Genomic DNA, 255,000 nt, shown 5'->3' with positions numbered 1-255,000 from the left:
GCCGCTGAACATCTCACCTGAGCGACTCGTTAACGTTCTTCTGTTTCGCTTAAAGGCTTTTATACATGTTGTGATGTCGCCGCTTCAGGGAAACTATTCATCATTTACATGTTTTTATTTAAAACATGAGAGTAGATGAGAGAAATACATATTTGAAAAAGTTATATACTTAATATTTATAAAACATTAACAAAATAAAAGCCCCGTAGTGAATGCCTCCTTCTCTGAACACGAGGCTTTTATTCTGAAATATTTGCAGGACAGTGCTGTGCAAACCGAGCTCCATAAATTAAGTTATTTATAAATGAGTACATGTTTCTAATTATATTTTTAGTCCAAAGAACATTCCTAATGAAATATAATCAAACATTCATTATGATGTTTTTTGAGTTTTACTCAAAACTTCAAAAGAGATTTTAAGAATTTGGCTTTTGGAGGAAATGTGTTTCTGACTCTTTAATGATGATTTAAAGAGTAAGAAGAGAAAATGCTTCACGTATGAATCATTCAAGGTCAATTCATCAAAGAGAACCAAAGCAGGCGCCGGCAGTCACGAGCGAGGAACGCAGAACGTTACAGAAACACTTTCATGGGGAAAAGCAGATCTTTTTCTTAATTTTATTTGATGAATTCCTGTAATTCTTTTGACGCAGCAGATGAAAAAATAACATTCAATGTCAGTTTTTTTTTGGGATATTACAAATCAATTAGTTATTGTGTAAATAAAACACCACACACACCCGCTGACAACACACCTGAGTTGCGTTATGACGTGTGTGTCTCTCTAACATCCTGAAGTATCAGGTAAACGCCGTGTAGGAGCCGTTACCTACGTCTGTGTATTTGATATTTTATCACGTAGTTCATGTCTGTGTATTTTATTGTGGTAGTTTACCGGGAGGTTGTATATGAGGTGATGACGCACGACGGGGGGGTTACACCTTTACTTACCGCAAGCAAGAGTGTGTGTGTATATAGGTGTGTGTGTGTGTGTGTGTGTGTACATACATACATACATACATACATACATACATACATACATACATACATACATACATACATACATACATACATACATACATACATACATACATACATACATACATACGCGCACACACACACACACACCTGGACTCGTTCCCTCCACACAGTCGTGCATGTTTACCTCTGATGTCAGTTTGTTTACATAAAGGAAACTAACTTGCGTCCTGGTTCCTAAAGAGGAAAGAAGGATGCAAACGAGTCCCATCATAACTTTCCCTCCTCTGATCCGTGGCTCCACAGCACCTGAACAAGACCTACAACACCGACGTGCCGCTGGTGCTCATGAACTCCTTCAACACGGATGAGGACACAAAGAAGATCCTGCAGAAGTACACACACCACCGCGTCAAGATACACACCTTCAACCAGAGCAGGTGAGCAAACACACTGTTGGTATTACACTCGGTTGAACCCCAAAGCGCTCCGAGGATGAACAGGTCCACGTCCGTTCATAACTAATTAAATAAATAGCTAGAAAGAGTTGTTTTTTTTGTGATGAAATGAATTAAAAGAAGAAGAAACCAAGTAATTAACCTCTTGTACTGTCACTTTAAAACACACAATATGTCATTTCTAATTACATATTAATTTCTAATAAACTCCAATAACTTGAAATCCAGAAGTCTGATGACTTAAATCCTTCTTCCGGTTAAAATATAGTTTTAAAAAACCCAAATTGAATCATTCAAAATGTGGCTTCAAACTGAATGAAAAGTATTTTCTTGATTTTATATCATACAAATTTGATGAATTATTATAGCTCTGCAACACCCCCAGATACACAACGCAACAGCAGATTCCTCAGGTTTGAAATTGGAAAATAAACTCTTTAATAAGACGCATGGCTGTGCATAATGTTCCTTCTGAGAAGAAGATGTTGGCTCAAAGAAAAGGGAGTCTTTGTGGACGTAACAAAATGTTCCTGCGTCTGAAAGGACATGAAACCTTTGAAGTTTATGAGTTCAAATGAAACCCACTCGTCTGAATCATCCTCCCAGAACAGTGAGCTGGACGCAAAATAATGAGAAAAAACCCGTAGAAGCTCGTCTCACCTCTGCGTAACAATGTTGTACATGTGCTCTTAAAAATATTAACATAAGTATATAAATAACTTTTTTGTCACAGTTGAGAAGGACACGTGTGACAGATGTGGTCTGGGGCTCGCATACCTTCATGTGGTCTGAGGCTCACCTGCTCACATACCTTCATGTGGTCTGGGGCTCACCTGCTCACATACCTTCATGTGGTCTGGGGCACACCTGCTCACATGGCGCTCACCTGCTCACATATCTTATGTGGTCTGGGGCACACCTGCTCACATACATTTTATGTGGTCTGGGGCTCATATACCTACATGTGGTCTGGGGCACACCAGGTCACATATCTTATGTGGTCTGGGGCTCACATAGCTTCATGTGGTCTGGGGCTCACATAGCTTCATGTGATCTGGGGCACACCTGCTCATATACCTTCATGTGGTCTGGGGCACACCTGCTCATATACCTTCATGTGGTCTGGGGCACACCTGCTCATATACCTTCATGTGGTCTGGTCTTCAGCTTTCCCGGCAGCAGCATTTTGGGCTGTAGCCTTCGTGGATTCGTCCCGCGGGCCTCGAGTTGGACACATGAGCTGGAATGACGCGGTTCGCTAACTCAACCCGACTCGGATCCTTCTTAAGAACCCTTTGATCTCTTTCATGCACACTAATGATGATGGTGATGATGATGAGGATGATGATTGTGCCTCGGACTGATCGGCTTTCGCCTCACCTGCCTTCTTGAGTAAAAAAAAATAACTTTGCTCCCTGAAGGCGTCGTTTGAAGTCCTGCAGCGATACGAAAAGAAGACTTAGCGACTCAGTTTAACGGCTTTACGTCAGATGATGCGAAGGAAGTTAGGAAGAACGGTTCAGTTATTTATTTCAATGGTGCAAATCAGATGACATTTTAATCTGGTTTAACTCAAACTACAAGGAGACCTCGCCGTCTGTGCAAGTAAAAAACTCTTCTCCCGTCCAGGTACCCTCGCGTGGACAAGGAGTCCCTCCTGCCGGTGGCCACCAACCTGAGCATGTCGGGTCAAGGTGCGGAGGGCTGGTACCCTCCAGGCCACGGCGACATCTACGCCAGCTTCTACAACTCGGGCCTGCTGGACCAGCTGATCGCGCAGGGGAAGGAGTACATCTTCGTGTCCAACATCGACAACCTGGGCGCCACCGTGGACCTGCACATCCTGCACCACCTGGTCAGCCAGCCCAACGGCAAGCGCTGCGAGTTCATCATGGAGGTGACGGACAAGACGCGCGCCGACGTCAAGGTACGCAGGAGGACGGGGGCGCCGACATGCCTTCATGTGGTCTGGGGCTCGCACGCCTTCATGTGGTCTGGGGCTCGCACACCTTTATGTGGGGCTCACACATCTTTATGTGGGGCTCACACACTTTTATGTGGGGCTCACACATCTTTATAAACCCAGGTGTTTCTGTTGCATCATGGGAGTCTCTCTCTTCCCCTCTCCAGGGCGGCACGCTGATCCAGTACGAAGGGAAGCTGCGCCTGCTGGAGATCGCCCAGGTGCCCAAAGCCCACGTGGACGAGTTCAAGTCCGTCTCCAAGTTCAAGATCTTCAACACCAACAACCTGTGGATCTCGCTGGCGGCCATCAAGCGGCTGCGGGAGCAGAAGGCCATGGACCTGGAGATCATCGTCAACCCCAAGGTGAGGAGGGGGCGGAGCCGCCAGAGCGTCACATGACGCCGCGTTCACAGTGTGTTCACTCTGAGATCAGCTGTTTAATCCTCTGGTGGAGATTTACTGAATTACAGTGAAGGCATCACGAGAGCCTGAAACCACAAACTAGCTCTGAATATTATGTAATGAAAAGAATCTCTCTCTCTCTCTCTCTGTCTCTCTCTGTCTCTCTCTCTCTCTCTCTCTCTCTGTCTCTGTCTCTGTCTCTCTCTCTCTCTGTCTCTCTCTCTCTCTCTCTCTGTCTCTGTCTCTCTCTCTCTCTGTCTCTCTCTCTCTGTCTCTCTCTCTCTGTCTCTCTCTCTCTCTCTCTCTCTCTCTCTCTCTCTCTCTCTCTCTCTCTCTCTCTCTCTGTGTCTCTCTCTCTCTCTCTCTCTTCTCTCTCCATCCCCCCCTCCCTCTCAGACTCTAGACGGCGGTCAGAACGTGGTGCAGCTGGAGACGGCGGTGGGCGCGGCCATCAAGTGCTTCGACCACGCTCTGGGCATCAACGTGCCGCGCAGCCGCTTCCTGCCGGTGAAGACGACGTCCGACCTGCTGCTGGTGATGTCCAACCTGTACAGCCTGGACGCCGGCTCGCTCACCATGAGCCCGCAGAGGGAGTTCCCCTCCACGCCGCACGTCAAGCTGGGCAGCTCCTTCACCAAGGTACAACAACAACAACAACAACAACAACAACATGCAGACAGACACACGTGTAAACAGCGTGTGTTAACCTGCTGGTGGTGTGTTCAGGTGCAGGAGTACCTGACGCGCTTCGAGAGCATCCCTGACATGCTGGAGCTGGACCACCTCACGGTGTCTGGAGACGTCACGCTGGGGAAGAACGTCTCCGTCAAGGTAACGCTCTACTGGGACCAGTGGACTCTACTGGGACCTGTGGACTCTACTGGGACCTGTGGACTCTACTGGGACCAGTGGACTCTACTGGGACCTGTGGACTCTACTGGGACCTGTGGACTCTACTGGGACCAGTCCTCTAGAACCTCTCACACTAAACTTGTGTAGTTTAAAACTCTTCCTCCTCTTCCTCTTCTCAGGGCACCGTCATCATCATCGCCAACCACGGCGACCGCATCGACATCCCGGCCGGCTCCATGCTGGAGAACAAGATCGTGTCGGGGAACCTCCGCATCATGGACCACTGACGCCTTTTTATGACACGCACACGCGCGCACACACCACGCCCTCATCATGTGACCCAGTTGGCTTCATCCCAGTCATGTGACCCGTCTGTCATTTTCCAGCTCAGCGATTGGAGCTCGTCGCGGGGAGACTGCGCCCCCTGCAGGCGGATATGATGTAATGTAAACCCTCAGTAGTGTTAATCATGAGCCTTTTGTAGCCGCCGCGCTAAATAATGACCTAAATATACGAGGAGAAAACATTTATATTGTATTTTGTATTCTTTTCTGACTGATTTCCTTTTCTTTCCTTCATGATCTGTGTGCTAAACATTCCCAGCGTGCTCACACGGAGCGTTTCAACCGTTTATTTCAAGCAGGAAGTCGTCACTGAGAGATCCACAATGCAGCTGTTTGGACACAATATTATTAAATATATATAAATACCTGGATTGCAGTGTTCTGTTGATAGGTCACGTACTAATGATACTTGTATATACTCACAGGAAGGTGAGGCTCCAGTGTAAGGAAACTAAATATCTATCTTTAGAAGCGGTAAAATTACTCTTTACTTGTTTTTTATACATCAGATATTTTCTGGATGAACAAACTTCACGTCTGCGTCGATCGACTCATTAAATAAAAACATGAAACGCACGTTTTTTCTTCTTTTGTTAGCAAGTTGCAGGTTGAAAGCTAAAGCCGCTCGTCGAGCTCGCTCTCTGTGAGGATCCTCGCCTTCCTCGCTCATGTCGACAGTTCATACGTTCATATTTTAAATGGAGCAGCTTTACAAAACAAACCCGCCGTGCATAAAATCCGGTGTGAAGTAAATGAATGAACTTCCTCCACTGGAAACCTCCAGGAGTTTGTGCCATAGAGCAGAAAGTAGCTCCGCCTCCTCGTGTTTAAAGGCCTTTATTTGTACGTAGATTCTATTTTTGTTTTTCCTGTTTGCTCACATTATGACCTTAATGTCCTCCACGTCATCTTCTACAGCGTACACACACACACACACACACACACACACACACACACACACACACACACACACACACACACACACACACACACACACACACACACACACACACACACACACACACACAAAGGAAGGCTGAAAGCAATAAGTGTTGATCTGTGACCTCGGAGCCGAATAAAGTGCAATATGAAAGAACGATGAGCGTCTTCTGTCTTCTGTCTCTGAACACGACGACGCGTCGAGAGCGGCGGATGAACACGAGACCAGAGGATTAAATAATCCAGAAGATCAGAGGACCAGAGGATTAAATAATCTAAACGCTGCTGATGGAGATCAGGAGGGACGACGGTGAAGCACCAGAACTCTGAAATAGAAGAACAACGTCGAGACGCTACACAACAGAACCAGGACAACAACGCTTTTAAAGATGTATGTATGTGTGTCTGCGTGTGTGTGTGTGTGTCTGCATGTGTGTGAGTATATGGAAAACATACTGTGTGTGTGTGTGCTTGCATATGTGTGTGTAGCTACATTGTTGTCAACATGTGATCAGCAGGGATTCAATGTCAGGATGCTACGCAGACAATACACAACAGAACTAGGACAACAACACACTTGTTGTGTATTTATGTGTACTTTAGAGTAATGAGCCTGGAGCTGCACACGAGAGGGAACCGTTTCAAGAGAGAAGGTTTTCTGGTCCGTGCTCCTTGAATCTGATCGTCAGGCGAGTCGAGAAGAAGAGAAGCTTCCCACAATGCTTTGGGAGGATCCGCGTCGCTTTTAACTTTCTTCTGACTTTTTATGAAACAAAACATTTCAGTTTATAAAATACAATTCAGATTAAACCAACAAAAATGTTTAAAGTCGTTATAATGTGTACTTTTTGAGAGAACATTAAAGCACAGCTAACACACGAGTTCATTAATAATAATAATAATAATAATAACACGTTAACGCTCAGAAACATGAAGCGTTCTCGTCTCTGAATCAACACAAGCACAAATATCACTTTTACACTTTATTGTTTAAAGTTGTTACAAAAAAAGTGTTTGCTGGAAACATTCTTTGCTTTTTGCCTTTTTCGAGCACGAGGAGACTCCGGAGAGGAGGAAGAGGAGGAAGAAGAAGAGGAGGAGGAAGAGGAGAGACAGAGTGAAGCCCTTTAATCACACTGATCCTTCAGAGACGACGCACAAAACAGAAACTTGGGGAAGAAAATCCAGAATATACGTTTGTGTTACGAGGAAACCTCAGAAAACCTTAGCTGTGTGTGTGTGTGTGTGTGTGTGTGTGTGTGTGTGTGTGTGTGTGTGTGTGTGTGTGTGTGAGTGACACAGGTCATTGTTTTTCTTCCTGAGGTGCGTCAGTGTGTTGCAGTCCGAGACACTCGGGTGATAAATGAATCTGTTGATGGAGAAATAGTTTGGACACACACACACACACACACACACACATGCACACACAGACACACACCTGTGCAGCGTGCACGTGTTGGTGTGTTTTAAACCTGAGTCAAACAGCTACGGTTACCTGTGTTCAGGTGGGCGGGGCTTCCTGCACTTTAACACCAGAGAAGAAGAAGAATGAAAGTTTCTCTGAATCTTTTCAAAATAAAAGCCCGTCCGCGTCGGCCTCTAACTCTTCCTGTAATACTTTTTATTTCAGCTCGTCATCGTAAGTTAGAAGCAAGAATAACTTTTCAACGCTGGGATGAATACTGATCCCTCGTGCCGTACCTGTGCAGGTGAGCCACCAAACAACAACAACAACAACAACAAGTAAGCAGCACTTTGTTGTCTTTTTCTTCTGGTTTCTTGTTTTTGGTTCTGTTCCATTTAACAGAACCTCAAATGACCCGGTTTACTGTGTGTGTGTGTGTGTGTGTGTGTGTGTGTGTGTGTGTGTGTGTGTGTGTGTGTGTGTGTGTGTGCACGTGTGTGTTTGCATCTGTGTATGTGTGTACATGTGCGTATGTGTACGTCCATGTGTGTGTATGTGTGTGCATGCGTTTAAGTGTGTGAATGAGTGTGCGTATGTGTATGTGTGTATGCATGTGTGTGTGTGTGTGTGTGTATGCGTGTATATGTGTGTACGTCCGTGTGTGTGTATATATATACGTGTGTGTGTGTGTGTGTGTATATGTGTGTACGTCCGTGTGTGTATATATATACGTGTGTGTGTGTGTGTGTGTGTGTGTGTGTGTGTGTGTGTGTATATGTGTGTACGTCCGTGTGTGTATATATATATATATATACGTGTGTGTGTGTATATATGTGTGTACGTCCGTGTGTGTGTGTATATGTGTGTACGTCCGTGTGTGTATATATATATGTGTGTGTGTGTGTGTGTGTGTGTGTGTGTGTAGCTACATTGTTGCCAACATGTGACCAGAAGAGATTCGCTGGCAGCAGTCGGACTTTAAAGGGAGGAGCAGTCAGAGTGTGACGCAGACCAGAAGACTCAGTTTCCCACAATGCTTTGGGAGGATCCCCGTTGCAAAAATCTATTGCTCTGAATGTGAAAAAGGCGAGAGGGGGGTCGACACACGGTGAGCGCACGCTGCAGGACGAGGGAGAGGGAATAAATACGACAAACAGACCCGAGGAGAGAGACGCATCCAACTCTCACCAGAAACTTCAAAAAGGAAAAGCCGCCGCGTGAGGACGGTGAAGCCGCGGCCCCGGGGCCATAAATAAACATCTTTGTTTAACTCTGAGAGACGGACACAGACGGATATTGCAACGATAAACATGAATAAAAACCCAACGCGTCGCAGCGCGTTTTAGTAATTTAGAAAAATACGGTTGCTGAAAGTTCTTTTCCCAGAAACAAACAAAAAGGTTGTTTTTTTTTACCCAGCAGCGTCTTCTGTCTCTGGTTTCACGTGAAAATATATAGAAATCTTTGTTTTGTTCATTCATGAAAAAAAAATCAATTACAAAGGTCACTTAAAAATGAGAAGAGAGACAAAAAAAAGTTTATATCTTTGACCGGCAGAAGAAAGAAAAAACAAAAAAAGAAATCTGTGTCGCTCGCCAAAAAAAAAAAAAGAAGAGGCGGCTCCGCTTCACGCAAAGCATGCTGGGAAGCCCACCCCCCACCCCCCCGCTAGTCGAGGGGCCCCTGGAAGATGAGTCTGACGAAGCCCTGCTCGCCGCTCAGCTGCTGGGCGCAGAAGGGGCAGGCGGCGTGGAAGGTGTGCGTGCCGTGCGGCAGCGGGATCTGGCTCCAGAAGGCCGCCGTCTTCTCCGAGCACACGTGGCCGCAGGGCCCGAAGGCGTGCGTGGGCGGCGCCGCGTCCACGTAGAAGCCGGCCTCGCAGCCCAGCCACAGCGGCACGTAGGGCCCGCGGGCGCGGCACATGGGGCACTCGCGCTGCCGGCCCTCGCGCTGCGGCTCCTCGCGGCGGTTGCCCCAGTCGTGGTAGCCGTGCACGTGGCCGCAGCGCAGGTACGCCCACGGCTGCTTCTCGTCCGGCGTGTCCTTGCGGCGCATGGAGGGGAAGGCCAGCGTGTTGAAGCCCACGGGGCACTGCGGCCGCGCCGCGTTGATCTCCTGCCGCAGCGCCTCCAGGTGCTTCAGGGTCGGCGTGCGTGACAGGCCCTCCGCCGTGCGCCACAGCAAGGTGGCGCCGCAGAGGTCCACGAGGGAGCCGTCCACCAGCTCCTGGCTCTCTGCCTCCACCTGCAGGCGAGGGGAGGAAAAGAGATTAAAAATGTGTAGATAAAAAATTTAATTGTAGATCTATATACACTGTATTTTTTTGAAATATATATATATATATATATATATATATATATATATATATATATATATATATATATATATATATATATATATATATTAAAGATATATATATATATATTCATATATATATTCATATATATATTTTATATATATATAAAAAACACAGACTGTGAGAAAACAATATATATATATATATATATATATATATATATATATATATATTTCAAAAATATACAAACAGTAAATACACACAAATGAAAATTTCATTTAAAAAAAATACAGTTTATACATATAATATATATATATATATTTAAATATATATATATATTTAAATATATATAAATGTGTACATAGATTTTAAAAAATATAAAAAATATAGAGATCTAAATTTATTTTAACCTTTTTTTAATGCCTTGATTGCACGTTTTTTCAATGTATTGATTATAATATATTTCAGGACACTCAAACTTTCTACTATAGTGAACTGGTTCCAGTCTCCAGAGGGTGGGAGGAGCTCCTCCTTGCAGTACTCGTGTGTGAACACCAGGTGGCGGCGCAGCGCAGCCATTTCTCCCTCATGCAGCCGGCGATGTGGAGAAGAAGTAAAAAGATCATTTCGGAGCCGACGCGCTGGATGAAACGTCCAGATAACGAGTCCAAGAAGACGAAGACCACGACGGAGGAGAAAACAAAACTATTAAATAAAAAAGGGGAGGAGCATCTCCAGGGTGTTTGCGGTGACATCACTCAGATTAACGCTGAGGTCACGTTTCTGTGGCAGGCTGGTGGAAGCAGTCATTATTTCTTTGTTTGTTTGGATCACATGACATCCTCTAAGCTTTAACACATTTATCACCATTTACACAAAGTTCAGCCTTCATCTCACACATTACAGTGATTACAATTTAACTCTGAGTCCCTGAACGCACCGCAGCACGACTCTTAACCTCCTGCGTTAGCGGCTAACGGGCTAACGCTAACTAGCTCTTTTTCTGGCGATTTTCAACACGCTCGGCCGCCGCCATGTTGAGAGCCGCGAGGAGGCAACGTTCAACCGGTTGCAATAAAGGGTGTAATGACCACGCTTAAACGTCCACGCGGCCTCAAACGCAACGCGGTTGTGATTTTATTTCACACAGAAGCGAATCATTCATCAGCACAACGGCGTTCATGAAACACAGCGGGAGCTCGTTCATTAGACTTCACAACAGCCTGAAAACCGCTGTGTGCGGCGTGCGTGTGTGTGAGACAGAACTGCATTGTAAGATATTCCTAATTAAGCCGGATTCAACCTTGTGTCCAGCGGCAGAGGGCGAGCAGCCGCCCTGTTGGCAAAGAGACACGCGATCCGTCTTCTCTCACGGTCACAATATTAAAATATCTCCTCGTGTTCGTGGCCTCAGAGTAAATAAAAACATCCTCCAGAAAAGAAAAAAGGATTAAAATGATCTGCAGCCCGACTTGTTTTCTCCCAGTCAGGTTTTTTTTTCTCCTGATGATGGATGTTGCTTTAGTTGTTTTTTTTATTAAAACAATCCAAGGCCAGGCCAGATTACAAACTAGGGAACACACAGAGACACACGCACACGTACACACACATGCACACACACCTTTGGCAAACATGCTGAGACGACTCTTTTTCTCTGCCCCCATTCAATCACAGAGTCCTTCAGCTGTTAACCTTCGCTAACGCTAACGCGGGGCAGTTGTCCCACTTACAGAGGACCAACGCACCGATTAAAGAGATGAAGAAACGATTAGAAGCCAAACGGGCATCACGTGCGGTCGTCCATCTTCCAACGTCTGTGTTTTCTTTTCATGCGTGTAAAAAAAAAAAAAAGAACAGAAAAGCTGCTTTTGATGGACAACGAGAGAAACTCAGGACTCCAAATGAAGCCGTTTGATTGGCTGTGAGTAAATCAGGGGCCGGCGTCACGAAACAACAACGAAGAGACATTTGACAAACAGCTGAATTTTGTCTTTTTTGTTGTGAAATAGTGACATCATCCTTCAAAATTAAGAACGACAGCAGACCCCGCGCCCTGAATGGTTCTGCAGCTTCACAACTAAACCCCATCATGTTCCGTCACCGCGCGTAATGAAGACTGCCGACTATCTAAATTGCCAATCGAGTGTGAAATAATGATACACACACACACACACACACACACACGGTAAAGGGCAGGTGGAGATAAGGCAGCTGTTAATTTGTGCTGCGCTGGAGAGGCTTAAAAGAGAGAAAGAAGCGTGTGCGGCGCCAGATAACGAGACGCATGACCGTCAGAGCTGCTGAGTGTGCGGTCGCTCGGTGTGTGCGTAGACGGCGTGTGTGTAGAGAGCGCTCTGATTGGCTGAGAGGCGTCGAAAGCTCTAACGCTACATTTCCCTCGGTTGACTTTCACGGCTCTCACGGCGCGGCGCTAAAGAGACGAAGGCGTTCCTTCATCGGAGCAGACAACGCGGCGGCGGCGGCGGCGGCGGCGGCGGCGGCGGCGGCGGCGTCCTCACCAGCTTCCCCCGCTGCTGCGCCGAGCGCGTCTCGCGCAGCGTGAAGACGCCGCCGCAGACGGAGATCTCCCTCCAGACGCCGGGCTTGGAGTCCTGCGTGAAGCCGCTGCGCGGGTGCATCACCAGCACGCCGTTGGTGGTCAGGCCGTCCATCTGCCCGTCCGGCGTCTTCCACTTAGCGGCCTTCTCCTGCGGAGAGACGAGCTTTAATACCTGCGCCGTCCTGCAGGGTCCAGACTAAAAACATGACTTCAACCACATTTACATTATTCTAAACCAAGTTTCCATGACTTTTAACCAAATTTAAATGACTTTTAACCAAATTTCCATGACCTTTAACCACATTTTTTAAGACTTTTAATCAAATTTTCATGATTTTTAACCAAATTTCAAAAACTTTTCCATGACTTTAACAACCCCTTTCCCAGACACAGACACACAAATGCACACAGACACACACACATCCCCGCGCTCACCCCCAGGAAGATGTTCTTGGAGGAGTCGAAGCCGGCGGCGTAGATGCGCGCGGCGTGCGGCGGCGTGCGCTGGCACATGATGCGGCAGGCGAAGCGGGAGATGGTGCTCTGCACCGACTGCGTGTCGGCGTTGCTCTGGCTGCCGGCCACCGTGTCCGTCACCACGAAGTCGATGGGGCTCTCGGTCGACCGGCCGATCTGGAGGAGGAGGAGGAGGAGGAGGAGGAAGAGAGAGAGAGAGAGAGAGAGAGAGAGAGAGAGAGAGAGAGAGAGAGAGAGAGAGAGAGACAGAGAGAGAGACAGAGAGAGAGACAGAGAGAGAGAGAGACGGGGTTCGGTGGGCGTCCACGAGACATGAAGGCGGTGGCGACGCTGCGCTCGTTACCTGGAACATGTCGGTGTTGCTGTCCTGCGTGTACTCCACCACCACCGTCTGGGCTCGAGACAGAGTGTAGGAGATGCTGTGCTGGTCTCGGTTGCTTATGGCCTGAAGGGAACAACACACACTCCGTTACCTTCAGCTGGACCTTCGGTCCTCCGGTAAAGAGTCAGAAACACTGTGACGACAGCTTTAGGCTCAGAGTTTACACCTCGTCTGCCCTTTTTCCTTTTTCTGCAAACTCAGGGAAGCTTCGCTGAACTGTGTGTGTGTCCATTCGTGTTAATGTGTGTGTGTGTGTGTGTGTGTGTGTTCACCTTGGCTGCCTGTGGAGAGCAGGCGATGTGAACTGTGCTGGGTTTCACCCCGTTTGACTTCGGTCTCTTGCAGAGTGCAAAGCGGCTCTTACGTCGGCCCCGGTCCCCGTTGGGCAGAGAGCCATTGTACCTGCGCACAAGCACACACACACACACACACGCACACACACACACGCACACACACACACACACAAAACAAAAGGGCATTATTATCTGAGCAGCCATAAAACACACTGGAAAAAAGACCATTGTGGAAAATGCTGGAGGCCCTTTGGTGCCCTGAAGAACACGCACACACACACACACACACACGCACACACACACGCACACCTCTATACTTATCATACATGCTTTATATTATTTAACAAACGCACATCATGTCCCAAACAAAGCCGTCAAACTCAACCCAGCCAGGCTGAGGAAACACACACAAAGAGGCTCGTTGAGAATAAACAGGCGTTCCCTCAACAGAAGGAACACAGCGACCCGTCTGCAGCTGATGCATTCTGGGAGAAATTAAGTGCATGTTTGCTGAGGTTATAGAGGACCAGGACTACACTGAGATTATAGAGGAGTAAACATGACAGCAGAACCAGTGGTCTCATTCTGGAGCGGACCTTTGACCTCTTTGACCTTTGACCTTGGCCCAGTGGGTCTCGGCGTTCCTCCGGTTGGAGACGACCTGCTGGGATCCGACGCGCCAGGAGGGTTTGTGAGTAACCATGGTGAGGGAACGGAGCCGCGGCAACGTTTAGGGAGCGTAACCATAGCAAAGGCGTAACCATAGCAAGAGCGTAACCACGGTGAAGCGCAACCCGTATCCGGGGAGAGGGCTCGGCCGCCGGCCGGAGAAAACTCAAGAGGGTTGTTTAAAGAGTTCAAACCCGGTTTCACGTCGCTGAATGTTCTCAAAGTTTAGCAACACATTAGTGAGTGTGTGTGTGTGTGTGTGTGTCTCTGTGTGTGCGTGTGTGTGTGTGTGCGCACACAGCTTGTTCCTTCAGTCAGGCAGAAGAAGAGTTAAGGAAAATGTTAGTCTGTGTGTGCAGACACATACAGCCGTCTTTTATTCCCACAACAAGCGTGTGAGTGTTTGTGTGTGTGTGTGTGTGTGTGTGTGTGTGTGGTGTTCCCTCCAAACCCCAGGAAACTAACACTCAGCAGCAACAAGCTGCCACTTATACCGAAAACCTATAAAAATAAAAAAAAATGTAAAAACAGGTTGTGAGTAATTACTGCCAACGGCTGAGTCTGAAAGAGGGGCGGGGCTTAAACATAAAGAAGCTATAGAGCAGATAGGAACCAGGGGGCGACTCCTCTGGTTGTATAGAAGTCTATGCTTCATGTGTTAAAGCTGCATTCTCTCTCCTGACCACCAGGGGGCGACTCCTCTGGTGGTATAGAAGTCTCTGCTTCATGTGTTAAAGCTGCATTCTCTCTCCTGACCACCAGGGGGCGACTCCTCTGGTTGTATAGAAGTCTATGCTTTATGTGTTAAAGCTGCATTCTCTCTCCTGACCACCAGGGGGCGACTCCTCTGGTTGTATAGAAGTCTATGCTTCATGTGTTAAAGCTGCATTCTCTCTCCTGACCACCAGGGGGCGACTCCTCTGGTTGTATAGAAGTCTATATAAGTGACTCTACTTCTCTCTTGATGTATTCCCTCAGTAAACATTGTAAACATGAGTTTATGTCTCAGTCTCTAGTTTCTAGTCTTCTTCAATACGATACAATTCAATAATTATTGTTTGTTAGAGTCAAACAGACCATAATAAGCAGGGGACGCTTTAGGGGGCGGGGCTTAGTGTGATTGACAGTAAACTGGGGTTCTCCACCGAGCTGTGGTCAATGTTATTTTCCAAGAGGGAAGATTTCTACGATAAACTCCAGCAACAAACTGTGAGTCAGCTGTGAGACCAACTGTGTGTGTGTGTCTGTGTGTCTGTGTGTGTGTGTGTGTGTGTGTGTGTGTGTGTGTGTGTGTGTGTGGAGTCTTTCCGACATGTGCATTCCTGAATAGCCCTTTGGGGATCCAATAGGAGACAGATAAAGGAAGTCCTTGACTGTCAGTTGCTGTTGGGGAAAGTGTGTGTATGTGTGTGTGTGTGTGTGTGTGTGTGTGTGTGTGTGTGTGTGTGTGTGTGTGTGTGTAGTTAAAGGGTGGAGGGCTTCTTTCCTACAGCTGAGTATGTGGACGGGACTCTGGAGGAAGAGGCTTCCTTCCGCTCGCGGCTAAACGTCATCTCACCTCGTAGCGTCTCGTACCAACAGACAACAACAGACAACAATAGACAACAATAGACAACAACAGAGGTCGTAACAATCTCTATTGCTCCTACATAAAGACGATCTGCAGCTCGGTCATCTGGGCTTCAACTCGTCTTAAAGGACGACATTCAGTTTATTTAGATTGTTTAAATCCATTTCACACCTTCATGAACCATTTAAAGCTTCTTAATATTATTCATGAATCATAAAACATAAATAGTGTTTTGAATATTGTGCGTTTCTAGTATATTTCATTACGTAACCTGTATGTACAAATGCAGCGAAAAAAATGTCCATTGCGGGATAATTACAGTATCCATCATCCATGTGTGTGTCCTTGTGTAGCAGAAAGGGTGGTCCCCACTTCCAGGGCCATTCAGGAATGTGTGTGTGTCCATGTGTGTGTCCATGTGTGAGTTCTTGTGTGTGTCCTGCTGTGTGTGTGTGTGTGTGTCCGTGTGTGTGTGTCCATGTGTGTGTGTGTCCGTGTGTGTGTGTGTCCATATGTGTATCCGTGTGTGTGTCCGTGTGTGTGTGTGTCCGTGTGTGTGTGTGTGTGTCCATGTGTGTGTTCTGGTGTGTGTCCATGTGTGAGTTCTGGTGTGTGTGTTCATGTATGTGTGTGTGTCTATGTGTGTGTGTCTATGTGTGTGTGTGTGTGTGTGTGTGTGTGTGTGTGTGTGTGTGTGTGTGTGTGTGTGTGTGTGTGTGTGTGTGTGTGTGTGTGTGTCTTACCCCAGCACAATGAGCTCTCCATACTTCACTGGCACTTTGGTGGAGGAGGTGGTGGAGATGTTCTCCTGCTCTGGGGAGTACATCGGGCTCGGCTGATGAAGGTTTGGAGGAAGAGGAGGAGCAGGAGCAGGAGGAGGATGAGGAGGCGGAGGAGAGGGAGGAGGAGGAGGGGGGGAGGCGAGGCGGGTGACGTCCAACAGGGTGAGGAACACAGGAAGGGGAGAGGACGGGAAGGGAGGGGAGGGAAGGGGAGGGAGGGTGCTGAGTGACTGGAGGACACGGGGGGGAGAGGAGGAGGAGGAAGAGGAGGAGGAGGAAGGGGAAGGGTCAGCTGAGCCTCGGCTTCACCCTCTCATGCTTCATGCGTCCTCCCCTCGCGCTCGGCCCTGAAGAAGGAAAGAAAGAAAGAAAGAAAGACAAAGATGAGTGGACTTTTCTCCAGGTCGCAGCTCATTGGTTCTACGGGTTGGAGGCGGGGCTTATGTGAGGAGGAGGGCGGGACCTCGAGGACACCCACACACACACACACACACACACTGTGCCGTGAAGCTCACGTAACAAGCGAAGACGGACGACTTCGAAAGAGCGAAAGAGCAGAAAACGACAACGACGACGAAACCAACTTGCCGCGCTCATAAAATGTGAATCTGGAAGCCGGCGTTTGGGTTTGTCCACAGCGGGCTGCCGTAGAAACATGGCTGCCAAAACACACAAGTGAACATGATACTGCAGGTCACTGGATCCTCCTGCATGATGCACACTGGCCCTTTAATTCCTACACGGCCCGGTTTTTACAGTGTATGCAAAAGTGGGAACACATGAAAAATCCCCCAAACACACACACACACACACACACACACACACAAATAAAAAAGGCCTTCATCAGAGCATCGGGGACGTGACTTATTCTTCTTGCTGAGTGAGGTGGGCGTAAACGCTGACTTCAGAGAATGACTCAAACACACAAACACCACACACACACACACACACACACACACACACACACACAGAAGAAGAGTGTGTGTGAAAACGAAGGCACGAGAGCCGGGCGGCCGCCTCTGAGGCCGCGGGATGAGAGGAACGTCTCGGTCTGAGGCGCAGAAGACGTTGTGCAGGATAATAATTATTGATTAATTCAAAGAAAAGGAGACGTGGTTCATGAGCACGAAGGATCCGTTAAAGCTTTCAACGCATTCAAGTTGTGAATCTGGACGCTGAACGTATTTTTTTTAAGGGGTAAAGACCACAAATCTCGAAAAGGAAGGACTTCCTGTTGCAGAAACCCGCGGACGCCACAGGTTGGAGTCAAACTCACAACCCGGCCTCCTCGTACGAGGATGAACGTTTCCTCCTGCAGTTTTCCCAGAATGCTTTACAGCTCAGAAAAGCGTGAACGTCTTCATCGGGTCGAGAGACTCGTGGGTCTTTACAGGGTTTCTTCTTCCTGAGGAGGAGGAGGAGGAAGAGGAGTGATGCTTTATTCTGGAAGGAGGCGAGTAAAAGCAAAATGGAGGACGTGTCAGGAAGCGGGTGCAGGGAGTCGAGGGGGGAGGTGAAGACGGGCATGTGTGTGTGTGTGTGCATGTGTGTGTGTGCATATGTGTAAGAGTTTTTGCGTGCGTATGTGTGTGTGTGTGCATGTGTGTAAGAGTTTGGGTGTGTGTGTGTGTGTGTGTTGGAGCTGCAGAACTGGATGTGAGCCTCGGCCACACCTGCTCCCCTGACACGAGGGGTTAATCCCACACACTCACATGCCGTGCATACTGAACACACCACGCTCTCTGAGGTGTGCGTGTGAAATTCTGTCTACACACACACACACACACACACACACACACAGACACACACACTGTGGTGTCGAGGGAGCCGTTGAGTCGGCTTGCCAGGAATTGATTTCCCGCCGTATGGATCCAGACACACGAGGGCCAGAAGAGGAGTCGGTAATTGAACGCATCCGAGTCCAGAGAGCCGAGTGATCCTCCTGCCTCGACTCTTCTGTTGTCCACAACAAATCAACAACAACAACAAACAGCAGCGGCCTCTTCAGCAGCAAACACTCACAAACAGCCCAGAACCGCTGCTCGCCCTCTGCCGTAGAGACACAACTAATTCACGTCAAAGACACACAAAAAAAGTGTGTCTACAGCAGATGCATGTATGAAACACTGTAAAATATCAACACTAAACAAGACAAATGCACATACACACACAAGCAGGCCGCACAGACATGAATGCCACAGACCATCTCCTCTGGTCTAGAGGACCAGGACCACTCAGAACCTGGTTCAGGACCAGTTGAAGGTTCCTCACAGAAACCTGAAGCTTCAATGACACTTTACTTTTGTCGTGAATTGTCGTGAATTTAAACGACACAATTTCTATAAAAAGACGTTTAAAGTAGAAGTCTGACTAAACAACCACAAATCAACTCTAAGGCCTGTACGGGCGTATGAATCACATGTTTTCTGTGTGTGTGTGTGTGTGTGTGTGTGTGTGTCTGACTAAGCTCCTGCAGCTCGCCGTGGCTGCGTGCCAACGGCTGCTTAGCTACCGAGACACACACACGCACACACACACAGCGCTACAACAATGGAGCCCGGAGCTCGGCGAAGGCCGACGTGCAGACCGCTGGAGGTCAGGGAGCAACCGACAGCAGCAACGACTCAAGAGAGCCCTCGTGAAAAAAAACAAACAAAACAAAACCACGACGCCGCTCGGGACGACACCCCCGGCCGTCTGGGACAGATGCACGCGGGCATCGAACCCACGTGACTTTGTGTGGACGCGGGACAGCTGCAACGTGTGCAACCAGGGTCAGGAGAGGAACTCCAGGAGCTTCAGAGGGTCTTGATTCATAACCAGCCGGCTGAGGCCTTCAGACGTCGACGCCTCGCACACCCGACACCGAGATCACGACGCCGACAAGGATATAACAACAAACTCCTGTATCAGGAAAGAGCAAAGACGTTTTGTGTTATTTCTATGAACGCGTCGCCACGAAACCATCGTTTCCCTTTGATCTTGTTTCTTTCCTTTTTCTCTATTTGATGATTTATGGCATTGTAACTGTGTTATTCTGCAGAAAAGACATGTTTGAGTCCTTTTCATCAGTGAAAAATACCTTCAAAACTGCTTTAAGGGGTTAAATCTATAGAATATCTCCTCTTTTGTTGAACTTAAAGACACATATTATGCTTTGCCAGAGCCCGAGAGGTCGTATTCCAACGCCCTTAGATATAAAACATGGCAAAAGAAAGATATTCCCCTTCGTGTGCTTTTGATATAAAGTGATAAAAAAGGAAAAAGATGAATTCAAAACGGGTCCGAACCCAAACGGGCAACAGAACCAGAACAATGTTGTTTAATTTAACAGCGCCTCTTCCTTCCACACACGCTTCAGCGGCATCACTTTCCTCCTGCCGTGAATAAACCGGCGTCACTTTCTTTTGTTGCGGCGCTCAAACGGAGCCGCTGATGTTCTGCCTGCCGGGCGAAAAACCAGGCGTCGAAACCAGCGTGGGCGCCGGTGTGTGTCGACATGAGAGAGACGCGAGCGCTCGTCTTCCTCTCTTGTGGCCGCTGTGATCTCACCGGCCCTCTTCATCAAGGAGGTCATGATGAAGGGCTCGCCGCGATCACCGGCTCTCACCACATCCTCCACGCCGGAGGCTTCCGGGGCCTTTTTCTCAGCCTTCATGTTTTAGTTTTTTGCGCCTGCGAGCTCCTCCGGCTGCTCGGCGTCGCAAAGTCTTCTTCAGAAGCTGACGGGAGGAAAAAAGAAAAGCTGTTTTTCCAGAATCAGAAGGTCGGCGCCTCCTCTTCAGTCGATTCATCTTCGCGTTCCCTCTTGTGACAAAATGGACGCTCTATCACCATCAGGTCGGCGGGGCTTTTTGTACCTTTCTTTGTAGCAGTTTTTCCGTCTCGTGTTCGCAGATTGGAGATAAAACATTTTCATCTCTAACCGCCGTCGATCCGTGCGGATTCGCACGTGTGAACCGCCGATTGATCGCAGTTTAACCATCGTCGCGGCGTGCGATAAAGTCCCACTGACGATCGTTAAATCAGCAAATATTCAGTAAATAATATGCGATCGGGACATCGGCGTGCGTGCTTTTTGCTTGTTGCGTTATAACCGACACGTAAGCTAGGGTACTAATGACACGTGAGCTAGCATACTAGCAACACGCGAGCTAGCGTACTAATGACACGCGAGATAGTATACTAACGACATGCGAGCTAGCGCACTAATGACACGCAAGTCAGTGTACTAACGACACGCGAGCTAGCATACTAGCAACACGCGTGCTAGCGTACAAACAACACGGAAGCTAACGTACTAATGACACGTGAGCTAGTATACTAACGACATGCGAGCTACTGTACTAACGACACACAAGCTAGCCTACTTACAAGTGAGCTAGCGTACTAACAAAACGCAAGCTAGTGTATTAAACTTCAATTTTTAAAAAGGTAAATTATAAACAGACGTGTTCAGATGTAAAATATTGTAAAATGTAGTTTTTAGTTTTCACAGCAGCATAAATAGATTTTGGACACTGAAATGTTCTGTTATTTCGTGACAATTCCCAGATAATGAAACGCTTTACAAGCAAAAGGAGAATCGGCAGCTCGATGATGGAAATGAAGCGGTGCGGCATGACTCCTCCGTGGGTGTTAGCCTACTTTCTGTTTTACTCGACGGAGGCGCTCTGGCGGTGACGGTGGTGGTGGTTTTATGGTCGTGCTGCAGGTTTCCAGCTGCGAACTCAAAACCTCAAAAATTCATAAAGATGTTTTTTTTCTTGCTGCACGAGATGCGGAAAACCGAAGGGATTCCCCCGTTAGCTAAATAACGCCAGAGCAGCACGTAGAGGAACAAACAGTCAGCGCTAATTCAATTTAACAAAAAAATATACAAAGTTTGTTTTCTTTCTCTCCCTTGTCACAGGTAATCTTCTCCATTATTGAGCTTCGTCACGTAGTTTAATACAATTTTGCTTTTAATAGTGAATTAAGACAGAAAAGCCGCGCTAAGTGGCAGACGGTGAAGAGCTTAACTGTGAACTGTGAACAGCGCATGTGCACTCACTATCTCATGATTTTGATTTTTTTTATTTGTCGACTTTTTTTTTGGTTGTCAACTTTTTTTGTCTTTTTTTTTTGCCATATTTTTTTTTGCCATATTTTTTTGCGCCGGTCAAAATTATGACTTTTTTTTGTCATTGTGAATTAATTTATTTTTTTGTTGATTTTTTTTGTCTAACTTTTTTTTGTTATACTTTTGCTTTTTGTTGTCATAATTATGATTTTTTTTTGGTCATAATTATGAATTCATCATTTTTTGTCATCCTTTTTTTTCTTGTCATAATTATGACTTTTTTCATAACTTTTTTTTGTTGTCCTAAATATGTTTGTTTGTTTTGTCGACTTCTTTTTTCATACTTTTTTGTTGTAAAAATTCTCACTTTCTTTTACGGAAATGGGCTTCCATAAAAAACAGCAACCAGCATTTCAGTACAGTGAAATCTTGCTTTTCCCCAGAGTTAACAGCTGTGAACTCCTTTTAAACACCTTTGAATCAGCGAGGGGTGAATATTTAAAACGTTATATAAAACACCTCCAGAGTCCAACTCAGTCAGAGGCTCCGACATCAACTTAAACATCTACAATAAGTCAACAGAAAGACACACGGAGGACCTTAATAACACGTTGGGTGAATCGTTTCCGACGTAAAAAAAACAAAAAAAAATAAAAGTCTGGACATCAGTGACTCATTTATGGCTTTGAGAGACGCACGAGATGAAAGGCCTCCTACGGTTTCCTGCCTCGTCTTTTATTGCTTTTCCAAACGGCGACTAAACCGGAGCGCCGTGCAACGCGTCATGCAGGAGGAGGCTTTCATTTAACGGCTCCAGGAAACGAGAGACCGTAAACCTCATGCGTTGGACTCAATGACGAGTCCAACGCATGCGCCTTAACCTTTTCATGTCCAACGTCTTTTGGACACTTCTCTTCAGGGCTCCGTGTGTGTGTGTGTGTGTGCGCGCACGTTGGTGGGCATGTGATGGTGTTTGGTGTGGGCGCGAGCTCGTTGCCAGACGCCCCGGGGTCTGGTGTCCGGCGGCTAGAGTTGCTCGGCGGGGTCAGCGGAGAGGGATCGGGTTCATGCGCACCGAGGAGATCAGACGCTCGGCGACCTCGGAAAACCGATCCGAGGGGCGGGAGGCCGGCGAAGCTGACGCCAGACTACACCTTCCACTCCGTCTCTCATCCGCCGGTCGAACGCGTCCGATCGATGGACACGAACGGCACGGAAAGGACGGACAGGAAGCAGAACGCTGCATGTAGCAACGGCTTCTCCATCTGTATGCTCTCTACATCTAAACTAAAGTGTAAGCGCTCATTAAAATAAACGTTAAAGTTCTTTAAAAAAGCTTTGTGGCTTGAACAAGCTAGCTGTCTACTGGTTCGCTAGCTAGTGGGCTAACTCCACTGTGCATAATGCTACCCTCGTTAAATTAAAACTAACATTCCAGTTCTTTAAAAAAAAAAAAAAGCCTGGTCGCGTGAACAAGCTAGCTGTCTACTGGTTCGCTAGCTAGCCTGCTAACTCCATTGTGCTTGATGCTACGCTGGTTACATTAAAACTGATGTTCAAGTTCTTTAAAAAAAAAAAAAAAAGCCTGTTGGTGTGAACAAGCTAGCTGTCTACTGGTTTGCTAGCTAGCCTGCTAACTCCATTGTGCTTGATGCTACGCTGGTTACATTAAAACTAATGTTCCAGTTCTTTAAAAAAAAAAAAAGCCTGGTCGCGTGAACAAGCTAGCTGTCTACTGGTTCGCTAGCTAGCGGGCTAACTCCACCGTGCTTAATGCTACACTGGTTACAGGAAACGAGTCAAAACAAAGGGGCTTTCCTACGCCGTGACCAGAGTCCATAACTTCCTGTAAATCGGTTCAGATTATTGGCTCGTTACAACGGTTTGTGATGGCAAAGCTACATGCTAAAAAAAAAGGCCAGCACTCTGAACATCTAGCTACGTTTTTTGCAGTGCAGTCGATTATTTTATGATGTGAACAATCAGACGACACGCTGAGAGGAAACCTCAGCTCTGCCAGCGTTAAGTGATAATTTTCCTGCTCACACTTTTTTTTTTCCTTTTTCTTTTTCCAGTGGTGTGAATTAGATTTCAGAAAAAGGGCATCAACACATTTTTTTCCCCTGAATGTAAAGACCTTCATGTGTTTGACTGGATGCCGCCGGCTCGTCATCTCCCTGCAGCTCGTCTTGCAAACTGTATATTAAAAAAAAAGACGCAACACAGCTGATGCAACGTCGTAGGAAATTAATGCAGCGTGAATGAAACCTCGTGAAGCTTCAGCTGGACCGCTTTATCGATACGGAGCAGCGGCCGAGCTCCTGACGTGAGTTACAGAGCCGCAGTTCAGACAATAGAAACCTCCATTAAACCTCGTGGAGGCCGAGTGGAAACAACGCGGCCATTTATCGGACCGGGAAAAGGGAAAATGGATCGTTATCAGGAGCCGATATTCAGCGAAAATATGTGACCAAACGTACGGAGGTTCCATTTAGTGACATTATGGTGCGTTCAAGCTCAAAACAGTCAAATAAACCTGAGAGAAAAGGGTCATTTGGTGAAGATAAACATTACCATGATGTGTTCAAATGGAAAAATGAATAAAATACGAAAGATATCTAAAATATAAAATAAATCCAGTTGTTGAAAGATGTTTTGACACCAATACAAAGCAGATATTAGAGATAATTATGACTTGTTTAACTTCATAACACAAGCTCTAAACAGGTTTTAGTAGAAGATTAAAACATATAATTCCACACACATACACACACAAAGAAAAGGCTGATATTTAAAGGAATCATTCATTTCCTAATCCTTTGACTTGTGTGTTTTAATGCAAATATCCACAACAGATGACAATAAAAAAATGTAGACATTTTAACGACCAATTGTTCAAATTTAATTTTCAGAGTTTTTCTCGTATGTGTGTGCAAGTATGTTTTGGTCAGAGCTTTCTGAAGCTAAAAACATGTTAAAAACACGGTAAAGACACGCTAACGTCTCCGTAGATGAGCGGTGAGATGTAGAGCCGGCGTGTCGATGCCCACGCAGACTCCCAGCTCCCCGATCGCTCACAGGAAGAACTTCTCATGTTCATCGGCCCCTGGAGGGTCTCTCTCCAGTGTGTGTGTGTGTGTGTGTGTGTGTGTGTGTGTGTGTGTGTGGTCCAATGTTTACACAGAGGAGGATGGAAACACACGACACACACACACAGCGCTTCAGAAGGAATAAACCACGGACAGATGGACAGACAGAGTTGAGGTGTGAAATATTTAAAGAGACAAACGCAGACGGCTTCAAGCTTTAAGGTATAAAGTACACACGTGTAGCTACTTGTACGCACTAAAATACACACAACACACAAGCTGCAGCGGGTCTATACTCTCATACGCAACTCTTCAACTATGCTGAAGAAGGATAATTAAATAAATAACAACATTTAAGACACAATCCAACTCAGGATTAAAAGATGTTCTGAGTCATTAAACTCGAATAATATTCAGAATATACAGAAAAAATATATGAAATTGATTAAAACACAAATTATAAATCAGCAGATAACGACAGCTGTAAAGATAAAATATAATTATAAGCCATAATAACAGTAGTATTAGTCGTAAAAATCAGGGTTTTGTATATATATATATATATATATATATTTTATGTATATTATATCTGTCTTCACTGGGAATAACCAGGAGACGTATGAAGTGTGTGTGTGTGTGTGTGTGTGTGTGTGTGTGTGTGTGTGTGTGACGGGCTACACATGCTCCCTGACACGTCGCATTAAATATTAATTGGCTTCAGCCCATCTGTCTGGTTTTCACCGGACGTGCCCGCTCGGCCTCCCTGGAGGAACCATTAGCTCCCGGCGTCCGCCGGCCGCTTCCCCGCGAGCCCAAACCACCGCAGACAGCGAAGGGACAGCGTCTGAGAGGCCGTCCGTGTGTGTGTGTGTGTGTGTGTGTGTGTGTGTGTGTGTGTGTGTGTGTGTGTGTGTGTGTATCCATGACAGGGGGGGAAAGGGGGCGTGGCCGCTAACGAGGAGGATTAGAATAAACCGCCTCGGGCGCCGTGCCCGACACTTGACTTGAGGGAAGCGTTGCCAACAACAATGCTCACGCAACCCGCCAGCTATAAACGAAGAGGCGCGAAATATGCCGCAGCCGGGGGGTCAGAGAGAGGACCCGGCGGTTAGAAACCAGGTGAGGAATGTGAACCAGCAGATGAGGAGGAGGCGGCATGCAGGGCCGCCGGACACGACACACGAGAGGACACGACCCGCACGACCTTCATGACCTTCAGCCTCCAATCAACCCTCTGAACCCCAAAGCAGCTTCGCCACATTATTTTTGGCGTTATGTGTTACATCACACTTCATTTAGCCAAAGACACTAATAAGTGCATTTAACCGTGAGGACAAAAGTACAATTCCTCCAATAAAGTTAAACTACAAAGTGCTTTCAGTACGTGCTACTAGAGCGCTTGAACTGTACATTATTGATGATACAGTACTGCCTCTCGTCCCTTATTGCTTAAATATCATATACTACCACCCTGTGAGTTTTCTTCCCAGTCTTTCTCACCAGTGAAATCCATGTTGACCCAGTATGAACCAGTGGGACATTAATACAGGAGTGACATCTAGTTTTAAAGTTAGTTTATTCATTTATTTGGTCCGCAAAGTGTCAGAAAATAATGAAAAGTTATTCAAACCGTGTTTTTCTATTGACAAAAAGTCCAAAAGGCGGCAGAAACCAGCACAACCAGTAACGTACTGGTATTATCGTTTAATAAATGACGAGAAATGATAAAAATGTAACTGGAAAAGCTACTCTGTTACCGTTTGTTTCCGTGTTGTCAATTTTGTTACAAGCGGTTGTTGTTGTTGTTGTTGTTGTCGTTGTCGTTGTTGTGTGTTTTCTCCTGATGGTTTGCAGGGCAGAGCAGCCGACTGGTCTTTCCGGTAAGCGGCTCTGGGAGGCTAAGTGGTGACAGAAGGCCAAGGTAGAAAGAGGAGGACCGCTGTTCAGATTACAGCCTCATCAATGATTCAGTGGGAGGAACACACGCACACGCACACGCACACACACGCACACACACACACACTCACACTCACAGAGCTGTTGGTGGAGGTGCAACGAGACCATGCAGTGTCTCGCTTACTCAAAGATCCACAGCGATGGCGACTGTAAGCATGCCGCATGGCCTTAGTAATCAATAACGGAAACGTGTGCGACTCAAAGCGCACACATTTACACACACACACACACACACACACACACACACACACACACACACACACACACACACACACGTCTACAGCCAAGCTTCTCCTGATTGTACAAAGCATACATTGTGACTTTCCTTCCAGTGTGTGTGTGTGTGTGTGTGTGTGTGTGTGTGTGTGTGTGTGTGTGTGTGTGTGTGTGTGCTATGATTCATATGCATTCTGTGCAGTGAGAAGAAAATACACTCCCCATTTAAATTGCTGTTATTCACGTTTAGGGGTTCTGCAAACACGTGTAATTAAAACAAACACACAAACCAGCAGAACTACGGGAAGACAAAAGCTAAAATGGCCGCTCCTCAGCGACACAGCGTTCATGGCGTCTTAGAGACGTTTCTTATTGCGATACAGCGGAGATCACAGCCTCGACTTTACGGTTATGACGGCTGTGAGTTTAATAATTCATCCAACTATGAAGCGAGGAATCTCTTTGTGGGCAGAAAGAACTGCTGGGTGTCGGGGTTTGTGAGCCAAGCAAGCGGACCCGACCGCCATCTTTGTTTTGACCCACTTCCTGCCTATCCTCATGTCGGTCATCAGCCTCTCGCCCCGCCCGAGACAAGCTAGTGCTTAGCGCTGCTGGATTTGAGACAAGCTAGTGCTAAGCGCTGCTAGATTTGAGACAAGCTAGTGCTTGGCGCTGCTAGATTTGAGACAAGCTAGTGCTAAGCGCTGCTAGATTTGAGACAAGCTAGTGCTTGGCGCTGCTAGCTTTAAAATAAGATAGTCCTCAGCACTGCTAGATTTGAGACAAGCTAGTGCTAAGCGCTGCTAGATTTGAGACAAGCTAGTGCTAAGCGCTGCTAGATTTGAGACAAGCTAGTGCTAAGTGCTGCTAGATTTGAGACAAGCTAGTGCTTGGCGCTGCTAGCTTCGAGGCTAGTTCGGGTTTCTGGAAATAAACGTGACCGTTTCACATGCTATGTAATCGATTCTGCTCGCGTTTCACGTGTCAGCAACGGCCTCGTTGTTGCCGGGTCGAACACGAGCAGCCTCACACTTTAATTACGTAATGGATTTTCAGCAACACAGGCCGAGTCTTTTTTTTTTTTTTTTTTTTTTACTGCATTCTCAGAAACAGCAGCGCTCCCCGGGGAAGCCTCCACACGTTACACACTCCACCGTGGTGTGTGTGTGTGTGTGTGTGTGTGTGTGTGTGTGTGTGTGTACAAACAAGCTGGTTCGAGACAGGAAGGTCGGGGAGAGCGAGACAGGAAATGGCAACCGTGCACAATCGGAGGGGCGTTGATACGTCTGCGTTGTAGTATGAACTCACATCGCCTCTATATGAACTACACGGCAGAGGAAACCACAGAGATGGCGTCTTGAGACAGAGAAAGGTATGAAACAAAATGATCACGTGAGCGTCGCTTTGGTACAAAACTCTTTGCTGTCCCGCTCCGCTATGAATCCGGCGGTGAAACAGGAAGTGCGCTGGATATTTGGGTCTATTTGTGCACATTTGTTAAGTGGTCACGATGTGGAGATAAGAAGCTGAACTAGTCAACATCTGCATCAGCTTGTGTATGAATGAGCATCAGTCACGCATGAAATGATACTTAAATCTGTTTTTTGTTGTTCAATTTTATCACAGAAAGACAAATATATATAAATATTGCTTGTTTTATGTTGAATTCATTCACTGTTTCTGTGATCTCACAATGTTTACAGCTAAAAGAAGCTCGTTTCCTCAGCAACATGTTTCAGCTCCACCGACACTAACGGACATGTTTTTTCTTCCCCTCTCCCAGAAAAAAAAGGCTTTCTATTCATGAGTTCTGCTGGTTTACCGTTAAAGTAATGAAGTGGAAATCAAACGGGGCCGTGAACTCCCCGACAGCTTGTTTTTAAAAGGAGCTGAACGGCCTCACTGTGTCCTGGACTCTGACTCAGGTGTTGGCAGCAGGAGAGAGAGGCAAGAAATTAGAAACGTATTCTTCATTTTTATGGTACAAAATGGGCGACCGCGCTCACCCCTGCGCATGAACGTACTACTAAAATAGCTCCTTGAATAAATAATGAAGAGAAGAGCGAGAGCGAGACGGGTGGAGCGGTGAGGTGTGCAGGTGTGCTTCCTCTTCCCTCACGCCTTCCTTACGTTACACATCGGTACCGGGAGGAGATTTAAATCATTCACGGGGTTTGCGATACACCTGCTTTTACATTATTCAGGTGCTAATGTGGCTGTTTGGCCACCAGGGGGTGTGTTTTTGCAATTAGTGTTGTTTCTTTACGTGAACCTGAAAAGTAACGATGCTGCAGCTCTATTACACATTTAATAAAGTGATATCGCTACTGAATAATTTAAGAAGTTTCAATACCATTTTTCACCCCCTGGTGGTCAGGAGAGAGAATGCAGCTTTAACACATGAAGGATTGACTTCTATACAACCAGAGGAGTCGCCCCCTGGTGGTCAGGAGAGAATGCAGCTTTAACACATGAAGAATTGACTTCTATACAACCAGAGGAGTCGCCCGCTGATGGACAGTATGCAGCTTTAACACATGAAGCATCAACTTCTATACAACCCTCCTGGGGTCAAATTCATACGAGTGAAGAAAGGCTCCCCTGGTGCTCTGCAGCCTGAACACACCTGAATATGAGTCCTGGATCACCTTGTTAGCGACGCCTCGAGCAGCGCGGTGGAAACACTCCTCTTTCCTCCCCTACCTTCAGAAACAAGGCCATAAAAATCGTGCCCACTCGTCTGACCCACTTTCCACAGCAGACAGTAATCTCCCTCCACCAACGACCGGCCGTTCACCGGCCCGCCGCACGGTAAGCCGGGCCGCCAGCGCCGCGCTCTCCACAGACAGCAGATTACACCCGCGGATCCCCGCTGAGCCGGGAGGCCCTCGATGATTGAAACTGCATCACACGCGTGCAAAAACCCAACAATAAAATGCTTAAACAATTACCAAAATAAAAGCCTCCCGTCACGAGGAACATGCTGCTCACATTACGGAGGTTTAAAAGGTTGCAAACACACACACGTGCGCGCGGACCTTTCGGCGCGTTGTCGGTTTTAATCTCAAAACACACTCGCTCGACGGCGAGGTGTTAACCACCAGCTGCTGGCACGGTGGTGGTTGTTGCAGCTCTCACACGTTTCCATTCAGTCAGTGTGCAATAAATGCCTGTTTTCCACACCGTTCACACTGAGCTCAGTCTGCAGGGCGCAGCAGGTACAACGTCAACGGTGCAGCGCTTCCTGAAATCACATCGTTTTGCTCTCACAAAAAAAGCTATTTTACTCCCTAATCTCAAAGAATGAATTGAGTGCTACATGTGTGTGTGTATATAAAGAGCATTAGAGGGCGAGGGTGTTATTGTAATGTGATTTGGGAGGACATCACTAAGAACACAATCGTGTATTGCAATTTGAAACCACACACACACCTTTAACATTGATATGAATGCAATTACAATGCAAAATTGTCAAAAAGTCATATTTATCAGTATTTGGACTAATTTTAAACATGCTGAGCATGTACAACGTGCGCAAGACCACGCAAACCTTTTAAATCGGATGAAAAAAAAGGCATTAAAAAGTAGATCCAGGCCCGTCCCAGACTGGGAGGCCTCTCTGTGTCCCCACAGACCAGGTTACTCAGGCTACAGCAGCACTGAGCCTCCATTAAGACATCAGAGCTGCCTCCGCTCGCCCGTCTGACACCGCCGGCTCCGGTTCCCACCCTGAAACGGAGACTCTAAACAGTGTAGGAGAACTCACACACACACACACACACTCACTCACTAACTAACACACACACACACACACACACTCAGCGAGGGCCTGCAGGCTACACACCCAATGCAAATACATGTGCAGACACAAACGAGTACGTGCAACACGACAAATTGAGTCCCGGGACACCTCGCACGAGAAGTTACCACCGATAAAGGACGGCGAGGGTGTGGACTTTGAGCTACGATATGAAGAAGAAGAAGAAGAAGAAGAAGAAGAAGAAGAAGAAGAAGAAGAAGAGCTATCATGTTGCATCGGGCTCATGGACGTGCACCTTTTGAAGGAAAGTGACGGGTTTGATTTGAAGTGACACGTATAGATGCAAAGCATCAACACTTTGCACCGTCCCGTTGGGTTGAAGCCACCGGAAGTAGATAAAATAAAGCAAAGTTTTCCTGATTGATCGTCACATTGACAAGCGGACAATGGGAATACGGCCTCGGGGCATCCCGGTGGGGCAGATGGGGAGTTAATGCTCGTCTTTTTTTTTTACTGTGACATCTCTAATGAAGGCATGGTGGGGGGGCAGAGGAAAGGAAAAAGAGAGGGAGGAGGGGGTGAGAGACACAGAGATGGGAGATAAGGGAAGAGAAGGAAGTCATTAACTGGCCATCGAGCTCTGGTAATGGCAAGAGTCCGTGCATTTGCTTAATTCCTTATCAGGCAATGTTCCCTTTCTCACTCAACCCCTCCTCCTCCTCCTCTTCCTCCTCCTCCCTGGGACAGGTCAGCTGTGCAGACTGGGAGTAAACTAATACCTGCACCTCTGAAGCCTCCACACACACACACACACACACACACACACACACACACACACACACACACACACACACACACACACACACACAGTCCACCATACCGCTCCCCAAAAACAGGTGCATGAGTATGTGCAGGACACTCTCAATAAAAACAATGAAACACATGAACCCCCCTGTGCTCACTGGCCTTGCTGGGGGTGAATTGGACGTGCATTTAAATGGAGGTAGAAAGCAGCGTTGCCCGGAGGGAGCAGGGGACGGTGGCCGAGAGGGGACAGACGGAGAGGTGGTGAATAACAAGAGCAGCAGTCACACGTTACTCACTGCGATGTGAATGATGAAGTCCTTTTGTCGGCGCTGCTAGCTTCTCCACCTCCACCAGCTGCTGCTGGCGCCCAGCTTGCTGACGGCTCCACAACCCGGCTTTTAAAAAATATATACAATAATACAAAAAATATATAAAAATTGCGTTTTAATTTATCCCCTCCTCTTTTGTTTTTCTTTGCCACGGAAGAAAAAAATTTTTTTTAAAAATTTAGAAAAAAAAGGGAAAGTACAACCGTTTAAAACATCTTTAAAAAATGGAAGCCGACGAGGACTTGCGTTGTTTCTCCTCCTCCCCCTCCCCGGAGTTGCGGGTTGAATGGCCCGCGGCAGGCTGCGGTATCCTCGGTGTTTCCGTTAAAAAAAGAGGCAGCCCGGTCCGCGCTGCGCCGTCCTTTGTTGTGAGCATCTGGACGTAAACACGGAGCCGCGCTGCCCGTCCGCCGAGCCGCGAGCGCACACGTTGGAGGTGGAGACAGCGTCGCCGCAAAGCACTCTGGGACGTGTAGTTCCCATCAAGTGTTACAGGTACACAGGTATTCCAATCGTTTGCTTATGGTTAAGTAGTATCAAGATGTTATATATTGATATATATCTCTCTGTATATACTTACATAATAATAATATACATATATATATATATATATATATATATATATATATATATATATATATATATATATATATATATACATACACACATATATAATTATTTTTATGTATTTATTTTTAAAATAGATTTGAGTGAGAGACAACTTCTTCTATGTGAGAACGAAAAAAAAGTTCCCTCAGAGACAGACTTACGTTTACACTGAGACGCTGTAAAACACACACACACACACACACACACACACACACACACACACACACACACACACACGATTTCCCAACGAGAGAAGACTCTGCCTTTCAGACTTAAGACACATAAGGCACCATGTGTGCCCAAACACACACACACACACACACACACACACACACTCTTTACATAATCTCCACTCTGCACTGTAATCTGTTTGAACCCGCCTGTTTACGTTGCCACAGTTACAACACCAACACCTCTCTAGCAGACACACCTTCCTTTGAGCGATGAGGCCGCTGGACGTCCCCACAAGAGCCAACGGCACACACACACACACACACACACACTCTGACTACCACACTCTGAATGAATCCTCGCTGCAACGTTTCTCTGAGAACTTCATCGGTTGCAGGTGGAGTTTTTTTTGCCATAAAAGGCCTGAAGACGGTGACACACACACGATGGAACAGTTGCAGAAGAATCTGAAGCATCAACAACTTAAACACACACGTAAAAAAAAACATACACATTATAGTCCCAGCGTGCCACTGTGTACAGTTAACGTAGCCGCCATTTTCTTTTCTTTATTTCCAATAATCATCAAGTTGCTCCACCAGGATCTGGTGGGAGATAAAAGTGAAGCTGCATTGCGACGCAGCAGAAGAAGAGTTGGCACAGTGTGTGTGTGTGTGTGTGTGTGTGTGTGTGTGTGTGTGTGTGTGTGTGTGTGTGTGTGTGTTTGTGTGTGTGTGTGTGTGTGTGTGCTGCGTGCAACTGCACAACTCACAGCCTTGCCATCATTAAAACAATCAAATCAAAACATTGTAATCAGATGTAGAAACACAGCGATGCATTCTGGTCCAGCTGAGAGGGGAAGTTCCTTCTGTCTGCAGAGAACAAAGTTTGGCTGCAACGCTGCAGACGTTTTAATGCATTGATACAGATTCATACATGTTTATAATCATGCACGACGGGTGAGTCGGGAATGAGGTTTCAAATGTCAATCTGTAGTTGTCCTCAGACGTGTGAATCCTCTTCCCTGGTGGGATAAAAACTGTGAAAATCAATAAAACATATTTACAAAAAAAGCATCACAAAGGATTATAAGCGGTGTACGTAACGTGAATGTAACCATCATAACTTTGACTAGTTATAAAGACACATGGAGAACTGCTCTCTTGCACCATAACTGATTAATAAGAGATAATCTGTTGCGTTAGAAGGAAGTTACAAACACTAAAGTCACTTTGTGGTGGAGGTATGAAGCGTCACGGAGGCCGAGCGTGTAATAAAACGTATGTAATACTTTATAGTTGCATAAAGCTTGATAATGTCTTGTGAACTTCTTTATGATACATTACAGACATTGTTTATGAGGCCTCCACATGTACGGCACTATAATAAATGTTCACGGCTCAGATTTAACATTTACAGTTTGAGCTTTCAGGTTCTGCTACTCAGGTTGACCTTTGACCTCTTCTTTTAAATAATGTGGCTCAGAATCAGCAGCTGAAGTCGTATTTTGGCTCCTCACACGACCGCGTCTGTTTTTATATTTCCTTTAAAAAAAATTAAAAAAGAAGACTTAAGCGCCGCAGACTCTGCTGCTCTCGTCCCCGTGAGACGCTGACTGTTCCCTTCCAGCACTTTTTGTCCCTTTTGTTGTCGTTGTTGTTGTTGTTGCGATAAGAATCCAAAACATAGCAACCCTCCTGCGTCGGGGAGGAGGGAGGAGGAGGAGAAGTCTCCTCTGGTGCGGGGCAGGATCATGTGGTAGAAACATGCTGTGCTCACACGGGAGCCAAATATTAAATAACACGAGCGCCCCGTGTGCTGCAGGGGCCGGGCCCCGGCGCTGTTGTCGTGCTGCCATGGCCACAGTAACCATGCGCGGGCTAATGTTTACAGAGTGTTTAGCGTATCACGAAGCAGAAGAGCGGGGCGACCGGACCAGACGGGTCCAACGCGCCGCCGTTCTGCTCCTGATTAACCCAAAAGATCTCCTCGTGAATGACATGACTTCATTTCCCCCCAGCCGAAAAAAACACAAGACTCACAAGTAAAGCAGGAACATTTCTGTGTGTGAGTGAGAGAGTTTCTGCATATGTGTGTGTGTGTGTGTGTAATATGCTCCAGATGTCGTCTTGTAGTGAAGCAAACAGGACGCTCCTCACATAGTAACTGAGTGCTGAGTAGGAGTTTGTTCAAGGAGCTTTTTTTTTTTTAAATACCTGCACACATGCAGCCTGCGATGGATGTTCAGGAATCTTTGAATGCACGTTGTTGGTGAACTGGTTTGTGAAGAAGAAGAAGAAGAAGAAGAAGAAGAAGAAGAAGAAGAAGAAGAAGAAGAAGAAGAAGAAGAAGAAGAAGACACAACATGCCAAGACAAGATGAGGCGAACCGGAAATGTGGGATTTTTCTTCCCGAGATGAACGGCGCTTTTGGCGAAATTTGCCGGTCGCAAATTTTATTTTCAGCTGGATAACAAACTAAAAAAGATGCGTTTTAAGCGTTGAATCTTTCATATTAACGAGACGTTAAAGTCTCTTTGATGAAGTGATCGGGCTCTTTTTGCAAAAGCATACAATTCTTGTTGTTTGGAAAAGGAAGATAGCTAATGCTAACATTAGCTCATAACGTCATGAAAGTCACGTTCAAATATATTGTACGATAAGTCGATATAAAAAAATGATTTAAATATATTGTACAAAAAGTCGCTAAAGTGAAAATGATCGAGTTCATGTTCATATGTATCGTACTATAAGTTGCTAATGTAAAAATGATCGAGGTCGTGTTCATATATATTGTACAAAAAGTCACTAACGTGAAAATAATCGAGGTCATGTTTACATATATCGTACGATGAGTCGCTATCATCGCTACGCAGACGACACACGGGTTTACCTTCCTGAACATCCCTCCTTTAAGGCCACGCGGCTCTTCTTCTCTTCTTTCTTCACGCTGGGATTTGCAGCCTCTAATCTCTGCAAAGTGCACACACATCTTTAAAGTTGAATGCGGCGCGTTCGTCCCAGTGCAGGGGCTGAAATCAAATCCCCAAAATCCTGCACGATCACCACCTTCATGACCACGTGCACGCTCCTCATCCTCCTGCTTGTTTCTGCTGACACAGCAGTTCCTTTAAAAGACGTGATTAATCTCTAGCTTTCCAGAGACAATAAATTAAGGGGAAATGGTTGTAAATCTATAATCGCATGACGTGATGCAAAATGATTACGGGTAAACGTGGACCAGATGTAGACGGCCGTAAATTTGAGTTAAACTCTCGACTTTTACAGGATTTATTTTCCGTTAATTAAAGTTTGAGACGCACACATCTGGATCACTTTCATCGTTCATTTACCACAACGTTTAATCAATTATATCCGCCTTTTGAGTCAAAAGATTACAGCATAATGGAGTGTTTGTGTTCCGCATATTGTGACGAGACGTCGGGTGTCACTGCACCTGATTACACAACTGACTGTCATTAGTGTCGTCACTGAACTCACCAAACACTGTAATTGTCAAACAGGGGCAGCGGATGATGAGCTCTTTAACAAGCGGCTTGTCAGCGAGGCCGTGGTCTGTTTCTCCAGCGGTGGCAGTGAGAGATGAGCTGCAGACGTCTTGGAAACGTGAGACTGTGTGTGTGCAGAAGATCAACAACTAACACACACACAAAGGACAACTCATCCAGGGATTTCACGCAGCAGTGACTGCAGAGCTCTGCACGGATGTTGAGGTATTAGTGTGTATTTACAGGGGAAGACATATACATACATACATAAATATATATTAAAGGAACAATGTGCTGCATTTATGGGGATCTATTGGCAGATAAGTGATTTTTCTTTAATGTATAAAGACCTGAAAATAAGAGTTATTTTCCAAAAATGAGCCAACGTTGTCCTGCAGACACCAGTGTAGTTTAATTTCTGTTAATAATTTGTTTTACAATGACATTATAATTAGGCCTCGAAACTTTTGCCTTCCAATTAATTTATCATATATTATTTGATTAAGTTTTACATTTTGTCATTTTTTGTGTGTTTTCTAAAATTTTGGGGCTTTCAATTAGAAGTTTAAATAAAAAAGTGTCAACATAAACAATTCTGATTACTTTAATTAAAATATTCAGGAGATGAATTCCTCATTAATTTTACGACGACGAATGAATGACAATATTAGATTTTTAAAATATTTTTTTTCTTATTTATTTTAATTTAACTATATTCGTAATCCAGAGCAAAGACACAAACACACAAATACACACACAAACAAAAATTCACAGACAAAACAAATACCTTCAAATACGCTTCCTCGTAGTGCGTTCAGTTAACACACAACACCGGCAACGAGCACAAACTGTTACCCAAGAAAACAGGTAAAAATAACAAAGCACACACACACACACACACACACACACACACACACACACAGTTCAGTGTGGTGAGGCAACACGAGGGATGCGAGCGAGCATGATGTCATTGAGTAAACCGGTCGTCCGTGGCCTGAGGGTGTTTCTGAAACAACCCACGGGGATTGTGGGGGATTTTGTGCTTTTGAGTGTCGAGTATAAAATCTGCAAACGCAAAACAAACGAGACAAAGCTGGTGAACCGTGTTTATTCTCTCAGAATAAACACAGAATAATGACACGGACGTTGCGTTGATTAAGTGCAGACGTTACACAACAAACGAGTCAACGTCTGAGAGGCCTCGCAGGTTAGACACGCCCACTTTTCAACATGCCACGCCCCCTTGAGATAAACACACTTATCTTTATCCAAAAACCACGATCTTCACCTACACCTGCAGAGAGACCTCGTGCAATATGTTGGGGTAAAATGGCGTCACTTAAAGGGCCAGTTCAGCTGGTTGCAATCCTCAACCTCACCACTAGATGTCCCCACATCCCACGCGCTGCCCCTTTAAGTGAAGTCATGTGTATGAAAGTCATTTATTTATGTTATATATAGAAACAAAACGTGAGTTACTTTCATGTCCACAGTGTTTGAGAACAGCATGAATTAATAATAATTTCACAGTCTGATTGGTGCACATAAATATATTGACGTCCCGCCTTCTTCAAACTCAAGAATAATAAGAACTTATTTAATTAGATTTATTTTTAAATACTGTATAATTGCAGTTCTTGTAAATATTTAAAATCTTTTATACAGGAAGTTTTTCTTTTCACATTATGGTACAGAATTTTAAGCATATTCGAACAAAAAGAAATCACCACGTGACAATTTAATCACCAATTTAAAAACAAAATGACCAAATAAAGTCCATGTCCTCTTACGTAAGCGTTGGGATCGTAAACTCGCTTCATAAGAGGTGTGTTTATTATTTGACGGGGTTGAAGTATGAAAATAAACATCTATACGCAGGAAACATCCTCACAGTTTGGCTACAATACAAGAAACACAACATCCCTCAACGTGTGCGACAAGAACCCCGGTGAACAGTTTCACTCTCACAACTTCACATCAGACCTCGACGTAATCCGACCAATCAGGAGTCAGATAGAGTCTTTATTTGTGCCGCTGATGGAAACATGAGCCCTTCAGTATGAGTGTTGAACCGACTCACTCGCTGGTACGAGTGTATGAAACGTCTTATTTATGATATTAATGATATGTTAATGCGTCCAGACGAATGTAAACGTTTCTAAAGCTTTAAGATTATTGGCACAACATGTGTGCTTTGGGAAACACACAGATTCCCGTTCCTTGAGCTTGAAAACAACCAGGCTAGCCGTTTCCCCCTCGTTCCTTATGCTAAGCTAAGCTAACTGCTGCGAGGGTGGCATTGAAACTTGTGTGCGTATTTTCCGAAATGTGGAAGTATTCCCTCGAAGGCAGAACGTCAGAGAGCTCATTGATTTAGAGATAAATATTATAATTCTACCACCAATTATTTTAACATGTTTTATGTTTATTTGAATATTTATCTGTAGACTATTAGACTAGATTATATATAATCTACAAACGGGCCTAAAGCTTTTGTTTTAAAAACAAAATGATATTCTTGTGTTTAAAAACAACAACAATATGATAAAGTCAAAGTTCCCTAACGATAGATTTAATGTGGCCTTGTTCCTTACTTAATGTTCCTTTTTGACTTGTTTGGTTCCTTCTGGTTCCACAACTACGCTCTTGGAAAAGGGTTCCCAACGGGTTCCTGCTGAAGGGCCGAGGTTCTACCCAGAAACGAGAACGCCCATAAACCGGTCCGCACCACATCAGCTCGGCCATTCAGGGTTCTAGGAAAAAACTATTGGAATACAAAAGGGTTCTCTGGAGAACCTCTGGGTGGTTTCTAGATCAAACCCTATGAAGGAAACCTTAGAAGATCTCTCTGTAGAACCCTTCATATAGGTTCTGGGTGGAACCATTATGCCAGAGATTCTCTATACAACCTGGTAACGTGGTTCTGGTTGGAACCGCTCACAAATGGCTCTTGGGGTATAAATCCTGATGTTTGGTTCTAGTGGAACCGGCTGAAAAGGAGCTCTTTAAACGGGTTCTCCAATGAGGACAAGCCACAGAACACTGCATGGTTCTCGTTAGCACCTTTATTTCCTGGCGTGTGCGCGTCTTTCTACATTTCATTGTTAGTCCTCACTACTGGACTTTGCGTCCACGGAGCCGACGCCACGACGTCGAGTCGAGCTCAGAGTGTGTGACCACTTCCTGTCTCCCCGCCCCTCCACTTCCTGTTTCCCGTTATGTCGTCGGGTTCACATGACATCTCTTCATTTTTGCTCGTGAAGCAAACGGATTTCACATTTTCTTGTAGACAAAAACATGATTTGTGCTCGGACTCATTTTCACATTTAAATAAAAACTTCTCTACGGAGCAAAAGTATAATAAAGAGAACAAATGAAAACACACCGTGTGGACGAGACGTTCGTCCTCCATCGTTTGTTGTAGTCTCTGCGTTGGCTTTGAGAGGGCGAACAAGTGAAAACTCGCCGCTCTGAGTTCAACTCTGAGGGCGAAAAAGTTCCAACAAGCTGCACAAAGAAAACAAAAGCAGTGAATCCTCGTCGGCCGCGAGGCATCGAACACGCGCTCTCTGTGCGCGCACGTCTCCGGGCTTCTGTACTTTCTACGTGCATCATTTTGTTTATTTCACTCGGGTTCGGCCGAAAGCAACGGTTTGCTTTGCAACTCATCCACAGACACGGTGGGGTGGATGTTTGCCGGGCTCCGACCGCCGGCTCCGGCTCCGGCTCCGGCTCCGGCTCGTCACGTCCTCAGCTTCAAGATGACCGTGGCCAGGACGAGGAAGAAGGAGTTCCAGCCCAGCGTGACGGCGAAGCCTCGCCACACCATCATCCGAGAGAGACCCCAACCTGCCGGGGGAGACGCAGCTTTACGGTCACTCCAAAGGTGGACACGTTAGCTTAGCTTAGCATCACGGCTGGAAACGGGGTGGAACAGCTAGCCTGCCTCCGAGCCTCTAAATCTCTAAACGCTCACGAATCAACGCCGTGCATTTAGTTTTATGACAGAAAAAGCCTCATTAAAATAGAAAAGGAACTGGCTTTGATGTGTTGATGCACGACATGAACTTATGATTAAAAATAAAAGCAAAGGTTCCATAAGTACCTCTGTACATGATGCAGCGCAGCGCTTCAGCCGCGTAGGTCTGAGGCAGCGCCATGCTAACGTAGCGCAGAGGATACGGGATGCACTCCACCGGCCAGATGATTCCTAGAGGAAGGAGAGAGGACTCAAGATGAAGTACAGGATCCAACTAAATGTTCTCTAAAGAACCTCATGAAGCCTGTAAACTAACTATTTGTTCTCTAAAGAACCTCATGAAGATCATGTGACACGGTAGAAAGTCCCACAGGAAGTACTGAACGGACCCCGAGCTCAAAAAATACTTTGAACCTTGTCGACTAAAGATTTGTTCATAACTCTCAGAGGGACACACACACACACACACACACACACACACACACACACACACACACACACACACACACACACACACACACACACACACACACACACACCACAGAGGATGAGGTTGGGGTAGAACATCCCCAGGGCGGCCTGGTTGGCGCTCTGCTCGTCGTCGATGGCGGCCGAGATGACGAGGCCGAAGGAGATGCCGGTGATGCCCTGAAGCACGATGAGGACCACGACCAGCGCCAGGGAGCCCTCATTAGGCAGCTGGGGGGGGGGGGTCGAGGGGGAAGGGGGGGGGGAGGGGGAGAAGGAGGGAGAGAGGGAGAGAGAGATAAAAGGCTGTTTTCACAGCTGCAGTAGACATAGAATAACATATTTAAACACAGTGCAATAAGCTTAAAGCTTCCTGGCTTAACAAACACTGAATGTCAAGTTGCATTGTGGGTAGTGTAGGCGCACGGCGAGGAAGAGAACATGCACACAATGCAAAGAGAGGATTTCTCTGTTTTTGCTGCTTCGAATTTATTGCTTTTTAAAAAATGACTGTCAGTGAAAATTCATTTTAAAGAACATGAGAGAGAGAGAGAGAGAGAGAGAGAGAGAGAGAGAGAGAGAGAGAGAGAGAGAGAGAGAGAGAGAGAGAGAGAGAGAGACTGAACTGTTCTTCGAAAACACAACAATAAACTACAAAAGACAGAAAATGTAATAAAAACACAAGAAAGAGTCAAGGTGAGGAAACTCTGTGTGTGTGTGTGTGTGTGTGTGTGTGTGTGTGTGTGTGTGTGTGTGTGTTAAGACACTATCCGTCTCCCTGACAACGAGCAGGAATAGACGGTTCACCGCTCGGTTGCCACAGCAATCAAGGGCCGTTGTCGTGGCGATTGCACAGCGAACCCTGGAGACGGCGAGTGCAGGAAGTGATTTATGACACACACACACACACACACACACACACACACACACGAAGGTTCAAGCACACACATGCCCATAAAAACCATGTCCCTGCATGGACTCAACACACACACACACACACACTGAGCACTCTCGGTGACCTTGACCCCGTGACCTCTGCAGGAAGGCCACGCCCCCTTCCCTCTCCTCTGCACATCAAGAACAGCAGGAGCAGCTCTGTGTGGCGGTTAGATTGAGTTATTATTATCATTAATTTTATCATTATCATCATAATCCTGCAGGAAGATAAAACGCTGATGTAAGCGCGTGTGAGCAGAGGCTCATGGGAGTTGTAGTCACTTAATGTTACGTTTTCAATGCCGAGAACAAAAGTTATTAAAGCTTTTTCGGTTGTTTTTCTTTTCTACTTCTTCTTCTATTGATCGCGTGTCGTCCGGCTGTTATTGTCAATAAAGTTCGGTCTCATCCGAAGAGGCTTCGTACCTTGAAGACGAGCAGGATGAAGAGCAGCAGCAGCACGATCTGAACGCTGATGACCAGCAGCTGGGAGAAGAGGTGAGCCAGCATCGTCTCCAGAGAGCTCACGCCTGCAGCAGATGATACAGTATTTATATTTATATTGTTGTGAGATAAGTCTCGTTTTAATAGTTTAATATCACGTCTTTTAAAGCTGGGAAATAATCACAATAAGCAATAAACACAAACAAAACTCTGGTCCTCACATTCTGCTCTGATCGTCTCCCTCCCCCTAGTGGCCACAGCTCACATTACACACGTGCATAATGTGCATTTTAAAAGAATTAAGTGACATTTTAAGGACAAAAAGGAACACGTCTTTGTTTGAAAGGGAATAAACTGATGCAGATATTCATAAATATATACTACAATCTAATTGTATACAGTATTTATGTATTAATCTGGAGCTTTTTCACCAAATTATGTGGATGTTTTGTGGCCAAAACTGTTTTTTTTGGTCATACTTTTTTGTTGGTTGTCATAATTCTGTTTTTTTTTTTTAGTTGACAAGAAAAAAAAAAGTTGAATCATAATTATATGACACAAGATTATGGCTGCCATAATTTGTTTTTTTGTCAATTTTTTTGTCAATTTTTTTTATTGTTATTTTTTTGTCTACTTTTTTTTTGTCATACTTAGTTTTTGTTCTTATAATCATAAATACATTTTTTGTGTCGACTTTTTTTTGTCAACTTTTCTTTTTAGCAAAAAAAAAAAGTCGACAACAAAAAAATGTTGACAAAAAAAATCATAATTATATAACACAAAAAAATATGGCTGTCTTAATTATTAATAAAAGATTTTTTGTCAATTTTTTTGTCATACTTTTTCGTTGTCATAATTATTTATTTATTTTTCTATACAACAGAGGACGACTCCGTGCAATATGTTACAATATGTGCGTTACTTTACAACACACTGCGTTAGCGTTAGCGGCGCTGTGATGACATCACTCCTTGTCTCAAGGGCAGTGTGCAGTCGCCCCTTTGAGAAACACAGCAGCAGCTACATTACAGCAATGCTAATACCTGTTGAGCTAACACGTCAACAGTTAGCTTGCATAGTTAGCATGTTAGACCGGCGAGCGGATGAAGACATGTGAAGACGAGCAGCGTATGCACACTTACTATCTCAAGATTTAAACTTATTTTTAAAAATTTTGTCAACTTTTTTTTCTGTCGTACTTTTTTTGTTGTCATAATTATATATATATTTTTTTGATTTTTTTTTGTCATACTTATTTTTTTGGTGTTCAATCATGAATTTTTTTGTTTGTGTCGACTTTTTTTTTTGTCGACTTTTCTTTTCTTTTTTGAGCAAAATAAGTCGAAAAGAAAAAAAAAATGTTGACAAAAAAAAATCCTAATTATATGACACAAAAACTATGGCTGTCATAATTATTAATACATTTGTTTTTGTCCAAACAAATTTTGTAAAAAAAATTTTTGTCATACTTTTTTGTTCTCATAATTATATATAGATGTACTTTTTTTTTTGGCAACTTTTTTTTTGTTGTTGATTTTTTTTGTCACTTATTTTTTGTTGTTATAATCATAAATGATTTTTTTGGTGTCGACTTTTTTTGGAAAAAAAAATGTTGCCAAAAAAAAAATCATAATTATATGACACTAAAAATGATGGCTGTCATAATTATTAATAAAAAAAAGTATTTTTTTGTGTCCAACATTTGTACAATGTTTACACTTTACATTACATGTTATATTCTGCTTCTTACTCTGCACTTTTACTGTTTTTTGCATGTAGAATGTGCATGTGAATGTGCACATTGACAATAAAGTTTGAATCTCATCTTTGACTTTGACCCTCACCTGCGACCCAGCAGCGGTCCAGAAGCCCCTCCTTCCTCTCCAGGACGAAGGACAGCGCAGTGAGCCCCACGGCCAGGTAGAAGGTGATGCTGGAGGAAGAGGAGGGCAGGGAGGAAGAGCAGGGAGTTAAACGTCTGGTCTCTGAGAGGTTGCTGGTTCATTCATAAAGCGCTGCTCGGCTGACCTGAGGACGGCTCCCGGGGTCACAAACGTGGTGAAGTCGGTGTCGCTGCTGCCGTAGATCGGTTCCTCGAACTGACGCAAAGATTTAAATTCACTTTTATGACACAGTTCAAGCTGAATATGAATGTATTCACTGTTATTACTTTATGTACTGTCATCGACGTGTTTGTGTGTCTTTAAAAGTTGTAACACAAACAGGTTTTATGCCTTTATGAGCTGTTGTTATTATTTTACCTTTATCGGCAGCGCAACCAGGTACGACAAACTGCCCATTTTATTCTCCACAAAAGACTGAAAAGAGAATGAAGTGTTAACAAGAAACAATAAATACAACTTAAAATAAAACTTTATTAATACAGAACAAATACAATCAGATAAAACAAATCAGATAACTAAAATTACAAAAGTAAAAAAATATAATATAAATATATATTTTTTTTGCAATTTTAAGTAAAAAAAATAGTATATATATATTTATATATATATATATATATATATATATATATATATATATATATTTATATATATATATATATATATATATATATAAATATATATATATATATATAAATATATATATATATATATATATATTCATATTCATATTCATATTGTGTATTCGTACCTGAAAGGCCTCGTGTAACTTCTTCTGCAGCATAAACGCAATTTGTCGATCTAAACAAAAAACACACAAAAATGAACAACTTCTGCTCGTCAGAGTCACAGGACATGATCTCTGGCTGCTTTGTTCCTGTTGAGGTTGTGTGTTTTTATAAATGAATATTTTAGTGCATACACAAATGTTCAATCCACTTCTGCAAAAAACCACAACAGACTGAGAACAGCCATACTTGTGAGGTCCAGCCAGACGTGCACTGATCCTCCGTCCACCACCTCTCTGGAGACCTGCCGCTGCACCATCCTGCAGACACACACTGTGTGTTATGATGCAGACACACACCATCCTGCAGACACACACTGTGTGTTATGATGCAGACACACACCATCCTGCAGACACACACTGTGAGTCATGATGCAGACACACACCATCCTGCAGACACACACTGTGTGTTATGATGCAGACACACACCATCCTGCAGACACACACTGTGTGTTATGATGCAGACACACACCATCCTGCAGACACACACTGCACGTTATGATGCAGACACACACTCACTCAGCAAATATTAAACACAATGTTGCAACACAAAGAGACATTAATATCAATACATGTTCTGACTTTAGAGAAAAAGAAGCTGTAACTACATTCAGACACACACTTAAACTTATAACACACACACACACACACACACACACACACACACACACACACACACACACACAAAACTAAAAGTTTACTCCAAACAGACCAACGTGAGCCTCACGGTGGCGCTAGAGGACAAGTCCTCAACAACTAAACAACAACTAAATGATATGACACATCCACCCTACAAGCGTGGAGGTTATTAGTAATGAGTTATTAAGTTATTAAGTTATTAAGAGCTGACTCCGCCCACCTTTTGGTCAGGTAGCTGGAGAAGTTCTGTCCGAAGCCGACGACGCCCCAGTACTCTCCGTTATGGATCCCATCGAACGCCTCCGCGTGGGATAAGGCCACCTGTGTGTGTAAAGCATGTAAACATTAGGAAACAGCATATTTTATTGTGTTAATATGAACGCTCAAGACGTTGCTCCAGATGGTTTGTTGTTCAGCAGCTGCACACGCGTGTGTTTTTAATACGGAACGTTAGAGAGAAACGAGGAAATAAAAAGTCTATTTGCTCTGCAGAAGTGAAACTCTGCTTTAACCTTTTGGAAACCGCCTTACAGAGAACATTCAGGCGAGGACTCACTGGGGCCAAATAGCCTCAATGGACCTATTGGGGCTATTTGGACCCATTGGGTCCGTTGGGGCTATTGGGTCCGTTGGGTCCATTGAAGCCATTGGGGCCGTTGGACCCATTGGACCCATTTGACCCATTTAACCCATTTAACCCATTGGGGCCATTGGGTCCATTGGAGCCATTTGGTCCGTTGGGTCCGTTGGGTCCATTGGACCCATTGGGGCTATTGGGTCCGTTGGGTCCATTGGGGCCATTGGACCCATTGGGGCCATTGGGTCCATTGGAGCCATTTGGTCCGTTGGGTCCGTTGGGTCCATTGGACCCATTGGGGCTATTGGGTCCGTTGGGTCCATTGGGGCCATTGGACCCATTGGGGCCATTGGGGCCATTGGATCCGTTGGGTCCATTGGGGCCGCTGGACCCATTGGGGCTATTTAAATGCTCTTTAAATTTTCTTATGTACCAAACCATGTATTTCACTTGAGGAAGAGAAACCTGAAAGCAGCCACTTCCTTCCTCCAGACTTAAAACCCCCACTTCCTGTTTGGGGTCGTGTGTACCTGTTGCACGCTGGCGTTGTCCAGGAAGGAGAGCAGCGATTGGCTGTAGGCAGAAGGGGAGGTCTCGTTGTTCACCACGGCCACCTGGACCCCGTTGGGCTCTCCTCCGATGCACAAGCAGATCAGAGACACCTGGATGACCGGCAGCAGGAACTGGAAGCACAGCGAGCTGTGGGGCGCACCATGACCTCATGTAACGTTGCATTATGGGTAAACAAGAATAGAAAACCCATTCTGAGAGGAAGTTGTTGTTGGTCTTGTATTAGTGTAATATTTCCTTTTAAAGCAACATGACAACAGTGAAAGGACGCCATTTTTGAAGAGACATTCGGGATTGGCCCTGCAGCAGCGTGAAGAGGTCAAAGGTCAAATTCTGTAGTCATCAGTGTCATGGAAATGTGACCTTTACATGATATATGACTGCATGATATTCTGTGTAGGTTCATGTCTTTAATACTGGCTTCATGTGTAAAACGGGGGGAATTTGTCATGATGGAGGGATGAAAAAAGGAGTGAAAGCTTCAACGCTTTCAAAGCTTTCGTCATCGTCGGAAAGGGCCGTTTATTTTGTTGCAATAATGTAATAAAATCAAGTGTTTGTAGCTCCTCTAGAGAGAGGATTTTATATTGTTGCATCTTGGTGAACTGAATATTTTTGGAGTTTTAAGGACAAGACAACAAAATGCAACTTCCTGGATCTCCTCTGAACAAAACGTACACATTTAAATCTCCTCCTCAAAGGAAAAACGCACCCCGGCATTCTCTTCATCCGCACCAACGTCTTGATCATCAGGGCGGCGATGTTCCTCCACTTGGGCAGAACGTGCCGGGCTCGCACCTTCCAGTCCGCTGCCGGAGGAACACAGAGAACGCGTTCAGTGACGGACGAGGAACGCGCCGGAACGTTTACAGCGACGCCTCCCGCCTTCTTTCAGCCCCGTCACCTGAGTACGTGGGAGCGTCCGGCTCCACCGCCAGCAGGATGGGCCGGCTCTCGTCCCGGCCGCTCTCGAAGGACTGGCTGCTCTCCAGCGGCGGGCCGGAGCCCTGCTGGGGCCCGGAGCCCTGCAGGGGCCCGGAGCCCTGCAGGGGGCCGGAGCCCTGCTGGGGGCCGGAGCCCTGCTGGGGGCCAGAGCCCTGCAGGGGGCCGGAGCCCTGCTGGGGGCCGGAGCCCTGCTGGGGGCCGGAGCCCTGCTGGGGGCCAGAGCCCTGCTGGGGGCCAGAGCCCTGCTGGGGGCCGGAGCCCTGCTGGGAACCCTGCCGGTCCCACGACTGGCACAGCTGCAGGAAGGCGTGCTCCAGGGTCTGAGGAGGAAGGTCTTCTGATTTAAAATGGCTTCTCTCTTTTAGGGCTCCTTTGTTCTTTTCTAACTTTTACTTTTGTTTGTATTTTGTTGTTTTCTCCTCAGGCCTCACCGTGGCGTTGTGCTGCTTCATGACGGCGTCTGGAGCTCCTTCAGCCAGCAGACGGCCGCTCCGCATGAGGCCCACCTGCAGGGAGCAGCAGCATTAAAGTTCAAAAACCATAATAATTTATCTCCATCCTTATTAACAGTTAATAAGGATGTATATGCTCCCAGGGGAAAGCAAACCATACCTTTAAAAATATGTAATAATCCACAGCACAAAGTCACATGTGAAGGTTTTATCGACTTAATATTTAAAGTAGATTACTGAGAAACAATGACGGGATTCTGTGTGTGTGTGTGTGTGTGTGTGTGTGTGTGTGTGTGTGTGTGTCCTCTCACCACGTTGGCCTGCCTGGCCTCCTCGATGTAGTGCGTGGTGATGATGACGGACACTTTCCCCGTCTTCACGATGTCCACCAGGTGCTGCCAGATCCTGGAGACGAGGAGGAAGAGAGAGGACGTCACGCACGAGCCAGAACATGGATGATGTTTACACATAGTATATATATATATATATATATATATATATATATATATATATATATATATATATATATATATATATATATATAGCAATTGCAATTAACTACATTCCATCATATAGCAGACAAACAGTGATATTTAAGAAGTGAAATGAAGTTTATAGGATTTACAGAAAGTGTGCAATAATTACTTAAACAAAAGTAGGCAGGTGCATAAATTTGGGCACCCTTGTTGTTTTATTGATTTAAATACCTTCAGCACTAATTATTGGAACACAACATGTGTTTGTTCAGCTCATTGACCCTTGACCTCCAGACACAGGTGAGTTGTTCTCCTCTTTGCATCCTCCCTGCAGCCTCACAACAACTGTCACATGACCTGAAAACAAAGATGGTTCACATCACGGTTTAGAGGATACACAAAGCCAGCGCAGAGATCTCAGCTGTCAGTCTCCTCTGTGAGGAACGTAGAGAGGAAATGAAAGAGCACAGGCACAGTTCTAGTGAAGGCTAGTCAGTGTCTTTGCACCAGGAGATGCTGGACGGGAGAGTCACGCAGCAGAAGCCTTTTCTGCGCCAAGGCCACAAAAAGAGTCGCTTCAGGTACGCTAAAGCACATTTGAACAAGCCAGCTTCACTTTGGAATAAGCTGCTGTGGCCTGATGAAACTAAATGTGAGTTATTTGGATGTAACCAGGGGCGGTATGCACGGCGGGAGAAGAACACAGCGTTCCAGGAGGAACACCTGCTGCCCACAGCAACATGTGGTGCATCAGGCTGTGTGGCCGCTGCAGCTACTGGCCTCCTGCTGAAGGTGACGGTCACATGGATTCCAGTCGGTATCAGCAGATTGTTGCGAACAATGTTCAAGAATCAGCAACAAAGTTGAAGTTGGAGACTTCAACAAGACAACGACCCTGAACACTGCTCACATTCTACCTGAGTGTTCATGCAGAGGAACAAGTACGACGTTGTGGAACGGCCATCTCAGACCTGAACATCACTGAAAACCTGTGGTGTTTTAAAGCAGGCTGTCCAAGCTCAGAAACCATCAAACCTGACTGGACTGGAGATGTTTTGTGAAGAAGAATCATCAAAAACACCTTCAACCAGAATCCAGACCCTCATTGAAGCTGTAGGAAGCGTTTGGAGGCGGTCATTTCTGCAAAAGGAGGATCTACTAAATATTGATGTAAATTTTCTGCTGGGGTGCCCAAATTTATGCACCTGCCTACTTTTGTTTAAGTAATTATTGCACACTTTCAGTAAATCCTACAAACTTCATTTCATTTCGTAAATATCACTGTTTGTCTGCTATATGAAATATTTAATTGAAATTGCTGTTCTGAACAACCAATGATACATAAAGGAAAAACTTGAAAATGATCAGGAGTGCCCAAACTTTGTCATACCACTATATATATATATATATATATATATATATATATATATATATATATATATATATATATACATACATACATACATACATATATACATACATATATATATATATATATATATATATATATATATATATATATATATATATACATACATACATACATATATATGTATACATATATATACATATATATTTTATTTACCTTAAGTGTATTGTCATTCTGTGTTTTCAGCACCAGGCAACATAACTTTTCATCGTCTGGCATAACTCTGTTATCTGTGCGTATGACAGTAAAACCATGTTGACTATTTGTTTGCAGCTGCACGTCATTGTGTAACTTTTCGCTGCACGCCGACAGTAAACAAACCTCGGACGACCTCGCGCTCTACTTCTCTGAGGAAGTCGTGCGTTTTGGCCGACGGCCCAAAAAGAGAAAGAGAAGCTCATCTAGATATTCACTGCGGGTGTGTTTGCATACTTGGCCCGCAGGACGGGGTCCACTCCCACGGTCGGCTCGTCCAGGATGAGCAGCTCCGGGTTCTGCAGCAGCGCCGCGCCCAGAGACACCCGCCGCTTCTGACCGCCGCTACGACGGAGAGAGAGAGAGGAAACGACGAGGGTCAAAGGTCACCGAGGAGAGAGGGAGGAAGCAGACAGAGAGGGAGCGTCCCGAGAGTCTGCCCCGCACACCACTGCTCTTAAACCCTAAAGCCAGCTTGAACCGAGCGGCGAGGACGCGCGCCGCACGCGCTGTTGTTTCCAGACCAGGAATGTGATGTCATGTGACCCAGAGAGAGGTTTGAACCGCTGAAGTCACATGATCAGAAAGAAAAACACACTTCCTGTTCACAGCGAGCGCTCGGCGGCGGCAGCAGGTCCGTCATGTGTCCTTTTAGGAAATAAAAACCTCAAACGAGCAGAACCTGTCAGGCTCAGGTCGTACCTGAGGTTGCGCACCAGGCTGCGCTTCTGCGGCAGGTCCAGGAAGTCCAGCAGGAAGTGCATGCGCGCCCGCGTCTCCTTGGCCGTCAGCCCGTGCACGCGGCCGAAGAAGGTCAGCGTGTCGCTGATGGTGAACTCGCTGTACAGCGCCAGCTCCTGACGCACAGGGACGCGACACAGGAGGGAGGAACGCGTCACATGTCATAGATTATGTATTTCATCTCTGTGTTTTATAGATTATGTATTTCATCTCTGTGTTTTATAGATTATGTATTTCATCTCTGTGTTTTATAGATTATGTATTTCATCTCTGTGTTTTATAGATTATGAGGAATTCTCTGCGTTGTAACCCGACACCTGGAGGCCGAGTTGTTTGTGTGTGTGTGTGTGTGTGTGTGTGTGTGTGTGTGTGTGTGTGTGTGTGTGTGTGTGTGTGTGTGTGTGTGTGTGACAGTATTGAGACACACTGAAGACCTGAGCACTCAGATGTGGAGCTGAGTGACGGACTAAGTGCCACTAAATGGAAAACAATTCATGGCTTTAATGTATTTTATTTTGTAATATTATTTTTTTTATGTATATTTATTTATTTTCAATTTTTTTAAAGCAATTTATTATTATTTTTAATTATATTATTTGTCTATGTAGTATTTTCCCCAAAACATATTTTTTAATTAATATTTTGTATTTTCCTTAACAATTTATTATTTTCTTTTTTTTAAATGAAACAATTTTTAGCTTATTTGGTAAACATTTTCACCTATTCTAATTCTGATAATAATAATACTAATAATATATATAGATATATATCTATATCTATATCTATATATATATCTATATATCTATATATATATATATATATATATATATATATATATATATATATATATATATATATATATATATATATATATATGACAATTCTAATAATAATTAAAAATATATTTTATATTTTTTATATATATGAAAATTCTCATAATAATAATTAAAAATGTTTTCCAAGTAAAATAAAAAAGTTTAAAAAAGCATTGTTGTTTCATTGTGAACATAAACATGAAGGCGTGGCGTGTACCTGCGGCATGTAGCCGACCATCTTCCCCGGCACGCCGTGTCCCGGGTACGCGGGCGGCTTCCCCAACACGCAGATGTGACCCCGCGAGATCTTCAGAGTTCCCACAATGCATTTCAGCAGCGTGGTCTTCCCACAGCCGCTGGGCCCCAACAGCCCGTAACTGCAACGCAGCGTCAGAGAGAGGAAGAGGAAGAAGAGGAAGAAGACATCGATGAGCTGTTTCCATTATATTTAAAGAAGAAGAAAAAAGCCCAAATGATCTGATTCCAGCTTCTTTGAGGTGAATATCTTTCTAATTTCTTCCCTCCTGTGACAGTAAAATGAGGTTTTATGACGTCACCTTGAGCTTCAGGAGACATTTATCTCCATTTTCTGTCATTTTTGATCAAACAACGAAACCATTGATGAGAAACAAACGTACAAACTGCTCAACCATAAAACATAATCGATGTCAATGAGGAATGAAAAGTGCAACTTCAACTTCCGTTGAGACGTCACACGTGGAAGCAGCTCAACGAGTTCCTCCTCTGTGTTTCCTCAAAGGAAGCGGAGGATGAAGAAGATATATTATTAATATTACATATGTATATGTACTAAAAGGTGTGTGTCGTTAGCTTTTACTGACATGTGTTTCTTCTGCTCTCTACTTCCCGCTGCTTCTTTCGTCCACTGTAATAGTAATCCTTTGTAATTTATGCGTGAATGAATACCCAGCATGCAACAGTCCGATCATATCCAGGCATAAAGGTTACATTTTTTAACCGTTTTTTGACTGAAACTCATTCCTAACTCCCAAAACTTTGTGTCACAGTGATCATTCTTACATATTCTGATTATTTAGGTCATTATCTTCACAAAGAGGCGTCTTATCAGCGCGTGGGCTGCTGTTAAGGCGCTGAAGCAGACCGTTTCAACGAGTCAGCGACGGCTATTTCGTGAAATCCTGCCTGCGTTGCACGCTCAGATCACGCTCGATGCTCACGGTTACAAATCAATACACATGATCAGCAGTATTAGAACTCATTCGGGTTCACACGACTACATGTGGGGGCTCTAACATGGCAGCGCTCCACTCACATGTGTCCCTGCGGCACCGTCAGGTTGAGGCCGCTCAGCACCTTCAGCTTGCCGTACGACCGGCACACGTCTCGGCACCGGATGGCGGCGGCCTCCGGTCCGATGGTCGGAGGAGGAGGAGGAAGAGGATGAGAAGGAGGAGGAGAAGGAGGAGGAGGAGGCGTCTCCACGTCGACCTTCATGTTGTCCTCTTTCTGCCGGGAGAGAACAGGACGACAGATGATGTTTTCTTTCTGCCAAACAGACGTTAGAAGGTCTGATGAAAGCCAAAGATCAGAGATAGTGGTGAGGAGAGGCGCCTGCACAGAGCTCTCAGGACGTTGAAGACCCTCCAGGTGTTGTGTTGTGTGTGTTATCGCATATCGACACACTGCGCGTTCTCCTCGTCCTGCAGTGACGATGAATGAACATTTTCAGCTGGTAAATTTGATGGCAAACGCATCAGCAAACACCTCAGAGAGGAAGTTGCAGCTTTGCGCTGCACATGTTTGGATGAGGAACCATGAAGCATAAATAACATTCATCCTCGTGACTGAGTGGCTCTGCAGGAGTGTGTCGCTCCATCCGGTGGCTCAAAAAACGATCGTTTACTGCGAGAATCTGGAGGAGCTATCGCGGCTTATTAAAGGCCAGAGCGCAGGACGCATCCACAGCTCTCTGCTGGTTTCTTTGCGTCTTGCGGAGCAGCAGCAGACAAAGTATTTGGGTCGTGAACACAATCCTTTCCCCCCTCAGTAATCTCTAACAGCCTTCTTTTCCAGCTCTAACTCTCCTTCCCTTTAATCCATCTCAGAATCAGCATCTCTCGTTTTCCAGCCGGCAGATTAAAGAGTTTGAGTTAGTCGCGTTTGTTCGGCTTCACCTTTGGCACCGTAGCCTACATCTGCAACACACACACACACACACACACACACACACACACACACACACAGAGACTGGTCTCCCGCTGGAGGTTGAGCGTCAATAGGAAACACACAGACTGCAGAATACAGATTTATAGATGAAAGCATGAATCTAAGCAAACACTCACCAGACAGACGGGAACATAAACACAATGACAAATGAAGAGCAGCTGATGAAGAGGAGCTGATGAAGAGCAGCTGATAAGTCCACTGACTGAAGAAATCTCCAGAAACATACATGACACAAACATCTCCGCCCACTAATGAAGAGCAGAAGAACTGGTTCTTGTCACCAGCTGCAGGATGCTGTTCTTAGTACACACACACACACACACACACACCTGCACAGACACACACACACACACACACACACACACACACACACACACACACACACACCTGCACACACACACACACACACACACACACACACACACACACACACACATCCCATAATTGATGATTCTGCTTCACAAGTTGTCAGATTCACTTCATGAAGTCAAAGAAGGAAAGAACACATCTCTCTCTCTCTCTCTCTCTCTCTCTCTCTCTCTCTCTCTCTCTCTCTCTCTCTCTCTCTCTCTGTCTCTCTCTCTCTCTCTCTCTCTCTCTTAGTAACAATACCTCTTCACCTGCCAAGTTGTTGCCAAGTTGTTGCCAAGTTGCGTCACTGCTCTACCGGAACCACACGGGCTCGACGGGCGCGCGCTCCAAAGTCTCTGGATTCAGCAGCGCGAGACACACACACACACACACACACACACACACACACACACACACACACACACACACACACAGCTGAAGAATGGCCTCCGTCCCTCTCTGTATAAGCCTCCCCCAGTAGCTCACATCCTCCTCTAACCGACCAGCTGCTGCACTTTCGCTTCTGCGCTGCTGTGCGCGCTGCCGCGGCGGCGCACGCGGTAACGCGCGGCGCAACCCTCCCTCCCCCTTCCCCTTCCTCTCCTCTCCTGTTTCTTAAACGATCAGACTCACCCTCCCTCCATCGCTTCACACTGATTGTCTTGCTGCACGTCGCGCCAAAAAAACATGACATGCATCGCTGCGTGTGCGTGTATGTGTGTGCGTATGTGCGCGTGTGTGTATCTTGCAGAGCATCTTGCTGCAGCAGCGACTATAAAAGGCCTCGGTCTCGTTTCAAGAACGTTTTTTTTTATATATATATATATATATATTTTTTCGTATGTTGTTGTTGTTGTTGCATAAACGCGCATCCTGAATGACCCAGCAGCATCTCACCCGCTCCTCCATCTCGGTGCCGTCTGCAGGACCACACGACGCAGCATCCAGACCGGCAGCCTCCATAGCAGCACGGGGAGGGTGGGAGGGAGGGAGATAGGAGAGAGAGAGAGAGAGAGAGAGAGAGAGAGAGAGAGAGAGAGAGAGAGAGAGAGAGAGAGAGAGAGAGAGAGAGAGAGACGCTCACTTGTATGATTCAACAGTAACTATGTAGAGACCACGTGACCTAACCTATAGGAGCTGAGGATGCTGGTGACGAGATTGTGCATCCGGTTTTTCTTTCATGAAATTAATTGTATTCGTATTGTTTCTTTCAATGAGATGACACCAGTTACCCGGATGTGATTGATTGAGCAGCCTGGCGGTTGCGTCACCTCTCTCAGCCTCTCTCACCTGACGCGTCCGCGGCCACGGGGCTCGTTCTGCGGCATTTCTCCTCCCCTCCCTCTCTGAGGGGCAGAACATGCGTCAGGCCGCTTCATCCAGGTGTGGGTGACGTTTATTCTCCTGCCAGAACTCTGCGAGAGAAGATTTATGAACAAGTTAAGGAGGGAAATGTGTTCGGGACACGGTTTGAGATTTTTGGTGTAGTTCCTGCAAAACGCCACCAGATGGCAGCAGGAAACCAGAGCGGAGCCAGACGAGCCTGAAACCGCTGAGGAAGAATTTAAACAGACTTTATAGTTAGGAGGACAATATATATATATATATATATATATATATATATATATATATATATATATATATATATATATATATATATATATATATATATATACTAAGTGATATCTGTTGAAATGGCAAACTAATCAAAATATATATACATAAAATAATGATATATATGATATCTATACATTAAAAAAATAAAAAATATTTTTGTATATATACACTAATAAAAATATTCTTATAAAATATATATATCAATATATCTATATATAAATATATATATATATATATTTATACACACAAATAAAAAATATCTCATAATCTGACTAAGTTATGTAATTCAATGTATTAAATCCCAGAAATAAAAAAAATTGATTTGATGCATCGACCATCTGGGACTCTGATTCAGCTTGTAATGACTTTACATGTCCACAGGGGGGCAGCAAGCACCAGGACACACACACAGACACACAGCATTAAATATTTATACAAGAGAGAGAGAGAGAGAGAGAGAGAGAGAGAGAGAGAGAGAGAGAGAGAGAGAGAGAGAGAGAGAGAGAGAGAGAGAGAGAGATGTGATAAAAAAGACAAGGAAGGGGAGGTGTTAGTTGTGCTAAATCAGATCGTGCTTTGCATTTCATTCAATGAAAAGCAATCAAACCGATCAGAAGTGGATCTATTTATAGCTCTTCGTGCCTCACAGGGTTTTGAGTATTGAGTGGCGTCACATTTAACCTCATTCCAGGACACGCGAGAGCAGCGTGCCATGACGCTTTATCCAATATCACTGTATCAAACAATGGATCTGTGTTCCCGTGAATTATAATCCGAACGAAACGGAGTCCAAAGAGCGCAGATTGGGTCTGATTAGCTCCAACAGACGGGGATTAACGCCTTCTGGTCCGTCATTATTATACCAGCACACGTCAGCAGATATCCACCCATTTCCACCCAGAGAGGGAGGGAGGGAGAGAGAGAGAGAGAGAGAGAGAGAGAGAGAGAGAGAGAGAGAGAGAGAGAGAGAGAGAGGACTATCCTGAGTCTGTGCCACGACGCGGACCCTCCACGCTCTCCTCCCCGGCTGCTGCCTCTCTGCGCCGACAGCAGCATCCTGCGCTCTTCTGCTCAAGATGGCGGTGCAGACAGCGGGAAAGGACGCAGTGGTGAGTATTGTTGCGGCGCTTTTTCACGCGCGTCGTACGCGTGTCGGTGTTTATTAACCCCCCTCCCCGCGCGCGTGGCGCCGGGTTGGATGTATTCAGCGCACCGCGGGGCGTCTGTCTTTTAATCCAAGCGCCGCGCGCAGCGCGTTTTCACAGCCGAGAGGCGACTCTCCTCTTTCACATTGAGGGGAATCCAATATGTTGGAGGTGAAATGTATCGGTGTGTGTGTGTGTGTGTGTGTGTGTGTGTGTGTGTGTGTGCTCTCCTAGGCCGCTCAACCAGGTGCAAAAAAAAGACAAAAAATGCGTAAAATGTGTAGTTTATCGGGAAGAATGTTCACCCACAAGGCTCGCGACAGGATCCTTGAAAACATGACAGTCTGCTGCACCGCGAGGCCACACACCAGCGCAATAAATATCAATAAACAGGCCCGCTGCCTCGCGCGGTTTCACCTCACATCGACCCACTTTCACGCCCCACATTTACCTGTTTGCGTGTTTTTTGTTGTTGTGGTCGCTGCGTTTGTTTTAGCCCCCGGTGATGAAGAACGTGGAGGATGACCACCTGAACGACTCGCTGGGGAACCCCGGCCTCATCTCACCCGACAAGGAGGACATATCTCACCAGCTGGTATGCAAAGAACTGTCTGAAAAACACACACTATATCGTGTTTGACGCGTCGCCGTAACGGAACACGTCTCTCTCTCTCTCGCTTTGGCGCAGACGGTTCCGTTCAGCGGGCGCATCCGGAGCGGCATGCGGCCCGGGAAGAAGATCCTCGTGATGGGCATCGTGGACCTGGAGCCAGACAGGTGAGATAACTCCACTAAACAATGCATGACCCCGCACTTTATCAAATCCATCTCTCCGCATGTTCGACATGCTTCGAAAGAGATACGCTTGTTGCGCTTCTAGTCCGACTTGCACACGCACTGCGTGGGCAGACATGCTGGCTCCTTACGTATGCAGAGACAGGGCGTTCCCCCTGAAACCAGCAGGGAGGGGACGTGAATGGGGGTTAAAATGGAACTTGTTCTGGGTGTGTCCTCCCTCCCTTCAGCCTTTCATGGAAACTTGCTGTCAGACTTTTGGATGAAACGTCCTCGATGACCTCATCATGTTCAGAAGCTGCTGGCAACGTTCAAGTGGCCCTGAATGCAGCATGATGCCCACTTAGTAAAGTGTTGTTATTATTGTTATTACTTGCACAAAGGAGGCAGCAGCTTCAGGGGGTGAAACTGCAGCAGCAGGGATTATGCATAATTAACACACAATGTGTTTGCTCTTACGCAGCGGCAGCAGAATTCTGCATTTGACTGATCCCAGATTAGAGCCCGACCTCATATGCTGCCTGTCTGACCTCCTCTTGTGTCGCCCTCCCCCCCCCCCCCTCCCCTCTTTCAGCCTGGACGTGAGCCTGACCTGCGGCCGAGACTCGGAGAAGGCGGGCACGACGCCGCACGATGTGGCGCTGAAACTCACCGCCCGCTTCGCCGACCGCCAGTTCCTGCGCAGCGCTCGCGTCAACGGGAAGTGGACCGGCGAGGAGGCGTCAACGGCTTACTTCCCCTTCATCCCCGACCAGCCGTTCAGGGTAACGACTCTCTTATTCACACGCATTGTGTCTTCTGACCACCAGGGGGCGACTCCTCTGGTTGTATAGAAGTCTATGCTTCATGAGTTAAAGCTGCATTCTTTCTCCTGACCACCAGGGGGTGACTCCTCTGGTTGTATAGAAGTCTATGCTTCATGAGTTAAAGCTGCATTCTTTCTCCTGACCACCAGGGGGTGACTCCTCTGGTTGTATAGAAGTCTATGCGTCATGTGTTAAAGCTGCATTCTCTCTCCTGACCACCAGGGGGCGACTCCTCTGGTTGTATAGAAGTCTATATAAGTGACTCTACTTCTCTCTTGATGTATTCCCTCAGTAAACATTGTAAACATGAGTTTATGTCTCAATCTCTAGTTTCTAGTCTTCTTCTATACAGCACGATGTTCATTTAGTACATTATGGTCTGTTAGAGTCAAACAGACCATAAAGTACTGAGCGCACCGGCTGCCTCTATTAGCGCTGCATCAGGGTCATCAGCTGTGTGTGTGTGTGTGTGTGTGTGTGTGTGTGTGTGTGTGTGTGGGGCAGCAGCACGATGAGTAATTCTCATAAGACCTGAGGACATCGTGTCCGCTCCAATAATTCTGAAAAAGCTCATGAATAACACATGCGGCGTTCGCACTGGAAATATCTGATGCCGTGAACTCAGCGGCCTTCAACCGGCGGCTCCTGCTTCAACGCAAAGACACACAACTGTGTTTATTATATTGTTTAAAGACACAGCAGCGACCATCTCTGGCCTATTTTTTGTCGCGTTGATCCCTGCGTCTCGTTACGCAACGCCAGCGCTGTGATGAGGTGTCATTGTTCAGCGGTCGCGACCCCGCGAGCAGCTGGAGGCGGCAGATTAAAGCTGTCGCTCTGACACCAGACGCTTCGTGTGGTTTCTCAGGAAGTGAGATCACAGATATAAGTTTCCTTACAGTTTTTTTGACTCCATGTTTTTGTTTGGTACAAGTTAAAACACGTTTAAAAAAAAGCAGCTGAAATTAAGCATCGAATCAGACTCTTAGTCACACTTTTTATTTTGTTAAATGGTTTTTAAATCTACAACCGTTATCATTAACCCACTAAAATCTATTGTTTAAAACTGCACTATTTATTTACTTAAAATAAATAGTACTAGAGTCGCCCCCTGGTGGTCAGGAGAGAGAATGCAGCTTCAACACATGAAGCATAGACTTCTATACAACCAGAGGAGTCGCCCCCTGGTGGTCAGGAGAGAGAATGCAGCTTTAACACATGAAGCATAGACTTCTATACAACCAGAGGAGTCGCCCCCTGGTGGTCAGGAGAGAGAATGCAGCTTCAACACATGAAGCATAGACTTCTATACAACCAGAGGAGTCGCCCCCTGGTGGTCAGGAGAGAGAATGCAGCTTCAACACATGAAGCATAGACTTCTATACAACCAGAGGAGTCGCCCCCTGGTGGTCAGGAGAGAGAATGCAGCTTCAACACATGAAGCATAGACTTCTATACAACCAGAGAAGTCGCCCCCTGGTTTTAACCTTTATTTAGAAAATCCAGAGTCTTTCTTGCATTAATCAGCTGCATCGGTGCTAACGGCTGCCGTTGCTTCTCTACACGCTAATTTATTAATTTGTGTTTTTTTTCTTCTTCTTTTCTTTCGGGCAGATCGAGATCCACTGCGAGCACCAGCGGTTCCGCATATTCGTGGACGGACACCCGCTCTTTGACTTTTACCACAAAGTGAAATCCTTCTCGTCCATCGACACGATACAGATACGAGGAGATCTGCTGATCACCAAGCTCGGTTAGCCACGCCCCCTCATCAACGACCCATCATGCAACATCATGGTGCAGGCGCATAACAGCTGGATGACGAGTCAAAGTCCTCCTGCTCCGTCTCTCCCGTTCCCTTTTCTATCGAAGATGCTTTTTTGGGGAGTTTTTGTTGTGTTTCTCTGTGTCGCTTCTGGTTTTTTGTCCGATCAGGGATCCTGCAGATTATTAATAACGCGTTCATTTTTCCTGGAGGGACGTGGAGGAAGACGCAGGCTTGGGAAACCCAGTTTACTCAGGAACAAACATCTGACTCTTGAGCGGATACCGCGGTGCTTGTCGGTGGAAGTCTGGATGTTTTTAACTCTGCAACTCTTCCAGGAACCTTTTGGATAAACGGATTGGACCTTTTTTTTAATATCCAAATCGGAGCCCAGAAACATGACTTTTCATATCAGATGAAACCGTTTTTTTTTAAAGGAAAATGTTGCACTCTTTCAGTATTTATTGTTGCGGTTATCCTCTAAAAAGTCTCATGTATATGATGACATCACAACGGGGGTGTGTGTGTGTGTGTGTGTCACACGCACGCCATTCACCCCGAAGATGGACGTAATTCTACTTCCTGTTCCTGTCCAGCCTCCTCTGGGTGAAACACTCCTCCGATATGCAACCCATCCTCCTCTCAGAGGAACTCCCCCCACCTTTTGAGCAGAACGCGTTGCGGGCGTCAAACCAACGACCTTCAGGTCCCGGCGGTGCATCGAATGTCCAGTGTTCATGTTTCTATAGTAGCATAGCGATGCGCAGGAAGTATCACGCAACCGAGCCGCTAACAGGAAGTGAGTTCAGTTTTCTGGTCCGAGAGGCGATGAGACGTGTCGGTGTCGTTTTCGTTTGTGTTTTTTTTATACTGTTGTTTTTGTGTTCTTTCTATTTCGCGGGTGAGCATCCGTTTGTATCGTTAGCTGTAATGTTGTAAAGCGTGCGGCGATCGAACGGTTCGATCGGCGGCCATTTTGATGATCGGTTTGGGTCGTTTTTTTTTAAGGAAATCAGCTTAAATGGTCATATTTTCTGGTTTTGTATGGAAAATATATTGTCTTTGAGACTTTTTCAGATTTGGGAAATGTTTTTTTCTGAAATTTGACAAAACAAACTAATCAATTGATCGAGAAAACAATGAAATATAAACGTTAGCCGCGGCCCTGGTTCGAGTTTTTTGCTCCTCGGCTTTGAACCAATGGGAGACGGAGATGAACAATACAAGCCTCCAACCAGGGTGTGTGTGTGTGTGTGTGTGTGTGTGTGTGTGTGTGTGTGTGTGTGTGTGTGTGTGTGTGTGTGTGTGTGTGTGTGTGTGTGTGTGTGTGTGTGTGTGTGTGTGTGTGTGTGTGTGTGTGTGTGTGTGTGTGTGTGTGTGTGTGTGTGTTTCTCCTCAACAAAGCACACACGTGTGTTCTTTTCTCTCCATAATGATCGATACTGAAGCTCCTGATGATCCTGCAGGTCTGTTGAAGATACTTGGAAATGATTCTTGTCTCTTTTAATTGTTCTTTAACCCCTTAGAAAGAAAAGAAAAGTGCAACTGAATGTTATTCTCATCCTGATTGTAATCTGATTATGAATAATAAAATACCCACAGTGGAAACACTGTTTGATATAATTTAGGAAATCAGCCACAAACAGTGTGTTTGATCCTGCTGTTGGACTTTGGATGTACAGATTTATAAAGCCAGGAAACCCGAGCAGAGTCACAACGTCGTGTCGTGCATGTCAGCTTTAAACCTGCAGTCGACTAAAGGTTAAGCACACGCTTTCCATTTTATTTAAACCAAGATTCCAGTTTAACAAATTAAAATGTAAGGTTTTTTTGTGGGGTTTTTCTCCTCCGGGACACGACTTCCTAAAAAAAAAAGTGCTAAAACATCCGTTTATGAAGCGTCCTATTGAGTATACGGTTCAGTTTTTTACAGTGTCATAACGTGTGTGTGTGTGTGTGGTAACTTCATCACTACTGTATTGGTAACATACTATTTTATGCTCTTTATATGAAGTCATTTTGAAAACGGTTGTTTTTTTTATATATGTATATAAATGATGAAAGTATAGCTGAGGTCAGATATTACACATTGAATAAAGCGTAAAGGGTTAATCATCATTTTGACGGGTGTTTTGGATGTCAGCGAGCATCTTGTCGCCCGTTTGATCCTCTAAAACCACTAAAAACTAAAAAAAAACATCTCGTGTTTGACTGTATTCCTCCTCATGCTTTTGTACAAAAAGAAAAAGAAAAGGCGACTTTGCAGATCAATAAACTTCTCATCTTGGAAATGTTCCTGTGCTCAGTGTCTCTGTCTGAAAATCCACCAGATACAAACAGAAAAGATCAGACCAATACAAAACAATAAAAAAGTCTCCGGTCACATCAAATAATCTGAAACTGTCTTTTAGAATCTGAAGAGCTCAAAACTTCTTCACCTTTACAGTCGGAGCGATGCGTCTTCAGCTTCATGACAATGAAACACATTCAATATTTAATGTTTATGAGGAAGAAATGACGGATCAGAAGATCCAAAGAGGCCAAAAATATATAAGACGACCAATAATTCACAACCGCCAACATATCAGCTATTATATCAGCTATTATTTCAAGTGCAATACAGTTCACATTTATTTCACACACCAGATACAAAGGGTACCAGTGAAATAGTTTGCAACACCCGTAAAGAATTAACTTGAGCTGATGAGCAAAGTGTTTTAGCCAAAAAGTAGGAGATCCTATGAGCTTTGTCCAAAATAAATCTTGACTTACTCAGGAACATACACCCTGTTGCACAAAGCAAGTGCCTCTCTGCGTCGGACAAGCAGGTCATTCTTACTTTCCCCAAAACATGCAGCCTTTCCTGACCTTTTGAGAGACGATCCTTAACTTTAACTCTGGCTAGAATTGTTTAATATCAATATGTAATGACGCTCAGGACTAGTTGGCAACACCTGCTCAAAGCTCAAGACAACCGAGGACACCTTCCAGTGACCTCTCAGTCGTACACACTGACAACGCGTGTGAAAAAGGAATGACACCGTAGTACAGATTAGATCAGTTAGACACATGAAACATGGATTATATCGTGGATTGTAATACAGGTGAATCAAATCAAGCATTCTGATTGGTTGAGAGTGAGTCACCAGGTGTTTATTGAAGCAATAAGGTACGAGAGGCAGTACTGTATCATCAATAATGTACTGGGTGTAGTTAGGTAAGACGTGCAGCAGCTGCAGTACATTCAAGGGTGTTATAATGTACACCCTTCATCAGTACATTACTGACGATACAGTACTGCCTCTCGTGCCTTATTGCTTAAGTCAACACACTATATAGGCACTCTACCACAAGGTTAATAACTGCTCCCGTTATGCAGTCTCCACCGCTAAAACACCTCAGAAATAAAACATACGTATTAAAGATTGATAATAGGTAATGCAGAAAAAAGTGAATATATAAACCCAGCAGATTCTGATTCTTTAGGTCCTAATCTTTCTAAAAAAAGATGCCTTATGAGTATGTGGGTTGTTGTTCAGGCAGTAGTTTATAATGTTGAGTAAATACCCTGTGCCCTAATCACTGGAGCGTTAATATAGAGATGTGTCAACGAACAAAGGCGACCTGTCGAGGCAACCTAGATCAACCTGTTGCTGTAAATCTGATCCTTTATTTCTTTGTCTTGGAGGCTCTCCTCTCCATAGCCTTACGCAAGGCCTCGAGGATGTTCTCCTTGTTGTTTAATATGTTGTAGGTGGTCAAGTCCACCAGAGCATCATAATTCTCTTCTGAGTAGGTTAACTTGTAGGTCTTGTATGGAGAGAAGAAGCCGCTCACATCCACCTCCCCAGCTCCGATCTCTTCCGTCGTCTCACGCTTGACGCCTGTAAAGTCATAAGATAATAATCCAATTGATTAAATCATGTCCTATGAAGCACATCATAACAATTATATGCCTTATTCTTATTGGATGTAGGAATACATGAGGCAGTTTCATTGCCTTTCAAGTTGAATGGCACCGAGTCGTCCAGTAATACAGCAGATCCTTAGTATTTTAAATTAATCTGGATTAGTAGCGTCTCCAATTTGTAGTGCTTAACATTAGCTGCAATACACCAGGTAGATTGTTGAGTACAGGTCTGTCACCCTGTACATATGTGCTGCAATGCTCTGATGAAGTATTGTATAATTGTAGTATGGAATAAAGAAATACAGGTACACCACTATCAGCCCCTCGCCCTGTAAGAGATCCTCAGGTGACTTCCATGATAACGAGGCAGAGAAAGCTCTCTTCCCATCGCTACATTGCTATTGTTTCACGACAAAGTAAAAAAGAAGGAAGCAACAGAAGCAACATTGTTGCGGTGAGCTTCAGCTACTTTAAATGGGCATACCTGGGCGTTTGAAGTGCTTGTACGTGACATTGACCAGCGGGAAGTGAACCACTATCGGGGCCCTGGGGTTCTCCTTATCCTCGAAGATGTAGAACTCCTTTTGAGGCTCCTTTTGCAGACTGGCAAAATCGGCATTGGGAAAGGGGATGTCATGTTCTTTACAGTGATCAGCTGTCTTCTCCAGGACCTGATAGATTAGATATGATCAAAGAGTATTGTTAATGTTGATTGAATACAGTCAGGACATCATTTTGCACCTCCTCATTCTGTTTACCGCGAGGATGTCGTGTGGTTCCCACGAGTAACTCAGAGATATGATGAGGTCCACGTCTCTCTCTGGCCGCAGGACAGGCACGCAGGCAATATTGATCACATGACCGGAATCAATCAGGCGCAGGCTGGAGTCACTGGGAGTCAGCTTGTTTGGGAAGGCATCTGGATGTGTTTCTGGACAGGAAAAAGGAGGAAATATCAAACAGATCTTCAACTAAGATTGCAGGAATAGGTTGACTAGGAATACAAAATGAAATAACTGGCTTATGGCGTATGAAGTCAATTGTGTTCTGTGCTGAACTGTTTTTTACTCCGGCAACCAGCATGTGCAGGATTGCTGCCTTGCCCCAGCAGCTGAGTCCTCATACTCAGTCCTCATTGGTCCTCATTGCATCAGTGTTTGAATTGGTGTGAATGGGTGAAAAGCGCTTTGTCTGGTCAGAAGACTCCAGAAGCACTTCTCAGGTACAAGCCATTTACAGTTTACTCCTGAAAAGCTCATGTTACTTGAACATAATGCAGCCTTTGCACTTGTAGCTCGAGGCTCAATATTGTTTCAACTTTTTTGAATTATGGGTGAAAAAAAAACAACTGTGAGTGCCTACCGTCCCCGTCAACAAAGTTGTTGTGTTGAATGTAGTCCCTGTGCATGGAGAGCCCACGCATGAAGTTGTTCATTTCAGCAACCAATGGACGAGTTGTGCAGACATCAGTAACAAAGTTTTTCAGTCGCATGCAGGGCTCGTCCTCCGGATTTGATGGTTCTGTCATCAGTCAAAAGAACAAAAAATCTCAGTTTATTACAATTCTTATATGGTTTGTTGTATAAACATTGAATTTATGTTGTGTAAACATGTAATCATTTAAATGAAATAGGAAAAATGCATAATTATCATCGCTCTACCTATTCTGGTGATCTCTGGTTCTGGTTTGAACCAGGTGCTCAAAGAAGGCAGAGACCATGGAGTCTGCGTAGATATTTCGCACAAGTTGACAGAAATAGCACTGCTCCATATTCCTGATTAAGTTGGAAAAAAATGGATTGTAATTTCCTGAAATTACCATTGTACTACGGTACGTTGACATTGCAACAGAAGCAGTGGTCTTACCAATCAGATAAGGGAGGTGGACTTCTGGGAGTTTCTTGACGACATTACCGAGAAAGAAATGACTCCCGAAGTCCTCCGTTCGGACAAATGCCCCGTACTTCTGGATGCCGACCTCATAGGGGGTGAACTCACACCACTCTGTCGACAAGATGTGTGATTAGAAAGTCAATCAATCCTTCACAGGTTTCAATTTTGTTCAAGTTCTTCTTGTAGTCTGTATGTGTCCTGAATCTGTATCATGTCATCAGTCTGGCCCTCCTGAATATTCCCATATTTATTTCAGTTACAAAATGAATTAAATACATTTCATATAAACTAGGTCTTCATATGTGTCACTTGAGCTTCATTCAATACATATTTGTCATGCAATGTAAAGTATATTCATTGGGCTTTAGTCACCTTGCACAAAATACTTTCAGGAATACAATGTAAAGTGTCATAAATAGCTATTACAGTAATTACAATACAAATGCAAAATATCATGCAGGATAGTTACCAGCAATATGGTCAAAGCTATCTCGTATATCCCTCATATTGACAGCAGTGTAAATGGGAAGAGGGTTTTGGCCTTCATTCACTGCTCTCCGCTGCTCAGACAGGGTACTGGTGACTTTCTGTAATTCCAACCAAATAAAGATGTGTTAATGACACACCCTAATTTGACATGTGTATCTTAAAGCAGCCTGTGGACTCATTCATATGTGAAGGCCCCAGGATATTTACTACCTGATCTGGCTGATAAAAGCAACCACAGATCCAAGAAGCAGAGACTATAGCAGGGTGGCTAACCGTGGCTTCATTACTTGCTAATTTTTATCGTGAACAAATATGTTAGTTGGAGAGCTTGCATGTCCGAGCAACAGAGGAAGACAGGAGCTGTGCAATGAGAAAATAAGCTAAAAGGGAAAACGTTCTAATACATGTACTGTAGTGTATTTGTGAAAACAATTAAATTATAAAATAGCTATAACTTTGTGATTCTGTTTAGGCCAGCAGAGAAGACTTAGCTGGCCCTGACGTCCCACCAATGGTGTAATAAAGTGATTAAGTGTTCAACCGCTCACCTTCCCAAAGACAAGTTGCTCAAAAACCAGGCCCAACCTATCAATGAAGGACGTAGTGTAACCATCTTGCTCTTTCTCAGCAATTCGTTCTGTGTTAGAGAAGTGTTTCTCAAGAGATACGAGATTCCGGAGGTGTTGGGTCATCTGTTCTTTCTTTGCTGAGATGACACTGTCCACATCTTGCTGTGACCAGTTAGGTTCCTGGTACAGATCAGACATAGCCCTGTTCACATGGGAAGTAAGTGTATAAAAGGGGTACAATGAGTCAAAATCAATGCATATTCAACCAGGCATACTTATATATTACATACTTCATAAAATACATAACATAACTTTTTAAAGAGGTCTCCAAAATGCACCAACAGCACAGAGGTTAAATATAATGAACTCAAATTTTCTCAGGGGACAGCTAGCAGCTTCGATGGCACCCACCATTCATCCAACACAGCCACAACCTTAATTATGCATAACTTCAAGCTTAGATATATTTTAAACGGGTGAGTTTGATGCAAATTCACCATGTTGTCCTAATCAAGGATATTAGCTAACCAAACCGTTCTTTGCAAACATGTTTATTTCTGCTGTAAAGCTGAGTCTTTTAAAATGGCGGTCTATGGGGATTGACTCGGAGCCAGCCGAAAGTGGCAATTCAACGGCCCTGGAGTTTTTGGCAATTTCGCATCGTTTTTTTCAGCCTCGGAAGTTGCTGCTTGTTCATGACCTGTCTTCTGCCCCACTGCCCTGTTTCCCTGTGTTTGAGCACAACCTTTCCATAAGGCACAGCCCAAAATTGTATGGATTGCCTGTCTTTGTCTATGTAAAATGAGAAGATTGCAATTAAGACAAGGTGGAAACTTGCCGATTCAAATGGTTCACTCACCATGTGGATCCAGAAACACCTGTGATGTAAGTGACAGCATCCAGGACCCCGATGTCCTTCAGGCCTCTCAGACTCCCGAGCAGGCCCGTCATTGCTCTGGACCCTCCCCCTGAAGCCACCACTGCTATTTTTGGCACCTGAACAGAGAATACAGGTGTGGCTCGAGGGGCTCTTTGAGTTTTACCGAATGCTGAACAATTTAGTACCTGGAGAGGAAGCAGCCACAATTGTGGATGCTTGCAGCCTCGCCCACTTTCCCCGTCAGTCTTCAGGGCATCAGCTTTCAGATTGTGGTGGACAGAGGTGCAAGGGGCAAAAATAACAAAAATAGTTGAACTCTACCGTTTTAGGATCAGTTGAAGCGCCAAAAAGCTTCTGCAAAGCCTGTGACACGACAACGCTCCTCTTCTTCAGGAACTCTTTCTCTTGAGTTGGGATGTCAAAGCCCAGACGAATTCCAAGACCCTCGCTGTGGATTTCCAGGGTTAACAAAATCAGAAGAGGTCAGTGAAACAATGCTGTTTAGCTTCATGTTGGCAGTTTCAAGTTTTTTTGCACAGCTGAGCACTCACAGCACACAGGATGCCCATGTACTTTGGGTCTGGGGCTATTTTAGTGGTTTTGCTCAAAGCCTCTTAGCTCCTATTGAGGGAAATCTTAAAGGTGCTCTTTTAAAAATTCAGATATTGCAACTATAGCAACTTACAATATGTTTACTTTTCACAATAGCAGTCTAACTGAGCAGAGAATGAAGTCCCTCTTCCTTTGTGTGTGTTGTAATCATAGACTGTATATAAGAATTTGATGTAGTCAATGTGACGTCACCCATTGTTTTTTGACTGATCTTTTGCCATCTTAAATACAGCCATTGCCATGTTGTTGTTTTTTGGAACTGATGACGCACAGGAGGGACGTAGTGACGCCGTTCACAGATCTGGTAGCTGATACCTTAAAGCAGGGGTGCTCAATACGTCAATCGCGATCTACCAGTCGATCTCCAAGGTACTATTGGTAGATCGCATGACAAGGTGAGGTGACATTGTCATGAACTGATGCTATACAAATAAAGTTGAGTTGTTTTGAATAAAAAAACTAGACGTCAGCCCATCAGCCATCCCGTCACTTGATTGATACACAGGACAACCAGTCAGATGACATCTGATTTTTTTCCCCGTACAATTAGGTCACTGTGCGTGTTCAAACAACGCCCCTGAGCGCTGCAAAGCTAACAAGCTAGTCGTTAGTTACATCCTAATTTTTCGCTCTGTTTTTTCCTCTTAAACGTAAGATAGGGTATAAAAATGAGTGGGGGAGCTGGACCAAGTAAAAAGAAAAAAACCTATCACTTTCATACGGAATGGGAGGAGGACTTTTTTTTCACGATGACATTTTCAAAGTGCGTTTGTCTCGTCTGCCAGTCTACCGTCGCAATACCAAAGAAGGGAAATGTGGAGCGGCATTTTCGGACTCTTCATGGAAAATACGACACTGAATTCCCGAGCGAGCTGAGAAAGACAAAGGTGAAGGAGCTAAAATCCCAGTTATTGGGACAGCAGTCATTTTTCACACAAGCTACTTCTAAAGCGAAAGCTGCCACCGAAGCATCATTCCGAGTAAGTCACATCATCGTTAAAAACAAGAAGTCATTCCAAGATGGAGAGATGGTAAAAGAGGCATTCGTTGAAGCAGCGGACTCATTGTTCCGGGACTTTAAAAATAAAGCAGAAATCCTGTCTTCGATCAAAGCTCTCCAGCTGTCAAGGAGTACAGTTACACGGCGTTGTGAAGCCATGGCTGAGGACGATGGCAAAAAATGTACATAATTATGTTGTTCAGTCTGTTCAGTTCTGAATTATGTTGTGTTGTGCAACATATGTGGTTATACATCAACATAAGTTGTAAGAATCCTCAATATATTTCTCAATAAATATAATGGGTAGATCATTTTGACTTGGTCATTTCAAAAGTAGCTCCCATGCTGAAAAAGTGTGAGCACCCCTGCCTTAAAGCATACCCTACTCAATGGTCTATCTGACTCTAAATGGATCTGAATTTACTAAATGAACATCATGCTGTAAAGAAGAAGACTTGAAACTCGAGATTTCAACTCTCGTTTACTGTAGTTTATAGCACTTTTCTAGTCTTCACAATACACAGTATCATCCACCCATTTACACAGTGAAGACAGTGTAAGGTGCCACTAATGCAAGGACGAACTATCCATTCATACACTGCTTGCGGGAGAAATTTTGGGATTAAGTGTCTTGCCCGAGTGTCTTTTCCAAAGACACCTTGACATGGACGAGCGGAGCCGGGGCTCAAGCCACCAATGCTATGATTGAATGACCACTGTGCGCCACATTTGCCCACGTAGGCTTAAGGTGTAATATTTGTTAAAAGTTCCCATACTTTTGTTAATACTGTATAGTGGAAGTAGGAAGCACCTTACCCTTCTTTTGTTTCCAGGTCAAAATCCACTGTGTCCTGTGATGAGAAAAAGTCACATTGCTATCAACATATATTATTTAAACTACAACCCGATATTATCAAATTCCGCAATGGGGCCCATAAACGCTTGGACCGGCCTTTCCTCAGATCTTCATCTGGTCGAAACAAAAGGACCAGTTAATCCAGCCGCAAACAAACTTCTTACCTGATCAATACAAACGGACACTGTGCTTCCATGTTTTCCTGGTTGTGGCTGCAGATGAGTATACGTTTCCAGTGGAGTAAAACTAGAGGGCTGACAGAGAACCGGGAAAATGGCATGCTATGTTATACTTTCTTTCTAGATCGATGTATGCTGTGTCAATTATTGAAGAAAAACCTTTGTTTTCTTTCTTCTCTTTCCTTGTCCAAGGAGGTGACAAGTAAAGTTCACCAGTAACACCTTATACTTGTGACATCTCTCTGTCAAACAGGTCAAAAGAGAAGACAATTAAAACTCACTGCTACTCCTAGTTCTGTCTCCAAGTCTCTGTTTACGTAGAAACGCAGTTTTTGGGGTTCCTTTGCATTAAGTGTGCCAGTCTCATCATAGGCACCTCTCAGTGTCAGCTCCTTGTCACACAAACCTGATGAAAGAAATGTACCCACAGGAGAACAGTCAGTGCGTTTACATGCTGGTAATAATTCGAATCTTGCTTTAGTCGGACTATGCTCTCTCTCGGGGCAACTGCTGTTATCCGAATATACATGGCAGTGAATAAATCGAATCATTGGCCGAATGCATGTCATATCCGCTACGACAGGTGGCGCTGTTTTCATTACATGTAGTGGTGATACAGCCATCTCCGCTTGACCTCTTCACTCTTCATAATGGAGAGAACCCCGCTAGCTTCGGTGGTTGTCGGGGAGCTAGCGCAGAGCAAACAGGGAACTAGCAGCAGCGCTAGCTGGCTACATCAGGGAGCTAGCAGAGACACCCACCGAAGGTAGTATCGGCTCGTAACCCGACTTTTACGTTTGTTTGTTTCTGCCGGCCGTGACAACTTATCGTCTCTTTCGACTTCCGGGTCACGACCTGGGAGGGAGGGAGGGAGGAGGCGGCGGGATCTTGAGCATGCCACAAACGCATTGTCCAGTTCCGATCCGATTCAGCGTTTACATGCAGCGTTATTCGAATTATCAATCGAATCGAATCGAGTTATCCAGGGGTGTTAATCGGATCGTAGTCGGACCGCAGTTATTCGAATAAAGGTGTTTACATGAACTGGATAATTCGATTTTAGTCGGACTAAGCCAGTTATTCGAATCCATGTAACCGCACTGACTGTCATGTTAATCTGTTGAAACTGATACATATACATGTTGTTGATGCTTGACAAGTCATAAGCAAAAGAAATTGTACTTAAGTCATCCATTTATTTGGTGAAGTTTTTTCCTAGGTTTCCTGATTTTTGTTATTGGATTTCTTCCCACACTGGATGAAATGGCAAAAAGTGGAAGGGTCTGTACATCTTAAAAAGCCTGAGCAGCCACACTTACGGTGCTTTCGCACCAAAACACATGCCAATATCCGCATCGCTTTTTTGCCTGGTTTTACTCGCTCAATTTCATTTGGTAAATTTGCTTTTTCGCAACCATTCGCGGCAGAAAAAGGTGCTACTACGTTACCCGAAGTTACCAGCACATAGCCTCATTAGCTAACCTAAACTGACCCGTTCACGTCCATGTAGCTACCAGCACATAGCCTCACTAGCTAACCTTAACTGACCCGGTCACGTTCTTGTAGCTACCAGCACATACGAGCCTCACTAGCTAACCTAAACTGACCCGTTCACGTCCATGTAGCTACCAGCACATAGCCTCACTCGCTAACCTAAACTGACCCGGTTACATTCCTGGGGAGGGGGGGAGGACGACGCCAAACACGCATCGCGACAAATACGCGCCGCGCGCCGATCAGGTCCTGTCCCGTATTCCAATCACAGCCTTTTTTATTTGTATCCGTGAAAAGAGAAACGTATAACAAAGAGAAACGTATTACCAGCACATAGCCTCACTAGCTAACCTTAACTGACCTGGTCACGTTCTTGTAGCTACCAGCACATAGCCTCACTAGCTAACCTTAACTGACCCGGTCACGTCCATGTAGCTACCAGCACATAGCCTCACTAGCTAACCTTAACTGACCCGGTCACGTTCTTGTAGCTACCAGCACATCGCCTCACTAGCTAACCTAAACTGACCCGGTCACGTTCCTGTAGCTACCAGCACATAGCCTCACTAGCTAACCTTAACTGACCCGGTCACGTTCTTGTAGCTACCAGCACATAGCCTCACTAGCTAACCTAAACTGACCCGGTTACATTCCTGGGGGGGGGGGAGACGCCAAACACGCACCGCAACAAATACGCGCCGCTCGCCGATCAGCTCCTGTCCCGTATTCCAATCACAGCCTTTTTTATTTGTATCCGTAAAAAGAGAAACATATAACAGTTACGTGTAATCTGTGCCCTGGAGCCTGGCGCCTTGACTCTCCCCGTTACAGTTGCTTCTGCTGAGCGACGTTGTTCAAAACTAAAGCTCAATAAAACATACCTGCGTTCAACATCGCGGCAGGAACGTCTACGTGGTCTTGCTGTCACCAGCATCAATGGTGAAGTGGCTCAGAAGCTCATCTGATGACCTAATGAGTGATTTTGCAGCAAAGAAACGCAGACGTGTGCCTCTATAGAGCCTCCCAAAACTGGTGGAAACGCTTAGTCCATACAGAATAGCATTATGGCTCTCTCAAAAAGGATTTTGCACTTTACATGAATGTGTGTTTTAGCCGTTGTGACTTTTCGTCCTCTAAATCTTTCTTTTAAGAAGATTGACTATTCTTGTTTGTACATATTATTATTACCATGACGGAGTTACGCTTAGGTCACCAAAATGGCTAGCAGCAGCACTGTCCGTAGTCGCACACAGCTCCGACTCCTCCAGCACGAGTGTCTGGATGAAGCCGCTTCCAGCGCTCCTTCAGGCGGACCGGCGGCCATGTTGAATTCAGCTACGACTGAATTATAAGCTTTCTCAATGACGATTGGCTGTCGCAACTCAGTGCTGGGCGTATTTTTCGCCCGAGTTGAAATATTTTATGACTTTACATGTAATATAAGGCCGTGATACTGACTTAATGAATTGGATAGAATTGTAGAATACGTACAGTCGTCACGTTGTAGGTTGTCAATGTTAATGTCCAGTACAGATAACGGGGCAGCCTGAAAGACACAAAGAGAGATCAGTTACTGTGCTGAGGGTAATAAAAATAAGTGTAGATTAAATGTATTAACCAGATTCATGTATTAGCCAGTGATCCTTCAGCAGTATCAGCAACAAAAAGTCAATATTTGAAATTAAACTAATTTATCTTTGTTTATATTTTGAACCATAGTTGATTTTACAGTATTAATGGGCCAATCACATTGTTTGTGAGGAGGCGTAATCTATGAAATGTTGCACTAGAGGGCAGCACTGAGCTGAAACATTCATGCAAGGTCAATGTATGAGGCACTGACACTTTACGGTCATCCAGTTGTGAAACACCATATTTTGATGATGCCAACACTTGATTTCTTTAGGCAGCATATAATGCAACAACTGAGTTTCATGGGTATTAATTGACAGTTGAGAAGAGGAGAGGAAAACACTGATAATTCGAGAATAAGTATAAATATTTCTTACTTCTACCGGCACTTCCTACAATCTTTATCCTGTATATGTCTCTGCGTATTCATTACAAACCATTTTTACTGTTCATACTGCTCATCTAGCATATTCATACCTGTAATATAATATATTTATGCTGTATTATATTCAGTACATTGCTTTCTACTACTCTGCTTTTTGCACTTTTGTTCAGAGACTAATGTACATTTTGTGGTTTCGATACCTGTATCTGTGCAATGACAATTATTAAGCTAGAAACCACAATTTTCATTATATTTGGGAATTAAATGGCTTCTCATGTTGCAAATTGCTGATCCTCCATACTTCTTCACAGTTCCAGCCAACATGGAGAATGGAGTACTGGTGGACCAATGGTTCCTGGAGTGTGTTCGTTAAGGTGTACATTGCTGATGTCATTTGAGAAATCTTACCAAAAGGACACCGTTAGTGAGATATTCACAAGGGGGGTCCTCACTACAAAAAGACAAGTTATATATTTTTAACAGTGAATTTTAAGGACACAAAAAGAACAATGTCTGTAAATGTGTTGATAGAGGACAACAAAGTAAAAACAGTAATTTACAGTTACCTCTGAAGTAGCTCAAAGGCTATCAGAAGTTTTTGCTCCGTCTATAGCAAAGTGAACAAGGACAATCGTTCAACCATAATCATTTGCTTCGCGGTCCATTTGTAATAACTCAGCCATCAGTGCATTACAATCATACAGCGCAAGTGTTGTTCTCTTGTTGCTTTTACCTGTGGTTGTATAATGAGCTCCTTGGTCTCCATCCCATTTGGGAGATTTGGGACATCAAACTGAAGCTCCTCATACAGGGTTTCACCTGTAAAGCCCTGATCATATAGCTTGATATCTAAAACGTTCTGGGGAAACAGCAGAAAAGCTCACTTAGTCACACAGCTTTTGACTTTTACTCTTCTAACTGACCTGGTTCTTTCCACAGTGGACTGAATACATTTTACTTCAGCGGTATTTCAGAAAGGATGACTCTCTTTACACCGTTTCATTCATAAATCTCTTAGTCTCTATTTCTCCCTTATTCATCATCGCATTGCAGCAACTCCAGTGTCTGGACTTCAGGGGGATTCTGCCTTATCAGAACTGTCAAAATCGTCAAATTGCCAAAGACTTTGCAATATCCATCCATCCATCCATCCATCCATCCATTCATCCATCCATTCATCCATCCATCCATCCATCCATCCATTTATCCATCCATCCATTATCCAAACCACTTATCCTGTTTAGGGTCGCTGGAGCCGATCCCATCTGTCAGGGGCGAAGGCAGGGTTCACCCTGGACAAGTCGCCAGTCCATCACAGGGCAGACATAGAGACAGACAACCATTCACGCTTACATTGACACCTACAGGACATTAACCTAAGCTCCGCCCCAGACCGTGCAGCCAATGGTGGGTCAAGGACTTTGTATGATGATGATGACTTAGCAATATTCAAATGTTATTCATACGTGATAAAATATTGCTTCTGACGCTTGTGTTTTACGTCGCACTAATATTGAGAACTCACTTTCACATGGGTGGGAACCCGAAAGGTAAACGTTTCGTTCCATTCTGGGTTGTTGTTGCTCGACACAGTTTTTGTACGGTAGCTTTTTGCCGTTGCTGTCGGGAGAGTGAGTTCCACGGAGCAGCTGGGAGAAGACGCTGAAACAGAGAGACAGGAAAGTAGAAACATACAGTTTCAGTTCTGCAATGATTAATGATGATGTTAAGTGTCATTACAAAACATGCAAAGTAGATATTGTTACTTGAAAAGTGAAAGCCATACCTAAATATTTGTTGGAAAGTTTTTCTGCTCTCAGTACGGTGATATTAAAGCTCAGATAGGAGATCACTTCCTTCTGTTGAATAAGACACCCAAAAGCAATTATGAAAAGACTTATGTACAGGATACATTCCAGGTGTAACTTATGTGAACTGAACGCGCTACACTTCAAACTATAATCAATTACACTCTACAAACATTGTATTTTGGCAGTATACCAGCTGATGGGTGTTGAGAAACTTTATCTCGTACATAGCCGTTCGTAGTCTGCAGTGTAGTACTTATGGACTGGTTTTTGGGATCTTGTTAAACGGTGGAAAGAACTCATTGACCCATATGTCCTCTGTGGAGGAGGCAGAGTTTGAAGACTTGGGGGAAGACCCATCCATATTCTAGGTGGAAGAGAGTTTAGAGTTTGGGGACCTCAGATATTGCGTCTCGACTCTTTGCAGACGATGTGGCTCTGTTTGACTCCTCCAGAATGTGACCTTCACCAAGCACTGAGCAGGTTTGACGCCAGGTGTGAAGGCTATGGTTTGGTGGATTGCACCTTCCGGATTGGCAGTGAATCCCTGCCTCTATTGTTTGCAGGATTTAGTCATGCTTTCAATAATCCATGAAGAACAATGTATACATTTTAAGTGGAAATAAGGGACCTGCTAAAGTCTGCTCTGCTCATAGAACCCTTCGGCTCAGCTACGAGCCAGAAAGCTAACGTTATGCTAGCAAGATTCAGAGTCAATGACATTGCGTAGGGTTGACAAACAGTAAATATAAATGAACAGAATGTTTAACAGAAAATTAACATGATGATATGTCAGAAGACTGGAAAAGTGATATAGATGTAGAGCCTGTTTACCATTTAATGAACACCATGCAGCCTGTCAGAATGGAATATCTACCCACACTATGATTTAGGAAGATTGTAGGAGCCCTTACCACATCTTTGAGGAGACTGAAATCTTTCACCTCACTAAAAAACAAACACAAAACATTTCAATGTTTTAAATCAACATTCACAAAGTAAAAACTAGAGACTTTTGGAGAGATCTTCCAAATAACAAAAAATAGTTTTCCGTCACGACCAGATCATTTGCCCACACTGTTTCTGTTCATCTTAAGTGGCAGATGAAAGGAAAATGCATACTTGTATTAAAGAGACATGATGATAGAGGTAGGTAAATCAAAGAAACTTTACCTTTCCAGGAGCTCAAACTCCATCCAGAGTTTACCCTTTGACCAGAGAGAAAAACACAGGAAAATGTCTGAATATATAATCATGGAAACAAAAAAACTACAAAAGAAGGTGATGACACATCATATCCAGGTATGAATCCATCAAAACAGTTTTTAGGTATGCAATCTGATTCATGTCCTCCCTTTTAAGGTATTATTCGTGGGTCAGGTGCCTTCCTCACGGGTTAAGTGTCTTTCCCAAGGACACATCTACATGGATTAGCAAAGTCGGGGTTCGAACCACCGATTGAAAGATTGGATTGTAACCACTGAGCCAAAGTTTTCCCAAAGACCCCTATCATTCTCTAATTCAGAGTTACTTCAGATTGGTAATTATTGACAGTCCTGTCTGCTTTTTGTTGTCTGGCAATCCAGTTCCCCTCCCCGAGAAACAGGATTAGTGGTTTCAGATGATGGATGTATGGATCATGCAAATGTATAAAATATGTTTGATATTTGTTTGTACCTCAGGTTTGATGATGACCTCCCTGGTTTCCTTCTTTCCCACAGTCAGACTGCTGACATCAAGCTTCATGAAGGAGATCAGGTCATCATACTTAAAGGGGTCCTCATCATAAAGTTTCACCTCGAGATCGGTCTGGAAAAATAACAGTGAAAATAACAGTCCTTAAAGCAGGGTACGGCTTCACTTGGAACATTTGACATGAGTATGGAAGCCCATCTCCGCCACTACTAGCTCATAACTTTGATGTTTGTTTTTTTTCGTTTGTTTTTTTTTTCCCCCCCGATTTTTTGTTGCCTATTTTTTTGGACACAAAAAAAAGATCACTAAAAAAAAAAAGTCAATAATTTTTTTTTGGTCCTATTTTTGAAAAAAAATCTACGGAGAAAAAAGGCTTTTTTTAAAAAATAAAAAAAAATTGTGCAGAAATGGGCGTCCATACTTGTGTCATGTGTGTCCTGAAAAATTTTTTTTGTTGAAATTTTATTAGTCAGTTATGGTGGAGTTTTAAAATAATAATAATAATAATAATAATAATAATAATAATAATAATAATAATAATAATAATAATAATAATAGTAGAGAGCGGGAAGGAAAAAATAAATTAACCCCAAACAGAAATATGTTATTGTGGTTTGTTTGCACACACAGTTAACAATCTCTAACAAAAACAACCCAATGTCAGCAATATTGTGGACATTTGTATCACAGAAAGCTTTTCAAAGGCGAACATGATCAGATCCGTCCAGGTTTATTTTGTGTGTATTTGTAAAACTATTTCACACCAGTTCAAATTGCTTGGCATTGTGTTTAGATTAGAACGTGCATTTATGAACACCAATGTTAGACACTACATTTGTAAATCCTACTTTTCAATGAGACTTATTTCACTTCAGAGGATCCTTCAAATGTTTCCAGAGTAACTGATGTTGTAGTTCATTACAGAAAGATATGATGAGATATTAGTGATAGCAACCTACTGTACTGGGGTCTTACCTTGAGATTGCCTTTTACAGTTAAAGTAAAAGTTTCGTTCCACTCCGGGTTTTTGCTGTTTGCCACACATTTTGTCCTGTAGAGTTTTTTAGATGTCGAGGGCAGACACACCGTAACATAGCAGTCTGACTCCGAACCTGATGAGAAGGATTATTAGGGTTCATGCGACAAGCGTCGATCATACAATAATTGCCCTGCTCATAACTAAACCCAAGTATTTGTAACTAAAGTCATTCATTCATTCATTCATTCATTCAACTGATCCACGCAGGCCTGATGAGGATGAACTTCAGTTTAGATATTGGCTTATTTAGTCAAGAATATATGTAGAAATACATAAGATTTTGAAACCCTGTTTTAGAGAAAAGCAGTGTTTCCCTGGCTGACCTGATGATATTCTGGAACAGGAAACATAAGTGACTTTGAGTGAAACGTTTGTAAAGAGAACTCCACTCGGAGTTCTTGCAGACACTTTTACATCAGCCACCTTGTATATGTGGAAATTAAGTAACATGATTCCATAATAACATAAAATGTGCACAAAAATGTTCATTTAGATCAAACTGATAGCAATGCGTACCATAATCCATGGAGATGATGTTCTTTGCTCGCAGTACAGTGACACTCAGCGTCCACCTGTTCACATCTCTCTTCTATTAAATAAAAGCAAAACATGAAATTGTAAGGCCATGAAACATATACAAGAATAGATGAAATGTGTCACTTTAAACGTATAAGTTCAAATGTGGGGTTTGATTGTTAAAGTGGCTCAAATAAGCACAAATAACCAAACAGTTAAAAAGCTTGAAATTGTTATTTCTTTTTCATTTTCACAGGAAAATGAGATAACAAGCGAGAGCGTTCACTGTCGCGGAGATTCATTGGACTTAAAAATAATGATCCGCTCATTAATGAAAAATAGAATAAACAGCACCACAAACTAAATACAACCATCTATGAATATGGGGATGATTTTTATTTTGTACTCACCGCTGCCATTATGAACGTCAGACACTTTCACAGAGAGTTGCAGGAAAGCAGCGGTACTCTCGTCTGGATAAGTCGACTAATATCTGGACTGGAGACTGGGGACGGTTACAACATCCTGAGCCGAATCCCTTTCATGCATTCTGAATCCTCCCTTTATATTCAGTCAGAAACTACATTACACTGGGTCTTGTTCTGATTGGGTGAACGTCTCTCCCTCCTCTTGTGCGTCGTTAAAAATTAACTGTAACGCAACAATAAATTATGCAAGTTTTCAACAGTGCAATATATTATGCAAATATGCATAAGTCACAACACAATAAACTCCTGCTTGAAGTGCTTTAAAACTTTTTTTAGTTTTTGAAGGACAAAAACTAAAAAAAAGTTTTAAAGCTCTTCACATTGGGGTTTGAGGAATATTTCTATCTTGATTGTGTTCAAAAAACTCGAATGACTCTGATTAGCTGCGTCTACGTCTAACTGGGCCGTGAACTTCTCCTCAACAGTTTTACCCAAATAACCACTGAAGGATAACTGTACAATGTTCAAAATGTGGATACACAAAAAGGTATCGCAAATGTGAAATCATGTCAGTAAGCACAGTGTTACACTGACTCTCAACCAACTTTTAAAAGCTCAGTGTAACTAAAGCAAAGTACAGTATTTGTAATCACTTCAGTCCCATTGTTACCTCTTTCGACTGGAACACTGCAGACTGAACAAGTATCTTATTAGTTTTGGCAAAACTCTGGAATATTTAATTATTTTTTCTCACAAAGACAAAGTACTGTGGATTATGTCCTCTATCATTTACATAGAAACTACTTTAGAAAGTGATCTGTTTGTGATTAGCATGTGCAGGTGAAACAATCACAGTGATCCTTTTGAGTTCAACAAAGACTGCAAGCGTTGAGAGGGAATACACAGCCTTGTTCCTCTGTTATCAAGGCGTTATCAAGTACTGTGGATTATGTCCTCCATTTACACATAGAAAACCTAAGTCCAAGTCTTGCCAACTGTCCCCATACACACGCCAAATTAAATTGTTTACAAGGCAGCTGTGCAAGTTTTTACACTTTATTGCTTCACGTTAACAATCACTATCTTCCTTGGAACCATAATTGCTTGACTATCACTATGTTCCTTGGAATCATAATTGCTTGACTATCACTATGTTCCTTGGAACCATAGTTGCTTCGGGCGCTTCACAGCCACCGACTGCTCCTTATTTACTCGGTTGAACAAACTTTTCTCCTGGTGTTTTTTGAGCAGCAACACAAGACGTTCCTACATCTGTGAACTCCGTTCTCAGCTCAAATGTAATGCAAATGTAAAGAATGCAGATGTAAAAAACAGTAACACAATCAGCATTTCACTCTCCACATAACCCTCCGTAACTATTTGTGGGAAAGAGGTCATCAGTAAATCCTGAGCTTCTAGGTTCGAGATTCTTGCTTCACTGACCAATCACAGCGCATGTTAAAGGTCACGCGGGATCTGTGACCAATCAGGCGTCCAGACCGTCTAGACCTGTGGTTCTCAACTGGTCTGGCTCCGGGACCCACCATCACCCTTAATGACAAGCCGCGACCCAAATGGAGAAACATTCTCAACATCTCCAATGTATTTCATGAAAAGATGGAGCAGTTTGAACCTGAGATAGTATGGAGACAGTAGTGTTGCATGCCGGGTGTGTGATTGTGTGTGTGTATGGGTGTTTTGATGCTGCATAACAAAACAATAAGATAAGTAACAGAACCTAAACTAACTGTGCGGCCCAGGTGCATATTAGTCACATGGGAATAAAAAACAATATCAGTCTACTCCTTTAAAGGATTTACATTTTGGTGCCATACTGTTGAATCACGCTCAAAAACGTCTTCGTCTGTGAGCGAGTGACGCAATGTCCCGTTGGTATCAAGCTGCACAGAAAGAATGAAAATTAAAAAAAAAACAAGGCCGGTTTTATTTTGAAAAATTACCGGATACATCCGTCTGTGCGTCTGAGCCTCTTACTCTTGACACATGTCAGAGGCTACGTGAAAACATTACCCCAAAAAGGAAACTTAAATGTACGTTTCAAGTCTGCTGAAGTGCCGGTGTTCTGGATTAAAATCAAGGCAGAATGTCCTAAAATCGCCAAAAAGCTCTGAAAACCTGCAAGAAACATCCAAACCATGAGTGTGAATACAGATCGTGATCGGTAGTGTTGCATGCTGAGTATGGAAACATTGAGTGTGAACACAGATTGCAAGGAGTGGTATAAAAGTCAGTCAGTGATTTCTTCAATATAGGGTTCGAAGTCCATTTTACGTGTTCTGTAAAGCACAGAATGTAGACAGCTGGCGATGTCAAAATAAAATCACAGGATTTAAAAAAATAATAATAATTAATTCCATTTTTTTTTCAAGCAAAGGCCCGCGACCCATCGAAAACGGGTCAGCGACCCACCAGTTGAGAAACACTGCACTGAAGGATAGCTGTACAATGTTCAAAATGTGGATACACAGAAAGGTATGGCAAATATGAAATCTTGTCAGTAAGCACAGTGTTTTACTTATTCTCCACCACACCAAAGTATGACCAACTCTTAAAAGTTCACTGTAACTAAAGCAAAGTACAGTATTTGTAATCACTTCAGTCCCATTGTTACCTCTTTCGACTGGAACACTGCAGACTGAACAAGTATTTTATTAGTTTTGGCAAAACTCTGAAATATTTAATTATTTTTTCTCACAAAGACAAAGTACTGTGGATTATGTCCTCCATCATTTACACATAAAAAAACTAAGTCCAAGTCTTTCCAACTGTCCCCATACACACGCCAAATTAAATTGTTTACAAGGCGGCTGTGCAAGTTTTTACACATTTATTGCTTCACGTTATCAATCACTATCTTCCTTGAAACAATAATTGCTTGACTATCACTATGTTCCTTGGAACAATAGTTGCTTCGGGCGCTTCACAGCCACCGACTGCTCCTTATTTACTCGGTTGAACAAACTCTTCTCCTGTTGATTCCTGTCTGTCTCTGCCATCTCGCTTCTGAAATCATGAAAAAGGAGAGAATAGAAATCCACTCGACTGCAACGAGCTGCTCGCGATGTCTCTGGTGTTCTGAAAGGACTCGGGGTCAACATGTGAAACATGTTTCTTCATCGCTTATCGATACTTTGATTGTTTTTTAAGGGGAGGCGGGGGGGACTTCTATCATAGACTTCTATACAACCAGTGGAGTCGCCCCCTGGTGGTCAGGAGAGAGAATGCAGCTTTAACACATGAAGCATAGACTTCTATACAACCAGATAAGTCGCCCCCTGGTGGTCAGGAGAGAGAGAATGCAGCTTTAACACATGAAGCATAGACTTCTATACAACCAGAGGAGTCACCCCCTGGTGGTCAGGAGAGAGAATGCAGCTTCAACACATGAAGCATAGACTTCTATACAACCAGAGAAGTCGCCCCCTGGTTTCAACCTTTATTTAGAAAATCCAGAGTCTTTCTTGCATTAATCAGCTGCATCGGTGCTAACGGCTGCCGTTGCTTCTCTACACGCTAATTTATTAATTTGTGTTTTTTTTCTTCTTCTTTTCTTTCGGGCAGATCGAGATCCACTGCGAGCACCAGCGGTTCCGCATATTCGTGGACGGACACCCGCTCTTTGACTTTTACCACAAAGTGAAATCCTTCTCGTCCATCGACACGATACAGATACGAGGAGATCTGCTGATCACCAAGCTCGGTTAGCCACGCCCCCTCATCAACGACCCATCATGCAACATCATGGTGCAGGCGCATAACAGCTGGATGACGAGTCAAAGTCCTCCTGCTCCGTCTTTCCCGTTCCCTTTTCTATCGAAGATGCTTTTTTTGGGGAGTTTTTGTTGTGTTTCTCTGTGTCGCTTCTGGTTTTTTGTCCGATCAGGGATCCTGCAGATTATTAATAACGCGTTCATTTTTCCTGGAGGGACGTGGAGGAAGACGCAGGCTTGGGAAACCCAGTTTACTCAGGAACAAACATCTGACTCTTGAGCGGATACCGCGGTGCTTATCGGTGGAAGTCTGGATGTTTTTAACTCTGCAACTCTTCCAGGAACCTTTTGGATAAACGGATTGGACCTTTTTTTTAATATCCAAATCGGAGCCCAGAAACATGACTTTTCATATCAGATGAAACCGTTTTTTTTTAAAGGAAAATGTTGCACTCTTTCAGTATTTATTGTTGCGGTTATCCTCTAAAAAGTCTCATGTATATGATGACATCACAACGGGGGTGTGTGTGTGTGTGTGTGTGTCACACGCACGCCATTCACCCCGAAGATGGACGTAATTCTACTTCCTGTTCCTGTTCCAGCCTCCTCTGGGTGAAACACTCCTCCGATATGCAACCCATCCTCCTCTCAGAGGAACTCCCCCCACCTTTTGAGCAGAACGCGTTGCGGGCGTCAAACCAACGACCTTCAGGTCCCGGCGGTGCATCGAATGTCCAGTGTTCATGTTTCTATAGTAGCATAGCGATGCGCAGGAAGTATCACGCAACCGAGCCGCTAACAGGAAGTGAGTTCAGTTTTCTGGTCCGAGAGGCGATGAGACGTGTCGGTGTCGTTTTCGTTTGTGTTTTTTTTTATACTGTTGTTTTTGTGTTCTTTCTATTTCGCGGGTGAGCATCCGTTTGTATCGTTAGCTGTAATGTTGTAAAGCGTGCGGCGATCGAACGGTTCGATCGGCGGCCATTTTGATGATCGGTTTGGGTCGTTTTTTTTTAAGGAAATCAGCTTAAATGGTCATATTTTCTGGTTTTGTATGGAAAATATATTGTCTTTGAGACTTTTTCAGATTTGGGAAATGTTTTTTTCTGAAATTTGACAAAACAAACTAATCAATTGATCGAGAAAACAATGAAATATAAACGTTAGCCGCGGCCCTGGTTCGAGTTTTTTGCTCCTCGGCTTTGAACCAATGGGAGACGGAGATGAACAATACAAGCCTCCAACCAGGGTGGGTGTGTGTGTGTGTGTGTGTGTGTGTGTGTGTGTGTGTGTGTGTGTGTGTGTGTGTGTGTGTGTGTGTGTGTGTGTGTGTGTGTGTGTGTGTGTGTGTGTGTGTGTGTGTGTGTGTGTGTGTGTGTGTGTGTGTGTGTGTGTGTGTGTGTGTGTGTGTGTGTGTGTGTGTTTCTCCTCAACAAAGCACACACGTGTGTTCTTTTCTCTCCATAATGATCGATACTGAAGCTCCTGCAGGTCTGTTGAAGATACTTGGAAATGATTCTTGTCTCTTTTAATTGTTCTTTAACCCCTTAGAAAGAAAAGAAAAGTGCAACTGAATGTTATTCTCATCCTGATTGTAATCTGATTATGAATAATAAAATACCCACAGTGGAAACACTGTTTGATATAATTTAGGAAATCAGCCACAAACAGTGTGTTTGATCCTGCTGTTGGACTTTGGATGTACAGATTTATAAAGCCAGGAAACCCGAGCAGAGTCACAACGTCGTGTCGTGCATGTCAGCTTTAAACCTGCAGTCGACTAAAGGTTAAGCACACGCTTTCCATTTTATTTAAACCAAGATTCCAGTTTAACAAATTAAAATGTAAGTTTTTTTTGTGGGGTTTTTCTCCTCCGGGACACGACTTCCTAAAAAAAAAAGTGCTAAAACATCCGTTTATGGAGCGTCCTATTGAGTATACGGTTCAGTTTTTTACAGTGTCATAACGTGTGTGTGTGTGTGTGTGTGTGTGGTAACTTCATCACTACTGTATTGGTAACATACTATTTTATGCTCTTTATATGAAGTCATTTTGAAAACGGTTGTTTTTTTTATATATGTATATAAATGATGAAAGTATAGCTGAGGTCAGATATTACACATTGAATAAAGCGTAAAGGGTTAATCATCATTTTGACGGGTGTTTTGGATGTCAGCGAGCATCTTGTCGCCCGTTTGATCCTCTAAAACCACTAAAAACTAAAAAAAAAACATCTCGTGTTTGACTGTATTCCTCCTCATGCTTTTGTACAAAAAGAAAAAGAAAAGGCGACTTTGCAGATCAATAAACTTCTCATCTTGGAAATGTTCCTGTGCTCAGTGTCTCTGTCTGAAAATCCACCAGATACAAACAGAAAAGATCAGACCAATACAAAACAACAAAAAAGTCTCCGGTCACATCAAATAATCTGAAACTGTCTTTTAGAATCTGAAGAGCTCAAAACTTCTTCACCTTTACAGTCGGAGCGATGCGTCTTCAGCTTCATGACAATGAAACACATTCAATATTTAATGTTTATGAGGAAGAAATGACGGATCAGAAGATCCAAAGAGGTCAAAAATATATAAGACGACCAATAATTCACAACCGCCAACATATCAGCTATTATATCAGCTATTATTTCAACTGCAATACAGTTCACATTTATTTCACACACCAGATACAAAGGGTACCAGTGAAATAGTTTGCAACACCCGTAAAGAATTAACTTGAGCTGATGAGCAAAGTGTTTTAGCCAAAAAGTAGGAGATCCTATGAGCTTTGTCCAAAATAAATCTTGACTTACTCAGGAACATACACCCTGTTGCACAAAGCAAGTGCCTCTCTGCGTCGGACAAGCAGGTCATTCTTACTTTCCCCAAAACATGCAGCCTTTCCTGACCTTTTGAGAGACGATCCTTAACTTTAACTCTGGCTAGAATTGTTTAATATCAATGTGTAATGACGCTCAGGACTAGTTGGCAACACCTGCTCAAAGCTCAAGACAACCGAGGTACAGATTAGATCAGTTAGACACATGAAACATGGATTATATCGTGGATTGTAATACAGGTGAATCAAATCAAGCATTCTGATTGGTTGAGAGTGAGTCACCAGGTGTTTATTGAAGCAATAAGGTACGAGAGGCAGTACTATATCATCAATAATGTACTGGGTGTAGTTAGGTAAGACGTGCAGCAGCTGCAGTACATTCAAGGGTGTTATAATGTACACCCTTCATCAGTACATTACTGACGATACAGTACTGCCTCTCGTGCCTTATTGCTTAAGTCAACACACTATAAAGGCACTCTACCACAAGGTTAATAACTGCTCCCGTTATGCAGTCTCCACCGCTAAAACACCTCAGAAATAAAACATACGTATTAAAGATTGATAATAGGTAATGCAGAAAAAAGTGAATATATAAACCCAGCAGATTCTGATTCTTTAAGTCCTAATCTTTCTAAAAAAAGATGCCTTATGAGTATGTGGGTTGTTGTTCAGGCAGTAGTTTATAATGTTGAGTAAATACCCTGTGCCCTAATCACTGGAGCGTTAATATAGAGATGTGTCAACGAACAAAGGCGACTTGTCGAGGCAACCTAGATCAACCCGTTGCTGTAAATCTGATCCTTTATTTCTTTGTCTTGGAGGCTCTCCTCTCCATAGCCTTACGCAAGGCCTCGAGGATGTTCTCCTTGTTGTTTAATATGTTGTAGGTGGTCAAGTCCACCAGAGCATCATAATTCTCTTCTGAGTAGGTTAACTTGTAGGTCTTGTATGGAGAGAAGAAGCCGCTCACATCCACCTCCCCAGCTCTGATCTCTTCCGTCGTCTCACGCTTGACGCCTGTAAAGTCATAAGATAATAATCCAATTGATTAAATCATGTCCTATGAAGCACATCATAACAATTATATGTCTTATTCTTATTGGATGTAGAATACATGAGGCAGTTTCATTGCCTTTCAAGTTGAATGGCACCGAGTCGTCCAGTAATACAGCAGATCCTTAGTATTTTAAATTAATCTGGATTAGTAGCGTCTCCAATTTGTAGTGCTTAACATTAGCTGCAATACACCAGGTAGATTGTTGAGTACAGGTCTGTCACCCTGTACATATGTGCTGCAATGCTCTGATGAAGTATTGTATAATTGTAGTATGGAATAAAGAAATACAGGTACACCACTATCAGCCCCTCGCCCTGTAAGAGATCCTCAGGTGACTTCCACGATAACGAGGCAGAGAAAGCTCTCTTCCCATCGCTACATTGCTATTGTTTCACGACAAAGTAAAAAAGAAGGAAGCAACAGAAGCAACATTGTTGCGGTGAGCTTCAGCTACTTTAAATGGGCATACCTGGGCGTTTGAAGTGCTTGTACGTGACATTGACCAGCGGGAAGTGAACCACTATCGGGGCCCTGGGGTTCTCCTTATCCTCGAAGATGTAGAACTCCTTTTGAGGCTCCTTTTGCAGACTGGCAAAATCGGCATTGGGAAAGGGGATGTCATGTTCTTTACAGTGATCAGCTGTCTTCTCCAGGACCTGATAGATTAGATATGATCAAAGAGTATTGTTAATGTTGATTGAATACAGTCAGGACATCATTTTGCACCTCCTCATTCTGTTTACCGCGAGGATGTTGTGTGGTTCCCACGAGTAACTCAGAGATATGATGAGGTCCACGTCTCTCTCTGGCCGCAGGACAGGCACGCAGGCAATATTGATCACATGACCGGAATCAATCAGGCGCAGGCTGGAGTCACTGGGAGTCAGCTTGTTTGGGAAGGCATCTGGATGTGTTTCTGGACAGGAAAAAGGAGGAAATATCAAACAGATCTTCAACTAAGATTGCAGGAATAGGTTGACTAGGAACACAAAATGAAATAACTGGCTTATGGCGTATGAAGTCAATTGTGTTCTGTGCTGAACTGTTTTCTACTCCGGCAACCAGCATGTGCAGGATTGCTGCCTTGCCCCAGCAGCGGAGTCCTCATACTCAGTCCTCATTGGTCCGCATTGCATCAGTGTTTGAATTGGTGTGAATGGGTGAAAAGCGCTTTGTCTGGTCAGAAGACTCCAGAAGCACTTCTCAGGTACAAGCCATTTACAGTTTACTCCTGAAAAGCTCATGTTACTTGAACATAATGCAGCCTTTGCACTTGTAGCTCGAGGCTCAATATTGTTTCAACTTTTTTGAATTATGGGTGAAAAAAAACAACTGTGAGTGCCTACCGTCCCCGTCAACAAAGTTGTTGTGTTGAATGTAGTCCCTGTGCATGGAGAGCCCACGCATGAAGTTGTTCATTTCAGCAACCAATGGACGAGTTGTGCAGACATCAGTAATTAAGTTTGTATTTCGCATGAAGGGCTCTTCCTCCGGATTTGATGGTTCTGTCATCAGTCAAAAGAACAAAAAATCTCATTTTATTACAATTCTTGTATGGTTTGTTTTATAAACATTGAATTTATGTTGTGTAAACATGTAATCATTTAAATGAAATAGGAAAAATGCATAATTATCATCGCTCTACCTATTCTGGTGATCTCTGGTTCTGGTTTGAACCAGGTGCTCAAAGAAGGCAGAGACCATGGAGTCTGCGTAGATATTTCGCACAAGTTGACAGAAATAGCACTGCTCCATATTCCTGATTAAGTTGGAAAAAAATGGATTGTAATTTCCTGAAATTACCATTGTACTACGGTACGTTGACATTGCAACAGAAGCAGTGGTCTTACCAATCAGATAAGGGAGGTGGACTTCTGGGAGTTTCTTGACGACATTACCGAGAAAGAAATGACTCCCGAAGTCCTCCGTTCGGACAAATGCCCCGTACTTCTGGATGCCGACCTCATAGGGGGTGAACTCACACCACTCTGTCGACAAGATGTGTGATTAGAAAGTCAATCAATCCTTCACAGGTTTCAATTTTGTTCAAGTTCTTCTTGTAGTCTGTATGTGTCCTGAATCTGTATCATGTCATCAGTCTGGCCCTCCTGAATATTCCCATATTTATTTCAGTTACAAAATGAATTAAATACATTTCATATAAACTAGGTCTTCATATGTGTCACTTGAGCTTCATTCAATACATATTTGTCATGCAATGTAAAGTATATTCATTGGGCTTTAGTCACCTTGCACAAAATACTTTCAGGAATACAATGTAAAGTGTCATAAATAGCTATTACAGTAATTACAATACAAATGCAAAATATCATGCAGGATAGTTACCAGCAATATGGTCAAAGCTATCTCGTATATCCCTCATATTGACAGCAGTGTAAATGGGAAGAGGGTTTTGGCCTTCATTCACTGCTCTCCGCTGCTCAGACAGGGTACTGGTGACTTTCTGTAATTCCAACCAAATAAAGTTGTGTTAATGACACACCCTAATTTGACATGTGTATCTTAAAGCAGCCTGTGGACTCATTCATATGTGAAGGCCTCAGGATATTTACTACCTGATCTGGCTGATAAAAGCAACCACAGATCCAAGAAGCAGAGACTATAGCAGGGTGGCTAACCGTGGCTTCATTACTTGCTAATTTTTATCGTGAACAAATATGTTAGTTGGAGAGCTTGCATGTCCGAGCAACAGAGGAAGACAGGAGCTGTGCAATGAGAAAATAAGCTAAAAGGGAAAACGTTCTAATACATGTACTGTAGTGTATTTGTGAAAACAATTAAATTATAAAATAGCTATAACTTTGTGATTCTGTTTAGGCCAGCAGAGAAGACTTAGCTGGCCCTGACGTCCCACCAATGGTGTAATAAAGTGATTAAGTGTTCAACCACTCACCTTCCCAAAGACAAGTTGCTCAAAAACCAGGCCCAACCTATCAATGAAGGACGTAGTGTAACCATCTTGCTCTTTCTCAGCAATTCGTTTTGTGTTAGAGAAGTGTTTCTCAAGAGATACGAGATTCCGGAGGTGTTGGGTCATCTGTTCTTTCTTTGCTGAGATGACACTGTCCACATCTTGCTGTGACCAGTTAGGTTCCTGGTACAGATCAGACATAGCCCTGTTGACATGGGAAGTAAGTGTATAAAGGGGTACAATGAGTCAAAATCAATGCATATTCAACCAGGCACACTTATTCCTACTGAGACAACACACATAATCAGTTAGGTTTTGCCAATATTATATTACATACTTCATAAAATACATAACATAACTTTTTAAAAGAGGTCTCCAAAATGCACCAACAGCACAGAGGTTAAATATAATGAACTCAAATTTTCTCAGAGGACAGCTAGCAGCTTCGATGGCACCCACCATTCATCCAACACAGCCACAACCTTAATTATGCATAACTTCAAGCTTAGATATATTTTAAACGGGTGAGTTTGATGCAAATTCACCATGTTGTCCTAATCAAGGATATTAGCTAACCAAACCGTTCTTTGCAAACATGTTTATTTCTGCTGTAAAGCTGAGTCTTTTAAAATGGCGGTCTATGGGGATTGACTCGGAGCCAGCCGAAAGTGGCAATTCAACGGCCCTGGAGTTTTTGGCAATTTCGCATCGTTTTTTTCAGCCTCAGAGGTTGCCGCTTGGTCATGACCTGTCTTCTGCCCCACTGCCCTGTTTCCCTGTGTTTGAGCACAACCTTTCTATAAGGCACAGCCCAAAATTGTATGGATTGCCTGTCTTTGTCTATGTAAAATGAGAAGATTGCAATTAAGACAAGGTGGACACTTGCCGATTCAGATGGTTCACTCACCATGTGGATCCAGAAACACCTGTGATGTAAGTGACAGCATCCAGGACCCCGATGTCCTTCAGGCCTCTCAGACTCCCGAGCAGGCACGTCATTGCTCTGGACCCTCCCCCTGAAGCCACCACTGCTATTTTCGGCACCTGAACAGAGAATACAGGTGTGGCTCGAGCGGCTCTTTGAGTTTGACCGAATGCTGAACAATTTAGTACCTGGAGAGGAAGCAGCCAAAATTGTGGATGCTTGCAGCCTCGCCCACTTTCTCCGTCAGTCTTCAGCTTTCAGATTGTGGTGGACAGAGGTGCAAGGGGCAAAAATAACAAAAATAGTTGAACTCTACCGTTTTAGGATCAGTTGAAGCGCCAAAAAGCTTCTGCAAAGCCTGTGACACGACAACGCTCCTCTTCTTCAGGAACTCTTTCTCTTGAGTTGGGATGTCAAAGCCCAGACGAATTCCAAGACCCTCGCTGTGGATTTCCAGGGTTAACAAAATCAGAAGAGGTCAGTGAAACAATGCTGTTTAGCTTCATGTTGGCAGTTTCAAGTTTTTTTGCACAGCTGAGCACTCACAGCACACAGGTGGATGCCCATGTACTTTGAGTCTGGGGCTATTTTAGTGGTTTTGCTCAAAGCCTCTTAGCTCCTATTGAGGGAAATCTTCAATTCAGATATAAAAATTCAGATATAGCAACTATAGCAACTTACATTATGTTTACTTTTCACAATAGCAGTCTAACTGAGCAGAGAATGAAGTCCCTCTTCCTTTGTGTGTGTTGTAATCATAGACTGTATGTAAGAATTTGATGTAGTCAATGTGACGTCACCCATTGTTTTTTGACTGATCTTTTGCCATCTTAAATACGGCCATTGCCATGTTGTTTTTTGGAACTGATGACACACAGGAGGGACGTAGTGACGCCGTTCACAGATCTGGTAGCTGATACCTTAAAGCATACCCTACTCAATGGTCTATCTGACTCTAAATGGATCTGAATTTACTAAATGAACATCATGCTGTAAAGAAGAAGACTTGAAACTCGAGATTTCAACTCTCGTTTACTGTAGTTTATAGCACTTTTCTAGTCTTCACACTACACAGTATCATCCACCCATTTACACAGTGAAGACAGGGTAAGGTGCTACTAATGCAAGGACGAACTATCCATTCATACACTGCTTGCGGGAGAAATTTTGGGATTAAGTGTCTTGCCCGAGTGTCTTTTCCAAAGACACCTTGACATGGACGAGCGGAGCCGGGGCTCAAGCCACCAATGCTATGATTGAATGACCAGTACGCGCCACATTTGCCCACGTAGGCTTAAGGTGTAATATTTGTTAAAAGTTCCCATACTTTTGTTATTACTGTATAGTGGAAGTAGGAAGCACCTTACCCTTCTTTTGTTTCCAGGTCAAAATCCACTGTGTCCTGTGATGAGAAAAAGTCACATTGCTATCAACATATATTATTTAAACTACAACCCGATATGATCAAATTCAGCAATGGGGCCCATGAATGCTAGGACCGGCCTTTCCTCAGATCTTCATCTGGTCGAAACAAAAGGACCAGTTAATCCAGCCGCAAACAAACTTCTTACCTGATCAATACAAACGGACACTGTGCCTCCATGTTTTTCTGGTTGTGGCTGCAGATGAATATACGTTTCCAGTGGAGTAAAACTAGAGGGCTGACAGAGAACCGGAAAAATGGCATGCTATGTTATACTTTTTTTCTAGATCGATGTATGCTGTGTCAATTATTGAAGAAAAACGTTTGTTTTCGTTCTTCTCTTTCCTTGTCCAAGGAGGTGACAAGTAAAGTTCACCAGTAACACCTTATACTTGTGACATCTCTCTGTCAAACAGGTCAAAAGAGAAGACAATTAAAACTCACTGCTACTCCTAGTTCTGTCTCCAAGTCTCTGTTTACGTAGAAACGCAGTTTTTGGGGTTCCTTTGCATTAAGTGTGCCAGTCTCATCATAGGCACCTCTCAGTGTCAGCTCCTTGTCACACAAACCTGATGAAAGAAATGTACCCACAGGAGAACAGTGTCATGTTAATCTGTTGAAACTGATACATATACATGTTGTTGATGCTTGACAAGTCATAAGCAAAAGAAATTGTACTTAAGTCATCCATTTATTTGGTGAAGTTTTTTCCTAGGTTTCCTGATTTTTGTTATTTGATTTCTTCCCGAACTGGATAAACTGGCAAAAAGTGGAAGGGTCTGTACATCTTAAAAAGCCTGAGCAGCCACACTTACGGTGCTTTCGCACCAAAACATATGCTAATATCCGCATCGCTTTTTTGCCTGGTTTTACTCGCTCAACTTTATTTGGTAAATTTGCTTTTTCGCAACCATTCGCGGCAGAAAAAGGTGCTACTACGTTACTCCAAGTTACCAGCACATAGCCTCACTAGCTAACCTAAACTGACCCGTTCACGTCCATGTAGCTACCAGCACATAGCCTCACTAGCTAACCTAAACTGACCCGGTCACGTTGCTGTAGCAACCAGCACATAGCCTCACTAGCTAACCTAAACTGACCCGTTCACGTCCATGTAGCTACCAGCACATAGCCTCACTAGCTAACCTAAACTGACCCGTTCACGTCCATGTAGCTACCAGCACATAGCCTCACTAGCTAACCTAAACTGACCCGGTCATGTTCCTGTAGCTACCAGCACATAGCACATTCCTGGGGAGGGGGGAGGACGACGCCAAACACGCACCGCGACAAATACGCACCGCCCGCCGATCAGCTCCTGTCCCGTATTCCAATCACAGCCTTTTTTATTTGTATCCGTGAAAAGAGAAACATAACAGTTAAGTGTAATCTGTGCTCTGGAGCCTTGACTCTCCCTGTTACAGTTGCTTCTGCTGAGCGACGTTGTTCAAAACTAAAGCTCAATAAAACAAACATACATATTATTATTACCATGAACGAGTTACGCTTAGGGCACCAAAATGGCTAGCAGCGGCACTGTCCGTAGTCGCACACAGCTCCGACTCCTCCAGCACGAGTGTCTGGATGAAGCCGCTTCCAGCGCTCCTTCAGGCGGACCGGCGGCCATGTTGAATTCAGCTACGACTGAATTATAAGCTTTCTCAATGACGATTGGCTGTCGCAACTCAGTGCTGGGCGTATTTTTCGCCCGAGTTGAAATATTTTATGACTTTACATGTAATATAAGGCCGTGATACTGACTTAATGAATTGGATAGAATTGTAGAATACGTACAGTCGTCACGTTGTAGGTTGTCAATGTTAATGTCCAGTACAGATAACGGGGCAGCCTGAAAGACACAAAGAGAGATCAGTTACTGTGCTGAGGGTAATAAAAATAAGTGTAGATTAAATGTATTAACCAGATTCATGTATTAGCCAGTGATCCTTCAGCAGTATCAGCAACAAAAAGTCAATATTTGAAATTAAACTAATTTATCTTTGTTTATATTTTGAACCATAGTTGATTTTACAGTATTAATGGGCCAATCACATTGTTTGTGAGGAGGCGTAATCTATGAAATGTTGCACTAGAGGGCAGCACTGAGCTGAAACATTCATGCAAGGTCAATGTATGAGGCACTGACACTTTACGGTCATCCAGTTGTGAAACACCATATTTTGATGATGCCAACACTTGATTTCTTTAGGCAGCATATAATGCAACAACTGAGTTTCATGGGTATTAATTGACAGTTGAGAAGAGGAGAGGAAAACACTGATAATTCGAGAATAAGTATAAATATTTCTTACTTCTACCGGCACTTCCTACAATCTTTATCCTGTATATGTCTCTGCGTATTCATTACAAACCATTTTTACTGTTCATACTGCTCATCTAGCATATTCATACCTGTAATATATTATATTTATGCTGTATTATATTCAGGACATTGCTTTGCACTACTCTGCTTTTTGCACTTTTGTTCAGAGACTAATGTACATTTTGTGGTTTCGATACCTGTATCTGTGCAATGAAAATTATTAAGCTAGAAACCACAATTTTCATTATATTTGGGAATTAAATGGCTTCTCATGTTGCAAATTGCTGATCCTCCATACTTCTTCACAGTTCCAGCCAACATGGAGAATGGAGTACTGGTGGACCAATGGTTCCTGGAGTGTGTTCGTTAAGGTGTACATTGCTGATGTCATTTGAGAAATCTTACCAAAAGGACACCGTTAGTGAGATATTCACAAGGGGGGTCCTCACTACAAAAAGACAAGTTATATATTTTTAACAGTGAATTTTAAGGACACAATAAGAACAATGTCTGTAAATGTGTTGATAGAGGACAACAAAGTAAAAACAGTAATTTACAGTTACCTCTGAAGTAGCTCAAAGGCTATCAGAAGTTTTTGCTCCGTCTATAGCAAAGTGAACAAGGACAATCGTTCAACCATAATCATTTGCTTCGCGGTCCATTTGTAATAACTCAGCCATCAGTGCATTACAATCATACAGCGCAAGTGTTGTTCTCTTGTTGCTTTTACCTGTGGTTGTATAATGAGCTCCTTGGTCTCCATCCCATTTGGGAGATTTGGGACATCAAACTGAAGCTCCTCATACAGGGTTTCACCTGTAAAGCCCTGATCATATAGCTTGATATCTAAAACGTTCTGGGGAAACAGCAGAAAAGCTCACTTAGTCACACAGCTTTTGACTTCTACTCTTCTAACTGACCTGGTTCTTTCCACAGTGGACTGAATACATTTTACTTCAGCGGTATTTCAGAAAGGATGACTCTCTTTACACCGTTTCATTCATAAATCTCTTAGTCTCTATTTCTCCCTTATTCATCATCGCATTGCAGCAACTCCAGTGTCTGGACTTCAGGGGGATTCTGCCTTATCAGAACTGTCAAAATCGTCAAATTGCCAAAGACTTTGCAATATCCATCCATCCATCCATCCATCCATCCATTCATCCATCCATTCATCCATCCATCCATCCATCCATCCATCCATCCATCCATCCATCCATTCATCCATCCATCCATTATCCAAACCACTTATCCTGTTTAGGGTCGCTGGAGCCGATCCCATCTGTCAGGGGCGAAGGCAGGGTTCACCCTGGACAAGTCGCCAGTCCATCACAGGGCAGACATAGAGACAGACAACCATTCACGCTTACATTGACACCTACAGGACATTAACCTAAGCTCCGCCCCAGACCGTGCAGCCAATGGTGGGTCAAGGACTTTGTATGATGATGATGACTTAGCAATATTCAAATGTTATTCATACGTGATAAATTATTGCTTCTGACTGAACGACAGCAGTCAGTCAGACGCTTGTGTTTGACGTCGCGTTAATATTGAGAACTCACTTTCGCATGGGTGGGGACCCGAAAGGTAAACGTTTCGTTCCATTCTGGGTTGTTGTTGCTCGACACAGTTTTTGTACGGTAGCTTTTTGCCGTTGCTGTCGGGAGAGTGAGTTCCACGGAGCAGCTGGGAGAAGACGCTGAAACAGAGAGACAGGAAAGTAGAAACATACAGTTTCAGTTCTGCAATGATTAATGATGATGTTAAGTGTCATTACAAAACATGCAAAGTAGATATTGTTACTTGAAAAGTGAAAGCCATACCTAAATATTTGTTGGAAAGTTTTTCTGCTCTCAGTACGGTGATATTAAAGCTCAGATAGGAGATCACTTCCTTCTGTTGAATAAGACACCCAAAAGCAATTATGAAAAGACTTATGTACAGGATACATTCCAGGTGTAACTTATGTGAACTGAACGCGCTACACTTCAAACTATAATCAATTACACTCTACAAACATTGTATTTTGGCAGTATACCAGCTGATGGGTGTTGAGAAACTTTATCTCGTACATAGCCGTTTGTAGTCTGCAGTGTAGTACTTATGGACTGGTTTTTGGGATCTTGTTAAACGGTGGAAAGAACTCATTGACCCATATGTCCTCTGTGGAGGAGGCAGAGTTTGAAGACTTGGGGGAAGACCCATCCATATTCTAGGTGGAAGAGAGTTTAGAGTTTGGGGACCTCAGATATTGCGTCTCGACTCTTTGCAGACGATGTGGCTCTGTTTGACTCCTCCAGAATGTGACCTTCACCAAGCACTGAGCAGGTTTGACGCCAGGTGTGAAGGCTATGGTTTGGTGGATTGCACCTTCCGGATTGGCAGTGAATCCCTGCCTCTATTGTTTGCAGGATTTAGTCATGCTTTCAATAATCCATGAAGAACAATGTATACATTTTAAGTGGAAATAAGGGACCTGCTAAAGTCTGCTCTGCTCATAGAACCCTTCGGCTCAGCTACGAGCCAGAAAGCTAACGTTATGCTAGCAAGATTCAGAGTCAATGACATTGCGTAGGGTTGACAAACAGTAAATATAAATGAACAGAATGTTTAACCCTCCTATTATCTTTGGGGTCAATTCGACTCCATTCAATGTTTAACGTCTCTAAATAAACGGCTAACATCATTGTTTTTGCTTCATATTTCATGACTTTTCCCAATTTAATGGGAACAACTGAGTAAATGGAAAATTAACATGATGATATGTCAGAAGACTAGAAAAGTGATATAGCCGTAGAGCCTGTTTACCATTTAATGAACACCATGCAGCCTGTCAGAATGGAATATCTACCCACACTATGATTTAGGAAGATTGTAGGAGCCCTTACCACATCTTTGAGGAGACTGAAATCTTTCACCTCACTAAAAAAACAAACACAAAACATTTCAATGTTTTAAATCAACATTCACAAAGTAAAAACTAGAGACTTTTGGAGAGATCTTCCAAATAACAAAAAATAGTTTTCCGTCACGACCAGATCATTTGCCCACACTGTTTCTGTTCATCTTAAGTGGCAGATGAAAGGAAAATGCATACTTGTATTAAAGAGACATGATGATAGAGGTAGGTAAATCAAAGAAACTTTACCTTTCCAGGAGCTCAAACTCCATCCAGAGTTTACCCTTTGACCAGAGAGAAAAACTCAGGAAAATGTCTGAATATATAATCATGGAAACAAAAAAACTACAAAAGAAGGTGATGACACATCATATCCAGGTATGAATCCATCAAAACAGTTTTTAGGTATGCAATTTGATTCATGTCCTCCCTTTTAAGGTATTATTCGTGGGTCAGGTGCCTTCCTCACGGGTTAAGTGTCTTTCCCAAGGACACACATCTACATGAATTAGCAAAGACGGGGTTCGAACCACCGATTGAAAGATTGGATTGTAACCACTGAGCCAAAGTTTTCCCAAAGACCCCTATCATTCTCTAATTCAGAGTTACTTCAGATTGGTAATTATTGACAGTCCTGTCTGCTTTTTGTTGTCTGGCAATCCAGTTCCCCTCCCCGAGAAACAGGATTAGTGGTTTCAGATGATGGATGTATGGATCATGCAAATGTATAAAATATGTTTGATATTTGTTTGTACCTCAGGTTTGATGATGACCTCCCTGGTTTCCTTCTTTCCCACAGTCAGACTGCTGACATCAAGCTTCATGAAGGAGATCAGGTCATCAGACTTAAAGGGGTCCTCATCATAAAGTTTCACCTCGAGATCGGTCTGGAAAAATAACAGTGAAAATAACAGTCCTTAAAGCAGGGTACGGCTTCACTTGGAACATTTGACATGAGTATGGAAGCCCATCTCCGCCACTACTAGCTCATAACTTTGATGTTTGGTTTTTTTCGTTTTTTTTTTTTTTTTCCCCCCCGATTTTTTGTTGCCTATTTTTTTGGACACAAAAAAAAGATCACTAAAAAAAAAAAGTCAATAATTTTTTTTTGGTCCTATTTTTGAAAAAAAATCTACGGAGAAAAAAGGCTTTTTTTAAAAAATAAAAAAAAATTGTGCAGAAATGGGCTTCCATACTTGTGTCATGTGTGTCCTGAAAAAAAATTTTTGTTGAAATTTTATTAGTCAGTTATGGTGGAGTTTTAAAATAATAATAATAATAATAATAATAATAATAATAATAATAATAATAATAATAATAGTAGAGAGCGGGAAGGAAAAAATAAATTAACCCCAAACAGAAATATGTTATTGTGGTTTGTTTGCACACACAGTTAACAATCTCTAACAAAAACAACCCAATGTCAGCAATATTGTGGACATTTGTATCACAGAAAGCTTTTCAAAGGCGAACATGATCAGATCCGTCCAGGTTTATTTTGTGTGTATTTGTAAAACTATTTCACACCAGTTCAAATTGCTTGGCATTGTGTTTAGATTAGAACGTGCATTTATGAACACCAATGTTAGACACTACATTTGTAAATCCTACTTTTCAATGAGACTTATTTCACTTCAGAGGATCCTTCAAATGTTTCCAGAGTAACTGATGTTGTAGTTCATTACAGAAAGATATGATGAGATATTAGTGATAGCAACCTACTGTACTGGGGTCTTACCTTGAGATTGCCTTTTACAGTTAAAGTAAAAGTTTCGTTCCACTCCGGGTTTTTGCTGTTTGCCACACATTTTGTCCTGTAGAGTTTTTTAGATGTCGAGGGCAGACACACCGTAACATAGCAGTCTGACTCCGAACCTGATGAGAAGGATTATTAGGGTTCATGCGACAAGCGTCGATCATACAATAATTGCCCTGCTCATAACTAAACCCAAGTATCTGTAACTAAAGTCATTCATTCATTCATTCATTCATTCATTCATTCATTCAACTGATCCACGCAGGCCTGATGAGGATGAACTTCAGTTTAGATATTGGCTTATTTAGTCAAGAATATATGTAGAAATACATAAGATTTTGAAACCCTGTTTTAGAGAAAAGCAGTGTTTCCCTGGCTGACCTGATGATATTCTGGAACAGGAAACATAAGTGACTTTGAGTGAAACGTTTGTAAAGAGAACTCCACTCGGAGTTCTTGCAGACACTTTTACATCAGCCACCTTGTATATGTGGAAATTAAGTAACATGATTCCATAATAACATAAAATGTGCACAAAAATGTTCATTTAGATCAAACTGATAGCAATGCGTACCATAATCCATGGAGATGATGTTCTTTGCTCGCAGTACGGTGACACTCAGCGTCCACCTGTTCACATCTCTCTTCTATTAAATAAAAGCAAAACATGAAATTGTAAGGCCATGAAACATATACAAGAATAGATGAAATGTGTCATTTTAAACGTATAAGTTCAAATGTAGGGTATGATTGTTAAAGTGGCTCAAATAAGCACAAATAACCAAACAGTTAAAAAGCTTGAAATTGTTATTTCTTTTTCATTTTCACAGGAAAATGAGATAACAAGCGAGAGCGTTCACTGTCGCGGAGATTCATTGGACTTAAAAATAATGATACGCTCATTAATGAAAAATAGAATAAACAGCACCACAAACTAAATACAACCATCTATGAATATGGGGATGATTTTTATTTTGTACTCACCGCTGCCATTATGAATGTCAGACACTTTCACAGAGAGTTGCAGGAAAGCAGCGGTACTCTCGTCTGGATAAGTCGACTAATATCTGGACTGGAGACTGGGGACGGTTACAACATCCTGAGCCGAATCCCTTTCATGCATTCTGAATCCTCCCTTTATATTCAGTCAGAAACTACATTACACTGGGTCTTGTTCTGATTGGGTGAACGTCTCTCCCTCCTCTTGTGCGTCGTTAAAAAAACAATTCCCCTAAGGGAATAAACGTATGAAACATTCCAACAAGCCTGAACAAGCCAGACGAGCCTGTGCAGCGTGATCGGAGATCTTGCCGGGGAAAGAGGAGAGGATGGGAGGAGAGTGGGAAGGCAAGACCTCTTAGCCTAACACGGTGGTAACTCCTTTGACTAATTATATCAGTGATCCCGGAAGAAATAACAATCTTCATCCAATATGAGTATAATGTCTTAGGTCTTTTATCTCACCCCGGGCTCAATCGTTAGGACTTTTGATTATTTCGAGTTAAATTACAGGTTTTGTTGAGGGTGTTTCACAGCTCTGTGCTGTCAGGTCCCCACAGTGGGCTGTAACTTGTCTCAACCCGTATAGCGAGTGTGTGCATCGTCTACACCTTCTCTCTGCCTGTTTGACACCATCTCATCATTATGCTGACACTGCACAGTTTTACACCCAAAGATACTTACCTTCAGTGTCTTTGGTAGATTCAGTCGTCACTTCTGTATCTCACGGTTGGTGGACAGGGAAAGAGGGTTAAATTGTTCTAAAGAACCAGAACTTTGTTTGGTGTCAGTCACTCACCCAATAGTAAGGCTGAGATTTTTTATTTGCGCTCCAATCACTTACAACAATTTCAACTCAATGAAACAGTGCTCAGTGTGAAAAGTAAAATGAAAATAAAAACTAAGTTCAGAGCTGGTTGAAAACCACTTTCTCTGGTTCGTGTTCCTGTCCTGCCGCCAGGCTCTCTGCTCCTGATAGCAAAGTTTCCTCCAGACTGAGTCTGGGTTCCCTGTCCCAACCCCTAAGGGCTGGGACAGATAAGATTTTTCTCCTGTTCCAGTAAAGTTGCATATTAAGTCTAATCTTCTCTAAATCTGTTCTTCCAGACCGTGGTCTGGTGAACAAGAAGAGTAAAAAGTGCATCTCTGTGCATCACCTCTTGCTTTAAAACTTTTTTTAGTTTTTGAAGGACAAAAACTAAAAAAAAAGTTTTAAAGCTCTTCACATTGGGGTTTGAGGAATATTTCTATCTTGATTGTGTTCAAAAAACTCGAATGACTCTGATTAGCTGCGTCTACGTCTAACTGGGCCGTGAACTTCTCCTCAACAGTTTTACCCAAATAACCACTGAAGGATAACTGTACAATGTTCAAAATGTGGATACACAAAAAGGTATCGCAAATGTGAAATCATGTCAGTAAGCACAGTGTTACACTGACTCTCAACCAACTTTTAAAAGCTCAGTGTAACTAAAGCAAAGTACAGTATTTGTAATCACTTCAGTCCCATTGTTACCTCTTTCGACTGGAACACTGCAGACTGAACAAGTATCTTATTAGTTTTGGCAAAACTCTGGAATATTTAATTATTTTTTCTCACAAAGACAAAGTACTGTGGATTATGTCCTCCATCATTTACATAGAAACTACTTTAGAAAGTGATCTGTTTGTGATTAGCATGTGCAGGTGAAACAATCACAGTGATCCTTTTGAGTTCAACAAAGACTGCAAGCGTTGAGAGGGAATACACAGCCTTGTTCCTCTGTTATCAAGGCGTTTGACATGGGACAAAACATGGAATAGACACATGGTGGCTGGAAATATTGCCCTCCCAGTGTGAGAAGCCCGAAGACGTGCTGTTGCTTCGCCTGTTGACCTGCACACGCCGGCCAACACGAGCACCCCAATGCAGCTTGCAGGTGGATCACATCCAAGTCTTTCCAACTGTCCTCATACGCACACCATATGAAGTTGTTTACAAGGCGGCTGTGCAAGTTTTCACACGTTTGTTGCTTCACATTAACAATCACTATCTTCCTTGGAATCATAATTGCTTGACTATCACTATGTTCCTTGGAACAATAGTTGCTTCGGGCGCTTCACAGCCACCGACTGCTCCTTATTTACTCGGTTGAACAAACTCTTCTCCTGTTGATTCCTGTCTGTCTCTGCCATCTCGCTTCTGAAATCATGAAAAAGGAGAGAATAGAAATCCACTCGACTGCAACGAGCTGCTCGCGATGTCTCTGGTGTTCTGAAAGGACTCGGGGTCAACATGTGAAACATGTTTCTTCATCGCTTATCGATACTTTGATTTTTTTTTTTTTTGAGGGGGCGGGGGAGAGGGTTACTTTGTATTTAAATTAATAGTGTTTCTTGAGCAGCAACACAAGACGTTCCTACTTGTGTGAACTCCGTTCTCAGCTCAAATGTAATGCAAATGTAAAGAATGCAGATGTAAAAAACAGTAACACAATCAGCATTTCACTCTCCACATAACCCTCCGTAACTATTTGTGGGAAAGAGGTCATCAGTAAATCCTGAGCTTCTAGGTTCGAGATTCTTGCTTCACTGACCAATCACAGCGCATGTTAAAGGTCACGCAGAATCTGTGACCAATCAGACGTCCAGACCCTCTGGAAGGCTGTTTCATGTATTTTAACCAGAGAGGTGAAATGTGATTGGATAAAGATGCTGTCAACTAGCTCCCAAGCCAAGAGTACGAGAGGCCTGAAGGAGCAGAGGAACAGAGGAAGATGAGCAGTGCAATGACAAAATACGCTAATAGGGAAACATAATTATAACACATGTAGTGTATTTGTGAAATATAACTTTGTGATTGTGTTTAGGCCAGCAGAGAAGGCTGAGAAGGCCCTGACGGCCCGCCACCGCAGCTCCATGACGGGCAATGAGGTCGATTTCGTTGACTTCTAGGGGAGTCCGGAGCTGCCGCGTTCGCAATAACTTCCATCGCGTCCGACGGCGGTCTCAGACGACAAATGAACCCACGGTCTACTCCAATATTGTCTATAGAAAATAAAAGACACACATGGCGCAAACATGTCCAGACGCATCGACTGGATGCAAGCCATGAACTGAGGCAAGAATATTCCTTGGAATCTCTCTATGGTGACACTGACGGATGGGACGCTGGATGTGTGCCAGTGGTGTTATGTGTGCAGGCTCCTGTTGTCTAATGTTTCGGGCTCGACTGGTTTTGTTTGTAAACTATGTGTAACTCACCTAAATCTACGTGAATTGAACTTTAAACCAAACTCTCTGTGTTCTGTGGATGTTTGAGTCCCTGTGGCGATCAGCTGGAGGGCTGAGGTTAGACAGGTTACCTGGTAAATGTGTGTTTCTATAACAAGTCCTGACCTAAAGTTATGTTGAAGCCTATTTCTCATGCAACTGACATCTTTTGCCACAAGGGGGCGATGTTGTGTTAAGAGTGAGTCTCCCATCTGAAGCTTTACAGTTTAAAAGGTCAAAGTTCAAGATTGGTGATCACAGGAAATCCAAAGAGGCCAAAAATAGGATGAAACACGTTTGCTGGTAATAAACTCTGGAGGTCAGGTGTGTTTTCATTCATACAGAAACACAACTTAACAACTGTGTTGCAGCAGGAACATTTTATATACATTACTTTTATTCAAATATCTCAACACAATGCATTGTGGGACAGCAGTCACTCATAGGGAAGCTTTATGCATCAGGTAAATGTATGTTTCTAGAACAAGTCTATAACAAAGTTATGTTGAAGATGAAATCTATTTTCATGCAACTCTTTAGCCACAAGGGGACGGTGTTGTGTTAAGAGTGAGTCTTAACCTTTTAAAAACCATGGCACCCATGGGTGTTATATGGGTGTTTTTCGTATTTTTTGTAATACAACATATAAATCAGAAGAAAATATATTAATGTTTTACACCAAATTAAACACCAAAGCCTTTGCTACAAGAATCAGTCAGCCATTTAAAAAAAACTCAAACAGAAAGAAAGATAATCATAAAAGTATAAAACAAAAAAAGCCCAAAATCAGCATGTTTCCAGAACCAATAACCCTTAACTCGGTGCTATCAGAAAAAAACCTGATATCCAGAAGCGAGACAATTCCACACAGATTCCTGACATGCCTTCAAAACCCTTCTACCTCAAAGAACCAAGGGGATATGAGCCAATGAACACAGAAACATGAATGGCTTTATTGCTTTACAACCAGCAAATACTGCTTATGTTTGTTTTACAGTTTGATAATTGTTCATTTGTGTGCTTGTTTTATTTTAAAGGGAAAATATAGGTTGTTTTATGAATTTAAAAAAAAAAAAAATCTGAATTTTTGTATTTCTTCTTCTCCAAATGTTACAAATGTGAGCCCTCGCCTGACTTTTTTCTGTACTAAATCCTCTCTAACTTTGTTCTGCTTCACTTTATCAAAGTAAAACAATACAAAAATTATGTTAAAACTTTCAGGTAGGATTTGGGAGAATTTAAAAGCTTACGAACGCATCATTTCAAGGTAAAAATCATGCTAAAAGTGCTTTTTTCCCAGGCGGACCTGAAAACTTTACATTACACACTGTGTGTCATCTTCATTTACTCTTAACCAGTAACACATAGCCGGATATTTACACATCTGAGCAAATTATACTTGTTTATTAACTCCAAGATTATTCAAATAGCTCCAGTGGTTGCAGAGACACAGCCATTTTAGTTTATGTCATTTTCAAGCAGAAACCTAAAAAGAGGGTCGGGGTTTAAAATATGAAGTTTTAAAGTTTTAAAAGTCAAATTTCACGAGTTCACTGTGTTTCTTTATAGTACACTGTACATTATAGAAACACAGTAATGTATTTTTTTATTGTGTTTCTATCCAGTACATAAACTGTATAAAGAAACATGAACACCGGCTCCTTCATGCAACAACCTTCAACCCTGTGCTTGCTGGGGGAATTCTCAACCCCCCCCCCCTCCCCTCCCCCAAGCGCGCACCAATCACAGTCCAGGAGCGTGCCTTCAAGAGCCGTGCAGCGCGCAAGGCGCGTGCAGTCAGCTGCGATATCCACAGGACTCTCTGCAGCGGGCACACGTCTATTCCCTCGTTTCTTCTTTTTTTATTCATTTATTTAAAACATTTTTTATAAGCTGGTGGATGTTACAGGAGCTCCTTCGCGAGTACAAACCGGAAAGACAGTTCTCAGTTCTCAGCCAAGATGCAGCTGATCCGTGTGTGCATTTCTACACGTGAGTAAACCTCCCGTTATTTTACAGTTGAATAACTTGACTCGCTGACTTGCACGCTGTGCCGGGTTATTGCATCACCGTCTGAGAACAGGGGGTGGGGGTGCGACACCGGGCCGGCACACCGCCTCGGCTGGTCTGCTCAGGAGAACCGAGGCGCGGATAAAGTCGTCCGGCCGAGAGCAGCGCATTGCTCCACGGGAGAGTACTCTGCCTCCTTTCGCCTTTTTGTTCTTCTTCTTCGTCAAAGTGGTTGAAGTTTGAGTGTGTGTGTCCACGCGCGACAGTCTGTATCGTGAACACGCCGCGTAGAGGACAGCGTGTTAGTTTCATAGTAGTAAAGTTTTCATCATTCCAGGAAACACCCGTGGTCACGTGTTACGTCTTATTTGTCCTTGAGGCGACGCGCTATGTCTGCTGGAGACGAGAGGTGATGAAACTACAGAAACATTTCATCATCCGTCAGGTGGTTGTGGAGGGGGGAGAGGAAGAGGAGGGGAAGAGGAGAGGAGAGGAGAGGAGAGGGGAAAGGGAGAGGGGGGGAGAGAGGAGTCCTCTTGTTCTTGTGTGTGCGTGTATTTTTGTGCGTGCATGTATGTCTCTGTGCGTGTGTGTTTTTCTGTGTGTGCATGTAGTTGTGTATGTGTGTGTGTGTGTGTCGGGGTGTGTGGATGTCTCTCGGTGTGTGTGTATTTGTGTTTGTGTGTGTGTGTGTGCCTCTGCCTGCTCTGGTGTGTGTGTGTAGTGTAGCGCTCAACCAGAGTGTCATAGAGTTGTGTAGCAGGAAGATGTCACGAGAGAGAAATGGAACCAGCCCCTCTGCGTGAGGCTCCTTGTTTCCTCCACTTCTCAGTGTCTTATCTGATGGTTCTCTTTAGTCTGAAGAGGAATCCGACAGGGAACTTTATTCAAGTGTTCAAGGAGCATTCAGTGTCATTATGCAACACAGGGATGCACATACAAATCACTTACAGACAACAAACACACAACAACAAAAATAATGCATCGTAAAGAATGAGGGAAAACATTGTCCCTCAACTTTGACTGCATCGTGATGTAAAAACCTGCTCACCTGATCAGGGGCATGCTGGGTAGTGGAGTACCTCTGGTCCTAGCTGTAGCTCCAGGGCTCCGTCCCGGAGGACTTTTTCATGCTCTTCTCTTTGCTTTTCCCCCAGTCTTCATCCTGAAGTTTTGCAGACCTGAACAGATCCCCTGCACCTGCTCTCAGGTGGGAGGGAACACGCATTGCAGCATCCCAGAGTTCAATGCGGCGGTTCAGTGCGAGTACCAGTGGACCAACGGCAGCGTGAGTGAGACTCACCTTAAGTGTGTGTTCAGTGTTTACTTCTGACATGATGTGTGTGATAAAGACTCCCAGGGCAATTGTGACACACACACACACACACACACACACACACACACACACACACACACACACACAACTTGCTCGTCAAGCCCTCATGATTTGTTCGTCCTCCGTGTCGACTCTAGAAATCCGTGATGGCCGACAATGAGGAGCAGGATGACGAGCGGGTGCTGAGCAAGAGCAACCGGACCCTGGTGACCCGCGGGTGCTCGCAGCTGAGCCTTTACAGCTGCAGCTGCTTCTCTGAGGTATTACACTGTAAAAACACATGTAAAAAGTACAGCTATACACTAATATACTCTACGAATGGATGAGTCTTATTGATACTGAAAATCAATTATTTCTGCTTAGGGGATAGAACGAAATGCGAACTGCACCTGTGAGTACTGTTGTTGTTATTATTATTATTATTATTATTATTAGTAGTAGTAGTAGTAGTAGTAGTAGTAGTAAAAGTAGTAGTAGTAAAAGTAGTAGTAGTAGTAGTATTAACGGTCAGATGTTTTTTATCCTCCAGTTAGAAGTAAATGTGTATTTTTATTTACACAGTTTTGTGTTTTTACAGCAAACTGCAGCTCAGAGGTTCAGCCTACGAAAGAAGACAGTAAGAACTAAAAGGATGGAAATGATTTTGTATATTAGTATATTATTATATTTGGATGAATAGACTGAAACTCTGTTCTTTTGGACAGAGCTGGTCGTTTCTGTGTCCGTCTCGGTGCTGGTGGTGCTGGTGGTGCTGGTGGTGGTGCTGGTGCTGTACATGAAGGGAATCATCAGGTACTTTTAAATATCTCACTGCGTAACATGACCAGTGTCGGCTAATTTGATTTTTTAAGAGTCACTTACACATTACTGTCACTGGAAAAAAGCTGGAAAGCTGCAGCTGATGACTCATTTCACGACGACGCTCTTATCATAACTTCCTTATTTGAAAGCATAAGAAAATAAGCAGTTACTTAAATTGCTAACTAAGTGAATCTGAGTGCTCTTAACGGGCTTCATGAGGGTCGTCAACAAGCAGAATGATTTTTTCATCGGCTTTTATTTAACTTTGTGTATCTGAGTTGGACCTTTGTTAACGTCTGTGTTGGTGTGATAATGGTAGCCTTCTTATTACTGGTTTAGAGATAATGCAAGGTGAGCAGTGATAAAGTTTTTTTTACCTGGTAACGCCTTAACGACCTGAACGTGACCCTCGCTGTCCTCTGGTTGTCTGCAGCTGCTGCAAGAAAAAGTACAACGCCGCTGCGACTGATGAGGAGCAGCAGCTTTAGTAGAAAACCTTCCAGTCCATCCAGTACCATCATTCAGCTACAGTAGTAAGAGTAGTAGTAGTAGTAGTAGTAGTAGTAGTAGTAGTGTTTACTCAGCAAATACTGTCGCACACTTAAATCTGGTGCTGTGTTTATTGACTGTTATGATCTCTTTCATTTTTATTGGTTTCAATTATGTTTTTTCTAACTTCAGATCAGAATTCCTGCCGTTATGACAACTATAATATTCTGCAACACATACATGCACACACACACAAACATACCCATGCAATCGCACACAAACACCCTCCTCTATGTTTACACATTACATAGTTTGATTTAATTTAATACAGATTTATGTTTGTTGTCTTGAACGATGTAACCAGCTCATAGGCTTTATTATTCTACTCACTTTTAAGCTTTAGACCAAAACTGTCTCCTGATGCTCTCACAACTACCTATGCCATGCCCGAGTTTCTATTTCTTCCAAAAAACTCTATTCATGTCGTATGTGTGTGTGTGTGTGTGAGAGTGTGTGTGTGTGTGTGTGTGTGAGTGTGTGTGTGTGTGTGTGTGTGTGTGTGTGTGTGTGTGTGTGTGTGTGTGTGTGTGTGTGTGTTCCCGTTAGAAAGTAGTTTTTATACCTCAATCAGACTTTCCAGAACAAATTAAGAAAACTTAATCATCAAAGTGCAACGTGAGCCTTTTACAAACATTAAGACCAAGTTCTGCTTTTTGTTACATTCGAGAAAGCAGCTTCTCAGTCCAGTAAAAAACGTTTTTTAATATCTCAAAGCACAACTATTGGTGCACATGGATAGCTCTAGAGGCTGTGGAAGCTAACAGGCTCTCTGCGGCACCAGCGCGTGCACATTGAGGACCAACGGCCACTAATTGCCTCCGGGGCCGGTGTCACGAAGCCAGACCCACGTAGTCAGGGACCCTGTGCTGCGGTTAGCAATTAGCGGTTAGCCCAACTTACCGTCAGAATCAATAAGAGGTATGCAGCACTGTGTTGCGGTAGCTCCGTTAACGGTTAGCAGTTAGCCTAACTTATCGTCCAAAACATGAAGAGGTATGCAGCAGGGTGTGTTGCGGTAGGTCCGTTAGTGGTTAGCAATTAGCGGTTAGCCCAATTTACCGTCTATAACAATAAGAGGCATACAGCGGTGTGTGTCACAGTAGCTCCGTTAGTGGTTAGCAATTAGCGGTTAGCCCAAGTTACCGTCCATAACAATGAGAGGTACGCAGCAGAGTGTGTTGTGGTAGCTCCGTTAGTGGTTAGCAATTAGCGGTTAGCCCAAGTTACCGTCCATAACAATAAGAGGTACGCAGCAGTGCACACGCGTGCTCCTCCTGGCCGAGACACTAATAATGATTTACACATTAAAAGTAAGTAGTCTGGCTTCGTGACGCAGACTCCGGGTCCACCAGAACCGACACTAAGCTGTGGAAGCTATCTGACCCGTAATGGAGCACCAGAGCGTGCGCTTTCAGGGTCCTGTAGCATCGCAGCAAACCCTAAAGAAATAGATATCTATTTATTATAAAGGTTATCCCACCAAGTGATGATGACATCTAATATTGCATTATATTATATATAATACATATATTACTTATATGGGTATTGGATACTCAATATAGAGAGTATGGAAGCTCATTCCCGCACAAAAAAAAATAATTAGGACCAGAAAAATAAAAATAAAAATAAAAATTAGTACCAAAAAAAAAATAAAATAAATTTGGGCCAAAAAAAAAAAAAAAGAATTAGGACCAAAAAAAAAAAAAAATTAGGACCAAAAAAAAAAATACAAAAAATGGGGAGAAAAAAAAATATAGATTTCTTTTTGTTGACAAAAATAAAGAAAACATCTAAGCAATACGTTATTTCATCACTTCGGTTTTACAATACCTCAATTTAAATGTAAATATGTATTGTCCATACAACAAAACAAGTACAGGTAAAAAAAAAAAAAAGTCCAATCTTTTTTCAATTCAAAATATCTTTTAGTAAATAACAAGAGCACTTAAATATAAAACAGTGCTTGCTTGGCAATGTCAACCACCTGTAAGCCCGTATTGATGGGTTACTTTAAAGTAAATAATTCATTCAATATATGTGTGGACTTTGCATTTTACTCAGTTCTTAAAAATGGTCAATGGAAGGTCAACAATGTACTTTGTCTGTACATATATTAGCTACAATTATATTTAGGCTGTAACTGTAATTTTGACATTTATAGTCAGTAGTCAAGTTCTCATTTCTCACCTGAAATGAAACTTTTTTTTGGTGCCTTTTTTCAAGTCAATGGAAAAAAAGACAACAAAAAAAAAGTTGGGTTTTTTTGGTCCAAATTTCTTTTTTCTTTTTTTTTGGTCTTAATTTTTTTTTTTTTTTTTGGATCCTAATTTTTATTTATCTATTTATTTTTTGGGTCCTAATTTTTTTTTTTTTTTGCGTGGCGGGAATGGGCTTCCATAAGAGAGAGAATTGTGAATGTGATAATGATACTAAAACTAACTTATATAATATATTTAACTTCATATATATTTGTACTTGGATGCTTTATAGTGTGTGTGTGTGTGTGTGTGTGTGTGTGTGTGTGTGTGTGTGTGTGTGTGTGTGTGTGGTGATTTTGTCCAGCCATTGTATGTGTTTTACTAATAAATGATCTGTTTACTCTGTGCCTTATGAACTGAAGCATTACAACCAAGCAGCATTCAGTTCAACACCTTTTTTATTGTCATTTGCTTTTGTTGTCAAAGAGAAAATAAACATACTGTTTTACAAACGAGAGTTGTGTTCATTCCTTGTTGTGCAGCAGCAGAGCTGCTGAAGGTGGGGAGGTGGTGGGGTGATGAGCCTCGTGACAGGAAGTGACTCATGCAGGAGAGTTACCTAACGACTGCATGTACACACATATCTGTCATGTGAGCGTAGAAAGTGTTGGAAAGTCCATTTCCATTCTGTCTGCGTTGCTCCTCTGCAGGCATTCAATGCATTTAAAAGCTCTTTCAGTCCTGTGGTCAATCCAGTAAAACTGTATTCATCCAACGGCAACATGACTTTTGGGAAAGTAAAAACACACTTGCTTGTTTCCTGACAGAATTGAAAAAACAAAACGAATTCCAGCAAACAGCAGTCTGAAGGTGAAACGGTGTGATTTCCTGTATTTCATGTCATGTGACGTTTATAACAGTAAGTCATGTTCTGGAGGCTGAAGCAGGAAGTGACGGCGATGACGACGTTGATGAAAAAAGAAGTCGTGCTCGTGTAACTGACGTTGGATTATGATCCTGCAACACACACAATGCTGTAGATTATAAATAAACAACTAGAGATAACTGCACATTTTGTTTTCACAAAGAAATTAGTTTTACGCCTGCCGTGATTAAAAACAATACATATATACATGCAGTATGTATTGGTTAAGAAGAATCAGCGAGTGTTCGTGCTGCTGAGAATGTGATATACAAAAAGGAAATCCAGTTTGAGTGACAGACTGAAGCGTCTGAAGGCCTCAGGACATCACGCTGCGACTGTTATTTTCTCTAATAAAGTCAGAGACAGGATCCTACAACTCGGAGACGTTATCCCAGTGACATTAAAACCAGTAACACATCATGGCATGAGGGCAGGGGGATGGTAATGTCACAACGTGTTTTTAATTTACTGAATGTTTAAATACAGGTTAGCATCTCAAAAGTCAAAATGAAACCTGCTGCGTGTGAAAAGTGACTCACTCATTTTAATGAGTTATCGTTGTTTAACTTGTACAGACAAAAGCTCGGGGGAATTTCTCAGAGAACTGGTTTGGTTCCTTTGACTTTCATTCACACACTCACATTAAAACACAGCTGAGTCATGATTGAGAAGAGGGTGTTGTCGTGATGAAGAGGACATCGTGGTCACTGGGGTCACTTCCAGCACGTCGGGGGTTTCCTCTCCTGCGTATTTTCTTGTATGGAGTTATTGACTTTGCCCCGTTTGAAACACACAGCTGTGCAGCCTCCGTTCTAAAGTTAGCTCCCGTCCTCTTCTTTGACTCTCCGTCACATGTTGGACTCGGCGTTTAAAGCACTGCGCTGCGTCCAGTAGAGTTCAGATTCCAGAAGAGCTGGGATCCGGCCAAGGAACACAGAGCGAATGCCAAAAAAAAAACTGAATACAACCTAAAAGTTGGTTTTGCATCGTGTATCAGGATCCAGCACCCAGGAGAACTTTGTCTCTGCTCACGGGGAACGACCTCGATGGTGAACTGACGGAGACTCTCATCAGCCCCTATTCACAAAGCACGACACGGTTTTATGGGACTTTGTGTGGACTCAAAGGTCGAGGAGGGACTCGGCAGGTGTCTATGTCGGCCTGGTGAAGAGATCTCCTCCTAAAATTATTCATTTTATAAAAAAAGGACGGGAGTAAATGTATTTTATGATCAAGCTGTGATATAATCAAATGAAGTAGGTAAGAGATGCTATGCCCCTGCTAATAATCCTGCAATACACACACACACACACACACACACACACACACACACACACACACACACACACACACACACACACACACACACACACACACACATATATATATATAATCAAATGAAGTAGATAAGAGATGCTATGCCCCTGCTAATAATCCTGCAATACATATATAATGCCATTAACTGAGGCGACTGACAGCTGCATTCGACACATCTTGTACACACACGACCTCCATGTGTGACCTCGGGTCAGCAACAGCACTCGGCTGGACAGAAGTAACAGTAGCTGATGATGTTCAACCTTCACCGCCAGAGATTATTCTTATTGCTTCAATCTTTATATTCATATCTTTATAAGTTTACGTGCTCTTTATTTTTATCTCTGTTTTGAGTGTGATTGTTTTTACCTTATAAATTACCTTTTATTTCTATTTTATTGTCACTGTTTTAGGGTTTATTGCATGTGAAGCACTTTGTAACAAACTGGACAAATAAAGTAATTATGAATCTTTATGGATTGTTTAAGATGAGTATCACAGAGAGCTTTACTGACCTATTAAAGATAGAAGGTGGTCTAAAGATCAAAACCTCCTTTTCTTTTTCCAACAGTAAAAACAACTCAAAGCTGGGTCTGCTTTAGGGGCGGGGCTTACTGTGATTGACAGTTTTCTAGGTGTTTTCCGCTCTGGGAGTCGCCCGAGTTTGCCTGAAAACGTCTGCCCGTTCACTTTAGAAAGTTTATTTATAGCATTTTTGTTCACCTCAAAGTGTCTGACTGTGCGTACAGTCGTCCTTTACAACACCATCAAAAGGAAGCAGAGACTGCAGGTGGAACCGACTTAAACAATTAAAACAAACATAAGTAAACAATTAAAAGTCAGCTTATCTTCGTTATCATCCCTCTGTTTTTTACTTCCCAAAATAAACTCAGTAAGTCTGAAGCAACTGTTTACAGGAAGACCCTGGTTTACCAGAAGGGGAATGGAGCCTTCAGGAACTCTGTGTTGTGTAGTCAGGGTTGTGAAGTCAGTGTTGTGTAGGGTGTTGGGAGGATGTGTACACATCTGCAACTTCATCATGACTCAGCTAGAATAAAGATGCTTTTCCTTCTTTGTCTTTTGCATTTCATGCTCCACATCACATCCTATATTGTAAGTCTTCTATGATAATTAGAATATTTTATTTTCTCATGACGGCGTCAGAAAGGGGATGATGTTTGTGTCCTATAGCTGAGACGCGTGGAGCTGCTACTGGAGTGCAGGTGTTGTGTCTGAAGCCTTTAAGTGAGTCCTGAGTGATGTCATGGTGCGTTCATGGGGGTCTGCTTTTATAACGCTCTCCTTTATTCATGCCAGTCTATCTTTCTGTCATTCCTGTGATCAGCATGTTCAGTGGGCGGTGATGTCATCAATAAGGAATTTCTCATTAATGTTTAATAGTGCATTGTGGACTCATAAGCAGAGGGCAGGTGACGTTGGCAGTGAAGACAAACTGTAAGCATGAGTCACAACTTCATATGCTTCTACGGCCTCCACACAGCTTTCAACATGCCGACAGCTGGCGGCGTGGACCTGAGGGAGGGAAGGAAACCGTGTAACTACAACGTCCAGTAAAGATCAGAGATGTAACTCAGCCGGTCATCTTGTTTGTTTCAGGGAAATCAACTTCTCCATTAAAATCATACCTTGTTTTATGAGAAAAAAAGAGTCCAAAACTGCTGTATGTGGATGTATTGAACACCATAAGTAATGTAGAAGTGAAATATATGGTTTGATATATGGTTTGGTAAAGTGAGGCAATTCAATTAGCCCCAATTGACCTAATGGATGCAATTGGCCAATGGGCACATTGAGGCCATGGCCCAATAGCCCCAATGGACCCATTGGGGTCATTGGGGCTATTGGGCCCCAATACGACCTCCTCTGAATGTTCTCTGTACTAAACCCTCTCTAACTTTGTTCTGCTTCACTTTACTAAGTCAACCTTTGCAGAGAGAATGTTCACATATTGAATGTTGAATTAATTTCAAACTAATAATCATCCTGAAAGTCTTTTTTTTTTATTGTTGGACCTGAAACCTTTTCATTTCTTTCTGTGTGTCATCTTCATTTCCTCTTAACCAGAAACATACAGACTGATATTTACACATCTGAACAACATCTCACATGTGTAACTTTTACTATAACACAACATTATTCAAACAGCCATTGTGGCTGCAGAGACACACTGAAAGGAAAGTAGCTGGGTGTTGGTTAATAAAGCAGGGAGTTCCTCTGATAACAGAGAGGGAGATCATTCTCGACTCCAGATAAACTTTACTCCACTGTATATTCATATTATTGCTTTGATTATTGTGTAGATAAACGTTAAGACTCAATACTGAAAAGAGAAAAGACTAAAAAAAAGGCGAAGACTTCTTCAAATGAGTCATCAGAGTTTGATGTTTTCACACTGCTCTGGTAGCAGAACAACCGGCAGAAACCAGCAGGAAATAAAGGTCAAGTCGGAGATTTAAAGCAAGATAGCAGAAGTAGCCGAATCCCCATGAATGACATACAACCAGCTCCTGTGCTTCACTTTATCTGCAGCTCATTCTTTATCTCCAGAGGCCTGTTTTATGGACTACAAGGCTCATAATGTCCTACATTAATAATCCATTTTATACCATATTGTGATCATAACTATGAACATCCAGCATGAGTTTTTCAAACTGTCTGGTTCAGGGCCTAAACAACAGCCCACCTACTAAATAAAAAACATATTTATGGAAAGATTATGACCTAACGAATCAGAATCTGCACCAAAAATCCCAATCCAATAAAGCGTTGGCCTGTTAGGAAGTAGTTTCAGTGCAAAAAACATGTGGTTCGGTTCAAAAATGGAAAGAAATATGTATTTTATGGCAAAACATTGTCCAAGTGGGGCATGTTGGGTTTTAAAATGTTCAGGAGCTTCGGCATGTGCTGTGTGATGTGGTTTTAGGAAAGTGGCCTGACCAGGAAGGCTTGCTGACTTTGGCCGTTTTGTGACTTCACAGGTACTAATAGGAAATGAATGATTTGTGTTGTTTCATTGAATTCCCACAAGCCTGTCGGGTTACTGGGATGTGCCTGTAAGGGGAGTTTACGTTCAACTTAACGGTTACTTTATTTGTTTTTTAAACCACAGGTCTCTTCTCACAAGGGTGACGGTAGCAATTTAAATAAAGTTAAACAACGCTGTGGTTGCGGAGATAATTAAGGTGCCGTTTTAAAAAAAAAAGATTAACGGTCCTCCCTTTGCACAGAAGTCTTCCCTCTCGAGGTCCCGACACACGAAGACAAAGAGAGAAGTCCGCAGGTCATTCCAGGTCGTTTGACAATTGAGATTCAGGAGATAAGTTAAATAAACTCTGCGTGTGCTCAACTTTCATCTGGACGCAATAGCCGTCCTGCAGACCTCCCTCCCTCCCTCGCCACCTGTCAATCAACTGCACCCGCGTGCTCCTCCACTAGCAGAGAGCCGCTCCCTAAAAGCCTGATCTCTTTATTTGCTCTCCGCTGCTGACTCAGGGTATCTCGGGTCAAGTGGAGGGATCTTCGGAGAGACAATAAAAAAATGTTATGCTTCACACTTCATGAAAAAGTGATAAAAATGAAGCACAGTTTACCGGTTGTGCGATATTTGACATTTATAGCTAGATTTTCCAGTCGGAGGACGTGTTAACATGAGTGCTTAACAGCCCATTTGTTTGGCTTGATCTGTGTGTATTTGCATTTAAAACGTGCATTATTGTATCCTGTGTATTGTGACAGAACAAGATTACCAACAAAGTGACCTCCAAAGTCTGAGTGAGCCGTCAAACGTCCCCCCTCCTGTTGTATCCTGTTGTTGGTGCAAAGTGTAACACCTGGTCACACCTGCTCAAAGGGACTGAAGCTCGTAAAACCAGAAAGAGAGAGAAGCTTCAATTAATTCAGAGTATTCAATGTGTTTTAGATTGAACCGAGATCTTTCTATACAGTCAAGGTTACACTTTAAAATGTGAATTTAAATGCGCCTCATAGCTGTACAGTCCTGTGCATAAAGTTAGGGCATAGTTTATATATATTTATATTACCTTTGTGGTATCTTACGTAAACATGAGGCAGCAACCACACCCGACCCAGTGCACATCAGAGAAAACACCATAAAAGGACAACAGTGGCCCTGAAAGGAAATGGCTCCCTGTGCTGCGTCTCAAACTTCCTCTTGTGCCACCGACTCGTTTTAGGTTTTAAATGCTTAAAAAAACAACATTAATGTGTTTATTGCATCAAAGTTTTTTGACTTTGTTGGAAAACCTCTAGTTCAACTAAATGAATCAATGTTTCACTCAATGATAAAATGCTCTGGTTGAAGTGATGACCTTCGTGTTGGTAGTTAAAAACATAAGATTTGTTCAATTGGTTGTTGTTTCTTTGACCTTGTAAATCTATATGTTGTGTTATGACTTGTTCTGCTTTTTATTTTGTGTTTATATTAAAGTTATAATGCTAAAATAAATACTTTTTAGTCTTTTTCTTGAAGTAAATATTCATGGGTCCAAATTGACCCGTAACACCAGAGATGTTACGATAGTTAATAATATTAAAATGAAACAATAAATAACACAAATGTATTGAAGAGATGTGTTGTAATTGCCCTCAGTAACAGTCAGGTAACACAACAACCTTTTATTTATTTATATGATTCTTTTGAGGTTCATTTTTTTTAATCAAAATGGAGAGGTATCCAGATAAAAGAAAAGGCCCAGTGGCCCAAACCAAAAATATTAAAACATACAACAATATGTTCATGGATAAGGAATCCTAACAAGGTCACGAAGAGATGAGACACACATTGATGATAGATCATTGTTTTAGTGTATTTTACAGCTGATTTAAGACACAAGAGACGCTAACAGAAAGCTAAGACAAGAGATGCTAACAGAAAGCTAACACAAGTGATACTAACAGAAAGCTAACACAAGAGATGCTAACAGAAAGCTAACACAAGAGATGCTAACAGAAAGCTAACACAAGAGATGCTAACAGAAAGCTAACACGAGTGATACTAACAGAAAGCTAACACAAGAGATGCCAACAGAAAGTTAACACACAAGATGCTAACATAAAGCTAACACAAGAGATGGTAACAAAAAGCTAACACAAGAGATGTTAAGAGAGAGAGTTTCTCTCCATTAGGCCTGATTTACAGAAGCTACCGTCTGGAGGATAAATGATGAAATGAGGCCACCTTGTGTCCAGATAGAGAGCACAAGAGAGAGCGTGTACATTGTTCTTGATGGTGATGTCGTTCAGACCCCTGTAATCGATACAGGGGCGGAGGGTCTTGTCCTTCTTGCTGACAAAAAAAACCCTGCTCCCACTGGAGATGATGAAGGTCTGAAGGTCTGACAGCCAGGGGTGGACCAAAACGAGGGGGTGTTGCAGATCGTCTCTGTGTGGTGGTCTGGAGAGGTTAGCTGTACAGGTGACGTGCTGCAGAGTAGGCGCCCATTAAGGGCGCTAGCTTCCAGGGGTTTGGAGAGGAGACGGCCCTCCAACCCTAGCTTGCGAGCCAATCCACTGTCCATTAGGTTGGCATCAGAACCAGAATCCACCAACACCTCTTGACTGAGAGAGGCGGTGGAGAGGTGATAGAAAGTCTAGGGAGTAAACGAGGGGGACTTACGGACAGGGCTGTACGGCGGACCAGTGTCGTCCTCTGGCCACAGTAGATGCACCTGCCCTCTCGTAGGCGACACTGCCACTCCTCGGGAGTCAAGCTGGTCCTCCCAAGCTGCATGGGTTCCTCAGCGGGTAAGAGGGGGGCAGAGAAGCCAGGAAGGACAGGGAGGCTAGGGGCCGGTAGAGAGGTTGCTGGGGAATGGGTTCCGGTCGAGACTTGGACCGGATATCCCGAGGAGACAAGGAGGGGCTAAGCATGGACTGGCGAGCTAAAAGAGCGGCTATGTCTCTCCTAAACTGCCCAAGACGGCTCTCTAGCCTTACATCAAGGGCGATTAATGCATCCAGACTCTCTGAATCATCCCTCACTACTAGTGACTCCCATCACTGGGTTAATAAAAGTCCTCTCTGGAGAGATACGTCAGACCATGAATTCTCCTTTCTGTCTTTCCTTGACCCTGTGACGTTTTCCACAGAAGTCAAGGAAAAGTGGTTAGGGTTAGACGTTGGGAGGACATTTTTTGACAATTCGACTGCAGTCGTTGGTCAAACCCGTCTGCATGAATAACAGCCCTCAGGCCTTCAAGCAACCCTCACACAGGGCACCAAATTCATCTCACCCTGTTGCAATCTTCAGGCTGTGAAACTTATTTAGTGGGGACCTGATGATCTCTCTCTGTCTTTCTCTCTCTCTCTCTCCCTCTGACTCTCTCTCTCTCTCTCTCTCTCTCTCTCTCTCCCTCTGACTCTCTCTCTCTCTCTCTCTCTCTCTCTCTCTGTCTTTCTCTCTCTCTCTCTCCCTCTGAATCTCTCTCTCTCTCTCTCTCTCCCTCTGACTCTCTCTCTCTCTCTCTCTCTCTCTCTCTCTCTCTCTCTCTCTCTCTCTCTCTCTCTCTCTCTCTCTCTCTCTCTTTCTCTCTCTTTCTCTCTCTATATCAGACTAACTCTCTTCCTGGAATAAACCACAGCTTGAGAGCCGCACCCTCTCCGACACAGCGAGCTGCGCTCTGACTGCACTTCCTTGTTTCCTCCCCTTCAGATCTACAGTTGTATAGATGGGTGTAACCAACATGGAGCTGAAGTGCAGCAGCTGACGCGACCCGTTCACTGCAGAGACACATGTTGTTCAGGTCAGAGCTCACAGTACAGTCGCTTATGAGGAAATGAAACTTAGACAGACGTTGTCTTTGAGAGGTGAAATGGAGCAGAAAGGAGTTCAGCTGGACCGGGAGAGCTTCTCTTGTTCCATCTGTCTGGATCCACTGAAGGATCCGGTGGCTATTCCCTGTGGACACAGTTACTGCATGAACTGTATTAAAGCCCACTGGGATGAAGAGGAAGGTAAGAAACTCTACAGCTGCCCTCAGTGTAGGCAGACCTTCGCACCGAGGCCTGTTCTGCTAAAAAACACCATGTTAGCAGATTTAGTGGAGCAACTGAAGAAGACTGGACTCCAAGCTGCTGCTGCTGATCACTGCTATGCTGGACCTGAAGATGTGGCCTGTGATGTCTGCACTGGGAGGAGACGGAAAGCCTTCAAGTCCTGTCTGGTGTGTCGGGCTTCTTACTGTGAGAAACATCTTAAGCCTCATCGTGATGTCCCTCCATTAAAGAAACACAAGCTGGTGGAGCCCTCCAACAAGCTCCAGGAGAACATCTGCTCTCGTCACGATGAGGTGATGAAGATGTTCTGCCGTACTGATCAGCAGTGTATCTGTTACCTCTGCTTAATGGATGAACATAAAGGCCACGACACAGTCTCAGCTGCAGCAGAAAGGACCGAGAGGCAGAGAGAGCTGGAGGGGAGTCGACTGAACATCCAGCAGAGAATCCAGGACAGAGAGAAGGACGTGAAGCTGCTCCATCAGGAGGTGGAGGCCATCAATCTCTCTGCTGATAAAACAGTGGAGGACAGCGAGGAGACCTTCACCGAGCTGATCCGTCTCCTGGAGAAAAGAAGCTCTGATGTGAAGCAGCAGGTCAGATCCCAGCAGAGAAGTGAAGTGAGTCGAGTCAGAGAGCTTCAGGAGAAGCTGGAGCAGGAGATCACTGAGCTGAAGAGGAACGACGCTGAACTGCAGAAGCTCTCACACACAGAGGATCTCAACCAGTTTCTACTCAGCTACCCCTCACTGCCACCACTCACTGAGTCTACACACTCATCCAGCATCAACGCCCGTCCTCTGAGATACTTTGAGGACGTCACAGCGGCTGTTTCAGAAGTCAGAGATGAACTACAGGACGTCCTGAGAGAGAAATGGACCAACGCCTCACTGATGGGAACTGAAGTGGATGTTTTACTGCCACAATCAGAGCCCACGACCAGACCTGGATTCTTAAAATATTCATGTAACATCACACTGGATCCAAACACAGCAAACACATATCTGTTGATATCTGATGGGAACAGAAAATCAACATTAATGAGGGAACATAAGTCTTATTTTAGTGATTTTGACTTTGACTTAGACTTTGACTCTCACCCAGACAGATTCAATGAATGCTTACAGGTCCTGAGTAGAGAGAGTCTGCCTGGACGTTGTTACTGGGAGGTGGAGTGTAGAGGAGGAGAAGTTGATATAGCAGTTGCATACAAGGATATCAGCAGATCAGGCACCAGGGTTGAAAGTGGTTTTGGACGAAACAACAAATCTTGGGCGTTATATTGTGACCGAGATGATAGATCTCGCTTTTTGTACAACTATGTTCAAACTCCCGTCTCTGTCCTTCAGTCCTCCACAGTAGGAGTGTACCTGGATCACAGAGCAGGTATTCTGTCCTTCTACAGCGTCTCTGAAACCATGACTCTCCTCCACAGAGTCCAGACCACATTCACTCAGCCTCTCTATGCTGGAATTGGTTTGTATTGTTATGATTCCACTGTTGAGTTGGTTAAACTGAAACGGAAATAGACAGAAGTCCCTGAAGGGTTCAGCTCATGTCGTCTCCATGTTTGTGTCTGAGAGCTGATTGTTGGGGCGTTTCTTCACTGCAGAGATCATCTGTCGTTTCTCTGCAAGAACATTTAAACTTCTCTGAGCTTTTGAATATTGTTGTTTCTCTTCCAATGCATGTTTCTGAAGAGAGAAAGCACCAGACCTTCATTCATCAGAGATATCTTTTCTCTTTATGTGTATTTGTAATGACATCTTTAATTACATGTATTTGTTTGGCAGACATATGAGCTATTATTAATCATAATTAATGAGGAGATACATTATTATTCTCTTTATTATAAATGAGATTCTGGTCCAACTGATTGATTATGTGGATGAATCTGAACATGGAATCTCTGATCAAGAGTCATTACACAGACTTTACTTATGGGATGTGGGAACAAACTGAATGTGTACACATTGAATAAACAAACATGAACAACGTGTTTTTTTCTTGTCTGAGTTTTTCTGTACAGGCATGCTTCCACCGACTGAACGATTAAATATTATATTTCAGTGTGATGTTTTAATATCGACGGTATTCTTTCTGACTGTCAGTGAAACTTCAACCCTTTTAATTGTTTGATGAAAACAAAAAGGCTGAGTGTAACATATGTTGATTAGTTGAAGAAAAAAGCAAAAGAGGATGCTTTTGATTAACTTAAAACAATGTAAAGTTGATCAATGCCATAGATTATTTTTTTCACATCAATCGACAACAAACTGCAGAATCAGCTGGTTCATTCATGTCGTTCTTGATTATGTTTTTTTATGCTATTATTGCAGGATTCTGTGGTGTATTGAGCACATTCACGTTGTTATGAGTACTAATGCTTTTTGGACCTCATGAACCACCGTCCTTTTCTAAGTTTGCTGCGCGCATGCGCGGTGACGACTGAAGTTATTCATGTCCGGAAAAAGTAAACCAGCTACAGCTCGTCAGTTTACTACAGAAGTGAACGTTTTTCGCAGGAGGGAGAGACACTCGGTGTCAGTACGAGTGAGTACGATGAACCTGTTGGGAAGAATTGACGAAAATGAACAACAGTCAGCGGGCTTATAACAGATGAACAATTCTTTGAAGCTAATGACGAAGCCGCGCTTCCCGCGCTACTCACGCGCTTTTGAGAAGTCTCGTGCAGCCCGGAAACCAAAAGATAAGACATTTTACGACATCGTGACCCTAAATAAACATTACTAGCCAAGAGCCTTTATTGGGATCAGAACTGTTTAGTTTTAACCGGTGTAGCCAAAAAGCTAACCAGCCATTGGCCCAGTATGTAGCCGAGTTACAAAGCATGAGGAGGAAGAAAATTAACATTTGGAGAAGTCTTTACCTAAACCAGTGCACGTCCACATTGTGACACACAGTGGGGCGATCGAGTCAAATACAAGTGCTGCTGTTTATTATCTCCTGAAAGTTAAAGTAATCTGTGTTTCTAACAGATAAATGAACTCTATTGTTAGAGTTTATTAGTTAGAGTTAGTTAGTCAGTCTCTCTCTCTCTCTCTCTCTCTCTTTTTCTTTTTGTCCGACTGCTTCTCCTCCTGGAATGAGCCACAGCTTTAAAGCCGCTCCCTCTTCTTCCTGGTCTCCAACACATAGCTCCTCACACATTCTTCGTCTTTGTGAGGTGAAATGGAGCAGAAGAGGACCAACGTCTCACTGACGGGGACTGAAGTGGATGTTTTACCGTCAGGACCAGAGCCCACGACCAGAGCTGGATTCTTAGAGTATTCACGTGACATCACACTGGATCCAAACACAGCACACACATATCTGTTAATATCTGATGGGAACAGAAAAACAACATTAATGGATGAACAACAGTCTTATTCTAGTCACCCAGACAGATTCACTGACTGTGATCAGGTCCTAAGTAGAGAGAGTCTGACTGGACGTTGTTACTGGGAGGTGGAGTGGGATGGAGAAGGAGTTTTTATGGCGGTTGGATACAAGGACATCAGCAGATCAGGCATCTATGAGGACTGTGTGTTTGGACAAAATGACAAATCTTGGTCGTTATGTTGTGACCAAGATGATGGTTCGCTCTTTTGGTACAACAATGTTGAATCTCCCCTCTCTGTTCCTGTGTCCTCCAGAGTAGGAATGTACCTGGATCACACAGCAGGTGTTCTGTCCTTCTACAGCGTCTCTGACACCATGACTCTCCTCCACAGAGTCCAGACCACATTCACTCAGCCCCTCTATGCTGGACTTGGTTTTTGTCGATATGGATCCACTGCTGAGTTGGTTAAACTGAACTAGACAGAAGTCCCTGAAGGGTTCAGCTCATGTCGTCTCCATGTTTGTGTCTGAGAGCTGATTGTTGAGGCGTTTCTTCACTGCAGAGATCATCTGTCGTTTCTCTGCAGGAACATTTAAACTGTGAGGAAAACAACAAGGAGGACGTGGACGACCACCGGAGAAACCATACAAGTGTAAAATGGAAGCCGTGTGGTTGAATCTTCCAGAACCATCTGATGCAGAGGAGGATGACGATGATTGAAGGTCATATCCCCCCACCCCTTCATACCACAGATAATAACACCTGCATTATGGAGGCAAAAAATGCCCTGAAAGATAATCTGTTAATGTTTTAACACCAGCGTCCAACAAGCGATTTCACCGACACGTTATCAATACAAAATATATCAATAACTCCTTTTTTAGCTCTCGATCGTCCGTTGAACTAATTTGTTTGGCAAAAGAGACTTTGTTGGGACGCAACCGTTTTTGTTACGTCATTTATTCATTTATTATTTCTTTCTTTTTCTTACTTTTAACTTTACTAAGTTGTGTCACTCAGTCAGCTTCCTGTGTCCTTTGTGTTTTTTGTAAATAAAGCGGTTCTGATTCTTCTTTATTGGTATTAATACATGTAGAATCTGCATGTGTGCTTTATCACTGTTGTGTATTTTGTTCATTTATTAATGTATTTAAATAAAATGTTTAGACCAAATAACAACTTTTATGATACCAGCTGCTTAAAATATGTCTTTACTCTAAGTAGTCAGAGAAAAGTAAATGAGTTTGTTTACTCAAGTAATGTACTTAAATACAAATTGAAGTACTCTTTGGTTAGTTACTTTGCAGATTAGTAATACAAAATAAATGATGAGCAACTCAACAGACAATAAATGTATTAACTTTACACTTAACTTTACCACTGCAACATAAGCCTGACTTACTTTTGCTGCTTTACTTTAGATGCTAATGTTTTTCACTGACTTTGACTTGAATATTGAGTATTTTGTACTGTAGTGTTGCTACTTTTACTGAAGTACCAACGCTGACAGAAGCAGTGGACGGAAGACAGAAAGGAATGATGGTTTTACCGAGTTCAGAGGAAAGAGGGAGAAAGGAGGTGAGCTGGAAGGACCAGGAGAAATAAAACAGACACACTAAAATGTATATAATATTCAATATATATATATATATATTTATAATTAAATAGTGTAAGTGCTAGACTTCCTCCGCACCAGTTGGTGGCGGTAATGCACCAATTCGTTGTTTACCGACTGCTACAATAACCTCAAAGAAGAAGAAAATGGTGACGTTCAAACGGAAGCGTTCATTTAACGGTCGTTTCCTTCGTGTCGGTGATTTCTGCAGCTTCTCGTCCAAGAACTTTCAGTCCCCGTGGAGTTTATAACTGTGCCCGCGCGCCTCGTCCTCTATTTTTTTTTTTCCCGGTAACGTGTTTCCCGGTTCATCTCTCCGTCATGTCGGGCTCTCAGCTGCTCAGACTGCGGGTCAACGAGCGACTGGAAGCGGCCGTTGAGGAGATCTTTGGTCTCGTCGAGAAGACGATCACGGAGTACGAAGAAGCAGCTGTCCGCTCCAAGAGAGAAATCGGCCAACTGAAGCAGCAGCTCGAGCAGCTGGTCCTTTTAAAACCCGAAGTGATTTTAAACAGAACAGGTTTGTGACGTCATCCATGTTTGACTGGTTGCTGGGTTTGAACAGCAGCCATTACTTTTCTTCACTTTTTTCAACATTAAAAAGTGATAAAATGTAGTATTTAAACCCACAATGAGGATTCAAAGCATACAGTAAACCTTGCATTATACAAATTAATGAGAGAATAGTTTGATTAAAAGAATAAACATCTATATAGATGCCTGTATGTATGCCTTCTTATATTTGGAGCCTCTTTTAAAAGCAGATTCATTATTTCAAGCTCAGCTTAAATGAACATCATGAATATAACACATTTACACAACTTTTATAACACTTTTGGGATTTTATTTTTTTTCAAGCATCTTTCCACGCCTGGAAATAACAATTTTAAAATTGCATGACCGTACGAACTCTGCTATAACCCGTCTTCCTTCTTCTTTTTAGACACCAGACTGCCTCCTCCTCCATCGCAGCAGCGTTGCATAAAGACAGAAGACATTCTTGTTCTGGAGAAAACAGAGATCTCTGGACAGCCGCCGATCAAGGAAGAGCCGACTGAGCGGCGCATCGGTCGGGACGGGGAGGCCGACGCCGTCCATGAGGAGGATGAAGATCCCGGTTCAGAACCGGGCGTTAACTGTGAGCGGCTCCCGTCGCCTGCGGCCGGTACCGCGAAAGAAAACATCTCCGCCGAATGGAATGAAAGAGGCGCTTCGTCCTCGTCCCGTCAGAGCCGAAGCGTGGACGTCTTCGTGGGGCTGGAACAGCCTCCGAGAGGAGACAAGTCCTGCCGTTTCTGTGGCAAGAATTTCCGGAAGGACTCTTTCCTCATAAGACACGTGGCCAAGAGTCACAAAGGGCACAAGGCCTTCAAATGCCTGGAGTGCAAAAAGGAGTTTGAACAGCGGTACCACGTGATCCAGCACACCAGGATCCACACGGGCGAGAAGCCCTTCAGCTGCGACTACTGCGACAAAACGTTCGCCCAGAACTCGAGTCGCATCGTCCACATGCGGGTCCACACTGGAGAGAAACCGTATTTTTGCAACAAATGCGGCAAGAGTTTCGCCATCAGCAGCCACCTGAGGTTCTGCAGAGGGACGCAAAACAAAAGCGCCAGGGACTTCCGCTGTGCGGCGTGCGGCCGAACCTTTCACACCGAATCCAACCTGACGGTGCACATGGAGGTCCACGAGTCGTGGAAGCGGCACATGAGCGAGAAACTCCAAGGGCCGGAATTGGAAGAGGAGAACCCTTAAAGCGGGAAGAGGATACCAAATGCTCTCCAAATGTACAATTCGGTAATCTTCCATTTTTTTTGGGTGGGGGTGGAGCCAGTTCAGCTACAATCTCTCACAATAGCAGCGTATTTGTAAATGTGTTGAAATAAGAATGAGATGCTCACTGTTATTTCATGCTGGGCTAACAGTTTTGATTGGACGAAATCATCTTGAGCTTGTGACCTTCAACTCCCCGCATGACGTAACATCACTGCAGTCGCACATAACTGAGACTACTGCCTTCAGAAGTTATGATCTATCATCTATAAGGTATATCGACAGTAAGCAGGATAATACAGGGTTCTTACAATCATGGAAAACCTGGAAAAGTCATGGAATTTTATTTTGAAAAAAATAAAATAAGTCCCTAAAGTGTAGTAAACGTTGTGTGTGTAAATGTGTTATATTCATGTGTTCATGACGTTCATTTACGCTGAGTGTGAAATAATGAATCTGCTTTTTAAAGAAAGAGGCTCAAAATATCAGCAGCATACATACAGGCATCTATATAAATGTTTATTCTTCTAATCAAACTATTGTCTCATTCAATTGTGTCATTTAACGTTTACTGTATGCTTTAAATCCTCATTGTTAGTTTAAGTACTACATTTTATCACTTTGTACTGTGATAAAATGCATGTTTGGCATGCACATTTGGTTTAAAGTCACAGAAAGTCAGAATGTGTGTGAACCCTGATCATGACCCAGCGGTTTTATGCAGTGAGCTCGCTTTCTTGGGTTAGTCTAAAAATCATGTTAACTTTGATTTACGGTTTGGACACAACATTCAAACTCGGCCCGTCGGCTTGCCGCTTCGCCGCGTTTGGGTTATTTTTGCCGTCGCGTCGGCCATTTTCGCAGTTTCATCTTGGATGCGTTCTAACGCTGTGGCAGCTGGTCGCTCCGTTTTTATGGACGTAGACTCCTAGAGACAAACAGAGATCTGCAAAAATGATATAAAGATACAGACGCAACTAATTCTGTATTACTGATCACACGCAGTCGGTTAAACAGGGACGAAAATGTGGAAACATTGTGGAGTATAACTGTCCAAGATGATGTCATTAAGGATTTAACAATCAACCCTCTAACTGCTTTAAAGAATCGTATTAGCTGGATGGGAATAAACAGTGTTAGTTTAGCCTGAATTACTCTTTAAGAACAGGACATTTAAGTGCCTTGCGTGGACGAACAAGTTCAAACCCTCTTGAAAGAAAGATCCATGTTTTGAGAGATTTGTAAAGCTCATAGTAACACAATTTGTGTTATTGGGTTTTTATAAATAACAAGAAATACACTTAACAAAACCCAGCTGAACTCCCCTTGTTAAAAGAAATCCTTACAAAACGTACAATATGTTATTTCATAATTTGTCTTTTGTTCTTGTTAATTTAAATAAAGGTTAGACCAATCATTGTTTGTTTTGTTTTCGTATATGTGAAAACAGCGCCACCCAGGGCGGAAGCGGAAGCCGGTGGAAATGCACCCTGCCCGTCATGACGTTGAACCCGGATATACTAACGTTCGATTCGTTTAAACCGTAGAACTTCGCGGGTTTCAGTCAAAAAGTGTGTCGTCCTCCAACTTTTAACGGTAACTTGTTTGCCGTTTCATTGCCGTGATGTCGGGCTCTCAGCTGCTCAGACTGCGGGTCAACGAGCGGCTGGAAGCGGCCATTGAGGAAATATTTGGCCTCGTCGAGAAGACGATCACGGAGTACGAAGAAGAAGCTGTCCGCTCCAAGAGAGAAATCGGCCAACTGAAGCGGCAGCTCGAGCAGCTGGTCTTTTTAAGACCCGAAGTGATTTTAACCAGAGCAGGTTTGTGAATTCATTAAAGGCGCTTGGAGCTACTCCTCTGACAGATAGTCTTCCGGACGATTTTTAAGTGTTTTATTCCTTACTAACTTCATTACAAAAAACTAACGTAAGAAATTGTTCCTCTTCAGGGGAGTGCTAAACCGTTTATTAAACATCCCGAATTGACCGATATAAACTTCATTTTAGCCGTTAAACGGCTCACTCCGACTTCCGGTTTAACCGCATTTTTCTCCTTTAAAATAAAAGCACCTTACAACGAACCATGAAACCAAATACATTTTGCTTATGGCAGACCAAAATATGCAACAAAAAACAACTACATTGAATGGCAAACAGTTTATAAGTTTAGCACACATTGAGTTACTGACAGAGCTAGAATTGTCCCTCCATGCTTTAAGTCGAGAAAATATGTGAAAAAAACTGGAAAAAAAGCGGAAACAAAATACATTTCTAAGTTCCAGGTCCGTCGTGCTACGTTATGGGCATAGACCATGAAGTGGTTTGTGTAATGCCAATTTAAACCGCTATCGCCATGTTGGGGTTTTGCGACCAATGAACAGAAAGTTACCATATTTAAGTAAAGTAGAGATGCCATATATGTCTCTGCTAGAGATCTGTCAATCACCTTGTAGCCCCGCCCCTAAAGCGTTGCCTGCTTTATGGTCTGTTTGACTCTAACAGACCATAATGTACTAAATGAACATGATGCTGTATAGAAGAAGACTTGAAACTAGAGATTGAGACATAAACTCATGTTTACAATGTTTACTGAGGGAATACATCAAGAGAGAAGTAGAGTCACTTATATAGACTTCTATACAACCAGAGGAGTCGCCCCCTGATGATCAGGAGAGAGAATGCAGCTTTAACACATGAATCATAGACTTCTATACAACCAGAGGACTCCTGACCCCCTGGTGGTCAGGAGAGAGAATGCAGCTTCAACACATGAAGTATAGACTTCAATACAACCAGAAGAGAGTTTATGGTCTCAAGGGTTATAACGTGTGTTCTCTTTGTCCTTTAGACACCCAGCTGGTCTCAGAGGAACGGCCTCCTTCATTGCAGCAACATGAGACTAAAGCAGAAGAGATTCCTGTTCTGATCCAGCATCTCGGTCCAGACATGGAGGTTGATACTTGCAACAAAGCTGAAGTGAAGAGAGAGATCGACCACCTGAAACAGCACGTTGAGCTGCTGGCAGTTTTAAAAGCTGAAGTGACATCACTCAGAGCAGGTTTGTGTGATCAATGATGAAGGAAAAGGCCACAGATACAGGAGCTAGAAACACTTGTTAGTCGGAGATATTTAGCATTCTAAGACATTCTTGATGGTGGATTTACTGATGACGCCTTTAGCACAGAGGATTACGGGCATGTCGTAAGTGAAACGCTGGTTGTGTTACTTTTTTTACATCTGCAGTATTTAGTGATAAATAAGCCACAGCACTGTTGTTGTTCCTGCTGGTCGAGCCGGGACCGGGGGCTGCGCCTCCACCCTCGACAAGCTTTACCAGCTGCACCAGAGATGTCGTGTGTATGCAGTATTTTCGATTTGTTGTATTGTTTTGTTATAACTAAATGTGACTGGTTGTTGATTTGGACAACATGCATTGTTGGTGACCCGACGGGGTCTGGCTGGTCAAGTCGGTCAGCCAGGATGCACAACAACGCGAGGCGAGGTCGGAGGCATCCGACCGAGAAGCGCTGCGTAATGGAACATTGCTTCACGGATTGTCCGTGAAAAATGCCTCCAAGATGTAATAAGTGTAAAGAAACATTAAAACAAGAATACTCAAGTACCTAAAAAAAAAACTCTGCGTTTTTTTTAGACACCCAGGAGCTTTGTCCTTCAGAGCAGCTGGACTGCCTTGTTACTAAGGAGGAAGTGAAGACTCACGATGTGAAGCAGATCAGAGAGGAGGAGGAGGAGATGTCCATCAGTCCAGACGTGGAGGCTGATGCTTTCAACGTGGATGAAGTCAGAGATCGTGATTCAGAACCAGCCGAGTACTGTAAGCCGCTCTCGTCTTTTGTGGCTGAAGGTGAAGAAGGGACCGAAATGGATCGTTCATTGTCGCCTCTTCAGAGTCGAAGCGCTGAGCTGGAACAGCCTCCAAGAGGAGACAAGTCCTGCCGTTTTTGTGGTGAAATTTTTTGGAAGGACTCTTCTCTCATAAGACACGTGGCCACGAGTCACAAAGGGCACAAGGCCTTCAGATGCCTGCACTGCAACAAGGAGTTTGAACAAAGGTACCGGATGGTTACGCATATGAGAGTTCACACGGGCGAAAAACCCTTCAGCTGCGACTTCTGCAGCAAAACGTTCGCTTGGAAACGTTACCTTCCTGTTCACATGAAACGGCACTTTGGCGTCACAACGGCGGAAAACCCTTTGGTTGGGGTTTCTCCGACGAAAGAGTCACTCACAAATCAGAGCGTATTAATCGCATGCGGAAACACGATGGAGAGAAACCTAATTCATCCCTGTGAGAAATGTGGCAAGCGGTTTACCAGCAGAGGTTACTGGGCTAGGCACGCTGAACGCTGCGGAGGGACACAAAACACAACCGACCTCTGTGTACAACACATAGCCGAACCTTTCACACAGCAGCTGCCGGTACAGGAATGAGAAGAAGAAAGAAACTCACAGCTGTGGGAGAAAACGTCAGATTTCTCCCACATACTTTCTCCCACAAGTATTTCTATACAATCTTCTCTCTAGTTTTCTTTGTTTTATTTAAATTTAGCTGAGTAAGAAACAATATTTGTTTCTGAGGATGTTGGATTGTGTGAGTTTTGACTTAACTGCCTCAAATGCAGTTTCAAGATAATTTATTTTGTTATGGTGAAGAAGCAACTAATCAGCTTGCCTTTAACATCACCACAGTCACACATGACAGATTGTGTCTTCAGTAGTTTAGTTAATTCATTTTTGTAGTGAATGATCAACATCCTTCAGGTGTATTTGTTATGTTTTAACCTGGTAGTTATATAAGGATCCTTTACTGCTTCATAACTAGTAGAAAGTTCTTCAATATAGGGAAAACAAATATTTTTTTTCTCAGTTTATCCTCGTCTCGATGAAGTTTGGGCTGAAACAGTGTTATAAGGGTTGTTCCAAATCTCAATTTACGTTCCTAACATTCAAGCATTACTTTTGTTTTGTTGTAAAGAAAAATAAAACATACAAGTTGTTTTATTAAACTTTGTCTTTTTTATTTGGTGTTTTTAAACGGCAGCCTGTAAACCTTCATCCAGGTCGGCAGGGGGCGCTAGTGGGAATCTCCCCTGTGCGTCATGACGTTGCACCGGAAGTGTTAATTTACGTCGTCCCCAAGTTTATTTATATTGGAGGAAGTATGTGGCTTTCTGTTGCCGTAGAGTTTATTCCTTTTTGTTAAAACTGTCCGCGCGTCTCGTCCTCCACCTTTTTCCCGGTAACGTGTTTCCCGGTTCATCTCTCCGTCATGTCGGGCTCTCAGCTGCTCAGACTGCGGGTCAACGAGCGACTGGAAGCGGCCGTTGAGGAGATCTTTGGTCTCGTCGAGAAGACGATCACGGAGTACGAAGAAGCAGCTGTCCGCTCCAAGATAGAAATCGGCCAACTGAAGCAGCAGCTCGAGCAGCTGGTCGTTTTAAAACCCGAAGTGATTTTAACCAGAGCAGGTTTGTGACGTCATTAACGGAACGTTAGTCTCTAGCCCAGGAGTGTCAAACTCATGTTCGTGAAGGGGTCACATGCTGCCCATTTTGATCTCAAGTGGGCCGTACCAATAAAATCACAGCATAATAACGCATAATTAACGATAATGTTTCTCTATGTTTAAATCATTCGTGAAGGTTTTTAGGTGATAAACTGTATTTTAAGGTCTTTCAACAATTACCGAGAAACATAAAGATCAGAAATTCAGACATCAGCCCTCTGCAGAGGAGAGGTATGTGGCGCCACTTTCATGACGTGATCCATGTTTAACAACTTCTAACACAATATCAGTGCTGACATCAATTGCGACTGTGGCTCAATGGTTTGCATGTCCCGTCTTATAAGCAGAGGATCAGAGGTTTGAATCCCAGCTCTGCTAATTTTGTTCTTAAATTTATATATATATATATATATATATATATATATATATATATATATATATATATATATATTGGGATTGAACACACTGGCGGGCCAAATACGGCCCGTATGTTTGACACCCCTGCTCTAGCCGGTTACTTGGTCCCCTTTGACCGTTATATAGACTCAGGAGTACTATAAACATTTCCAACTTCCGGTTACGTCCCGTTACGTTATGGGACTGTGAACATAGTTTTCGTGAGTCTCCCATTAATTTGTGTACTGCTGTTTCAAAGTAACAGAAGCCTTGAGTACTGCGATTTGGCTGTCGCCATGTTGTTTTTTCGCAACCAGTAAACTGGAAGTTACCATATTTGGAATGCATCAAGATGTTGACAGGTCTGGTAGAAGGCTGTCAATCAGAGAAAGACCCGCCCTAAAGCATCCACTGGTTAATGGTCTGTTCGACTCTACCATAATTTACTAAATAAACTCATGTACTCATAAACTCATGTTTACAGTCATTTATATCGACTTCTATACAACCAGAGGAGAGTTCATGGTCTCAAGGGTTATAACGTGTGTTCTCTCTGTCCTTTAGACTACCAGCTGGTCTCAGAGGAACGGCCTCCTTCATTGCAGCAACATGAGACTAAAGCAGAAGAGATTCCTGTTCTGATCCAGCGTCTCGGTCCAGACATGGAGGTTGATACTTGCAACAAAGCTGAAGTCAAGAGAGAGATCGACCACCTGAAACAGCACGTCGAGCTGCCGGCCGTTTTAAAAGCTGAAGTGACATCACTCAGAGCAGGTTTGTGTGATCAATGATGAAGGAAAAGGCCACAGATACAGGAGCTAGAAACACGTGTTAGTCTGAGGTATTTGTCATTTTAAGACACCTTGAAGTACCATAAGTAAAAGTAGACTATTTTATTCTACTGGACTATGATTATTCACGCCTTAACATAACTCATTTTATTTACATAGCTCATTTTATTCACTGTATTTTCTGATGGTTTAACCTATAACGTAAGTAAAGCTGTGGAACAAAAGGTACATTAATTGTCTCCAAGATGTAGCATGAAACAAGAGTACTCAAATAACAAAAAAAAAATCTCTGCGTTTTTTTAGACACCCAGGAGCTTTGTCCTTCACAGCAGCCGGACTGTATTGTTACTAAGGAGGAAGTGAAGACTCACGATGTGAAGCAGATCAGAGAGGAAGAGGAGGAGATGTCCATCAGTCCAGCCGTGGGGGCTGATGCTTTCAACGTGGATGAAGTCAGAGATCCTGATTCAGAACCAGCCGAGTACTGTGAGCCGCTCTCGTCTTTGGTGGCTGAAGGCGACGAAAGGACCAAAATGGATCGTTCATCGTCGCCTCTTGAGAGTCGAAGCGCTGAGCTGGAACAGCCTCGGAGAGGAGACAAGTCCTGCCGTTTTTGTGGTGAACATTTTAGCAAGGACTCTTTTCTCATCAGACACGTGGCCACGAGTCACAAAGGGCACAAGGCGTTCAGATGCCTGCACTGCAACAAGGAGTTTGAGCAAAGGTACCGGATGGTTGTGCATGCGAGGATTCACACGGGTGAAAAGCCCTTTCGTTGTAGTTTCTGTGACAAAAGCTTCACTCAGACCTCGTCTCGTCTTGTCCACATGAAAGAAATGCACATGAGAAAAAAACTCAGCACAAATCCGAAAAAGGCCTTTACGTGCTTCGAATGCAACAAGGAGTTCAAACGTAAGCGGTACCTTATTTTGCATGCAAGAGTTCACACGGGCGAAAAACCCTTCAGCTGCGACTTCTGCAGCAAAACGTTCGCTTGGAAATGTTTACTTCGAATTCACATGAAACAGCACTTGAGCGTCACAACGGCGGAAAACTCTTCGGTTGGGGTTTTGTGGGAGCACGATGGAGAGAAACCTAATCCCTGTGAGAAATGTGGCAAGAGGTTTACCAGCAGAGGTTACCGGGCCAGACACGCTGAACGCTGCAGAGGGACACAAAACACAACCAACCTCGCTGCGCAACACGTAGCCGAACCTTTCACACAGCTGCCGGTACAGAAATGAGAAGAAGAAAGAAACTCACAGCTGTGGAAGAAAACGTCAGAATGAGACACCAAGTATTTCTGTACAATCTTCTCTCTAATTTTCTTTATTTGTTATTTAAATTTAGCTAAATATAAAACTATATTTATTTCTGAGGATATTGGATTGTGTGAGTTTTGATTTGACTGCCTCAAATGCAGTTTCAAAATAATTAATTTTGTTATGGTGAAGAAGCAAATAATTCCCAGTTTGTCCTAGTCTGGATGGTGTTCGGGCTGAAACAGTGTTTTGAGGGTTGTTCAAAATAACCTCATCGTTACACAGTGCGAGTAATAAACTTGGAAAGAAAACAATCTCAATTTACGTTCTTAACATTCAAGGATAAATTGTGTTTTGTTGTAAAGAAAAATACAATAAATCCAAGTTTTATTCAACCATGTCTTTTTTATTTGTTGTTTTTAAACGGCAGCCTGTAAACATTCATCCACAACGGCAGGAGACGCTGCTGAGAATCTCCCCTGTGCGTCATGACGTTGCACCGGAAGTATTAACTTACGTCGTCCGACAGTTATATATCTTGGCGGGGAAAATGTGGCTTTCAGTTCCCGTGGAGTTTGTTTCTTATTTTTAAACCTGCCCGCGCGCCTCGTCCTCCACCTTTTTTTTTTCTACCGGCAACACGTTTCCCGGTTATCTCGCCGTCATGTCGGGCTCTCAGCTGCTCAGACTGCGGGTCAACGAGCGACTGGAAGCGGCCGTTGAGGAGATCTTTGGTCTCGTCGAAAAGACGATCACGGAGTACGAAGAAGAAGCTGTCCGCTCCAAGAGAGAAATCGGCCAACTGAAGCAGCAGCTCGAGCAGCTGGTCGTTCTAAGACCCAAAGTGATTTTAACCAGAGCAGGTTTGTGACGTCATTAACGGACGTTAGTCTCTTGCCGGTTGCTCGGTATCCGTTGACCGTTATATAGACTCAGGAGCCATAAATATAAGCACCACTAAAGGACAAAATTAAATTAAACTATAAACATTTCCAACTTCCGGTTACGTCCCGTTACGTTATGGGATGGACTGTGAATGTAGTTTTCGTGAGTCTCCCATTGGTTTGTGTACTGCTGTTTTTTAAGTAACAGAAGCCTCGAGTGCCTCGATTTGGCCGTCGCCATGTTTTTTCGCAACCAGTAAAATGGAAGTTACCATATTTGGATTGCATCAAAACGCAACAAATTTCACCTTCTGGATTAATCAGGCATGAAAATCCCTCACCTTTCGGTGAAATTCGCCGTTTTGAAACCGAATTTGGTGACCGACGTGAATCGTGTAGATTCCATGAGTTTTTTTTGGGAGGGGGGTTATTCAGTGAACTGCCTGCAGATGCGCGTGCCAGAAGGGAGCGCGAGTGCATGGTAATATAATATTTCATGGTATATCTAAGTTAAGTTACCCAGGAGCTCTGTTGACATAGACTTAGCTAACGTTAGCTACAGCTTGATGAATTGAGTCATTGAACACAACAGGAGAGAACGCGATGTTAGGACGCGACGTTTTTCCCAAAAAGTCACCAGGCGTTTTTTTTCTTTAAAAAAAAAAAGTACTTAGAATACCTATCCACGAGTTGTGTCTGGATGACAAAAGCTTTCAGTTGTACTTTGGGCTGAGCAGAAGTCAGCTGGAGCGTCTTCTGAGCAGCAGAGTCCTGTTTCTATCTAGAATTGTAAAGCTCTTTTACATGTGTCAGTTTTACACGTTCATGCATCCCGTGCATTTGATTTATCCTTATTTTTATTCTTATTTTTTGCTTTTTATTCCCTGTAGAATCAACTGTAAATATTCAATACTCCCAATTAAATATCCATGCTCCCTCCTTATTGCACTCTGTTTCATGTTTAGCATCAAATGTTTGTTGTGAAATGTTTTGCACCCCAAACTAATGTTTACAATGTTTACCAAGGGAATAAATCAAGAGGGAAGTATAGTCATATATATAGACTTCTATACAATCAGGAGTCGCCCCCTGGTGGTCATTAGAGAGAATGCAGCTTTAACACAAAGTATAGACTTCTATGCAACCAGAGGAGTCGCCCCCTTGTGGTCAGTAGAGAGAATGCAGCTTTAACACATGAACCCTAGACTTCTATACAACCAGAAGAGAGTTCATGGTCTCCAGGGTTATAATGTGTGTCCTCTCTGTCCTTTAGACTCCCAGCTGGTCTCAGAGGAACGGCCTCCTTCATTGCAGCAACATGAGACTAAAGCAGAAGAGATTCCTGTTCTGATCCAGCGTCTCGGTCCAGACATGGAGGTTGATACTTGCAACAAAGCTGAAGTCAAGAGGGAGATCGACCACCTGAAACAGCACGTCGAGCTGCCGGCCGTTTTAAAAGCTGAAGTGACATCACTCAGAGCAGGTTTGTGTGATCAATGATGAAGGAAAAGGCCACAGATACAGGAGCTAGAAACACGTGTTAGTCTGAGGTATTTATCATTTTAAAACACCTTGAAGTACCATAAGTAAAAGTAGACTATTTTATTCTACTAGACTATGATTATTCACGCCTTAACATAACTCATTTTATTTACATAGCTCATTTTATTCACTGTATTTTCTGATGATTTAACCTATAACGTAAGTAAAGCTGTGGAACAAAAGGTACATTAATTGCCTCCAAGATGTAGCATGAAACAAGAGTACTCAAGTAACTAAAAAAAAATCTCTGCGTTTTTTTAGACACCCATCAGCTTTGTCCTTCACAGCAGCCGGACTGTCTTGTTACTAAGGAGGAAGTGAAGACTCACGATGTGAAGCAGATCAGAGAGAAGGAGGAAGAGGAGGAGATGTCCATCAGTTCAGACATGGAGGCTAATGCTTTCAACGTGGATGAAGTCAGAGATTCTGATTTCGAACCAGACGAGTACGATGAGCTGCTCTCGTCTTCAGAGGCTGAAAACGACGACGACGAAAGGACCGAAATGGATCGTTCATCGTTGCTTCTTCAGAGTCGAAGCGCTGAGCTGGAACAGCCTCGGAGAGGAGACAAGTCCTGCCGTTTTTGTGGTGAACATTTTAGCAAGGACACTTTGCTCATAAGACACGTGGCCACGAGTCACAAAGGGCACATGGCGTTCAGATGCCTGCACTGCCACAATGAGTTTGAGCAAAGGTACCGGATGGTTGTGCATGCAAGGATTCACACGGGTGAAAAGCCCTTTCGTTGTAGTTTCTGTGACAAAAGCTTCACTCAGACCTCGGGTCGTCTTGTCCACATGAGAAAAAAGCACATTGGAAAGAAACTTGGCACAAATCCGAAAGAGACCTTTACGTGCTTAAAGTGCAACAAGGAGTTCAAAAGCAAGCATCAGCTTGTTTTGCACGCAAGAGTTCACAAGGGTGAAAAACCCTTCAGCTGCGACCTCTCCGGCAAAGCGTTCGCTTGGAAATGTAACCTTCTTCTGCACAAGAAACGGCACTCTAGTGTCAAAAGTGTGGAAAACCCTTCGGTTGGGGCTTCTCTGACAAAAGAATCACCCGCAAATCAGTGCGTATTATTCACATGCGGGAGCTGAAACCTATTTTATCCCTGTAACAAATGTGGCAAGATGTTTACCAACACAGGTTACTGGGACAGTCACGCTGAACACTGCAGAGGTTTGCATCGGGAATCATGCGCTATGACTTTTGTTAGAGATTCGCCTGTCCGTTTTCCCGAAAAATGTGAAAAACGGCGAGAAATTGTTTCTTTCACTTGAATGGGGTTGTGCCCACAGCAACTCGCCATAATTTAACGTAGCAAGCCTGAGAAAGCGACATAAATTTGAAAATCACAGACTCATGGTTTAAAAAACAATTACATCGGCAAACTGCATGCTGGGTAAAGCCCGGCCACTCAGTCACACATCCTGTGTGGGCGGGTTTTACCAAGAATACTGTTTGGTGGTGTAATTCTTTTAAAATTTGTTTTTGTAGTGAATGATCAGCATCCTTCAGGTTTGTTTATGTTCTGACCTGGTAGTTATATAAGGATCCTTTTCTGCTTCATAACAAGTTCAAAGTTCTTCAATATGGGGAAAACAAATCTTTTTTTTTTTTCTTTTTTTTTTTTTTACCAGTTTGCCCTCGTCTTGTTGGAGTTTGGGCTGAAACAGTGTTTTGAGCAAGAATCTCAATTTACAGTCTTAACATTCAAGCATTACTTGTGTTTTGTTTTAAAGAAAAATAAAAAATACAAGTTGTGTTATTAAACTGTCTTTTTTATTTTTTGTTTTCAAACGGCAGCCTGTGAACAGTCATCCAGGTCGGCAGGGGGCGCTGGTGGGAATCTCCCCTGTACGTCATGACGTTGCACCGGAAGTATCAACTTACGTCGTCCCAAGTTTATTTATATTGGAGGAAATATGTAGCTTTCTGTTCCCGTGGAGTGTATTCCTTTTGGTTAAAACTGTGCCCGCGCGTCTCGTCCTCCACCTTTTTCCCGGTAACGTGTTTCCCGGTTCATCTCTCCGTCATGTCGGGCTCTCAGCTGCTCAGACTGCGGGTCAACGAGCGACTGGAAGCGGCCGTTGAGGAGATCTTTGGTCTAGTCGAGAAGACGATCACGGAGTACGAAGAAGAAGCTGTCCGCTCCAAGATAGAAATCGGCCAACTGAAGCAGCAGCTCAAGCAGCTGGTCGTTTTAAAACCCGAAGTGATTTTAACCAGAGCAGGTTTGTGACGTTATTTATGTAAAGTTACCTGCTTGATGAAGAACCAGGTACTCTCCTACCCCCACAATGCATTGCATTACAACCGGGATTTTTTTTTTGCATTTTTATGTGATATCAGAAAAAAATAAGTCAAAATTGGTTAGGTGATATTTAGAAAAAAAATTCTAATTGAAAGATTATTGAAACCAAAAAAACTTAAAATGTTGCCTGCATATGTATCTTCTCTTAAATAAGATTTGGTTCTATGAATCACCTTCAGAAGGCTCATAATGGTTCTGGGTCTTCATGCTGTTGAACCGGTAGGTTTATAAACATAAATATTAATACCTGCATGCGTCTTCTGTCTTTTAGACACCCAGTCGTTCTTTGAGGAGATCTTGCCGGACCACCAGGACCAGCAGCCTGACCGGCCTCCGGATGTGGAGGAGCCTCGGCCCTGGGCCTCTCGTGGGATCAAAGAGGAGCCGGTGACCCGGCTCATCAGTCCTCACGCGGAAGCCGAACTCTTGACCGAGGCCGAAACTGGACGTCCGAAACCAGACAGAGAAGGGGCGGGTTCAGCGCCACCTAGCGAGCGGGTGAATCACTGCGCCGGTCCGGACTGTGAGGAGGATCTACTTCAAGTCAGACTTCCTGAACCAGCCGCTCAGACAGACTTTCAGCCGTTCCCAACTTTCGGCTCCTTAACCGTGACATTGAATCAAGACGACGACGACTGCGCAGCTTCGTCCTCTCGCGTCATCGCCGCCATCCACAGGGCGCGGGGTCCAGACCTGGCGTGCCACCTCTGCGGCGAGCGGTTCACCGGGGACTCGGATCTGCTCGCGCACATGGACCGGATCCACGCCAGGACCTTCAAGTGCTCCGAGTGCGACAAGCGCTTCGCCTGGCGGGGGCACCTGGTGGCGCACCTGCGCATCCACACGGGCGAGAAGCCGTACCGGTGCTCCGTCTGCGCGCGCTCCTTCGCCCAGAGCTCCAACCTCAACGTGCACCTGCGGGTGCACACGGGGGAGAAGCCGTACTTCTGCAGAGCGTGCGGCAAGATGGTGGCGCGCAGCAATCACCTCAAAACTTGCGGCAAGACGCGCCCCGAGAGGAGGAGGGCGTTCCACTGTTCGGCTTGCGGGAAAACGTTCCACGCCGCGGCGAAGCTGCGCGCGCACGAGAGGACGCACGACGGCGGGAGTTGATCATCAGACTTTTGTTTGGTCGGCACTTCTTTTTTATTCTCGAGAGCTCGTGATCCCTCTTGCATGAGCAGAGTGACGTCATAGCATTCATAATGCAATAGAACCAAATGTGAGGAAAGATGGAATAATAAATTATGACTGAAACTGTTAGTGTCTCACAGCAGCGGCTACATCTGATAATTAAAGTTTTTATTTTAAATTATATTTTTTACTTTCACGTAGATTCATTCAGCTTTTTGTTTGTTTAATGTGTGTGCAACATTTTTTTTTCTCATAGATAAAAGTCTGAATCAACATTTCACTTAAATAAAGTACAATCTTGACTTTACAGTTAATAAAGCCAAAAGTACTTATGACATATTTTATAAAGTATCATTACTGACACTGTAGTTTATAAATTGATCGCATGTTTTGTCTTTTAAGGTAAAGCAAAGAAAATATTCGAAGTAATAGAGCAAAAATCAAACACCAAGTTAACTGAATAACTCAATTTAAAGTAAAACGTAAAATATTTCCCTCTGAAATTTATCAGTGTAAAGTAAAACAATTTAAATATTCAACCTTAGTAAATGTATTTTCTCACTAATCCAAATACATATGATGTATGGAGGACAGAATATGATTTAAGTATAAATAACAATGACATTAATAAATGTATAAATAAATACAGTAAGAAACTATTTAATATAGGTGAACGTAAAAGTAAATGTATGTATTTATTTGATTAAAAACTAAATATTCTTAGTACTATATTAGCATTTTCTTCAGCATTTATTTATTCCAGCATTTAATTATTCTCTTATGTGTTAATTTCTGTATTCAAATATGTATTTATCTATTCATATTTAGGACATTTCTCCATAATATTGTCGGCTAAAACAAAAACAAAAAAACAAAAAAAGTGCAGTACCAAGTCTCTCCAGGGGGAGGCAAGGTTGTCTTTTGAAATATAGATCGTCTATTTTAAAGACGAAGCACTTGCTGGTCAGCAAAAAAATGAGTAATTACACCACCTAGAAATGTGACGGAGTGAGAGCTCATTTTACTTTGTTATTCATTCTTTGAACACATCTTTGTTATCCGGGAGAATGAAGGCAGGAGATGGAGAGCCGAGCTGCGGCGCGAGGGAGACGAGGAGGACCGAGCGTGTCGGTAAATAACACAATGACAACAATACAACATAAGTCTCTTCTGCGTTAATGTCTGTCCTTTAAGCTCCATTTTAAATAGACACTCGTCAGCGTGTGTTCTTTTTTAACTGCGGTACCGGGAGCTAATCGGCCCGGTAACGAGATACCGGAATGCGGTTCCGACGTCACGTCACGTGACGCACCTTTTAATTCGCTTGTGCACGACCAGCGACCTGCAGGGGGGGTTACATATAATGATTTAATTATGAGCTTAAAGGTGCAGATGACACTTGTCTGTCACAGAAGATGAAGAAGAAGAACAAACATGGCGGGTGTTCCTGCTCAAATTCATTCATGTTGCGTTTGTGTTATAAGTCGATTTGAGGTTGTGGGTCAGTCCTGGAGTGTTTATGTTGCAGGTGCATACGGGCTCTGCTGCTCCGAGAGGCTCAGAGCTGCGGGATCAGTTTACTTATGTTTCCACTCCGGGACGATCACATCTCCAATAGATGTGCACGTGAAACACATTTAAATGTTGCATTCTGTTTTAAAACAAAAAAACAAATTGTGTGTACCGGTTCTACTGAAAGCCTGAACTGAACCACCTGGAAACCAGGAACTGACCAATTTGTGTTAAATTTATCGTTCCGTGCACATCCTGGTGCTGTCCTCGATGCGTTCAACATTTGACCAACATTACAAAAAAAAATAGACATTAAACAAACAAATGTGTCGTACAGAAAACTAAATCCTGCTCCTCTCTCTGCTCTCTCCTCCTCTCAGGTGCATGAGGCCTTCAGGTGCTGCTAGGAGAACCCATGGAGCCCGACATCGTGCCGCTGCGCGCCTCCTCCCCGCCTCTGCTGGGCGGCTGCGAGGAGGCGGAGGAGGCGGGATCGGAGGAGGACGAGTTCGGGGACTTCGGGGGATTCTCCATCATGGTGTCCTGCTCTCATCCCGTTTACGCCGATCGGACCGACGACTCGGCTCGACCGCCACCCGGCAGCTTCGACCCCATGGCGGCTGAACAATCGCAGCCCATGTCCGGCCTCACAAACGGGTACCCCGAAGGAGACCCCGCCTCCCGGTGCTCTCCCGGGGAGGAAACCGGGTTCGCCGACTTCACCGTGTTTGCGGAGCAGACGGCGGCGGCGGCGCATCCCTGGTGCTGCGGCTTCAGCCCCGCGGAGGGCAAAGAGCGGTGGGACGTCCGGGCGGAGCACTCCGCCGGCTCCGGTCCGGGACGCCCCGCCGGCTCCGGTCCAGGACGCCAGGTCGTTCTGGACTTCGAGCCCGGACCCTGCGGCGCTCAGGAGGCGAGAGATCGACGGAGAGGAGAAGGAGGAGGAGGCGCGGCCCGCATGCAACCGACTCAGGACCGCCGTCCGGCTCAGGAAACCGCAGCCGCAGCTTTGGATCGTCTGCCCGAGGAGCTCGACCCGCCCGGGGACCGACGGGAGGAAAGGAAGTTTGCTTTTAAAGGTTTTAAAGAGAGGCAGAAGGACGGGGAGTCGGCCGCGGGGACGGAGCAGAGCGCCCCCGCGCTGCCGCAGACGGTTGGCGCTTACGAGTCCGCTTCAGAGGACCCGGCGTCCTTCTCCGACGACCTGTCGCTCGAGTGTCCGTCCGCGGACCTGGAGCCCAACGTCTCGTCCCTCGCGTCGCACGAGGACCAGACGGACTGGGACCGGACCGACGACGAGGACGAGGAGGAGGGCGACGAAGACGGACTGGACCACTGCCGGCACCGCGACGGCGGGTTTCACGACTGCGGCCGGTCCGCCACTCAGGGAACGTGCGCTACTACCTCCGGCCGGTCGATGCCCGCAGAAACAGAAGACGCGACGACGCAACCGGCCTTCAAAGGCCGCGGCTCTTCCTCCGAGCACCTCGGGGTCAGAGGTCGAGGGAACCTGCCGCCCAGCGACAGCTTCGCGGATTTCTGCTCTGCGCCGACGCGGGAGGACGAAGACGGAGACGGGTCGTGGGCGGAGTTCAAGGACCGGAGAGCTGTGGAGGAGGAAGACGAGGAAGAGAAGGTGGAGGAGGAAGGAGAGACAGGGATGCAGACGGGCGGGAACACCGAGGAGGAGCTAGAGTGGGCGGGGCCACACGAGAGGAAGAGCAGCCTCCAGGTGGTCTTCCGCATGATGCTTCATTCTTATTGGAAGGACTTTTCCTGAATTATTGGTCCTTCAAAAGATCGATTGTGTGTATTTAATTTAAAAAATATTGTTTTGTCTGACTAGGGCTCACTGTCCTGCCGTGTCCGGCAGCTTCTCCTGGCCAGTTTTCCAGAGGTACAGGAGGAAGAGGAGGAGGAGGAAGATGTGCCGAGTCTTGGTGCTCTGCTTCACGCCCGACGCCTCCCTGACAGCGAGGAGGAGGAGGAGGAGGAAGAGGACGGGGACGAAGAAGAAGAAGAAGAAGAAGAAGAAGAAGAGGAGGAGATGCCTGAACTCGGCCTCAGATCGAAGTGGTGAGGTTTCCTTCCTGGTGATGCTGGTTTATGATGATGATGATGATGATGATGATGATGATGTTTCTTCATCCTTGTCGCCTCTCAGGATTCATGAGAACCTCCACGATGCTGTCGGCCTCCAGTTCCAGTGGGGCGGCTCGCACGCCAACCGCACTCTGCTCCGATGTCTCGGGGTGGAGACCCGGAACATCGTGAGTCCAGCAAAGCATTAAAATACACAAAATAAAGTGTGTGTGTGTATATATATATATATATATATATATATATATATATATATATATATATATATATATATATATATATATATATATATATATAAACAGATATACACGTCTTTATTCGTTTTATTTTGTCTTGAAAGGTGTTCATCGGCATAAAGAAGCAGCCGGTAGCCGTGCCTGCTTTTGCTTCCAGTCTGGTGAGTCGACTGCAGGACTTTCATTTACTTTAATAATTAATAAAAAAGTGTATTTATGTCCCGTGCGTCCGCCGCTCTGTTTCCTCTCCTCCTCAGGGAATGCTGGAGCCCACCAAAGACTCGCCGCCCGTTTGCACGGCGGCCTCCACCGACGCCACGCAGGTGAATACACCTGTGGAGTCATTCAGGAATGAGATTAAGAGAACAAGACGTTAAAAAAGTTCAAAGTTCATATACAGTAAAAATATCAAGAAGTCATACATCAAACGATAATGAACGTGTAGTTCATATAAATACGGTCATGTATAAAAAAATGGTGATTTAATTGTAATTCACTGGAGTTGAATGTGTTTATTTGTCAGTTATTTGGAAGTGATTAAGGAGCCGATGATGTGTGAGATTTAAAAAACAAAAATTAAACATACGAGATAAGGAAAAAAACAAGCATGAATATAAAATAAATATTCTGCAAATTAGTTTGTTTTTATATAGCTAAACTAGTGTATTGCTGCTCGTAATATAATTTAAATCAAAATATTAATTTGCCACAGTCTGATTTATGTGTGCCGCTTATTTTGTAGCGTGTTTATTAGAAAATCACAAAGAAATAATTTCATAAAGATAATCACTTCTGACAAGAAAAGAAGTTAAAAAACAAGAACCGGTGAAAAATGAAGTGTTGTAATACCACAGCATGGCCAGCAGAGGACAGTGTTGTAATGCTACAGCATGGCCAGCAGAGGGCATAGTTGTAATGTTACAGCATGGCCAGCAGAGGGCAGTGTTGTAATGTTACAGCATGGCCAGCAGAGGGCAGTGTTGTAATGCTACAGCATGGCCAGCAGAGGGCAGTGTTGTAATGCTACAGCATGGCCAGCAGTGTTATACTAAAGAATAGTCAGCATATACATTGAGCCGCCACCAGAGGGCACGAAAGCCGCGCGTAGCATTAGCTCCTCCCCTGCGTTGTGTTTTCATATTTAATACTGGTTCCTCTCTGTGTAGGCGGCGCCTCCTAACAGCCCGCCAGCCTGGAGCAGCGGCGGCCTCGTCCTCCCTCAGGACGGTACGTCCCCCCGCCGGGCGCCTCCCTTCTGGGCCTGGAAGTAGAGCCGCAACCCGCGTGAGCGTTTCCTCCGGGCGCCGCCTCACTTCCTTGCTTCTGCTGCTGCTTCTTCTTCTTTTAATTCTCACGCTGTGTCCCCTCCGCCCCCGCCCCCTTTAAAAAAAAAAAAAAAAATTAAAACATCCAACAGGAAACAATTACCGGGGAAACACTGTGCCGGCTTCTCCTCCGCTGATCTTTACCTGCTGCCACCTTTTTTTTTTTTTTACAAAGGCAGATGACGAGCGCACTGTTACTGTGCCTATGTGTTTATTCTAGATTATTCTGTCTCTTCCAACCGGAACCAGAATAAAAGCCTCTCTGATCTCTGCATGGTGGCGTTTAACGGATGAGTTTCTCCAAAGAAGCATTTTGATTTGATTTAAACTCGCTGGACTCTTCCAGTATTAATACTTGTTCCCAGTGCATGAAAATATGACTCGCATTTAAACTTCTGACTTTATTTGAACACAAAAAAGTGTTATTTTGTTCGTATTAGTTCGTAAAAAAAAAGGTTTCATGTCGGACAAACTTTCTGTTAGAGAAGAAACCAAAGTAAAAAAAACAAACACACAGAACAGCCGTCGCTCTTTGCTCAGGAAATATTTGATTTATTTATAATTACATGAAGTAAAGTAGTTTTTAGACGTTAAAGATTTCTAATTCTTAGTAAAATTTTAATTGCAAAAAAAGGTGATTTTATTGTAATTCACTGGAGCTTCATGTGTTTATTTGTCAGTTATTGGGAAGTGATTATGGAGCGGATAACAAATTTAGATTTAAAAAAAAAAAGACAAAAGAGACTAAAAAAATAAAAAACATGAATATAAAATAAATATTCTGCAAATTAGTTTGTTTTTAAATAGTTAAACTAGTTTATAGCTGCTCGTAATAACATTTAAATCTAAATATTAATTGGCCACAATCTGATTTATGTGTGCCGCTGCGTGTTTATTAGAAAAACACAAAGAAATAATCTCATAAAGAGAATAACCTCTGACCTGAAAAGTAGTGAAAGACAGTGTCGTAATGCTTAACAATGGCCAGCAGAGGGCAGTGTCGTAATGCTTAACAATGGCCAGCATAGGGCGGTGTCGTAATGCTTAACAATGGCCAGCATAGGGCAGTGTCGTAATGCTTAACAATGGCCAGCAGAGGGCAGTGTTGTAATGCTTAACAATGGCCAGCAGAGGGCAGTGTCGTAATGCTTAACAATGGCCAGCATAGGGCAGTGTCGTAATGCTTAACAATGGCCAGCAGAGGGCAGTGTTGTAATGCTTAACAATGGCCAGCAGGGGGCAGTGTTTTCGCTGTAGGAGCAGAAAATACATTATAGTAACAAATCAAAATAATTAAAGTAATTTAGATTAAAATAATCAGCCACTAAAACAACAGGATATGCACTTCATAGATATTCATATTTTGTTGTAGTTTTATTATTATTTTTTCATATTAAAATATGATATGAAATCTGTCTTTTTTTTATTTTTTAAATGTAATTTGTGATTATGTTTAATCCGTGGGAGATTATTGTGACAATAGAAATCATTTGTACTGCTGTCACTTTATGCTGCTTTTTTATTTATATATGTTTATTTATATACGTTTTTGAAATCAAATCATACCTGAAGTTCTCTCCGTGCGTCATAACCGATGCAAAGTGTTTCTCCAGCCGTAGAGACAGTGTTCCACGATGAGTTGTGCCTTTTATGCCAGCAGTTGTTTTCTAAAAGATCTTTTTTTCTTTCAGATTTAATGTTCAAATCCAGATTCAATGCACTGAGGAAATCCTTGTAAATACTGAAATAAATCAGAACTTTCTGCTTCTTGGTTTCTTCCCTCGGCTTCTTTTCTCCTTTCTGCTTTTCTCTCTGGTCGAATGCAAAGTTCCATTTTTCTCATTTTACTCCAGTCAAAAGGTGTGAAACAGTTCAGGAGTCCAGCGCTAACATCTGGGATTATAATTAAAACCAAAGAACACTTTACTGGATTATTTATACAAAAGTCTGGATGCTAAACTATTTAAAAATATGTGTTTTTTTCCATTTTTATCTCGTATTACTCGCAGTATTTCTGTCCAGTTAGAGATTTAATATCCGGCTCCATAGTGGAGCTTTGTTTACATTTCTAATAACAATATAATATATAGTCATAAATACGTTTATCAAGTCCAAACACTTTACATAATTCAGATTATTTCCTCGATCACAAGGCCTAATTAAATAATTTAAAAAGGTTTCATATACATAAAACCCTGAATAACGTAGATAATACGTTCATATATGTGTTACTGGTATATTAGTTTATGATATTGCACATAAAAGAAAAAATATATTTAGTAAAACAATAACATTGTATTTTCATAAAAAACTTGTATTTTCATAACTCTATTTGCTATATTTAGATTTATTATATAACATAGCTCTTTATGTTCAGAGTATCTGTGTGAAATGTTTGACTTTGATTCAGTGAAGTTTATTTTGTTTGTGGATTTGTGATATTTTTCGAGTGATGACATCATAAAGGGGGCGGGGTCTTTTAGGTCACAACTCTTCATCTTCCAATGAGAATGATAAAAGCTGCAGTTTGTCTCGCAGGAGACTCGGAGATTAAATATATAAATATATTAAAAAAACATATTTGACAACAAAATCAAACGTGATGTTTCTTTTCAGATATTTCCACCGTTTGGTTTCAGTGAAGTTGGATAAAAACAACTTTGTGTTGCTTTTTGTTTGCCGTGTTTGTCGTTCTCAGTCCTCGAGCCTCCTCCTCTTCCTCCTCCTTCCCCTCCTCTTCCTCCTCCTCTTCCTCCTTCTCCTCTTCCTCCTCCTGTAACGACCCGTTGCCTCCCCCCTTGTTGGCACAGACGGCTCCGCTCTCAACTTGGATTATTTTGGTCCTGAGGAAGAGAGCGGATCCAGCAGCAGCAGCAGCAGCACTCCTCCTCCTCCTCCTCCTCCTCCTCCTCCTCCTCCTCCTCCTCTTCCTCCTCCAGGTCAGATTGTATTCTCATTCACAAGAAAATACACATATATATTATATATGTTTATAGCTCGTGACTCCTCTTGACGCTTGTTGCATGTTTTTCGCTCTCGCTCGTCGTGGTCAAAGGCGTCGACCTCCAGCTTCTGGACGCGTTGAGCCGCCTGATGTCCGGCGCCGAGAGGAGCGCCGCCGCGCCCGTCAGGTGAGCCGGCGCCGCCATCTTTAGATCACAGCCTCATTCATGAAGCGTCCGTGCAACGAACGAGTGTTTTGGTTTGCTCTTCCTCAGGAAACCCCGGCGGGATGAAGATGAGGAAGAGGAGCCGAGTCGGGAGGCCGGCGGTGTGATCTCCGCTCTGCCCGACCTCTCCTTCATGCGCGCCAAGGTGCTCATGTTCCCCAGCGAGCTCCGACCCGCTGGAGGAGGCTCCCTGAAGCTCCACTGCAGCGCATGACTCAGGACTCAAGACTCAAGACTCAAGATATTAAAGATTCAAGATATTCAAGATTCAAGACTCAAGACATTCAAGACTGAAGATATTCAAGACTCAAGATATTCAAGACTCAAGATAATAAAGACTTAAGATATTCAAGACTCAAGACTCAAGATATTCAAGACTCAAGATAATTAAGACTCAAGATATTAAAGACTCAAGATATTCAAGACTCAAGATATTTCAGATATTCCAGCTTCCAGACATTCTTATTGTCGTGTGCACAGATAACAGACGTCACTTCGTACAATGAGAAGTTTATTCTGCTCCGTCCTCCTTACAAACAGACTTACAACACACTTAAGTTATAAAAAAATGGATGAAACAAAATAAGTTCCCATATATGCTAAAAGTATAAGAACATATCTAAAATAATGCACAACAAGATGAAGACAGTATTGCACAAAAACAAGAACGTTGAGCGCTGCGCTTCACGTCTGTTCACTGGAGACTTCAGCTGCGTTTCATGGTGTATTTTTTATTTATTTTCATTTTGAAACATGTTGTCCTATTTTTTTTTGTTATATTATTTTAGACAAATTGAGACTTTATATTATATTTTCCTTCCCTGTGTGTCTTCTGGTTGTCTAAGAGAGTTATTTGGCTTCTAATTCTAGTTTTAAAATTTCTTTCTACAATCAATATTGTTCCACAACCACAACATAAGTATTATTCATGTGATTCATTCTTTAAATGTTTAACACCTTTATACATTTAATTTAGCTGCAAAAACCTATCAGTGATAACAGTGATGCTTATGGCAAATTGTATTATTACAAATATTTCTCATTGTGCCCATACAGACCTATTTCTTTATTTAAACTGGCATAAAAAAAACAACCTGTATTATTATTATTATGTTTCCTGCTATCATATTCGGCTTTATTATTGTATTTGTCAGAATAAGAATCAGGTCAAGTTGGTTTTAACAAACAAGCAATAAACAAAGTGAGAGATGAGGCAAAAGACGTGAATATAAAAATACATAAAAATAAATGTGTACAATTGATCTGTTTTAAAAATTAAAAAATACAATATGGATATTATAAATAAACTGCATATATATGTATGTATGTATGAATGTATATATATATATTATATATATATATATATATATATATATATATATATATATATATATATATATATATATATAATATATATATATACACACACCAGTGAATTCATTTGTTGTGATTGTGAAGAAATCAAAGAGTTTTGAGGATGGTGCTCTTCTCTCGGCGAGCGTGACGTTCCTGTGACAAACCGGAAGAACAGCCCTCCCTCCTTTTCCCTCCTCCTCTTCCTCTTCCTCCTCTTCCTCCTTCCGGCTTGCCCGAAGAAAGTTGAGGGAGGTTCAGCGGCAACCGGGCTCTGACACAATGGACAGCCAGGGAAGGAAAGTGGTGGTCTGCGACAACGGGACCGGGGTGAGTTTCCATTTCGTTTCGCCGCTGCCGTTTTTTTTGCCGCGCTCGGAAACCCCGTAGCTCTTTTTTTATGAGTTGTTCATGATGAACGGGCTCCACTGCCCGAAACCGGAAGTGTGGCTGTCAGCGGCCACGCCAGCTGGCTGTGCGGCTCAATGCGACCCGTTTCACAGCGTTTGTGGGCATACGAGGCGAGATATAGCAGCTTTTAATCCTCATGAAAGTTTGTTTCAGGGTTAAGTATCGAGGGGAGCAGGGAGACTGTTGCTAGGTAGGTTAGCGAGGCCGTGTCAGGTGAATGAGGAACCACCTTGTGTTTTTTATTTCCTGTTCGTTCTTGCAGCGACTTCCCTCATAGAAATGTCACCAAACGTGCTGTTTGCAATGCTTTTTTTTATGGCCCTGGAAAGATTGCATACTTTAGCCTCCTGTGCATTCTTTGTTTTTACATATTTAGCATGTTTTTACAGGACAGATGAGGCGTTTTGATTGGCTGACGGGCTTAAAGGAAGTAGAATGGTGATAAACAGAATGGGAAGTAGCTCAATGTTGATCAGCTGCTCTACATTTATCCAGCTGGTTTAATACTTCACTCCTGAATTTAGGAGATGTTTCAAGCTGTTTGTTGACAATACTTCTTGTCGTCCATCCTGCAGATATGTCAAGCTGTATTAAAGTGTCACACATTACGCATCACTGATCGCACTTCCTTTCTTAAAGCCAGTCAGCAGTCAAAGAGGATGTTGACTTTTTTTTTTAGATGTAACTTTTGCAAAAGGAGCTGCTGCTGTGTGTGAGGGCTGAAGAGAGAAGTCAAGAGGAAGTGACATGTCGTCAACCCCTTTTGTGTATTTTTATAGTCCTGATGTGTGCTGTGACGCATCAGAGGCCAGTGTGACCTGTGAGCTTGATTCATGTTTTAACGGTTCAGGTATTTTATTCTTTCAGATCCTATAACTGTTGCAGCTGAGTGAATTTTTCGGGTGATTTCGCTTCAGAGATTAAAGATATTTACACTAAAAATATGCAGAAACGTCTGAGCGGATTTTAAGAGGAAAAATAACCAGAATTGTATGTTTTTTAAATAACGTGAAATAGTAGGCCAGGTGTTCTACCACGTTGCTGACTCACTCACTCACTCACTCACTCACTCACTCACTCACTCACTCACTCACTCACACTCTCTCTCACTCACGCACTCTTTCTCACTCACTCACTCTCTCTTTCTCTCTTACACACTCACACACTCACTCTTTCTTACTCACTCTCTCTCACACACTCACTCTTTGTCTCTGTATCTCTCTCACACACTCTTACACACACACACACACACACACACACACACACACACACACACACACACACACACACACTCACAGGCATCTAAATGTTATTTAAGCCCAGTGTTTTCAGCAGGACTTAAATGTATTTTCTCTCTCTCTCTCTCTCTCTCTCTCTCTCTCTCTCTCTCTCTCTCTCTCTCTCTCAGTTTGTAAAGTGCGGCTATGCAGGCTCTAACTTCCCCGAGCACATCTTCCCTGCGCTCGTTGGGAGGCCCATCATCCGCTCCACCGCCAAAGTGGGAAACATCGAGATCAAGGTGAGCAGCCGCCGGACGCCGACTTTCATTTCATTGAGACAGGAAGCCGAGCGCAGAAGAGCAGCGACGAGGAAAACAACCAGTTCACACGCTCATGGAGTCATGGAAGTTTAAAATAGTTATTTACAGAGCTGGAAAAACCCTTGAATTTGTGTCATTTAAGGTTTACTGTATGCTTTGAATCCTCATTGTTAGTTTAAATACTACAATTTATCACTTTTTACTGTTCACACACACATTTCACACAATGTTTGCTCATGGACATTTGGTTTAAAGTCATAGAAGTCTGATTCCCCTCTTTAAGAGCTGTTATTTATCATTTGTTATTATTATTTCATGTGTATTTATCCCTCCTCCTCTTCCTCCACGTCCTCCTCATGACAAAGTAGAATGCCCAGAAGATGGTGAGTCTCAGGCTGTCGTGTGCCTGCTGCTCTGGAGGAGTTGTGTCGTGTCTTTTAATCGCAACCGCAAAATGCATCTTTGTGTTTGTACTCACACGTCGACGGCCTCTCTGCTGCATCCCGGGTTGGTTTCCCGCTCAGTCCGATGCGTTTGCTGCTCTCCTTCTCTGCAGGAAGATCGCAGCTCTTATCGACGGAGAAGCTTGAAAAGAGATTTTTTTGGACCGACTCATCGTTTTGTCTAGAGCCTCTGATCTGCCGGCTGCGGCTAAAACGATAAAGATTGTGCACTTGAACGCGTCGCGGGGTCTGCATAGTTGGAGATGGAGATCTGCTGCCTTTTTTTTATTTTTTTAAATGAATTGCGACCACGTGGAGGCAATTCCTGCGACCGGCATCTTCCATAAAATGGCCGCCGCCTCGCATGCGTTGGGGTTGAACGCTGCTTCAACTCATGCAAGTGTGGTTTTTTTTTTTACCGAAGCCCCGACGGGTGCTGGAAGTGTTTCCAGGTGGAGATGTGCATGGACCTAAAAAATAATGGCTTGTGAAGCATGCTGGGTAACTGAGTTTTTAAATCAAAACAGGGGCGACTTTGTGAGAGGTCCAGGGCCTCAGGAACCAGGGTTCTGGGTTTCGAGAAGGGGGAGGGGCTTCGCCATGATTGCCATCTCGCTTGACCTTTGACCCCTCCAACCAGGACCTGATGGTGGGCGACGAGGCCAGCGAGCTGCGCTCCATGCTGGAGGTGAACTACCCGATGGAGAACGGCATCGTGAGGAACTGGGACGACATGAAGCACCTGTGGGACTACACCTTCGGCCCCGAGAAGCTCAACGTGGACTCGCGCAACTGCAAGATCCTGCTGACGGAGCCGCCCATGAACCCCACCAAGAACCGGGAGAAGATCATTGAGGTGTGTGTGTGTGTGTGTGTGTGTGAGGATGAACAGTGTATATTTCTGGTAAACCTGCTTCACAGAAGCACAGGGTTTTTTTTTTGGGCTTCAGTCAGTCGCATTTCGTGGAATTTTATTTTACATAATTAATATTCATATTTAATCATTTTCTTTTCCCCGCCTCCTCCTGCAGGTGATGTTCGAGACCTACCAGTTCTCTGGCGTCTACATCGCCATTCAAGCCGTGCTGACTCTGTACGCTCAAGGTAGGACGCCACGCAGGTTCTCTCGGTTCCACGTTCTCTCTGTTCTCCGTCATCAGAACCTTCGGCCGCGTTCCAAACCTCTCTTCCCTCACGAGACGCTTTCTCAGCGTGGCTGCGTTTTCAAACCGCCGCGCCTTCGTCAAATAGTTTGTGCAAACATTATGTCTCTGATCTGGAAACCAGACGTGGAATAATGTTCTAGCCAGAACGTCTAGACGCTCACGTGAGCGTTTACAGCACCTTCCATCCTTTGATCAACCTTTTGTTGACACTCAGCCGGTGACGAGCCCACGAGACACCGATCAGCGCTTCCCTCACTTTGTAAAACAACGCTAATAACCAAAAAGAAACCCATCGGCTCGGCAGGATTGTAGATTATTAACACGTGTGTGTGTGTGTGTGTGTGTGTGTGTGTTAGGCCTTCTGACCGGCGTGGTGGTGGACTCGGGCGACGGCGTGACGCACATCTGTCCGGTGTACGAGGGCTTCAGCCTGCCGCATCTGACCCGACGGCTGGACATCGCGGGCCGAGACATCACCCGCTACCTCATCAAGGTACCGGAGCCCAAAGGCTTCATGACGCTAAAATCATGACATCACAACGCCTCAACGCCACGACATTACAACATTATAACATCACAACGTCACATCACCTCAACGTCACGCTCAACGTTTCTATTTTAGTTTCCATTCGGTGTTAGAATCACTTCTTACGCACTTTAAATTTCTTTCTTTTAATAATCTTTAGTCGCTGTATTTGACTTTTTGTAGTTTAAATTAATTTTCTTACTTTTATTTATGTATCCATTGTCTTATATTTTGCAGTGGTGTTAGTATTATTTCTTTAACACGATTTTCATTCAATTTTTCATTTTTTTCTGTTGTAATCTTTCATAAAACTCACGTTACATTCTAGATACTAAGAAGTGACTTCATTCTTCTTCCAAAATGGGGTTAATTCATATTTTCATACCTTTCCAGTGTAAGTTGAGTCCCTTTTTTAAAGGGTTAGAATCAGCGTTTCTCTTTAGCTAGCTCGTTCTCTCTGTTCTCCGTCATCAGAACCTTCGGCCGCGTTCCAAACCTCTCTTCCCTCACGAGACTCTTTCTCAGCGTGGCTGCGTTTTTAAACCTCCGCGCCTTCGTCAAATAGTTTGTGCAAACATTATGTCTCTGATCTGGAAACCAGACGTGGAATAATGTCTTTAGCTAGCGAAAGAGAAACGCTGATTCTCGCTAGCTAGCCTTCATGTTCTTTGTCTGAAGATCTTCTGGTCTTCTTGTTTCTGTTTAAATGAATACGTCTCTCATCCGGTCTTCTTCCCTCCCTTCCTCCCTTCCTCCTCTTCACCCGCGGGTGCAGCTGCTGCTGCTAAGAGGCTACGCCTTCAACCACTCTGCAGACTTTGAGACGGTGCGCATGATGAAGGAGAAGCTATGCTACGTGGGCTACAACATCGAGCAGGAGCAGAAGCTGGCGCTGGAGACCACGGTGCTGGTGGAGTCCTACACGGTGAACACTTTAAGTTATATTTTAGCGAGTGAGCCGGGGTTCGCACTCAGCTAAACGTTGCAACGTAGCGCCATGCTAGCTTGATTTTTAAAAGTCAATAGCGTACGTCGCGTGCAGTTTACACAAACGGTGAAAGGACGAGCTAAGACTAGCTGGCTAGCGACATCAAAAAGATGAGGCAGTGTATTTGTATTTTTTAAGTTTATTTGTATTTTTTATAAGCCAGTGACTGAAAACCCACCAGCCAATCAGAACAGAGAACTCACCCTGGCTAAGATAATCATCTCTTGCTTTTTGGTTTCTAAAGTTGATAAAATAGTTATAATTTAAATTTTTTTTTTTAAATGTAAAAAAAGGGGAGGGAGCTAAATGAGAGACCTGTCAATCAGAGGTAACGTCTAACTGAATATGAGGATAAAGAACATTTTCATTTTTAGGGATTTTTTCTTCTTTTTCCTTGATTTTCCTCCAAAAACACGAGGACGGCTGGCGGCTCGATTCTACTAACTGTTTTCTCTGGGACTCGAACACCCGGCTTGCTTTTCTTTCCCCTCCTCCTCCTCCTCCTCATCCTCTTCCTCCTCCTCCTCCTCCCTCGCCGCTGCACGCTTTACCGAGCACGTGTTGTGTCTCGGAGCTCACCGACCGTGTGTGTGTTTGGGTGAGCGTGGGCGGCCGTGTGTGTCTGAACACGCACGTGTGTGTGTGTGTGTGTGTGTGTGTGTGTGTGTGTGTGTGTGTGTGTGTGTGTGTGTGTGTGTGTGTGTGTGTGTGTGTGTGTGTGTGTGTGTGTGTGTGTGTGTGTGTGTGTGTGTGTGTGTGTGTGTGTGTGTGTGTCCGAAAACAAGGAGGGCAATGTGTGACTGTGGGGCCGAAGGGCCCTGAACTGAGCGTTACATCATTTCCTGTGCAGCCGCTCTGCAGCGGCGGCTGCCGGGAGACGCTTCCTCCCACTGCCCTCGGCTGAATGAAGCCTTTTTATAGACACACACACACACACACACACACACTTTGACTGGCTGTATAATATTTCTCCGTCGAGCTGTGTCGTACTTTAGTTCTTCCAGTGGAGACTTTATGAGTCATGCATTAAGCCCCGCCTCCTCAGCGCTGTCTTGTGTTCTCTTTCTTTTCGCCGTCTCTCTTCATCTCGTCTCTCTCTCTCTCCCACACACACACACACGCCTCCAGCTGCCAGATGGCCGTCTGATCAAGGTGGGAGGAGAGCGGTTCGAGGCCCCTGAGGCTCTGTTCCAGCCCCACCTCATCAACGTGGAGGGCGTCGGCGTGGCCGAGCTCCTCTTCAACACCATCCAGGCCGCCGACATCGACACCAGGTGAGGCCGCGGGGGAAGACGAGAGAGACACACACACACACACACACACACGCGCACACACGCACACGCAGATGGGAGGTGTCGGCTCTCTGAAGCTCACATATTAAACTAAATATTTCTCACACACCAGAGAGCTGCAGGGAGACTGATCCTTACATATTTAAGAGAGGAAACACACACAGACACACACACACAACCACCCCGAACACACAGACTTAGACACACATATACACATACATACACACGCACACAGACACACACATACATAGAGAGACACACACACACACACACACACACACACACTGTGTGCTTGTACAGATTCTCTTCTCTGTTGAAAATGAACGATGCGTTTCGTTCATTTTCAACATTTTGGGTCTTAAACCACTACTTCCTGTCCTCTCTCCTCACCTCTCCTGTCTCCTCTCTCGTCTCCTCTCTCCTCTTCTCTCTCCTCATCCCTCTCACCTCTCACCTGTCTCCTGTCTCCTCTCTCGTCTGCAGGTCTGAGTTCTACAAGCACATCGTGCTGTCGGGCGGCTCCACCATGTACCCGGGGCTGCCGTCGCGTCTGGAGCGCGAGCTGAAGCAGCTGTACCTGGAGCGCGTGCTCAAGGGCGACGTGGACAAGCTGTCGGTGAGACGCCGAGTCCTCAAACGCAGAGTTCACCACCGCCAGGCCTCAGCGGGGGCGCAGTGCACACGACCGCCACCGGGGGGCGGTGGAGCTCAACACACACACACACACACACACACACACGCGCACGCACACACACACACACACACACACACACACACACACACACACACACACACACACACACATGCGCTTTAAAAGAAATGTGTGTGTGAGGGGGTTCTTCTTCTTCTTCTCTACGATAAATAATTTGGTTTGTTAAAACGTCCCCGCGTTCCGGTTCCACTCCGGAGAGATTTATTTTTTTTGTAAACAAAAGTCTGCAGATGAGTCATCGTCACTCGTCGGCCCACGCCGGCAGCCGGCTCCTCCGACTGTTCACCTCCTCTGGGAATAGAAAGTCCTCCGGTGTGTTTCACTTTCCATCTGCCTTTTCAAAAGGTTTGTCGTCGTTTTAGTTTTTCATTCTGGGTGTTTCGTCTTTAAATCTCAAACGAGTCGTCGTGTCTCGACGTGACTTCACGCTGATTTCGAGGCGTTTTGAGAGTCGCATTGAGACCAAAACGAAGCCGAAAGAGACGGAAACGCTGCACGTTATGAATAACTTTACATTAATAAACACGATGGTAGATCTCCCCCTCCTCTAGAGCGGCCACTACGCCTCCTGCACACTCACAAACATGTTTAAGGAACCTCAAATTAATGCCAATACTTGTGTTTATCGTTTGTATTTGTTCAGCAAAGTCTTGAGAAAAAAATGTATATCTGCAACAAAAATCACTTTTAAAAGATATTTTGATGGTAACTGTGAACATCCAGCATGATATGAGCCAGATTCCCCCAAAAAGCCTCCTGGAGCGTCAATAAGACACCTTTATGGAAAGATTAGGACCTAAAGAATCAGAACCTGCAACAAAAATCACAATAAAACAAAGTCTTGTCCTGTTAGGAAGGAGTTTCAGTCAAGAAACTGTGTCGTTCGGTTCAAAAATTTGAAAAATTATGTATTTTAGGCCAAAAGATTGTCTGAATGAGGCATGCTGGGACTTAAAATAGCCGTGGGAGGAGTTTCCAAAAGGTTAAAGAGTCATTTGTTTGCGTCGGTCTGGTCCTCAAACATGCATTTAATTGCACTTCATGAGGCTTTAAATGTTTTTTTAATTTAACATGAGTCCTACACACACACACACACACACACACACACACACACACACACACACACACACACACACACACACTCTCTCTTTAATCGCCTCGTCTTCTTGTCGTTGTGCAGAAATTCAAGATCCGCATCGAGGACCCGCCCCGCAGGAAGCACATGGTGTTCCTGGGCGGCGCCGTGCTCGCTGACATCATGAAGGACAAAGACAACTTCTGGCTGACGAGAGAAGAGTACGAGGAGAAGGGAGTGAGGGTGCTGGAGAAGCTGGGAGTCACCGTCAGATAGACACACACACACACACACACACACACACACACACACACACACACACACACACACACACACACACACAGCAGAGTATAGATCTATTTCCTCTTCTTCTCTCGGCTCTTGATATTCTTCAACCATCAGAGGGAATCGAACCTTCGCCTCCTATCTCCTCTTTCCTCTCCTCTCCTTCTTCTTCCTCTCCTCTGGTGTTGGTTTTAAGTTGTTTTTTTTTTTACTCGTGCAGAAAGTTTAATAATCGGGACGATTTCCTCCAAAATCTTGTTTGTTTGTTTGTTTGTGGGTCAGACTTGGCGGGTAAACAAAGCCCCTGGCTCGTTGTCGAGGTAACAAAGTGATGTAAACGTTTCAGTGACGTCACAATCCGGGTCCACGCGGCTTCCAGCTTCTGACCCGCGTGAGCGAGGACTGATCACTTTCTCTAAAATGTAAACATGACATCATGATTTATTTGGCTCCACTCATCCCGCCCCTCTGTGATTGACAGGTGTTGCGGTGCTCTAAACGGAGTGTTTTGTGTAACAGAAGCTCCTCCATGTTTGTTTCTTTCCATGAATGATTAATCCACAAAGGGACAAACGCACCGGGACTTCATGTGGAGTGTGTGTGTGTGTGTGTGTGACGGTACTTATTCTTTAGGGGGGGGGGGGGGGGGGGGGGCTATGGGAGGGCGGGGCTTAGTATTTGTTCCTCCGCCTCTTCCAGCGGTTTTTAGGAGATAAAACGGTTGAAATACTGTTGAGAGTGTATTTAAGTCTCCATGCCCGCTGGAGACGCTTCTGTTCTGAGTTTTAACACAAACAAAAGTGTGTGTGTTTCTTTTCCTCTTGAAGTGCTGAATGTTCACTTGATCGCGTTTTAATGTACGTTTTTTCTTTTTTTGTTTCCGTTTTTTATGTTGTTTAAAGCATAACTGGCTAACGCTGATTTAAATAAAGAAAAGTGATTTATACAGCTGTTTGTTTTTATTAAACACAATCTGAAGTGACTCGATGACTCGCATCACGGAGAATATTTTACCTTTTTTTTTTTTGCTTTAAAAATGTTAAGTGATAATCAAATTATTGGTCTAACAATCATTCCAGCTCCAGTTGAAGAAGTTTGTTTTGTTTGATTTTCTTTAGTGAAAGAACTCAAATCTTGTCGATCAGAAACAGTTCTGAACAATATAAACTATATATAAAGCATAAATAAACAATATAAACTATGTTTAAATCCCGTGGTGTCGTCCTCTGCTGCTTCGTGTGTCGGCGCAGACGGTTTAATAAAACACACACACACACACTCTAAAGGGACTTTTACCAGAAGGAACAACAACTTCCTGCTCTTATAAACACAAAGTTGAGTTCATAGAGAATAAACGTGACGCGCTGCAGCCGCCTGCTCTCTAACCCCCGAGCCTCAACCTGATCAGACAGAAAGCGTTTTGTTCTTCAGAGAAACTTCTGCTCATCTACACGTCATGATCGCTGGAGGACGCAGCGCGTTGCCTTATTGCAGCATGTTTCCTTATTGCAGCATGTTTCCTTGCAGCAGCGTGTTTCCTTACAGCAGCATGTTTCCTAATTGCAGCATGTTTCCTTGCATGTTTCCTTACAGCAGCATGTTTCCTTGCAGCAGCTAGTTTCCTTATTGCAGCTTGTTTCCTTGCAGCAGCATGTTTCCTTGCAGTAGCGTGTTTTTTTGCATGTTTCCTTGCAGCAGTGTGTTTCCTTGCATGTTTCCTTGCATGTGTCCTTGCAGTTCTGCAACGTGGAGACTTTGTTCTCAGCAGAGAAACAGATGTTTTCGTCCGTTTAAAGAAGCAGACGTTGGATATCCGATACGTCCGCTTTCCTCTCCTGAACTGGAGCGACGAGCGTTCCCACTTCTAGAAAGATCTTTTATTTCAGTTTGGAATACAATGATTTCAGAGCATGTTGGATCATTCAGTCTCTCTCAAAAGCTCTCAAGGTGTTCGTCTTCTGGAGGAACGAGACAGACGTGATAAACTGCTCAATGTGGCGTCCAAACCGGACGTATCACCGCACGACGAAGAACTGTTTGACTTTGTTGCTGCTTTCCTACAAAACCAACGAGGATCAAACAAACCAGAGGACGAGGCCATGGAGGTGAGGAGGAGGAGGAGGAGGAGGAGGAAGTGGAACAGGGGCAGAGGGCTGCATGGCGCCTCCAGAGGAAGAGGCTCTCCTTCTCTGCCTGAAATAAAGATCTGGCCCCGGACTCTTCCGGCCTCGTTCCATTTTTAATCCCAGGACTCTTCCCCGTTGACCCTGAAGCGCCGCTGGAAGTTTTCCTGCACAAACAAAACGTTTACTGAAACACTTTGAGGGCTTCACTTCCTCTCAGGGCGGCGTTTTGTTTAATGCTTCAGACTGTGGTCGCTCCTTCCTCTGCAAAGAATATTAATATCCGATGACAGATATCTGTTAACACAGCGCAGCGTTTGGATGCAGCCTTCTAGTCAAAGAACTTTGTAGACTTCAGCTTTTAAGGAACCGGCCTTCTTTACTTTTGGTGCATTTTTTTTTTACTGCCGAAACATTTTGGCGAGCTAAGTTTATTTTGTAAGAAAAGTTTCAACAACAAGACGATTCACATGAAAATGTTAAAAAGTTAAAAAGCATTAAAAAGTGATGTTTCATTGAGCTGACGCTTTTATCCAAAACAACAAACTACAAAGACAATGCAAAAGAAAAAAACAAGTAAAAAACAGTGAGAAAAACATGAAGAAAAAAAGCTGCAGTGCAGTTTAAGATAAATTGAAATAAAGTAGAGGAATCCATAACTGTGTTAATATCCTTGAATCTGGTTCAATTGAAGACAAAAGTTCACTTTTTCAGCCGACTTTATAGCAAAAAATGACTTTATTTTCACTTCTTTCCTCTGCCGGTGAGCCTCCGGTGACCCGGCAGCGTGCAGCTGCGGGCCTCGCCCACAGGGGGCGGCAGAGGGCGGATCCCCGGTGCGGCGGATCCTCGCCGTCTTTCCTCCCGCTGACGCGGCACCGCGCCCGGCGTCCCCGCGCTCCTCGTCCCGCTCCGTCAGCAGCGGAGCGAAGTTAAATGTTTGCACATGTGGACTCTGATGCTGCAGCCGGTGAGCTGCTTAGCGGACCCCCAGAGGCCCTCAGGGGCCCTCTCTCTCTCTCTCTCTCTCTCTCTCTCTCTCTCTCTCTCTCTCTCTCTCTCTCTCTATCATTATCGCCCACATGCTTTTCCAGAGACATCCTGAGAGAAACAGCTCGATGGCTCTCACATGTTCCTGAGGAGACATCTTGAGGAGAGAGGAACCGGCTGGACGTCTTTGTGCTTCAAACTATTACAGTTATATATATATATATATATATATATATATATATATATATATATATATATAATGATTAACCAACTTCTGGCCTTGACTGACCTTTGTCCCGCAGCATGTGGATCTCATGAATCACTTTGTTTGTTCTTTCGGTTGCAATTTTATTTCTTTAGTTTTCTTTACGTGCCTTTAAACTATTTGTTGAACGTTTATGAGTCTGTCCTCGTTTAAAATATACTCTAATAAACCTTTTGAAATACTAAAGAAGGAACTTCAAGTAATGAACTGATGACTGTTCATCCATCCCCCCAAAAAGTTCTTCTTCAAATCTTCATCTCATATTTTAAATACAAGCACATATTCTGTACATTGCCTTTTTTTTCATGATTTATCATTAACGTGCTACTTTTTCAAATAGGTGTTGAATTTCTATGTTTAAAGTTGTCGCTCGTGTCTATTTCTAGGAGTCTTTGACACATTTGATGCATTAATAATAAAATACGTTAATATTACTGAGGGACACGAAGTGAGCGGACGCTTCACCTGCAGAGTAACACCAAGCGGCTTCACTGTTTTCTCTCATTTTATTGGAGGCGGAAGGTAAGACACACACTTTAGTTTGCTCACACACACACTCACACACACACACCGGCCACCCTTCAGTATCTACAAAGCACTTCCTGTTCCTTCTCCAAAGTAAGAGCTACATCCATCGAACATGTTAGAAACAGTTATTTAAAAAAAAAAGAAATAAAAAATGTACAACATACACTTACATAATATATTTTTTGCTTTTTTTTTTTTTTTTTACAGAGGTAAAAATATTAAGCGTTAAAAAAAAGGGTCCAATTCAATACAGGGAGTCTTTAATGTTTCCATTTTAAATACACGAGGAGATAAAGAGGATGCGTTCAGGCACTTGTTAATGGCTCTGACATGAGAGAACACACTCAAACCAGACTAGACGGAGAAAAAAGACACACACACACACACACACAGACACACACACACTCTCACTCTCTCTGATTGGTCCCGTCCTGATACGTCGCCTCGTCTAAAGAGCCGACTGCTGGAGAGGTGTTAGTCTGCGATTCAGCCGATCCAGGAGCTCTGCATCAAGGAGCAGGAGAGGGAAAGGGATGTGGGGTAAACACAAACACACACACACACACACACACACATACCAAGGACACACTGGTACACAGGACAGGATGTGTGGAACAGACACAACCGAGGGAAGGGAAAGGACATCCTCAGGCATTCTGGGTTTCAACTGCAGTTCGGAACATTTCCTTGGCAAAACAATCCGGGCTGGATGTTTGTTTCCAGCTGTCTCTTCTTCTTCTTCCTCCTCCTCTTCTTCCTCTCGTTCTCCTACAAAGGGACCCGGCTGCTTCTCTTTTATTCTCGTTATTAACCCTTCGTGGCTCGTCGTGTCCCCGCTCACACAGACGAAGCTCACAGCACCGAGCGGCCGGCAGCTCAACGTGTGATTGGCCGACAGCATTTGTGTTGTTTTCCTCACGATACCTGAGTGTTTGTACATCGCCACGCACGCACACACGCGCACACACACACACACACACACACACACAGTGACACCGAATAAACTAACATTTAGCGGTTTCTTTCTTAGTCGAACATCCGGCGTATCAAATCAGTCGTGGAGGGAAAGAACGTGCGGCTTCAGCAAGTTGTCTCTAATGTTGATTTAATATATAAACACATACATATATATCATATATATCATATATACAAGTATATATATACATCATAACTATTTGATCAACTTTAGAAACAGAAAAGCAAGAGATGATTAGCTTAGCTTGGCGTAGCAATAGCGGGCTAGGAAACAGCTAGCCCAGCTAACCGATCAAAAGGCCTCCTGTCGTACGCTGGGTGAGTTCTCCGTTCTGATTGGCTGCAGGGTTTCAGCTGCTGGCTTTGTAAAAATACAAATAAACTACCTCGCCCTCTGATGTCGCTAGCTAGCTAGCTAGTTAGTTAGCTAGTCTTTACGTGATTGTTCTGGAAATCAGCAAGACCTCTAGTGACCGGATTGTTAAAAACTTTAGATTTTGGTTACAAAATGCGTAGAAACATTTATTTATTCTTTGGAAAGTGGTGTTAGCGGGGCGACTCCCACGTCGGCCATCGTCTCTCACTGCACCCGGCCGAGTAAGAACCACCATCTTGTTGTTTTGAAGAAGTAACGCGTTGGTTAGCTGCAGAGGAACCGACGTGTGCATTCTGTTTGCGGTTGGACAGATGCTAAGCTAAGGTAAGCTCCCAAAGCAAAGACTGATTGTTCCTCAAAAGACTCGTCTTTCATAAATAAGACTACATCGCTGTAGTGATGTCATCCATTCTTTTGGTAAACTAAAAGGTTGTATGCTAATTGTCACTAGTAAGAATATTTGAATGACTTTTTACAAGACACATACACACATATATATACATATATATATATATATATATATATATACATATATATATATATATACACATATATATACATATACATATATATACATATATATATATATACATATACAAATACATATATATATATACATATACATATACATATACACATACATATACACATATACATATATATATATATATATATATATATATATATATATATATATATATATATATATAAAATCATCTTGGAAACAGACTTTGCTGTTACACAGATGTGCCGGATGGGGAGCTGATTGTACACCGCAGCCTTAAGTTTTACTCGCTTCATGAGAAGCTTCTTGTTTTTAATGATTTTTACGGCTTCTTTTTCATTACAAAAATAGCTTAAACCCAAGTTTTAAAAGAGTGCGTGGTGAGGCAGCAGACCTCTTCAGAGGGCCGGGAGGTGATGACGCTCTGGAGCCAGACTCCACGTTTTTAAGGCATAAAGGGCACCAAAGTTTTATCGGTTATCTCTCGATTGATTAATTTAGCCCCTGACGTGGCCGCTGACTGAGGTTTTTTTGAGGAGAAATGAGGAAATTGGAGCTTTAAAAGCTCTCACACACAAACACACAATCACACACACACAGAGCTTTCAAGTGTATGTCAAGTAAAATAAGCCCCGCCCCCCGAAAAAAAAAAGAAAAGGAATTGTCCGACTGGTTGAGGCACTGTTTGTTTGAAAGAGCAGGGAGACGGACGCCTTCAGTGGGCGGATCACAACCCAGCACCTTTGTTTGTTTTTTGTTTTTTTTTGCTGGTTGATCCAATTCAGTGAGAAAATAAATAAATAGGATAAAAAACACAAATCTTTGGGACATTAGATTAAAGGAGGAGTACCGCGTTTGTCTCTGAACAAAAGATGCCGATGGCGGAGAAGCTATGGCGGCTACACACACACATACACAGACAATGAAAGGCCTCGGCACATTGTGAGCATGTACATATACCATCCACACACACACACACACACACACACACACACACACACACACACACACACACATAAAGAGGTTTAGTGTCTGATTTCTCTTGTAGCTGGAGTTGAGCTGGCCCGATATTGGAATAGAATATAAACAAAATGGCCGCATGTACATCAAAGAGACAGAGAGAGAAGAAACAGAACAAAGAAACAATTCAAGTTCTTTGACGCCGATATCAGTGTACAAAGTATAAAGTACCTGCATATGTGATACATGACATATAGGTCAGCTATAAAAAAAAAAAAAAAATTAAAAAAAGAAGAAAGGCCCCCTGAAAAAGACACTCTCTCACGTGGAGAGCTGAGAGAACGGTTCTGCCGTGAGGGGGAGCTTATCTTCCCAGGCCGGTCACAAAATGCACCAACAGTTGTGTTTTTTTTGTGGCTTATTTCAGTGTCTGGAATTTGTAGAGAATCCCAGAGAAAACCAAAAAGGCAAAGAGCGTGAGCAGCCGTGACCACGTGTCCCCTCCCGCCGTCCTTCTGCCGTCCTTCTGCCGTCCTTCCCTTTCCCTGTGCTTGCGTTGTTTTAAAAAAAAAGAAAAAAAGTCCCGCCGCCGCCCCTCAGCTCAGCGCCTTGTGCCGGCCGCCGCAGCAACCGCACCTGAGCCCCGCCCGGTGGCAGGCGTGCAGCGGCGGGTAGAGGCAGAGGCACGGCGCCACCAGGGACAGGCCGAGCAGCGCCAGCCAGCGCGAGCCGAGCCGGCCGCCCTCGCCTCCGTCGCAGGAGCACGGGTCCGAGTAGTCCCCCTCCGGGTCGGACATGCAGTGGTAGAGCATGGTGTCCGCCAGCCACATGCAGCTGACCCGCCGGACGCAGGCGCGCACGGGGTCCGGTGCGTCGTGGCACCGGCCCCTCCGCCGGTTGTCGGCGACGTAGAAGGCCTCGCCGCAGTGCTCGCACTGGGCGCGCTCCAGCCCGCCGCCGTCGCCGTCATCCTTCCGCCCCTTGCCGCCGTTGGCGGACGGCGAGGAGCTCGGGAGGAAGGAGCGCGGCTGGGCGGAGACCACCGAGGAGAAGAAGGGCCCCTGGCGGTACGAGCCGCTGCCCCCGCCCCCGGGGCCCTTGTTGACCAAGGGTCCGAGGGCGGGGTCGGAGTCCGAGGGCGACAACGCCGGCGCCAGCGGGTAGGTGTAGTCGTGCTTCTGCGCGTCCGGCTTGGCGAAGTGGACGTAGGACTCGGAGTCGTCCATCTGGATGAACTTGTCGCGCACGGTGGCGTGCCGGTAGTCCTCGTAGCCCTTGAGCCAGGGCCGGTCCGATGGGCGGCCGTAGTGGCACTCGGTGGTTCGCTCCCAGCTGCGCTCCCGCGGGTTGATGCGGACGATCTCCTCGTCCTCCTGGAAGGTGACGTGGCGGGGAAGCCGAGACAGCGGCTGCAGAGGGAAGACGGAAGGGAACTTAAAACACCAGAACAACAACAACAACAACAACAACAACAACAACAACAAGCAGGGTTCATTCACATTGTGACCAATCGATTACCAGGACTTTTGACCAAAATTCCGTGATATTTTACAACATTTCAATGACTTTTCACCAAATTTTCATGACTTTTTACAACATTTTCATGACTTTTTACAAAAATGTTGTTGACTTTTTACATAATTTTCATGACTTTTTACAAAAAGTTTATGATTTTTCACAAAATTTTCATGATTTTAACCAAATGTTTATGAGCAAACACGTGTGAAATGTGTGTGTAAACAGTAAAAAGTGATAAAATGTAGTATTTAAACTAATAATGATGATTCAAAGCATACAGTAAACCTTAAATGACTCAAATGAATGAGAGACAATGTTTGATTAAAATAATAAACATTTATATAGATGCCTTTATGTATGCTGCTGATATTTTGAGCCTCTTTCTTTTAAAAGCAGATTCATTATTTATAACTCAGCGTGAATGAACATCATATAAACATGAATATAACACATTTACACCACTTTTACTACACTTTTGGGTTTTATATTTTTCAAGACTTTTCAAGGCCTGGAAATTCCCTCACACTTTCTCTCACACACCAGACGCTCTTTGTTCTTGTCTCACCTGGTCCATGAAGTAGTGGTCTGAGAGCCGGTAGGGGTCGTGGAGGTCGTGGCGATGTCCCAGCATGCACCTGTGTCTCTGCGGAAGGGGTGAGGACTCGAGCGGCTGCAGAGAGCTCTCCAGCTTCTGGGAGGAGTTGGACGAGCTGTCCGTGGTGTTCTGAGGACGCAAACACAAACACAGGATGCCGCCTTGAGACAGTCGCCGCGAAGAGAGAGAGGACGCCGCAAACGGACAAACAAAAACAGGAAGCACCCATCGGCCGCCGCTCTGATTGGAGAAAAACAGGAAGCGTGAGCTTTGTTTTTCGGGTCTCTCCGTCCACATTTGGATCTTTGGAGCTAAACTTTCATAAACAACATCTGCAGCCGCGAATTCCCATGACTTTTCACAAAATGTCGATGAGTTTAACAAGATTTCCATGATTTTAAACGAAGTTTTGATGACTTTTCATCTAATTTACATGGCTTTAAAGCAAATTTCCATGACTTTCCACCAAATTTCCATGAATTTTCACAAAATGTCCAAGGTTTTAACCCAATTTTGATCACTTTTCATCAGATTTCCATTGCTTTTAAGCAAATTTCCATGGCTATAAACCAAATGAGTCCATGAGCAAACCCCCCTCGAGTGGATGTCAAGATATTAGCCTCATAAGATAAGTGTGAAGCCGACATCGCCGTGCCTAAATATGAAAAGTCACTTTTGGGTAAACGTGCCCACGAAGAAAAAAAAACTATGTCCCGAGAAGAAAAAAGAGAGTCTGTGTCCGTCACTGAGGTCAGCAGAGAAGCTCCGACTTTTACATTTCCAAAATTACTTTTTAATAGTGTCATCTGATCACTGCTGAGTTTTACGACAGTCCAAACAAAAGCGGCGTTTCAATCCTCCTCGCCGCGACCGACCCAAACAGAACCGTGTCTGTTGCGGCGGCTCATTGTCGAGGTTAACGCCACCCCCAACGAACCAACTCTTCCTCGAACTTTACCAAGCTGACCAAATCTTCAGAATCTGGGACCCCGCTGTGAGTTACAGGACACAGATCTGGTCCGTCCTGCTGTCTGCTGAAGCCATCGCTCCGTTATATCCTGCTCCCCACATGGATGCCGCCATGCCGAGAATTTCCCCCCAGCTTTCTTACAAAGCCCTCCGAGCAGCCGGCCAAAAATAACATAACATGCTGCCTCTGCTCCCCCCCCCTCCCTGGAGAAGACATTACCGGGAGTAGTGTATGTGTGTGTGTGTGTGTGATACGCTTTCAGACCAGTCCGACTCCACGGCCTCAACTAATTCAAAACACAGCCCCGACTTTCTGCCGCGAGCCCAAAACTGCACAAGAGAGAGACGGAGAGGGATAGAGAGAGAGAGAGAGGGAGGGTGTTGAGGGGGCGAGCGGGTATTTCTGGACATCCTCCCTCTATATACTCCGTCCCCGAGGCCGGACAGAGGGCATTTCAAGTTATTTTTTGACACCAAACATGTCCCGACTCAAAAAGCTCGGGAGGATTCATCCTTCAACGGGCCCGTCTCGCTCTCCCGGGACGAGCCCAGAATTGCCTCTCGGTCGCTCTCCCCTTGTTGTGAATGATGCCGAAATAGAGACGAGGGGGAGGAAGAGAGGGAGGAGGCAGAGGAAGGGTTGGGTTAAGTTTAGGTTAGGTGAACGAGGAATCATTTAGGGAAGTATGTCCATCATAGCTCCTCCCACCTTCCTAAAAGGCCGTAAATCTCCCGCAGCATTTCCCCCTGTCCGCGACACCAACTCCACCGCCGCCGCCGCCGATGCTAACTTTAGGGAAAGGTCACGATTGCGGGCCGAGAGCAGCGCCGATGCATTGTCGGTTGTCGGATCTGACGATACTTGTTAAGGGGAACGGAGTGAAATAAATGACCTTTTGTTTGGACTTTGCAAGATATTATGTAGCATGAAAAATGAGAAAACAACGTAACGTCGAGTCACGTGTTGATAAAACAATGTGGATTGTTCTCAGTCGATCTTCACTGAACCACATGAACACTCTTATAGAGATCTCTGTCATGGCTAGGTTTCCAAAACTGGAAATTGCTGTTTTTTTAAGTTCTGTCTCTTCCCCTCCTGACCGTCTGATCCCTGAAACAGACTTGAGATTCCTCCCACACAGGCAAAAATAAATGTGTGTGTGTGCAGTGTGTGTGTGTGCAGGCCTGCTGGCTGTGAGATGTCATCCTTGTGGTGTGTTTAAATGCACAGTAAAAAAAGGAGACAAACTTCCATTTCAGCCTTTGTTTGGTTCTAGTTTCTGCTGATTCAGGTCCATTAGCGCTAAAACGGCTAACAGGGTTAGCTTGAACAATTGCCCAGTTTGCACTTCAAATAGGAATACGGAGGCTTACTCACTATTAGTTTTATTATGAGCTCTTGTGGAGCTAAAGAAGTGAACATTTTGTTCTTAATTTTGTGTGATTGTGGCAGTTTCGCACTATTTTTCGGCCCAAACTAAAAAAAAGTGTGTATTTCTGCAACCACGAGGGCTGTTTGAGTAATGTTGCTGTTGTAATAAAAGAGTTTAATGTGAGTTGTGTGTTCAGATGTGTAAATATCACTCGATATGTTACTTGTCATGAGTACATGAAGAAGTGAATTACACCGTTTTGGGCTCCACAGTTTTCAACGTTAAGCACAAAAACGAAAGAACAGCCTTGGAAAAGAAGCTCCTTCTTTCCTGAAAACCCGGCGCTCCAACTCGTGGATGGCTCCTCCCCCTCTGCTCCATCTCCCCCCTCCTCCCTCCTCCTTGTGTGTTTGTATGCGTCTCTGTGGTGGCTGTACACTCCCAGCAGAGCACCTATTAGTCTTGGGCCTTACAGACAGCTCGAGTCAAAGATGAACCACGAGGCACTTCCTCTCGTAAATCACCGGCCCGGCACTAAGCCGGGAAACAGCTGCTCGTTTGGTGGCGGCTCGCTCTTCTTCTTTTCCTTTTTTTTTTCTCAACTGGGAGGGTGGATGCTGGGGGAGGAGGGGAGGGAGGAGGAGGAGGTCGCTAGGAGAGAGCGAGGTGGTGGGATACAGGAAGTGACCTTGTGACCCTGCCTGCTGCTCCTGGTGTCAGTTTACAGAGCGTGTATGTGTGTGTGTGTGTGTGTGTGTGTGTGTGGGAGGGGGGGCCCTCTGTGCTAAGTTAAGGTAGAGAGTCCCTGACACACACAAACACACACACACACACACAAACACAAACACACACACACACGCACGCAGGTATATGTAACGGAGAGGGGATGCCGAGGAAGAAATCTTCCCGCTACATGGACGTGCAGACGTGTTTCTCGGTTTAATGCGCTTCAGGGGAAGGCGGGGCTTATTTCTGTGTCGATACCAGCAATAAAATGGCCGTAATAAACACTCTTGCTGCTTCGAGCACGCCCGCCGAGTCTCCGGTACGTCGAAGAGAGACGAGCGGCGTCGCGTCTGGGTTCATCGTAACGTCACCAGAATATTAGCGAGCTGCACTTATTGCACGCCGGCTGGTACGAACCTTCAAAATAAAACAGATTTAATTGAGGTGAACGGCTCAAAAAATGATGCCGAAATAACTAAATCATGATGCCGATGTGTAAACGGTGTGAATTCATGCCGCGACAGGTCTGCCCGCGACACCATGAGCAAGCAGCTTTAAAAAGGGCCGTTTTCTGAATGGAGTTTGGTTTGATGGGGGCTATGCTAACAATGTAGCTACCCCATTGACACAAAAAGCGGCAGCGATGTTCTCCTTTGTATAAAGTATACATTCATACAGTGGCGGGCCTTGAAAACGGTCACTACGCCAGCTGTTTTGGTCCCCTACAATATTTTTTTTCATCCTCTTCCGTTTCAACAACGCCAGCGAGAAGAAATAGTGTGTTTCCTTAATGATGTAACTTAAAGATTGTGTGTTCGTGACGCCTCATGGAGCCACGTGGCGGCACACGGGTGAGGATTTGAGGCAGCTGCAACGAAACAAGTTGTAGCCGAAGTATAAAAATAGATAATCGTGGACGTGAACGGAGGGAAAGGCGCTTACGGTGAAGACGTCGTCGTCGCCCAGCTCGCCCTCGTTCTGCAGCGCTGTAGAGGAGGTCGTGGAGCCTGCAGAGGAGACAGAAAACATCCTTTAAATTCAAGTGAACTGACACTTTAGTGGAGTTTCAAGATGCAAGAAAATGACCCAACTAACTAATAGTTAGACATTTTGAGTTTGTATTTTGCAGCCCGGGCGCCATTTTAACAGGATATTCAACCTTTCGTTTTCACTATAATGCATTTAATGCGTGGCGTCTTTATTTACTGGGCTTGTTTAAAAGCAATGAAAGTAGTCCATGAGTATGAGACACGAGTTCACGGTTAATTACAACCTCTCCTCGGCATTGTGGGAGTCGGTTTGTGGCGGGGTTTTTTTGTGCAGGTTTAGGCTCGTTTGCCTCCGGCTGCTTCACGGTTTGCGTTTTGTTTACACGTTTAGGTTTTTGGAGAACAGAATAAACTCTCTGAGCCGCCCCGTCGCCTCGTACCTTCTGCCAAGTCCTCGATGGCTTTGCGAACCCCTCGGTCGAACGCTCTGGCGTCCGCCGGGCTCTGGAAGGAGAGGCCGCACTTCCTGTCCTCCACCTTCCAATGGTGAAACGTGGGCGTGGCTATGGTGTACACCAGGTCCTTCCTCAGCGGACAGTCCAGAATCACCTGTTTGAGGTAAAAAAACAAACATATAAATGATGAACTCAGATTCTCTTTCAGGGTTCATACACATGACCAAAGGGTTTCCATGACTTTTAACCAAATGCCCATGAGCAAACATTGTGTGAAATGTGTGTGTAAACAGTAAAACGTGACAAAATGTATAAAGCATACAGTAACCTTGAATGACACAAATGAATGAGAGACAATAGTTTGATCAAAAGAATAAACATGTACCATAAAAGTTGGGTTACAAGCCGCTACTAGCTTTGGTTGGTGTCCTCGCTAGCGCTGCTGCTAGTGCTGCTACTAGCTCTGCTGCTAGCTCTCTGCTGTAGCACTAGCTTGCGACAGCGGAAAGCTAGCCGCAGTGCGAGCTTGCTACAGCGGGGAGCTTGCAGCACAGCTAGCTTGCTACAGCGGGGAGCTAGCAGCACAGCTAGCTTGCTACAGCGGGGAGCGAGCAGCACAGCTAGCTTGCTACAGCGGGGAGCTAGCAGCACAGCTAGCTTGCTACAGCGGGGAGCTAGCAGCACAGCTAGCTTGCTACAGCGGGGAGCTAGCAGCACAGCTAGCTTGCTACAGCGGGGAGCTAGCAGCACAGCTAGCTTGCTACAGCGGGGAGCGAGCAGCACAGCTAGCTTGCTACAGCGGGGAGCTAGCAGCACAGCTAGCTTGCTACAGCGGGGAGCTAGCAGCACAGCTAGCTTGATACAGCGGGGAGCTAGCAGCACAGCTAGCTTGCTACAGCGGGGGGCTAGCAGCACAGCTAGCTTGCTACAGCGGGGAGCTAGCAGCACAGCTAGCTTGCTACAGCGGGGAGCTAGCAGCACAGCTAGCTTGCTACAGCGGGGACAGCCACCGAAGGTAGTAAAAGCAGATTAATTATTCCAAACTCAGCGTAAATGAACGTCATGAACACATGAATATAACACATTTACACGACTTTTACTACACTTTTTGGAATTATTTTTCTTTCTTCAAGGACTTTTCTAGTCCTGGAAATAACCATTTTACAATTCCATGAATTTTCCAGGTTTTCCATGACCGTAGTAAGAACGCTGTCTTTTCTCGCCTGTTTGTCGCGCAGCCGCTCGCCGCGGATGAGGAACTGGGAGCAGCCGGAGGTCGGCAGGAGCGCCAGCTCCGGCGGCAGCGGGCGGCACACGCCCACCCGGCTCAGAGCGCCTCCGTCCTGGGCCAGCCAGCCGCCGCTCGAGTCGTCCCGCGTCATCACCACCGCTTTCACACGCACGATGTAGCTGTCACTGCAGGGGACGCAGAGAGAGACGAGGATTATTATTATTATTATTATTGACATTATTCTGACCTCCGTCAAAAGGTTCTGTTTTCATGTTAATTGACACGCACGATAACGTCTGGTGGGGAGTTTCCACATCCCATGTGCAACCCGCAGAATGAGTGTTGTTTTCGCTGCGTCTCATCTCCATGAAGCTTCTGCCTCCATATAAATATCTGTTATCTCAACAATGTGACGCCAGCATGAAAAAGAGCATCAACTCCTCCAGAAAATGTGTTTGGCTGCAGGAACCAACACGGGGGGACTGTACAGCTCGGTTTGCACAACATAAGCTCGTTAAATTGATATTTAAATCAAAGTGATGATCAGTTTTGTCACGGTGCGGTTTGGCTTTCATCAGCTAACAAACAAAACCACTAAAAACTAAATATATCTCTACCAATAAAATAATATTTAACAATTTGAAACTAAACATACGATAGCTGTAAAAGAAATCCACCCATGATACCAACAAAACTCATATTTTTACGCATCTCCTGCTAACTTAAATCCTTATTTTCCCGCGTTTTTGCGACTACACCATGAATAAGGAAAGTAGCGCTTTGGTAGCGCGTACTGAAAGTACTTTGTAGTTTAACTTTATTGAATAAATTGTTCTTTCCTGGTTCTTGTTGGTCTGAGTTTGTCCTCGCGGTTGAACACTTATTGTGAGTCTCTTTGGATAAATGAAATGCGGTGCGGCGTGTTGATGGGTTTATTATAGCGCCGCAGTCACACGGTGGCAGAATGTTTGAGGGCGTCTCAGAGTCACGACTTTGCTCGGCGCTCGCTGTGCGAGGTGGGAGGCGGCGCTCCGGGCCCGAACGCCGCGCTCACGCATTAATGTAAATGTGTTTTCTTTATTCCCACAACTTCATGGAGGAGAGAACTTCATCAGCAGATGCTCACTTCATTAACTACAGAACGTAGCGACGGCACACACACAGCTCTGCCATGACAGACCGTAATAACACGCGCTTATGTTTATCCTCTTCTATTGGACATTATCGTCTTAAATGATGTCACGCACCAAATCACTAAGCCACATTCCTTGTATGGCATGAAACCATTTCACACACTTTGATTTATTGATTTTTGTGAGATTAAAACGTCAACCATGAGAATAACAGAGCACACTTTATGCTCATAAAATCAAATGACATATATTTAATAAACGTGGCCGTTTTAAACCGCCATCTACGACGAGAGGATTCACAATATGAAATGTGGTTTAGGGTAATAATGCAGATTAATATAATATATAAATAAATGTATACAAATTAATACATATTATATTAAATAAACATATTTATTTATATATATATTTTATAATAATAATAATATAATATATATAAATGTTCTATTTATATATATATATATATATATATATATATATATATATATATATATATATATATATAAATAAATAAATAAATAAATAATCATACCCATTCTGCGAAATGTCAGTTTTAAAATTCAGGTGAATTCAGTAAAATGAAATAAAAAGTCAATGTGAAGTTTCACCGCCTCAAAATCATCTAATAACCCTCAATAAATATAAATAAGTCTAAACGTTATTAATTTAAGAGTTACAAATACAAAACATCCGAGAGGAAAATTTGTCTTTTTTTAAAAACATTTTTTTATTTCGATAGACATCAAGCAGCAAAAATGCATTTTAACTGAAACATCCATTGTTTTCTATGATTTGTCTTTTAAATCAAAAACACTCAGGTGAAGTTCACTTTGTCTTTTTCTGCAAGTCATAAAATAATAATAAATTTAAGCGCTGCTTCTCTGGGGTAAATGATTTGAGTGACATTTCATCAGCATGCGGGTTTAAACACATCCAGTGAAGCGTCTCCGATCAGGTTTCAACACATAATTACAGTTTTTTTTCTTCATAAAGTCAGGTGATTTTTCTTAATATAAAAAAGGCCAGATTATGCAAACTGCTTATCTTTAATCTGTACTGACGGCAAAACCTCTCCAGCTGCAACCTTCAGTCATGCGGATGAATTATGGACGTTATGCCTGAAGACTTTGTTCTTTTCAAACAAAAATACTTGAACTCCATTGTTTTAGAAGCACGCGGGTCGATGAAGACTCATCATTCATTGGTTAAAAACTCTTTGTGTTGTTTTAACTTGTTCTTTTCAATCTGTTGTGGGACTCGTTAGCGTTATCAATTCATGTGACACAGTATTTTCAAAATAAAAGTCTTGACTTCACAGGAAACTCCTAAATTTAGCTTAAGAAATTAAAACCAATGTCGTTTGTTTGGTTAGCTTCAGAAAAAGATTGTGTAATAGTTATGTTCAAGAAAAGATCGTGAAATAGTTAGGTTTAATAAAAGATCGTGAAATAGTTAGGTTTAATAAAAGATCGTGAAATAGTTAGGTTTAATAAAAGATCGTGAAATAGTTTTAATAAAAAATCGTGAAACGCTTTGTTAGCTTCAGAAAAAGATCCTGAAATAGTTCCCCCCGTCCTTTCACCATTTCATTACATTTTATAGATTTCACAGATGCATCGATGAAGAAAGGCTTCATCAGTTACAGGTCTGTGACCCTGGGTACCGCGCTGCAGGCGGGCTCAGGCGACAGGACTGGGACTCGAACACGCGGAGGTTAAAACAGTGAAGAACGAGACGGTCTGGAGCGTCAGGTGACAGCCACCACCCTCACGAGAATGATCCCACAATAACAGGATGTACCTTTGTGTATTCCAGCGTGTGTGTGTGTGTGTGTGTGTGTGTGTGTGTGTGTGTGTGTGTGTGTGAGGGTTAAAGACAGACAGAGACACTTAGAGAGAGAGAGAGAGAGTGTGAATGAGAGAGGTGTTGTTATATAATTAGTTTACGGACAGTCCCAGGGATTTGATGCACGCACGCACACACACACACACCTACACACACACACCTACACACACACACAGGTGGCAAAACTGGTTCACCAGCTCCCGCCCACACACATTCATAAAACTGACTGAATGACGGACAGCAGACAAACAGATCGCACTGAAAAGCGACTCCAGATTCTTCTCCAGTGTTTGAGCTTTCTTTTAAAAACACACACACACACACAGACACACACACACACACACACACACACACACACAGACACACACACACAGACACACACACACACACACACAGACACACACACACACACACACACCACACACTAAACTGGCGGTGACTGGCGCCCTCGGTGTGGTGTCATTCATCAAACCGTGATGGGTGGTGGTAAACAGTCATTCAGGTCCTTTTCAGCCACGTGGGAAACTTGAACGGCAACAAAAGAAATGCCGGAAACGCAGAACGTCGGTGATCTATTTATAATTTCTTTGATCCGCCATCTTGAAAAGGCAACAGTGGCGGTTTGTAGCCGCAGCGGGTGAAGCAACAAAAGGCCAGCGAGGTTTCTGCTCACCAGCTTCTTTACATAACAAATGTGATGATGAATGTTGGTTTGAGTCTCACTGCTCGATGCTGGACTCAGGTCGCTATTAGAATTCCTTTAATACACTCTGCAGGACCAAGACATTTAGACAGAAACACACGCACACACACACACATAGACACACACACACACACACACACACACATAGACACACACACAGACACACACACAGACACACACACACACACACACACACACACACACTCATTCATTTGGGAACTGTGAAGTCCACCTAAAGAGAAAATTTATGAAACGCAACAATATTCACTCTTTTTGCCCCAAAAACTAAAGCGCATGCTCCAGATCAACGTTAATACGTTTTTTTTGGTGCAACATTTATCAATTTATGCGACACAGTATTTTCAAAATAAAAGTCTGATGTCACAAGAAACTCCTGAACTTGGTTTTAGGAAACAAAACGACGAGGTTTGCTTGGTGAGTGAGGTTCAGAAAGAACATCGTGAAATGCTTTGTGAGCTTCAGGAAAACATCGTGAAATATTTGGGTTTAGGAAAAGATCGTTTAATGAGTTGTAAAACCGTGGCGTAAACTCTGACCACAGGTTTCCTCGGTCCACCACTGAGTTCTCCACACGTTCTGTTTTCAACGGCCGGCGCCGCCCCTCACGGACCGAGTCGGCGTCACGGGTGGAGGAAATGAGCCGTGGGCGGAGAACGCACATGCCGACGGCTGGAACAGGAGAGCTGTTTCTTAGCATTAGCATTAGCCACTTAGCGAGCCGGACGCTGCACATACCTGACGAGCGCCGCGTCGAGCAATAAAACAGTAAAAAGGGCCAGTGAGGGCAGCGCAGCCTGTGTGATCAGGGCGGATACACTTCCTCTGATAAGGAAAGGACAGGCCGCACCTCGGCCCGGTCAACAGAACCACACACACACCCTCAGAAACACACACAGACACAGACACACACGGTCTGCAGGAAGCGTCTGAAAGGTGCTTTGCTAACAGGATTATTTCTCTCCTGGTCCGTACTTTTTAAATGCACTGAGCGGTGTTTCAGGACACGGTGCAGAGACGTGAAAGGTCACTAGAGGTCGTTTGTCGAGTTGTCCTCATGGAGGCGATGACACACCGACATGAGGACCGGCGCTTCAGCTTAAGCTAATCATTGAGCTTCTACCAGATCTGTTTGATCTTTTATTGACGACATCATTCTTTAAATAATGAAAAAAAAGACTTTGAAATTAACTTTTATTTTCACCTAACAAAAAGACGGCAGCCGAGAAGAATGAGAATGCAACGGTACTTCAATATATATATATATATATATATATATATATATATATATATATATATATATATATATATATATATATATACACACACACATATACATATATACATATGTTGTGTGTATAAAAGAAAGAGAGACAGAAAGCGAGAAAGAGCGAGAGAGAGACAGAGGGGAAGAAAGAGACACAAATAAAGAGAGAGAGAAAGAGAGACTAAAAGAAAGAAAGAGAGACAGAAAAAAGGACAGAGAGAGAGAGAGAGAGAGAGAGAGAGAGAGAGAGATGGGTGAACAGAGTTCATTCACTATTGATCCGGCGGCTCCTGAGGGGAAGTTTGATCGGCTTCCTGTCGATCAGCGGCGGTTGATAAATGGAACACCGACACGGACCGGTTCAGACCGGTTCAACCTCACAGTCACGTCACCAAAGAGCCGGACCGGAGGCCACGCCCCCACCAACGAGTCACCGAGGAACTTCAAAGCGTTATTGGCCGCCGCCGCCGACAACGACGACGACGACGACGCTCCATCACATCCAACAGCTCAGAAAACAAGCACGTGGTTGTTTGGCCCTCTGAGACGCCAAACAACAAAGGGTGTGTGTGTGTGTCTGTGTGTGTGTGTGTCTGTGTGTGTCTGTGTGTGTGTGTGTGTGTAGGAGGGTTCTAACGGGCGGCCTCGGGCTGTTTGATCAGGTAGTCTCTGTTTTACATAAACTGTCAGGTGCCGGTGGTTTTCATCTGTGCAGCGGGCCGACCTGCGGCTCCGGGGGGCCGCGAACCAACTGACACCCGGATTTGCATGAGGAAACAGCAGGAGGCCTGTTCTCTCTCTGAGGGCGAGTGTGTGTGTGTGTGTGTGTATGTGAGTGTGTGTGTGTGTCGGTGTGTTTACCGACCCAGAAGAGCGGGCGGCTGCAACGGGTCCTTTTGTTTTTTTTTTGCCGCTATTTGCGCCCAATTTTTTTGATTTTTTTTAAACAGTTGTTAAAAATAGCCTGCAGTCGTTCCCGTCGTCCATGAGAAGGATTGGTTTCATTTTTTTTTAAACACGAGGACGTCCCGGTTCCAAGAAAACGGTCCGTTCCAGAAATAACTGCACATGACGGCGTCAAAACAAAACAAAAATGACATTGCTGTTTTGAAAGAGACGTTTTAGTGCGTGTGTGAGAGACTAAATATTAAACCACAAACGTCTTTTATCTTCTCATTCGGAGCTTCTGTTGAGGGATTTGACGTCGTACTTCATGACAGATCTTTAAAAGATGGACGGCAGTGAAAACTTTATGTTTGAGAAACTAAACGCACAAAAAGAAAGTTAAAAAACGTGTTGGGAAGTTTGGAAATGATGACATCATCGTGTTTTGAATAGATCTTTTGGACTTTTTTCAAAGTAACTATTGAAAATGTTCAGATCGCAAGCAACCACCACCGAAATATTATTATTGTGATTATTATTATTATGATTATTAGTGCAGCTTGGGCTTTAGCTTCATGCAGGATTCATTATGAACGATGAACGAACCATTTAAATAACTTTTAACCCAATTTTCATGACTTTTAACCAAATTTGGAAGACTTTCAACCTACTTTTTAAAGACTTTTAACAAAAATTTAAAGACTTAACCACATTTTTATGACTTTTCACCAAATTTCAAAGGCCTCTAAACCAAATGTCCATGAGCAAACATTGTGTGAAATGTGTGTGTGAACAGTAAAAAGTGATAAAATGTAGTATTTAAACTAACAATGAGGATTCAAAGCAGACAGTAAACCTTAAATGACTCAAATGAATGAGAGACAATAGTTTGATTAAAAGAATAAACATTTATATAGATGCCTGTATGTATGCTGCTGATGTTTTGAGCCTCTTTCTTTAAAAAGCAGATTCATTATTTAGAACTAAATGAACACATGAATATAACACATTTACACCACTTTTACACAACTTTAGGGATTTTATATTTTTATAGGACTTTTCCATGCCTGAAATTACTATTTTAAAAAGACTTTTCCAGGTTTTCCATGACCGTAAGAACACTGTGTTATGAATGAAGCTTCAGACTATTAAATGATTCATCCCTAGTTTCACACACACACACACACACACACACACTCTCTCTTTAAAGCCAGGTAGACGCCGGTGAACCCGAGCCGGTTCCCAACAGTTCACTGAGTTCAAGGCGTCATCGACGGTGTGAAGTGAATGAAAACCATCAAAGACATTAACATCCTGGACATCCAGTCAGCTGATGAGCAGAGATTAGTGAGAAGAAGAAGAAGAAGAAGAAGAAGAAGAAGAAGAAGAAGAAGAAGAAGAAGAGAAAAGAGGCCAAACAATCCGGGGCCATTGTTTGGCCTCCAGATAAATAAACAGCTCTCTGGTCATTATATAAAGCAGCGACACACAGGAAACCCTGAGGACGAGCATCTGATCCACATGACGCGCCCCAGTGTGTGTGTGTGTGTGTGTGTGTGTGTGTGTGTGTGTGTGTGTGTGGTACACAGACAGAGAGATAGAAAAGGAGAAAGAAATGCAAAGGAAGTTAATTTGTGGGCGTATGGATCCATATGTATGTGTCACATGATACGTTAAATATTATGTGCTGGACGGGATGTTTATCCAGATCTGATCAAATTTGGACTTTAAACCAAATTTTCATGATTTTTAACCAAGTTTTTATGAATTTAAACCACATTTTTATGACTTAACTAAATTTTCATGATTTCTAACCAAACCATAAAATAAATTTGGCCTAAAATGCAGTTATATAAATGAGTAAGCCTCTCTCTCTCTCTCTCTCTCTCTCTCTCTCTCTCTCTCTCTCTCTCTCTCTCTCTCTCTCTCTCTCCCTCTCTTATTTACATTCAAGTCCTCTTTTTCTTTATGGTACCTGTATGTAAATACTGTTTGCTTTGCAGCCTCAAAGGACCAGAATGCAATGCGACTCCAGCAGAGTCTCACTTCTTGAGTACAAAGAACAAAAACACACAAAAACGCCCTCTTCAGCTTCTCCCACAACACGAACAACCGACAGGTGAACGCAACACATCCGGCTCCTCGTGGGAAATGTAGGAAACCCGGGAAAAGTCATTCAGCCCGAATCGGGAGTCAAGTCTCGATTTTTGGGGATTTAAAGTGTCGACTTCCTGGGAACGAGTTGTGTTCGCAGGAGATAAACGTTGTAATCTTTAGAGCTCCGGCTGCATTGAGTGTTCGTTGAGGCAAAAGTCCAAGTGAAGTCACGGGTCGGCCGTGTTAAAGTCCAAGTCGACTCGACGAAATCTTGCTGGATTTCGTCGAGTCGACTCATCGAACGGCGCGAGTCACGTGACCCTCGAGTCCGCGGCTCGGCTTCAGAAAACGATGTCGTCTGAAAGTCTGTTAGTGTGAACTCCACAACTGTCGAGTTCATCTAAGAAGTCTCACGAGCAAAAATGCTGCGTGTGTGTGTGTGTGGTCGTTGTTGTGTTCTCTGGTGATGAACGCCTCCTCTTTTTGTGTGTGTGTGCGTGTGTGTTGTGTGTGTGTGTGTGTGTGTGAGGGATGGATTATATTTCGTTGCTACGTTGACCTTAGCTGAATGTCACCGGGCATCTCCTGTCCAATACTGACTGTGCACATGCTGACCCTGCAGCACACACACACACCGGATCAATACATCGAGTGTGTGTGTGCGTGAGTGTGTGTGTGTGGAAGGGATATCTCGTAGTTCTATAAAAAGTGATGAATGTCCTCAGAAGGATGGGACAAAGAGGCGCTAAATTGAGGACATGACGGCTAGAGCTGCAGGTTAGTTCAGGACATGCAGTCATACAAAAGGCCCTCTAGACAATGTGTGTGTGTGTGTGTGTGTGTGTGTAATTACATCGCCCCGCTCATAGAAAGACCAACGCATCCAAACCCCGACAGGTCCCTGGAGCAGGTGGAGGCCTCTCGTTGAGCCTCGTCAGAGGAAGAGAAAAGGCAAAAGGTCGACACTCAGACGCACAATAAAACCCCTCGAGGTTGCACAACATCTAACCTGTGACACATTTAAACAATCAGGAGGAAACGTCCACATTGCTGCACCTCCCAACGCCACACAAAGGGTATGAAACAAAAAGAGGCGTGTCTTGATCCGATAACGGGTCGTTCATTTCTGATAAGAGCCGCGACGCACAAGCTACAGCCGATTACGGACGCACAATGATTCAATTTGTCCCCGTGATAAAGACAATAAAAACGACTTTTGTGTGACGCAGAAGGCGCCCGAAAAAAAAGGGTGGGACCACGGGCGCAATTTCGCAATACGCTTGTAACGAAATGCTGAAGCGTGACGGCGCAGCTGAAGAACGTCTACACAACAGCACGGCTAAAGTTCTCTTAAGAAACTACAGTAACACATTTACAGTAACACAACTGTGTGAAGACAGCTTCATGATCTGAAAACACTATTTTCATCGTTAGCGGGCCGAGCGGCTTCAGACAGAACGATATCTGTAAAACAAATGTAATACCCAGCGAGCGAAGGGTCAATCTGCCTGACTTTAAACCAAATACCCATGACTTTACACTCAAATTACATGACTTTTAACCAAATGTACATTACTTTTAATCAACTTTACATGGTTTTAAACCAAATGTACATGGCTTTTAACCACATTTCCATGACTTAAATCCAATTTTAATGACGTTTAACCAAATTTAAATGACTTTAAACCCAATTTCCATGACTTTTAACTGGATCTTACAGCTATATTTCAATTCCCATCGAGTGAAGGTTCAATCTTTAGTGGCCTCGATCCATCGTCCTGCTCCTAGTGAAGGATTGATCCGCCTCAAAAATATTCATTTTAATGCATCTTTTCTGCCGTTGGTGCACTTTGATGCAAAACAACTCTGTGAAGACCATGTTTTTAAACCACTGCTTTCCAGCATCTCGTCATGACGTTAACACAGAAACTCGTCTTTAAATCCTCCAATGAGAATATCTGCTGTGCGTATTAGCGACCGAGCTTATTTAGATGGATTTCATTTTAATGAGCTTACGATTTGCGGAATAAGAAAGATTTGTTTAAATTAACCAGTAAATAACTGTATGAACAGGATTATGGGGAAATAAATAAAACCAGTAACAGATTTAAACGATATGTCACAAAGTGAGTCTCCATTTTCTTGCTATGAAAATACTTAAAAAAAAAAATGTTTGTACTTTTCTTTTTTAAGTACATTATCAGAACAAACAACTTTTGTCTTAGCGGAAGTCAGTCGCCCGTCACGTGGTGGGTGGGCGTGGCCAAATCCCCCCCCCCCCCACCCACCCAGTCCATGAGACAGACAGACGCACGCGCCCGCCTCCATTGAGCCCAGCGCGGCCACAGGGGCATGAATGGGGCCGCGGCTGAAGGTTAGAGAGCTTTTCTCTTGCTTTTTTATGAATGAGCCGGCGTCACGTCACGTCACAAACCCTCCCCCACCTCTCTCTCTCCCCCACCTCTCTCTCTCTCTCTCCCCCCTCCACCTCCGGTGCCCTTCGCCCTTCCAACAGATCCGCCCGCAGGCACGAGCTGTCGATATAAACGTCCAAATGGAGCTGCACAAATTACACGAACACAACTCAGAAATATCATTTAAACTCGCTCGCGTGTCCGCGACTCCCGGGCTCTGTGCCCGCGGGTTAAATAAATCCTCCCGGTGGTTCCGGTTCGTGTCCCACCGGGCTGCACGTTTCCCGGCGTGTCATGGCGCTTCTCCCCGTCCGTCCCTTCGGCGACGCTAATTTTAAAGCCGCTTCCATAAAGGGGCTCCGTGCGGGGGCCGTGAACACACCGGGCCGGCATGCGCGTTACCGCGGGGACTCTGTCACCAGCAGCCCGACACACACACACACACACACACACACACACACAGGCAGACACACGACTGTGTGTGTGTGTGTGTTTCCTTTCACATTCATGTTTTCCTCCACAGGGCCAGTCGTCGTTTCGCGGCGGCTGTTTTGTGTCTTTTTTTATGAATGGAGCGCGGTAGGTTATGCAAATGAGGGCGATTGAGAAAGAGATGGCGGATGAGGCATATCGGATATCTCATATCCTGTGAGACTTCCCCTCCCTCCCTCCCTCCTTTTTCCTCCCCCTCCTCCCTCCGGTTGGAAGCAAACACACAGATGTGTCCAAATAACGAGGCTGAACTGCCTCCTGTACGCGCCGTCGGGCTTTTTTCTTCTTCTCTTTCTTCTTCCTCTCCTTCCCTTTTTTTTTTTTTTTTTTTTAAAAAACAGAGCCTGACGCGCGCGCCCTCGTTCGCGCGCGAGGCTCGCGCTCGTGTATTTATAAAAGGTGTAACTTCGGGGCGTGTTTGAGTTTGTAAGTTACGCTGCAACAGGGCCTGCTGCTGCTGCTGCTGCTGCTGCTGCTCTCGCGCACAGATCCTTTCAGAAAATGTTTCCGATCCGCCCACGCTTATCCCCCCCTCTCTTCCTCCTCCTCTTCCTCCTCCTCGAGACCAGTCTGTACACCAGGCTGAGTGAAGAAGAAGAAGAAGAAGAAAGCCTTCTTCCACAGCGCTGTCAATGCATTGCTCCACAGCAGTGGAAGTGGAAGACATGAAATAAAACGCTAAAGCAACACGCAGCGTTGGCCAGGAGGAGCAATCCAGCAAGTTGCCCCGATCATCTCCAACTTGTAGGCACTTAAAAGAGGGAGGGGAGAGAGAAGGGGGAGAGAAATCTTAGAGCCACATAGTACTTACTCGTTTGGGTGTGTTTCTTCTATCATTTTCTCGTTTCACCTCCGGTAGTGGACCGCGGCGGTTGCACACTTTTCGCTCGTCATTCTTCCGCCGAGGCGCCTCCGATCCGGTCTCCAATTCCGCATAAATTCCCCCCTTTTTAGCGCCTTTGTGCGGAGTGTCGAGCTCTCTCTCTCTCGCTCCCGTCTTCCTTTTTTCCTCACTTTTCTCTCTCTCTTTCACCCCCCTCTCTTCTTTTTTTCACCCCTGGAGCCACACCGTTTCTCCCGGGCTTCACCTTCTGGATCGCGAACGTCTCTCTTTTTCCCCCGGTTGAACTTTTAGCAGCTCTCCGTCGCCTCCGGTGTGGAAACGTGAGCCGCGGAAGAAGACAATTTAGTAGCCGATTCCAGCTCTTCTCCTTCGCGCTGTGTAACAACCCCACCACCCCCAAACACACGCACACGGACACACAAGGCGCACACGGTCCGTGTGTTTTAAGTCCCAAAGCGCATGTTCCGTCCCCGACGACTCCGGTTCCAGCTGCGCGTAAAAGAAAAAAGAAGAAGCGCGTCGTCGCTGCTGTTACCGAGGGGTGGCCCCGCTAGAGCCCCATCTCTCTCTACTCCATGTTGGATTGCAGGCAGCCGAGCAGCTCCAACGACGCCGGGGGAGGAGGAGGAGGAGGAGGGGGAGGAGGAGGGAGGCGAGAGGGGGAGGGAGCGCGCAGGGCGGAAGCGGTGACGTCGGTCTACATTTTGGTGGAGGGCCCACGAGCCGGAGGGGCCCTTGATAAACGACCCTCCCTCCTTTTTCCTTGATTTCAAATCCGGACATGTCACCTTTGTTCTCAGTTGGAAATCTTCAAGGTTTCCTACGATGCGAGATGTTTTCCAGGAAATAAAGACACACCACGAAGTAACAAAGAGCGTTATTAATACGTCTAAGGGGTTAAAATGGCAGTAACGGATATTTGTTTCCCCTTTTTGGAGTTTATTTGAACCCTATTAAAATATAGATAGAAAGACAGTTCCCGTCTGATGAAAGCAAACAGATTAAAGGCCTCGTGTTAATCTGGTTAACGTGTCACTTTGTGTCTGAGCCGCTGTGAGAGTTAATCTCGAGCTGAACCGCAGATTGAACACCTATTGATCCCCTCGAGTCTGCGGAAGTTAGGTGATTAGACGCTTGAGTTTGGCCCAGATTTCTGCTCGTGCACTGAACAGTTGCCAGCGTTGTTGTTTTTTTTCACGTTCACGACACAGTTGAGTTTCATGCTGCGGACGAGCGGCGCCCCCTGCCGGCGGACCCGAGCTCCTACACACAGACACCACTGCGTTATACTAATACTACTGAAATACTTACTATATATTCCTGTGAACTATTTGTCCATTACTGGATGTATTACTTATATCTGCCAATATCTTTTAAATTACAGCTGTTTACTTTGACTTCATACACAGTAATTGTGCATGTACTTACTGTTGTGGTACTAATACTGCCTGTGATTTCACAGTAAAACACCCATTGGACACTCATTGCACTAATAGTTTGTGTGCATTGGTTTTGGAGAACAATTCTGTGAAACAGTATCGTGAAACATTTCAATAAAAGCTTGTGAGAGTAGTGTAAATATAATTTAAAGTGACTTGTTACAGTTACACACCGTTAAATGACTAATACACGTGCAATAAACTCACAAAACCTGCAGCTGTCTGAGGGAATAAGATGTTGTGTACCGCTGAATACAAACAGAAGACTCAGGAACCATCAACACGTCTTTCTGATGCTGAACATATTGATTTCCGGAGCGGTTCCAGTTGAAGAAGTCTGGTCCAACTGCAGCTCTTCATGTTCGCTCTGAACTACTAGAGTCTCACTTGACACACAACGTAGTTCCTGTAGCGACAGTTCTCATCGTTCCAGGGTCCCCGACCTGCCTGGAAAACACAAAACAGAACAGACGTGATATCAATGTGAATTTCCGGGTTTGTGGTACTGATGTGTCTTATTGTCATGTTGTCTTTACGCAATGTAAACCTGCTATGGATGTGTGTACTTACTGCATCATACTATAACAGTGCATATTTGCTCTCAAAAAAAAAAAAAAATGAGAGTATTTGTTTTCTTTGAGAGAGAAAGAGCAGTTTTTTTTAGAGCAAATTTCTTTTTTGAGAGCAAAAATTTTTTTGAGAGCAAATTTTTTTTGGAGATCAAATTTATTTTTTGAGAGCAATTTTTTTAAAGAGCAAATTTATTTTTTGAGAGCAATTTTTTTTTTAGAGCAATTTTTTTTGAGAGCAAATTTATTTTTTTGAGAGCGTTTTTATTTTTTTGGAGCAACTTTTTCAATTGAGAGCAAAGATTTAAAGATAATTTACTTACAAACTAGAAATTTGCTTGGGTAAAAAAGACACAAATCTACCTTCATAAATATGACAGGATGTGAAAAAGTCACACCGGGTAGAAGTGTGATACTCGTCTGTCACCACTCATGGGCGGAAGAAGACTTGTGAAGCGTTGAGACTTTCTTCCTATTTGTACTGAAAACACTTTACAGCTTCGGGGTTTCTCTTTGAGGAACAGCGACATCTGGTGGCAGAATGGAACCAAAGCAGCCGTTTAACTTTGTGGCCGAAGCACCAGAACAACACTTCAATGTTTCGTTGAAATCTCTCGCCCTGGTCCAGAGCAGGTTCAGTGAAAGTTCACTGGATCAGTTGACCCCTCGCGTCGGACAAAAAAGACGCCGCAAACCTTTCACCTGAGTCCACGTCTTAAAACCTTCATACTGAACGAAGAGTCTATTTTCAAACCTTTACAACGAAGAAAAAACAAAACAAACCTCCTCCTTTGTTACTGTCCACATATTTAACGCCTTAATACTGAATCACAGCGAAGGCTCTGAGCATGACTCACATAGAAAACAATAGAAATAGAAACACATTATCATATTCTGAATTACAGCTGTCAACCTGTCGGCTCATTGGCTCGATATCAGAGCTCACACCCTTCTTCATCCTGAGAGCGGCAGCATTCCTCTCTGACAATGAAGAGATAGGTTTTACAGGACGGCACATCAAAGACTCGAATATGGCGTAAGATTATTCACTATATCACATTTTTCAGTACTTCCCAGCAGTATATAAGAATACTTCTTCATGATATTATTTAAAGTAACCCCCCTTGAACCTAAATACATGACATAGTGGATTCACAAAAAAGGGTTAAAGTCCCTCCTGAACACCGATGGATAGAAAATAATGACTCAGATTGATAAGTTGATCGATATTTCGCCTCCAAAAATAGACTCCGCCCCCTGAATGGAGCATCCCTCCAGTTATATGAAGATAAAAGAGGAGAAGTTAAAATGTCCCCTTTCTGTCTCTTTGCTTGTGATGTTCTGAACGATCTCAGAGTCTCGTCACTGAGTCGTCGCAAACCTTTGACCTCACAGAACCGAACCCGGCCTGCCGGCGTCCGGCGCCGTGCCAAGCGGCTCCTCCCTCCTTTTTGTTCTAGCTACCTACATTTCACCTGCGTGGATGTCGAAACAAGTTCCACCGGTTTTAAACCAAGTCTCGCTCGCAAAAACGTCACAAGAGACGATTTCGATTCCTCGGAAATTGTGTTATTCTGATCATTGGGAAGATTTTCACAGAAATTGTACAAAATACAAGAAATATAATAGAATGCAGTGATGATGCTTACATGATGATAACCTGTGATAACATGACAATTACATGATGATTACATAAACACATGATTATATAATGACTAAATAATGTTTACATAAATGCACTTTGTATAGATAAGAACATTAACAGTGCATTGTTTAGAAATGTATTTACACATTACACATTATCGTTATCAGGCTGAAACTAGACAAACTGTCAGTATGATGAATATTTCTCAAAAAGCAAAAGTCATTTAAATTAGCGACTACGACTCGCAGGCGATCTCCCATCGCAGGCTTGCTGGAGCTTCTCTGTGGTGGATCTGTCACAGCTTCAAACGTGTCCTTCCTCGTTGTTGTTGTTGTTGTTGTTGTTGTTGTTATTGTTGTGTACTTCAGACTCCTCACATCAGCAGCTCCTCCGTGGTGCAAAAGTTATCGTCGACTCGCCGCAAAGGCGTTAACAGCTGAGCGGCGTCTTGTGCGACTTCACAAGCTTCATCTGACGCCTGATGCTTTACGTTAGCTAACAAGTCTTCTTGTTTGCTAACGGATTCCGGCATCGACTCCCAGCACTTTACTCCTGAATTTAGTGAGGCTCTGTGTTATGAAGACCCCTCAAAGCCGCTAGCGTGGCATTTTCTACGATTGTTGAGCTCGCAGGCTAGCTGCATTGTGCTTGACTTTCCCTCCTTTATAGTTTTAGAATCTGCTGCGGGCCAATAAAAAACAGGCCGTAGGTTGGACACCTTTGCTTTAGAGAGAGCGGCTTGTGACTCGTCTTGTGATTATTTACGGCCCAAAAAAGTTAAGTACGACTTTATCTAATTTGCATGCAGATCAAGATGTCGTCAACATGTTGTCACACAGCAGAACCGTTTGGTTTGTAAAGCAGCCAGATCGCCTCTCAAAGCTCTGAGAGACACCGGGCGGATGCACCGCAGCGTCTGCTGCTCGTGCATCTTCTGCTGCTCGTGCATCTTCTGCATCTTCTGCATCTTCTGCTGCTCGTGCATCTTCTGCTGCTCGTGCATCTTCTGCTGCTCGTGCATCTTCTGCATCTTCTGCATCTTCTGCATCTTCTGCTGCTCGTGCATCTTCTGCTGCTCCTGCATCTTCTGCTGCTCCTGCATCTTGGACTGGACGGCGGCCGTCACTCAGGACTCAGACGCAGGAGGAACGCCACCAGCTGGCCTCCTGCTTCCCTGGATATGGCTTCATGACCTGGAGTCAGATTTTCGGTGTGAACCCCTTGAGGCGCCACACCCCTCGCCGCTCCCGTACGTCTCATATGTGCACAGACCACAGAGACGAGGGTGAGGACCGCCCAGCCATGTCGACAGGTGGAACATTTGGCTTCAGGTGTAAAGGTGCTGAGAAAAATGTCACAAAAAATGTCACAATTTACCTCGGAATGCAGGATCCACTCTCACAGGTGTGTTGTTGCAAACCTTTCACCTGAACCTTCTTTAAACCTTCATAATGAACAAAGAGTATATTTTTAAACCTTTACAATGAAGTAAAAACAAAAACAAACCTCCCTTCTGGGACGTCCACATATTTAACGCCTTAAAACTGAATCACAGAGAAGGCTCTGAGCATGACTCAGAAAACAATAGAAATATAATTAAATCATCAGATACTGAATTACAGCTGTCAACCTGTCGGCTCCTTGGCTCGATACCAGAGCTCACGCCCTTCTTCATCCTGAGAGCGGCAGCATTCCTCTCTGACAAGAAAGAGACAAGTTGTACAGGACAACAAAGACTTGAATATGGGAACTACAGTGAGCCGGAAGATACACCAGAGAAATAACCACCATGAACCAAGCTGAACCAATATTGTTATATTTAAAACGATTACAGTAATTATGTGACGAGAATAATAATATTCTCTTAAATCACTATATGGTTGAATGCCTCAGCTAAATGTGGAAATATGATATAAACCACATTATCGTCGCAAACCTCTGATCTCACAGAACCCGGCCATCCGGCCTCCGGCTCCGTGCCAAGCCGCTCCTCCCTCCGCTTTGTTCAAGCGACCTGCATTACACCTGCAGGGATGTTCAAACACAAGTTCAACCAGTTTTAAACTAAGCCTCGCTTGAAGATACCTGAGGGAATCTCTGCCTGTCTGACTGACATCTCTCAGTGGATGTCCACACACCGCCTGAAAATCAACCCTGACAAGACCGAACTGCTATTCCTTCCAGGAAAAGACTCCCCCATCCAAGACCTCACAATCACCTTCAACAACGCAGTGCTGGCCCCGACTCCAACTGCCAGAAACCTCGGTGTGACACTTGACAGTCAACTCTCCCTGACTGCCAACATCAACGCAACAACACGCTCCTGTAGGTTCATGCTGTACAACATCAGGAGAATACGTCCCCTGCTCACGCAGAAGGCAGCACAGGTTCTGGTCCAGGCCATGATCATCTCCTGCCTTGACTACTGCAACTCCCTCCTGGCAGGTCTACCTGCCAATGTAACTCGATCTCTACAGCTCATCCAGAGCGCAGCAGCTCGACTGATCTTCAACCTTCCGAAGTTCACTCACACTACTGCACTCCTCCGCGCCCTCCACTGGCTACCGGTGGCCGCCTGCATCCGCTTCAAGACATTGGTACTTACGTACCATGCAACGAACAGATCGGGTCTGACCTACATCCAGGACACGGTGAAACCATACACACCAGCTCGTTCGCTCCGCTCAGCTTCAGCCAATCAGCTTGTCGCTCCGTCGCTGCGAACTCGACACTCAACAAAATCACGATTGTTTGCAGTGCTGGCTCCTCGATGGTGGAACGAGCTCTCCATAGACATCAGGACAGCAGAAAGTGTCTACATCTTCCGCCGCAAACTAAAAACTCACCTTTTTCGACTACACCTTGAATAAAGACAATGATGGAAGCACTTAGGCAGCACTTTGATGGCTCTTACTGATCGCACTTAGCAGTTTGACTTTATTTGAGAAATTGTTCTGTCTTGATTCTTGTTGTTCCTACTTCATACTTACAGTTGAATGCACTTATTGTAAGTCGCTTTGGATAAAAGCGTCAGCTAAATGACATGTAATGTAATGGAATGTAAAAGAAGAAATTTGAAAGACCTCGGGCTCCTGGTTATGAACCAATATCGTGACGTGTCTGAAGCGCAGCTCCAGAAAATCAGGGATGTTTGATTTAAAATGACCCTTTTGTTGTAGAGGAGCGAACACCATTTAAAGGCCTCTCTGCTGAGACTGAAGCCACCTGTCACTCAAAGAGACTACGCCCTGCGTTATGTCGAACAAGATTAGAAATGAATAAAACAGGTGAGTTTTCACACCTCTGGAGCTGAAGGGTCTCTTTTGAGCTCCAATGTCACAGTGAAATAGCTGAAATTCATAAATTGGCTGAAGAATAAACACAGATGTTCCTGAGCATGTTCACTGCTGGTTCATCAGGATGACTTTTCTCTGGATTTAAAGCTCTTTTACATGAAATAGGCCTGAAGCTCTTTTACATGAAACACACCTTTAAACCGTTTTTAACCACCAAAAATGCAAACACACCACAAGAGACCATTTTAATTCCTGAGAGATTGTTTATTCTGATCATTGGGAAGATTTTCACAGAAATTGTGCAAAATACAAGAAATTTCATAGAATGCAGGCATGGTGCGTACATGATGATTACATGGTGAGTAGATGGTGATTAGATGATAAATACATACAGACATGATGATTACAAAAACACATGATGATTACATGATAACATGGTGATTACATAAGTGCATGAAGATTCCATAAATACACATAGATAAGAAGATTGACAGTGCATTATTTAGAAATGTATACATAGCATTACCGTTAAGAGGCCGAAACAAGACAAACTGTCAAGATGATGAATATTTCTCAAAAAGCAAAAGTAATTTAAATATGAATAGTTTTCCGACATCCCAGTGATTACAAGCCCTACGAGACGTTGGCCAGTAGCCACGACAGCGCGACCAGACAGCATGCGGTGATGAGACTGATCTCGTGGCGCTGTCCGCCTGAAGTTGTAGCTGCTGCAGTTGTAGTTGTAGTTGCTGCAGTTGTAGTTGTAGTTGCTGCAGTTGTAGTTGTAGTTGCTGCAGTTGTAGTTGTAGCTGCTGCAGTTGTAGTTGTATTTGCTGCAGTTGTAGTTGTAGTTGCTGTAGTTGTAGTTGTAGCTGCTGCAGTTGTAGTTGTAGCTGCTGCAATTGTAGTTGTAGTTGCTGCAGTTGTAGTTGTAGTTGCTGCAGTTGTAGTTGCTGCACTTGTAGTTGGGGCTGCAGTTGTTGTGGCCGTAGATCTTGTTGTTGTGGCCGTAGTTGTAGTTGTTGTTGTGGCCGCAGTCATATTTGTTGGGGCTGCAGTTGTTGTTATTGGGGGAAATCTTGTTAGAGCCGCAGTTGTTGTCGGTGCAGTTGTTGTTGTTGGGGCTGCAGCTGTTGTTGTAGGCGCTGCAGTTGTTGTGGCCACAGTGGTTGTTGTTGGGGCTGCAGTTGTTGTTGTGGCCGCAGTGGTTGTTGTTGTGGCCACAGTGGTTGTTGTGGCCGCAATTATTGGGGCTGCAGTTGTTGTTGTGGCCACTACGGTTGTTGTTGGGGCTGTAGTTGTTGTGGCCGCAGTGGTTGTTGTTGGGGCTGCTGTTGTTGTTGTGGCTTTAGTTGTTGTGGCCGCAGTGGTTGTTGTTGGAGCCGCAGTTGTTGAAGCCGTAGTGGTTGTTGTTGTGGCTACAGTGGTTGTTGTTGTGGCCTCAGTGGTTGGGGCTGCAGTTGTTGTGGACACAGTGGTTGCTATTGGGGCTGCAATTATTGGGGCTGCAGTTGTTGTTGTTGTGGTCGGAGTTGTTGTTGTTGTGGCTGCAGTTGTTGTTGTGGCCAATGTGGTTGTTGGGGCTGCAGTTGTTGTGGCCGCAGTGGTTGTTGTTGGGGCTGTTGTTGGTGTTGTGGCCACAGTCGTTGGGGCTGCAGTTGTTGTTGTGGCCGCAGTGGTTGTTGTTGTGGCTGCAGTTGTTGTGGCCGCAGTGGTCGTTGTTGGGGCTGCAGTTAATGTGGCCGCAGTGGTTGTTGTTGTGGCCGCAATTATTGGGGCTGCAGTTGTTGTTGTGGCCACTGTGGTTGGGGCTGCAGTTGTTGGGGCCGCAGCGGTAGTTGTTTGGGCTGCAGTTGTTGTTGTGGCCGCAGTTGTTGGGGCTGCAGTTGTTGTTGTGGCCGCAGTTGTTGGGGCTGCAGTTGTTGTGGCCGCAGAGGTTGTTGTTTGGGCTTTAGTTGTTGTGGCCGCAGTGGTTGTTGTTGGGGCTGCAGTTGTTGTGGCCGCAGTCGTTGGGGCTGCAGTTGTTGTTGTGACTACAGTGGTTGTTGTTGTGGCTGCAGTTGTTGTTGTGGCCGCAGTGGTTGTTGTTGGGGATGAAGTTGTTGTTGTGGCCGCAGTCGTTTGGGCTGTAGTTGTTGTTGTGGGCGCAGTCGTTGGGGCTGCAGTTGTTGTTGTGGGCGCAGTCGTCGGGATTGCAGTTGTTGTTATGGCCGCAGTCGTTGGGGCTGTAGTTGTTGTTGTGGCCTTAGTTGTTGGGGCAGCAGTTGTTGTTGTGGCCGCAGTCGTTGGGGCTGAAGTTGTTGTTGTGGCTGCAGTCGTTGGGGCTGTAGTTGTTGATGTGGCCGCAGTGGTTGTTGTTGTGGCCGCAGTCGATGTGGCTGCAGTTGTTGTTGTAGCTGCAGTCGTTGGGGGTGTAGTTGTTGTTGTGGCTGCAGTCGTTGGGGCTGCAGTTGTTGTCGTGGCCGCAGTCGTTGGGGCTGTAGTCGTTGTTGTAGCTGCAGTCGTTGGGGCTGTAGTTGTTGTTGTGGCCGCAGTTGTTGTCGTTGGGGCTGCGGTTGTTGTTGTGGCCGCAGTGGTTGTCGTTGGGGCTGCAGTTGTTGTGGCCGCAGTCGATGGGGCTGAAGTTGTTGTTGTGGCTGCAGTCGTTGTTGGGGCTGCAGTTGTTGTTGTGGCCTCAGTCGTTGGGGCTGAAGTTGTTGTTGTGGCTGCAGTCGTTGGGGCTGTAGTTGTTGATGTGGCCGCAGTGGTTGTTGTTGTGGCCGCAGTCGATGTGGCTGCAGTTGTTGTTGGGGCAGCAGTTCTTGTTGTGGCCGCAGTCGTTGGGGCTGTATTTGTTGTTGTGGCCGTAGTTGTTGGGGCAGCAGTTGTTGTTGTAGCCGCAGTTGTTGGGGCTGTAGTTGTTGTTGTGGCCGCAGTTGTTGTCGTTGGGGCTGCGGTTGTTGTTGTGGCCACTGTTGTTGTTGTTGTGGCTGCAGTTGTTGTTCTGGCCGCAGTCGTTTGGGCTGCAGTTGTTGTTGTGGCCGCAGTGGTTGTTGTTGGGGCTGCAGTTGTTGTTGTGGCCGCAGTTGTTGGGGCTGCTGTTGTTGTTGTGGCCGCAGTGGTTGTCGTTGGGGCTGCAGTTGTTGTAGCCGCAGTCGATGGGGCTGAAGTTGTTGTTGTGGCTGCAGTCGTGGTTGGGGCTGCAGTTGTTGTTGTGGCCTCAGTCGGAGGGGCTGAAGTTGTTGTTGTGGCTGCAGTCGTTGGGACTGTAGTTGTTGATGTGGCTGCAGTTGTTGTTGGGGCAGCAGTTCTTGTTGTGGCTGCAGTCGTTTGGGCTGTAGTTGTTGTTGTGGCCGCAGTGGTTGTTGTTGTGGCCGCAGTCGATGGGGCTGAAGTTGTTGTTGTGGCCGCAGTCGTTGGGGCTGCTGTTGTTGTGGCCACAGTGGTTGTTGTTGGGGCTGCAGTTGTTGTTGTGGCCGCAGTCGTTGGTGCTGCTGTTGTTGTGGCCACAGTGGTTGTTGTTGGGGCTGCTGTTGTTGTTGTGGCCGCAGTGGTTGTCGTTGGGGCTGCGGTTGTTGTTGTGGCCGCAGTCGATGGAGCTGCAGTTGTTGTCGTGGCCGCAGTCGTTGGGGCTGTAGTCGTTGTTGTGGCTGCAGTCGTTGGGGCTGGAGTCGTTGTTGTGGCCGCAGTGGTTGTCGTTGGGGCTGTAGTTGTTGTTGTGGCCGCAGTCGTTGGGGCTGCAGTTGTTGTTGTGGGCGCAGTCGTCGGGATTGCAGTTGTTGTTATGGCCGCAGTCGTTGGGGCTGTAGTCGTTGTTGTGGCTGTAGTCGTTGGGGCTGGAGTCGTTGTTGTGGCCGCAGTGGTTGTCGTTGGGGCTGTAGTTGTTGTTGTGGCCGCAGTCGTTGGGGCTGTATTTGTTGTTGTGACCGTAGTTGTTGGGGCAGCAGTTGTTGTTGTAGCCGTAGTCGTTGGGGCTGTATTTGTTGTTGTGACCGTAGTTGTTGGGGCAGCAGTTGTTGTTGTAGCCGCAGTCGTTGGGGCTGTAGTTGTTGTTGTGGCCGCAGTTGTTGTCGTTGGGGCTGCGGTTGTTGTTGTGTCCACTGTTGTTGTTGTTGTGGCTGCAGTTGTTGTTCTGGCCGCAGTCGTTGGGGCTGCAGTTGTTGTTGTGGCCGCAGTGGTTGTTGTTGGGGCTGCAGTTGTTGTTGTGGCCGCAGTTGTTGGGGCTGCTGTTGTTGTTGTGGCCGCAGTGGTTGTCGTTGGGGCTGCAGTTGTTGTGGCCGCAGTCGATGGGGCTGAAGTTGTTGTTGTGGCTGCAGTCGTTGTTGGGGCTGCAGTTGTTGTTGTGGCCTCAGTCGTTGGGGCTGAAGTTGTTGTTGTGGCTGCAGTCGTTGGGACTGTAGTTGTTGATGTGGCTGCAGTTGTTGTTGGGGCAGCAGTTCTTGTTGTGGCTGCAGTCGTTTGGGCTGTAGTTGTTGTTGTGGCCGCAGTGGTTGTTGTTGTGGCCGCAGTCGATGGGGCTGAAGTTGTTGTTGTGGCCGCAGTCGTTGGGGCTGCTGTTGTTGTGGCCACAGTGGTTGTTGTTGGGGCTGCAGTTATTGTTGTGGCCGCAGTCGTTTGTGCTGCTGTTGTTGTGGCCACAGTGGTTGTTGTTGGGGCTGCTGTTGTTGTTGTGGCCGCAGTGGTTGTCGTTGGGGCTGCGGTTGTTGTTGTGGCCGCAGTCGATGGAGCTGCAGTTGTTGTCGTGGCCGCAGTCGTTGGGGCTGGAGTCGTTGTTGTGGCCGCAGTGGTTGTCGTTGGGGCTGTAGTTGTTGTTGTGGCCGCAGTCGTTGGGGCTGCAGTTGTTGTTGTGGGCGCAGTCGTTGGGGCTGTATTTGTTGTTGTGACCGTAGTTGTTGGGGCAGCAGTTGTTGTTGTAGCCGTAGTCGTTGGGGCTGTATTTGTTGTTGTGACCGTAGTTGTTGGGGCAGCAGTTGTTGTTGTAGCCGCAGTCGTTGGGGCTGTAGTTGTTGTTGTGGCCGCAGTTGTTGTCGTTGGGGCTGCGGTTGTTGTTGTGGCCACTGTTGTTGTTGTTGTGGCTGCAGTTGTTGTTCTGGCCGCAGTCGTTGGGGCTGCAGTTGTTGTTGTGGCCGCAGTGGTTGTTGTTGGGGCTGCAGTTGTTGTTGTGGCCGCAGTTGTTGGGGCTGCTGTTGTTGTTGTGGCCGCAGTGGTTGTCGTTGGGGCTGCAGTTGTTGTGGCCGCAGTCGATGGGGCTGAAGTTGTTGTTGTGGCTGCAGTCGTTGTTGGGGCTGCAGTTGTTGTTGTGGCCTCAGTCGTTGGGGCTGAAGTTGTTGTTGTGGCTGCAGTCGTTGGGACTGTAGTTGTTGATGTGGCTGCAGTTGTTGTTGGGGCAGCAGTTCTTGTTGTGGCTGCAGTCGTTTGGGCTGTAGTTGTTGTTGTGGCCGCAGTGGTTGTTGTTGTGGCCGCAGTCGATGGGGCTGAAGTTGTTGTTGTGGCCGCAGTCGTTGGGGCTGCTGTTGTTGTGGCCACAGTGGTTGTTGTTGGGGCTGCAGTTGTTGTTGTGGCCGCAGTCGTTGGTGCTGCTGTTGTTGTGGCCACAGTGGTTGTTGTTGGGGCTGCTGTTGTTGTTGTGGCCGCAGTGGTTGTCGTTGGGGCTGCTGTTGTTGTTGTGGCCGTAGTGGTTGTCGTTGGGGCTGCGGTTGTTGTTGTGGCCGCAGTCGATGGAGCTGCAGTTGTTGTCGTGGCCGCAGTCGTTGGGGCTGTAGTCGTTGTTGTGGCTGCAGTCGTTGGGGCTGGAGTCGTTGTTGTGGCCGCAGTGGTCGTCGTTGGGGCTGTAGTTGTTGTTGTGGCCGCAGTCGTTGGGGCTGCAGTTGTTGTTGTGGGCGCAGTCGTCGGGATTGCAGTTGTTGTTATGGCCGCAGTCGTTGGGGCTGTAGTCGTTGTTGTGGCTGCAGTCGTTGGGGCTGGAGTCGTTGTTGTGGCCGCAGTGGTTGTCGTTGGGGCTGTAGTTGTTGTTGTGGCTGCAGTTGTTGGGGCTGAATTTGTTGTTGTGGCTGCAGTCGTTGGGGCTGGAGTCGTTGTTGTGGCCGCAGTGGTCGTCGTTGGGGCTGTAGTTGTTGTTGTGGCCGCAGTCGTTGGGGCTGTAGTTGTTGTTGTGGCCGCAGTTGTTGTGGCCGCAGTCGTTGGGGGTGCAGTTGTTGTTGTGGCCGCAGTGGTTGTGGCTGCAGTCGTTGGGGCTGCAGTTGTTGTCGTGGCCGCAGTCGTTGGGGCTGTAGTCGTTGTTGTTGGAGCCGCAGTGGTGGTTGTTGGGGCCGCAGTGGTGGTTGTTGTGGCCGCAGTTGTAGTTGTTGGGGCCGCAGCGGTGGTTGTTGGGGCTGCAGTTGTTCTTGTTGGGGCCGCAGTGGTGGTTGTTGGGGCTGCAGTTGTAGTTGTTGGGGCCGCAGTGGTGGTTGTTGTGGCCGCAGTGGTGGTTGTTGCAGCCGCAGTTGTTGTTGTTGGGGCTGCAGTGGTGGTTGATGGGGCCACAGTGGTGGTTGTTGGGGCTGTAGTTGTTGTTGTTGGAGCCGCAGTGGTGGTTGTTGGGGCCGCAGTGGTGGTTGTTGTGGCCGCAGTTGTAGTTGTTGGGGCCGCAGGGGTGGTTGTTGGGGCTGCAGTTGTTCTTGTTGGGGCCGCAGTGGTGGTTGTTGGGGCTGCAGTTGTGGTTGTTGGGGCCGCAGTTGTTGTTGTTGTGGCCTCAGTGGTGGTTGTTGCAGCCGCAGTTGTAGTTGTTGGGGCCGCAGTGGTGGTTGTTGTGGCCGCAGTGGTGGTTGTTGCAGCCGCAGTTGTTGTTGTTGGGGCTGCAGTGGTGGTTGTTGGGGCCGCAGTGGTGGTTGTTGGGGCCGCAGTTGTTGTGGCGGCTGTTGTTGCGGCCGCAGTTGTTGTGGTAGCGGCCGCTGTTGTAGTTGATGGTGCCACAGTGGTGGTTGTTGGGGCTGTAGTTGTTGTTGTTGGGGCCGCAGTGGTGGTTGTTGGGGCCGCAGTGGTGGTTGTTGCAGCCGCAGTTGTAGTTGTTGGGGCCGCAGTGGTGGTTGTTGGGGCTGTAGTTGTTGTTGTTGGGGCCGCAGTGGTGGTTGTTGGGGCCGCAGTGGTGGTTGTTGCAGCCGCAGTTGTAGTTGTTGGGGCCGCAGTGGTGGTTGTTGTGGCCGCAGTGGTGGTTGTTGTGGCCGCAGTGGTGGTTGTTGCAGCCGCAGTTGTTGTTGTTGTGGCCACAGTGGTGGTTGTTGGGGCTGCAGTTGTTCTTGTTGGGGCCGTAGTGGTGGTTGTTGGGGCTGCAGTTGTGGTTGTTGGGTCCACAGTTGTTGTTGTTGTGGCCTCAGTGGTGGTTGTTGCAGCCGCAGTTGTAGTTGTTGGGGCCGCAGTGGTGGTTGTTGTGGCCGCAGTGGTGGTTGTTGCAGCCGCAGTTGTTGTTGTTGGGGCTGCAGTGGTGGTTGTTGGGGCCGCAGTGGTGGTTGTTGGGGCCGCAGTTGTTGTTGTGGCGGCTGTTGTTGCGGCCGCAGTTGTTGTGGTAGCGGCCGCTGTTGTAGTTGATGGGGTCACAGTGGTGGTTGTTGGGGCTGTAGTTGTTGTTGTTGGGGCCGCAGTGGTGGTTGTTGGGGCCGCAGTGGTGGTTGTTGCAGCCGCAGTTGTAGTTGTTGGGGCCGCAGTGGTGGTCGTTGGGGCTGTAGTTGTTGTTGTTGGGGCCGCAGTGGTGGTTGTTGGGGCCGCAGTGGTGGTTGTTGCAGCCGCAGTTGTAGTTGTTTGGGCCGCAGTGGTGGTTGTTGTGGCCGCAGTGGTGGTTGTTGCAGCCGCAGTTGTTGTTGTTGGGGCCGCAGTTGTTGGGGCCGCAGTGGTGGTTGTTGGGGCCGCAGTTGTTGTTGTTGGGGCCGCAGTTGTTGTGGTAGCGGCCCCTGTTGTAGTTGATGGGGCCACAGTGGTGGTTGTTGGGGCCGCAGTGGTTGTTGTTGGTGCCGCAGTGGTGGTTGTTGTGGCCGCAGTTGTTGTTGTTGGGGCTGCAGTGGTGGTTGTTGGGGCCGCATTTGTTGTTGTTGGGGCCGCAGATGTTGTTGTTGGGGCCGCAGTGGTTGTTGTTGGGGCCGCAGTTGTTGTTGTTGGGGCCGCAGTGGTGGTTGTTGGGGTTGCAGTTGTTGTTGGGGTCGCAGTGGTGGTTGTTGGGTTCGCAGTTGTTGTTGTTGGGGCCGCAGTTGTGGTTGTTGGGGCTGCAGTTGTTGGGGCCGCAGTGGTGGTTGTTGTGGCCGCAGTTGTAGTTGTTGGGGCCGCAGTGGTGGTTGTTGTGGCCGCGGTTGTTGTTGTTGGGGCTGCAGTGGTGGTTGTTGGGTTCGCAGTTGTTGTTGTTGGGGCCGCAGTGGTGGTTGTTGGGGCCGCAGTGGTTGTTGTTGGGGCTGCAGTTGTTGTTGTTGGGGCCGCAGTGGTGGTTGTTGGGGCCGCAGTGGTTGTTGTTGGGGCCGCAGTTGTTGTTGTTGGGGCCGCAGTGGTGGTTGTTGGAGCCGAAGTTGTTGTTGTTGGGGCCGCAGTTGTTGTGGTAGCGGCCGCTGTTGTAGTTGATGGGCCCACAGTGGTGGTTGTTGGGGCCGCAGTGGTTGTTGTTGGTGCCGCAGTGGTGGTTGTTGTGGCCGCAGTTGTTGTTGTTGGGGCTGCAGTGGTGGTTGTTGGGGCTGCAGTTGTTGTTGTTGGGGCCGCAGTGGTGGTTGTTGGGGCCGAAGTTGTTGTTGTTGGGGCCGCAGTTGTTGTGGTAGCGGCCGCTGTTGTAGTTGATGGGCCCACAGTGGTGGTTGTTGGGGCCGCAGTTGTTGTTGTTGGTGCCGCAGTGGTGGTTGTTGTGGCCGCAGTTGTTGTTGTTGGGGCTGCAGTGGTGGTTGTTGGGGCCGCATTTGTTGTTGTTGGGGCCGCAGATGTTGTTGTTGGGGCCGCAGTGGTGGTTGTTGGGGCCGCAGTTGTTGTTGTTGGGGCCGCAGTGGTGGTTGTTGGGGTTGCAGTTGTTGTTGGGGTCGCAGTGGTGGTTGTTGGGTTCGCAGTTGTTGTTGTTGGGGCCGCAGTTGTGGTTGTTGGGGCTGCAGTTGTTGGGGCCGCAGTGGTGGTTGTTGTGGCCGCAGTTGTAGTTGTTGGGGCCGCAGTGGTGGTTGTTGTGGCCGCAGTTGTTGTTGTTGGGGCTGCAGTGGTGGTTTCTGGGTTCGCAGTTGTTGTTGTTGGGGCCGCAGTGGTTGTTGTTGGGGCCGCAGTTGTTGTTGTTGGGGCCTCAGTGGTGGTTGTTGGGGCCGCAGTGTTTGTTGTTGGGGCCGCAGTTGTTGTTGTTGGGGCCGCAGTGGTGGTTGTTGGGGCCGCAGTTGTTGTTGTTGGGGCTGCAGTGGTGGTTGTTGGGGCCGCAGTTGTTGTTGTTTGGGCCACAGTTGTTGTTGTGGCGGCTGTTGTTGCGGCCGCAGTTGTTGTAGTAGCGGCCGCTGTTGTAGTTGATGGGGCCACAGTTGTTGTTGTTGCGGCCGCAGTGCTTGTTGTTGGGGCCGCAGTTGTGGTTGTTGGGGGCGCTGTGGTTGTTGTTGGGGCCGCAGTGGTGGTTGTTGGGGCTGCAGTTGTTGTTGGGGCCGCAGTGGTGGTTGTTGTGGCCGCAGTTGTTGTTGTGGCGGCTGTTGTTGCGGCCGCAGTTGTTGTAGTAGCGGCCGCTGTTGTAGTTGATGGGGCCACAGTTGTGGTTGTTGGGGCCGCAGTTGTAGTTGTTGGGGCCGCAGTGGTGGTTGTTGTGGCCGCAGTTGTTGTTGTTGGGGCTGCAGTGGTGGTTGTTGGGTTCGCAGTTGTTGTTGTTGGGGCTGCAGTTGTTGTTGTGGCCGCAGTCGTTGGCACTGCTGTTGTTGTGGCCACAGTGGTTGTTGTTGGGGCTGCTGTTGTTGTTGTGGCCGCAGTGGTTGTCGTTGGGGCTGCTGTTGTTGTTGTGGCCGTAGTGGTTGTCGTTGGGGCTGCGGTTGTTGTTGTGGCCGCAGTCGATGGAGCTGCAGTTGTTGTCGTGGCCGCAGTCGTTGGGGCTGGAGTCGTTGTTGTGGCTGCAGTCGTTGGGGCTGGAGTCGTTGTTGTGGCCGCAGTGGTTGTCGTTGGGGCTGTAGTTGTTGTTGTGGCCGCAGTCGTTGGGGCTGCAGTTGTTGTTGTGGGCGCAGTCGTCGGGATTGCAGTTGTTGTTATGGCCGCAGTCGTTGGGGCTGTAGTCGTTGTTGTGGCTGCAGTCGTTGGGGCTGGAGTCGTTGTTGTGGCCGCAGTGGTTGTCGTTGGGGCTGTAGTTGTTGTTGTGGCCGCAGTCGTTGGGGCTGTATTTGTTGTTGTGACCGTAGTTGTTGGGGCAGCAGTTGTTGTTGTAGCCGCAGTCGTTGGGGCTGTAGTTGTTGTTGTGGCCGCAGTTGTTGTGGCCGCAGTCGTTGTGGGTGCAGTTGTTGTTGTGGCCGCAGTGGTTGTGGCTGCAGTCGTTGGGGCTGCAGTTGTTGTCGTGGCCGCAGTCGTTGGGGCTGTAGTCGTTGTTGTGGCTGCAGTCGTTGGGGCTGGAGTCGTTGTTGTGGCCGCAGTGGTTGTCGTTGGGGCTGTAGTTGTTGTTGTGGCCGCAGTCGTTGGGGCTGTATTTGTTGTTGTGACCGTAGTTGTTGGGGCAGCAGTTGTTGTTGTAGCCGCAGTCGTTGGGGCTGTAGTTGTTGTTGTGGCCGCAGTTGTTGTCGTTGGGGGTGCGGTTGTTGTTGTGGCCGCTGTTGTTGTTGTTGTGGCTGCAGTTGTTGTTCTGGCCGTAGTCGTTGGGGCTGCAGTTGTTGTTGTGGCCGCAGTGGTTGTTGTTGGGGCTGCAGTTGTTGTTGTGGCCGCAGTTGTTGGGGCTGCTGTTGTTGTTGTGGCCGCAGTGGTTGTCATTGGGGCTGCAGTTGTTGTGGCCGCAGTCGATGGGGCTGAAGTTGTTGTTGTGGCTGCAGTCGTTGTTGGGGCTGCAGTTGTTGTTGTGGCCTCAGTCGTTGGGGCTGAAGTTGTTGTTGTGGCTGCAGTCGTTGGGACTGTAGTTGTAGATGTGGCTGCAGTTGTTGTTGGGGCAGCAGTTCTTGTTGTGGCTGCAGTCGTTTGGGCTGTAGTTGTTGTTGTGGCCGCAGTGGTTGTTGTTGTGGCCGCAGTCGATGGGGCTGAAGTTGTTGTTGTGGCCGCAGTCGTTGGGGCTGCTGTTGTTGTGGCCACAGTGGTTGTTGTTGGGGCTGCAGTTGTTGTTGTGGCCGCAGTCGTTGGTGCTGCTGTTGTTGTGGCCACAGTGGTTGTTGTTGGGGCTGCTGTTGTTGTTGTGGCCGCAGTGGTTGTCGTTGGGGCTGCTGTTGTTGTTGTGGCCGTAGTGGTTGTCGTTGGGGCTGCGGTTGTTGTTGTGGCCGCAGTCGATGGAGCTGCAGTTGTTGTCGTGGCCGCAGTCGTTGGGGCTGTAGTCGTTGTTGTGGCTGCAGTCGTTGGGACTGGAGTCGTTGTTGTGGCCGCAGTGGTTGTCGTTGGGGCTGTAGTTGTTGTTGTGGCCGCAGTCGTTGGGGCTGCAGTTGTTGTAGTGGGCGCAGTCGTCGGGATTGCAGTTGTTGTTATGGCCGCAGTCGTTGGGGCTGTAGTCGTTGTTGTGGCTGCAGTCGTTGGGGCTGGAGTCGTTGTTGTGGCCGCAGTGGTTGTCGTTGGGGCTGTAGTTGTTGTTGTGGCCGCAGTCATTGGGGCTGTATTTGTTGTTGTGACCGTAGTTGTTGGGGCAGCAGTTGTTGTTGTAGCCGCAGTCGTTGGGGCTGTAGTTGTTGTTGTGGCCGCAGTTGTTGTGGCCGCAGTCGTTGGGGGTGCAGTTGTTGTTGTGGCCGCAGTGGTTGTGGCTGCAGTCGTTGGGGCTGTAGTCGTTGTTGTGGCTGCAGTCGTTGGGGCTGGAGTCGTTGTTGTGGCCGCAGTGGTTGTCGTTGGGGCTGTAGTTGTTGTTGTGGCCGCAGTCGTTGGGGCTGTATTTGTTGTTGTGACCGTAGTTGTTGGGGCAGCAGTTGTTGTTGTAGCCGCAGTCGTTGGGGCTGTAGTTGTTGTTGTGGCCGCAGTTGTTGTCGTTGGGGGTGCGGTTGTTGTTGTGGCCGCTGTTGTTGTTGTTGTGGCTGCAGTTGTTGTTCTGGCCGTAGTCGTTGGGGCTGCAGTTGTTGTTGTGGCCGCAGTGGTTGTTGTTGGGGCTGCAGTTGTTGTTGTGGCCGCAGTTGTTGGGGCTGCTGTTGTTGTTGTGGCCGCAGTGGTTGTCATTGGGGCTGCAGTTGTTGTGGCCGCAGTCGATGGGGCTGAAGTTGTTGTTGTGGCTGCAGTCGTTGTTGGGGCTGCAGTTGTTGTTGTGGCCTCAGTCGTTGGGGCTGAAGTTGTTGTTGTGGCTGCAGTCGTTGGGACTGTAGTTGTAGATGTGGCTGCAGTTGTTGTTGGGGCAGCAGTTCTTGTTGTGGCTGCAGTCGTTTGGGCTGTAGTTGTTGTTGTGGCCGCAGTGGTTGTTGTTGTGGCCGCAGTCGATGGGGCTGAAGTTGTTGTTGTGGCCGCAGTCGTTGGGGCTGCTGTTGTTGTGGCCACAGTGGTTGTTGTTGGGGCTGCAGTTGTTGTTGTGGCCGCAGTCGTTGGTGCTGCTGTTGTTGTGGCCACAGTGGTTGTTGTTGGGGCTGCTGTTGTTGTTGTGGCCGCAGTGGTTGTCGTTGGGGCTGCTGTTGTTGTTGTGGCCGTAGTGGTTGTCGTTGGGGCTGCGGTTGTTGTTGTGGCCGCAGTCGATGGAGCTGCAGTTGTTGTCGTGGCCGCAGTCGTTGGGGCTGTAGTCGTTGTTGTGGCTGCAGTCGTTGGGACTGGAGTCGTTGTTGTGGCCGCAGTGGTTGTCGTTGGGGCTGTAGTTGTTGTTGTGGCCGCAGTCGTTGGGGCTGCAGTTGTTGTAGTGGGCGCAGTCGTCGGGATTGCAGTTGTTGTTATGGCCGCAGTCGTTGGGGCTGTAGTCGTTGTTGTGGCTGCAGTCGTTGGGGCTGGAGTCGTTGTTGTGGCCGCAGTGGTTGTCGTTGGGGCTGTAGTTGTTGTTGTGGCCGCAGTCATTGGGGCTGTATTTGTTGTTGTGACCGTAGTTGTTGGGGCAGCAGTTGTTGTTGTAGCCGCAGTCGTTGGGGCTGTAGTTGTTGTTGTGGCCGCAGTTGTTGTGGCCGCAGTCGTTGGGGGTGCAGTTGTTGTTGTGGCCGCAGTGGTTGTGGCTGCAGTCGTTGGGGCTGTAGTCGTTGTTGTGGCTGCAGTCGTTGGGGCTGGAGTCGTTGTTGTGGCCGCAGTGGTTGTCGTTGGGGCTGTAGTTGTTGTTGTGGCCGCAGTCGTTGGGGCTGTATTTGTTGTTGTGACCGTAGTTGTTGGGGCAGCAGTTGTTGTTGTAGCCGCAGTCGTTGGGGCTGTAGTTGTTGTTGTGGCCGCAGTTGTTGTCGTTGGGGGTGCGGTTGTTGTTGTGGCCGCTGTTGTTGTTGTTGTGGCTGCAGTTGTTGTTCTGGCCGTAGTCGTTGGGGCTGCAGTTGTTGTGGCCGCAGTGGTTGTTGTTGGGGCTGCAGTTGTTGTTGTGGCCGCAGTTGTTGGGGCTGCTGTTGTTGTTGTGGCCGCAGTGGTTGTCATTGGGGCTGCAGTTGTTGTGGCCGCAGTCGATGGGGCTGAAGTTGTTGTTGTGGCTGCAGTCGTTGTTGGGGCTGCAGTTGTTGTTGTGGCCTCAGTCGTTGGGGCTGAAGTTGTTGTTGTGGCTGCAGTCGTTGGGACTGTAGTTGTTGATGTGGCTGCAGTTGTTGTTGGGGCAGCAGTTCTTGTTGTGGCTGCAGTCGTTTGGGCTGTAGTTGTTGTTGTGGCCGCAGTGGTTGTTGTTGTGGCCGCAGTCGATGGGGCTGAAGTTGTTGTTGTGGCCGCAGTCGTTGGGGCTGCTGTTGTTGTGGCCACAGTGGTTGTTGTTGGGGCTGCAGTTGTTGTTGTGGCCGCAGTCGTTGGTGCTGCTGTTGTTGTGGCCACAGTGGTTGTTGTTGGGGCTGCTGTTGTTGTTGTGGCCGCAGTGGTTGTCGTTGGGGCTGCTGTTGTTGTTGTGGCCGGAGTGGTTGTCGTTGGGGCTGCGGTTGTTGTTGTGGCCGCAGTCGATTGAGCTGCAGTTGTTGTCGTGGCCGCAGTCGTTGGGGCTGTAGTCGTTGTTGTGGCTGCAGTCGTTGGGGCTGGAGTCGTTGTTGTGGCCGCAGTGGTTGTCGTTGGGGCTGTAGTTGTTGTTGTGGCCGCAGTCGTTGGGGCTGCAGTTGTTGTTGTGGGCGCAGTCGTCGGGATTGCAGTTGTTGTTATGGCCGCAGTCGTTGGGGCTGTAGTTGTTGTTGTGGCCGCAGTCGTTGGGGCTGTATTTGTTGTTGTGACAGTAGTTGTTGGGGCAGCAGTTGTTGTTGTAGCCGCAGTCGTTGGGGCTGTAGTTGTTGTTGTGGCCACAGTTGTTGTTGTTGGGGCTGCGGTTGTTGTTGTGGCTGCTGTTGTTGTTGTTGTGGCTGCAGTTGTTGTTCTGGCCGCAGTCGTTGGGGCTGCAGTTGTTGTTGTGGCCGCAGTGGTTGTTGTTGGGGCTGCAGTTGTTGTTGTGGCCGCAGTCGTCGGGGCTGCAGTTGTTGTGGCCGCAGTAGTTGGGGCTGCAGTTGTTGTTGTGACCGCAGTGGTTGTTGTTGGGGCTGCAGTTGTTGTTGTGGCCGCAGTCGATGGGGCTGAAGTTGTTGTTGTGGCTGCAGTCGTTGTTGGGGCTGCAGTTGTTGTTGTGGCTGCAGTCGTTGTCGTGGCTGCAGTGGTTGTTGTTGTGCCTGTAGTTGTTGTTGTGGCCTTAGTCGTTGGGGCTGTAGTCGTTGTTGTGGCTGCAGTCGTTGTGGCTGCAGTTGTTGTTGTGACCGCAGTGGTTGTTGTTGGGGCTGCAGTTGTTGTTGTGGCCGCAGTCGTAGGGGCGGCTGTTGTTGTTGTGGCCACAGTGGTTGTCGTTGGGGCTGCAGTTGTTGTTCTGGCCGCAGTCGATGGGGCTGAAGTTGTTGTTGTGGCTGTAGTAGTTGTTGTGGCTGCAGTTGTTGTTGTGGCTGCAGTCGTTGGGGCTGTTGTTGTTGTGGCCGCAGTGGTTGTTGTTGGGGCTGCAGTTGTTGTTGTGGCCGCAGTCGTCGGGGCTGCAGTTGTTGTGGCCGCAGTAGTTGGGGCTGCAGTTGTTGTTGTGACCGCAGTGGTTGTTGTTGGGGCTGCAGTTGTTGTTGTGGCCGCAGTCGATGGGGCTGAAGTTGTTGTTGTGGCTGCAGTCGTTGTTGGGGCTGCAGTTGTTGTTGTGGCTGCAGTCGTTGTCGTGGCTGCAGTGGTTGTTGTTGTGCCTGTAGTTGTTGTTGTGGCCTTAGTCGTTGGGGCTGTAGTCGTTGTTGTGGCTGCAGTCGTTGTGGCTGCAGTTGTTGTTGTGACCGCAGTGGTTGTTGTTGGTGCCGCAGTGGTGGTTGTTGTGGCCGCAGTTGTTGTTGTTGGGGCTGCAGTGGTGGTTGTTGGGGCTGCAGTTGTTGTTGTTGGGGCCGCAGTGGTGGTTGTTGGGGCCGAAGTTGTTGTTGTTGGGGCCGCAGTTGTTGTGGTAGCGGCCGCTGTTGTAGTTGATGGGCCCACAGTGGTGGTTGTTGGGGCCGCAGTTGTTGTTGTTGGTGCCGCAGTGGTGGTTGTTGTGGCCGCAGTTGTTGTTGTTGGGGCTGCAGTGGTGGTTGTTGGGGCCGCATTTGTTGTTGTTGGGGCCGCAGATGTTGTTGTTGGGGCCGCAGTGGTGGTTGTTGGGGCCGCAGTTGTTGTTGTTGGGGCCGCAGTGGTGGTTGTTGGGGTTGCAGTTGTTGTTGGGGTCGCAGTGGTGGTTGTTGGGTTCGCAGTTGTTGTTGTTGGGGCCGCAGTTGTGGTTGTTGGGGCTGCAGTTGTTGGGGCCGCAGTGGTGGTTGTTGTGGCCGCAGTTGTAGTTGTTGGGGCCGCAGTGGTGGTTGTTGTGGCCGCAGTTGTTGTTGTTGGGGCTGCAGTGGTGGTTTCTGGGTTCGCAGTTGTTGTTGTTGGGGCCGCAGTGGTTGTTGTTGGGGCCGCAGTTGTTGTTGTTGGGGCCTCAGTGGTGGTTGTTGGGGCCGCAGTGTTTGTTGTTGGGGCCGCAGTTGTTGTTGTTGGGGCCGCAGTGGTGGTTGTTGGGGCCGCAGTTGTTGTTGTTGGGGCTGCAGTGGTGGTTGTTGGGGCCGCAGTTGTTGTTGTTTGGGCCACAGTTGTTGTTGTGGCGGCTGTTGTTGCGGCCGCAGTTGTTGTAGTAGCGGCCGCTGTTGTAGTTGATGGGGCCACAGTTGTTGTTGTTGCGGCCGCAGTGCTTGTTGTTGGGGCCGCAGTTGTGGTTGTTGGGGGCGCTGTGGTTGTTGTTGGGGCCGCAGTGGTGGTTGTTGGGGCTGCAGTTGTTGTTGGGGCCGCAGTGGTGGTTGTTGTGGCCGCAGTTGTTGTTGTGGCGGCTGTTGTTGCGGCCGCAGTTGTTGTAGTAGCGGCCGCTGTTGTAGTTGATGGGGCCACAGTTGTGGTTGTTGGGGCCGCAGTTGTAGTTGTTGGGGCCGCAGTGGTGGTTGTTGTGGCCGCAGTTGTTGTTGTTGGGGCTGCAGTGGTGGTTGTTGGGTTCGCAGTTGTTGTTGTTGGGGCTGCAGTTGTTGTTGTGGCCGCAGTCGTTGGCACTGCTGTTGTTGTGGCCACAGTGGTTGTTGTTGGGGCTGCTGTTGTTGTTGTGGCCGCAGTGGTTGTCGTTGGGGCTGCTGTTGTTGTTGTGGCCGTAGTGGTTGTCGTTGGGGCTGCGGTTGTTGTTGTGGCCGCAGTCGATGGAGCTGCAGTTGTTGTCGTGGCCGCAGTCGTTGGGGCTGGAGTCGTTGTTGTGGCTGCAGTCGTTGGGGCTGGAGTCGTTGTTGTGGCCGCAGTGGTTGTCGTTGGGGCTGTAGTTGTTGTTGTGGCCGCAGTCGTTGGGGCTGCAGTTGTTGTTGTGGGCGCAGTCGTCGGGATTGCAGTTGTTGTTATGGCCGCAGTCGTTGGGGCTGTAGTCGTTGTTGTGGCTGCAGTCGTTGGGGCTGGAGTCGTTGTTGTGGCCGCAGTGGTTGTCGTTGGGGCTGTAGTTGTTGTTGTGGCCGCAGTCGTTGGGGCTGTATTTGTTGTTGTGACCGTAGTTGTTGGGGCAGCAGTTGTTGTTGTAGCCGCAGTCGTTGGGGCTGTAGTTGTTGTTGTGGCCGCAGTTGTTGTGGCCGCAGTCGTTGTGGGTGCAGTTGTTGTTGTGGCCGCAGTGGTTGTGGCTGCAGTCGTTGGGGCTGCAGTTGTTGTCGTGGCCGCAGTCGTTGGGGCTGTAGTCGTTGTTGTGGCTGCAGTCGTTGGGGCTGGAGTCGTTGTTGTGGCCGCAGTGGTTGTCGTTGGGGCTGTAGTTGTTGTTGTGGCCGCAGTCGTTGGGGCTGTATTTGTTGTTGTGACCGTAGTTGTTGGGGCAGCAGTTGTTGTTGTAGCCGCAGTCGTTGGGGCTGTAGTTGTTGTTGTGGCCGCAGTTGTTGTCGTTGGGGGTGCGGTTGTTGTTGTGGCCGCTGTTGTTGTTGTTGTGGCTGCAGTTGTTGTTCTGGCCGTAGTCGTTGGGGCTGCAGTTGTTGTTGTGGCCGCAGTGGTTGTTGTTGGGGCTGCAGTTGTTGTTGTGGCCGCAGTTGTTGGGGCTGCTGTTGTTGTTGTGGCCGCAGTGGTTGTCATTGGGGCTGCAGTTGTTGTGGCCGCAGTCGATGGGGCTGAAGTTGTTGTTGTGGCTGCAGTCGTTGTTGGGGCTGCAGTTGTTGTTGTGGCCTCAGTCGTTGGGGCTGAAGTTGTTGTTGTGGCTGCAGTCGTTGGGACTGTAGTTGTAGATGTGGCTGCAGTTGTTGTTGGGGCAGCAGTTCTTGTTGTGGCTGCAGTCGTTTGGGCTGTAGTTGTTGTTGTGGCCGCAGTGGTTGTTGTTGTGGCCGCAGTCGATGGGGCTGAAGTTGTTGTTGTGGCCGCAGTCGTTGGGGCTGCTGTTGTTGTGGCCACAGTGGTTGTTGTTGGGGCTGCAGTTGTTGTTGTGGCCGCAGTCGTTGGTGCTGCTGTTGTTGTGGCCACAGTGGTTGTTGTTGGGGCTGCTGTTGTTGTTGTGGCCGCAGTGGTTGTCGTTGGGGCTGCTGTTGTTGTTGTGGCCGTAGTGGTTGTCGTTGGGGCTGCGGTTGTTGTTGTGGCCGCAGTCGATGGAGCTGCAGTTGTTGTCGTGGCCGCAGTCGTTGGGGCTGTAGTCGTTGTTGTGGCTGCAGTCGTTGGGACTGGAGTCGTTGTTGTGGCCGCAGTGGTTGTCGTTGGGGCTGTAGTTGTTGTTGTGGCCGCAGTCGTTGGGGCTGCAGTTGTTGTAGTGGGCGCAGTCGTCGGGATTGCAGTTGTTGTTATGGCCGCAGTCGTTGGGGCTGTAGTCGTTGTTGTGGCTGCAGTCGTTGGGGCTGGAGTCGTTGTTGTGGCCGCAGTGGTTGTCGTTGGGGCTGTAGTTGTTGTTGTGGCCGCAGTCATTGGGGCTGTATTTGTTGTTGTGACCGTAGTTGTTGGGGCAGCAGTTGTTGTTGTAGCCGCAGTCGTTGGGGCTGTAGTTGTTGTTGTGGCCGCAGTTGTTGTGGCCGCAGTCGTTGGGGGTGCAGTTGTTGTTGTGGCCGCAGTGGTTGTGGCTGCAGTCGTTGGGGCTGTAGTCGTTGTTGTGGCTGCAGTCGTTGGGGCTGGAGTCGTTGTTGTGGCCGCAGTGGTTGTCGTTGGGGCTGTAGTTGTTGTTGTGGCCGCAGTCGTTGGGGCTGTATTTGTTGTTGTGACCGTAGTTGTTGGGGCAGCAGTTGTTGTTGTAGCCGCAGTCGTTGGGGCTGTAGTTGTTGTTGTGGCCGCAGTTGTTGTCGTTGGGGGTGCGGTTGTTGTTGTGGCCGCTGTTGTTGTTGTTGTGGCTGCAGTTGTTGTTCTGGCCGTAGTCGTTGGGGCTGCAGTTGTTGTTGTGGCCGCAGTGGTTGTTGTTGGGGCTGCAGTTGTTGTTGTGGCCGCAGTTGTTGGGGCTGCTGTTGTTGTTGTGGCCGCAGTGGTTGTCATTGGGGCTGCAGTTGTTGTGGCCGCAGTCGATGGGGCTGAAGTTGTTGTTGTGGCTGCAGTCGTTGTTGGGGCTGCAGTTGTTGTTGTGGCCTCAGTCGTTGGGGCTGAAGTTGTTGTTGTGGCTGCAGTCGTTGGGACTGTAGTTGTAGATGTGGCTGCAGTTGTTGTTGGGGCAGCAGTTCTTGTTGTGGCTGCAGTCGTTTGGGCTGTAGTTGTTGTTGTGGCCGCAGTGGTTGTTGTTGTGGCCGCAGTCGATGGGGCTGAAGTTGTTGTTGTGGCCGCAGTCGTTGGGGCTGCTGTTGTTGTGGCCACAGTGGTTGTTGTTGGGGCTGCAGTTGTTGTTGTGGCCGCAGTCGTTGGTGCTGCTGTTGTTGTGGCCACAGTGGTTGTTGTTGGGGCTGCTGTTGTTGTTGTGGCCGCAGTGGTTGTCGTTGGGGCTGCTGTTGTTGTTGTGGCCGTAGTGGTTGTCGTTGGGGCTGCGGTTGTTGTTGTGGCCGCAGTCGATGGAGCTGCAGTTGTTGTCGTGGCCGCAGTCGTTGGGGCTGTAGTCGTTGTTGTGGCTGCAGTCGTTGGGACTGGAGTCGTTGTTGTGGCCGCAGTGGTTGTCGTTGGGGCTGTAGTTGTTGTTGTGGCCGCAGTCGTTGGGGCTGCAGTTGTTGTAGTGGGCGCAGTCGTCGGGATTGCAGTTGTTGTTATGGCCGCAGTCGTTGGGGCTGTAGTCGTTGTTGTGGCTGCAGTCGTTGGGGCTGGAGTCGTTGTTGTGGCCGCAGTGGTTGTCGTTGGGGCTGTAGTTGTTGTTGTGGCCGCAGTCATTGGGGCTGTATTTGTTGTTGTGACCGTAGTTGTTGGGGCAGCAGTTGTTGTTGTAGCCGCAGTCGTTGGGGCTGTAGTTGTTGTTGTGGCCGCAGTTGTTGTGGCCGCAGTCGTTGGGGGTGCAGTTGTTGTTGTGGCCGCAGTGGTTGTGGCTGCAGTCGTTGGGGCTGTAGTCGTTGTTGTGGCTGCAGTCGTTGGGGCTGGAGTCGTTGTTGTGGCCGCAGTGGTTGTCGTTGGGGCTGTAGTTGTTGTTGTGGCCGCAGTCGTTGGGGCTGTATTTGTTGTTGTGACCGTAGTTGTTGGGGCAGCAGTTGTTGTTGTAGCCGCAGTCGTTGGGGCTGTAGTTGTTGTTGTGGCCGCAGTTGTTGTCGTTGGGGGTGCGGTTGTTGTTGTGGCCGCTGTTGTTGTTGTTGTGGCTGCAGTTGTTGTTCTGGCCGTAGTCGTTGGGGCTGCAGTTGTTGTGGCCGCAGTGGTTGTTGTTGGGGCTGCAGTTGTTGTTGTGGCCGCAGTTGTTGGGGCTGCTGTTGTTGTTGTGGCCGCAGTGGTTGTCATTGGGGCTGCAGTTGTTGTGGCCGCAGTCGATGGGGCTGAAGTTGTTGTTGTGGCTGCAGTCGTTGTTGGGGCTGCAGTTGTTGTTGTGGCCTCAGTCGTTGGGGCTGAAGTTGTTGTTGTGGCTGCAGTCGTTGGGACTGTAGTTGTTGATGTGGCTGCAGTTGTTGTTGGGGCAGCAGTTCTTGTTGTGGCTGCAGTCGTTTGGGCTGTAGTTGTTGTTGTGGCCGCAGTGGTTGTTGTTGTGGCCGCAGTCGATGGGGCTGAAGTTGTTGTTGTGGCCGCAGTCGTTGGGGCTGCTGTTGTTGTGGCCACAGTGGTTGTTGTTGGGGCTGCAGTTGTTGTTGTGGCCGCAGTCGTTGGTGCTGCTGTTGTTGTGGCCACAGTGGTTGTTGTTGGGGCTGCTGTTGTTGTTGTGGCCGCAGTGGTTGTCGTTGGGGCTGCTGTTGTTGTTGTGGCCGGAGTGGTTGTCGTTGGGGCTGCGGTTGTTGTTGTGGCCGCAGTCGATGGAGCTGCAGTTGTTGTCGTGGCCGCAGTCGTTGGGGCTGTAGTCGTTGTTGTGGCTGCAGTCGTTGGGGCTGGAGTCGTTGTTGTGGCCGCAGTGGTTGTCGTTGGGGCTGTAGTTGTTGTTGTGGCCGCAGTCGTTGGGGCTGCAGTTGTTGTTGTGGGCGCAGTCGTCGGGATTGCAGTTGTTGTTATGGCCGCAGTCGTTGGGGCTGTAGTTGTTGTTGTGGCCGCAGTCGTTGGGGCTGTATTTGTTGTTGTGACAGTAGTTGTTGGGGCAGCAGTTGTTGTTGTAGCCGCAGTCGTTGGGGCTGTAGTTGTTGTTGTGGCCACAGTTGTTGTTGTTGGGGCTGCGGTTGTTGTTGTGGCTGCTGTTGTTGTTGTTGTGGCTGCAGTTGTTGTTCTGGCCGCAGTCGTTGGGGCTGCAGTTGTTGTTGTGGCCGCAGTGGTTGTTGTTGGGGCTGCAGTTGTTGTTGTGGCCGCAGTCGTCGGGGCTGCAGTTGTTGTGGCCGCAGTAGTTGGGGCTGCAGTTGTTGTTGTGACCGCAGTGGTTGTTGTTGGGGCTGCAGTTGTTGTTGTGGCCGCAGTCGATGGGGCTGAAGTTGTTGTTGTGGCTGCAGTCGTTGTTGGGGCTGCAGTTGTTGTTGTGGCTGCAGTCGTTGTCGTGGCTGCAGTGGTTGTTGTTGTGCCTGTAGTTGTTGTTGTGGCCTTAGTCGTTGGGGCTGTAGTCGTTGTTGTGGCTGCAGTCGTTGTGGCTGCAGTTGTTGTTGTGACCGCAGTGGTTGTTGTTGGGGCTGCAGTTGTTGTTGTGGCCGCAGTCGTAGGGGCGGCTGTTGTTGTTGTGGCCACAGTGGTTGTCGTTGGGGCTGCAGTTGTTGTTCTGGCCGCAGTCGATGGGGCTGAAGTTGTTGTTGTGGCTGTAGTAGTTGTTGTGGCTGCAGTTGTTGTTGTGGCTGCAGTCGTTGGGGCTGTTGTTGTTGTGGCCGCAGTGGTTGTTGTTGGGGCTGCAGTTGTTGTTGTGGCCGCAGTCGTCGGGGCTGCAGTTGTTGTGGCCGCAGTAGTTGGGGCTGCAGTTGTTGTTGTGACCGCAGTGGTTGTTGTTGGGGCTGCAGTTGTTGTTGTGGCCGCAGTCGATGGGGCTGAAGTTGTTGTTGTGGCTGCAGTCGTTGTTGGGGCTGCAGTTGTTGTTGTGGCTGCAGTCGTTGTCGTGGCTGCAGTGGTTGTTGTTGTGCCTGTAGTTGTTGTTGTGGCCTTAGTCGTTGGGGCTGTAGTCGTTGTTGTGGCTGCAGTCGTTGTGGCTGCAGTTGTTGTTGTGACCGCAGTGGTTGTTGTTGGGGCTGCAGTTGTTGTTGTGGCCGCAGTCGTAGGGGCTGCTGTTGTTGTTGTGGCCACAGTGGTTGTCGTTGGGGCTGCAGTTGTTGTTCTGGCCGCAGTCGATGGGGCTGAAGTTGTTGTTGTGGCTGTAGTAGTTGTTGTGGCTGCAGTTGTTGTTGTGGCTGCAGTCGTTGGGGCTGTTGTTGTTGTGGCCGCAGTGGTTGTTGTTGGGGCTGTAGTTGTTGTGGCCGCAGTCGACGGGGCTGAAGTTGTTGTTGTGGCTTCAGTCGTCGGGGCTGCAGTTGTTGTTGGGGCTGCAGTTGTTGGGGTTGTAGTTCTTGTTGAGGCCGCATTCGTTGGGGCTGCTTTTGTTGTTGTGGCCGCAGTGGTTGTTGTTGCGGCTGCAGTTGTTGTTGTGGCCGCAGTCGATGGAGCTGTAGTGGTTGTTGTGGCCGCAGTTGTTGTTGGGGCCGCAGTTGTTGTTGTGGCGGCTGTTGTTGCGGCCGCAGTTGTTGTGGTAGCGGCCGCTGTTGTAGTTGATGGGGCCACAGTGGTGGTTGTTGGGGCCGCAGTGGTTGTTGTTGGTGCCGCAGTGGTGGTTGTTGGAGCTGCAGTGGTGGTTGTTGGGGTTGCAGTTGTTGTTGGGGTCGCAGTGGTGGTTGTTGGGGCTGCAGTGGTGGTTGTTGGGGTCACAGTGGTTGTTGTTGGGGCCGCAGTTGTTGTTGTTGGGGCCGCAGTGGTGGTTGTTGGGGCAGCAGTTGTTGTTGGGGCCGCAGTTATTGTTGGGGCTGCAGTTGTTGTTGGGGCCGCAGTTGTTGTTGTTGTGGCGAATGTTGTTGCGGCCGCAGTTGTTGTGGTAGCGGCCGCTGTTGTAGTTGATGGGGCCACAGTTTTTGTTGTTGTGGCCGCAGTTGTTGTTGTTGGGGCTGCAGTGGTGGTTGTTGGGTTCGCAGTTGTTGTTGTTGGGGCCGCAGTGGTTGTTGTTGGGGCCGCAGTTGTTGTTGTTGGGGGTGCAGTTGTTGTTGTTGGGGCCGCAGTGGTGGTTGTTCGGGCCGCAGTGGTTGTTGTTGGGGCCGCAGTTGTTGGGGCCGCAGTGGTGGTTGTTGGGGCCGCAGTTGTTGTTGTTGGGGCCGCAGTGGTGGTTATTGGGGCCGCAGTTGTTGTTGTTGGGGCCGCAGTTGTTGTGGTAGCGGCCCCTGTTGTAGTTGATGGGGCCACAGTGGTGGTTGTTGGGGCTGCAGTGGTTGTTGTTGGTGCCGCAGTGGTGGTTGTTGTGGCCGCAGTTGTTGTTGTTGGGGCTGCAGTGGTGGTTGTTGGGGCCGCATTAGTTGTTGTTGGGGTCGCAGTTGTTGTTGTTGGGGCGGCAGTGGTGGTTGTTGGTGCCGCAGTTGCTGTTGTTGGGGCCGCAGTTGTTGTTGTGGCGGCTGTTGTTGCGGCCGCAGTTGTTGTGGTAGCGGCCGCTGTTGTAGTTGATGGGGCCACAGTGGTGGTTGTTGGGGCAGCAGTGGTTGTTGTTGGTTCCGCAGTGGTGGTTGTTGGAGCTGCAGTGGTGGTTGTTGGGGTTGCAGTTGTTGTTGGGGTCGCAGTGGTGGTTGTTGGGGCTGCAGTGGTGGTTGTTGGGGTCACAGTGGTTGTTGTTGGGGCCGCAGTTGTTGTGGCCGCAGTTGTAGTTGTTGGGGCCGCAGGGGTGGTTGTTGGGGCTGCAGTTGTTCTTGTTGGGGCCGCAGTGGTGGTTGTTGGGGCTGCAGTTGTGGTTGTTGTGGCCGCAGTTGTTGTTGTTGTGGCCTCAGTGGTGGTTGTTGCAGCCGCAGTTGTAGTTGTTGGGGCCGCAGTGGTGGTTGTTGCAGCCGCAGTTGTTGTTGTTGGGGCTGCAGTGGTGGTTGTTGGGGCCGCAGTGGTGGTTGTTGGGGCCGCAGTTGTTGTTGTTGCGGCTGTTGTTGCGGCCGCAGTTGTTGTGGTAGAGGCCGCTGTTGTAGTTGATGGGGCCACAGTGGTGGTTGTTGGGGCTGTAGTTGTTGTTGTTGGGGCCGCAGTGGTGGTTGTTGGGGCCGCAGTTGTTGTTGTTGGGGCTGCAGTTGTTGTGGCCGCAGTTGTTGTGGTAGCCGCCGCTGTTGTAGTTGTTGGGGCCGCAGTTGTTGTTGTTGGGGCCGCATTTGTTGTGGTAGCGGCCCCTGTTGTAATTGATGGGGCCACAGTGGTGGTTGTTGGGGCCGCAGTGGTTGTTGTTGGTGCCGCAGTGGTGGTTGTTGTGGCCGCAGTTGTTGTTGTTGGGGCTGCAGTGGTGGTTGTTGGGGCCGCATTAGTTGTTGTTGGGGTCGCAGTTGTTGTTGTTGGGGCCGCAGTGGTGGTTGTTGGGGCCGCAGTTGCTGTTGTTGGGGCCGCAGTTGTTGTTGTGGCGGCTGTTGTTGCGGCCGCAGTTGTTGTGGTAGCGGCCGCTGTTGTAGTTGATGGGGCCACAGTGGTGGTTGTTGGGGCAGCAGTGGTTGTTGTTGGTTCCACAGTGGTTGTTGTTGGGGCCGCAGTTGTTGTTGTTGGGGCCGCAGTGGTGGTTGTTGGGGCCGCAGTGGTTGTTGTTGGGGCCGCAGTGGTGGTTGTTGGGGCAGCAGTTGTTGTTGTTGGGGCCGCAGTTATTGTTGTGGCTGCAGTTGTTGTTGGGGCCGCAGTTGTTGTTGTTGGGGCTGCAGTTGTTGTGGCCGCAGTTGTTGTGGTAGCGGCCGCTGTTGTAGTTGTTGGGGCCACAGTGGTTGTTGTTGGGGCCGCAGTGGTGGTTGTTGTGGCCGCAGTTGTAGTTGTTGGGGCCGCAGGGGTGGTTGTTGGGGCTGCAGTTGTTCTTGTTGGGGCCGCAGTGGTGGTTGTTGGGGCTGCAGTTGTGGTTGTTGTGGCCGCAGTTGTTGTTATTGTGGCCTCACTGGTGGTTGTTGCAGCCGCAGTGGTGGTTGTTGGGGCTGCAGTTGTGGTTGTTGTGGCCGCAGTTGTTGTTGTTGTGGCCTCAGTGGTGGTTGTTGCAGCCGCAGTTGTAGTTGTTGGGGCCGCAGTGGTGGTTGTTGTGGCCGCAGTGGTGGTTGTTGCAGCCGCAGTTGTTGTTGTTGGGGCTGCAGTGGTGGTTGTTGGGGCCGCAGTGGTGGTTGTTGGGGCCGCAGTTGTTGTTGTTGCGGCTGTTGTTGCGGCCGCAGTTGTTGTGGTAGAGGCCGCTGTTGTAGTTGATGGGGCCACAGTGGTGGTTGTTGGGGCTGTAGTTGTTGTTGTTGGGGCCGCAGTGGTGGTTGTTGGGGCTGCAGTTGTTGTTGTTGGGGCTGCAGTTGTTGTGGCCGCAGTTTTTGTGGTAGCGGCCGCTGTTGTAGTTGATGGGGCCACAGTGGTGGTTGTTGGGGCTGTAGTTGTTGTTGTTGGGGCCGCAGTGGTGGTTGTTGTGGCCGCAGTGGTGGTTGTTGCAGCCGCAGTTGTTGTTGTTGGGGCCGCAGTTGTTGTTGTGGCGGCTGTTGTTGCGGCCGCAGTTGTTGTGGTAGCGGCCGCTGTTGTAGTTGATGGGGCCACAGTGGTTGTTGTTGGTTCTGCAGTGGTAGTTGTTGGAGCTGCAGTGCTGGTTGTTGGGGTTGCAGTTGTTGTTGGGGTCGCAGTGGTGGTTGTTGGGGCTGCAGTGGTGGTTGTTGGGGCCGCAGTTGTTGTTGTTTGGGCCGCAGTGGTGGTTGTTGGGTCAGCAGTTGTTGTTGTTGGGGCCGCAGTTATTGTTGTGGCTGCAGTTGTTGTTGGGGCCGCAGTTGTTGTTGTTGGGGCTGCAGTTGTTGGGGCCGCAGTGGTGGTTGTTGCAGCCGCAGTTGTAGTTGTTGGGGCCGTAGTGGTGGTTGTTGTGGCCGCAGTGGTGGTTGTTGCAGCCGCAGTTGTTGTTGTTGGGACTGCAGTGGTGGTTGTTGGGGCCACAGTTGTTGTTGGGGCCGCAGTTGTTGTTGTGGCTGCTGTTGTTGCGGCCGCAGTTGTTGTGGTAGCGGCCGCTGTTGTAGTTGATGGGGCCACAGTGGTGGTTGTTGGGGCCGCAGTGGTGGTTGTTGGGGCCGCAGTTGTTGTTGTTGCGGCTGTTGTTGCGGCCGCAGTTGTTGTGGTAGAGGCCGCTGTTGTAGTTGATGGGGCCACAGTGGTGGTTGTTGGGGCTGTAGTTGTTGTTGTTGGGGCCGCAGTGGTGGTTGTTGGGGCTGCAGTTGTTGTTGTTGGGGCTGCAGTTGTTGTGGCCGCAGTTTTTGTGGTAGCGGCCGCTGTTGTAGTTGATGGGGCCACAGTGGTGGTTGTTGGGGCTGTAGTTGTTGTTGTTGGGGCCGCAGTGGTGGTTGTTGTGGCCGCAGTGGTGGTTGTTGCAGCCGCAGTTGTTGTTGTTGGGGCCGCAGTTGTTGTTGTGGCGGCTGTTGTTGCGGCCGCAGTTGTTGTGGTAGCGGCCGCTGTTGTAGTTGATGGGGCCACAGTGGTTGTTGTTGGTTCTGCAGTGGTAGTTGTTGGAGCTGCAGTGCTGGTTGTTGGGGTTGCAGTTGTTGTTGGGGTCGCAGTGGTGGTTGTTGGGGCTGCAGTGGTGGTTGTTGGGGCCGCAGTTGTTGTTGTTTGGGCCGCAGTGGTGGTTGTTGGGTCAGCAGTTGTTGTTGTTGGGGCCGCAGTTATTGTTGTGGCTGCAGTTGTTGTTGGGGCCGCAGTTGTTGTTGTTGGGGCTGCAGTTGTTGGGGCCGCAGTGGTGGTTGTTGCAGCCGCAGTTGTAGTTGTTGGGGCCGTAGTGGTGGTTGTTGTGGCCACAGTGGTGGTTGTTGCAGCCGCAGTTGTTGTTGTTGGGACTGCAGTGGTGGTTGTTGGGGCCACAGTTGTTGTTGGGGCCGCAGTTGTTGTTGTGGCTGCTGTTGTTGCGGCCGCAGTTGTTGTGGTAGCGGCCGCTGTTGTAGTTGATGGGGCCACAGTGGTGGTTGTTGGGGCTGCAGTTGTTGTTGTTGGGGCCGCAGTGGTGGTTGTGGCGGCTGTTGTTGCGGCCGCAGTTGTTGTGGTAGCGGCCGATGTTGTAGTTGATGGGGCCACAGTTGTGGTTGTTGGGGCCGCAGTTGTAGTTGTTGGGGCCGCAGTGGTGGTTGTTGTGGCCGCAGTTGTTGTTGTTGGGGCTGCAGTGGTGGTTGTTGGGTTCGCAGTTGTTGTTGTTGGGGCCGCAGTTGTTGTTGTGGCGGCTGTTGTTGCGGCCGCAGTTGTTGTGGAAGCGGCCGCTGTTGTAGTTGATGGGGCCACAGTGGTAGTTGTTGGGGCTGCAGTTGTTGTTGTTGGGGCCGCAGTGGTGGTTGTTGGGGCTGCAGTTGTTGTTGTTGGGGCCGCAGTTGTGGTTGTTGCGGCCGCAGTTGTTGTTGTTGGGGCCGCAGTGGTGGTTGTTGGGGCCGCAGTTGTTGTTGTTGGGGCCGCAGTCGTTGTGGTAGCGGCCGCTGTTGTAGTTGATGGGGCCACAGCGGTTGTTGTTGGGGCTGCAGTTGTTGTTGTTGGGGTCCCAGTGGTGGTTGTTGGGGCCGCAGTGGTTGTTGTTGGGGCCGCAGTTGTTGTTGTTGGGGCCGCAGTGGTGGTTGTTGGGGCCGCAGTTGTTGTTGTTGGGGCCGCAGTGGTGGTTGTTGGGGCCGCAGTTGTTGTTGTCGGGGCCGCAGTTGTTGTGGTAGCGGCCGCTGTTGTAGTTGATGGGGCCACAGTGGTGGTTGTTGGGGCCGCAGTGGTTGTTGTTGGTGCCGCAGTGGTGGTTGTTGTGGCCGCAGTTGTTGTTGTTGGGGCCGCAGTTGTTGTTGTTGTGGCCTCAGTGGTGGTTGTTGCAGCCGCAGTTGTAGTTGTTGGGGCTGCAGTGGTGGTTGTTGGGGCCGCATTTGTTGTTGTTGGGGCCGCAGATGTTGTTGTTTGGGCCGCAGTGGTGGTTGTTGGGGCCGCAGTTGTGGTTGTTGGGGCCGCAGTTGTTGTTGTTGGGGCCGCAGTCGTTGTGGTAGCGGCCGCTGTTGTAGTTGATGGGGCCACAGTGGTGGTTGTTGGGGCCGCAGTGGTTGTTGTTGGTGCCGCAGTGGTGGTTGTTGTGGCCGCAGTTGTAGTTGTTGGGGCCGCAGTGGTGGTTGTTGTGGCCGCGGTTGTTGTTGTTGGGGCTGCAGTGGTGGTTGTTGGGTTCGCAGTTGTTGTTGTTGGGGCCGCAGTGGTGGTTGTTGGGGCCGCAGTGGTTGTTGTTGGGGCTGCAGTAGTTGTTGTTGGGGCCCCAGTGGTGATTGTTGGGGCCGCAGTGGTTGTTGTTGGGGCCGCAGTTGTTGTTGTTGGGGCTGCAGTGGTGGTTGTTGGGGCCGCAGTTGTTGTTGTTGGGGCCGCAGTGGTGGTTGTTGGGGCCGCAGTTGTTGTTGTTGGGGCCGCAGTTGTTGTGGTAGCGGCCGCTGTTGTAGTTGATGGGGCCACAGTGGTGGTTGTTGGGTTCGCAGTTGTTGTTGTTGGGGCCGCAGTTGTTGTTGTGGCGGCTGTTGTTGCGGCCGCAGTTGTTGTGGTAGCGGCCGCTGTTGTAGTTGATGGGGCCACAGTGGTGGTTGTTGGGGCTGCAGTTGTTGTTGTTGGGGCCGCAGTGGTGGTTGTTGGGGCTGCAGTTGTTGTTGTTGGGGCCGCAGTTGTGGTTGTTGGGGCCGCAGTTGTTGGGGCCGCAGTGGTGGTTGTTGGGGCCACAGTTGTTGTTGTTGGGGCTGCAGTCGTTGTGGTAGCGGCCGCTGTTGTAGTTGTTGGGGCCGCAGTGGTGGTCGTTGGGGCCGCAGTGGTGGTTGTTGCAGCCGCAGTTGTAGTTGTTGGGGCCGCAGTGGTGGTTGTTGGGGCTGTAGTTGTAGTTGTTGGGGCCGCCGTGGTGGTTGTTGTGGCCGCAGTGGTGGTTGTTGCAGCCTCAGTTGTTGTTGGGGCTGCAGTGGTGGTTGTTGGGGCCGCAGTGGTGGTTGTTGGGGCCGCAGTTGTTGTTGTGGCGGCTGTTGTTGCGGCCACAGTTGTTGTGGTAGCGGCCGCTGTTGTAGTTGATGGGGCCACAGTGGTGGTTGTTGGGGCTGTATTTGTTGTTGTTGGGGCCGCAGTGGTGGTCGTTGGGGCCGTAGTGGTGGTTGTTGCAGCCGCAGTTGTAGTTGTTGGGGCCGCAGTGGTGGTTGTTGGGGCTGTAGTTGTTGTTGTTGGGGCCGCAGTGGTGGTTGTTGGGGCCGCAGTGGTGGTTGTTGCAGCCGCAGTTGTAGTTGTTGGGGCCGCAGTGGTGGTTGTTGTGGCCGCAGTGGTGGTTGTTGCAGCCGCAGTTGTTGTTGTTGGGACTGCAGTGGTGGTTGTTGGGGCCGCAGTGGTCGTTGTTGGGGCCGCAGTTGTTGTTGGGGCCGCAGTTGTTGTTGTGGCTGCTGTTGTTGCGGCCGCAGTTGTTGTGGTAGCGGCCGCTGTTGTAGTTGATGGGGCCACAGTGGTGGTTGTTGGGGCTGCAGTTGTTGTTGTTGGGGCCGCAGTGGTGGTTGTGGCGGCTGTTGTTGCGGCCACAGTTGTTGTGGTAGCGGCCGCTGTTGTAGTTGATGGGGCCACAGTTGTGGTTGTTGGGGCCGCAGTTGTAGTTGTTGGGGCCGCAGTGGTGGTTGTTGTAGCCGCAGTTGTTGTTGTTGGGGCTGCAGTGGTGGTTGTTGGGTTCGCAGTTGTTGTTGTTGGGGCCGCAGTTGTTGTTGTGGCGGCTGTTGTTGCGGCCGCAGTTGTTGTGGTAGCGGCCGCTGTTGTAGTTGATGGGGCCACAGTGGTGGTTGTTGGGGCTGCAGTTGTTGTTGTTGGGGCCGCAGTGGTGGTTGTTGGGGCTGCAGTTGTTGTTGTTGGGGCCGCAGTTGTTGTTGTTGGGGCCGCAGTTGTTGTTGGGGCCGCAGTGGTGGTTGTTGGGGCTGCAGTTGTTGGGGCCGCAGTGCTTGTTGTTGGGGCCGCAGTTGTGGTTGTTGGGGCCGCATTGGTTGTTGTTGGGGCCGCAGTGGTGGTTGTTGGGGCTGCAGTTGTTGTTGGGGCCGCAGTGGTGGTTGTTGTGGCCGCAGTTGTAGTTGTTGGGGCCGCAGTGGTGGTTGTTGTGGCTGCGGTTGTTGTTGTTGGGGCTGCAGTGGTGGTTGTTGGGTTCGCAGTTGTTGTTGTTGGGGCTGCAGTGGTGGTTGTTGGGTTCGCAGTTGTTGTTGTTGGGGCCGCAGTGGTGGTTGTTGGGGCCGCAGTGGTTGTTGTTGGGGCCGCAGTTGTTGTTGTGGCGGCTGTTGTTGCGGCCGCAGTTGTTGTGGTAGCGGCCGCTGTTGTAGTTGATGGGGCCACGGTGGTGGTTGTTGGGGCCGCAGGGGTTGTTGTTGGTGCCGCAGTGGTGGTTGTTGGGGTTGCAGTTGTTGTTGGGGTCGCAGTGGTGGTTGTTGGGGCTGCAGTGGTGGTTGTTGGGGCCGCAGTTGTTGTTGTTTGGGCCACAGTTGTTGTTGTGGCGGCTGTTGTTGCGGCCGCAGTTGTTGTAGTAGCGGCCGCTGTTGTAGTTGATGGGGCCACAGTGGTGGTTGTTGGGGCTGCAGTTGTTGTTGTTGGGGCCGCAGTTGTGGTTGTTGGGGCCGCAGTTGTTGGGGCCGCAGTGGTGGTTGTTGGGGCCGCTGTTGTTGTTGTTGGGGCTGCAGTGGTGGTTGTTGGGGCCGCAGTTGTTGTTGTTGGGGCCGCAGTTGTTGTTGGGGCCGCAGTGGTGGTTGTTGGGGCTGCAGTTGTTGTTGTTGGGGCCGCAGTGCTTGTTGTTGGGGCCGCAGTTGTGGTTGTTGGGGCCGCATTGGTTGTTGTTGGGGCCGCAGTGGTGGTTGTTGGGGCTGCAGTTGTTGTTGGGGCCGCAGTGGTGGTTGTTGTGGCCGCAGTTGTAGTTGTTGGGGCCGCAGTGGTGGTTGTTGTGGCCGCGGTTGTTGTTGTTGGGGCTGCAGTGGTGGTTGTTGGGTTCGCAGTTGTTGTTGTTGGGGCCGCAGTGGTGGTTGTTGGGGCCGCAGTGGTTGTTGTTGGGGCAGCAGTTGTTGTTGTTGGGGCCCCAGTGGTGGTTGTTGGGGCCGCAGTGGTTGTTGTTGGGGCCGCAGTTGTTGTTGTTGGGGCCGCAGTGGTGGTTGTTGGGGCCGCAGTTGTTGTTGTTGGGGCTGCAGTGGTGGTTGTTGGGGCCGCAGTTGTTGTTGTTGGGGCCGCAGTTGTTGTGGTAGCGGCCGCTGTTGTAGTTGATGGGGCCACAGTGGTGGTTGTTGGGGCCGCAGTGGTTGTTGTTGGTGCCGCAGTGGTGGTTGTTGTGGCCGCAGTTGTTGTTGTTGGGGCTGCAGTGGTGGTTGTTGGGGCCGCATTTGTTGTTGTTGGGGCCGCAGATGTTGTTGTTTGGGCCGCAGTGGTGGTTGTTGGGGCCGCAGTTGTGGTTGTTGGGGCCGCAGTTGTTGTTGTTGGGGCCGCAGTCGTTGTGGTAGCGGCCGCTGTTGTAGTTGATGGGGCCACAGTGGTGGTTGTTGGGGCCGCAGTGGTTGTTGTTGGTGCCGCAGTGGTGGTTGTTGTGGCCGCAGTTGTAGTTGTTGGGGCCGCAGTGGTGGTTGTTGTGGCCGCGGTTGTTGTTGTTGGGGCTGCAGTGGTGGTTGTTGGGTTCGCAGTTGTTGTTGTTGGGGCCGCAGTGGTGGTTGTTGGGGCCGCAGTGGTTGTTGTTGGGGCTGCAGTAGTTGTTGTTGGGGCCCCAGTGGTGATTGTTGGGGCCGCAGTGGTTGTTGTTGGGGCAGCAGTTGTTGTTGTTGGGGCTGCAGTTGTTGTTGTGGCCGCAGTGGTGGTTGTTGTGGCCGCAGTTGTAGTTGTTGGGGCCGCAGTGGTGGTTGTTGTGGCCGCGGTTATTGTTGTTGGGGCTGCAGTGGTGGTTGTTGGGTTCGCAGTTGTTGTTGTTGGGGCCGCAGTGGTGGTTGTTGGGGCAGCAGTTGTTGTTGGGGCCGCAGTGGTGGTTGTTGTGGCCGCAGTTGTTGTTGTTGGGGCTGCAGTGGTGGTTGTTGGGTTCGCAGTTGTTGTTGTTGGGGCCGCAGTTGTTGTTGTGGCGGCTGTTGTTGCGGCCGCAGTTGTTGTGGAAGCGGCCGCTGTTGTAGTTGATGGGGCCACAGTGGTAGTTGTTGGGGCTGCAGTTGTTGTTGTTGGGGCCGCAGTGGTGGTTGTTGGGGCTGCAGTTGTTGTTGTTGGGGCCGCAGTTGTGGTTGTTGCGGCCGCAGTTGTTGTTGTTGGGGCCGCAGTTGTTGTGGTAGCGGCCGCTGTTGTAGTTGATGGGGCCACAGTGGTGGTTGTTGGGTTCGCAGTTGTTGTTGTTGGGGCCGCAGTTGTTGTTGTGGCGGCTGTTGTTGCGGCCGCAGTTGTTGTGGTAGCGGCCGCTGTTGTAGTTGATGGGGCCACAGTGGTGGTTGTTGGGGCTGCAGTTGTTGTTGTTGGGGCCGCAGTGGTGGTTGTTGGGGCTGCAGTTGTTGTTGTTGGGGCCGCAGTTGTGGTTGTTGGGGCCGCAGTTGTTGGGGCCGCAGTGGTGGTTGTTGGGGCCACAGTTGTTGTTGTTGGGGCCGCAGTCGTTGTGGTAGCGGCCGCTGTTGTAGTTGTTGGGGCCGCAGTGGTGGTCGTTGGGGCCGCAGTGGTGGTTGTTGCAGCCGCAGTTGTAGTTGTTGGGGCCGCAGTGGTGGTTGTTGGGGCTGTAGTTGTAGTTGTTGGGGCCGCCGTGGTGGTTGTTGTGGCCGCAGTGGTGGTTGTTGCAGCCTCAGTTGTTGTTGGGGCTGCAGTGGTGGTTGTTGGGGCCGCAGTGGTGGTTGTTGGGGCCGCAGATGTTGTTGTGGCGGCTGTTGTTGCGGCCGCAGTTGTTGTGGTAGCGGCCGCTGTTGTAGTTGATGGGGCCACATTGGTGGTTGTTGGGGCTGTATTTGTTGTTGTTGGGGCCGCAGTGGTGGTCGTTGGGGCCGCAGTGGTGGTTGTTGCAGCCGCAGTTGTAGTTGTTGGGGCCGCAGTGGTGGTTGTTGGGGCTGTAGTTGTTGTTGTTGGGGCCGCAGTGGTGGTTGTTGGGGCCGCAGTGGTGGTTGTTGCAGCCGCAGTTGTGGTTGTTGGGGCCGCAGTGGTGGTTGTTGTGGCCGCAGTGGTGGTTGTTGCAGCCGCAGTTGTTGTTGTTGGGACTGCAGTGGTGGTTGTTGGGGCCGCAGTGGTCGTTGTTGGGGCCGCAGTTGTTGTTGGGGCCGCAGTTGTTGTTGTGGCTGCTGTTGTTGCGGCCGCAGTTGTTGTGGTAGCGGCCGCTGTTGTAGTTGATGGGGCCACAGTGGTGGTTGCTGGGGCTGCAGTTGTTGTTGTTGGGGCCGCAGTGGTGGTTGTGGCTGCTGTTGTTGCGGCCACAGTTGTTGTGGTAGCGGCCGCTGTTGTAGTTGATGGGGCCACAGTTGTGGTTGTTGGGGCCGCAGTTGTAGTTGTTGGGGCCGCAGTGGTGGTTGTTGTAGCCGCAGTTGTTGTTGTTGGGGCTGCAGTGGTGGTTGTTGGTGCCGCAATGGTGGTTGTTGTGGCCGCAGTTGTTGTTGTTGGGGCTGCAGTGGTGGTTGTTGGGGCCGCAGTTGTTGTTGTTGGGGCCGCAGTGGTGGTTGTTGGGGCTGCAGTTGTTGTTGTTGGGGCCGCAGTGGTGGTTGTGGCGGCTGTTGTTGCGGCCGCAGTTGTTGTGGTAGCGGCCGCTGTTGTAGTTGATGGGGCCACAGTGGTGGTTGTTGGGTCTGCAGTTGTTGTTGTTGGGGCCGCAGTTGTGGTTGTTGGGGCCGCAGTTGTTGTTGTTGGGGCCGCAGTCGTTGTGGTAGCGGCCGCTGTTGCAGTTGATGGGGCCACAGTGGTGGTTGTTGGTGCCGCAATGGTGGTTGTTGTGGCCGCAGTTGTTGTTGTTGGGGCTGCAGTGGTGGTTGTTGGGGCCGCAGTTGTTGTTGTTGGGGCCGCAGTGGTGGTTGTTGGGGCTGCAGTTGTTGTTGTTGGGGCCGCAGTGCTTGTTGTTGGGGCCGCAGTTGTGGTTGTTGGGGCCGCATTGGTTGTTGTTGGGGCCGCAGTGGTGGTTGTTGGTGCTGCAGTTGTTGTTGGGGCCGCAGTGGTGGTTGTTGTGGCCGCAGTTGTAGTTGTTGGGGCCGCAGTGGTGGTTGTTGTGGCCGCGGTTGTTGTTGTTGGGGCTGCAGTGGTGGTTGTTGGGTTCGCAGTTGTTGTTGTTGGGGCCGCAGTGGTGGTTGTTGGGGCAGCAGTTGTTGTTGGGGCCGCAGTGGTGGTTGTTGGGGCTGTAGTTGTTGTTGTTGGGGCCGCAGTGCTTGTTGTTGGGGCCGCAGTTGTGGTTGTTGGGGCCGCATTGGTTGTTGTTGGGGCCGCAGTGGTGGTTGTTGGTGCTGCAGTTGTTGTTGGGGCCGCAGTGGTGGTTGTTGTGGCCGCAGTTGTAGTTGTTGGGGCCGCAGTGGTGGTTGTTGTGGCCGCGGTTGTTGTTGTTGGGGCTGCAGTGGTGGTTGTTGGGTTCGCAGTTGTTGTTGTTGGGGCCGCAGTGGTGGTTGTTGGGGCCGCAGTGGTTGTTGTTGGGGCTGCAGTTGTTGTTGTTGGGGCCCCAGTGGTGGTTGTTGGGGCCGCAGTGGTTGTTGTTGGGGCCGCAGTGGTTGTTGTTGGGGCCGCAGTGGTGGTTATTGGGGCCGCAGTTGTTGTTGTTGGGGCCGCAGTTGTTGTTGTGGCGGCTGTTGTTGCGGCCGCAGTTGTTGTGGTAGCGGCCGCTGTTGTAGTTGATGGGGCCACAGTGGTGGTTGTTGGGGCTGCAGTTGTTGTTGTTGGGGCCGCAGTGGTGGTTGTTGGGGCTGCAGTTGTTGTTGTTGGGGCCGCAGTTGTTGTTGTTGGGGCCGCAGTTGTTGTTGGGGCCGCAGTGGTGGTTGTTGGGGCTGCAGTTGTTGGGGCCGCAGTGCTTGTTGTTGGGGCCGCAGTTGTGGTTGTTGGGGCCGCATTGGTTGTTGTTGGGGCCGCAGTGGTGGTTGTTGGGGCTGCAGTTGTTGTTGGGGCCGCAGTGGTGGTTGTTGTGGCCGCAGTTGTAGTTGTTGGGGCCGCAGTGGTGGTTGTTGTGGCTGCGGTTGTTGTTGTTGGGGCTGCAGTGGTGGTTGTTGGGTTCGCAGTTGTTGTTGTTGGGGCCGCAGTGGTGGTTGTTGGGGCCGCAGTGGTTGTTGTTGGGGCTTCAGTTGTTGTTGTTGGGGCCCCAGTGGTGGTTGTCTGGGCCGCAGTGGTTGTTGTTGGGGCCGCAGTTGTTGTTGTTGGGGCCGCAGTGGTGGTTGTTGGGGCCGCAGTTGTTGTTGTTGGGGCCGCAGTGGTGGTTGTTGGGGCCGCAGTTGTTGTTGTTGGGGCCGCAGTTGTTATGGTAGCGGCCGCTGTTGTAGTTGATGGGGCCACAGTGGTGGTTGTTGGGGCCGCAGTGGTTGTTGTTGGTGCCGCAGTGGTGGTTGTTGTGGCCGCAGTTGTTGTTGTTGGGGCTGCAGTGGTGGTTGTTGGGGCCGCATTTGTTGTTGTTGGGGCCGCAGATGTTGTTGTTGGGGCCGCAGTGGTGGTTGTTGGGGCCGCAGTTGTGGTTGTTGGGGCCGCAGTTGTTGTTGTTGGGGCCGCAGTGGTTGTTGTTGGGGCTGCAGTAGTTGTTGTTGGGGCCCCAGTGGTGGTTGTTGGGGCCGCAGTGGTTGTTGTTGGGGCCACAGTTGTTGTTGTTGGGGCCGCAGTGGTGGTTGTTGGGGCCGCAGTTGTTGTTGTTGGGGCCGCAGTGGTGGTTGTTGGGGCCGCAGTGGTTGTTGTTGGGGCTGCAGTAGTTGTTGTTGGGGCCCCAGTGGTGGTTGTTGGGGCCGCAGTGGTTGTTGTTGGGGCCGCAGTTGTTGTTGTTGGGGCCGCAGTGGTGGTTGTTGGGGCCGCAGTTGTTGTTGTTGGGGCCGCAGTGGTGGTTGTTGGGGCCGCAGTTGTTGTTGTTGGGGCCGCAGTTGTTGTGGTAGCGGCCGCTGTTGTAGTTGATGGGGCCACAGTGGTGGTTGTTGGGGCTGCAGTTGTTGTTGTTGGGGCCGCAGTGGTGGTTGTTGGGGCTGCAGTTGTTGTTGTTGGGGCCGCAGTGCTTGTTGTTGGGGCCGCAGTTGTTGTTGTTGGGGCCGCAGTTGTTGTTGTGGCGGCTGTTGTTGCGGCCGCAGTTGTTGTTGTTGGGGCCGCAGTCGTTGTGGTAGCGGCCGCTGTTGTAGTTGTTGGGGCCGCAGTGGTGGTCGTTGGGGCCGCAGTGGTGGTTGTTGCAGCCGCAGTTGTAGTTGTTGGGGCCGCAGTGGTGGTTGTTGGGGCTGTAGTTGTAGTTGTTGGGGCCGCCGTGGTGGTTGTTGTGGCCGCAGTGGTGGTTGTTGCAGCCTCAGTTGTTGTTGGGGCTGCAGTGGTGGTTGTTGGGGCCGCAGTGGTGGTTGTTGGGGCCGCAGTTGTTGATGTGGCGGCTGTTGTTGCGGCCGCAGTTGTTGTGGTAGCGGCCGCTGTTGTAGTTGATGGGGCTGCAGTGGTGGTTGTTGGGGCTGTATTTGTTGTTGTTGGGGCCGCAGTGGTGGTCGTTGGGGCCGCAGTGGTGGTTGTTGCAGCCGCAGTTGTAGTTGTTGGGGCCGCAGTGGTGGTTGTTGGGGCTGTAGTTGTTGTTGTTGAAGCCGCAGTGGTGGTTGTTGGGGCCGCAGTGGTGGTTGTTGCAGCCGCAGTTGTAGTTGTTGGGGCCGCAGTGGTGGTTGTTGTGGCCGCAGTGGTGGTTGTTGCAGCCGCAGTTGTTGTTGTTGGGACTGCAGTGGTGGTTGTTGGGGCCGCAGTGGTCGTTGTTGGGGCCGCAGTTGTTGTTGGGGCCGCAGTTGTTGTTGTGGCTGCTGTTGTTGCGGCCGCAGTTGTTGTGGTAGCGGCCGCTGTTGTAGTTGATGGGGCCACAGTGGTGGTTGTTGGGGCTGCAGTTGTTGTTGTTGGGGCCGCAGTGGTGGTTGTGGCGGCTGTTGTTGCGGCCACAGTTGTTGTGGTAGCGGCCGCTGTTGTAGTTGATGGGGCCACAGTTGTGGTTGTTGGGGCCGCAGTTGTAGTTGTTGGGGCCGCAGTGGTGGTTGTTGTAGCCGCAGTTGTTGTTGTTGGGGCTGCAGTGGTGGTTGTTGGGTTCGCAGTTGTTGTTGTTGGGGCCGCAGTTGTTGTTGTGGCGGCTGTTGTTGCGGCCGCAGTTGTTGTGGTAGCGGCCGCTGTTGTAGTTGATGGGGCCACAGTGGTGGTTGTTGGGTCTGCAGTTGTTGTTGTTGGGGCCGCAGTTGTGGTTGTTGGGGCCGCAGTTGTTGTTGTTGGGGCCGCAGTCGTTGTGGTAGCGGCCGCTGTTGTAGTTGATGGGGCCACAGTGGTGGTTGTTGGTGCCGCAATGGTGGTTGTTGTGGCCGCAGTTGTTGTTGTTGGGGCTGCAGTGGTGGTTGTTGGGGCCGCAGTTGTTGTTGTTGGGGCCGCAGTGGTGGTTGTTGGGGCTGCAGTTGTTGTTGTTGGGGCCGCAGTGCTTGTTGTTGGGGCCGCAGTTGTGGTTGTTGGGGCCGCATTGGTTGTTGTTGGGACCGCAGTGGTGGTTGTTGGTGCTGCAGTTGTTGTTGTGGCCGCAGTGGTGGTTGTTGTGGCCGCAGTTGTAGTTGTTGGGGCCGCAGTGGTGGTTGTTGTGGCCGCGGTTATTGTTGTTGGGGCTGCAGTGGTGGTTGTTGGGTTCGCAGTTGTTGTTGTTGGGGCCGCAGTGGTGGTTGTTGGGGCAGCAGTTGTTGTTGGGGCCGCAGTGGTGGTTGTTGGGGCTGCAGTTGTTGTTGTTGGGGCCGCAGTGCTTGTTGTTGGGGCCGCAGTTGTGGTTGTTGGGGCCGCATTGGTTGTTGTTGGGGCCGCAGTGGTGGTTGTTGGTGCTGCAGTTGTTGTTGGGGCCGCAGTGGTGGTTGTTGTGGCCGCAGTTGTAGTTGTTGGGGCCGCAGTGGTGGTTGTTGTGGCCGCGGTTGTTGTTGTTGGGGCTGCAGTGGTGGTTGTTGGGTTCGCAGTTGTTGTTGTTGGGGCCGCAGTGGTGGTTGTTGGGGCCGCAGTGGTTGTTGTTGGGGCTGCAGTTGTTGTTGTTGGGGCCCCAGTGGTGGTTGTTGGGGCCGCAGTGGTTGTTGTTGGGGCCGCAGTGGTTGTTGTTGGGGCCGCAGTGGTGGTTATTGGGGCCGCAGTTGTTGTTGTTGGGGCCGCAGTTGTTGTTGTGGCGGCTGTTGTTGCGGCCGCAGTTGTTGTGGTAGCGGCCGCTGTTGTAGTTGATGGGGCCACAGTGGTGGTTGTTGGGGCTGCAGTTGTTGTTGTTGGGGCCGCAGTGGTGGTTGTTGGGGCTGCAGTTGTTGTTGTTGGGGCCGCAGTTGTTGTTATTGGGGCCGCAGTTGTTGTTGGGGCCGCAGTGGTGGTTGTTGGGGCTGCAGTTGTTGTGGCCGCAGTGCTTGTTGTTGGGGCCGCAGTTGTGGTTGTTGGGGCCGCATTGGTTGTTGTTGGGGCCGCAGTGGTGGTTGTTGGGGCTGCAGTTGTTGTTGGGGCCGCAGTGGTGGTTGTTGTGGCCGCAGTTGTAGTTGTTGGGGCCGCAGTGGTGGTTGTTGTGGCTGCGGTTGTTGTTGTTGGGGCTGCAGTGGTGGTTGTTGGGTTCGCAGTTGTTGTTGTTGGGGCCGCAGTGGTGGTTGTTGGGGCCGCAGTGGTTGTTGTTGGGGCTGCAGTTGTTGTTGTTGGGGCCCCAGTGGTGGTTGTCTGGGCCGCAGTGGTTGTTGTTGGGGCCGCAGTTGTTGTTGTTGGGGCCGCAGTGGTGGTTGTTGGGGCCGCAGTTGTTGTTGTTGGGGCCGCAGTGGTGGTTGTTGGGGCCGCAGTTGTTGTTGTTGGGGCCGCAGTTGTTATGGTAGCGGCCGCTGTTGTAGTTGATGGGGCCACAGTGGTGGTTGTTTGGGCCGCAGTGGTTGTTGTTGGTGCCGCAGTGGTGGTTGTTGTGGCCGCAGTTGTTGTTGTTGGGGCTGCAGTGGTGGTTGTTGGGGCCGCATTTGTTGTTGTTGGGGCCGCAGATGTTGTTGTTGGGGCCGCAGTGGTGGTTGTTGGGGCCGCAGTTGTGGTTGTTGGGGCCGCAGTTGTTGTTGTTGGGGCCGCAGTCGTTGTGGTAGCGGCCGCTGTTGTAGTTGATGGGGCCACAGTGGTGGTTGTTGGGGCCGCAGTGGTTGTTGTTGGGGCTGCAGTAGTTGTTGTTGGGGCCCCAGTGGTGGTTGTTGGGGCCGCAGTGGTTGTTGTTGGGGCCGCAGTTGTTGTTGTTGGGGCCGCAGTGGTGGTTGTTGGGGCAGCAGTTGTTGTTGTTGGGGCCGCAGTGGTGGTTGTTGGGGCCGCAGTTGTTGTTGTTGGGGCCGCAGTTGTTGTGGTAGCGGCCGCTGTTGTAGTTGATGGGGCCACAGTGGTGGTTGTTGGGGCCGCAGTTGTGGTTGTTGGGGCCGCAGTTGTTGTTGTTGGGGCCGCAGTCGTTGTGGTAGCGGCCGCTGTTGTAGTTGATGGGGCCACAGTGGTGGTTGTTGGGGCCGCAGTGGTTGTTGTTGGGGCTGCAGGAGTTGTTGTTGGGGCCCCAGTGGTGGTTGTTGGGGCCGCAGTGGTTGTTGTTGGGGCCGCAGTTGTTGTTGTTGGGGCCGCAGTGGTGGTTGTTGGGGCCGCAGTTGTTGTTGTTGGGGCCGCAGTGGTGGTTGTTGGGGCCGCAGTTGTTGTTGTTGGGGCCGCAGTTGTTGTGGTAGCGGCCGCTGTTGTAGTTGATGGGGCCACAGTGGTGGTTGTTGGGGCTGCAGTTGTTGTTGTTGGGGCCGCAGTGGTGGTTGTTGGGGCTGCAGTTGTTGTTGTTGGGGCCGCAGTGCTTGTTGTTGGGGCCGCAGCTGTTGTTGTTGGGGCCGCAGTTGTTGTTGTGGCGGCTGTTGTTGCGGCCGCAGTTGTTGTGGTAGCGGCCGCTGTTGTAGTTGATGGGGCCACAGTGGTGGTTGTTGGGGCTGCAGTTGTTGTTGTTGGGGCCGCAGTGGTGGTTGTTGGGGCTGCAGTTGTTGTTGTTGGGGCCGCAGTTGTGGTTGTTGGGGCCGCAGTTGTTGGGGCCGCAGTGGTGGTTGTTGGGGCCACAGTTGTTGTTGTTGGGGCCGCAGTCGTTGTGGTAGCGGCCGCTGTTGTAGTTGTTGGGGCCGCAGTGGTGGTCGTTGGGGCCGCAGTGGTGGTTGTTGCAGCCGCAGTTGTAGTTGTTGGGGCTGCAGTGGTGGTTGTTGGGGCTGTAGTTGTAGTTGTTGGGGCCGCCGTGGTGGTTGTTGTGGCCGCAGTGGTGGTTGTTGCAGCCTCAGTTGTTGTTGGGGCTGCAGTGGTGGTTGTTGGGGCCGCAGTGGTGGTTGTTGGGGCCGCAGTTGTTGTTGTGGCGGCTGTTGTTGCGGCCGCAGTTGTTGTGGTAGCGGCCGCTGTTGTAGTTGATGGGGCCACAGTGGTGGTTGTTGGGGCCGCAGTTGTTGTTGTTGGGGCCGCAGTGGTGGTTGTTGGGGCCGCAGTTGTTGTTGTTGGGGCCGCAGTGGTGGTTGTTGGGGCCGCAGTTGTTGTTGTTGGGGCCGCAGTTGTTATGGTAGCGGCCGCTGTTGTAGTTGATGGGGCCACAGTGGTGGTTGTTGGGGCCGCAGTGGTTGTTGTTGGTGCCGCAGTGGTGGTTGTTGTGGCCGCAGTTGTTGTTGTTGGGGCTGCAGTGGTGGTTGTTGGGGCCGCATTTGTTGTTGTTGGGGCCGCAGATGTTGTTGTTGGGGCCGCAGTGGTGGTTGTTGGGGCCGCAGTTGTGGTTGTTGGGGCCGCAGTTGTTGTTGTTGGGGCCGCAGTCGTTGTGGTAGGGGCCGCTGTTGTAGTTGATGGGGCCACAGTGGTGGTTGTTGGGGCCGCAGTGGTTGTTGTTGGGGCTGCAGTAGTTGTTGTTGGGGCCCCAGTGGTGGTTGTTGGGGCCGCAGTGGTTGTTGTTGGGGCCGCAGTTGTTGTTGTTGGGGCCGCAGTGGTGGTTGTTGGGGCCGCAGTTGTTGTTGTTGGGGCCGCAGTGGTGGTTGTTGGGGCCGCAGTTGTTGTTGTTGGGGCCGCAGTTGTTGTTGTTGGGGCCGCAGTTGTTGTGGTAGCGGCCGCTGTTGTAGTTGATGGGGCCACAGTGGTGGTTGTTGGGTTCGCAGTGGTTGTTGTTGGTGCCGCAGTGGTGGTTGTTGTGGCCGCAGTTGTTGTTGGGGCTGCAGTGGTGGTTGTTGGGGCCGCAGTTGTTGTTGTTGGGGCCGCAGTTGTTGTTGTTGGGGCCGCAGTGGTGGTTGTTGGGGCTGCAGTTGTTGTTGTTGGGGCCGCAGTGCTTGTTGTTGGGGCCGCATTTGTTGTTGTTGGGGCCGCAGATGTTGTTGTTGGGGCCGCAGTGGTGGTTGTTGGGGTCGCAGTTGTGGTTGTTGGGGCCGCAGTTGTTGTTGTTGGGGCCGCAGTGGTGGTTGTTGGGGCCGCAGTTGTTGTTGTTGGGGCCGCAGTTGTTGTGGTAGCGGCCGCTGTTGTAGTTGATGGGGCCACAGTGGTGGTTGTTGGGTTCGCAGTGGTTGTTGTTGGTGCCGCAGTGGTGGTTGTTGTGGCCGCAGTTGTTGTTGGGGCTGCAGTTGTTGTTGTTGGGGCCGCAGTTGTTGTGGTAGCGGCCGCTGTTGTAGTTGATGGGGCCACAGTGGTGGTTGTTGGGGCCGCAGTGGTTGTTGTTGGGGCCGCAGTTGTTGTTGTTGGGGCCGCAGTGGTGGTTGTTGGGGCCGCAGTTGTTGTTGTTGGGGCCGCAGTGGTGGTTGTTGGGGCCGCAGTGGTTGTTGTTGGGGCCGCAGTTGTTGTTGTTGGGGCCGCAGTGGTGGTTGTTGTGGCCGCAGTTGTTGTTGTTGGGGCCGCAGTGGTGGTTGTTGGGGCCGCAGTGGTTGTTGTTGGGGCCGCAGTTGTTGTTGTTGGGGCCGCAGTGGTGGTTGTTGTGGCCGCAGTTGTTGTTGTTGGGGCCGCAGTCGTTGTGGTAGCGGCCGCTGTTGTAGTTGATGGGGCCACAGTGGTGGTTGTTGGGGCCGCAGTGGTTGTTGTTGGGGCTGCAGTTGTGGTTGTTGGGTTCGCAGTTGTTGTTGTTGGGGCCGCAGTGGTGGTTGTTGGGGCCGCAGTTGTTGTTGGGGCCGCAGTTGTTGTGGTAGCGGCCGCTGTTGTAGTTGATGGGGCCACAGTGGTGGTTGTTGGGGCCGCAGTGGTTGTTGTTGGGGCCGCAGTTGTTGTTGTTGGGGCCGCAGTGGTGGTTGTTGGGGCCGCAGTTGTTGTTGTTGGGGCCGCAGTTGTTGTGGTAGCGGCCGCTGTTGTAGTTGATGGGGCCACAGTGGTGGTTGTTGGGGCCGCAGTGGTTGTTGTTGGGGCCGCAGTTGTTGTTGTTGGGGCCGCAGTGGTGGTTGTTGGGGCCGCAGTTGTTGTTGTTGGGGCCGCAGTGGTGGTTGTTGGGGCCGCAGTGGTTGTTGTTGGGGCCGCAGTTGTTGTTGTTGGGGCCGCAGTGGTGGTTGTTGTGGCCGCAGTTGTTGTTGTTGGGGCCGCAGTGGTGGTTGTTGGGGCCGCAGTGGTTGTTGTTGGGGCCGCAGTTGTTGTTGTTGGGGCCGCAGTGGTGGTTGTTGTGGCCGCAGTTGTTGTTGTTGGGGCCGCAGTCGTTGTGGTAGCGGCCGCTGTTGTAGTTGATGGGGCCACAGTGGTGGTTGTTGGGGCCGCAGTGGTTGTTGTTGGGGCTGCAGTTGTGGTTGTTGGGTTCGCAGTTGTTGTTGTTGGGGCCGCAGTGGTGGTTGTTGGGGCCGCAGTTGTTGTTGGGGCCGCAGTTGTTGTGGTAGCGGCCGCTGTTGTAGTTGATGGGGCCACAGTGGTGGTTGTTGGGGCCGCAGTGGTTGTTGTTGGGGCCGCAGTTGTTGTTGTTGGGGCCGCAGTGGTGGTTGTTGGGGCCGCAGTTGTTGTTGTTGGGGCCGCAGTGGTGGTTGTTGGGGCCGCAGTGGTGGTTGTTGGGGCCGCAGTTGTTGTTGTTGGGGCCGCAGTGGTGGTTGTTGGGGCCGCAGTTGTTGTTGTTGGGGCCGCAGTGGTGGTTGTTGGGGCCGCAGTTGTTGTTGTTGGGGCCGCAGTTGTTGTGGTAGCGGCCGCTGTTGTAGTTGATGGGGCCACAGTGGTGGTTGTTGGGGCTGCAGTTGTTGTTGTTGGGGCCGCAGTGGTGGTTGTTGGGGCTGCAGTTGTTGTTGTTGGGGCCGCAGTGCTTGTTGTTGGGGCCGCAGTTGTTGTTGTTGGGGCCGCAGTTGTTGTTGTGGCGGCTGTTGTTGCGGCCGCAGTTGTTGTGGTAGCGGCCGCTGTTGTAGTTGATGGGGCCACAGTGGTGGTTGTTGGGGCTGCAGTAGTTGTTGTTGGGGCCCCAGTGGTGGTTGTTGGGGCCGCAGTGCTTGTTGTTGGGGCCGCAGTTGTTGTTGTTGGGGCCGCAGTGATGGTTGTTGGGGCCGCAGTTGTTGTTGTTGGGGCCGCAGTTGTTGTTGTGGCGGCTGTTGTTGGGGCCGCAGTTGTTGTGGTAGCGGCCGCTGTTGTAGTTGATGGGGCCACAGTGGTGGTTGTTGGGGCCGCAGTGGTTGTTGTTGGGGCCGCAGTTGTTGTTGTTGGGGCCGCAGTGGTGGTTGTTGGGGCCGCAGTTGTTGTTGTTGGGGCCGCAGTGGTGGTTGTTGGGGCCGCAGTGGTTGTTGTTGGGGCCGCAGTTGTTGTTGTTGGGGCCGCAGTGGTGGTTGTTGTGGCCGCAGTTGTTGTTGTTGGGGCCGCAGTGGTGGTTGTTGCAGCCGCAGTTGTAGTTGTTGGGGCTGCAGTGGTGGTTGTTGGGGCCGCAGTGGTGGTTGTTGGGGCCGCAGTTGTTGTTGTGGCGGCTGTTGTTGCGGCCGCAGTTGTTGTGGTAGCGGCCGCTGTTGTAGTTGATGGGGCCACAGTGGTGGTTGTTGGGGCCGCAGTGGTTGTTGTTGGTGCAGCAGTGGTGGTTGTTGTGGCCGCAGTTGTTGTTGTTAGGGCTGCAGTGGTGGTTGTTGGGGCCGCAGTTGTTGTTGTTGGGGCCGCAGTTGTTGTTGTTGGGGCCGCAGTTGTTGTTGTTGGGGCCGCAGTGGTGGTTGTTGGGGCTGCAGTTGTTGTTGTTGGGGCCGCAGTGCTCGTTGTTGGGGCCGCAGTTGTGGTTGTTGGGGCCGCATTGGTTGTTGTTGGGGCCGCAGTGGTGGTTGTTGGGGCTGCAGTTGTTGTTGGGGCCGCAGTGGTGGTTGTTGCAGCCGCAGTTGTTGTTGTTGGGACTGCAGTGGTGGTTGTTGGGGCCGCAGTGGTGGTTGTTGGGGCTGCAGTTGTTGTTGTTGGGGCCGCAGTTGTGGTTGTTGGGGCTGCAGTTGTTGGGGCCGCAGTGGTGGTTGTTGGGGCCGCAGTTGTTGTTGTCGGGGCCGCAGTTGTTGTGGTAGCGGCCGCTGTTGTAGTTGATGGGGCCACAGTGGTTGTTGTTGGTGCCGCAGTGGTGGTTGTTGTGGCCGCAGTTGTTGTTGTTGGGGCTGCAGTTGTTGTTGTTGGGGCCGCAGTTGTTGTTGTGGCCTCAGTGGTGGTTGTTGCAGCCGCAGTTGTAGTTGTTGGGGCCGCCGTGGTGGTTGTTGTGGCCGCAGTGGTGGTTGTTGCAGCCTCAGTTGTTGTTGTTGGGGCTGCAGTGGTGGTTGTTGGGGCCGCAGTGGTGGTTGTTGGGGCCGCAGTTGTTGTTGTGGCGGCTGTTGTTGCGGCCGCAGTTGTTGTGGTAGCGGCCGCTGTTGTAGTTGATGGGGCCACAGTGGTGGTTGTTGGGGCTGTATTTGTTGTTGTTGGGGCCGCAGTGGTGGTTGTTGCAGCCGCAGTTGTAGTTGTTGGGGCTGCAGTGGTGGTTGTTGGGGCCGCAGTGGTGGTTGTTGGGGCCGCAGTTGTTGTTGTGGCGGCTGTTGTTGCGGCCGCAGTTGTTGTGGTAGCGGCCGCTGTTGTAGTTGATGGGGCCACAGTGGTGGTTGTTGGGGCCGCAGTGGTTGTTGTTGGTGCAGCAGTGGTGGTTGTTGTGGCCGCAGTTGTTGTTGTTAGGGCTGCAGTGGTGGTTGTTGGGGCCGCAGTTGTTGTTGTTGGGGCCGCAGTTGTTGTTGTTGGGGCCGCAGTTGTTGTTGTTGGGGCCGCAGTGGTGGTTGTTGGGGCTGCAGTTGTTGTTGTTGGGGCCGCAGTGCTCGTTGTTGGGGCCGCAGTTGTGGTTGTTGGGGCCGCATTGGTTGTTGTTGGGGCCGCAGTGGTGGTTGTTGGGGCTGCAGTTGTTGTTGGGGCCGCAGTGGTGGTTGTTGTGGCCGCAGTTGTAGTTGATGGGGCTGCAGTGGTGGTTGTTGGGGCCGCATTTGTTGTTGTTGGGGCCGCAGTGGTTGTTGTTGGGGCCGCAGTGGTGGTTGTTGGGTTCGCAGTTGTTGTTGTTGGGGCCGCAGTGGTGGTTGTTGGGGCCGCAGTGGTTGTTGTTGGGGCTGCAGTTGTTGTTGTTGGGGCCCCAGTGGTTGTTGTTGGGGCCGCAGTGGTGGTTGTTGGGGCCGCAGTTGTTGTTGTTGTGGCCGCAGTGGTGGTTGTTGGGGCCGCAGTTGTTGTTGTTTGGGCCGCAGTTGTTTTGGTAGCGGCCGCTGTTGTAGTTGATGGGGCCACAGTGGTGGTTGTTGGGGCCGCAGTGGTTGTTGTTGGTGCCGCAGTGGTGGTTGTTGTGGCCGCAGTTGTTGTTGTTGGGGCTGCAGTGGTGGTTGTTGGGGCCGCATTTGTTGTTGTTGGGGCCGCAGATGTTGTTGTTGGGGCCGCAGTGGTGGTTGTTGGGGCCGCAGTTGTTGTTGTGGCGGCTGTTGTTGCGGCCGCAGTTGTTGTAGTAGCGGCCGCTGTTGTAGTTGATGGGGCCACAGTTGTGGTTGTTGGGGCCGCAGTTGTAGTTGTTGGGGCCGCAGTGGTGGTTGTTGTGGCCGCAGTTGTTGTTGTTGGGGCTGCAGTGGTGGTTGTTGGGTTCGCAGTTGTTGTTGTTGGGGCCGCAGTTGTTGTTGTGGTGGCTGTTGTTGCGGCCGCAGTTGTTGTGGTAGCGGCCGCTGTTGTAGTTGATGGGGCCACAGTGCTTGTTGTTGGGGCCGCAGTTGTGGTTGTTGGGGCCGCAGTGGTTATTGTTGGGGCCGCAGTGGTGGTTGTTGGGGCTGCCGTTGTTGGGGCCGCAGTGGTGGTTGTTGGGGCCGCAGTGGTTGTTGTTGGTGCCGCAGTGGTGGTTGTTTTGGCCGCAGTTGTTGTTGTTGGGGCTGCAGGGGTGGTTGTTGGGGCCGCATTTGTTGTTGTTGGGGCCGCAGATGTTGTTGTTGGGGCCGCAGTGGTGGTTGTAGGGGCCGCAGTTGTTGTTGTTGGTGCCGCAGTTGTTGTTGTGGCGGCTGTTGTTGCGGCCGCAGTTGTTGTGGTAGCGGCCGCTGTTGTAGTTGATGGGGCCACGGTGGTGGTTGTTGGGGCCGCAGTGGTTGTTGTTGGTGCCGCAGTGGTGGTTGTTGGGGTTGCAGTTGTTGTTGGGGTCGCAGTGGTGGTTGTTGGGGCTGCAGTGGTGGTTGTTGGGGCCGCAGTTGTTGTTGTTTGGGCCACAGTTGTTGTTGTGGCGGCTGTTGTTGCGGCCGCAGTTGTTGTAGTAGCGGCCGCTGTTGTAGTTGATGGGGCCACAGTTGTGGTTGTTGGGGCCGCAGTTGTAGTTGTTGGGGCCTCAGTGGTGGTTGTTGCAGCCGCAGTTGTAGTTGTTGGGGCCGCAGTGGTGGTTGTTGTGGCCGCAGTGGTGGTTGTTGCAGCCGCAGTTGTTGTTGTTGGGGCTGCAGTGGTGGTTGTTGGGGCCGCAGTGGTCGTTGTTGGGGCCGCAGTTGTTGTTGGGGCCGCAGTTGTTGTTGTGGCTGCTGTTGTTGCGGTCGCAGTTGTTGTGGTAGCGGCCGCTGTTGTAGTTGATGGGGCCACAGTGGTGGTTGTTGGGGCTGCAGTTGTTGTTGTTGGGGCCGCAGTGGTGGTTGTGGCGGCTGTTGTTGCGGCCGCAGTTGTTGTGGTAGCGGCCGCTGTTGTAGTTGATGGGGCCACAGTTGTGGTTGTTGGGGCCGCAGTTGTAGTTGTTGGGGCCGCAGTGGTGGTTGTTGTGGCCGCAGTTGTTGTTGTTGGGGCTGCAGTGGTGGTTGTTGGGTTCGCAGTTGTTGTTGTTGGGGCCGCAGTTGTTGTTGTGGCGGCTGTTGTTGCGGCTGCAGTTGTTGTGGTAGCGGCCGCTGTTGTAGTTGATGGGGCCACAGTGGTGGTTGTTGGGGCTGCAGTTGTTGTTGTTGGGGCCGCAGTGGTGGTTGTTGGGGCTGCAGTTGTTGTTGTTGGGGCCGCAGTTGTGGTTGTTGGGGCCGCAGTTGTTGTTGTTGGGGCCGCAGTGGTGGTTGTTAGGGCCGCAGTTGTTGTTGTTGGGGCCGCAGTCGTTGTGGTAGCGGCCGCTGTTGTAGTTGATGGGGCCACAGTGGTGGTTGTTGGGGCCGCAGTGGTTGTTGTTGGTGCCGCAGTGGTGGTTGTTGTGGCCGCAGTTGTTGTTGTTGGGGCTGCAGTGGTGGTTGTTGGGGCCGCAGTTGTTGTTGTTGGGGCCGCAGTTGTTGTTGTTGGGGCCGCAGTGGTGGTTGTTGGGGCTGCAGTTGTTGTTGTTGGGGCCGCAGTGCTTGTTGTTGGGGCCGCAGTTGTGGTTGTTGGGGCTGCAGTTGTTGTTGTTGGGGCTGCAGTTGTTGTTGGTGCCGCAGTGGTGGTTGTTGTTGCCGCAGTTGTAGTTGTTGGGGCCGCAGTGGTGGTTGTTGTGGCCGCGGTTGTTGTTGTTGGGGCTGCAGTGGTGGTTGTTGGGTTCGCAGTTGTTGTTGTTGGGGCCGCAGTGGTGGTTGTTGGGGCCGCAGTGGTTGTTGTTGGGGCTGCAGTTGTTGTTGTTGGGGCCCCAGTGGTGGTTGTTGGGGCCGCAGTTGTTGTTGTTGGGGCCGCAGTGGTGGTTGTTGGGGCCGCAGTTGTTGTTGGGGCCGCAGTTGTTGTGGTAGCGGCCGCTGTTGTAGTTGATGGGGCCACAGTGGTGGTTGTTGGGGACGCAGTGGTTGTTGTTGGTGCCGCAGTGGTGGTTGTTGTGGCCGCAGTTGTAGTTGTTGGGGCCGCAGTGGTGGTTGTTGTGGCCGCGGTTGTTGTTGTTGGGGCTGCAGTGGTGGTTGTTGTGGCCGCAGTGGTGGTTGTTGCAGCCGCAGTTGTTGTTGTTGGGGCTGCAGTTGTTGTTGTTGGGGCCCCAGTGGTGGTTGTTGGGGCCGCAGTTGTTGTTGTTGGGGCCGCAGTGGTGGTTGTTGGGGCCGCAGTTGTTGTTGGGGCCGCAGTTGTTGTGGTAGCGGCCGCTGTTGTAGTTGATGGGGCCACAGTGGTGGTTGTTGGGGACGCAGTGGTTGTTGTTGGTGCCGCAGTGGTGGTTGTTGTGGCCGCAGTTGTTGTTGTTGGGGCTGCAGTGGTGGTTGTTGGGGCCGCATTTGTTGTTGTTGGGGCCGCAGATGTTGTTGTTGGGGCCGCAGTGGTGGTTGTTGGGGCCGCAGTTGTGGTTGTTGTGGCCGCAGTTGTTGTTGTTGGGGCCGCAGTCGTTGTGGTAGCGGCCGCTGTTGTAGTTGATGGGGCCACAGTGGTGGTTGTTGGGGCCGCAGTGGTTGTTGTTGGTGCCGCAGTGGTGGTTGTTGTGGCCGCAGTTGTAGTTGTTGGGGCCGCAGTGGTGGTTGTTGTGGCCGCGGTTGTTGTTGTTGGGGCTGCAGTGGTGGTTGTTGGGGCCGCAGTGGTTGTTGTTGGGGTCGCAGTTGTTGTTGTTGGGGCCGCAGTGGTGGTTGTTGGGGCCGCAGTTGTTGTTGTTGGGGCCGCAGTGGTGGTTGTTGGGGCCGCAGTTGTTGTTGTTGGGGCCGCAGTTGTTGTGGTAGCGGCCGCTGTTGTAGTTGATGGGGCCACAGTGGTGGTTGTTGGGGCCGCAGTGGTTGTTGTTGGTGCCGCAGTGGTGGTTGTTGTGGCCGCAGTTGTGGTTGTTGGGGCCGCAGATGTTGTTGTTGGGGCCGCAGTGGTGGTTGTTGGGGCCGCAGTTGTGGTTGTTGGGGCCGCAGTTGTTGTTGTTGGGGCTGCAGTCGTTGTTGTTGGGGCCGCAGTGGTGGTTGTTGGGGCTGCAGTTGTTGTTGTTGGGGCCGCAGTGCTTGTTGTTGGGGCCGCAGTTGTGGTTGTTGGGGCCGCATTGGTTGTTGTTGGGGCCGCAGTGGTGGTTGTTGGGGCTGCAGTTGTTGTTGGGGCCGCAGTGGTGGTTGTTGTGGCCGCAGTTGTAGTTGTTGGGGCCGCAGTGGTGGTTGTTGTGGCCGCGGTTGTTTTTGTTGGGGCTGCAGTGGTGGTTGTTGGGTTCGCAGTTGTTGTTGTTGGGGCCGCAGTGGTGGTTGTTGGGGCCGCAGTGGTTGTTGTTGGGGCTGCAGTTGTTGTTGTTGGGGCCCCAGTGGTGGTTGTTGGGGCCGCAGTGGTTGTTGTTGGGGCCGCAGTTGTTGTTGTGGCGGCTGTTGTTGCGGCCGCAGTTGTTGTGGTAGCGGCCGCTGTTGTAGTTGATGGGGCCACGGTGGTGGTTGTTGGGGCCGCAGTGGTGGCTGTTGGGGTTGCAGTTGTTGTTGGGGTCGCAGTGGTGGTTGTTGTGGCCGCAGTGGTGGTTGTTGCAGCCGCAGTTGTAGTTGTTGGGGCCGCAGTGGTGGTTGTTGTGGCCGCAGTGGTGGTTGTTGCAGCCGCAGTTGTTGTTGTTGGGGCTGCAGTGGTGGTTGTTGTGGCCGCAGTGGTGGTTGTTGCAGCCGCAGTTGTTGTTGTTGGGGCTGCAGTGGTGGTTGTTGGGGCCGCAGTGGTGGTTGTTGGGGCCGCAGTTGTTGTTGGGGACGCAGTTGTGGTTGTTGGGGCCGCAGTTGTAGTTTTTGGGGCCGCAGTTGTTGTTGTGGCGGCTGTTGTTGCGGCCGCAGTTGTTGTGGTAGCGGCCGCTGTTGTAGTTGATGGGGCCACAGTGCTTGTTGTTGGGGCTGCAGTTGTTGTTGTTGGGGCCGCAGTGGTGGTTGTTGTGGCCGCAGTGGTGGTTGTTGCAGCCGCAGTTGTTGTTGTTGGGGCTGCAGTGGTGGTTGTTGGGCCCGCAGTGGTCGTTGTTGGGGCCGCAGTTGTTGTTGGGGCCGCAGTTGTTGTTGTGGCTGCTGTTGTTGCGGCCGCAGTTGTTGTGATAGCGGCCGCTGTTGTAGTTGATGGGGCCACAGTGGTGGTTGTTGGGGCTGCAGTTGTTGTTGTTGGGGCCGCAGTGGTGGTTGTGGCGGCTGTTGTTGCGGCCGCAGTTGTTGTGGTAGCGGCCGCTGTTGTAGTTGATGGGGCCACAGTTGTGGTTGTTGGGGCCGCAGTTGTAGTTGTTGGGGCCGCAGTGGTGGTTGTTGTGGCCGTAGTTGTTGTTGTTGGGGCTGCAGTGGTGGTTGTTGGGTTCGCAGTTGTTGTTGTTGGGGCCGCAGGTGTTGTTGTGGCGGCTGTTGTTGCGGCCGCAGTTGTTGTGGTAGCGGCCGCTGTTGTAGTTGATGGGGCCACAGTGGTGGTTGTTGGGGCCGCAGTGGTTGTTGTTGGTGCAGCAGTGGTGGTTGTTGTGGCCGCAGTTGTTGTTGTTGGGGCTGTTGTTGCGGCCGCAGTTGTTGTTGGGGCCGTAGTTGTGGTTGTTGGGGCCGCAGTGGTTATTGTTGGGGCCGCAGTGGTGGTTGTTGGGGCTGCAGTTGTTTGGGCCGCAGTGGTGGTTGTTGTGGCCGCAGTTGTAGTTGTTGGGGCCGCAGTGGTGGTTGTGTTGGCCGCAGTTGTTGTTGTTGGGGCTGCAGTGGTGGTTGTTGGGTTCGCAGTTGTTGTTGTTGGGGCCGCAGTTGTTGTTGTTGGGGCTGCAGTTGTTGTTGTTGGGGCCGCAGTGGTGGTTGTTGGGGCCGCAGTGGTTGTTGTTGGGGCCGCAGTTGTTGTTGTTGGGGCCGCAGTGGTGGTTGTTGGGGCCGCAGTTGTTGTTGTTGGTGCCGCAGTGGTGGTTGTTGTGGCCGCAGTTGTTGTTGTGGCAGCCGCAGTTGTTGTTGGGGCCGCAGTTGTTGTGGTAGCGGCCCCTGTTGTAGTTGATGGGGCCACAGTGGTGGTTGTTGGGGCCGCAGTTGTTGTTGTTGGGGCCGCAGTTGTTGTGGTAGCGGCCGCTGTTGTAGTTGATGGGGCCACAGTGGTGGTTGTTGGGGCCGCAGTGGTTGTTGTTGGTGCCGCAGTGGTGGTTGTTGTGGCCGCAGTTGTGGTTGTTGGGGCCGCAGATGTTGTTGTTGGGGCCGCAGTGGTGGTTGTTGGGGCCGCAGTTGTGGTTGTTGGGGCCGCAGTTGTTGTTGTTGGGGCTGCAGTCGTTGTTGTTGGGGCCGCAGTGGTGGTTGTTGGGGCTGCAGTTGTTGTTGTTGGGGCCGCAGTGCTTGTTGTTGGGGCCGCAGTTGTGGTTGTTGGGGCCGCATTGGTTGTTGTTGGGGCCGCAGTGGTGGTTGTTGGGGCTGCAGTTGTTGTTGGGGCCGCAGTGGTGGTTGTTGTGGCCGCAGTTGTAGTTGTTGGGGCCGCAGTGGTGGTTGTTGTGGCCGCGGTTGTTTTTGTTGGGGCTGCAGTGGTGGTTGTTGGGTTCGCAGTTGTTGTTGTTGGGGCCGCAGTGGTGGTTGTTGGGGCCGCAGTGGTTGTTGTTGGGGCTGCAGTTGTTGTTGTTGGGGCCCCAGTGGTGGTTGTTGGGGCCGCAGTGGTTGTTGTTGGGGCCGCAGTTGTTGTTGTGGCGGCTGTTGTTGCGGCCGCAGTTGTTGTGGTAGCGGCCGCTGTTGTAGTTGATGGGGCCACGGTGGTGGTTGTTGGGGCCGCAGTGGTGGCTGTTGGGGTTGCAGTTGTTGTTGGGGTCGCAGTGGTGGTTGTTGTGGCCGCAGTGGTGGTTGTTGCAGCCGCAGTTGTAGTTGTTGGGGCCGCAGTGGTGGTTGTTGTGGCCGCAGTGGTGGTTGTTGCAGCCGCAGTTGTTGTTGTTGGGGCTGCAGTGGTGGTTGTTGTGGCCGCAGTGGTGGTTGTTGCAGCCGCAGTTGTTGTTGTTGGGGCTGCAGTGGTGGTTGTTGGGGCCGCAGTGGTGGTTGTTGGGGCCGCAGTTGTTGTTGGGGACGCAGTTGTGGTTGTTGGGGCCGCAGTTGTAGTTTTTGGGGCCGCAGTTGTTGTTGTGGCGGCTGTTGTTGCGGCCGCAGTTGTTGTGGTAGCGGCCGCTGTTGTAGTTGATGGGGCCACAGTGCTTGTTGTTGGGGCTGCAGTTGTTGTTGTTGGGGCCGCAGTGGTGGTTGTTGTGGCCGCAGTGGTGGTTGTTGCAGCCGCAGTTGTTGTTGTTGGGGCTGCAGTGGTGGTTGTTGGGCCCGCAGTGGTCGTTGTTGGGGCCGCAGTTGTTGTTGGGGCCGCAGTTGTTGTTGTGGCTGCTGTTGTTGCGGCCGCAGTTGTTGTGATAGCGGCCGCTGTTGTAGTTGATGGGGCCACAGTGGTGGTTGTTGGGGCTGCAGTTGTTGTTGTTGGGGCCGCAGTGGTGGTTGTGGCGGCTGTTGTTGCGGCCGCAGTTGTTGTGGTAGCGGCCGCTGTTGTAGTTGATGGGGCCACAGTTGTGGTTGTTGGGGCCGCAGTTGTAGTTGTTGGGGCCGCAGTGGTGGTTGTTGTGGCCGTAGTTGTTGTTGTTGGGGCTGCAGTGGTGGTTGTTGGGTTCGCAGTTGTTGTTGTTGGGGCCGCAGGTGTTGTTGTGGCGGCTGTTGTTGCGGCCGCAGTTGTTGTGGTAGCGGCCGCTGTTGTAGTTGATGGGGCCACAGTGGTGGTTGTTGGGGCCGCAGTGGTTGTTGTTGGTGCAGCAGTGGTGGTTGTTGTGGCCGCAGTTGTTGTTGTTGGGGCTGTTGTTGCGGCCGCAGTTGTTGTTGGGGCCGTAGTTGTGGTTGTTGGGGCCGCAGTGGTTATTGTTGGGGCCGCAGTGGTGGTTGTTGGGGCTGCAGTTGTTTGGGCCGCAGTGGTGGTTGTTGTGGCCGCAGTTGTAGTTGTTGGGGCCGCAGTGGTGGTTGTGTTGGCCGCAGTTGTTGTTGTTGGGGCTGCAGTGGTGGTTGTTGGGTTCGCAGTTGTTGTTGTTGGGGCCGCAGTTGTTGTTGTTGGGGCTGCAGTTGTTGTTGTTGGGGCCGCAGTGGTGGTTGTTGGGGCCGCAGTGGTTGTTGTTGGGGCCGCAGTTGTTGTTGTTGGGGCCGCAGTGGTGGTTGTTGGGGCCGCAGTTGTTGTTGTTGGTGCCGCAGTGGTGGTTGTTGTGGCCGCAGTTGTTGTTGTGGCAGCCGCAGTTGTTGTTGGGGCCGCAGTTGTTGTGGTAGCGGCCCCTGTTGTAGTTGATGGGGCCACAGTGGTGGTTGTTAGGGCCGCAGTTGTTGGGGCCGCAGTGGTGGTTGTTGGGGCCGCAGTGGTTGTTGTTGGGGCTGCAGTGGTGGTTGTTGTGGCCGCAGTTGTTGTTGTGGCAGCCGCAGTTGTTGTTGGGGCCGCAGTTGTTGTTGTTGCGGCCGCAGTGGTGGTTGTTGTGGCCGCAGTTGTTGTTGTTGGGGCTGCAGTTGTTGTTGTGGCCGCAGTGGTTATGGCTGCAGTCGTTGGGGCTGCAGTTGTTGTTGTGGCCGCAGTGGTTGTTGTTGGGGCTGCAGTTGTTGTTGTGGCCGCAGTGGTTGGGGCTGCAGTCGTTGTTGTGGCCGCAGTCGTTGGGGCTGCAGTTGTTGTTGTGGCCGCAGTGGTTGTTGTTGGCGCCGCAGTTGTTGTTGTGGCCGCAGTCGTTGGGGCCGCAGTTGTTGTTGTGGCCGCAGTGGTTGGGGCTGCAGTTGTTGTTGTGGCCGCTGTGGTTGTTGTTGTTGGCGCCGCAGTTGTTGTTGTGGCCGCAGTCGTTTGGGCTGCAGTTGTTGTTGTGGCCGCTGTGGTTGTTGTTGGCGCCGCAGTTGTTGTTGTGGCCGCAGTCGTTGGGCCCGCAGTTGTTGTTGTGGCCGCAGTCGTTGGGGCTTTAGTCGTTGTTGTGGCTGCAGTCGTTGGGGCTGCAGTTGTTGTTGTGACCGCAGTGGTTGTTGTTGGGGCTGCAGTTGTTGTTGTGGCCGCAGTCGTTGGGGCTGCTGTGGTTGTTGTGGCCGCAGTGGTTTTCGTTGGGGCTGCAGTTGTTGTTGTGGCCGCAGTCGTTGGGGCTGAAGTTGTTGTGGTGGCTGCAGTAGTTGGGGCTGTTGTTGTTGTGGCCGCAGTCGATGGGGCTGAAGTTGTTGTTGTGGCTGCAGTCGTTGGGGCTTCAGTTGTTGTTGTGGCCGCAGTGGTTGTTTTTGGGGCTGCATTTGTTGTTGTGGCCGCAGTGGTGGTTGTTGCAGCCGCAGTTGTTGTTGTTGGGGCTGCAGTGGTGGTTGTTGGGTTCGCAGTTGTTGTTGTCGGGGCCACAGTGGTGGTTCTTGGGGCCGCAGTGGTGGATGTTGTGGCCGCAGTTGTTGTTGTGGCAGCCGCAGTTGTTGTTGGGGCCGCAGTTGTTGTTGTTGCGGCCGCAGTGGTGGTTGTTGTGGCCGCAGTTGTTGTTGTTGGGGCTGCAGTCGTTGTTGTGGCCGCAGTGGTTGTTGTTGGGGCTGCAGTTGTTGTTGTGGCCGCAGTGGTTGGGGCTGCAGTCGTTGTTGTGGCCGCAGTCGATGGGGCTGCAGTTGTTGTTGTGACCTCAGTGGTTGTGGCTGCAGTTGTTGTTGTTGTGGCCGCTGTGGTTGTTGTTGGCGCCGCAGTTGTTGTTGTGGCCGCAGTTATTGGGGCCGCAGTTGTTGTTGTGGCCGCAGTCGTTGGGGCTGTAGTCGTTGTTGTGGCTGCAGTCGTTGGGGCTGCAGTTGTTGTTGTGACCGCAGTGGTTGTTGTTGGGGCTGCAGTTGTTGTTGTGGCCGCAGTCGTTGGGGCTGCTGTTGTTGTTGTGGCCGCAGTCGTTGGAGCTGCTGTTGTTGTTGTGGCCGCAGTGGTTGTCGTTGGGGCTGCAGTTGTTGTTGTGGCCGCAGTCGTTGGAGCTGCAGTTGTTGTTCTGGCCGCTGTGGTTGTTGTTGTTGGCGCCGCAGTTGTTGTTGTGGCCGCAGTCGTCGGGGCCGCAGTTGTTGTTGTGGCCGCTGTGGTTGTTGTTGGCGCCGCAGTTGTTGTTGGGGCCGCAGTTGTTGATGTGGCGGCCGCAGTTGTTCTTGGGGCCGCAGTGGTGGTTGTTGGGGCCGCAGTTGTTGTTGTTGTTGTTGTTGGAGCTGCAGTTGTTGTTGGAGCCGCAGTGGTGGTTGTTGCAGCCAAAGTTGTTGTTGGGGCCGCAGTGGTGGTTGTTGGGGCCGCAGTTGTTGGGGCTGCAGTTGTTGTGGTAGCGGCCGCTGTTGTAGTTGTTGGAGCCGCAGTGGTGGTTGTTGGGGCTGCTCTTGTTGTTGGGGCTGCAGTTGTTGTCGGGACCGCAGTGGTGGTTGTTTGGGCAGCAGTGGTGGTTGTTGGGGCCGCAGTTGTTGTTGTTGCAGCAGTTGTTGTGGCCTTAGTTGTTGTTGTTGGGGCAGCAGTTGTTGTTGTTGTTGGGGCCACAGCAGTTGTGGTCGCAGCCGGAGTTGTTGCATGTGCCACTATTATGAGTTTTCATAAGAAAGATTGGATGAGATGTCAGCAACAACTCCACCTTAAACGTCATTGTTTCTTGTCACAGGAACTTTTCAGTATTTTTTTCAGAATCTTTAAAAGAATTGCGTTCAACATCAAACAACTTACTTATCAGAATCATCACAATCGATGCTCTCGTTGCAACTTCCATCTTGTGTTTTTCTTAATCTATAAAATCAAACAAACTTTTTGAGAGACACATCAAGTCAAAACGTTTTGTGCTACATTCATTACTTTTTAATAGATAAAACAATATTTGCAGGAATCATCTTCTTTTCTGTAATTATTGTTCCCTTTGTGTTTAACTCTTAACAAATGTTTTAAACTGAACTCTGTGTGAGGAATTCCTCCTGATGCTCCACACCTCACCCAACAATGTCTTCTCCTCGTCTGTTCAAGACTTCTCTCCGTTAGAGCTCATGGAAAGTAAATGTGTGCCTTGTTGCTGTACCACGAAAAGCAGAGGACTTGAACAGGCAAATAATTAAAGATAATGGAAGTTTTTAAAAATTATTATTCATCATTACAAATATACTGTCACATTGAGAAAAAATGAATAACGTGTAGAAATATTTTAATGCATCAAGATGAATTGATAATTGTTTAATAATCAGAATCAAACTTTCAGGTTCCCCCCCTCTCTTTATATATATATATATATATATATATATATATATATATATATATATATATATATATATATATATATATATATATATATATATATATATATATATTTACATAAATACATATATTTGTAATAAATATGATAAATATTGATTTCTAGTGACGTAGAGCATGAAGAAATACAGGGAAAATAAGTGGATAAAAAATATCTCCATATATAAAAACATATCTATCATATCATATCTAAAAACATATCATATCTACATATATATATATATATATATATATATATATATATATATATATATATATATATATATATATACTGTATATATATATACATATATATATACAGTATATATATACTAGTATATATATATATATATATATATATATATATATATATATATATATATATATATATATATATATATATATATATACATAAGGCCTTTATACTAAAGCAGGTATGAAAGTAAAATCAAAGCACAAATCAATAAAGTATTTTCTCACATTTTTTCAGTACTCCTCAGCTTGTATAAAAATGATTGTTAGCGATATGATCACTTAAATTAACACAAAGTGGATCTGGATACTCGGCACGAAATAGATTGGTGTAACCTGTGTTTTATAACATTTATCAAAGCTGTAACCTTTGTTTTATGATGTTTCTCAAAGCTTTTGCTGATATTGACCTCTTTGGGGTCAATCAGCTGACGACTGCAGGTGCTCAGGTGTGCAGGTGAAGCTCGGATGGACCGATGTCCCGACAGCGTGAGCAGTAGGGTTCAGATGTACTCACCCCAGAGGAAAAGACGTAAGATGAAAAGTTCTTAGTCCGCTCTCTTTCTGCTTCAGTGTATGTCAGAGTAACTCACAGGTTACAGGTGTCATGCGTCAGAACTCTCCTCTTCTGTTACTGTCCACACCTTCAAGGTCTTTATACTGAAGCACAGCGACGGCTCTGACGTGACTCAGATAGAAAACAATAGAAATACAAATAAATCATAATATTCTAAATTGCAGCTGTCAACATGTTGGCTCATTGGCTCAATACCTGAGCTCACACCCTTCTTCATCCTGAGAGCGGCAGCATTCCTCTCTGACAATGTGGAGACAAGTTCTGCAGGACTGCACATCACAGACCTGAATACCGAAGGCAACGACGCAGCCATGAGCTGGAAGACACAGCAGAGAAATAACCACCATGAAACATGCTGAACCAATCATATACCTGAAATGATTACAGGAATTATGTGACGAGGTGATACTATACAGTTAAAGTACAAAACAATAAGATTCATATTGACACGAGAAAACATCTCATTAATTCCTCAGATTGTTCTCAGAAAGTGTCAATTTTATAGATGTTCAAGTCCTAAATTACAATATTTCATGAACTATAAATATACACTGGTCATTTTTCCTTCAATATCAATAGAAAGAAAACCTCATTTGTATCATAATATATTTAATATTTGAATAAAAAACATTAAACTGCAGTTGATCATACAGGTTTTCTTTAGGTCACAAGCCGACTTCAGGCCAAAATGGAAATATGATTAAAACCGTGAAAAAAAATGAAAAAAAGTTGTGAGCAAACAGCGAAAGATCATTTACTATATCACACTTTTCAGTACTTCCCAGCAGTGTATAAAAAAAACTTCTTAGTGGAGGTTGACGTAACCCCCACTTGTAAATGACATGAATTGGATTCATGGATTTAACCAGTAAAAAATAGTAATTCAATTGTAAAGTATAATTAAAAAGAGGATAAGCGGTTATTGAATTGTCATGGAAAACCTGAAAAAGTCATGGGATTTTACAAGTTATTTCCAGGCATGGAAGATTCCTTGAAAAAAATAATACCTTAAAGTGTATTAAAAGTGGTGTAAATGTGTTATATTCATGTGTTCATAACGTTCATTTAGTTATACATAATGAATCTGCTTTCAACATGTCAGCAGCATACATACAGGCATCTATATAAATGTTTATTCTTTTAATAAACTATTGTCTCTCATTCATTTGAGTCATTTAAGGTTTACTGTATGCTTTGAATCCTCATTGTTAGTTTAAATACTACATTTTATCACTTTGTACTGTTCACACACACATTTCACACAATGTTTGCTCGTGAACATTTGGTTTAAAGTCATGGAAATTTGATTAAAAGTCATGTAAATTTAAATTAAAGTCATGGAAGATTAAATTAAAGTCATGTAAATTTTGTTTAAAGTCATAGACTTTTGGTTAAAAGTCATGTAAATCCACTGGTCAACATGTGTGTGAACCTGACTGACTTCTCACCGTTTTAAAAGGATTTGGAGAGGAAAGCAGCTCATTGCAGCCGCTAACACTGACACAACCTGATGACTCACACCTGCACTCATTCTGATTTGCACAGGTTCAGTTATTATTATTACCTATAAAGATATTTGGTGTAAAACAGGTCGATTCAGGCGCAATGAGCCATGTTGTTTGGCCAAATATTAGTACTTTTTTGCACAGATAGAACTTTGTTTCCAATGTTCTAACAAAGTGATTGTTGTTGCGTGGTTGACATTTCATTATTCTCTTTATAAACTGACAGATGGAGGAATCAAAAGGTTTGTTGCATTAAAACATGTTGTGATCGTGTTGTCGGGGCGGTGAACATGTTCCCTCCTCCAAAGCGTCACAGAAAAGGCTCCAGAGTCCCTCCTTCTTCTTTTGTTCTGCGGTATTCGTGTTCTTCTTTGTGTGAATCAAAGTTATGATGAAGACATAAAAATAGATCTGCATTGTCATGAAGGACAAAGGAGTGGTTCCCTCCATCCTCTCCACATAAGAGGACATGTCTCATGTGGAGACATAAAACATGTCCTCTTATGTTAAACACAATACATACAGATACAATATAGAAGATATTTGAAATCATATTCACAAATCACTCTGTGTTTTTTTTATAGGAGCATCACTTATTATTCTGAAATAGATATAGAAATTGCTATTGAGTGTTGATGTCATGTTCAGGTGTTTGAACCACACATTAAAGATTGTGTTTCTTCACTTTAGTATTTTTCTTTCATCCGTCAGCTTGATTTCCTTCTCTCCTGTTGTTACATTTCGTGTGTTACCAGGAAGCATTCCTCTGAGCTTCAGTGACGGGTTCGGCAGCTTTGCCTGTTACCAGTTAATCAAACATGCCGGTGATCCTGTGATGTACGTGTGTTGACTCACGGCAGAACTACACAACACCCATCATGCTCTACACAAACTGTGCCGATGAGTCCGGTCACATTCCCTAGTGGGAGTTTTCTCATGAAGGTTATTGAAGGCAATCAAAATTCAGACTGATGACAATCATCAAACCACAAACAAACAGAAATATTATCTCTCTTATGTATTACATTAAACAGAGTATATCATTTATTATATTTGAATGTACTTGTTTCCTCTTTGTGTGCAGCGATCAATCTGAGCATCACGGTCTCCTGATAGCTGTATTGCTGCTGCGGGTTGGATGGAGGTGAAGGAGGGTTTTCATTGGCTGACAGCTGGTGATTCAGAACAGGAAGTGGATGCAGGCAGAAGGTGAGCCGGTGGCAGGTACGGGTCTCCTGGGACGAGGAACTGAGCTCAGTACTGTGTCTGGACCCGGTTCTGCCTCCTGCCACGACCCTGCTGAAGCCCCGCCTCTTGACCTCCTGCTGACATGGACCGTGGGTCTCTGGGTCGTGTACCATGCGTATACTACTCACATGAATAACATCTGTCATGTTCATGTAATGTAATATGTTACGATGCTCATTGTAGTCACATGACATCTGCTTGTGTCCATGCAGGAGAGGATCCTCCTCTGCTGCTCTATGAAGGTTCTTCCTGTTTCCTCGTGAAAGGGTTTTTACTGTCTTTATTTGGGGAGTTGTTTCTGATCCGATGTCCTGGGACAGGATGTCATGAGTACACATTGTAAAGCCCTCCGAGACAAATCGTGTATTTGTGATTTTGGGCTTGACAAAATCAGCTGAATTGAAAACTGAAAGTACAAAGACTAAAGGTTCGTCGCAATTTTCTAAACTGTCGTCTCCTCGCTCCTCGATTGAACCGGTTCTGCGTCGCCGTCTTGCCGGTTGTCCCAAAGCTCTTTTTCTGCTCTGAGGAGCAAGGAGGGAAATCAGAGGAGTCATGATCGAGGAGCCATCAGAGAGAGCTTCCAGGAAGTGTTTAACGCTGGACACGCCCCCTCAATGTTCATCTGTTATCTGATTGGACGCTGCAGCTGACTGATCGCTGGAGTTTCATACCAGAGTGAAGACGATCACAGAATAAGCTAAAGTTATATATTAGAGTGTTTTCTGATTCACCATCTGGTTCAAACATCTGTTCATTGTAGATCTGAACTACAAAATAACCACAATTAAAAAAAAAAAAAAATCAACTGAAAACATACAATCATTTTTATCAATATTTGAAGAGCATTTTTATTGCTAAAAACAACAACAGAAAACAACTCTGTTACTTTGATTATGTTTACAGACACAAATTCCATCAGCTCTTAAAGCGACAGCTGATCACACACACACACACACACAGACAGACACACACACACACCTCAGGAAGACGTAGATATCAGACGGGGAACAGCGACATCTGGTGGCAGACTGGAGTCAAAGCAGCAGCTTCACAGTGTGACTGAACACCTCAATGTTTCAATCTCACATTTGTGCAGTCAAAGTCAATCAAAGCTGAATTTATATTTACCGATTTAACGTTATATACAGACGTTAGGGTATAGGGTTCAGGTTAAGGTATAGGGCTAGAGGGTTAGGGTTCAGGTTAAGGTATAGGGCTAGAGGGTTAGGGTTCAGGTTAAGGTATAGGGCTAGAGGGTTAGGGTTCAGGTTAAGGTATAGGGCTAGAGGGTTAGGGTTCAGGTTAAGGTATAGGGCTAGAGGGTTAGGGTTTAGGTTAAGGTATAGGGCTAGAGGGTTAGGTTTTAGGTTAAGGTATGGGGCTAGAGGGTTAGGGTTCAGGTTAAGGTATAGGGCTAGAGGGTTAGGGTTCAGGTTAAGGTATAGGGCTAGAGGGTTAGGTTTTAGGTTAAGGTATGGGGCTAGAGGGTTAGGGTTTAGGTTAAGGTATAGGGCTAGAGGGTTAGGGTTTAGGTTAAGGTATAGGGCTAGAGGGTTAGGGTTCAGGTTAAGGTATAGGGCTAGAGGGTTAGGGTTTAGGTTAAGGTATAGGGCTAGAGGGTTAGGGTTTAGGTTAAGGTATGGGGCTAGAGGGTTAGGGTTTAGGTTAAGGTATAGGGCTAGAGGGTTAGGGTTCAGGTTAAGGTATAGGGCTAGAGGGTTAGGGTTCAGGTTAAGGTATAGGGCTAGAGGGTTAGGGTTCAGGTTAAGGTATAGGGCTAGAGGGTTAGGGTTTAGGTTAAGGTATAGGGCTAGAGGGTTAGGTTTTAGGTTAAGGTATGGGGCTAGAGGGTTAGGGTTCAGGTTAAGGTATAGGGCTAGAGGGTTAGGGTTCAGGTTAAGGTATAGGGCTAGAGGGTTAGGTTTTAGGTTAAGGTATAGGGCTAGAGGGTTAGGGTTTAGGTTAAGGTATAGGGCTAGAGGGTTAGGGTTTAGGTTAAGGTATAGGGCTAGAGGGTTAGGGTTCAGGTTAAGGTATAGGGCTAGAGGGTTAGGTTTTAGGTTAAGGTATGGGGCTAGAGGGTTAGGGTTCAGGTTAAGGTATAGGGCTAGAGGGTTAGGGTTCAGGTTAAGGTATAGGGCTAGAGGGTTAGGGTTCAGGTTAAGGTATAGGGCTAGAGGGTTAGGGTTCAGGTTAAGGTATAGGGCTAGAGGGTTAGGGTTTAGGTTAAGGTATAGGGCTAGAGGGTTAGGGTTCAGGTTAAGGTATAGGGCTAGGGCAGAGGTGGGCAATTCTTTTTCCCAGGGGGCCACATGAGGAACAGAAAATATTGTGAAGGGCCGGACCAATAGCCGAAACTCGTTTATGTAATCTCCGTGATGGAGTTTGACAGGACTTCCCAGCATGCAGTTCTGTCGTGTAATTTTATAAATGTGAAACCATGACTGAAGTTCCTATCCCTGACAGATAAGTAGCTCTGCTTAATTGGTCTACTGAACATCACGTGACAAAACGTCACATGACATGACTAAACAATAGCAATTTACAGGAAGTTACAGTTTCACTTGCAGGTGGCTGAGCAACGCAGACAGAATGGAAATGGACTTTCCAACACTTTCTATGCTCACATGACAGATATGTGTGTACATGCAGTCGTTAGGTAACTCTCCTGCATGAGTCACTTCCTGTCACGAGGCTCATCACCCCACCACCTCCCCACCTTCAGCAGCTCTGCTGCTGCACAACAAGGAATGAACACAACTCTCGTTTGTAAAACAGTATGTTTATTTTCTCTTTGACAACAAAAGCAAATGACAATAAAAAAGGTGTTGAACTGAATGCTGCTTGGTTGTAATGCTTCAGTTCATAAGGCACAGAGTAAACAGATCATTTATTAGTAAAACACATACAATGGCTGGACAAAATCACCACACACACACACACACACACACACACACACACACACACACACACACACACACACACACACACTATAACGCATCCAAGTACAAATATATATTAAGTTAAATATATTATATAAGTTAGTTTTAGTATCGTCACATTCACAATTGTCTCACTATATTGAGTATCCAATACCCATATAAATAATATATGTATTATATATAATATAATGCAATATTAAAAAAATATCACCACTTG

At 46.8% G+C, this 255,000-nt stretch overlaps 12 protein-coding genes across 19 annotated transcripts in view; 7 read left to right on the top strand and 5 right to left on the bottom strand.

Moving 5' to 3' along the window:
* Positions 1 to 5,575, top strand: part of ugp2b (UDP-glucose pyrophosphorylase 2b) — a 17,457-nt gene extending 11,882 nt beyond the window's left edge. For 2 of the 3 annotated variants that reach the window (XM_068567206.1, XM_068567205.1), the window contains exons 5-10: positions 1,285 to 1,418; positions 3,066 to 3,363; positions 3,567 to 3,764; positions 4,200 to 4,442; positions 4,530 to 4,634; positions 4,835 to 5,575. In XM_068567206.1, coding sequence (XP_068423307.1) covers positions 1,285 to 1,418; positions 3,066 to 3,363; positions 3,567 to 3,764; positions 4,200 to 4,442; positions 4,530 to 4,634; positions 4,835 to 4,942 — 1,086 coding nt within the window. In that variant the 3' untranslated portion in view covers positions 4,943 to 5,575. The remainder of the gene's footprint in view (positions 1 to 1,284; positions 1,419 to 3,065; positions 3,364 to 3,566; positions 3,765 to 4,199; positions 4,443 to 4,529; positions 4,635 to 4,834) is intronic. The other variant, XR_011077061.1, reaches the window with a different exon arrangement.
* A 1,333-nt stretch (positions 5,576 to 6,908) lies between these two features.
* Positions 6,909 to 32,012, bottom strand: peli1b (pellino E3 ubiquitin protein ligase 1b). The gene is made up of 7 exons (XM_068568313.1): positions 31,559 to 32,012; positions 16,334 to 16,719; positions 13,331 to 13,460; positions 13,020 to 13,121; positions 12,635 to 12,832; positions 12,159 to 12,347; positions 6,909 to 9,587 (listed from the first exon to the last, which is right to left on the bottom strand). The coding sequence occupies exons 2-7, from the start codon at positions 16,414 to 16,416 to the stop codon at positions 9,012 to 9,014; spliced, it is 1,278 nt and encodes a 425-aa protein (XP_068424414.1). The 5' UTR covers positions 16,417 to 16,719; positions 31,559 to 32,012; the 3' UTR covers positions 6,909 to 9,011.
* A 4,627-nt stretch (positions 32,013 to 36,639) lies between these two features.
* On the bottom strand, positions 36,640 to 57,195 carry abch1 (ATP-binding cassette, sub-family H, member 1). The gene is made up of 23 exons (XM_068567696.1): positions 57,006 to 57,195; positions 55,083 to 55,207; positions 54,690 to 54,749; positions 52,528 to 52,721; positions 51,451 to 51,610; positions 50,380 to 50,534; positions 49,915 to 50,022; positions 47,889 to 47,982; positions 47,557 to 47,631; positions 47,364 to 47,445; positions 47,085 to 47,174; positions 46,893 to 46,989; positions 46,141 to 46,309; positions 45,254 to 45,354; positions 44,585 to 44,655; positions 44,359 to 44,408; positions 43,968 to 44,024; positions 43,735 to 43,805; positions 43,551 to 43,639; positions 41,689 to 41,792; positions 40,398 to 40,557; positions 39,985 to 40,089; positions 36,640 to 39,728 (listed from the first exon to the last, which is right to left on the bottom strand). Exons 2-23 carry the CDS (start codon positions 55,152 to 55,154, stop codon positions 39,622 to 39,624), a joined length of 2,271 nt encoding a protein of 756 aa, XP_068423797.1. The 5' UTR covers positions 55,155 to 55,207; positions 57,006 to 57,195; the 3' UTR covers positions 36,640 to 39,621.
* Positions 55,960 to 61,272, top strand: LOC137779628 (galectin-related protein-like). Of its 2 annotated transcripts, none has more exons than XM_068567695.1 (5): positions 55,960 to 56,518; positions 57,066 to 57,149; positions 57,243 to 57,331; positions 57,924 to 58,113; positions 59,770 to 61,272. In XM_068567695.1, exons 1-5 carry the CDS (start codon positions 56,486 to 56,488, stop codon positions 59,911 to 59,913), a joined length of 540 nt encoding a protein of 179 aa, XP_068423796.1. In that variant the 5' UTR covers positions 55,960 to 56,485; the 3' UTR covers positions 59,914 to 61,272. The 2 variants fall into 2 exon arrangements, with proteins under 2 accessions (XP_068423796.1, XP_068423795.1); XM_068567694.1 differs by having other exon boundaries at positions 57,051 to 57,149.
* A 1,261-nt stretch (positions 61,273 to 62,533) lies between these two features.
* LOC137779763 (cytosolic phospholipase A2 beta-like) lies at positions 62,534 to 79,296 on the bottom strand. The gene is made up of 23 exons (XM_068567948.1): positions 79,288 to 79,296; positions 77,305 to 77,436; positions 76,801 to 76,835; positions 76,542 to 76,575; positions 75,606 to 75,678; positions 75,345 to 75,481; positions 74,553 to 74,678; positions 74,386 to 74,426; positions 74,228 to 74,270; positions 73,294 to 73,348; positions 70,590 to 70,714; positions 70,294 to 70,383; positions 70,090 to 70,124; positions 67,983 to 68,109; positions 67,641 to 67,777; positions 66,761 to 66,983; positions 66,193 to 66,310; positions 65,697 to 65,834; positions 65,492 to 65,605; positions 65,193 to 65,351; positions 64,589 to 64,761; positions 64,315 to 64,501; positions 62,534 to 63,804 (listed from the first exon to the last, which is right to left on the bottom strand). Exons 1-23 carry the CDS (start codon positions 79,294 to 79,296, stop codon positions 63,590 to 63,592), a joined length of 2,526 nt encoding a protein of 841 aa, XP_068424049.1. The 3' UTR covers positions 62,534 to 63,589.
* A 6,362-nt stretch (positions 79,297 to 85,658) lies between these two features.
* LOC137779762 (cytosolic phospholipase A2 zeta-like) lies at positions 85,659 to 100,179 on the bottom strand. Its single transcript, XM_068567947.1, has 19 exons — positions 100,171 to 100,179; positions 98,186 to 98,317; positions 95,259 to 95,384; positions 95,092 to 95,132; positions 94,934 to 94,976; positions 94,000 to 94,054; positions 92,650 to 92,774; positions 92,354 to 92,443; positions 92,150 to 92,184; positions 91,099 to 91,225; positions 90,765 to 90,901; positions 89,840 to 90,062; positions 89,272 to 89,389; positions 88,776 to 88,913; positions 88,571 to 88,684; positions 88,272 to 88,430; positions 87,669 to 87,841; positions 87,395 to 87,581; positions 85,659 to 86,885 (listed from the first exon to the last, which is right to left on the bottom strand). The coding sequence occupies exons 1-19, from the start codon at positions 100,177 to 100,179 to the stop codon at positions 86,671 to 86,673; spliced, it is 2,247 nt and encodes a 748-aa protein (XP_068424048.1). The 3' UTR covers positions 85,659 to 86,670.
* Positions 100,180 to 119,424: 19,245 nt separating this feature from the next.
* Positions 119,425 to 124,005, top strand: LOC137779674 (tripartite motif-containing protein 16-like). Of its 3 annotated transcripts, XM_068567792.1 has the most exons (3): positions 119,425 to 120,539; positions 121,761 to 121,765; positions 122,868 to 124,005. In XM_068567792.1, the coding sequence occupies exons 1-3, from the start codon at positions 119,425 to 119,427 to the stop codon at positions 123,428 to 123,430; spliced, it is 1,683 nt and encodes a 560-aa protein (XP_068423893.1). In that variant the 3' UTR covers positions 123,431 to 124,005. The 3 variants fall into 3 exon arrangements, with proteins under 3 accessions (XP_068423893.1, XP_068423894.1, XP_068423895.1); XM_068567793.1 differs by lacking the exon at positions 121,761 to 121,765 and having other exon boundaries at positions 119,425 to 120,492; positions 122,807 to 124,005; XM_068567794.1 differs by lacking the exon at positions 121,761 to 121,765 and having other exon boundaries at positions 119,425 to 120,519; positions 122,813 to 124,005.
* Positions 124,006 to 124,756: 751 nt separating this feature from the next.
* LOC137779749 (gastrula zinc finger protein xFG20-1-like) lies at positions 124,757 to 134,715 on the top strand. Its single transcript, XM_068567927.1, has 6 exons — positions 124,757 to 125,086; positions 125,510 to 126,321; positions 127,982 to 128,165; positions 129,193 to 129,402; positions 132,832 to 133,041; positions 133,362 to 134,715. The coding sequence occupies exons 1-6, from the start codon at positions 124,888 to 124,890 to the stop codon at positions 134,300 to 134,302; spliced, it is 2,556 nt and encodes an 851-aa protein (XP_068424028.1). The 5' UTR covers positions 124,757 to 124,887; the 3' UTR covers positions 134,303 to 134,715.
* A 139-nt stretch (positions 134,716 to 134,854) lies between these two features.
* On the top strand, positions 134,855 to 140,732 carry LOC137779748 (zinc finger protein 271-like). Its single transcript, XM_068567926.1, has 5 exons — positions 134,855 to 135,183; positions 136,478 to 136,687; positions 137,008 to 137,841; positions 138,564 to 138,980; positions 139,332 to 140,732. Exons 1-5 carry the CDS (start codon positions 134,985 to 134,987, stop codon positions 140,171 to 140,173), a joined length of 2,502 nt encoding a protein of 833 aa, XP_068424027.1. The 5' UTR covers positions 134,855 to 134,984; the 3' UTR covers positions 140,174 to 140,732.
* Positions 140,733 to 140,941: 209 nt separating this feature from the next.
* Positions 140,942 to 149,611, top strand: LOC137779536 (histone-lysine N-methyltransferase SETD1B-like). Its single transcript, XM_068567407.1, has 10 exons — positions 140,942 to 141,325; positions 142,087 to 143,438; positions 143,553 to 143,782; positions 143,871 to 143,976; positions 144,147 to 144,203; positions 144,300 to 144,365; positions 145,209 to 145,269; positions 148,178 to 148,306; positions 148,396 to 148,498; positions 148,586 to 149,611. The coding sequence occupies exons 2-10, from the start codon at positions 142,122 to 142,124 to the stop codon at positions 148,749 to 148,751; spliced, it is 2,235 nt and encodes a 744-aa protein (XP_068423508.1). The 5' UTR covers positions 140,942 to 141,325; positions 142,087 to 142,121; the 3' UTR covers positions 148,752 to 149,611.
* Positions 149,612 to 150,080: 469 nt separating this feature from the next.
* Positions 150,081 to 158,955, top strand: LOC137779991 (actin-related protein 2-A). Of its 3 annotated transcripts, none has more exons than XM_068568279.1 (9): positions 150,081 to 150,220; positions 151,710 to 151,820; positions 152,925 to 153,140; positions 153,316 to 153,388; positions 153,807 to 153,943; positions 154,752 to 154,901; positions 156,093 to 156,238; positions 156,740 to 156,872; positions 158,149 to 158,955. In XM_068568279.1, the coding sequence occupies exons 1-9, from the start codon at positions 150,173 to 150,175 to the stop codon at positions 158,317 to 158,319; spliced, it is 1,185 nt and encodes a 394-aa protein (XP_068424380.1). In that variant the 5' UTR covers positions 150,081 to 150,172; the 3' UTR covers positions 158,320 to 158,955. The 3 variants fall into 3 exon arrangements, with proteins under 3 accessions (XP_068424380.1, XP_068424382.1, XP_068424381.1); XM_068568281.1 differs by lacking the exon at positions 150,081 to 150,220 and adding an exon at positions 150,353 to 150,491; XM_068568280.1 differs by lacking the exons at positions 150,081 to 150,220; positions 151,710 to 151,820 and adding an exon at positions 152,214 to 152,224.
* Positions 158,956 to 164,340: 5,385 nt separating this feature from the next.
* LOC137779772 (sprouty-related, EVH1 domain-containing protein 2-like) lies at positions 164,341 to 185,182 on the bottom strand. Its single transcript, XM_068567958.1, has 6 exons — positions 184,572 to 185,182; positions 172,899 to 173,091; positions 171,661 to 171,829; positions 171,174 to 171,238; positions 167,134 to 167,292; positions 164,341 to 166,459 (listed from the first exon to the last, which is right to left on the bottom strand). Exons 1-6 carry the CDS (start codon positions 184,595 to 184,597, stop codon positions 165,647 to 165,649), a joined length of 1,425 nt encoding a protein of 474 aa, XP_068424059.1. The 5' UTR covers positions 184,598 to 185,182; the 3' UTR covers positions 164,341 to 165,646.
* Between the last annotated feature and the right edge of the window lie 69,818 nt (positions 185,183 to 255,000).

This window comes from Clinocottus analis, unplaced genomic scaffold, assembly GCF_023055335.1.
Source record: "Clinocottus analis isolate CAN_PGR_092001 unplaced genomic scaffold, fCliAna1.0.p SCAF_8, whole genome shotgun sequence".
In the NCBI taxonomy this organism is placed as follows: Eukaryota; Metazoa; Chordata; class Actinopteri; order Perciformes; family Cottidae; genus Clinocottus; species Clinocottus analis.
This window is presented reverse-complemented; position numbering and strand designations above follow the sequence as displayed.

Bases quoted from the DNA above. Each gene is read 5' to 3' on its own strand.
- LOC137779748 (XM_068567926.1), top strand. From the start codon at position 134,985: ATGTCGGGCTCTCAGCTGCTCAGACTGCGGGTCAACGAGCGACTGGAA. The intron at 135,184-136,477 runs GTTTGTGACGTC...TCTGTCCTTTAG, and splicing joins AGTGATTTTAACCAGAGCAG to ACTCCCAGCTGGTCTCAGAG. The intron at 137,842-138,563 runs GAAACCTATTTT...GCCTGTGAACAG, and splicing joins ATTATTCACATGCGGGAGCT to TCATCCAGGTCGGCAGGGGG.
- LOC137779628 (XM_068567694.1), top strand. From the start codon at position 56,486: ATGGCGGTGCAGACAGCGGGAAAGGACGCAGTG. The intron at 56,519-57,050 runs GTGAGTATTGTT...CGTTTGTTTTAG, and splicing joins CAGCGGGAAAGGACGCAGTG to CCCCCGGTGATGAAGAACGT. The intron at 58,114-59,769 runs GTAACGACTCTC...TCTTTCGGGCAG, and splicing joins TCCCCGACCAGCCGTTCAGG to ATCGAGATCCACTGCGAGCA.
- LOC137779763 (XM_068567948.1), bottom strand. The intron at 74,679-75,344 runs GTGAGTTCTCAA...CTGTTTCCCCAG, and splicing joins GGGTTCCCACCCATGTGAAA to AACGTTTTAGATATCAAGCT. The intron at 66,311-66,760 runs GTGAGCGGTTGA...TTGGAATTACAG, and splicing joins AGCAACTTGTCTTTGGGAAG to AAAGTCACCAGTACCCTGTC.
- peli1b (XM_068568313.1), bottom strand. From the start codon at position 16,416: ATGTACTCCCCAGAGCAGGAGAACATCTCCACCACCTCCTCCACCAAA. The intron at 12,348-12,634 runs GTGAGCGCGGGG...GTCTCTCCGCAG, and splicing joins CCAAGAACATCTTCCTGGGG to GAGAAGGCCGCTAAGTGGAA. The intron at 9,588-12,158 runs GTGAGGACGCCG...CCTCGCCTGCAG, and splicing joins CGCAGCAGCGGGGGAAGCTG to GTGGAGGCAGAGAGCCAGGA.
- LOC137779674 (XM_068567794.1), top strand. From the start codon at position 119,425: ATGGAGCAGAAAGGAGTTCAGCTGGACCGGGAGAGCTTCTCTTGTTCC. The intron at 120,520-122,812 runs GTTTTACTGCCA...ATGGAGCAGAAG, and splicing joins TGATGGGAACTGAAGTGGAT to AGGACCAACGTCTCACTGAC.
- abch1 (XM_068567696.1), bottom strand. From the start codon at position 55,154: ATGTTCTGCCCCTCAGAGAGGGAGGGGAGGAGAAATGCCGCAGAACGA. The intron at 50,535-51,450 runs GTACACGCCACG...CCTGTGCGTCAG, and splicing joins TGGTCGGCTACATGCCGCAG to GAGCTGGCGCTGTACAGCGA. The intron at 47,983-49,914 runs GTATGCAAACAC...CCTCGTCTCCAG, and splicing joins GACCCCGTCCTGCGGGCCAA to GATCTGGCAGCACCTGGTGG.
- LOC137779991 (XM_068568279.1), top strand. From the start codon at position 150,173: ATGGACAGCCAGGGAAGGAAAGTGGTGGTCTGCGACAACGGGACCGGG. The intron at 153,944-154,751 runs GTACCGGAGCCC...CCGCGGGTGCAG, and splicing joins TCACCCGCTACCTCATCAAG to CTGCTGCTGCTAAGAGGCTA. The intron at 156,239-156,739 runs GTGAGGCCGCGG...TCTCGTCTGCAG, and splicing joins GCCGCCGACATCGACACCAG to GTCTGAGTTCTACAAGCACA.
- LOC137779749 (XM_068567927.1), top strand. From the start codon at position 124,888: ATGTCGGGCTCTCAGCTGCTCAGACTGCGGGTCAACGAGCGACTGGAA. The intron at 125,087-125,509 runs GTTTGTGACGTC...TCTTCTTTTTAG, and splicing joins AGTGATTTTAAACAGAACAG to ACACCAGACTGCCTCCTCCT. The intron at 133,042-133,361 runs GTTTGTGTGATC...GCGTTTTTTTAG, and splicing joins AGTGACATCACTCAGAGCAG to ACACCCAGGAGCTTTGTCCT.
- LOC137779772 (XM_068567958.1), bottom strand. From the start codon at position 184,597: ATGATAGAAGAAACACACCCAAACGA. The intron at 173,092-184,571 runs GTAAGTACTATG...CGTCCCCTGCAG, and splicing joins GAAGAAACACACCCAAACGA to TGACAGCTACATCGTGCGTG. The intron at 167,293-171,173 runs GTAAGCGCCTTT...TTGCGTCCTCAG, and splicing joins GCGACGACGACGTCTTCACC to AACACCACGGACAGCTCGTC.
- LOC137779762 (XM_068567947.1), bottom strand. The intron at 92,775-93,999 runs GTACGTATTCTA...TTCTTTCATCAG, and splicing joins CAACCTACAACGTGACGACT to GTTTGTGTGACAAGGAGCTG. The intron at 89,390-89,839 runs GTGAGTGGTTGA...TTGGAATTACAG, and splicing joins AGCAACTTGTCTTTGGGAAG to AAAGTCACCAGTACCCTGTC.
- LOC137779536 (XM_068567407.1), top strand. From the start codon at position 142,122: ATGGAGCCCGACATCGTGCCGCTGCGCGCCTCCTCCCCGCCTCTGCTG. The intron at 143,977-144,146 runs GTGAGTCCAGCA...TTGTCTTGAAAG, and splicing joins GGGTGGAGACCCGGAACATC to GTGTTCATCGGCATAAAGAA. The intron at 144,204-144,299 runs GTGAGTCGACTG...TCTCCTCCTCAG, and splicing joins CTGCTTTTGCTTCCAGTCTG to GGAATGCTGGAGCCCACCAA.